Source organism: Theropithecus gelada, chromosome 1 (assembly GCF_003255815.1).
Source record: "Theropithecus gelada isolate Dixy chromosome 1, Tgel_1.0, whole genome shotgun sequence".
Taxonomy (NCBI): Eukaryota; Metazoa; Chordata; class Mammalia; order Primates; family Cercopithecidae; genus Theropithecus; species Theropithecus gelada.
The window spans coordinates 165559974-165848331 of record NC_037668.1 but is presented as its reverse complement, the minus strand read 5'-3'; the positions used below and the strand labels follow the sequence as shown (position 1 = coordinate 165848331).

The 288358-nt window shown below is 41.6% G+C and overlaps 1 protein-coding gene and 3 non-coding genes across 6 annotated transcripts; 2 read left to right on the top strand and 2 right to left on the bottom strand.

Annotated features, from left to right (window-relative positions):
* Positions 1-96687: 96687 nt before the first annotated feature.
* Positions 96688-96796, bottom strand: LOC112615339. Its single transcript, XR_003117327.1, has one exon. It is a non-coding gene; the product is annotated as a U6 spliceosomal RNA (small nuclear RNA).
* Positions 96797-102158: 5362 nt separating this feature from the next.
* LOC112615211 lies at positions 102159-102265 on the bottom strand. The gene has a single exon (XR_003117304.1). It is a non-coding gene; the product is annotated as a U6 spliceosomal RNA (small nuclear RNA).
* A 13328-nt stretch (positions 102266-115593) lies between these two features.
* Positions 115594-266479, top strand: NR5A2 (nuclear receptor subfamily 5 group A member 2). 3 transcript variants are annotated; one of them, XM_025393600.1, is made up of 8 exons: positions 115594-115902; positions 127643-127780; positions 131772-131890; positions 133452-133593; positions 136222-136868; positions 199265-199384; positions 208865-209012; positions 263021-266479. In XM_025393600.1, exons 1-8 carry the CDS (start codon positions 115839-115841, stop codon positions 263266-263268), a joined length of 1626 nt encoding a protein of 541 aa, XP_025249385.1. In that variant the 5' UTR covers positions 115594-115838; the 3' UTR covers positions 263269-266479. The 3 variants fall into 3 exon arrangements, with proteins under 3 accessions (XP_025249385.1, XP_025249396.1, XP_025249406.1); XM_025393611.1 differs by lacking the exon at positions 127643-127780; XM_025393621.1 differs by lacking the exons at positions 115594-115902; positions 127643-127780 and adding an exon at positions 130586-130962.
* LOC112615585 lies at positions 141508-141612 on the top strand. Its single transcript, XR_003117412.1, has one exon. It is a non-coding gene; the product is annotated as a U6 spliceosomal RNA (small nuclear RNA).
* Positions 266480-288358: the final 21879 nt, after the last annotated feature.

Here is a 288358-nt window from a genome sequence, read left to right as displayed (position 1 = left end):
CTAATGCATCCTTAAATAATCAGTTGTATATTGTACAAAGCAAGCAGCTTCATAACAGTCTTAAAAATAGTAGGGTGTGTTGAAAAAAATGTGAAAAAAGCTATCAATCATTTAGAAAAATGGCCAAAACAATGTTACTCATCTTGATATTTCAAAATATTAATTTTTCACTTATCATCTGGAAATGTGGGAGTTGCATAGCCTTCTCTTAGCTGTTTTGACAATTTTGTTAGGCAAATTTTAATAATTGTTTCATCAGTTGCAACTTTGTTTATTGCATTAGTCACAGTAAGACTTTGGAAGGGGCCAGGCAGGCCGAGGCAGGTGGATGTCTTGAGTCCAAGAGTTCGAGACTGCCTGGGAAAAATGGTGAAACCTCGTCCCTACCAAAAATATAAAAATTAGCCAGTCTCATAACCCAGTCTCTAAATAAATAAATAGATTAAAATTTTGGGCCCAAGATTGTGGGAAGCTGAGGCGGGAGGATCACTTGAGGCCAGGATTCGAGACCAGCCTGGCCAACATGACAAAACTCCAACTTTACTAAAATTACAAAAATTAGCTGGCTGTGGTGGCAGATGCCTGTAAGCCCAGCTATTAAGGAGACTGAGGCAGGAGAATTGCTTGAACCCAGGAGACAGAGGCAGTGAGCCGAGATCGCGCCACCGCACTCCAGCCTGGGCAACGAGCAAGACTCTGTCTCAAAAAAAAAAAAAAAAAAAGGACTTTGGAAGAATTTGAAGGTGAAACAACACACTGGGATGTTTGTTATTGTTGGGAGTGGAAGAGACGGTTGCTCATTTTTATTTCATTTTAACCCTTAAACAATTTTTTTTAAGACTCCTACATTTCATTCTTTCTTTTCTCTCATTCCATGCTTCCTTTCCTTCAACTTTATTGTTTTCTTATCATTGTGTCTCTCTTCTTATATCCTTACCGTAATCATAATGAAAACTACCATATAGTGAATGGCTAGTATAATCCAGTCACTTCATGCAGAAAAGCCATTTATCTAAACTTTTTTTTTTTTTTTTTTTTTTTTTTTTGAGAGGAAGTCTCACTCTGCTGCCTAGGCTGGAGTGCAGTGGCGCAATCTCAGCTCGCTGCAACATCTGCCTCCTGTGATTCTCCTGCCTGAGCCTCCTGAGTAGCTGGGATTACAGGCACGTGCCACCATGTCCAGCTAACTTTTGTATTTTTAGTGGAGACGGGTTTCTCCATTCTCCATGTTGGCCAGGAAGGTCATGAACTCCTGACCTCAGGTGATCCGCCCATCTTGGCCTCCCAAAGTGCTGGAATTACAGGCGTGAGCCACTGCGCCTGGCCTTATCTAAACTTTTAATACAAATGTTGACGAGCAGAAGTTAAGCAATGTGATCAAGACATTCAGGATTTGAACCTAGATCATTTTTACTGTGATGCCTTGACTCTCTCTACTTCTACTGTTTTTCTTTTTTGTTTCTTCAGAGACAGTCTCTCTATGTGGCCCAGGCTGGAGCACAGTGGTGCAATCACAGCTCACTATAGCCTCGAGCTCCTGGGCTCAAGGGATCCTCCTGCCTCAGCCTCCCAAGTAGCTGGGACTACAGGAGTGCCACCATGCCCAGCTATATTCTTTTTATTGCTCTCAACTCAGATCCAATACAACTCACTTCATGTGTATGTTTTGGTAAAACGGTTTGCATAAGAGTGATTAGGGGTTGGAAAACTTGGAATAATGGTGAAGAAAGGAGAAAAACTAACTCTGACCTCCCTCCCAAGCCTTTGTTGTCACACCCTTTTATGCTCTTTAGTGTTATACCCTTGAATCATGCTTTCTCCTAACACATATGAACAACATTTTTGTACCCATATTTTCAGTTTGCAAAGAATTTTTGCATGTATCATCTAACACAGTTCACCTCAGTTGATTTAAAAAAAAAGAAAAAAGTTATACAAAAAACTGTTTGTTATGAATTGAAATTTTGTAATAAATGTTTAATAAATAAGATTTTCTTCTATCCTGGTAGGATTGCCAGATTCAGCAAATAAAAATACAAGATACCACATTAAATTTTAATTTCAGACAAATAATAAATCATTTGTTTAGTATAAATATATCCATACAATGATTGGAACATATATATACCAAAAAAATTGTCATTTATCTGAAATTCAAATTTAACTGGGCATTCTGTATTTTACCTGGCAAAATTTTTTATTTTAAATAAAGACGGGGTCTCACTCTGTCACCCACGCTGGAGCACAGTGGCACAATAACAACTCACTGCAACCTTGACCTCCAGGGCTCAAGTGATGCTCCTGCCTCAGCCTCCCAAGAAGCTGAGATGACAGGCACACACCACCATGTCCAGCCCTGGCAACTCTATTAGTAAAGAGTAACTTAAAATTTCTCTTCTACACAGGCTTTCTAGCAAGTAATTATTTCAGTAGAAAACACTAGCAGGGCTCCCTTTTTAAGCAAAATCTGGATAAATAATTTAGTAAAGCAAAGATTTCCTCTATAAAACAATTAACTGTGAGCTAAAGTGTCTTTTTGCACGTTTGTATTTAGGCGTAATACATTTCTCAAAGTAGTCTATACCTTTGAAACTATAATTTTAAAAAAATAAAAGCATAATTTTAAAATAGGAAGAAAGAATCATTCTTGTTTGAGTTTGCTTCAGATTCAACCAACATAGAAAGATATTCATAAAACTATTTTGGCAGCAAAAGAAGTTATGAACTTCAATTATCATAAAGATGAAGACAAAATATTAAAGCAAATGTGGAAGAAAAACTGCCTTTCACAGACATCATTTTAATCAACTGGAATGACTGAGTCCATTACATTTTGTTCATAAATATAACATATTAAGATCTTCCTCTGTGCTTGGCAAAAGGTTTAAGATTTACACAAAGTAAGCTTAAGACTGTTGAAGACAGGGGATTCAGAAATTGTGATACTGCATGTCAGGGAGATGACTAGATAGGATGAGTCTTAAGAAATCCATGACCAGACCCAGTAATCCCATTACTGGGCATATACCCAAAGGAATATAAATCATTCTACTGTAAAGACACATGCACATGTATGTTCATTACAACACTATTGACAATAGCAAAGACACGGAATCAACCTAAATGTCCATCAGTGACAGATTGGATAAATAAAATGTACATACACACTATGAGACACTATCTAGTCATAAAAAAGGAATGAGATCATGTCCTTTGCAGGAACATGAATGGAGCTGGAGGCCATCATCCTTAGCAAAGTAATAAAGGAACAGAAGACCAAATACCACATGTTCTCACTTATATGTGGTAGCTAATGATGAGAACACACAGACACAAAGGGGAACAACAGACACTGGAGGCTACTTGAGGATGGAAGGAGGGAGAGGATCAGAAAAGATTACTATTGGGTACTAGCTTTAGTACCTGGGTGATGGAATAATCTATACATCAAACCCCCGTGAGCCAAGTTTACCTAGATCACAAACCTGCGCAGGTACTCCTGCACCTAAAATAAAAGCTTAAAGAAAGAAAAAAAGAAATCCAAGATGTATGGAGTTTGAAATACTCAACACAAAATTAAGGGATGATTTCAGTCACCCTTCAAAATGTCTCTGACATCTATCTCCATCAATTCCTTCTCCATTACTGTTGTCAGAAAAACAGCTTTCTACGTGACGCAGTGCTGAGTAAGCCCAGTGTTTGCCAGGGTCTCCTATTCAGAACAAAAGCTGCTCTCATTGAAACTATGACCACCAAAATCTTATAAGCAGAACTGACTTGGAGAAGGAAAAACTGAGGTCACATTCACCTCAGACCTATGCTGTGTTTAGAAAAAGATATGAGGGGGGATGATCTCCCAGCCCATCCTTGGGAAAGTGCAGCTGCCTCCAGGGTATAAACATGGGCCATTCACCTCCCTTTGTGACTTATAGGATAAGTGTTCTCATAAATAATACATGCAGGAGGCTGCAACTGTATTATCTTGATGTTAAAGGTCATCAGTATTCTTTCCAAATTGTCACAGTGGTGATTTTATTTTCCCAGAATTTGCTTGTTTAGAGAGGTTAGTCTGTAATTGTTTGCATTTGTTTAAGACATGAGGCTCATGACTGACCAACACAAACAACCAAAGGGCAGGTCATTCATTTGAGATAAAACCAGACTACGGAAACAACTCACAATATTTAGGATTAGGCTATCTTCTCCACGTAACAGTGTGAAACAGAAGAGCTCCTGTTACACCACAGCAGCTCTCAGGGATCTAAAATCTGTGGCTATTTAGGATTGACTTAATTATTTGAATAAGAGTAAAAAATAAAATTTCTCCTCTTCTCATTTAATTGCCACTTTTTTTAATTCTTGGATGTTTCAGTCTGCCTGCTTATGACTCAGTGAGAATAGACAGTTGTCAAACCAACAAAAAAAAGTACATAGCACTTACCATGAACTTGGCAACGTGCTACATCCTATGAGGAATAAAAAGATAAACAAGGTATAGTTGTCCTCATGGAACTTACAATGTAGCAGGGATTTAGACTGCAAAAGCAGAACTAACTGTATTATAAATGTATAATGTGGTAAGTGCACAAGAAGAGAAGCAAAGTGTTATGAGGACACACAGGAAAAAAAAAAAAAAAAAAAAAGTTTAATTTAGGTTTTCCAGAAGATATATCTTCTAAGTCTTAAGAAATAGGTAGGGTGGCCGGGCGCGGTGGCTCAAGCCTGTAATCCTAGCACTTTGGGAGGCTGAGACGGGCAGATCACGAAGTCAGGAGATCAAGACCATCCTGGCTAACATGGTGAAACCCCGTCTCTACTAAGAAATACAAAAAAACTAGCCTGGCGAGGTGGGGGGTGCCTGTAGTCCCACCTACGTGGGAGGCTGAGGCAGGAGAATGGCGTAAACCCGGGAGGCGGAGCTTGCAGTGAGCTGAGATCAGGCCTCTGCACTCCAGCCTAGGCGACACAGCTAGACTCCGTCTCAAAAAAAAAAAAAAAAAAAAAGAAAGAAATAGGTAGGGTTTCTGTTGGCAAATTTGCGAGAAAAACAAAAATTCCAAATGTGCATTGGCTCAAAAGCATAGCCGTAATTTATGGTACAGCATAGTCACAAAACTGTTGGATATAGGGTGACTGAAACAGGACATGATGGATAAGTTTGAGGATAAGTATAAATAATAGATGGTCCGTTGTAGTGGACTTTCAGTTTGCTTTTGTTTTCCTATGTTGTTTTAATTGTTTTTTGGATTTTTGTTTGTTTGTTGCTTTGCTTGAGACGAAGTCTCGCTCTGTTACCCTGGCGGGAGTGCAGTGGTACAATCTCGGCTCACTGTAACCTCTGCCTCCTGGGTTCAAGCAATTCTCCTGCCTCAGCCTCCCAAGTAGCTGGGATGACAGCTGTGTGCCACCACACCTGGCTAATTTTTGTATTTTTAGTAGAGACGGAGTTTCTCCATGTTGGCCAGGCTAGTCTTGAACTCCTGACCTCGAGTGATCTGCTAGCCTTGGCCTCCCAAAGTACTGGGATTACAGGCGTGGGCCGCCACTCCCAGCATCATTGTTTATTTCTTGCATAGCCAGTATCTGTTTCCAGCGTCCATTTTCCTTGTTCTGGCAACAGTTCCTGACTTTTCCTTTAGGAAACCTTCCCAGTAATCAGTCACTGTTCCAGCAGGGGCTAAAGAGAGTGTAGAATAGGAAGAAAAAATCTAAGAGGCAGCTTCAATACACTTGTATTAGTCCATTTTCACACTACTGATAAAGGCATACCCAAGACTGGGCAATTTTCAAAAGAAAGAGGTGTATTGGACTCACAGTTCCACATGGCTGGTGGGTGCCTCACAATCATGGTGGAAAGTGGAAGGTGAAAGGCACGTCTTGCATGGCCACAGACAAGAGAAGAGAACTTGTGCAGGAAAACTCCCTCTTATCATGAGAACAGCACAGGAAAGACCTGCCCCCACGATTCAATTATCTCCCACCGGGTCCCTCCCACAACATGTGGGAATTCAAGATGAGATTTGGGTGAGGACACAGCCAAACCATATCAACACTCCAACATTTAATAATTGCTTGAAAGAAGGTGAACCCACAAAAGAAACAGGGAAGAGGTAGCAAAAGAGGTGGGAGTCAGATTAGAAGAGTTTGTATCATGAAGAACAAAGCTAGAAATATTTCTAGAAGGAATGATTGTCAGTAGTGTCAAAGTCATGGACAGACCAAATATAATGGTGACTGAAATATATCCATTAAACTTATTGACAAGAAGGTCATTGATAACCAGAGAGAGAAACAAAGACAGAGGTGTTTCTGAAGAGCTCTAAGACTGAAAGCTGGAATGAACTGCCTGACGTGTAAGTAGCAGGTGGGAAAATGGAAGTTGCCAGGATGGAGAGTTCTTTCAGCTTCTTTATTTTAACTTTTATTTTAGCTTCAGAGCACATATGCAGGTTTGTGATATAGGTAAACTCATGTCATGGGGGTTAGATGTACAGATTATTTCATCACCCGGGTACTAAGCCTAGTACCCAATAGCTACTTTTTTCTGCTCCTCTCCCTCCTCCTACCCTTTACCCTCAAGTAGGCCTCAGTGTCTGCTTTCCCCTCTTTGTGTCCATGTGTTCTCATCATTTAGCTCTCACTTATAAGCAAGAATATGCAGTATTTGGTTTTCTGTTCCTGTGTTACTTAGTTGCAGAGGACATGATCTCATTCTTTTTAATGGCTGCATAGTATCCCATGGTGTGTGTGTCCCACATATTCTATTGAGTCTTCCATTGGCGGACATTTAGATGGAGTCTACATCTTTGCTATTGTAAATAGTGCTGTATTGAACATACATGTGCATACGTCTTTATGATAGAACAATTTATATCCCTTTGGATATATACTCAGTAATAGGATTGCTGGGTCAAATGGCAGTACTGCTTTTTAGCTCTTTAAGGAATTACCACACTGCTTTCCACAATGGTTGAACTAATTTGCACTCCCCCCGATAAGTATTCCCTTTTCTCTGCAATCTTAACAGCATCTGTTGTTTTTTTAACTTTTTCATAGTAGCCATTCTGTCTGATGTGAGATGATATATCATTGTGGTTTTGATTTGCATTTCTGTAATGATCAGTGATATTTATCTTTTTTTCTTATGCTTGTTGGCTGCATATATGTTTTCTTTTGAAAAGTGTCTGTTCGTGTCCTTTGCCCACTTTTTAATGGGATTGGTTTTTTTTCTTTTTTCTTTTTTTGTAAATTTATTTAAGTTCTTTATAGATGCTGGCTATTAGACCTTCTTCAGATGCATAGTTTGCAAATATTTTCTCCCATTCTGCAGGTTGTCTGTTTACTCCGTTGATAGCTTATTTTGCTATGCAGAAACTCCTTAGTTTACTTAGATCCATTTGTCAGTTTTTGCTTCTATTGTATTGCATTTGGTGTCTTAATCATGAAATCTTTGCCAGTTCCTATGTCCAGAATGGTATTGCCAAGGTTGTCTTCCAGAGTTTTTATAGTTTGGGGGTAAGTCTTAAAGACATGTAAGTCTTTAATCCATCTTGAGTTGATTTTTGTATATGGTGTAAGGAGGGGGTCCAGTTTCAGTCTTCTGCATGTGGCTAGCCAATTTTCCCAGCAGCATTTATTGAATAGGGAGTCCTTTTCCCGTTGTTTGTTTTTGCCAACTTTGTCAAAAATCAGATAATTGTAGGCGTGCAGCCTTATTTCTGGGCTCTCTATTCTGTTCCATTGGTCTATGGGTCTGTTTTTGTACCAGTACTATGTTGTTTTGGTTACTATAGCCCTGTAGTATAGTTTGAAGTTAGGTAGTCTGACTTCAACACCCCACTGACAGTGTTAGACAGATCATCAAGGCAGAAAATTAACAAAGATATCCAGGACCTGAACTCAGCACTGGACCAGATGGATAAGTTAGACATCTACAGAACTCTACACCCAAAAACAACAGAATATACATTATTCTTATCTGCACATGGCACATACTCTAAAATCGACTGGGTAATTGGACATAAAACAATCCTCAGGAAATGCCAAAGAACAGAAATCATAAGAACCACTCTCTTGGACTACAGTGCAATGAAAATAGAATTTAAGACTAAGAAAGTCACCCCAAATCATACAATTACATGGAAATCAAACAACTTGCTCCTGAATGACTTTTGAATAAATAATGAAATTAAGGCAGAAATCAGGAAATTCTTTGAAATTAATGAGAACAAAGATAAAACATACCAGAAACTCTGCGACATGGCTAAGGCAGTGTTAAGAGGGAAATTTATAACTGTAAATGCCCACATAAAAGAGTTAGAAAGGCCGGGTGTGGTGTAATCCGCTGAAAGGCCTGTAATCCCAGCATTTTGGGAGGCCGAGGCTGGTGGATCACGAGGTCAGGAAATCGAGACCATCCTGGCTAACATGGTGAAACCCCATCTCTACCAAAACCACAAAAAATTAGCCAGGCATGGTGGTGGGCGCCCGTAGTCCCAGCTACTCAGGAGGCTGAGGCAGGAGAATGGCGTGAACCCGGGAGGCGGAGCTTGCAGTGAGCTGAGATCACGCCACTGCACTCCAGCCTGGCAACAGAACAAGATACTGTCTCAAAAAAAAAAAAAAAAAAAAAAAAAAAAAAAAAAAAATATATATATATATATATATATATATATATATATATATATATATATACACATACACACATACACACACACAAAAATTAGCCAGGCATGGTGGCATGCTCCTGTAATCCCAGCTACTCGGGAAGCTGAGGCAGGAGAATTGCTTGAACCCAGTAGGTGAAGGTTGCAGTGAGCTGAGATCACGCCACTGTACTCCAGCCTGGGAGACAGAGCAAGACTCTGTCTCGAAAAAAAAAAAGAAAAGAAGGAAACACAACAAAAAAAGAAAACTTCAGGCTAATATCCTTGATGAACATTGGTGCAAAAATCCTCAACAAAATGCTAGCAAACAAAATCCAGTAGTAAATCAAAAGCTAATCCACCATGATCAAGTAGGCTTTATTCCTGGGATGCAAGGTTGGTTCAACATATGCAAATCAATAAACATAATTGCTCACATGAAGAACTAAAGATAAAAATCACATGTTTATCTCAATAGATGCAGAAAGGTTTTTTGATAAAATTCAACATCCCTTCATGTTAAAAACTCTCAACAAACTAGCTACTAATGGAACACACCTGAAAATAATAACAGCCATATATGACAAACCCACAGCCAACATCATACTGATGGGCAAAAGCCAGAAGCATTCCCTTTGAAAACCAGCACAAGACAAGGATCCCCTCTCTCACCACTCCTATTTAGCATAGTATTGTTGCTATGGAAGTTGTGGCCAGAATAATCAGGCAAGAGAAAGAAATAAGAGGGTATCCAAACAGGAAGACAGGAAGTCAAACTATCCCTGATTGTAGGTGATAGGATTCTATATCTAGAAAACCCATAGTCTCTGCCCAAAAGCCCTTTTAGCTGATAAACAACTTTAGCAAAGTTTCAGGATACAAAATCAATGTGCTGGTTGGGTGTAGTGGCTCACGCCTGCAATCCCAGCACTTTGGGAGGCCAAGACAGACGGATCACTTGAAGCCAGGAGTTCAAGATCAGCCTGGTTAACATGGCAAAACCTCATCTCTACTACAAATACAAAAAATTAGCTGGGCATGGTGGTACATACCTGTAGTCCCAGCTACTTGGGAGGCTGAGGCACAAGAATCACTTGAACCTGGGAGGCAGAGGTTCCTGTGAGCAATGATCGCACCACTGTATTCCAGCTTGGGCAACAGAGCAAGACCCTGTCTCAAAAAAAAAAAAAAAGAAAAGAAAAGAAAAATAAATCAATGTGCAAAAAACACTAGCATTCATATATACCAATAACAGTCAAGCCGAGAGCCAAATCAGAAAGGAAATCCCATTCACAATTGCCAGCAAAAGAATAAAATACCTAGGAATACAGCTAACCAGGGACACGAAAGATCTCTACAATGAGAACAACAAAACACTGCTCAAAGAAATCAGAGGTGACACAAAACAAATGAAAAAACATTCCATGCTCATGGATAGGAAGACTCGATATTGTTAAAATGACCATACTGCCCAAAGCAATTTATAGATTCAATGCTATTCCTATGAAACTACCAATGATATTTTTTACAGAACTAGAAAAAAATTGTTTTAAAATATATATGGAAGGAACTTTAGGAGGCCGAGGCAGGCAGATCACTTGAGGTTAGGAGTTTGAGACCAGCCTGGCCAACATGGCGAGACCCTGTCTCTACTTAAAATACAAAAATTAGCCAGGCGTACTGATGCTTGCCGGTGGTCCCAGCTACTCAGGAGGCGGAGGCTGAGAATCTCCTGAATCAGGGAGGCGGAGATTGCAGTGAGCTGAGATCCTGCCACTGCACACTAGCCTGGGGAACAGAGCAAGACTCTGTCTCAAAAAATTAAAAAAAAAAAAAAAAATCATATGGAACCAAAAAAGAGCCCATATAGCCAAGGCAATCCTAAGTGAAAAAAACAAGCAGGAGGCATCACACTACCTTTCAATTCTTTAAAGAAATTTAGCTGTGAAAGAAAGATGACCGACAGGCAGGGGCTCACAGGGAAATGAAGGATCTAATGAGGGTTTGTTTGCTTTTAACTGGATGTACTTAAGCATGATTACAAATCAGTGAGAAGAATGTAATTGAGCCAGGCGCAGTGGCCCATGCCTGGTATCCCAGCACTTTGGGGGACCAACACAGGAGGATCACTTGAGCCCAGGAGTTCAAAGACCAGCCTGGACAATAAAGTGAGACCCGGTTTCTACAAAATAAAAATACTAAGCCAGGCATGGTGGCACACGCTTGTAGTCCCAGCTACTCAGGAGGCTGAAATGGAGAATTACTTAAGCCCAGGGGGTTGAGGCTAAAGTGAACGAAGGTCGCACCACTGCACTTTAGCGTTGGTGATAGAGCAAGACCCTGTCACTGAAAACAATAATAAATAAATAAAATTTAAATTTTAAAAAATGTAATTGAGAGAAAGGATGAATGGGCTTGAGAAAATAGAAACAATCAATAGCGTGAGGTTCCTGGAAGAGGGGAAGCCAGGTGATCCAGAGCACAGGTTGGCAAGGCCTTCAACATGAGGGGGACAACCAACAGGTGCCGATAAGGAGAATACAGTATATTTGGCATCAAGAAAAAGTGGCTATTCTCAGACAGTAGCTTCTATTTGTTGTATACAGTAGGAGGAGGTGTAAGGCTGATGTGGGGTTAAGCACCAAAGTGGACAAGAAGCAAAAGGGAGAAATAAAGTTGAAGGAAGAAGGTAAAGTGCCACGAATACCTCCACGGGCTAATTTCTTACATACAAGTATTTATTCACACATTGACTTGGCATACCCGTCAAAGCTATAATGGAAGAAACACACACGTTTGGGGACACTTAAAAGTGGTGTGTTTTTTACTCTTGGAAATATGGTAAGTAAATTGCAAGTAAAATAATATTCTTTTTTTTTTTTTTTTTTTTTTTTGAGACAGAGTTTCGCTCTTGTCGCCCAGGCTGGAGTGCAATGGCACAATCTCGGCTCACTGCAACCTCTGCCTCCAGGATTCAAGCCACTCTCCTGCCTCAGCCTCCAGAGTAACTGGGATTACAGGTATGCACCACCATGCCCAGCTAATGTTTGTATTATTAGTAGAGACAGTGTTTTACCATGTTGGCCAGTCTCGAACTCCTGACCTCAGGTGATCCACCCACCTTGGCCTCCTAAAGTGCTGGGATTACAGGCGTGAGCCACTACACCTGGCCTGAAATAATATTCTTAACCCTCCAACTTCAGACAATTTTCACAGGTGTAGGTAAATGTAAATTAGTTTCGAAACCAAAAATGAGTTTTTAAACCAACAACTAAAGTCTGTATTGTCAATGCGTTAATATCCTCATCACCTGCCAGGTATTCATCTTTATAAGTTATATAAACTGCAGGTACAGGCAACCACTCCAAACATTCAAATTTAATCACTATAAGGTTAAATGGATTGTTTAAATAAATAAATAAATAATGGCTTTCTCTTAGGGGCTTCACTATAAAAGCCTTATTCCATCACAAATTTTTTAAAGGTATCATAAACAACAAATCTCTAACATAAATCAGAGTGTATTCCTTTCAAAGCAATATCACTGATGTCTATTATCTTCCTATGATTGATTATCTGCTTACCCTAAACTCATCTAAATGCCAATCCAGGGTGTACACTGAAAGCATGTTTGGTTTTAAAAATAGGGGGGAAATATTTTTCAGCAAATGCATTAGTGGTTTAGAATTTCTACTTACTCATCTTAAAGATGTTCAAGATCTGAAATAAAAGTAATTGTCAGGTAGTAAGTATCCTAGTAGCCAACTTAACATGGCGAGATGCCTGTATCATTCTTGAAAAAGTTCCCTGGCATAAAATTCTGACGGCAGCTTTGTTAAAGTAACATTCAGTAAAGGTCAAAAAAAATGGTCTATTGGGAGTTCCGAGCTCATATTTATCTTTCTGCATATCAATTTTTCACCAAATTAGTCATTTCATCATTATTTTTTAAAAAACTGTCAGTGATTATGTGCTATTTCTAAATGTCTGGCTTTTGCTATACTCTATTACTTAGATTCCTTAGTTTATCTTCTTAACACCTAATGTCTTTTCAAATGCAATTACCTTTGACAAACACCTCATTTTCAAAACCCAGTTTAAAAATGCCACTTCTGTGAAGCCTTCTCTAACTCCAATTAGACAAGGGGACTTCAGCTAGGCATGGTGGCTCATGCCTGTAATCCCAGCACTTTCGGAGGCTTAGGTGGGAGGATCTCTTGAGCCCAGAAGTTCGAGACCAGCTGGGGCAGCATAGCAAAACTCTGCCTCTACTTTAAAACTTAAAATTTAAAAAAAAAAGGCCAAGCGCGATGGCTCACGCCTGTAATCCTAGCACTTTTGGAGGCCAAGGCGGGCGGATCACGAGGTAGGAGATCGAGACCATCCTGGCTAACACGGTGAAACCCCGTCTCTACTAAAAATATAAAAAAATTAGCCGGGCGTGGTTGCGGGCACCTGCAGTCCCAGCTACTCAGGAGGCTGAGCGGGGAGAATGGCCTAAACCCGGGAGGCGGAGCTTATAGCAAGCCGACATCCCCCCCCTCCCCCCCCCCCGGGGGGAAAAAAAACAAGCCTTTTTCAAAAAAAAAAAAAAAAAAAAAAAAAATGAGTCTTCGAAAAGTTCATTGAAAAACTGAATGAAAATATAAAATATATAGACGTTATTTCTCAACATAAGCTCCATCAAGGTCGCAACACATTTGTAAGGAATGATACCAGCCATTTAGTCCATCCCTAAAGAACTAAGGATCTTGGAAATGTAACCATATCAACGCAGTCTTTTTTACATTATTAACTGAAGAAAAATGGGTGCCCTTTATAGATTTTTTTTTAATTAGGAAACAAAAAGAAGCCTGAAGGAGCCAAATTATGACGATAAAGCGGATGCCTAATGATTTCTCATCAAAAGTCTTCTCAAATTGCCTTTGCTTGATGAGAGGAATGAGCAGGAGGAGCATTGCCATTGTGGAGAAAGACTCCCTGGTGAAGCTTTCCTGGGTGTTTTTCTACTAAAGCTTTGGCTAACTTTCTCAGAACACTTTCATAATAAGCAGATGTTATCCTTCTTTGGCTCTCCAGAAAGTCAACCAGCAAAATGCCTTGAGCATTCAAAAAAAACTGTCGCCATGACCTTCACTCTTGACAAGTCCACTTGTGCTGTGACTGGACCATTTCCACCTCTTGGTAGCCATTGCTTTGACGGTGCTTTGTCTTCAGGATTGTACTGGTAAAGCCATGTTTCATCTCCTGTTACTATACATCAAAGAAAAGCTTCCGGATCTTGATCACACTTGTTTAAAATTTCCACTGAAACCTCTGCTCTTGTCTGCAGCTGATCTGGGCACAATGGTTTTGGTAACCATGGAGCGGAAAGTTTGCAGAACTTTAATGTTTTAGTCAGAATTGTGTAAGCTGAATCAATTGAGATGTCTTTGGTGTCGTCTATTGTTTCTGATGTTAATCATTGGTCCCCTTCAATTAGGGTACAAACAAGATTAATTTTTCTCACTTAATTAAATTAGATGCAATTAAAATTAAACCCACCCTTCTCCTCAATGCCATTATAGAGTTATTTACCTATCTCTGCCTCTAGAACTTTTTGTATCCCTTGCACTAAGCATAGTTCGTGAAATTGTAATGTCAATAAATATAGGATTTTCAAAGTCACTAGAATGTAGGCAGACACTAAAATAACATGACATCTCAAGCAGCTCTTTAATGCCCCTTTCTCCATCCATGTTACCCATCCATGTTCTCCTCAGACAATACCCAAAATGCAAATCTTTTGAGTTACTCATCCTGTTTTAGACTCATCCTCAAGCAATGCTGTGCTTACAAACTTGTACTCTCACAATCCCACTCATGTTTCTCTCTCTCCTCTCTCTCCAGAATTTATAACACTACATCAGGAGGGGAGGGGAAGTCAATATTCTCTCAGCTGGTTTACTGATTAAGCTCTGTCCCAATTTAATCTTCTGATTTTTCCACTGTTTCCTGACTTCTCCTTCTAAGAATTATTTGACTCTTCTGCCCAACCTTTCAAGGCTGGTTTCCCAGAGTTCCCTCATTGGCTCTTTTATAATTTTAAAATTAATTTTTATTACTATCTATTTTAAGAGCACAGAAAAGTATAAAGTGTAATATGAAAAATACCAAAAAGGCATAACACAGATTTTTGTCAGATTATTTTAAATAAATAAATGACAGGCCAGGCACGGTGGCTCACGTCTGTAATCCCAGCACTTTGGGAGGCCGAGACAGGTGGATCATGAGGTCAGGAGATCGAGACCATCCCTGCTAACACGGTGAAACCCCGTCTCTACTAAAAATATAAAAAAATTAGCCAGGCGTGGTGGTGGGCGCCTGTAGTCCCAGCTACTTGGGAGGCTGAGGCAGGAGAATGGTGTGAACCTGGGGGGGCGGAGCTTGCAGTGAACCGAGTTTGCGCCACTGCACTCCAGCCTGGATGACAGAGCGAGACTCTGTCTCAATCAATCAATCAATCAATCAATAACAAATGTAATACTATTTCCTTGAATGTTCCTCAGCAATATCATTACCATCCCCCCCTTTCCAGCAATACCCACCATCTTGATTTTGTTATTCATCATTCTCATGACAGTTTTTACAACGCATGCAATTTTTAAAGCTATTTATATACACATATAACAATTTTTTAGGTTTTAAAACTTTATGGTATAAGCCATTCATATCTTCCTATAATTTGTTCTTTTGGGTTAAATTTTCAACATTATTTTTTAAAGAACTAAAACAAATTCTTGACCTGGCACAGTGGCTCATGCCTGTAATCCCAGCATTTTGGGAGGCCAAGGGAGGCAGATCACTTGAGGTCAGGAGTTTGAGACCAGTCTGGGCAACACAGCAAGACCTCATCTCTAAAAATATATATATATATATATATTTTTTTTTTTTTTTTTTTTGAGATGGAGTCTCGCTCTTCTCACTCAGGCTGGAGTGCAATGGCACAATCTCAGCTCCTGCCTCCCGAGTTTAAGCAATTCTCCTACCTCAGTCTCCCGAGTAGCTGAGATTACAGGCACCCACCACCACACTTGGATCATTTTTGTATTTTTAGTAGAGACAGGGTTTCACCTCATTGGCCAGGCTGGTCTCAAACTCCTGATCTCAGGTGATCCACCTACCTTGACCTCCGAAAGTTCTGGGATTACAGGCATGAGCCACCATGCCTGGCCTTACAAATAATTTTTTTTAATTAGTTGGGTGTGGTGGCACACACCTGTGGTCCCAGCTACTTGAGAGGCTGAGGTATGAGGATCACCTGAGCCCAGGAAGTCAAGGCTGCAGTGAGCCGAGATTGTGCCACTGCACTCCAGCCTGGAGAGCAGAGTGAGACCCTGTCTCAAAAAAAAAAAAAAAAGAAAAAGAAAAAAAGAAAGAAAAGAAAGTCTAAAACAATTTATTTGTCTTTTCTCTTATTGATAAACATTTAGACTGTCCCCAACTTTTTACAACTGCAAATAAGGCTGCAGTAAGCATTCTTCTGCATCACTCATCACATGAATAAAACTTTCTCTTCAAACTGTTTGGACTCAGGATACCTTAACACTCTTGGGAACCCAAAAGAACTTTTGTTTATGAGGATTATAACTATCAATATTATCATATAAGAAATTAAGGCCGCGCGCGGTGGCTCAAGCCTGTAATCCCAGCACTTTGGGAGGCCGAGACGGGCGGATCATGAGGTCAGGAGATCGAGACCATCCTGGTTAACACGGTGAAACCCCGTCTCTACTAAAAAATACAAAAAAAACCTAGCCGGGCGAGGTGGCAGGCACCTGTAGTCCCAGCTGCTCGGGAGGCTGAGGCAGGAGAATGGCGTAAACCCGGCAGGCGGAGCTTGCAGTGAGCTGAGATCCGGCCATTGCACTCCAGCCTGGGTGACAGAGCGAGACTCCGCCTCAAAAAAAAAAAAAAGAAATTAAAACAGAAATGTTTATAAAACAATAATTTACAGCACACAACGCATTAACTGTCCCAGAAATGTCATCATCCATCCCATAATCTCTGGAAAACTTTACTTATGAAGGAATGAGAGTGTGAAAAGAACTGCATAGTGTCATTATGGAAAGTTTTGACCTCACTGACTACCAAAAGAGTCTCAAGGGTCACCAAGAGTTCTAGATTACATTTTTAGAGCTGCTTCTCCAAGGTGTATGATATGATCTGAATGCATACCCCAAAATTTGTATGTTGAACGTTAATCGCCAATGTGATAGTACTGAGAGGTGTGATAGTATTGAGAGGTGGGGCTCTTTTTTTTTTTTTTTTTTTTTTTTGAGACGGAGTCTCGCTCTGTAGCCCAGGCTGGAGTGCAGTGGCCGGATCTCAGCTCACTGCAAGCTCCGCCTCCCGGGTTCAAGCCATTCTCCGGCCTCAGCCTCCCGAGTAGCTGGGACTACAGGCGCCCGCCACCTCGCCCGGCTAGTTTTTTTGTATTTCTTAGTAGAGACGGGGTTTCACCGTGTTAGCCAGGATGGTCTCGATCTCCTGACCTCGTGATCCGCCCGTCTCGGCCTCCCAAAGTGCTGGGATTACAGGCTTGAGCCACCGCGCCCGGCCTAGAGAGGTGGGGCTCTTTGGAGGTAATTAGGTCATGAAGGTGGACCCTCATGGATGGGATTAGTGCCCTTATAAAAGGACTCAAAGGCCGGGCGCGGTGGCTCAAGCCTGTAATCCCAGCACTTTGGGAGGCCGAGACGGGCGGATCACGAGGTCACAAGATCAAGACCATCCTGGCTAACACGGTGAAACCCCGTCTCTACTAAAAAAAAAAAATACAAAAAACTAGCCGGGCGAGGTGGCGGGCGCCTGTAGTCCCAGCTACTCGGGAGGCTGAGGCAGGAGAATGGCGTGAACCCGGGAGGCAGAGCTTGCAGTGAGCTGAGATCCGGCCACTGCACTCCAGCCTGGGCGACAGAGTGAGACTCTGTCTCAAAAAAAATAAAAAATAAAAAATAAATAAAAGGACTCAAGACAGTGGGTTCAGCCCCCTTTCCCTTTCACTTTCTCTTCTTCTGCCATCTTGGAAGCAGAGAGATGGGACCCGCAGCAGGCACCAAACCTGCGGACACCTTGATCTTAGACTTCCTGGTCTCCAAAACTGTGAGAAAACAAATTTCTATCACTTATATATGACCCAGGTCTATGATGTTTTGTTACAGCAGCACAAGCGGACTAAGTTTATAAAAGGTTATGGATCTCTGAGTTAACATGAACTGTGAAATTGCTCTTTAAGGTGGTTGCCGCAACATCTGGCAGTTTTGCTTTGTATTTTTGCCTAACTGCCGGATATAAATGACATGTTATTTCAACTTGCATTTCTCTGATTTTCAAGTAGGTTCTATGTGTATGTGTGTGTGTGTGTAAAATATGTGTGTGTGTGTATCCCTCAATGTATATCCCTCAGTGCAAGGGATACAAAAAGTTCCAGAGGCAGAGATAGCTAATAAATATACAGTGGCATATATATATATAAACATATATATCCTTACCACCACTGTTACCACAAGCAAAAGCAGGTTACATTTACTTTTTAGTACTCATATTTGACTTAACAAAAATATAACATTAATCAATAGTTTCATTCTTTTCCTGAATAATATAAATATCTTTAAAAATTTTCCTATCCCTTCTGGTTTACAAATGGTGTTTTTCTAGAATTTTTTTTTTTTTTTTTTTGGACAGTCTCTCACTCTGTTGCCCAGGCTGGAGTGCAGTGGCACAATCTCAGCTGACTGCAAGCTCTGCCTCCCAGGTTCAAGCTGTTCTCCCGTGTCAGCCTCCTGAGTAGCTGGGATTACCAGCATGTGCCACCAAGCCTGGCTAATTTTTTTTGTATTTTTAGTAGAGACGGGGTTTCACCATGTTGGTCAGGCTGGTTTCAAACTCCTGACCTCAGGTGATCTGCCCGCCTCAGCCTCCCAAAGTGCTGGGATTGCAGGCGTAAGCCACCAATGCCAGGCCTCTTTCCAGAATTTTAGTACTAATTTACTTTTATATTTTTCATATTAGTCATTGTTTTGCATGTGTGTATGTGTGTGTGTTTATGTGTATCCTCTAAACTGTTTTCTGTTAGTTTCTTAAAAGTATCTTCCAGGCCAGGCACAATGGCTCACACCTGTAATCTTGACACTTTGGGAGGCCGAAGTTTTTTTTTTAAAGTATCTTCCAGTTCACTTCTTTTCTCTTCAGCTGTGACTACTCTGTTTAACTCATTCACCAGATTTTTCTGTTCCATTGATTATATTTTTCATTTCTAGAAGTTACGCTCTTGTTTGAATTTATGTGTTCTTTTCTCACAGCACCATTTTTACATATTTTAAATAATTTATTAATTTAATTACTTAAAAATTATTATTTATGGTTTGTACCTGATTATCTTATTATTTAAAGTTCTGGGACTATAAGCCTTCTTGTTTATGTCCAGTGAATGTTCATTTTTTTGGAAGGGAGATTCCTATGTAGCCTAGGTTGGCATGGGACCTTCCAGAAACATTGTATATTTACTTATATTAGGTTTCCCAGAGGTATTTCCAGCCCAGAATCAAATTTTACATTAATATTTTGGTTGTACAATTCCCAGACTAAATATGTAGTATAAATATGAACACCCAAAGAATTGTATGAATGATCATAGTAACTTTATTTATAATAGCCAAAAACTAGAAATAACTCAAATGTCCATCAACTGGAGAATAAACAAATTATGGTATAACCATATAATGAAAGATACCCATTCAGCAATAAAAAGTAACACACTACTGATACATACACCAGCATGGTGAATATCCAAAGCTTTATCATAAGCAAAAGAAGCCAGACCTCAAAAGCTATATACTGGGCCAGGCAGGGTGGCTCACGCCTGCAATCCCAGCACTTTGGAAGACTGAGTTAGGCAGATCACCTGAGGTCAGGAGTTCGAGACAAGCCTGGTCAACCTGATGAAACTCCCTCTCTACTAAAAATACAAAAATTAGCCAAGCATGGTGGCAGGCACCTGTAATCCCAGCTACTCCTGAGGCTGAAGCACAAGAATCACTGTAACCCAGGAGGCGGAGGTTGCAGTGAGCTGAGATTGCACCACTGCACTCCAGCCTGGGAGATACAGTGAGACTCCGTCTCAAAAAAAAAAAACAACTTTATACAGTATGACTATGACTCCATTACTCCATTTATATCACATTCTAGAAAAGGTAAAACTGTAGCCACAGTAACCAGATTAGTGGTTGCCAGAGGCTGGGAGTAGGACAAGGGGATGCACTATAAATAAACATGAGGGAACTTTTTTTTGCTTTTAAATATTTTTAAAATACAGCAAATAGAGACGGAGATGGGGTCTTGCTATGTTGCCCAGGCTGATCTCCAACTCCTGGGCTCAAGCAGTCCTCCCACCTCAGCCCCGCAAAGTGCTAGGATTACATGTGTGAGCACCGCGCCCCACCAAGGGAACTTTTTGAGGTGATATAAATGTTCTATATGTTGTCTATTGTGATGATTATACAAATACATACATTTGTCAAAATACATCAAACTGTTCACTTTAAAAAAGTGAAATTTATAATATGCAAATTACACTTCAATAAAAATGTTAAAAATTTTTGAACCCCAAACCCATAATAATATAAGTTTTGATTTTAAAATTTCCAGATGAGATTTTATTTTTCTATTTCAAAGCCAAAATAAAAGTTTACTTGTCTTCTTTCTGTGCCAAAAAAAAAAAAAAGGCATTTTTTCCCCTAATCCACCATTTGAAATACCTGTACCTTAAACGATCCCAGCTGGATTTGAATTTACAGTTCTAACTCAGCGAGGCCAAAGACTGTATCTCCTGACCCTATATGTGCATTACAATGCAATCTTCTAGGTTCTTGAGAACTCCACTTCACATAAGCCAGCAAACACCACCTTAGCTCATTCATTTACTGCTAAGGTTTTCCATTCTCTCTTCATTTCTGGTCCCTGAAAATACCCTTTATCTTCTGAGTGCAGCTCTGCCTCAATATGATCCGCTGCATTATTTTTAAGTTTTTTTTTTTTAATTTATTTTATCTATTTTTTTTTTTTTTTTTTTTTAGACAAAGTCTGGCTCTGTCACCAGGCAGGAGTTCAGTGGTGCAATCTCAGCCCACTGCAACCTCCGCTTCCCTGGTTCAAGCAATTCTCCTGCCTCGGCCTCCCCAGTGGCTGGGCTTACAGTTGTGCGCCACCACACCCAGTTAATTTTTGTATTTTTAGTAGAGACGGGGTTTCACCATGTTGGCCGGGCTGGTCTCTATCTCCCGACCTCGTGATCCTCCTGCCTCAAACTCCAGAAGTGCTGGAATTACAGGCGTGAGCCACCGTGCCCGTACTATTTTTAACACTTTCATGTGTGTGTAGAGGGTGGGTTATCTGCCACATTGTCAGAACCAGAACTGCCCTCATTTTAAAAAATATAAAAACTGTCGGTAGGTGACATTTATTCCCATGACTTCCTCTGCTATTTAAAGGCTGATGAACTCCAAAACCATATCTCTAGCATGCACATCTCATTTCAGTTCCAGAAGCATACTTCTAATTGACAGTGGACATGCTACCTGGGTATCTCAGACAATTTCAAATTTTATATGTTCCAATTTAAACTCTCACAAAACTGGATTTTTTTTTTCCAGCAAATAACATCATCATCTCATCAGTTTCCCATGCTATAAATTGGGGAATTTTCTTTAAGTTTTCAGCTCCCTTATCCCTTTCAGTGCTATTAATTGTATTCCTTAACATCCCTCAATAAGTCCCCTCCTCTCCATTCCCACTGCCTTAATTCCTACTTCCATTGTCTCCCCAGTGCTCTTCTCCACAGTTAACAATGCACCTTCTTACTTTTACCAGAAAATGACAAATGTGAATATTACTCTTCTCTTTAAAATTCAAAATAATTCTTCCACTGCATATATGATGATGTCCATACTCCCTAATTTGATGTCACATCCTTTCAAGATCTAGCTGGTTTCCTTCTTTTTCTTTCTTTCTTTCTTTTTTTTTTTTTTTTTTTTTTTCCTGGAGGCAGAGTCTCGCTCTGTCGCCCAGGCTGGAGTGCAGTGGCACGATCTCGGCTCACTGCAACCTCTGCCTCCCAGGTTCAAGCAATTCTCCTGCCTCAGCCTTCCAGGTAGCTGGGATTACAAGCGCCCGCCATGATGCCTGGCTATTTTTGTTTGTTTGTTTGTTTGTTTGTCTGTCTATTTTGTAGAAACGGGGTTTCACCATGTTGGCCATGCTCGAACTCCTGATCTCAAGTGATCCACTTGCCTTGGCCCCCCAAAGTGCTGGGATTACAGGCATGAGGCACCATGCCCAGCCATTTCTTCGTTTTTCTATTTTAACTCCTATTAGCGCCCTCTCAAGCTCTAGCCTTATTGAGCATCTTGCTTCCCTAAACGCAGTGTGATGTCTCTTTGACGTCACCAAATCTTTGAACAAGGATCTGCCTAGAATACTACCCAGGCTATGCACCCCCTGGCCTAGAGATTTCCTGGTATCCTTCAAATGGCAGTTTAAAAGGCAGTTTTCTCTCTGATGTCTTTCCTAACCTTCCAGAACCCTGTCCCAGGCAGCATGAGTGCCCCTCTCAACTCCCAGGGGACATATGCCAAATGCCTCTTATCATTTTTAAAACATACCACTTGTTCTTAAAAACTATTTAGAGCTCTGGGCCAGGCTCAAAGGCTCATGCCTGTAATCCCAGCACTTTGGGAGGCCGAACCGGTGGATCACCTGAGGTCAGGAGGTCGAGATCAGCCTGGTCAACATGGTGAAACCCCATCTCTACTAAAAATACAAAAAAACACTAGCCGGGCATTGTGGTGGGCGCCTATAATCCCAGCTACTCAGGAAGCTGAAGCAGGAGAATCACTTGAACCCAGGGGGCAGAGGTTGCAGTGAGCCAAGATCGTGCCATTGCACTCCAGCCTGGGCAACAAGAGTGAAACTCCGTCTCAAAAAAAAAAAAAAAAACAACTATTTAGAGCTCTGCTTCCTGCAGTAGACTGTGAACTCCTTGAAGGAAGGGGATCTATGTATTATTTGTCTTAAGACTCCTAATGCCTTGCAAAGCTTCTGGCTCATGGTAAATATTCTGCTGATTCATCAATAAAACTTGTCATACTCGCAATTTAAGAAAGCCTGTATGATGTCTTGGGTCTCCTCCAGATTTAAGACTTCTAATCTTGTGTCTTCAGCCAAGGGTCAAAGTAATCTCACTTACAACTATACGGTTAAAATATGCTTATTCTTTTCCTATGTATAAGTCTTACAGGTACTTTGTAATGTAAATATCACTCTATGACGTCCCATGCCTGTGCCATTTCCAGCTTCAGTCTATTTTTTAGAAAGCATAGGGATAAGTGTACATTATCCTCTCTTAGAGCAAATGGCACTTCAGCTCAACCAAGTTTAATGTTCATATAAAAATCAGAAATGCCACAAATTGAGGCATATAGAAACATCTCTCATCTCTCCTTCAGGCTCTGTCTGCCATCTGCATCCTACATCCCCACTGCCAACATGCATCTGACCACTTTCAATCTAGAAACCTCATTCGCTGTGGAATACTTGAATCAGAACTAATTACAGCAATAACTAAAATGGTCCTATGAATGCGTGCACTGCACAACAAGAATACTTTTACTGGATTACTTAGCCGTGGCATGCTAGGTCTGTTAATGTGCTCTGCCTGGCTTCACTGCAGACATACTTCAGAAAATGTAAGCCTGCAGTTAAAGTAATAGAGGGCCCAAGAAACCTGGAGAAATAAAGAAATAATCAAATTCATTTCCTTGGGAATATGTTTTAAAAACAACCCACTAATGGGAATAAGGGATTTAAGAGGTTCATTTCAGAACAGATGGTAAAACAGAGACTGGGTCAGTTTTGCAGTTTTTTTCACTAGTTGTTTTCTGCTGCATCCGTTTTACTTCAGGTTAGAAAAGGAACTTAAGACAAAACTGAGGGCTTATGATGCTCAAGCTCCCTTAACTGGCACCTCAAGGAAAAGGAATGGACAAAGCCATTCCCCAGTTTTCCTCACTTAGCTACGAACTCATGGCTCTTGCTCTCTGAATAGAAAATAAAATAGGCCGGGCACAGTGGCTCATGCCTATAATCCCAGCACTTTGGGAGGCTGAGGCAGGTGGATCACAAGGTCAGAAGTTGAAGACAGCCTGGCAAACATGGTGAAACCCACGTCTCTATTAAGAATACAAAAAATTAGCTGGGCGTGGTGGCATGTGACTGTAATCCCAGCTACTCGGGAGACTGAGGCAGAAGAATCGCCTGAACTGAGGAGGCAGAGGCTGCAGTGAACCAAGATCGCACCATGCACACCAGCCTGGGCAACAGTGCAAGACTCTGTCTCAAAATAATAATAATAATAATAATAATAATAATAATAATAATAATAAAATAATTTCAGTATGCTATTGCCAAAGCATAAAAGTTATTATCAACTTGATTGTTGGCTAAGTTACATTTGTGTGTGTGTGTGTGTATGTGTGTGTGTAGACACTCTGTTGTCCAGGCTGGAGTGCAGTGGCACAATCATAGCTCATTACAGCCTCTAACTCCAGGACTCAAGCAGTCCTCCCATCTCAGCCTCCCCAATAGCTGGGACTACAAGGCATACACCACCACACCTGGCTATTTTTTAAATTTCTTTTTAGAGAAAAGCCCAGGCTGGTCTCAAACTCCTGTCCTTAAGTGATCTTCCCACCTCAGCCTCCCAAAGTGCTGGGATTACAGGCGGGAGCCACGATGCCCAGCCCAGCATTGTAGTTAACACTTGACAACGAATTGAACAGAGCTAAGTTTAAAACATTTATCTTTCATTTATCTCTGTATAATCTTACCTTCTCAGAACATTAGGGTCTCTGCCTATAATAAGAGAAAGACAGTTACCTATATTGAGTGGTGATAAACATTACATGGGGTAAGATAGGTAAAGGATTTGGCCCAGAAAAGTAAGAATTCATTAAAATGTATCTGTTTTGTTAGTTATGAAACCAAAAACTGTGTTTTAAGTCTGTTCAATTCCATTAAAAAGACTACTTTTCAAATAAATAAAAGGGAAAAAAGGCATAGATCAATGAAAATATTTATTTCACACTAAATGTTTGGTTTTTTTTTTTTTAGATGGAGTCTCGCCCTGTCACCCCAGGCTGGAATGCAGTGGCACGATCTTGGCTCACCGCAACCTCCACCTCCAGGTTTCAAATGATTCTCCTGCCTCGGCCTCCCCAGTAGCTGGGATTACAGGTGCATGCCACCACACCCGGCTAATTTTTGTATCTTTAGTAGAGACGGGGTTTCACCATGTTGGTCAGGCTGGTCTTGAACTCCTGACCTTGTGATCTGCCCACCTCGGCCTCCCAAAGTACTAGAATTACAGGCATGAGCCACCATGCCCAGCCCACACTAAATGTTAAAGTCAGAATAGATGAATGACTTCACTATGTGCACTAAAATTAACTTACATTCCAAATTAGCTGTCATTTTCAGAAAGCACTTAACCTGAGGACTGTGGCATCTAAAAGGGATCAGAATTGGTTCCAAGGTTAGTAGAAGCTGTGGGGAGATCATGACTGATCTCAGGAAAAATTTTCAAACACTCCGTGTCCAATTGGAAAGTATTCTCTATTGGGAAATCAATTCCCCACATTCAGGTATTCAAGCATAGGATGAAGGATCACTTTATCTATTCATTCAGCACACACCTACAGAGTACTTACTAAGCTCTAGGCAGCAGTATTAGTACTGTGTAGGCACAAAAGTTGGATGAGTTATGGATCTGGCCTAGGCAAGTTTGCAGTGCACTTGAGGAGTTAAAATATAAGGCGGTAAAGGCCATCAGAAAGCTATAAAAATATTGACAGAAAGAGACATAGGCTCTTCCACTGATTGGGGGCAATCAATGACATTAACAGAGGAAGCTGAATTGGAGCTGAACCTTGAGAGAGGAGTTGAAACAGGGAGTCCGGGGCAGTGGCTCATGCCTGTAATCCCAGCACCTTGGGAGGCCAAGGCAGGCAGATCACTTGAGGTCAGGAGTTTGAGACCAGCCTGGCCAACATGGTAAAACCCTGTCTCTAATAAAAATACAAAAAAAAAAAAAAAAATTAGCTGGGCATGTTGGCGGAAGCCTGTAATCCCAGCTACTTGGGAGGCTGAGGCAGGAGAATTGCTTGTACCCGGGAGGTGGAGGTTGCAGCGAGCCAAGATCTCACCACTGCACTCCAGCCTGGGCAAGGAGAGTGAAACTCCGTCTCAAGAAAAAAAAAAAGAAAAGAAAGAAAAGAAATAGGGAAAGCTCTGGGTATATCTAAGGAACTTTTGGAAGTTTCATTGCAGTAAATATGCTTGAGGAGGTTAGGGATGAAACCAGGCCTTGTGTGTCAAGGCAAGCAGTTTAGTTTGTTCCACAGGCAGTTAAGAGCCTGCAGATGATTTTAAGCAGGAGGATGTTACCACCACCATCACTTTCTTCTGTCCTTGACTAAAATAGCACTTCACCATCCTGAGCAACAGTTTACTTACCCAGGCAATGAGGATAATAATATCCATTTCTGCCTGCTTGCTAAACCTTGGTGTAGTTGTTACTGATGGCTTTGATCTTCAGTTCTGACCTCTGACTGGTCTTTGGCTTGGATTCACTGATTTGACCCTGGCACTTTCCATAGACTTAGAATAATCCCCATGGCTCTTGCCAGGTCTAGTACATCATCTTCTCCACCATCTCTGTTCAACTAGATGCCAAACACAATGAAAACAAACAAACAAACAAAAGATGCATGAAACAGTTATAATGGGCCAAGGATCCCTATTCACTATATAGAAAGAACTCCCATAAATCAATCAAAAAAAGAAACTCAGCCCAATAGAAAAGAGTTCAGAGAGGAAATCAAAATGTCTCATAAACACGAAAAGACTAGTTATCAGGGAAATGCAAACTGAAATTAAATAAAATCGGGAACTTATCACATTGCCAAAATTTAAATTCCTAGCAATACCAAAGTGTAGAAAGCATATGTATCAACAAGAAATGGCACATGCAACTAATATGACTGCAGGACAATTTAGGAACATCTAATAAAGTTGGGAAGTGTTCGTACTCTACCTATAATGCCCCTAGATATATGTTCTAGAGAAAAAGTCACAAATATATACAAAGAGACAAGTACAAGAACGTTTATTTCTGTGTGGTGTATAACAGTGAAAAGTGAAAAAAAAAAAAATCTAAATGACCCCGAAACAAGGAAGTGATCAGTAAAGAAGAGTGAGGCATAATAGTTAAAAATAAATTATATCATGCCATTGTATACACATTGAACAATCTTAAAAACATGAAATACAGCAATATAATGTGTACAGTATAATTACACTTGTATAAAATAGAGAAGTCGGGCATGGTAGCTCATGCCTGTAATCCCAGCACTTTGGAAGGCCAAGGCAGGCGGATCACCTGAGGTCAGAGGTTCGAGAGCAGTCTAGCCAGCATGGTCAAACCCATCTCTACTAAAAATACAAAAATTAGCCAGGCGTGGTGGCGCATGCCTGTAGTCCCAACTACTCAGGAGGCAAAGGCAGGATAATTGCTTGAACCCTGGAGACAGAGGTTGCAGTGAGCTGAGATCATGCCACTGCACTCCAGCCTGGGCGACAGAGCAAGACTCTGTCTCAATAAATAAATAAATAAATAAAATATAGAATAGAGAAATACAGAAACTGTGTATAGTATAATTTCAATTATATAAAGCTTGAAAACATGCATGGGAATGAATAATAGTAAATTTGGAGACTTTACCTCTAAGAAGAGGAGAGAGGGCCGGGTGCGGTGGCTCACGCCTGTAATCCCAGCACTTTGGGAGGCCGAGGCGGGTGGATCACAAGGTCAGGAGATCGAGACCATCCTGGCTAACACGGTGAAATCCCGTCTCTACTAAAAATACAAAAAAAATTAGGCGGGCGAGGTGGCGGGCGCCTGTAGTCCCAGCTACACAGGAGGCTGAGGCAGGAGAATGGCGGGAACCCGGGAGGCGGAGCTTGCAGTGAGCCGAGATTGCGCCACTGCACTCCAGCCTGGGGCACAGAGCGAGACTTCGTCTCAAAAAAAAAAAAAAAGAAGAGGAGAGAATGTGATTTAGGAGAGGCACACAGGGCCTCGCACTATACTGATAATGTTTTACTCCTTAAGGTAAAGAAAAAGAATGAAGAAAAAGAGAAAGAAGAGAAAGGCAAGATGCAACAGGCAGCAGATGGTTGGGAAAAAACTAAAAGAGAAGATTAAAAGTATGAAGAAAGAGAAGATTTGAAGAAAATAAAGCAAAATGTTGATTTGACTTAAGTGAGGAGTAAGTGCATGAGTGCTTGTTATATTGTGCTCTATACTTATCTGAATATTTAAAATATTTCGTAATTTTAAAAAGACATAAATCCTTTTAAGTTACAGAAGTCCTAATTGACCAACTGGTATCCTAAAGGCTTGAAAGAGTTCAAAACACGTGCATGCACACTCAAAAGAATCATACCAGAGGAACCAAGTAAATGCACCAGAATCCCTCAACTTTTAAGCACCTGACTGAAGTGGAGCTTTGGGTCCTCCAGCCATTGTGTAGTTGTTTAAACATAACTGTAATTAAAAAAAAAAAAAAAAAAAACTGGCCAGGAGAAGTGAAGTAGCTCACACCTGTAATCTCAGCTCTTTGGGAGGGTGAGGTGGGTGGATCACTTGAGGTGAGGAGTTCTAGACCAGCCTGGCCAACATGGCAAAACCCCATCTCTACCAAAAATACAAAAGTTAGCCAGGCATGGTGGTGCGCACCTGTAATCCCAGCTACTCGGGAGGCTGAGGCAGAAGAATTATTTGAACCCAGGAGGCGGAGGCTGTAGTGAACCGAGATCAAGATCGTACCACTGCACTCCAGCCTGGGAGATAGAGGGAAACTCCATCTCAAAAAAACAAACAAACAAAAACTAAGTTACAGGCTAGGTGCAGTGGTTCACGCCTGTAATCCTAGCACTTTGGGAGGCTGCGGCGGGCGGATCACGAGGCCAAGAGATAGAGACCATCCTGGCTAACACGGTGAAATCCCGTCTCCACCACAAAAAAAAAAAAATTAGCTGGGCGTGTTGGCGGGCGCCTGTAGTCCCAGCTACCGGGGAGGCTGAGGCAGGAGAATGGCGTGAACCCGGGAGGCGGAGCTTGCAGTGAGCGGACATTGCCCAACTGCACTCCAGCCTGGGTGACAGAGTGAGACTCTGCCAAAAACAAAAACAAAAAAAAAATAAGTAACAAAGAATCATATCCATTAGTAAATTTAAATTATCTTAACACTTAGTAGTACAAGGTAGCAGGTAGTATATGAGCAAGATGATGGATCTACTGTTTGTTTCTTTCTTTATGAATACCACAGAAGAAACTTCACTTAAGGCTAGGTGCGGTGGTTCACGCCTCTAATCCCAGCACTTTGGGAAGCCGAGGCAGATCACTTGAGGTCAGAAGTTCAAGACCAGTCTGGCCAACATGGTGAAACCCCATCTCTACCAAAAATACAAAAAATTAGCTGGACATGGTGGTGGGTGCCTGTAATTCCAGCTACTCAGGAGGCTGATGCAGAAGAATTGGTTCAACCTAGAAAGTGGAGGTTGCAGTGAGCCGAGATCGCTCCACTGTACTCCAACCTGGGTGAGAGAGTTAGACTAAGAAAGAAGGGAAGAGGAGGGGAGGGGAAGGGAGGCGAAGGGAGGGGAAGGGAGGGAAAAGAAGGGAAAGGGAGGGGAGGGGAGAGGAGTGGAGGGAAGGGGAGGGAAGAGGAGAAAGAAAGAAAGAGAATAAGAGAGAGAAGAGAGGGAAGGAGAGAGAGAGAGAAAGAAAGAAAGAGAGAGAGAAAGAAAGAAAGAAAAAGAAAGAAGAAAGAAAGAAAGAAAGAAAGAAAGAAAGAAAGAAAGAAAGAAAGAAAGAAAGAAAGATAGAAAGAAAGAAAGAAAGAAAGAAAGAGGAAGGAAGGAAGGAAGGAAGGAAGGAAGGAAGGAAGGAAGGAAGGAAGGAAGGAAGGAAGGAAGAAGGAAAGAAAGAAAGAAAGAAAGAAAGAAAGAAAGAAAGAAAGAAAGAGAAAGAGAGAAAGAAAGAAAGAAAGAAAGAGAAAGAGAGAAAGAAAGAAAGAAAGAAAGAAAGAAAGAAAGAGAGAGAGAAAGAAAGAACGAACGAACGAAAGAAAGAAAGAAAGAAAGAAAGAAAGAAAGAAAGAAAGAAAGAAAGAAACTTCACATAACTGTTGGCAAGTTGGGTCAATTACCAATGTAACAAACACCTAAAGCAATTGTCCAGCCCCTATCCACGTTTTCTTCTGACTCACTATTTTACCTTCAGTAAACCCTCAGTGACTCTAGTCTATGAAACCTTGGCAATTCTTCTAAGATCTTCATATGCAAAATTCTATTATACAGTCATCCTGGGTATCCATGGGGGATTGGTGAAAACCACAATAGCAAAATCCTCTGATGCTCAAGTCTCTTATATGAAATGGTACAGTATTTGCATATAATCTTTACACATTCTCAGGTGCACTTTCAATCATCTCTAGGTTACTTATAATACTAAATACGATGTAAATGCTATGTAAATAATTGTTATGCTATATTGTTTTATTTGTATTTTTATTGTATTGCAATTTTTATTTCTTTGTTTAATATTTTCAATCCTCAGATACAAAGGGTCAACTGTATATCAAACTATCATCATACTAAGCATGCAGAATGTTATAAAAGCATTTCAACTATGACATGATGTCAGGAGCTCAAACCAAATTTTACTTCAGTTTAGGTTTGACTTGAAAACATTTTGATGTTATTATTCTGTGGTCTTACAAAATACTTAAGGCTGGTTTTGGTTTGAATAGGTTGAGTAGGTTTAAAGTGAAACATTTCTTCATTGGTTTGTGGTTAACCAATTTATTGTTTCAGAAATTAAAGTTGGTTAGCTTGGCCCAGGTTTGAGTTCCAGGTTCAATTCAGTTCAAGTTCCTGGCAAATGTATAATGAGAAAAGTTTATGATTCCAAAATTATTATGTGCTAAAGATTCCAACTTCCTCAAAAACCACAAGTCTCTCAACCCTCTCTTATTTTTGATAGGATAATAGAGAAATGTGCCAGTAAGAGGCTGCCCACGGCACAAACCCAAAGTCAAACCAAAGACAGGCAATACCTCATCTGAGACTAAAGAAGACCCCCATGGTTTCACTTTCAGCAGATGCAGTATGATAACTGAATTACAATGTGTACCTTTCTTGGGCATCAGAAATCTCTACACTGGCCAAGCGCAGTGGCGCGTGCCTGTAATCCCAGCACTTTGGGAGGCCAAGGAAGGTGGATCACCTGAGAGCAGGAGTTCGAGACCAGCCTGGCTAACATGGTGAAACTCCATCTCTACTAAAAATACAAAAAATTAGCTGGGCATGGTGGCCGGTGCCTGTAATCCCAGCTAGCTACTCACGAGTCTGAGGCAGGAGAATCGCTTGAACCCAGGAGACAGAGGTTACAGTGAGCCGAGATCACACCATCGCACTCCAGCCTGGGAAACAAGAGCAAAGCTCCGTCTCAAAAGAAAAAAGAAAAAAAGAAATCTCTACATTGACAACACTCAATCATGATGTCTGGACACAAAAATGCATCTCTTTCATTTAGAAGATGTGTCAAGCAAGCATTTGCAAATAATTGTTTAATTTTTGTAAGTGGATATATCAATGCAAACACATTCATATATATAATAATTATATATATGTATGCATTAATGAGTTATTCTCAATCACTTGTATTCTGATAAGATTTCTTGTCTAGGAGAAAAATGCCTTGGGTGGCAAGGGGTACACATTTGGGAATGTTCTCCACATATGAGCACAAACTGTTGTATGTGGCATCAGGAAAATGTGACAGTAGATACTCTGCAATATCTTATTCCTGTTCATACCATAAGATAAGGTTCAGAATGAGCACATGAGGATCTGCACCAGGGGCTAGCTGCTGAGGCCTGCCTACAGACTTCACAGGTCTTGGATTCTGTAAAGCATTGGAATGGCTATGGGTGAATAGCTGAGGCCTGTTAGGCGATTTGCACTGAGAATAACTAGTTTGAACAATATCACAGACCACAGACACCTACATATGACCAATCTAATTTTTTTTTTTTTTTTTTTTTTTTTTTGAGATCAAGTCTTACTCTGTTGCCCAGACTGGAGTGCAGTGGCACGATCTCGGTGCTCACTGCACCCTCCACCTCCTGGGTTCAAGCTATTCTCCTGCCTCAGCCTCCCGAGTAGCTGGGACTACAGGCGCACAGCACTACGCCCAGCTAATTTTTGTATTTTTAGTAGAGACAGGGTTTTACTATGTTGGCCAGCTTGGTCTTGAACTCCTGACCTCAAGCAATCCACCCACCTTGGTCTCCCAAAGTGCTAGGATTACAGGCATGAGCCACCATGCCCAGTCTAAAAGACAGATTTCTATTTTCACTCTGGTTTAAGAGAAAAAAAGGAATGTTCATTTTCTTCAGCGTGGTTTAAAAAGTGTATTTAGTTTTTGTTCCCAGTTTCTGGCATACAGCACCTAAAATCCTTGGCATTTGCTGAATGATAGGAGTATGTTCTGTTATTTGTAAGGAGTGCCATCTGATCTTTCCAAAGTTTATGCTAATGTGACTTAGGATGGGGCCCCTAGATAGCCTCAGGATGGGATCAGTCACCAGAAAGATTAGCCACCAGAAAGATTAATCACCAGTGATTAGGGGGTGGAACTTTCAGTCTTACCCACTGACCTCTAAGGAAAGGTGGCGATGGAGGGAGCTGAAGATTAAACTCTCTAAAAACACTTTAAAAATGAGATTTGGGCCAGGTGTTGTGGCTATTGCTTGTAATCCTAACACTCTGGGAGGCCAAGGAGAGAAGATCACTTGAGGTTAGGAGTTCAAGACCAATCTGGACAACAAAGCAAGACTCCTGTCTCTACAAAAAAAAAAAAAAATTAATTAGCTGGGTATGGTGGTGCACACCTGTAGTCCCAGCTACTTGGGAGACTGAAGTGGGAGGACCCCTTAAGTCCAGGAGTTTGAGGCTGCAGTAAGCTATGATGGTGCCACTGCACTCTAGCCAGGGCAACAGAGCAAGACTCTGTCCACCCCACCCCTCAAACAAAAGGTTAAAAAAAAGAAAAGTTTTAGAAATAAAAATAAAAATGAGATTTGATGAGCTTCCATGTTGGTAAGCACATTCATGTGCTGGGAGTGTGGTGCATCCCAACTCCCAGGGAACAGAAGCTTCTGAACTTAGGATCTTTCCAAACCTTGCCCTGTTTACCTTTTTGTCTGGCTATTCATCCATATCCTTTATAATAAACTGGTAAATGTAAGTAAAGTGTTTCTCTGAGTTCTGTGAGTTGTTCAAGCAAATTATCAAACTGAAAGAAGGGCATAAGAATCTCCAGTTTAAAGGCCTGGCACAGTGGCTCACGCCTGTAATCCCAGCACTTTGGGAGGCCAAGGCAGGTGGATTACCTGAGGTCAGGAGTTTGAGACCAGCCTAGCCAACATGGTGAAACTTCAGCTCTACTAAAAATACAAAAATTAGCTGGGCATAGTGGCGGGTGCCTGTAATCCAAGCTACTCAGGAGGCTGAGGCATGAGAATTGCTTGAACTGGGAAGCAGAGGTTGCAGTGAGCTGAGATTAAGTCACTTCACTCCAGCCTGGGTGACAGAATGAGACTGTCTCAAAAAAAAAAAATCCCCAATTTGTAACAGGTCAGTCAGAAGCACGGAAGGCCTGGACTTGCAACTGGCTTCTGAGTAGGGGGAGTCTTGTGGAACTGAGCCCATTCACTTGTGACATCTGAATCTAACTTCAGGTAGAGAGTGACAGAATTAAACTGAATTGCAGGACACCCATATGGTGTTGGAGAATTGGTTGGTGTGGGGAAAAAACCTGCACATCTGGTGTGAGGTGTTCTGTATGAGTGTGGAGAAACTGCTTTCTCAGATTTAGGATCCCTTTATGTTTCCAACCAGTTTACAGACTCTCATACCTTGAGAGGAAGCACAATAAAATCAGTTGACTTTGGTTAAATGCAAATTTGCACGAGCCTGAGCAATGAGGATCACAAAAAAACCTCCTCAATATTCCAGCCTCTGGATGGTACAGCTGAAAGAGAATTTAGAAATCCCCTCATCTGGGATTTTCTAAATCTAGCTGGCCCTCAGAATCAGCTGCAGGGCATTGTTTTTAAAAATCCATTAAATAAGAATAAGAATCTCTAGTGCTGGAACCTGGAAATGTAAACTTTAGAAAGCTCCTAAGGAAATTCCAATGAGCTTTGTACATCACTGATCTCAACCTTCAACCTTCCATTCAAATGATGCCAGCGCAGACAGCTCCACCTCTGCGATCATCATAGCTAATATGTATAAAGTGCCTGCTGTGGACTAGACACTTTAACATACATTACCTCTAATCCTTACAACTACCCTCAAATTCACACTGAATAGACAAATTCTGACAGTCTCCTTTCTCTAAATGTTCAGCACTATTCTTACATAAGATTTATTCTCTAATATGCTCTTGATGGACATTATTAAGTTTCCATGTATTGCTTCAGAAAGTCCTGTCATCTAAGCACAGAAGACAAAGTGATTGAGTTGTATTTTTCACCTACAGCAAGTTTAAGGTACACACCATACTATTTTCAGGGTTGTGGCATGGCAAGTCCCATGAAGATTAAGGAAACTAACCAACTGTTGCATAATTAATGTGTTCACGAGTTACAAAGTGGTGTAAATTACCCAGTGCAAAGCCATGGGGCTTGAGCACCAGGGAGTTCCAGGGACCAGGGCTCTAAGAATTCACCTTTCCCTTCCCACCTCCAACTATTTCCATGTGGGGTCAACAAAGTTCTAAGACACCTGGCTGTATGACTAGGTTTTCACACACGAATTGGTTTGGCTCTCATTGAAAATATCCACAGCTACACTGAGTGGGGTGGCAACGAGCCTATGGTCCCTATTACTGAGAGGCTGAGGTGGGATGATCATTTGAGCCCAAGAGTTCCAGTCTACCCTGGGCAAGATAGAAAGATCCCATCTCAAAATAAGTATATCCACAGCAAAATAAGTTTAACTTCAGGAAATTATGTTGCTAATGTTTCTACCGCTGCTTGCTCCTGGAAACTCTAGCAATGAACACTTTGCTAATCAAAACATTGAATCAAATGTTTCAATCAAAACATTTCACTTTTAAAATGACTGGCATCCTACAGAGGAATTTACCTATTGAGCACAATTTGCCAAAAGAATAAAATAAAATGAGCGTTCAATTAAGTTTAACCTAAAGCTGCCTCCTCACATATTTTAAGTTCAGCCAAAGATGTCTCCATTAGCGTGAACTGTAACCTAACTAGATGTGTAAACAGACCGCAAACTACTCTTGTGCCAATCAAGTTTTGGCCAAAGGCGGCCAGCTCTTCAAACCAGGCAAATGCTGAGCTGTAACCAGTTCAGCTGTGTCTGTACCTCACTTCTGTTTTCTGTATGTCACTTTTCTTTTTCTCTCTATACATCATCTTCCACCACACGGCTGTGCTGGAGTCTCTCTCAGCCTACTCTGTTCTGGGAGGCTGCCTGATCCACGACTCGCTCTTTGCTCCATTATACTTTGTTAAATTTAATTTGTCTGAGGTTTTTCTTTTAATATAAGACAGCATGTGACATTACCCATGCCGTCACTCCCAGCTCAGGGAGCCAGGCCTCACCTCTTTTACGTCATTTCTGAACTCCAATCAAAGCCTCCCAAAGGAATGTTTTGGCAGCCTGAAGACATAGCTAATCTTCCCTTATAAATAGCTGTTCTTCTAAATTACCAGAAAATTGAATGGATTATAACACAATAGAGCTGTAAAAGTTAGTGCCTTCATAATAAACCTCAACTATGCTTCTCTTGTGATTATTTAATCTCCTTCAGTCAATCATGTCAATTATGTTATCTACGCCAAACTGTGGATAAAACAGGAAGGATATACAGAGATTCTTCTACAAATTAAAACCTTCATGAGCTCTATTTACAGAAACATGGATATTTAGGGAACTTCGAAATCACTGGGTAGCAGCTCACATTCCAGTCTTCCGAGTTCGTTCATGGCCATTATCATGGCTTGATCCTCTCAGCAATCATCAGAGGAAGCAGTCAGGGAACAGTGGAAGGAGAAGTATACAATGAAGCAGGAAATGAGTTTGACTCCAGATTCTGTACCTTGTTATCTGATTAAACAGTTATTTCATCCATCTGGACTCAATTTCCTTACCCATAAAATGTGGGTGATGAGGCCTGGTGCAGTGGCTCACACCTGTAATCCCAGCACTTTGGGAGGCCGAGGCAGGTGGATCACAATGTCAGGAGTTCGAGACCAGCCTAGTCAATATGGTGAAACCCTGTCTCTACTAAAAAATAGAAAAATTGGCCAGGCGCGGTGGCTCACGCCTGTAATCCCAGCACTTTGGGAGGCCGAGACGGGTGGATCACGAGGTCAGGAGATCAAGACCATCCTGGCTAACACGGTGAAACCCCGTCTCTACTACAAATACAAAAAATTAGCTGGGTGTGGTGGCAGGTGCCTGTAGTCCCAGCTACTCAGGAGGCTGAGGCAGGAGAATGGCGTGAACCCGGGAGGCGGAGCTTGCAGTGAGCCGAGATCGCACCACTGTACTCCTGCCTGAGCGACAGCACAAGACTCCATCTCAAAAAAAAAAAAAAAAAAAAAAAAGTCAATGATGACAGCTACTTTCATTTGCTGAAAGATTAAATGAAATGAATATGTAAAAGCATCTAGCTGAACATCTGACTTACATTTTCTTTAAAAAAAAACTTTTATTTTAAGTTCATGGATACATGTACAGGATGTGCAGGTTTGTTTGTTACACAAGTAAGCATGAGTCATAAGGTTTTGTTGTACGAATTATTTCATCACTCAGGTATTAAGCCTAGTATCCATTAGTTATTTTTCCTGATCCTCTCCCTCCTCCTACCTTGCACCCTCCGGTAAGCCCCCATATGTATTGTTCCCCTCGATGTGTCCGTGTGTTCTCATAATTTAGCTTCCACTTGTAAGTGATAACATGTGGTATTTGGTTTTCTGTTCATGCATTAGTTTGCTAAGGATAATGGTCTGTTATGAAAAGGTCAAAAAATAATAGATACTGGCAAGGTTGTGGAGAAAAGGGAACACTTTTGCACTGTTGGTGGGAGCGTAAATTAGTTCAACCATTGTGGAAGACAGTGTGGCAATTCCTCAAAGACCTAAAGACAGAAATACCATTCGAGCCAGCAATCCGATTACTGAGTATACACCCAAAGGAATATAAATCATTCTATTATAAAGACACATGTAGGCGGGGTGCGGTGGCTCACACCTGTAATCCCAGCACTTTGGGAGTCAGGTAGATCATGAGGTCAGGAGATCCAGAACATCCTGGCTAACCCGGTGAAACACTGTCTCTACTAAAAATACAAAAAATTACCCAGGCATGGTAGCACATGCCTGTAGTCCCAGCTACTCGGAAGGCTGAGGCAAGAGAATCACTTGAACCAGGAGGTGGAGGTTGTAGTGAGCCGAGATTGTGCCACTGCACTCCAGTCTTAGTGACAGAGCGAGATGCTATCTCAAAAAAAAAAAAAAAAAAGACACATGCACCTGTAAGTTCATTGCAGCACTATTCACAATAACAAAGACATGGAATCAGCCTAAATACCCATCAATAATAGACTGAACAAAGAAAATGTGTATATATACACCATGGAATACTATACAGCCATAAAAAGCAATGAGACCATGTCCTTTGCACGTGGAAGGAGCTGACTTACGTTTTCTCTTCATGCAAACCCATGGGAGTTTTTTGTCTTGACAAAGTAATTCTAAAACACAACAAGTTTGCAGAATAAGCCAGTAAAGAATTCCAAAGAAAAATAATGGAATCCTACCATGGCCCCAATTCTCTAATCCACCCTGCAGTCACCTTTTCTGCAATATGATTCCACAGCTCCTTCCATGAGAAAGTGGAGTATATTTCCCAGCCCCTCAGGCCTGAGGTTAGCCATGTGACTTGTTTTGACCAATGAGACATTAGAAAACTTGCTGCAAGCAGAGGCTTGACAAAGTGCTTATGCATGTAATTCCCGCTTTGCCCTCTGCACTTCACTGTGTGAACATGTCTGAGCTAGTCCACTAAAGGATAAAATAAATGGGACCCAGTCACACACATCACCCCAGCCCACAGCCAGCAGACCACCAGACATGAAAATGAGCCCAGCTAAAACCATAAAAAGTGCTCAGCTTAAATCACAACTACAGTTTCATGAGCTAAACAAATGTTTGTTTTAAGCCATACTTCCTTAATGGGGTTTCCATGAGGAAAATAAGTCCTATAAAAAAATCATTCGTGTCTATTTTCTCAATTCTCCCAAGATGGTACATAGTTAATTTATTACATATAATAAATGCCTTACAGCATTAGATTTTAACTATCTCCTGGAACCCTGTTAGCTATTGCATTTTGGGTGGTTGTTACGAAGCATAATTATAGCCAGAGATAACTGATGTAATCATATATTAAAATGCTTTATAAAGCCACCATTATTAAAATACTGCATCACCAACATGACAGATAAATGAAAGAAAATTTAAATTTAAAAATATCTGTGGCTGGATGTGGTGGCTTACACTGGGAGGCTGAAGTAGGAGGATCACTTGAGGCTCCAAGTTCAAGACCAGCCTGGGCAACATAGGAAGACCCCATCTCCACAAAAAAATGAAAAAATTAGCTGGGTACAGTAGTGTGTGCTTATAGTCCAGCATCTCAGGAGGCTGACATGAAGGATCACTTGAGCCCAAGAGGAGGTCAAGGCTGCAGTGAGCAGTGTTTATGCCACTGCACTCCAGCTTGGATGACAGAGCAAGACCCTGTCTCAGAAAAAAAAAATATATATATATATATGTGTGTGTGTGTGTGTGTGTATGTATATATATATACACACGTATGGTTTTAAGGAACAAAAAGTTTAATAGGCAATAAAGAAGAAAGAAAGAAGAAAACAGCTCCCCTGTACAGAGATGGGGGTATTCAGAACAATGAGAGACCCCCCCAAAAAATTTTTTTAAACAAGGGGCATTTTAAGTCTTTGGAGGAATGATGGAGCATTCAATGAAGTATTTTGGGACAAGTGGCTACTATATGGAGAATAAAAGCTTCACTACCTATCATATTGTCCTCAAATCCATTCCAGATAGTTAAAAATTTAATGTTTTCCAAAGAAAGAGCTATATCATTAAAAATACATAATAATTTATATTTTCTTCAAGTGACAGAGGGCTGTTGAAGCATGATACCAATAAAAGAAACCATAATGGAATGATTGATAGATTTAACTATGTTAAATGTTTAAACATCAGTACATATTAAAGGGCAAACAAAATTTTAATTTTGGCACAACACTTTTATATTTTGCTACAAAGTTAAAAGGCAAACAAAAAAATGGAATTTGGGACCAGGCAGTGGCTCATGCCTGTAATCCTAGCACTTTGGGCGGTCAAGGCAAGTGGATCACCTGAGGTCAGGAGTTCAAGACCAACCTGGCCAACATGGTGAAACCCCATCTCTACTAAAAGTACAAAATTAGCTGGAGGTGGTCCCAGCTACTTGGGAGGCTGAGGCAGGAGAATCACTTGAACCTGGGAGGCAGAGGCTGCAGTTAGCCAAGACGGCGCCAATGCACTCCAGCCTGGATGAGAGAGCAAGACTCCACCGCAAAAAAAAAAAAAAAAAAAAAAAAAAAAAAAAATGGGCATTTGGTAATACATGTGTGTTTGTGTGTGCGTGTGTGTGTATATATGTGTATATATATGTGTGTGGAATATATATATATATATATATATATTCATAGCAAATATTTGTTGAGCTTCTGCATGCCACAACCGTGTATCTGAAGGTAAAATAGAAAGCAAAAACAGGCCAGGAGCCGTGGCTCATGCCAGTAATCCCAGCACTTTGGGAGGCAGAGGTGAGTGGATTACTTGAGGTCAGGAGAGCAGCCTGGCCAACATGGTAAAACCCCAAGTCTACTAAAAATACAAACTTAGCCGGGCATGGTGGTGCACTCCTGTAATCCCAGCTACTCGAGAGGCTGAGGCAGGAGAATCTCTTGAACTAAGGAGGCGGAAGTTGCAGGGAGTCAAGATCGCACCACTGCCCTCCAGCCTGGGCTGCCCTCCAACCTGGGCAACACAGAGAGACTCTGTCTCAAAAAAAAAACTGGAATATAGCAAGTGACTAAACACAGGAGAGCATACCAGTAACAGGAAAATACATGTGCAAAAGCCCAATGGTAGGAGGGAGTTAGGTATATTTGAGGGACTGAAATAAGGCCAAAACCACAAAAGCACTGAAAACCAATAAGATACTGGCTGAAGAGGAAAACAGGGGTCAGAAGTTGCAAGCCTGGCCAGGTGCAGCGGCTCACGCCAGTAATTCCAGCACTTTGGGAGGCCAAGGCAGGAGTATCACTTGAGCCCAAGAGTTCAAGATCAGCCTGGGCAACATGGCAAAACCCTGACACTACCAAAAATTATAAAAATTAGAGAGGCATGGGGGTGAGCGCCTATAGTCCCACCTACTTGGGAGGCTGAGGTGGGAGGATGGCTTGAGCCTGGGAGGTGGAGGCTGCAGTGAACTGAGATCACACCACTGCACTCTAGCCTGGGTAATAAAGCCACACCCTGACTCAGAATAATAATAATAATAATAAAGTCACTTAAAGGACTTTGATTTGCTGGTTAATATGATCAGATCTGAATTTTGTAAAATCTTTCTGACTCAAGCATCTGCAGTGAGTTACTGTGTTAGTGCAGGCAAGAGCACTAGGAATTTGATCTAGTGTGGTGCTAGTGAAGATACTGACAAGTGAGTGAATTCAAGAAATACTGGTTTTTACTTTTTTTTTTTTGTACAGATGGGGATCTCGCTGGGTTGCTTAGGCTGGTCTCAAACACCTGGCCTCAAGCAATCTGCCCCCTCACAGCCTCCCAAAGTGCTGGGATTACAGTCACGAGCCACTACGTCCTGTGGAGAGAGAATTTAATGATAAACACACTGGAGCTTGATGATGGATAGGATTAGGGAGTGAATGACCAGGCATGGTGGCTCACGCCTATAATCTCAGCACTTTGGGAGGCCAAGGTGGGTGGATCACCTGAGGTCACGAGTTCGTCACCCGCCTGGCCAACATGGTGAAACCCCGTCTCTACCAAAAATACAAAATTAGCCGGGTGTAGTGGTGGCCACCTGTAATCCCAGCTACTTGGGAGGCTGAGGCAGAGGAATCACTTGAACCCAAGAGGTGGAGGTTGCAGTGAGCACAAGATCGTGCCACTGCACTCTAGCCTGGGTGACAGAGTGAGACTTCATCTTAAAAAAAAAAAAAAAAAAAAAAATTAGGGAGTGAAGGAGGGAAGGTAATTATCTACTGTGCCAGAATGTGAGAGTGGCTTATGAGTTTTATCTTAAACTCGGGAGGCTGAGGTGGGAGGATCACTTGAGCCCAGGCAGTGGAGGCTGCAGTGAGCTGTGACTGTGCCACTCTACTACAGCCTGGGCAACAGAGTGAGATTCTGTCTCAAATATAAAATACATATACTACTCTGTTTAAAATATATGAGAGATTTGTGTAATACCTAAATGAATGATGTTAGGCTTCATCATTAGGGTTTGTTAAGAAATAAAAATTGAAAGTAAATTTAATTTAAATATTAAAATGACATAGTGTTTGTAAAGTTCTTAGTTCAGTAGCTGACACAAATATTCATTTCCTTTCTTTTCTGCTCTATACAGGTAATACTAAAGGCTAAGGCTATTAGAAGACTATGTGGGTTGGGCAAGGCGGCTCACACCTGTAATCCCAGCACTTTGGGAGGCCAAAGTGGGAGGATCACTTGAGGCCAGGAGTTTGAGACCAGCCTGGGCAACATAAGCGAGACCCTGTCTCTAAAAAAAAAGAAAAAGAAAAGCAATGAAAGGTTATGTGCAATTGATGTTGGGTGTTCTGCTTTATCAGTATTTGTTTTAATCAAATAAATCAAATATATTCTACTTTTAGTTACTTCCAATCTATGTCACCTTTTCCAGGTTCTTTTAGCATGTATACACCTCTATTATAATAGTATGATTCAGTTAATATAGAGATAATAGGCAACCAAATCTTTTACAAAATACTATTCAGTAGTTTTGGTTATAATACTTTTGTAGAAAGATATTCAGGGTACAATTTAAGCATATACACACATTATAGGTGAGCAAATAGATGCATGAAGAATGTAACTTGTTTAAGCTATAGAATACAACCAAAAGGAGTAGCAAATAAGGTCTTTTCTTTCTAAAAGTTTGCCATAGCTGAAACGCAACAGGAATCAGCATGCCACTTGACATTATGAATGCATTCCATCAGGTGCCCAGGCATATGTAAATTGGGGTTCCTGCTCTATTCATAAGTTGGACATCAACTAACATTGCTCTGCAGCAAATTCCTCTACACAAGGAAATCCCTCTAAGTCCTTCCAAAATGTCCTAATAAGAAAATAAAATAAGTAGAATTAAAGCTGTACTAGGCTAGGGCATATTTATATTACTGACAACTATAGATTATTCAGTAATACCTCTCAGTGCACCAGTAAGCAGAGAGCATGGAGAGCTAATAAAAGTAATGAAGTCTTCGTAGTGCATGAACTCACTGCTATTAAATCTCTTCTGAGAAATGGGATGAGCCTGCCAAGTTTGTTGGGAGGAAGGTTGAATGTGTAGGCTGTTGAAGTGAAAATAAGTAGGGCCATACGGCAATAGTGGCTGAGAGAGATAATGGGTGTTAATGCCCGGAAACTGAGTGCTTTACCTAGCCTTCAACTTTATTAGGAAGCAACAGTGACATAAAGCTGGATAGGGTTTATCGTGTTTGTACTTGTCAGCGAAATCTATGGATAAAAATCAGTTTTATAATAATCCAAAGCTTGAATGTACTATGTGGCTATCAATATTGAGGAGCCAATAGAGGTATAGCCACATAACACAAGCGTCATATTTTTCATGTGATGACTGACTGTTTAAGGAGAGGAAAGCCTATTGAAGCATCCCAGTTATTCAGAATCCCTGAAAGGCCATGATGATGTTGAGGTCTATAGAAAGTGCTACTTAAGCCGGGTGTGGTGGCTCACGCCTGTAATCCCAGCACTTTGGGAGGCCGAGGTGGGTGGATCACAAGGTTAGGAGTTTGAGACCAGCCTGGCCAGTATGGTGAAACTCCGCCTCTACTAAAAATACAAAAATAATCTGGGCGTGGTGGCATGCTCCTGTAGTCCCAGCTGCTTGGAAAGCTGAGGCAAAAGAATAGGTTGAACCTGGGAGGCAGAGGTTGCAGTGAGCCGAGATCGCACCACTGCACTCCACCCTGGATGACAGAGCGAGACATCATCTCAAAAAAAAAAAAGAAAGTGCTACTCAGGTTGTGGGTCAGTCAAGGATTAAGCAGACAACGCAGCATGCCAGTGCAGTCTCCTGAGGTAGTAACAGTGGGGCACATCTATCACCCCGGGACTAAAGGGTCAAGGGAAGGCAAGTGTTACTGGACTCTGGAGACAGAAAGGGCTGTGCAGAAAAGATCATGCTACAGGAACTGTAACCTTCAGAAGAGGGGCAAAGTCAGCTGCAGCCACTCTGCAGGGAGGGAGATGGAGGAGTAATGCCCCAACCTCTCTTCCCTCTGCTCTCCAGCAGGGGCCGCCTATTGACTGAACCCAACCAAAAGCCAGCGGACAGGGGAGTCCTGGGAATTGGTCTCCAGGGAGCTGAGCAGGGTGGATGGAGTAGGAAGGATAAAGATCTGAAGGGGCAAATGGAAGATATATCTACTGTGTCCCTAGTTTTGCATATGTAATTATTTTATTAATAATTCCCTATATTATTTGCTTGGTTTTCTCTCCAGGAGGAACAGTTCCAACACAAGAGTGGGTGAAGGACATTAAACCTCAATAATCAACTTCCTTAAGCATTTCCAGGTAACATAATCTCTTGCTTCCCTACCAAAAAAAAAAAAAAATCAAAAATTCTCACTTAAATCCCTGGGAGATATTTATTTTCCTCCTACAAAGAATGCCTGTTGTTGAGTGATGACGTTTCTTTAAAGAGAATAATTAAAGCTCTCTTTTTTTTTTCCTTTTACAAATCAGGTGAGCAATGTACTCACTCTGAACAATGACAGTGTTTTGGCTGCTTGTGAACCCTGGAAATATTGATCAGTTAAAAATATTCGGACTCTTGCATCTCTTGAATTTGCTTACTGCAGCCCTTCTTCCTGGTCGGCCGGGAGAGCACCAGCAATTTTGTTATCATGATAAATTACCCTCCCTGGTAGGTCACTCTTTTTTACCTAAAGTCACAATTTGCTCCTTCCGTTAGGTCATAACCTGATTTTTTTCAGGGTGACAGATTTATTGCTTGCTTTGTGCTCCAAAAAACAAATCACCAACATTGCTCAAAATATAGTCCTGTCACAATAACTTTGGATATTTCCCAATGGGAATGAGACTCAGCATGTATATTCCAGTTTGAACATGGTAGAGTAGGCATTCCCACGTTTCTCTGGATTGAAGCTGGGAGGACAGTACTTAGGTTTAAGTCACGCTGCCAGTTTAAGGAATTGATGAGCAATAATTAATATTTGTTGACATAGTCTCAGGGGATCTTTTCTACTTTTTAGGAAACTCAAAAAGCCAACCAAACAGCTATTCTAATCTCCAAAGCAAGCCTTTCTTGTGGCTGGGATACTTTCCTTGGCCATTACGAAAGCGTAAATCCCCTGTAAATGTCCCTAAAACCTGAGAATGAAGCTGTGATGTCTTAGTGGTTCAGTAAGATCATGTCGCAGAGCTCTCACAGTGTAATGTGGACTAAAGTTACGAACAACAAACAATTCCAAGCCTGGTCCTTAAGAGGAAACCTACACTAGTTCCTCCACGCTTCCTTCATCAACCTGCCTGCTGAGTGTGCTGCAAGTCTCCAACCCGCATCCAGTCCAACTCCTGCACCGCACACTTCCAAATGCAGTTATTCCAAAGAAAGTCCCAGCTCGGTCCATACTGGGGCCCCTAATCTCAGCTGAGTCCTTAACACAGGCCAGCATTCTAAGGTCTATTCCTAGTCAACCGGCCACTCCTTCTTTAACCTAAACTCATCCTCCTCCCCAGAGAACTAATCCTCTCCTGATCTCAGTCAACAGCACCACAATCATCCGAAAAATCCTTTAGACCCTTCCCCCTCCCTGACTCATCCACCTGAAAAGTTACATCTCCTAAATATGCCCCAGATCCTTAAGGGTGTGGTGTGATCCTACAGTGGAATACCATTCAATGGTTTAAAAAACCACTAACAATAAATGAATAAAAAATAGCTGCAAGTTTCATTATAGATAAGCCTCAGTAACATAATATTGAATGAGAAAAGTCACAAATAAATATATATTGTATGGCCAGGAGCAGTGGTTCATGCCTGTAATCTCAGCACTTCAGGAGGCCAAAGTAGGTGGATCATTTAAGGTCAGGAGTTTGAGACCAGCCTAGCCAACATAGTGAAACTCCATCTCTACTAAAAATACAAAAATTAGACTAGTTTGGTGGCAGGTGCCTGTAATCCCAGCTACTCAGGAGGCTGAGGCAGGGGAATTGCTTGAAGCTGGGAAAGGGAAGTTGCAGTGAGCTGAGATCACTCTAGCCTGGGTGACAGAGCCAGACTCTGTCTCAAAAAAAAAAAAAAAAAAAATGCATATGGTATGATTCTGCCTATATATAGTGTGAAAACAGGAAAAATAAAGCAGTATTTCACCTGTCATGAATGGCATTCTATGGCAGGTTGTATGACAAGGCCAAATATAGGTGGCCATTATCTATATGTTAGGGACTGAATGTTTGTGCCCCCCAAAAATTGGTATGTTGAAACCTAATTCCTAATGTGATGGTATTTGGACAAGGTGGAGCCTTTGGAAGGTGATCAGGTCATGAGGGTGGAGCCCTCATAAATGGGATTAGTGCCCTTCAAAGAAGTGGCCATTGAGCTTACTTTCTTTCTGACAGATGATGATTCAATGAGAAGACAGCAGTCTATAACCAACTATGCTGACATCTTGATCTGGGACTTCCAGGCTCCAGAGTGTAAGAAATAAATTTCCATTCTTTATAAGATATCCAGTTTATGGAACTTTGTTATAGCAGTTCCAAATGACTGAGAAAATACCACTTCTTCTCTATATTATTACTGTTTTCTTAAAAATAGAAACTACCTGGTTGCAGTGAGCCGAGATTGTGCCACTACACTCCAGCCTGGGAGACACAGCAAGACTCCGTCTAGGGAAAAAAAATAAATAAATAAGAAATAGAACCTACCTAGATGGCGGACGCTAGTATCTATACAAGTAGATGAATGGAACACAGAAAACCTGGTCAAACTCCTTTATTTGATGTCATAAAAACTAAAAGCCTCTCCAAAGTTATTACTTTACATTCAAAACGAATTAAACTTAATGTTATGGTGTAGATATATATAATTCAAGTGATTGGTACTCTCAGGCTCATTCTAGAGTATGCTTTCTGCATCATCTTTATAAGCATTTATTAAACTCCTACTACGTGTCAGGCGCTGTGCTAGATCTAATAATACAAATATAATAGAACCAAAAACCTTTCCATTTTCAGGGGATTTACTGTCCACTGAAAAGGGGACAAGGAAAGGACAACAAACATTTAAAAATTACAAGACCAAGAAGAAAGTGCTATACTATAATGGAAGTGCTATAATAGAGTTTCTGTGGGAAAAGAAACAAGCAAGCCAAAAAAAACACTTAATTCTTCCCGGCAGTAAATCTGGGAAGGCTTCACTGTGAGGATTAGTTTTGCTTTGTTTCTGTTTGGGGTTTTTTTGTTTGTTTGTTTGTTTGTTTTTTGCAGATGCAGATGAATTCACAGGAAGGAGGAAGTGGAGGGATACTTTCTAGGAAGAGAGTGCAGAAGCATGCGAAGGAAAACCAGCATAACACATTTGGGAAATGAAAACCTGAGAGAATCTGGCTAGGTGCAGCGGCTCACACCTGTAATCCAGCATTTTGGGAGGCCAAGGCGGGCAGATTGCTTGAGGCCAGGAGTTTGAGACTTGCCTGGGCAACGTGGCAAAACCTCATCTCTACCGAAAAAATTGGCTGGGCATGGTGGCACATGCCTGTAATCCCAGCTACTCAAGAGGGTAAGGTAGAGGATCGCTTGAACCCAGGAAGTGAAGGTTGCAGTGAGCAGCGATCCCACCACTATACTCTAGCCTGGGTGACAGAGCGAGACCCTGTGACACAAAAAAGAAAAGAAAATATAGGAGAATGAGGCCAGCTGCGGTGACTCATACCTGTAATCCCAGCACTTTGGAAGACTGAGGCAGGCAGATGACTTGAGGCCAGGAGTTAGAGACCAGCCTGGCAAACATGGAGAATTCTTGTCTCTACTGAAAGTACAGAAATTAGCTGCGCATGGTGGCAGGTGCCTGTAATCCCAGATACTCGGGAGGCTGAAGCACAAGAATCATTTGAACCCGGGAGGCAGAGATTGCAGTGAGACGAGATCGCATCGCTGCACTCTAGCCTGGGCGGCTGTCTCAAAAAAAAAAAAAGAAAGAAAGAAAAGAAAGAAAGAAAAAGAAAAAAAAAGAAAAGACAAAAACAAAAAGAAAATATAGGAGAATGAAATCGGAATATGAAGGGTATAATATGACATGTCCTTTGATATTGCAGACCATTGGTCTGCTAACTACAACCAGTTTTATAAATAAAGCTTTACTAGAGCACAGCCATGCCATTTGTTTACATATTGCCTATGGTGCTTTCACACTACAATGACATAGCTGAGTAGTTACAGTAGAGACCCTTGACCACAAAGCCCAGGATATTTACCATCTGGTCCTTTACAGAAAAAGTTTGCCAACCCTTGAAATAATGCAGAACAACATAATGGTTGTAAGAGAGAGCACAAAGGCACAAATCCCTGTTCGCCCTGTTTTCCCTACACTATGCCATTCATTCATGATGTCAAACATATCATACATATTTGGGCAACTTCTATCCATTAAAAAAGATTACCTAATTTCTGCAGAAAAATATGGTTTCTTCATGAGAGTTACTTGAGATTTTCAAGGATCTTTCCATTTAAGTCCTGAATGATAAACACAAGGGTTTTTCTCTGTTTGTTTATTTAAAGTAGAGGCAGAAGTCTCCCTATGTTACCCAGGTTGATAGGCATCAGCCACCACACCCAAACCACAAGTTGGTCTTAACTACCTTTATTCTTTTTTTTTTTTTTTTTTTTTTTTGAGATAGAGTCTCTGTCACCCAGGCTGGAACTCAGTGGCCTGATTACTGCTCACTGCAGCCTCGAACTCCCCAGGCTCAGGTGATCCTCCCATCTCAGCCTCCCAAGCAGCTGGGACTAGAGGCATGTGCCACTAAGCCCACTTAATTGCAACTTTTTGTAGAGACAGGGTTTTGCCACTTTGCCCAGGTTGGTCTTGAACTCCTGGACTCAAGAAATCTGCCCACCTCAGCCTCCCAAAGTGCTGGGATTACAGTAACAAGTCACTGCGCCCTGCCTAATTATCTTCATTCTTAATCTGACTGGGGCCTCTGTGGATTCTACATATTTGAAGTCTGTTTGTTTCAAATCAATCCAACTTTGGTCTTTAGCTCAATATCAGTTATCAGTAAATAAGAAATATTTTAAAACACAGTATTCTCTGGACATAAAAAATTTGCTATCCAAAGCTTATTCCAAAGTTCTTATAATAATTGTTAAAAGCCAAAAGACCAGGCTAGGTGTGGTGGCTCACATCTGTAATCCCAGCACTTTGGGAGGCTGAGGCAGGAGGAATGTTTGAGTCCAGGAGTCAAAGAACAGCCTGGGCAACATAGCGAGACCCTGCTCAACAAATAAATTTTTTAAAATTAGCCAGGTATGCTGGTGCATGACTGTAATCCCAGCTACTCAGGAGGCTGAAGTAGAAAGGATCACTTGAGCCCAGGAGGTTGAGGCTTCAGTGAGCCATGTTTGTGCCATTGCACTCCAACCTGGGTGACAGAGCAAGATCCCGTCTCAAAAAAATAAACAAAAACTAAAAGAGCAGTTGGCAGAAACAAGTATTTAAATTACCATGTACAACAATCCTTTTATAGTTCATTATAGTTATTTATCACACCTGTCTGATGTGATAAATAAATAAATAAATTCTCAACCGGGCGAGGTGGCTCACGCCTATAATTCCAGAACTTTGGGAGGCTGAGGCTGGTGGATCACCTGAGGTCAGGAGTTTAAGAGCAGCCTGGCCAGCATGGTGAAACCCCGCCTTTACTAAAAATGCAAAAAACTCAGCTGGGCATAGTGGCAGGCACCTGTAATCCCAGCTACTTGGGAGACTGAGGCAAGAGAAGTACTTGAACCCAGGAGACAGAGGTTGCAGTGAGCCAAGAGCATGCCATTGCACTCCAGCCTGGTTGACAGAGTGAGACTCTGTCTCAAATAAATAAATAAATAATCACTTATTGTTCCAATTCAATACATAATTGAATAATAATAGCTAATATTAAATAAGTATCTGTGTGCCAAGTCCTGAGCAAAGTACTTTATGTAGATTATTTTATGTTATCCTCACAGTAACCCTATGTGGTAGGTCTTATTAGTATTCCCATTTTTCATAGTCTGTCTGCATTCGGGCTTATGTATTCAGATCAATAAACATTTCTGGTGCACCTGTTATGTGCAAGGCACTGTCCTAGGCATTTTGGAGGCTGTAAAGATTGCAACACAAGTGATGATATCACAAGACAGTAAAGAGCTATGAGATATCACAGGAGAAATACAATTGCCCTGGTAGCTCCAAGACAGGAATGACCACATCTCTAAGGGAACCCAGAAAGGCTTCACTGATCAGATGTTAATATCCTGGGGCTTTAAAACCAAGGAAGCATCTCTCCTTTCTTCTCTCTCCATGCAAACCACAGGAGCTCTGCCACTGGCCTTTAACAGAGGCACCGCTACTGCAGAACGCTGCCCACACAACTCCATCTGGATTGTTGGCACATGATTATGAATCTCTATTTGCCCAAACCATCACTCTTTATGACTCTGATTTTGTATTTCGATTCTACTTCTTGTTGGTGTTGCCTACTCATGAATTGGTTCCTGACCATGGTCCATTCCAACCTCAGCCCGTCTACATCCCCTGGAAAGAACTGATAGGATTCAGCAGATCATGTCTATATAGCTCTTCAGGTTCTTCAAAGTGTCTTCCTACCTAAAGAAAGATACGAAGATTTTCAAGTGTATCATCATGTCACTGAAACCAATTATTAAAAAGTATACATAGCAAGAAATATTGGATTGTATTTGGCAGTGGTTGTGAAGATGCAAGACATTTGGGGGGAATATCTAGGGCACATAAAAATGTGCCTGACTCCAACCCATTCGTATTTTTTCAATTGACATTTTGTAGATGAACTGTAATAACATGCCATCAAAAAAGAAATACTCAAGGCCAGGTGTGGTGGCTCACGCTGTAATCTCAGCACTTTGGGAGACCAAGGTGGGTGGATCATCTGAGGTCAGGAGTTCGAGACCAGACTGGCCAACATAGTGAAACCCCGCCTCTGAAAAAAATACAAAAATTAGCTGGGCAATAGTGGCACACACCTGTAATCCCAGCCACTGAGGAGGCTGAGGCAGGAGACTCACTTGAGCCTGGGAGGCAGAGATTGTAGCGAGCCAGGATCATGCCACTGCACTCCAGTCTGGGTGACAGAATGAAATCCTGTCTCAAAAAAAAAAAAAAAAAAATACTTTCACAGGAATCAGCAGAATTTTCCAAGGTCCCATCCAAACCACTCTGTACATATGCATAATCTGAGTATCAGAATTCCCTTTCTTCTGTTGATCATCCTTTTGTTTTGTTGAGACAGAAACTCTGTTGCCTAAACTGGAATGCAGTGGCGTGATCTTGGCTTTCAGCAACCTCCGCCTCCTGGGTGCAAGTGATTCCCGTGCCTCAGCCTTTTGAGTAGCTGGGATTACAGGAACGTGCCACTACATCCGGCTAATTTTTGTATTTTTAGTAGAGACGGGGTTTCACTATGTTGGCCAGGCTGGTCTTGAACTTCTGGGCTCAAGTGAGCTTCCTGCCTCAGTCTCCCAAAGTGCTGGGATTATAGGCATGAGCCACCTCACCCCGCCTGGTCACCGTTTTCTTTTTGTGGCCATTAGAAGCTACCAATGAGACAACTCAGAAGATGTCATGTTCAGAGAGCTAATTAGAATGAACTTTGCTACTCTTTGAGTTACTTGAAGAAGCCTACCTTGGGCAAGAAGTTTCAGAGAATGGGAAATTATTCCATGAGCAACAGGTCAGAGTTTCCTCTCTAACTCCATTTATGTCGCTTCCTGGGCATGATCAACTCACAGGGAAGTAAAACAAAGGCTGATCTGGTAATAGTGGGCATTGAGAAGTCTGTAATGAAAGTATTCTCTCCTCATCCTCATCACTTAGGGAGACCGTGTGGTCTAATGGAGCGATCAGTAAACTCAAAATAGAAAGATTTGAGACCAGGTTAACCATTAAATTATCGTAAGGCTCACCTCAGTTAATCCTGCAGTTTCCTCCTCTGTAAAATGGGTGGGGAGTGAGGTACATGATCTCTGAGATTCCCCTGTGGCTTTTTTTTGTTTTGTTTTGTTTTGTTTTGAGACGGAGTCTCTGCTCTGTCGCCCAGGCTGGAGTGCAGTGGCCGGATCTCAGCTCACTGCAAGCTCCGCCTCCCCGGTTCCCGCCATTCTCCTGCCTCAGCCTCCCGAGTAGCTGGGACTACAGGCGCCCACCACCATGCCCGGCTAGTTTTTTGTATTTTTTAGTAGAGACGGGGTTTCACCGTGTTAGCCAGGATGGTCTCGATCGCCTGACCTCGTGATTCGCCCGTCTCGGCCTCCCAAAGTGCTGGGATTACAGGCTTGAGCCACCGCGCCCGGCCCTCCCTTGTAGTTTTAACATTCTCTGACTAGGTTACTTTGCATTCTAGACATGCTCATTCTCTTTTTTTTTTTTTTTTCTTGAGACGGAGTTTTGCTCTTGTCACCCAGGCTGGAGTGCAATGGTATGATCTTGGCTCACTGCAACCTCCACCTCCCGGGTTCAAGCGATTCTCATGCCTCAGCCTCCTGAGTAGCTGGGATTACAGTGCCCGCCACCACGCCCGGCAATATTTGTTTTTCTTTTGTATTTTTGGTGGAGAAGGAGTTTCACCATATTGGCCAGGCTGCTCTCGAACTCCTGACCTCATGTGATCCGCCGCCTCAGCCCCGCAAAGTGCTGGGATTACAGGCATGAGCCACTGCCCCACGCCAGACATGCTTATTCTCTTATGCTACCCATCAGGTTGGCTTCCCTTTGCACAGTGGAAGAAATTCTTAGAAATGGCAGAAGTTAGATTTTAGGTCAAAATCTTTAGTAAAGATTAGATTTTTCTCTCTGTGGACTAAGATAAGACAAGCACCACCTCTCAATTTGACAGGGACAAATTGACTTTCTCCATGATGACCTCAAATCAAACTCATAATGTGCTTATCAGGTGCCAGATAATGACGCCTACTGCAAGCTGCCCAAGCCTCTCCTTATTTACTCACAGGTTACTTTCCTAAATGAGGCCTTCCGGCCACCATAACTAACAATACATGCCCCAGAGGCCCTAGCCTCACCTGGCTTTATTTTTCTCTTAAACACTTGTAATCATGTAACATATGATATATTTTACTTTTTATTTATTTATTTATTTTTTAGACGGAGTTTTGCTCTTGTTGCCCAGGCTGGAGTACAATGGCACGATCTCGGCTCACCGCAACCTCCGTCTCCCAGGTTCAAATGATTTTCCTGCCTCAGCCTCCCAAGTAGCCAGGATTACACGCATAAGCCACCACGCCCGGCTAATTCTGTATTTTTTTAGTACAGACAGGGTAGGGTTTCACCATGTTGGTCAGGCTGGTCTGACTCCTGACCTCAAGTGATCCACCTGCCTTGGCCTCCCAAAGTGCTGGAATTATAGGCATAAGCCACCACGCCGGACCAATAATTGCTATTTTTAAGAGTAGAACATAAACCGGGCACGGTGGCTCACATCTGTAATCCCAGCAGTTTGGGAGTCCAAGGCAAGCGGATCGTCTGAGGTAGGGAGTTTGAGACCAGTCTGACCAACATGGAGAAATCCAATCTCTGCGAAAAGTACAAAAATAGCCGGGCGTGGTGGCACATGCCTGTAATCCCAGCTACTCGGGAGGCTGAGGCAAGAAAATCACTTGAACCTGGGAGGCAGAAGTTGTGATGAGCTGAGTTAGTGCCATTGCACTCCAGCCTGGGCAACAAGAGCAAAAATCCATCTCAAAAAAATAAAATAAAAATAATAGCACATATTAGGCTATCCGGCTTCATATCCACTTAGCCTCATCCCAACTGACACTATATTTTATCTTTTTTTGTGAGATAGTCTTGCTCTGTCTTGCCCAGGCTGAAGGGCAGTGGCAAAATCTCAGCTCACTGCAGCCTCCGCCTCCTGGGTTCAAGTGATTCTCCTATCTCAGCCTCCCAAGTAGCTGGGATTACAGGTGTGTCCCACCACACCCGGCTAATCTTGTATTTTTAGTAGAGACGGGGTTCTACCATGTTGGCCAGGCTGGTCTTGAACTCCTGACCTCAAGAGATCCACCTGCCTTGGCCTCCCAAAGTGCTGGGATTACAGGCTTGAGCCAGCACGCCTGGCCTTATTTTTCCTTTTTATAGAAACAGGCTCTCACTATGTTGCCCAGGCTGCTCTCCTGGGCTCCTGGGCTCAAGTGATCCTCCTGACTCAGCCTTCCAAGTAGCTGGGACCACACATGGGTGTCACTATGCCTGACTCCAAGTGTCACTATTCTAGTCCAAGCTGACATCATCTCTTTGTTACCTGACATTTTGCCACAGTTTCTTAACTACTCTCCTTTCTTCCTCACCACCTCACAATCTATTCTCTATATTGCATCCAGAATGGTTTTTCTAAATCATAGATATAATCTAACTTTTTAAAATGGGCTTCCTGATTCCTTGTTGTCTTAAGGATAAAGATCACATTTTTGGCGGGGCGCGGTGGCTCACACCTGTAACGGTGTGAGTCAGCACTTTGGCAGGCCAAAGTGGGCAGATCACCTGAGGTTAAGAATTTGAGACCAGCTTGGCCTACATGGTGAAACTCAGTCTCTACTAAAATACAAAAATTAGCTGGGCATGGTGGCGGGCACCTGTAATCCCAGCTACTCGGGAGGCTGAGGCAGGAGAATCGCTTGGACCCAGGAGGCAGAGGTTGCAGTGAGCCGAGATGGCACCACTGCACTCCAGTCCAGGCGACAGAGCAAGACTCCCTCTCAAAACAAACAAACAAACAAAAAGTACAAAAAAATTATTGGGGGCCAGGCACAGTGACTCACACCTGTAATCCCAGCACTTTGGAAGGCGGGTAATCCCCTTGAGGCCAGGAGTTCAAGACCAGCCTGGCCAACAGGGTGAAACCTCATCTCTACTAAAAATACAAAAATTAGCCCAGTGTGGTGGCATGCACCTGTAATCCCAGCTACTCAGGAGGCTGAGGCATAAGAATCACTTGACCTGGGAGACAGAGGTTGTAGTGAGCCGAGATTGTGCCACTGTACTCCAGCCTGGGGACAGAGGGTCAATAAATAAATAAGTAAATAAATGTACTGGAGAGTAACACCTGCGAAGAAAATGGGGGAAAAGCCAGATAGAGAGAAGGAGATGTCAGGCTGAGATGTGCACCTGACATTGTCTCTGCCACCTCATCAGGGAGAATGAAGCAAAGAAGGCCCATTAAAGGAACCCCACTTTGGGCAAGATCACTGGACTGCACAGGCCTTGTTTAGTCATTGTCTGGAAACCACTCCAAAAGTTTGACCTCAGCATCAAAGCTGAGGCTGACTCTGACCAAGCCCACCACTGGAGTTGTCAGGGAACGGAACTCCACCCCTGGAAGCTGTCTGACCAGCCTTTTCTTGAAGGTATATCTGAGCAGCACCTGTCAGAGTCTACCACACAAATGAAGCTATACAGAAGGGTTTGCCTGAGGTTTTGAAAGCAGTATCAAAAGATGGGTTCCAAAACTAGTTTGAGCACTGACAGCATCATTGCATTCAGTATGTTTCTCCCAAGGTAACCATTTTTGAGGAAAGGGTACTTATTTGAATACATTGGCCTGGCCCATTTGATTTTCAAAAATTACTTCATATGGCCGGGCGCGGTGGCTCACGCCTGTAATCCCAGCACTTTGGGAGGCCGAGGCGGGCGGATCACAAGGTCAGGAGATCGAGACCATGGTGAAACCTCGTCTCTACTAAAAATAGAAAAAATTAGCCGGGCGCAGTGGTGGGCGCCTGTAGTCCCAGCTACTCGGGAGGCTGAGGCAGGAGAATGGCGTGAACCCGGGAGGCGGAGCTTGCAGTGAGCCGAGATTGCGCCACTGCACTCCAGCCTGGGTGACAGAGCAAGACTCCGTCTCAAAAAAAAAAAAAAAAAAAATTACTTCGTATTACTTTAGAATCATTACTGCTACATGTACAAGATGTCGAATTCTTTTTTCATTTTATCAACAGATATCAATTTATTCGAGTTCCTGAATTTTTGACTTAATATTTATGAGGCTTGTAAGGTCTTTTGCTTTTTTTCTTCTTTTTAGTTGTTTCTGCACAGAAATTTTTAAAAACTTGCATAAAAATAGGAATAGGTAAATTTTTATCATAATATGCTAATATAATCTAATTTGAATTCATGAAAACCAAACTGTGCAAAATATAGATTCTTTAATGGTAATAGTTTGATAAACAAGTAAAATAAAGTGGCTGGGCATGGTGGCTCATGCCTGTAATCCCAGCATTTTGGGAGGCCTAGGCGAGTGGATCACCTGAGGTCAGTTCAGGACCAGGCCGGCCAACATGGTGAAATGCTGCACTGTCTCTACTAAAAACACAAAAAGTAACTGGGCATGGTGGTGCACGCCTGTAGCTCCAGCTGGTCAGGAGACTGAGGCAGGATAATTGCTTGGACCCAGGATGCAGAGGTTGCAGTAAGTGGAGATTGTGCCATTGCACTCCAGCCTGGGCAAGAAAGCAAGCCTCCATCTCAAAAAAAAAAAAAAGTCACTAGAAAATCCAAGCATTTTTGTTTTGGCATTTTATGTATATATTCGACTTGGTAACTGAAAATGTAAAAATAAGGGTTAGCTAGGCATGGAGGCTCACACCTGTAATCCTAACACTTTGGGAGACCAAGGCAGGAGGATAGCTTGGGCCCAGGAGTTCAAGGCTACAGTGAGCTAAGATTGCACTGCTGCTTTGGTGACAGTGCAAGACCTTACCTCTGTTTGTTGTTGTTTATTTTTGGTTTTTTTGTTTTATTTTAAAAAGCCAATAACATCTAAAATAAGTTTTGCTAAATTTTTGGAAACTGTAGGTAATAGAAATAACCACAAATACTTCAGAAAATCAATATTCTTTTTATTTATTTATTTACTTATTTATTTATTTTTTGAGATGGAGTCTCACTCTGTTGCCAGGCTGGAGAGCAGTGGTACGATCTCAGCTCACTGCAACCAGGTTCAAGCCATTCTCTCACCTCAGCCTCCCGGGTAGCTGGGACTAGCGCGCTACCACACCCAGCTAACTTTTGTATTTTTAGTAGAGACATGATTTCACCGTGTTGGCCAAAATGGTCTCGATCTCTTGACTTCGTGATCTACCCACCTCGGCTTCCCAAAGTGCTGGGATTATAGGCATGAGCCACTGTGCCTGGCAGAAAATCAATATTCTAAGTAAATTGTTTAATAGGGCCTACATTAGAAGATTCCATTTTAAACATTTTGTGTGGAAACACTATGTTCATATTAAGTTGGCAGTTTCACTAACCTTTAAAATTTATATAGCAAAATAGTTTAACTATTGCCAGAATTTTATTTCCACATCATTAAGTATTTTGCAGTTTCCCTCCTAAGTTAATTATCTTTGTAATTTGTTTAGTTTTTTTTTTTTTCTTGGCTTTTTCTACACCCTACACACATTCTCGAACCTCTTTTTTCTTTTTAATTGAGACAGGGTCTTGCTCTGTCACCCAGGCTAGGGCACAGTGGTACAACCATGACTCACTTACGACCTCAACATCCCAGGCTCAAGCAAACCTCCCAAGCAGCTGGGACTACAGGTCCATGCTACCATGCCCAGCTAATTGCTTTTATTTTTTGTAGAGACAAGGTCTCATTATGTTGCCCAGGCTGATCTCAAGCAATCCTCCTGCTTCAGCTTCCTAAAGTGTTGGGATTACAGGTGTGAGCCACTGCACCAGGTCTCAAACTTATTTCTAAAAGAATAGATTCTACATCTTCCCTCACAAGAAAAGGGTTCTGTGGCTTGTCTATATTTGTCTTGGTTGGTTTGTTTTTTTGTAGAGATAGGGTCTCACTATGTTGACCAGGCTGGTCTTGAACTCCTGAGCTCAAGAGATCCTCCTGCTTCAGCCTCCCAGAGTGCCAGGATTACAGGCATGAGCCACTACACCTGTAATCCATCTATATTTGGAAAACAAAAATTGTCCAGGGGAGATGAGCAAAATTGATTAAACCAAACAAGCATGTGCTGAACCTGACTCTATACAGAACTCTGAGGTGTGGAATACCTGGATGTACAGACTAGCATCTGGCCTCTAGCAGCTTGCAATTTAGTGAAGGAGAGAAAGACACATACAGAACTTAAAATACACCTTTATAGAAAACTGAAAATGCATGTGGTATAAACATGAACCTATCAGAAAAAAGAAGAGGTGATTTTAACTTTAAATATGAGCCTTTTAAAATAAATGGCCCATGCAGTGGCTCACACCTATAATCCCAGCAGTTTGGGAGGCCAAGACGGGAGGATTACCTGAGGTCAGGAGTTCGAGACCAGCCTGGCCAACATGGCACAACCCCATCTCTACTAAAAATACGAACAAAAGCCAGGCATAGTGGCAGGTGCCTGCAATCCCAGCTACTCAGGAGGCTGAGGCAGAAGAATCTCTTGAACCCGGGAGGCAGAGGTTGCAGTGACCCCAGATCACGCCATTGCACTCCAGCCTGGGCAACAAGAGTGAAACTCCATCTCAAAAATTAATTAATTAATTAACTAAAACAAATACATGTTTGTGTGGTGATTATTTGAAGTCTGGCTCCCACATCACATTGTAACTACCTTGAGGCAATATACTAACTTACAGTACTGTGAAATCATACTGCCTGGGTTCAAACCCTAGCTTTGCCACTTACTTGCTCTGTGACCTTGAACAAGTTACTCATCCTCTCAGCACTTCAGTTTCATCATCTGCAATGAAAGTGATACTAGCACCTACCTCTTAGGGTAATTGTGAGGATTAAACAAAATATGATCCATGGCTGGGAGCAGTGGCTCACGCCTGTAATCCCAGCACTTTGGGAAGCTGAGGCAGGTAGATCACCTGAGGTCAGCCAACATGGTCAAATGGTCTTTACTAAAAATACAAAAAGTTAGCCAGGGATGGTGGCAGGCACCTGTAATCCCAGCTACTCAGGAAGCTGAGGCAGGAGAATCACTTGAATCCGGGAGGCGGAGGTTGCAGTGAACCAAGATCTCGCCATTGCACTCCAGCCTGGGCAACAAGAGCGAAACTCTGTCTAAAAAAAAAAAAAAACGCTGGGTGCGGTGGCTCACGTCTGTGATCCTGGCACTTTGGGAGGCCGAGGCAGGTGGATCATGAGGTAAGGAGTTCAAGGCCAGCCTGGCCAAGATGGTGAAACCCCATCTCTACTAAAGATACAAAAAGTAGCTGGTGGTGGTGGGCACCTGTAATCCCAGCTACTCAGGAGGCTGAGGCAAAACAATCGCTTGAACCCAGGAGGCAGAGATTGCAGTGAGCCAAAATCCCACCACTGCATTCTAGCCTGTGTGACAGAGTAAGACTCTGTCTCAAAAATAATAATAAAAATAAAAATAAATAAATCAATCCATAAAGCCCTTAGTGTAGTGCCTGCCATATAGAAATGCTTAATAAAAGGTATTTTTAGGGCAGGAAGCTTTCAACTTTGCTTACTAGTATAGTCCTTGTGACTGGCACCCACAGGTGCTAAATGTTCATTTTGGTCACATAGGAGGACATAGAGTAGCTACAGAAATCACTGTCAAATTCCTTAATTCAGTCAAAAATTTGAGTGCTTACTATACGCCAGGCACTGTTCCAACCACTGGGGGTACAGCAGTCAATAAAACAGTCAAAGATCCCTGTTCTTGTGGAGCTTATAATATAATGGAAGAAAGACAGGCCACAAACATAATGTATATATTAAGTTGGTGCAAAAGTAATAGCAGTTTCTGTCATTAAAATTTGCAAAAAACAGCCAGGCATGGTGCCTCACACCTGTAATCCCAGTACTTTGGGAGGCCAAGGTGGATCACCTGAGGTCAGGAGTTCGAGACCAGCCTGGCCAACATGGTGAAACCCCATCTCTACTAAAAATACAAAAATTAGCCGGGTGTGGTGATACACCCCTGTAATCCCAGCTAGTTGGGAGACTGAGGCAGGAGAATTGCTTGAACCTTGGAGGAGGAGGTTGCAGTGCGCTGAGATGGCGCCACTGCTCTCTAGCCTGGGTGACAGAGTGAGACCCCATCTAAAAAAAAAAAAAAATCGCAAAAACAGCCATTACTTTTGCACCAACCTATTAGAAAAGCTATAGTTGACTGGGCATGGTGCCTCATGCCTATAATCCCAACACTTTGGGAGGCCAAGGCAGATGGATGGCCTGAGCTCAGGAGTTCAAGACTAACCTGGGCAACATGGTGAAACCCTGTCTCTACCAAAAATACAAAAAACTGATGGCACATACCTGTAATCCCAGCTATTTGGGAGGTGGGAGCATGAGAATCTCTTGAACCCAGGAGGCAGAGGTTGCAGTGAGCCAAGATTGCCCCACTGCACTGCAGTTTGGGTGACAGAGCAACTCTGTCTCAAAAAAAAAGAAAGAATTAGCCAGGCATGGTCGCAGTTATAGTCCCAATTACTGGGGAGGTTGAAGTGGGAGGATCGCTCGAGCATGGGAAGTATAGGTTGCAGTGAGCTGACATTGTGCTACTGCACTCCAACCTGGGCAACAGAGGGAGAAATAAATGCCACAGTTGTTTTTGTTTTGTTTTGTTTTTGGAGTCAGGGTCTTGCTCTGTTACTGAGGCTGGAGTGCAGTGGCGTGATTATACTCACTGCAGCCTCAAACTCCTAGGCTCAAGCAATGCTCCCACCTCAGCCTCCCAAAGCACAGAATTACAGGCATGAACCACAGTGCCCAGACATGTTGACTGTTTGACAATGACAGATGCTAAAGGACAAAACAGCATAGGGTAAGGGGGATTGGAAGTGTAGGGGAATGGGTTGCAAGTTTAAATAGGGTGGTAAGGGTAAGCCTCCTTGACAAGGTGCTATTTGAGCAAAGACTTAAAGGAGGTGAAAGAGCAAACCATGCAATCATCTAGGTAGGGAATAGCCAATACAAAGGACCTGGGGCAGGAGCATATCTAGCCCAAGAGCAGCCAAGGGGACAGTGGCTTGAATAAGATGGGAAGGAGTACAAGATGAGACGAGAGAGTTAAAGGTAGGGTGAAGGAAAGGCAAAAATCAAGTAGGTCCCTGTAGATACAGGCCATTGTGAGAGCTTTGGCTTTTACTAGGTGAAATGGGAGCCCCTGCTGAGCAGGAGAATGACATGTTCTGTCATATATAGAGATGTAGATATATAGATGTATATTTAAGAATCCATTCAGTTGTTTTCCTGATAACAAATTGGTAAGGGAAGGAGACCAGTTAGGCAACCATTATTTAAAATAAAAATTTAAAAAAAAAAAAAAACAGATGGAAGATGATGGTGATACGTACCAGAGTTAGTGGTAAGTACTGAGATTCTGGGTGTATTTGGAAGGTAGGGTCATCAGGATGTCCTGACAGATTGGGGTGAATTATAAGGGGAAGAGGATGAGAAGGATGTCACCAACGGAAAGAATGAGGTTGGCATCAACCCAAGTAGAGAAGACTGTGAGAGGACAGAATTGAGGTGGGAGTGGGGGTGGTCCTGAGATCAGTTTTGGGCATGTGAAGTGGGGGCTGTTAGATATTCAAGCAGAGAAGCTGAGCAGGCATTGTGCAGTAGAGAAGCTGAGCAGGCATCCTGCAGTATACAGGAGAGTTCACTTGGAACTTGTAAAAGTGGAGAGAAAGATGGAGGAAAAAATAATATCATGAATGTTATAGGATATGAGCAAAATGCTACCAGAGTTCAGAATAATAAATGAGCTCTGCCAAGGAGGGATGATGGAGCTTTAGGATCTTGAAGAATGAGCAGGATTCCTGAGTGAAGAAGGGAGAAACGGCGTTCCTGAAAGAGGGAAGAGCCAGGAGTCAGGAAGGGGACAGGGAATGGTGAGAAGCTTCCATGGTCGAAGGCTCGACAAGGGAAGGCAGCAAGGGCCAGGGAGAAGACACGAACGAAGATTTTAGCCAGATTATAAAGGGATAAACCAAGTTAAGGGAGGAAAAAAAGGTCAAGAAACTAACATGAAGATCTATGTTCCTGGTGCTCTGCTTTTTGCTTTACATGTCATTTAATTTTCATTGTTTATGATCATTTAAAATAACACTTCAGACCAGGCACTGCGGCTCACACCTGCAATCCCAGACCTTTGGGAGGCTGAGGCAGGAGGATCACTTGAGCCCAGGAGTTTGAGGCCAGCCTGGGCAGCATAGAAAGATCCTGTCTCGGCTGGGCGCGGTGGCTCATGCCTGTAATCCCAGCACTTTGGGAGGCTGAGGCGGGCGGATCACGAGGTCAGGAGATCAAGACCATCCTGGCTAACACAGGGAAATCCTCTCTCTACTAAAAATACAAAAAATTAGCCAGGCATGGTGGCGGGCGCCTGTAGTCCCAGCTACTCGGGAGGCAGAGGCAGAAGAATGGCGTGAACCTGGGAGGCGGAGCTTGCATTGAGCTGAGATCACCCCACTGTACTCCAGTCTGGGGGACAGAGCGAGACTATGAAAAGAAAGAAAGAGAGAGAGAGAGAGAGAAAGAAGAAAGGAAGGAAGGAAGGAAGGAAGGAAGGAAGGAAGGAAGGAAGGAAGGAAGGAAGGAAGGAAGGAAAGAAAGAAAGAAAAGGGAGGAAGGGAGCGGGGAGGAGGAAGGAAGGAAAGATCCTGTCTCTTAAAAAAAAAATTAAAAAATTAACCAGGCACCGTGGCACATACTCATAGTCCCAGTTACTCGGGAGGCTGAGGTGGGAGAATCACTTGAGCCCAGCAGCTCAAGGCTGCAGTAAGCCATGTTCATGCCACTGTACTCCAGCCTGGGCAACAAAGTAAGACCCCTCTCAAAAATAAATAAATAAAATAAAATAATGCTTCAGTTCTTCCTGATAAAAAACAATGAAAGAAAAAAATTAAAATAATGCTAAGGATTGACATTTCTAATGAAATCAAATATCCGAGAGGGCAAACAATTTCATTCACTCCTGATTTGGTGAATTTTCACCCATAACTTAAATATAAGAACATTCTTTACCACTCAGCTCACTTGTCCATCTATAGTAAAAGTAGAAAAAGATTTTTCTTGAAAGGAGATTTAAAAAAGGAAAAAAAGAAAAAAACGTGGTCGTGGGCGCCTGTAATTCCAGCTACTCAGGAGGCTGAGGCAGAGAATTGCTTGAACCCAGGAGGCGGAGGTTGCGGTAAGCTGAGATTGCGCTACTGCACTCCAGCCTGAGCGACAGAGTGAGACACCATCTCAAAAAAAAAAAAAGAGGAGAAAAGCAGTCTACAGTAGGCTACCTCTCTGTGAGTCAGTCAGAATTCTCAGGGTTGTCTTTCTTGAAGGAGAAAATCACATAGAGGAGGAGTTAGAGGAAGGCTGTCTTTTAGATTTTTCTGCCATTAATTTATTCAGCTGATGTTTATTTTATTGAAGGACCTTTACTGCTAGGTATTATTGAAAGTACTTATACAAGTGCAAAGAAGAAAAACTCTGCATGCATGAGGCAAATTTAATATTCTTCAACACTATGAGTATGCAGAATGATCCATTCAAAGGCTGGAAATCTGAAGCTAGGCACGATGGCTCACACCTGTAATCCCAACTACTCCTGAGGCTGAGACACAGGAATCGCTTGAACCCAGGAGGCAAAGGTTGCAGTGAGCTGAGGGAGACTCCATCTCAAAAAAATAAAAAAATTAAAAAAAAACTTAAAAACAAATAAATTAAACAAAGCCTAGAAATCTGAGCATTCCCAAGGGTTAGTTAGAAATAAGTGATCTTTTTTTTTTTTTTTTAATCTATTTTGTAGCCAGGCGTGGAGGCTCACGCCTGTAATCCCAGCACTTTGGGAGGCTGCGGCCGGTGGATCACGAGGTCAGGAGATTGAGACCATTCTGGCTAACACGATGAAACCCTGTCTCTACTAAAAAGACAAAAAATTAGTCGGGCGCGGCAGCACCTGCCTGTAGTCCCAGCTACTAGGGAGGCTGAGGCAGGAGAATTGCAAGATCGTGCCACTGCACTCAAGCCTGTGAGACAGAGCGAGAATCGTTCTCAAAATAAATAAATAAATAAATAAATAAATAAATAAATAAATAAATATAAATATAAATAAATTTTAAAATCTATTTTGTTTGTTCATTGGTCCCATTTAAAATTACCCAATGAAGAATGTGAACCACCTAGTCAATCTGACTGCTTTCCTGAGCATCAACCTGTGAGAAATCAAGACAGAAGGTGATTCTCATAAAAATGCCCTCCCTAGGGAACTTCCGGAAAGAAATTGTCAGAACGTGAGTTTTCTAGTTAAAAGGAAAAAATGTTGCAACTAACTCAAATCAATAAATGACTAACTCCATCATCCCTGTAGCCACGTGTGTGGAAACATGCTGGCAGCACAGCCAGTATTTGTGCTAACATTAGCACACTCAAGGAAAATCAAAACGTGCTCCTTAAGGCTGTCAGGCCCTCTTAAAAGCTTTCCCCTCCCACCATCTCTTAGATGAGACTGACGTCTGTGCAGAGTAATGGAAGAAGGCAAAGTCCTTTTTCATCTCCAAGGACTATGGCTAATATCATCTACTCCCCAGATAATTGTGTATTGTATCTGCCTAGATTAACAAACAGAAGATTAAGTAAAATGGAGGAAATCCAGTAGATCACACAGCCAACCTTTCCGGAATCAGGATCTTTACACTTGGTGTCCCCTCTGCCTGAAACCCAGTTTTCCCCACATATTTACATAGCCAGCTGCTTCTCACTGGAGCTCCCTCGAGGGGCCTTCCCTGATCACTCCTTCTAAAGCAAGATCCACAGACTCCCTGCCCTCCACAGTGATGTAACCACCCATCTGATAATAACCACACACTTCTAAAAATCTTGATTATTTCTTTCTGCTCTCTATCCCACTTGAATATAAACCCCATGAGAGCAAGCACCTAGTTTGTCTAGTTCCCTGTTGCAGGACCAGGTCTCAGACAGTGCCTGGCAGGAGGTGGGTGCCCAATAAAGATGTATGATCTAATGAGCAAATGCAGGACCTGAGTAACCCGAGGCAGTGGGCCCACAGTGCCTGAAGTCTGAAGTCTGAAGCCCATTTCTCAATTGCTCCTTTCTTTTTTTTTTTTTTTTTTTTTTGTTGAGACAGAGTTTTGCTCTTGTTGCCCAGGCTGGAGTGCAATGGCGCGATCTCAGCTCACTGCAACCTCTGCCTCCGGGGTTCTAGCGATTCTCCTGCCTCAGCCTCCCAAAGAGCTGGAATTACAGGTTCCCACCACCACACCTGGCTAATTTTTTTTATCTTTAGTAGAGACGGGGCTTCACCATGTTGGTCAGGCTGGTCTTGAACTCCTGCCTCAGCCTCCCAAAGTGCTGGGATTACTGACATGAGTCACCGCGCTCAGCTGCTCCATTTCAATGGGTTAAATCCCCCATAAGCAAGTTAAAAGCAGGTATTGTGGCAATTTACCAGAGAATTCAGATGCAAAAAAAAAAAAAAACCCACTTTGACCTCAAGTATCTGTTTCAAGAGAACGTTAATCTTTCAGTTCCTTAAACTCTTGACTTTACTTTGTATGTGTAAATCTGGCTAGCGGAGCTTCTTTTCTACTGACAGTGAGCAAAATATTTTTTCTCCTTCCTCAATAATTAGGGAATTTTCAAGGCCAGGTGCCGCGGCTCACACCTGTAATCCCAGCACTTTGGGAAGCCAAGGCGGGCGGATCACTTGAGGTCAGCAATTTGAGACCAGGCTGGCCAACATGGCGAAACCCTGTCTCTAATAAAAATACAAAACATTAGCCAGGCATGGTGGCACATGCCTGTAGTTCCAGCTACTCAGGAGGCTGAGGCAGGAGAATCACTTGAACCCAGGAGGAGAAGGTTGCAGTGAGCCGAGATCATGCCACTGCACTCTAGCCTGGGCAACAGAGTGAGACTCTGTCTCAAAAAAATAAAGTAAAATAATAATAATAATAATAAAATAAACATTGAATGTAGAGAGAAGGAAAAAAAAAGCAGGAAAGAGAGAGAACCAAAAATGTGAAAAGTAATCCTATCTAAATCCATTAGCTAAGTTTCCCTAAAAGTGCCAGTGTCCTTACGAGAGGTGTAAAATAAACATGATAACATCATGAGATGTAGCATTCACCTTGAAACTCAACTTTAAACAGTTCCTGAAAGAGCTCCTTTCTTTATGACGTCCCAGAATCTTAGAAATATGGCATTTGATCAAAAGAAGGCATTATAGACTCCAAGTTCCAATGGCTTAGGGGTACCATATGAAAACAATGTGTCAAGCCTCTGCAGGACAGTAGGGTCCTGCTGGCCACAGGTGATGTCATTTAGCTTCAATAGCCTTTGCAGATAAGAGCCCCACGGGAGAACACTGGCCGGCAGCCCATGTGTGAGCATGCAGGCTTTTCCTCTTGAACATATTGCATGATTATGGAACAGTCCCTGGAGGATTGAGACTTTATAAACAACAAAAATAATTTTGACAGCTGGTGACAGAAATAATCATTTCTCCTTGTATTTCATTAGTATCAATGACCACTTTGTTTGTTAATGTTCTTTCAAAACAGAAAATCTGCATGACTCAACTCAGCAAGTGTATGTTACACTTTTTTCTCTGGTTAGCAACTGACTATTCAGAGTTTGAAGGTGGACAAGATGGTCACAGTTGTCTCGAAAATACTCCACTTTCCCAGATGGAAGAAATTTGGAAAAATTCAACAGAATGTCAAAATGTTTATAAGAAGTCTGAGATGAGAGAACTTTGTGACACAAGACAGATAGACAAAATAAACAAATGTAGTCCTTTGCCACCTCTTAGGTCTCATTACAAACTCCTTGAGTTCCTGAACTGTGCGCCTGAATTTTCTCAACCAGGGAGAGAATTGAGGTGAACCAAAAACTAACATCAAAAACGTAAGGAAAACCTCATCCTGCCTGAGATCTAACCTGCTGCCTCCAGCTGTTGAGTTTCCAGGGATCTCTGCATCAGCTTGCCAAATGTAGAACTGTAAGTGCCCAGGTGGCAGGAAATAGAAGCACTGTAACTTGCTTTGCAGAGTAAAACACTGACATATGTGACTAGTTGACAAATAGAACTTGGTGAGTGAAGGACGCATCATGGCTGAGATGATATATTTTAAGGTATATTTGAAAGATGACAACCCAGTTAACAAATAACAGAAATATAATTTTTAGGCTACCACTAGTCAAATTATTTCTTTTTTTATTTTTATTTTTTTGAGACAGAGTCTCGCTCTGTCACCCAGGCTGGAGTGCAGTGGTGCGAACTTGGCTCACTGCAAGCCTGCCTCCCGGGTTCATGCCAATCTCCTTCCTCAGCCTCCTGAGTAGCTAGGACTACAGGCGCCTGCCACCACGCCCAGTTAATTTTTTTTTTTTTTTTTTTTTTTGTATTTTTAGTAGAGACGGGTTTCACCGTGTTTCGATTTCCTGACCTCGTGATCCCGTCTCTGCCTCCCGAAGTGCTGGGATTATAGGTGTGACCCACTGCGCCCAGCCTAGTCAAATTATTTCTAAGAGTATGGTTTTAAAGAAGCAGAGATGAGCTTTTAGGCCAAATGCAGTGGCTCACATCTATAATCCCAGCATTTTGGGAGGCTGAGGCGGGCGGATCTCTTGAGTTTAAGACCAGGCTGGGCAACATCATGGTAAAACCCCATCCCTACCAAAAACAAAAACAAACAAACAAACAAAAAAATTAGCTGGGCATGATGGCACACACCTGCAGGAGAATGGCTTGAAACCAGCAGGTGGAGGTTCCAGTGAGCCGGGATCGTGTCACTGCACTCCAGCCTGGGCAACAGAGCAAGACCCTGTCTCAAAAAAAAAAAAAAAAAAAAAAAGGCAGAGATTAGCTTTTAAATCACAGATTAAAAAATGAGGCCACACCTGTGTAGTGGCTCACACCGATAATTCCAGCACTTTGGGAGGTCACTGTGAGAAGAACGCTTGAGGCCAGGAGTTGGAGACCAGCCCGGGCAACATGGTAAATCCCTGATTCTACATACATAAAAATTTTTAAACATGTAAAAATTAGCCAGACATGGTGACACATGCCTATAGTCCCAGCTGAGGAGGCTGAGGTTGCAGTGAGCTATGATCCCACCATTGCACTCCAGCATGGCGACAGAGCAAGACCTTGTCTCAAAAAAAAATTAAAATAAAAGTTCACCTTGGTTATCTCAATTTAATTTTTTTCTTTGAAAAGGTATCTGGTTTATTCAAGTTGTGATCTTCCTGAGAAACAAATAGAAGTCAGTGCAGACCAGCATTGTCCAACAAACAGAACTTTCTGGCATGATGGAATAGCCTACAGCTGCACTGTCCCCTCATGTGGCTATTTGAGCACTTGAAATGTGTCTAGTGTGACTAAGAAACTGAGCTTTCTAATCTTAATTTAAATTTGTTTAAATAGCCACATGTATTTAGTGGTTACCATACTGGACAGTGCATGTCTAGACCAGTGGTTCTCAACTGAGGGCAATTTTTAGTCCTCAAAAGCAGTTCTCAAGGGGTCAGAGTCATGTTGCAGGGGTAGAGGGAATCACAGCCTATCTTCAACTGGTGGATAACCCCTCCAGCCATTCAAGCTCCCGTTTTCCCCACTACACATGGGCCTACCTGAAGAGGTTACTTCCTTGATTTAAATTTTTAAGAGAAAGAAACCTATATAGATCTATTAGTCTCTTGTGTTTTCTTTCTTTCTTTTTCTTTCTTTCTCTTTCTTTCTTTCCTTTCTTTCTTTCTTTTTTCTCTCTCTCTTTCTTTCTTCTTTCTCTCTCTTCCTTCCTCCTTTCCCTCTCTTCCTTCCTCCTTTCCTTTTCTCTTTTCTTTTCTTTTCTTCTCTGACAGGGTCTTGCCAAGTGCAGTAGTGTGATCACGGTTCACTGCAGCCTCAACCTCCTGGGCTCAAGTGATCCTCCCACCTCAGCCTCCAAGTAGCAGGGACTACAGGCATGCGCCACTGCACCAGACTATTTTATTTTTATTTTCTTGTAGAGACAGAGTCTCGCTATGTCGCCCAGGCTGGTCTCAAACTCCTGGATGCAAGCAATCCACCAGCCTCGACTTCCCAAGGTGCTGGGGTTACAGGCTATTTTTACTATCTATTTGAGGGCAGTGAAACTACTTTATTAGTATATAATGTTATACAGGTGGATACCTGTCCCATTTGTCCAAACCCACAGAATGTAACAACATCAAGAGTGAACCCTGGTATAACCTATGTTTGCACAATAATGATAATCAGTGTTGGTTCATCAATTGATTAAAAGCCTTTTTTTTTTTTAAGAGCAGTTTTAGGTTCACAGCAAAATTGAGTAAGTACAGAGATTTCTCATATACCTTCTTCCCTCACACCTGCACAAACTTCCCATTATTAATATCCCCCACCAGAGTGGTACATTTGTTATAATCAATGAACCAACATTGATACATCATTATTACGCAAACATAGTTTATACCAGCGCTAACTCTTGGTGTTGTACATTCTGCGGGTTTGGACAAATGTGACAGGTATCCACCTGTATAGTATCATACAGAGTAGTTTCAGTGCCCTCAAAGTCCTCTGTGTTTCACCTTTCTTGTGTTCTTAAAAAATCCAAATGAACCTCTCACTGTTATCCCGCTCAAGAAAAAAACAGGGCAAAATTCCAATGAATCTAAAATGATATCTGGCTTTCAATTTCAAAGAGCTGTTGAATAAGATTAATAAGGGAATAAACTTAGTTTTCCTTTCATTATTCAGGGAAAAAGTCTGGTATTTAAGGCTATTTGTAGTTACTCTCAAAGTTCCTCCCTCTAATCTTCTCTACACCAGCCTGTCTTAGCTAAATTGATGCTGTTTCAGCACATTTTGTTCCTCCATGTCCCTTTATTTTTTCCATTTTTATTTTTTTAGACACGGTCTCACTCTGTTGCCCAGCTTGGGGTGCAGTGGTGTGATCTTAGCTCACTACAGCCTTGAACTCTTGGGCTCAAGCGATCCTCCCACCTAGGCCTCTCGAGCAGCTAGGACTACAGGTACACACCACCACACCCAGTTAATTTTATTTCATTTTATTTTATTTTATTTTATTTTATTTTATTTTATTTTATTTTATTTTGTAGAGATGGGTCCTGTTATTTTGCTCAGGCTGGTCTCAAACTCCTGGCTTCAAGTGATCTCCCCACCCTGGCCTCTCAAAGCACTGGGTTTCAGGAATGAGCCACCATGCCTGGCCTCCTTTATGCTTTTTTTTTTTTTTTTTGAGATGGAGTTTCACTCTTGTTGCCCCAGGCTAGAGTGCAATGGCACGATCTCGGCTCACCGCAACCTCCACCTCTCGTGTTCAAGTGATTCTCCTGCCTCAGCCTCCCATATAGCTGGGATTACAGGCATGCGCCACCACGCCTGGCTAATTTTGTATTTTTAGTAGAAACAGGATTTCTTCATGTTGGTCAGGCTGGTGTCGAACCCCTCACCTCAGGTGATCCACCTGTCTCAGCCTCCCAGTGCACTGGGGTTACAGGCGCGAGCCACGGCGCCGGGCCCTGGCCTCCTTTATACTCCTTTAGACTACTTCTCACCTGAATGCTCTCCATTCTTCCCTCCTCCCCACTCATTCATCTTTTAAGAGCCTGTTGTGTGCAGCCTCACCTAGGAAGCTGCTACTGATTCCTCCAATCCACACTGACACCCCTCCCTGTGTTCTCTGAACTCTCACTGTTCCATCATTTGGTTCCAGTTTATAAAACAGTTTTTACTGCTAGTTAAATTTTCATATGTGTAAATCTTGTCTCTCCAGCTGAATTGTAAACACCTAAAACACAGGGGCTCTGTTCTCCTCTCAAAGGAAGTCACAGTTTCATGCAAAGAGATGTAGCTCACTAAATTCCTGGCACTTTTGACTAAGTGGTACTTACCTGAGTCTATGATATTTCCACTATAAGAAAAGTAGGAAAGCGGCCGGGTGCAGTGGCTCATGCCTGTAATCTCAGCATGTTGGGAGGCTGAGGCAGGTGGATCACTTGAGTCTAGGAGTCTAACACCAGCCTGGCCAACATGGTAAGACCCCATCTCTACTAAAAATACAAAAAAATTAGCCAGGCATGGGGAGGTTTCAGTGAGCCGAGATTGCACCACTGCACTCTAGCCTGGGCGACAGAGCAAAACTGTCTCAAAAAAAAAAAAGAAAGAAAAGAAAAGAAAAGTAAGTAAGCTGGATGAGTGCAGTGGTGTACACCTATCCTCCCAGCTCCTCAGGATGCTGAGGTAGAATTGCCTGAGCCCAGGAATTCAAGTACAGCCTGGGGAACACAGCAAGACCCCCATCTCTTCAAAAAAAGAAAAAAAAAGTAGATAACCTCAGGAAACCATGAAGACCATCCCTTTATGCTTCAGCTGAACTCGAACAGAGCCAAAAACCTGGATCACATCAATTCACTACAGCTAATCCAGACTTATCTCCAAACAAAGCTTCCCAACTAAGATCTAAACACACTAATTCTACCTTCACTAGGTGATTAAATGATCTACAGCTATCCAGGCTGGGCTTCCCTCAGCAATACATCCAGCTGCTTTACCATGTTCTACAAATGATTATTGGATCTGTATATGGAGGACAAACGATCAGCGCTAGGGCAAATTTCCTCTGACACCAACCTGCCCTGACACACTTTAATGAAAGCCAACACTTGGTTGTTTCAGAAAATAAAGTACTTTTATACTGTTGTTTGTATAAACAACAACTCTCTCTCTCTCTCTCTCTCTCTCTCTCTCTATATATATATATATATATATATATATATATATATATATATATATATTCTAGATGGAGTTTCACTCTTGTTGCACAGGCTGGAGTGCAGTGGCACAATCTCGGCAACCTCTACCTCGCGGGTTCAAGTGATTCTCCTGCCTCACCCTCCTGAGTAGCTGGGATTACGGGCACCCGCCACCACACCCAGCTAATTCTTTTTGTATTTTTAGTACAGACAGGGTATTGTCATGTTGGCCAGGCCAGTCTCAAACTCCTGGCCTCAAGTGATCCACCCACCTCGGCCTCCCAAAGTGCTGGGATTACAGGCGTGAGCCACCGCAACATGCCACAAATATATTTTTGGTATAATCTCTCATGGAGCTCTTTAGATGTGGAAACAATTGTAACATAAAAGGATTCAATTGAGGAAGGTGATTGTTTAATGAGGAGAATCTGTCTTGGTTGACGAAGATCACTTTCTGCTTAAAAGCTGTTTTAGTGCAGTTGTGAGAAACCCCCTCTTCTTTTTCAAGCCCATTCCTTAGAAGAAAAGAAAATATGGTTGGTGATCATTAGCCAGTTTTATTTTATTTACTAAGATAAGATTTATAGCTTTCAAGTAAAACTAAACTCCTGTGCACTACCCACAATTACCTTGTGACAGAGAATAAGGATACCAAGCTTCGCTGTTAAAGCTGGACTCTTTCAAGACAGTGAAAATTCCTGGACACCACTGGTTCTAATGACCTCAAAGAAATGTCTGAATCACAGTTCATTACTGAATATAACAGTTGCTTAACAGAAGGTAGTGTTTGAAAAATAAATTGTCATAAAACAATAGAAAAAGGAAGATTGGGGCACATGTTCTCAGGATCTCCTGAGGGCTGTGTCGTGGGCCATTATCGCTCATATTTGGCTTGGAATAAATCTCTTCAAATATTTTACAGAGTTTGACTCTTTTCATCGACAACTTTAATAATCGTTAGTAAAGATAATTTTTAAGTTATTAATAAAATTTTTAAAATTTTCAAAACTTAATTTAAACATTTAGTCCCTTTATTAGTCAGATAGGTCAAGTACTAGCTCTACTGAATATTTTAAGGCCATAAACTATGACTTCTGTAATGTTTCTAATAATTGTTTGGCTTGTTTATGAACTTACATTTTAGAGTCATTAGATTTTAGGCTATAAACCAGGGGTGTCCAATCTTTTGGCTTCCCTGGGCCACATTGGAAGAAGAATTGTCTTGAGCCTCACATAAAATACACTAACACTAACGACAGGTGATGAGCTAAAAAAAAAAAAAAAATTGCAGAACAATTTCATAAAATTTTAAGGAAGTTTATGAATTTGTGTTGGGCCGCATTCAAAGCCATTCTGGGCCGAATGTGGCACACGCTCTAAATACATGGCCGTGATAAGGCCTGGGGACATATAAGATCTTACCTGGCCCAGCTGTGCCTCCTGGCTGTACTAAAAAAGTCTGGTATTATCTCTACAGCTTTGTCCTTTGTCCTGGGCTCCACATCTAATAGATAATCAAAATTACTTACTTTCTAGGGTTTTCATTAAAAATAAGAATTACCGGCCAGGCACAGTGGCTCATGCCTGTAATCCCCGCACTTTGGCAAGCCGAGGCAGGCAGATCACTTGAGGTCAAGAGTTTGAGAACAGCCTGGCCAACCCCATTTTTAGTAGAGGGCAAAACCTCCTCTACTAAAAATACAAAATTTAACTGGGCGTGATTGGCACATGCCTGTAATCCCAGCTACTTGGGAGGCTGAGGCACTAGAATTGCTTGAGCCCAGGGGGGCAGAGGTTGCAGTGAGCCAATATCGCACCACTGCACTCCAGCCTGAGCAACAGAGTGAAACCCTGTCTCAAATAAATAAATAAATAAAGTGTTTGCTTTTTTTAAAAAAGAAAAAGGACAATTATCTTTAAATGGCATTAAGATAACTAGATAACTCGGTGGATAGGAGAAAAGACAATGATTTATCTATCTTACTACAAAAAATCAGACACCAAAACAGGATACTTAAAATAGTTTTAAATCCTTAAAAATTAGCAGAAAACCAAGCTGGGCACAGTGGCTCAAACCTGTAATCCCAGCACTTTGGGAGGACAAGGTGGGCAGATCACCTGAGGTCAGGAGTTTGAGACCAGTACGACTAACATGGTGATACCGTCTCTACTAAAAATATAAAATTAGGCCTGGAGCGCTGGCTCAAGCCTGTAATCCCAGCACTTTGGGAGGCCCAGGCGGGAGGATCACGAGGTCAGGAGATCCAGACCATGGTGAAACCCCGTCTCTACTAAAAATACAAAAAATTAGCCGGGCGTGGTGGCTGGTGCCTGTAGTCCCAGCAACTGGAGAGGCTGAGGCAGGAGAATGGCCTGAACCCGGGAGGCGGAGCTTGCAGTGAGCCAAAATCCCACCACTGCACTCCAGCCTGGGCGGCAGAGCAAGACTCCGTCTCAAAAAAAAAAAAAAGAAAAAGAAAAAAATACAAAATTAGCCAGACATAGTGGCGGGCACCTGTAGTCCCAGTTACTCGGGAGGCTGAGGCAGGAGAATTGCTTCAACCCTAGAGGCAGAGGTTGCAGTGAACCGAGGTGATGCCACTGCACTCCAGCCTCGGCAACAGAGCGAGACTCTGTCTAAAATAAATAAATAAATAAATAAATAAATAAATAAAAATAGCACAAAACTAAACACATATTTGGAAATAATAATAAGTTCCTTAGAGCTGATGGAATAGAAGAAAATGTAAATGACAGAAAATGAGATCAAATAAACTATTTAAATTTCTAGATAATAAAAAGTTCAAGATTAGAGGAAAATCAGATAAATCTCAAAAAAGAGTGTTATCAATATTTCATCTTAATGTTTAAGAATAACAAATGTCCACTTTGGGAGGCCAAGGCAGGTGGACCACTTGAAGTCAGGAGTTTGAAACCAGCCTGGCCAACGTGGTGAAACCCTGTCTCTACTGAAAATACAAAAAATTAGCCAGGTGTGGTGGCAGGCACCAGGCTTTGAGACTCCATCTCAAAAAATATAAAATAAAAAAAGTAACAAATGACCAGACATGGTGGCTCATGCCTGTAACACCAGCACTTTGGGAAGCCCAAGTGGGTGGATCATTTGAGCTCAGGAGTTTGAGACCATCCTGGGCAACATGGAAAAACCTTGTCTCTACAGAAAACACAAAAATTAGCTGGGTGTGGTGGCATTTGCCTATAGTCCCAGCTACTCCGGAGGCTGACATGGGAGGATGGCTTGAGCCTGAGAGGTAGAGGTTGCAGTAAGCTGATATTTCACCACTGCACTCAAGCCTGGGCAACAAAGACAGACCCTGTCTCAAGATAAAATAAAATGAAATTTAAAAAGAGTAACAAATAAGAGTTAGCTATTGAGGAGGCTGAGACAGGAGCCTCACTTGAGCTCAAGAGTAGCTGTAGTTTAAGGATTACAGGTGGCTCATGCCTGCAGTCCCAGCACTTTGGGGGCTGAGGTGGGCAGAACACCTGAGGTCAGGAGTTCAAGACCAGCCTGACCAATATGGTGAAACCCCATCACTACTAAAAATACAAAAATTAGCTGGGCGTGGTGGGGGGTGCCTATAGTCTCAGCTACTTGGGAGGCTGAGGCAGAAAAATTGCATGAACCCAGGAAGCTGAGGTTGCAGTGAGCCAAGATCCTGCCACTGCACTCCAGTCTAGGCAACAGAGTGAGACTCCATCTCAAAACAAAACAAAACAACAACAACAAAAAAAAGAGTTTAAGGCTGCAGTGTGTTATGACTGTGCTTATAAATATTCACTGCAAGCTCGTCTGGGCAACATAGCAAGGCCTTGTCTTTTTTTTTTTTTTTTTTTTTTTTGAGACAAAGTCTCATTCTGTCACCCAGGGTGAAGTGCAGTGGCTCGATCTCAGCTCACTGCAACCTCCACCTCCCGAGTTCAAGCAATTGTTCTGCCTCAGCCTCCCAAGTAGTTGAAACTACAGGCGCCCCCCACCACACCTAGCTAATTTTTGTATTTTTAGTAGAGATGGGGTTTCACCATGTTGGCCAGAATGGTCTCGACCTCTTGACCTTGTGATCCACCCACTTTGGCCTTCCAAAATGCTGGGATTACAGACATAAGCCACTGCACCCAGCCTATTTACTTATTTTTAAGACAGGATCTTGCTCTGTCAACCAGGCTGGATGGAGTACAGTGGTGCGATCACGGCTCACTGCAGCCTCAATTTCTGGGCTTAAGTGATCCTCCTGCCTCAGCCTTCCAGGTAGCTGGGACTATAGGCACATACCATCATTGTTAGCTAACTTTTTATTCTTTATTTTTGTAGAGATGGGGGTCTCGCTTTGTTGCCTGGGCTGGTCTCCAACTCCTGGCCTCAAGTGATCCTCTACTTGGCCTCCTAAAGTGCCGGGATTATAGGCCTGAGCCACTGGGCCCGCCCTGCCCTACTTTAAATTTAAATAGCTAATGGCCATCTTACTGGACAGTACACATTTAAAGAATTCTTATTCATTGCTAGATTGAGTACTTGTTATCTTTTCATACTTGAGCTTCTCATCTCCAGAACTAAAAAAATTATCTTTATTAAACAAATACATATTAAAACACCCTCACTGGCTGGGCACAATGGCTCACATCTGTAATTTTAGCACTTTGGGAGGCCAAGGCAGGTGGATCCCTTGAGCCCAGGACTTTGAGACCAGCCTGGGCAACATAGGGAGACCCTGTCTCTACAAAAAATTATTTTTATTTTTTAATTTTTATTTATTTATTTATTTTGAGATGGAGTTTCACTCTTGTTGCCCAGGCTGGAGTGCAGTGGCGCGATCTCAGCTCACTGCAACCTCTGCCTCCCAAGTTCAAGCGATTCTCCTGCCTCAGTCTCCCAAGTAGCTGGGATTACAGGCACGTGCCACCATGCCTGGCTAATTTTGTATCTTTAGTAGAGACAGGGTTTCTCTATGGTGATCAGGCTTCTCTTGAACTCCTGACCTCAGGTGATCCGCCTGGCTCGGCCTCCCAAAGTGCTGGGATTATAGGCATGAGCCACCATGCCCGGCCCCAAAAAATTATTTTTGAAAAAATTAGCTGAACACAATGGCATGCACCTGTGGTCCCTGCTACTCAGGAAGCTGAAATGGGAGGATCACTTGAGCCTGCGGGGGTTGAGGCTGCACTGAACCATGATTGTGCCACTGCACTCCAGCCTGGGTGACAGAGTGAGACCTGGGCCTGGTGGTGTGTGCCTGTAATCCCAACTACTCGGGAGGCTGAGCCAGGAGAATAGCTTGAACTTGGGAGGCGGAGGTTGCGGTGAGCTGAGATTGTGCCATTGCACTCCAGCCCGGGTGACAGAGCAAGACTCTGTCGCAAAAAAAAAAAAAAAAAGAAAAAGAAAAAGAAAAAACACAGGAGACACTCTACAGAATGCTTATGGGATCAACTGATTCTTTTTAAAAAAAAAAAAAATTATTGGCTGGGCACAGTGGTTCACACCTGTAATCCCAGCACTTTAGGAGGCCAAGGTGGGCGGATCACCTGAGGTCAGGAGTTCAAGACCAGCCTGACCAACATGGAGAAACCCCGTCTCTACTAAAAATACAAAATTAGCCTGGGTGGTGGCGCATGCCTGTAATCCCAGCTACTCGGGAGGCTGAGGCAGGAGAATTGCTTGAACCCGGGAGGCGGAGGTTATAGTGAGCTGAGATCGTGCCATTGCACTCCAGTCTGGGCAACGAGAGTGAAACTCCATCTCAAAAAAAAAAAAGTATTTATAGCTGGGCATGCTGGCTTATGCCTATAATTCTAGCAATGTGGAAGGCCAAGGTGGGAGGATTACTTGAGGCCAGGAGTTTAAGACCAACCTAGCCAAAACAGTGAGATTCCCTCTCTATTAAAAAAGAAAAAATTCTGTTTATAAAAAGAAAAAAAAAGATTTTTTCAGAGACAGGGTTTCACACTGTTGACCAGGCTGGAGAGTAGTAGCGCAATCATGGCTCACTGCAGCCTCAACCTCCTGGCTCAAGCAGTCCTCCCATCAGCCTCTGGAGTAGCCAGGACTACAGTCATGGACCGCTATGCCTAATTTTTTTTGGAGACAGCATCTTACTCTGTTGCCCAAGCTGCAGTGCATGGCATGATCTCAGCTCACTGTAATCTCTGCCTCCTGGGTTCAAGCAATTCTCCTGGTTCAGCCTCCTGAATAGCTGGGACTACAGGCTCCCGCCAACACGCCTGACTAATTTTTGTATTTTTAGTAGAGATGGGGTTTCACCATCTTGGTCAGGCTGGTCTCAAACTCCTGACCTTAAGTGATCTGCCCACCTCAGTCTCCAACAGTGCTGGATTACAAGCATGAGCCACCATGACCGGCCTTTTAAAAAATTCTACAGACAGGATCTCACTGTTGCCCAGGCTGGTCTCAAACTCCTGAACTCAAGCAATCTTTCCACCTTGACCTCCCAGAGTGCTGGGACTGCAAGCATGAGCCATAGTGCCTTGTGAAAAAACATGTTTTGAAGTATTTCTCTGCTAGTATTAATTGATGCATCACTGAAATACAGCTCCTTAGTTGCCTAGTTAGCATCAAAGTAATAAAAAGTGACTTTATTTATTTATTTATTTTTTGAGACTGAGTTTCACTCTTGTTGCCCAGGCTGTAGTGCAATGGCGGCACGATCTTGGCTCACTGCAACCTCTGCCTCCTGGGTTCAAGCAATTCTCCTGCCTCAGCCTCAGGAGTAGCTGGGATTACAGGCATCCACCACCATGACCAGTTAATTTTTGTATTTTTAGTAGAGTTGGGGTTTCACCATGTTGGCCAGGCTGGTCTCGAACTCCTGACCTTGTGATCCACCCGCCTTGGCCTCCCAAAGTGCTGGGATTACAGGCGTGAGCCACCATGCCTGACCAAATTTGAAATTTTTTGAGTTCCGATGTCATGCTGCAAGTGGAAAATTCTACAACTGACCTCATGTGATGAGGTTGTAGTCAAAACACAGACAAAACTTTGTTTAATGAATAAAATTATTTAAAATCTTTTATAAAATTACTTTCAGGCTATGTGTATAAGGTGTATATGAAACATAACTACACTTTGTGTTTAGACTTTGATCTTTTCCCCAAGATATTTCATTATATATATATATGCAAATATTCCAAAACTTTTTTAAAAATCCAAAATCTGAAACACTTCTGGTTCCAAGCATTTCAGATAAAGAATACTCAACCTTTATTGCTATTGTGTCATTTTACACATAAAGAAACAGAAGCTCAGAGATGCTAAGCAATTTACCTGAGACCACAAAGCTAGTAATCAGGCAGTCTGGTTCCAGGGTCAGAGTTTCACATTCTGAAAAGCACAACATTTGAGAGAGAATGGGAAACAGAGGACGCTGAAAGCAGAGATAAAGCTTGACCTACCCTCAATATCCTCTGAATTTTGTTTAGGACAGAATTTTTAGCTATGATATATTCCCTTAGGGTCAGCCCTAAGATAGACAAAGCCATGTGATGAGAGGAAGTCAGGTCTTTCCAGAATGTGATATAGGTTTTTCATTTGTTTTTGTTGTCTTGAGACAGAGTCTCACTCTGTCACTCAGGCTGGAGTACAGTGGTTCGATCACGGCTCACTGCAGCCTCAACCTCCCGAGCTCAAGCAATCCTGCCACCTCAGCCTTCTGAGTTGCTGGGACCACAGACATGCACCACCATGCCCAATTAATTTCTGTATTTTCTGTAAAGATGGGGTTTCACCATGTTGCCCAGGCTGGTCTTGAACTCCTGAGCTCAAGTGATCTGCCTGCCTCAGCCTCCCAAAGTGTTGGGATTACAGGCATGAACCACCCCATCCAGCCTTGTATTTTTTTATTAGTAACAACGTTTTTGCTGGTATGTGTTGACTAGCTCTTACCTGAAATACTTGGGACCTGAAGTGTTTCAAATTTTGGATTTTTTTCAGATTTTGGAATATTTGCATTACATACTTACTAGTTAAGCATTTCTAATCTGAAAATCTGAAATCCAAAATGTTCCAATGAGTATTTCTTTTGAGTGTCAAGTTGGCACTTACCTACAAAGTTTTGGATTTTGGAGTATTTTGGATTTTTTATTTTTGGATTACAGATGCTCAACCTATAGCAGTAAATGACCCAAAGGAGGAGATTCTGATTCCATTTCTCATCCCATAGTCCCTCCAGCAGATACAGCAGGAAAAAGACAAAATGAACTAAACGTTTAAATAGCAAACATATAGTCATTTCAGTTGGGGATGGAAATTCCATGTATGGGAAGCTTAACCGAAGCAAAGTTGAAGGCAGCAGTTCATAGCACACCCTTTACTACTGTAACTGCTCAACTTCATATAATAATAACCGGAAAACTTGCCAAATGAATCAGGCTTCTAGATATTTTTCCTTCTCTTTATTTCATTTTTCTTTTCTTCTTTTTGGAGATGGAGTCTTGCTCTGTCACCAGGCTGGAGTGCAGTGGCGTGATCTCGGTTCACTGCAACCTCTGACTCCCTGGTTCAAGCAATTCTCCTGCCTCAGCCTCCTGAGTAGCTGGGACTACAGGCACACACCACCACGCCCGGCTAATTTTCGTATTTTTGGTAGAGATGGGGTTTCACCATGTTGGCCAGGATGATCTCTATCTCCTGACCTCGTGATCCGCTCAGCTAGGCCTCCCAAAGTGCTGGGATTACAGGCGTAAGCCACCACACCTGGCTTTCATTTTTATTTTCTACTCCTAAACATGAAACCCTGAAGTGTTTAAGACAATCAGGTGAATTCATTCATCTGCTCTAAATTTTTCACTTAAAAATCATACCAATTTTGGCTGGGTGTGATGGCTCATGCCTGTAATCCCAGCACTTTGGGAGGCTCAGGCAGGAGGATCACTTGAGCCCAGGACTTCAAGACCAGCCTAGGCAACATGGTGACACCCCATCTTTACAAAAAAATTAAAAATTAGCTGAGCATGATGGTGCAGCCTATGGTTTCAGCTACTCAGAGGGCTGAGGTGGGAGGATCACTTGAGCTGAGGAAGTCGAGGCTGCAGTGAGCCATGATCTTGCCACTGCACTCCAGCCTGGGTGAAAAACTGAGACCTTGTCTGAAAAAACAAAACAAACAAACAACTCAGGTTTTCCCAAACTACAAATGAGATCAATTCAAATTTCAGCACAACTGTGTATGAGGTGCTATGCATTTGAGAGGCTGCACAGAATTACAAGCTGCGGACCCTTTTCTCCTGAAATTCACAAATAGCAGAGGCTTTCTTTTTTTTTTTTTTTTTTTTTTTTTTTTTTTTTTTGAGACGGAGTCTCGCGCTGTGTCACCCAGGCTGGAGTGCAGTGGCACGATCTCGGCTCACTGCAAGCTCCGCCTCCCAGGTTCACGCCATTCTCCTGCCTCAGCCTCCGAGTAGCTGGGACTACAGGCGCCCGCCACCTCGCCCGGCTAGTTTTTTGTATTTTTAGTAGAGACGGGGTTTCACCATGTTAGCCAGGATGGTCTCGATCTCCTGACCTCGTGATCCACCCGCCTCGGCCTCCCAAAGTGCTGGGATTACAGGCTTGAGCCACCGCGCCCGGCCAGCAGAGGCTTTCTTAAGAAATTCAATTTTAAATATATAAGAATAAATAACAATACAAAAGAATATCAAAATAGCACATTGTGTAATTAATTGCTAGATGAGAGGCACAATCAGGTTGACAAAATAGTAATGAAGTGTATATTAAATAATTTAATCAAAAGCAGCTCATATATTTGTGAATCAGAGATTTGGCTCTAAAAACAATTACTGGGGAAAAGCCTCATGACTCAGAGAGTAAAGTCAGGATTGGAACCAAGAGACTGTGGCTTTTGCTAACTTCTAGATGGTGTCGAACCTCTCACTTAGTCTCACTGTGTTTCTATTTCTTGATCCGAAGACTGAGCTCAGTAGGTTAAGTCAGCCTACAGATAGACACTGAAAAATAATTAATATATTAGAAAGACAGAAAAAGGCTTTTCTAACATTAAAGAAAAAAACTGACACTATGCCATGAGTTCAAGTGATTCAAAACAGGATATGGAAATTAAACTCCATGAAAAAGTAAAAATCAGTAACTATGAAAGACCCCAAATAGGCTACTATGTTATTGACAGCATTTCTTTTTTTTTTTTTTTTGGGAGAAGTCTCATTCTGTCGCCCAGGCTGGAGTGCAGTGACATGATCTCGACTCACTGCAACCTCCGTCTCCTGGGTTCAAGCAATTTCCAGCTAATTTTTGTATTTTTAGTAGAGACAGGGTTTCACCATGTTGGCCAGGCTGGTCTCAAACTCCTGACCTCAAGTGATCCGCCCACCTTGGCCTCCCGAAGTGCTTGGAGGCGACACCCACCTTGGCCTCCCAAAGTACAGGTATGAGCCACCACGCGCAGCCGACTGATAGCATTTCATAAAGTAATCCAAATAAGAATCATTCACTACTCCAATGAGATAATCCTTTTATTTTACATTAAATCTTTTTAAAATTAATTAAGCACCCAGACATTATCTAGATTGTAGAGCTTACTAGAAAGCTACTTTTTTTTTTCTGATTGTCACTCAATTAAAAAAATGGAAGAGAAAATTCATCAAAGTAATTATGAATCTAAGTGGGCAGGGTTTCAGTTACTCTCTTTAGTCCTGTCTATCACTTGAGAAAATAATGTATCCTTTACAGCTTGTAACTTTCTCAAGGACCTCCAGGAAATGTCCTGGAAATAGATACCTAACATCAAATGATGCCTTAATAGACACTAAATATCAAGATAGATCGAGGGATTTTCCTCAATGAGTACAAGGGATTGCCACAATTCAACTCTATTTTCAGCCAAACCAACTTAGGAATGCATTATGTTTTTCAGGGACACCGGAATGTCAACTAAACAGTGTTATCTGACATAGTCAGGTCAAGGCAAATTATCTGCTTGGTCTAGGGGCATCCTAACCATCAACTCCCAGTTCCTTAATAACTGAGTTCAACTGAGTCCTTTTCTTGTTTCCTCTGAGCAACCAGTGGAAGCCTATATAATTCTCATCTTATAAAAGAATTCATTTAAAGGCGGTTTGAAAGTTAATGGTTAAACCCATTGTTTGTGGTTCCATGAATACAGGTCACAATAGTAACAAGCCTTTAGACAGAAAGTACATAAAGAGGTAGTGAACAGTTCAGGACCTTATTACAACATGTCTGTCAAGCCCAAAGGGGCAAACAATGTGTCTGATTGATTTTTTTTTAAAGGGGGGAATCTGGCAGACAGCTCAGCTCTCATTAAGCCACTAGCTTCTAAACCTTGCCCCAAATTAAGACTGGAAGTTGAAGCAAAAGCTTTCCTTTTTTTTTTTTTTTTTTTTTTTTTTGAGATGGAATCTCGCTCTGTTGCCCAGGCTGGAGTGCAGTGGCGCGATCTGGGCTCACTGCAAGCTCCACCTCCCGGGTTTACGCCATTCTCCTGCCTCAGCCTCCCGAGTAGCTGGGACTGGCTAGTTTTTTGTATTTTTTAGTAGAGACGGGGTTTCACCGTGTTAGCCAGGATGGTCTTGATCTCCTGACCTCGTGATCCGCCCATCTCGGCCTCCCAAAGTGCTGGGATTACAGGCTTGAGCCACCGCACCCAGCCAGCAAAAGCTTTCTTGATTCAACTCCCCAGGACCACCTTTCTTACGGGCAAAAGTCACAGTTACATTCAAGATTCTCTTCCTTCCTCCCACAGGTTCAGCTGTTTGAGATCCAGAAATATAAATTATCCCAAGGATGGGTAGACTTAGGGAGAATAAAACAAGACCCACCTACTGTGCCCCTAGCAACACACTTCCATATTTATTTATTCATTTGATTTTTTTTTTTTTTTTTTTTTTTTTTTTTTTTTTTTTTTTTTTTTTTTGAGACCAAGTCTCACTCTGTAGCCCAGGCTGGAGTGCAGTGGCATGATCTCAGCTCACCACAACGTCCGCCTCCCTGTTTCAAGCGATTCTCCTGTCTCAGCCTCCAGAGTAGCTGGGATCATAGGCACGTGCCACTGTACCCGGCTAATTTTTTGTATTCTTAGTAGAGACAGGATTTCACTATGTTGGCCAGGCTGGTCTTGAACTTCCAACCTCAGGTAATCCACCCACCTTGATCTCCCAAAGCGCTAGGATTATAGGCATGAACCACTGTGCCTGGCAGAAAAATATTTTTTTAGAGACAGGGTCTTGCTATGTTGCTCAGGCTGGAGTACATGGTTATTCACAGGTGTAATCATAGCTCACTATAGTTTCAAACTCCTGGGCTCAAACAATCCTCCCACCTCAGCCTCCTCAGTAGCTGGGAGTACAGGTGCACACCACCACTCTCAGCTAATTTTAAAAATTGTTTTGTAGAGGTCAGGTGCGGTGGCTCACTCCTATAATCCCAGCACTTTGGGAGGCTGAGGTGGGTGGATCACATGAGGTCAGGAGCTGGAGACTAACCTGGCCAACATGGTGAAACCCTGTCTCCACAAAAATACAAAAAGCAGAGTGTGGTGGTGGACACCAGTAATCCCAGCTACTCGGGAGGCTGGGGCAGGAGAATCGCTTGAACCCGGGCAGCAGAGGTTGCAGTGAGTCGAGATTGTGCCACTGTACTCCAACCTGGGCAACAGAGCAAGACTCTGTCTCAAAAAAAAAAAAAAATTGCTTTGAGAGATTGGATCCCACTATGTTGTCCAGGCTGGTCTCAAACTCCTGCCCTCAAGTGATCATCCTGCCTCAGTCTCCTGAGTAACTGGCACTACGCACTCACACAACTGTGCCTGGCTATATATTTTAAAAGAGATTAAATCCTCTCAAGTTTACTCATTTTAATCATATTTAAAATTTTAAATCATATTTTAAATTTTTATTTATTTTTTCAATTAACCATTAATCAAAGGGAATCATTCACATTTAAAGAAACAGTATAGGCCAGGCGTGGTGGCACATGCCTGTGATTCTAGCACTTTGGGAAGCCTAGGTGGGCAGGTCACTTGAGGCCAGGAGCTTGAGACCAGCCTGGTCAGCATGATAAAATCTCATCTGTACTAAAAATACAAAAATTAGCCAGGTGTGGTGGCACATACTTGTAATCTCAGCTACTCCAGAGGTGGAGGAACAAGAATCACTTGAGCCTGGGAGGCGGAGGTTGCAGTAAGCCAAGATCAAACAACTACATTCCAGCCTGGGTGACAGAGCAAGACTCTGCCTCAAAAACAAACAAACAAAAAAACAAAAATCAGTGTAACAAACATTTAGATACAGATATGTTCATAGGACTAGATGCAAGTTATATTTTTAAATATAGTAGACTGGTCACTCAGCTTATGCTCTGACTAGCTGTGTCTAAACCAGCCCAGCCTTCGAGCTGTTCATTGAATGTACAATTACTGAGCACCTCTTGTATGACACATACTGGATGTGGTGCTGAGGAAGGGAAGAGCAAGGGAACCCTTCATGGTTATGTGGAAGACAACAAATATGCTGATAAAAGCCACCCATTGTATTACCAACGGGCTTCAGAGAATCCAAATGGCTGGTATTGAGTGACTTTAGATGTAGTATTAGTTTGGGAAATAAAATTACAGCATCAGGGTCAGGCGTGATGGTTTGAGTCCGTAATCTCAGCACTTTGGGAAGCCAAGGTGGGAGGATAGCTTGATCCCAGAAGTTCAAGACCAGCCTGAGCAACACAGTGAGACCCCATGTGTACAAAAAATACAAAAATTACCTGGGTGTGATGGTGCACCCTTGTAGTCCCAAGTGCTCCGGAGGCTAAGGTGGGAGGATTGCTTGAGCTGGGAGGTTGAGGCTGCAGTGAGCCAAGTTCACACCACTGCACTCCAACCTGGGCGACAGAGCAAGACCCTGTCTCAAAATCAAATAAATAAGGCCAGGCAAAAGCGTGAGACTCCATTCAAAAAAAAAAAAAATTACTTCAAACACAGAGATTCTTACCATGACACTTTGTGGCGGTGATAAACTATAAGGATTGATGGTCAGGTGAGGATAATGCTCTCAATGATGCTCCAGTGGCATGGGTGCATCTTGGTTTCCATTTTGCTTGCAGCATCTTGCACAAATTATAGAGTACTTGGGCCAGGCACAGTGGCTTATGCCTGTAATCCCAGCACTTAGCAAGGCCGATGCAGACAGATCACCTGAGGTCAGGAGTTCAAGACCAGCCTGGCCAACTTAGACAGGGTACAGGTCTAAACCCTGTCTCTACTAAAATACAAAAAAATAAGCCTGGTATGGTGGCGGGTGCCTGTAATCCCAGCTACTTGGGAGGCTGAGGCAGGAGAATTGCTTGAACCTGGGAGGCGGTGGTTGCAGTGAGCCAAGATCACACCACTGCACTCCAGCCTGGGCGACAGAGTGAAACTCTGTATCAAAAAAAAGTAAAAACAAAAAACAAATTACTCGATAAATATGAACAATATCAAAGAATAAATACTTAAATATCAACAGCTTGGTTATCAGTTCTAATAAATTGAACACCTATCTTTTTTGGATTTCACTTTCTCTCTCTTGCTTACTTTTGGCACTGAAATATCACAAGGCTATCAAATGCTATCATTAAAAAAAAAAAAACCGGCTAGGTGCGGCGGCTCATGCCTGTAATCCCAGAACTTTGGGAGGCCAAGGAGGGTGGATCACCTGAGGTCGGTAATTTGAGACCAGCCTGACCAATATGTAGAAACCCCGTCTCTACTAAAAATCCAAAATTAGCCAGGCATGGTGGCACATGCCTGTAATCCCAGTTACTCAGGAGGCTGAGGCAGGAGAATCGCTTGAACCCAGGAGGCAGAGGTTGCTGTGAGCCGAGATGGCATTGCACTCCAGCATGGGCAACAAGAGCGAAACTCTGTCTTAAAAAAAAAAAAATCCACAAAAAACAACTTTCATAACTTGAGAAAACTGAGATCCCCAGATTGGTGGTGTGGTATAAAAGTCTATGAGAAAGAACTCAAATTAGCTGGGCATGGTGGTACACGCCTGTAATCCCAGCTACTCAGGAGGCTGAGGCAGGAGAATCACTTGAACCTGGGAGGCGGATGTTGCAGTGATCCGAGATCTCACCACTACACTCTAGCCTAGGCGACAGAGAGGGACTCTGTCTCAAAAAATAATAATTATCAAGCCAGGCACAGTGGCTCATCCCTGTAATCCCAGCACTTTGGGAGGCTGAGGCTGGTGGTTCGCCTGAGGAGGTCAGGAGTTTCAGACCAGCCTGGCCAACATAGTGAAACACCATCTCTACTAAAAATACAAAATATTATGGCTGGGCGTGGTGGCTCACGCCTGTAATCCCAGCACTTTGGGAGGCCAAGGCAGGCGAATCATCTGAGGTCGGGAGTCCCAGACAAGCCTGAACAACATGGAGAAACCCCGTCTCTACTGAAAATACAAAATTAGCCTGGAGCGGTAGTGTATGCCTGTAATCCCATGTACTTGGAAGGCTGAAGCGGGACAATCACTTGAACCTGGGAGGCGGAGGTTGCGGCGAGCCGAGATTGCTGCCATTGCACTCCAGCCTGGGCAACAAGAGCAAAACTCTGTCTCAAAAAAAAAAAAAAAAAAAAATAGCTGGGTGTGGTGGCAGGCGCCTGTAATTCCAGCTACTGGGGAAGCTGAGGCAGGAGAATCGCTTGAACCCGGGAGGCGGAGGTTGTAGTGCGCGGAGATCGCGCCATTGCACACCAGTCTGGACAACAAGAGCGAAACTCTGTCTCAAAAAATAATAAATAAATAAACAAACAAACAAATGAATGAATGAACCCAGAAACATGGAGGAGGAAGGTGCAGGGAGCTGTTGATATTTTGTCAAAAATATGAGAGAATAGTAGAGAGATTAAAGCAATTAAGGATTCTTTTTTTGTCCTGGATTATACTGTCTAGCCTTTCATTTTAAAATAAATCAGAAATAATAATTTTACGAGCAATTTTAATTATGCCTAATACATTTTTCTGCTTCCAAAGTTACAGGAATGCTTTGATCTTAAAAAAAAATTATACTACTATACTTATTTTTCTTTTTTAAAAATTTTACTTATTTATTTATTTATTGAGACGGAATCTCACTCTGTCACCAGGCTAGAGTGCAGTGGCGCGATCTCAGCTCACTGCAACCTCTGCCTCCCGGGTTCAAGTGATTCTCCTGCCTTAGTCTCCCGAGTACCTGGGACTACAGGCATGCACCACCACACCCAGCTAATTTTTGTGTTTTCAGTAGAGACGGGGTTTCACCATGTTGGCCAGGATGGTCTCGATCTCTTGATCTCGTGATCCGCCCGCCTCAGCCTCCCAAAGTGCTGGGATTACAGGCATGAGCCACCATGCCCTCTGTCACCCAGGCTGCAGTACAGTGGCACAATCTTGGCTCACTGCAGCTTCCCTTCCCAGGTTTAAGCGATCCTTGTGCCTCAGCCTCCGGAGTAGCTGGAATTACAGCCGTGCACTATCTCACCCAGCTAATTTATATATTTTTAGTAGAGATGGGGTTTCCTCATGTTGGTCAGGTTGCTCTCAAACTCCTGGCCTCAAGTGATCCACCACCTTGGCCTTGCAAATTCCTGGGATTGTAGACATGAGCCACCACACCCAGCCCTATGCCCATTTTTCTAAAATGCTAGGGTTTTTCTTTTTATGCACAATGGTTCTTCCCCAGTGGCTTAAAAATTCTGGATATTTTATCTGTCCGTTTTTTGACTACCCAAGTCAAAATCAAGATACTGTAGAGATTGAAACACAGGCAGGCTGGGAGCAGTGGCTCATGCTTGTAATCCTAGGACTTTGGGAGGCTGAGATGGGAGGATCAGTTGAGCCCAGGAGTTCGAGACTAGCCTGGGCAACATGGTAAAACCTCGTCTCTATAAAAAAGTGCAAAAACTAGCCGGTCATGGTGGCACACACCTGTAGTCCCAGCTACTCAGGAGGCAGAGGTGGGAGGATTCATTGAGCCCAGCAGATCAAGGCTGTATGCAGTGAGCCATGATCTCGCCACTGCACTCTGGCCTGGGCAACAGAGTCTCAAGGAAAAGAAGGGAAGAAAAGAAAAGAAAGAAGGAAGGGAGGGAAGGAGGGAAGAAAAAAACCACAGGCAGCTGGATGTGCCAGGTGATGGACTTTCTCTCTTCTGGACAGGCAATAAAAATTGGGACCAACTTGGCCACATCTCAGGGAGAAAATGGGCCTCGTTGTTAGCCAGTCCCAAATGCCAAAAGACTCATTCAGGTCCTGAAGACATAGGGAAGGCACAATGGTCTTCTCTTTTTTGTGGTTTCTCTTAACAATAGAAAAATAAAAAGGAGAAATCTTAAACCTGGTGCAACAAAATGGGAAACCTTGCAAATCTCCTGATAAAATGATGGGGGGACTCTGGGACTATGAAGGTCTCTTTAACAAATCATAGTGAACTTTCCCAAAAGCCTGATACTCAGCAGTATCTTGAACAAGATTTTAGAAGATTCGAGGCAGAGATACAAACACGTTTCCACTAAGAGAAACGTTGAGCTGTTTAAATGTGTTGTTGGCGCAAGATAATTTTGTTTTAATGTGACAGTTTGGGCATGAAAGATTTGATGGGAGTTGTTTGCTCTTTGAAAGCAATTAGGGGAGAATTTACATCTGCTGGTTTTGAGATGAAATGGCAAGAAATAACCAAATTCTTAACATTAAGCCAGTATAAAAACTCAGCCAAATCAATTTCAGGGTACGGGCTTTTCCTGCAGTGTGGTGAGGCAAGCCTTCTCTGGGAGGCCACCGCCTTTGGAGAGGCCTATCCAGATGGCGGGGCAGAGATAGCTGAGCATGGCCATTCCCCTATGGGGTCATCACCCACTCAATCTCAGCTCTGTTGTTGATTCGTTACTCTGACTTTTACAACATCACTCCTCACACCTGAGTTTTTCTATTCGTTAAGTGGAGGTAATAATATTTGTCTTTTCTGCATAGTACAGTGAGGAGTGTAAGCAAATGGAAGGGAAGTTTTGAAATCTTGGCAATCTAAAGGATATTCTTCAGGCTCCCTAGAAAACATCTCAGTAGAAAATGTGTAAAATATACATAATCCAAATCAAGTCATCCAGAGCAACATTAGGTAAGATTTTCATTCCCAAAATAAAAATAGAAAAGAAAAACAATGATAAAAATTAAACACTAGCTATTTTTCAAAATGATAAAATTGTAAAATTCCAAGAGAGTATATTAAGTGTTTTTAACACACACGTATGGGGGGGCATGTGCTAGCCATAGAGACAGATCTTAAGGTAAGTCACGAAGAGGAAAATATTTAATGTAGATTACAAGAGCTATACAGAAAAATTCTCTAAAGTTATAAAGCATAATACGTTTTATGTTGGATGTAGAAAAGTATTAAATATTCCATAAAGGGCTTTAGAATCATTTTTCTCTATCATCCCTTTCAGAGATCTGATAAGGCAGATTTATAATTGCAATCAGTTATACATGAGGTAACTGAAGTTGAATAGAGGAAAAAATATCATCATGAAAAGAATTCAAACAAGCTTTTGAATTCTATTTCTCAGTCTCTGGGTATAACAAATGAAGTTTACTTTCAAACTCGCCAATTTATTGCAAATTCAAATAAGAGACTAGATAGTTGGAACTTGGTTTAGAAATGATTTTAAACCCTGTATTTTTTAAAGAAGCTTCACTTGAAGCACATTATATGTAATGAAGTATTTTGAAAGTGTTAACATAATAGCAATTACCATAAAACTTTAAAAGTTGTCAGCACGATAGGTCTCTTGTGCCTCTTAGTGACTTTAGGACTAACACAGATCATTGTAACAATTCAAAATTGTCCAACTTAGTGTGGCACGGTGGCTCACACCTGTAATCCTAGCACTTTGGGAGGCCTAGGAAGGTGGATCACTTGAGGCCAACAGTTCAAGACCAGCCTGGGCAACATGGCGAAATGCTGTCTCTACTAAAAAAATGAAAATTAGCCAGGCATGGTGGCATATGTCTGTAGTCTCAGCTGCTTGGGAGGCTGAGGTGGGAGGATCACTTGAAACCGGGAGGTGGAAGTTGCAGTGAGACGAGATGGTGCCATTGCACTCCAGCCTGGGTGACAGAGTGAGACCCTGTCTCAAAAAAAAGAAAACATTGTCCAACCGTCTTCTAGAACAATGACAGTTATCCAACTGAGGCTTAAAATGAGGTACAAAGTACTTTGAATCCCTAAATTGGGCCAACTTTTGATAATGCTTTTACTGATGTCAGATAAGATATAGACAAAACACCTCATTTGTTATCAAACTATTTTGAAACCCACTCTTTAGGAAAATAATTTTAGTCTCCTAAGTCATTTCACATGTGCAAGCATTTCCTGCAGACTGGTTGCCTTTTGCCTTCCACTTTTATACTTAGACAAATCTCACATGGCTTCATTGATCAAATAATTAATGGATGGGTACTTTCTATAGAAAATATAACTTCAGGCTGGGTGCGCCGGGCGCGGTGGCTCACCCCTGTAATCCCAGCACTTTGGGAGGCCAAGGCAGGCAGATCACGAGGTCAGGAGTTCGAGACCAGCCTGGCCAGCATGGTGAAATCTCCTCTCTACTAAAAATACAAAAATTAGCCGGGCATGATAGGGTGCGCCTGTAGTCCCAGCTACTCAGGAGGTTGAGGCAAGAGAATCACTTGAATCCGGGAGGTGGAGTTTGTGGTTAACCAAGATCATGCCACTGCACTCCAGCCTGGGCAACAGAGTGAGATTCCGTTTCAAAAAAAAAAGAAAAGAAAAAGAAAGAAAATATAACTTTAGGCCGGGCTCAGTGGCTCACGTCTGTAATCCCAGCACTTTGGGAGGCTGGGGCAGGTGGATCACGAGGTCAGGAGTTCGAGACCAGCTTGACCAACATGCTGAAACCCCGTCTTTACTGAAAATATGAAAATGAGCCAGATGTGGTGGCGCAGACCTGTAATCCCAAGTACTCAGGAGGCTGAGGCAGGACAATCGCTTGAACCCGGGAGGCCAAGGTTGCAGTGAGCTGAGATAGCACCATTGCACTCCAGCCTGAGCGACAGAGCGAGACTTCATCTCAAAAAAAAAGAAAAAGAAAATATAACTTCAGCGTTTGTAGATGAGAGATACATGTATAGCCCAGAGTACATGTGGATGCCTACTATGCTTTGCCAACCACACCTACTTCTCACAAGCTGAGGCCAAGTCTGTGAAGTCAGTGACACTCTCCAAGACTCTAAAAAAAAAATCCCAGTATACACTGTCCTCCTTCACCAGCCCACTCTCTATATTTCGTTTTATGTTATATCAACTTGATATCAAGAAAAGAACTGCAAAAATGGTCTTTACCAAAATTGTCTTTTCCACGATTCTTCCCAAGCAAATATTAGGGTTTTTTTTCTTATTAAAACATATGCAGGTTTAAAATAAATAAATGATTGCTTAAATCAATTTCAATCAATAGTTTTCTAGCTCTAGTAAAAAAAAAAAAAAAAAAAAAAAATCTTTCACCTTAGGATACATAAGTGGTGTGCAAACAATGGGGAGAAAGTAATGACTAACATTCACTGACACTATGTGCCAGGCTTTTGATAAAATTCACTCATTTAATCCTCACAACTCTGGGACATAGGTACAATTACTATCCTTATTTTGCAAATAAATTGAGGCACGGAGCAGTTAAGTAACTTGCCCAAGGTCATCCAACAAAGCTTAGCTTAAATCAATGCAGCAGCCCTCTAGAGCCAGCCTCCTGAACCCAGGCACTGTTTGTAGACACACACACATACACACACACACAGAGAGAGAGAGAGAGAGAGAGAGTTCTTCAACTCCAAACTAGCACTCTCTTTCCTGTTTGATACTAGGAATGTAACTTCTTCGTGGACATGCAGGGGACAATGGACTCTAAACACACAAAACACAAGTAGAGACAAAGTTAATTAATATATACTATAGGGCTGGGTGCAGCGGCTCATGCCTATAATCCCAGCACTTTCGGAGGCTGAGGCAGGAGGATCTCTTGAGCCCAGGAAGTAGTGCCTGCAGTGAGTTATGATTACACCACTGCACTCCAGCCTGGGTGACAGAGTGAGATCCCTGTCTCTAAAAAGATATAGACATAGGGCTGGGCATCGTGGTTCATGCCTAAATCCCAGCACTTTGGGAGGCCAAGATGAGAGGATTGCTTGAGGCCAGGAGTTCAAGACCAGCCTGGTCAACATAGCAAGAGCCTCATCTCTAAAAAAAAATTAAATTAAATTAAATCAAAATACAGATATAGATCTAGAATAGCCCCAGCCATTCCTTGGTCATGAGGAATTGGCCATTTTCTCCTAGAGCAAATGTCTCTGGTTCCTTGACAGATTCCCTCATAATCTCTCCTTACTACACAGTCTTAGATATTGAGAAGAAAACACCAGAGGGGGTGTTTACAGTCCAGTGCTCTGATTAAAGATGGGTTTATCTGGCTATATGCTAATGACATACAGATGACACATCACAGCTGATGGGTCGTAATGGAGCACTCAGAACTTCGGCATCTCATTTCATCACCACCACCATTCGTCCAGCGAGCTCAGCATTATTATACTCGGGGTACAGACAGACCATATTGTTCAGTACACAGAAAAACTGGGATTCCTGCCTTCTACCTCCAAAGTGGGTTTTCCCTTCACCACAGGACTTACTGTGACAGAAAAACAAAAAACCAAAACCATGTAACAAAACAACTTGGAGCATCTGTTCTGCCCTCTTTTTTTTTTTTTTTTTTTTTTTGAGATGGAGTCTCGCTCTGTCACCCAGGCTGGAGTGCAGTGGCGCAATCACAGCTCACTGCAAGCTCCACCTCCTGGGTTCACGCCATTCTCCTGGCTCAGCCTCCGGAGTAGCTGGGACTACAGGCGCCCACCACCACGCCCGGCTAACTTTTTTGTCTTTTTTAGTAGATACGGGGTTTCACTGTGTTAGCCAGGATGGTCTCAATCTCCTGTCCTCGTGATCCGCCTGCCTCAGCCTCCTGGAGTGCTGGGATTACAGGCATGAGCCACCACGCCTGGCCCTCTGCCCATATTTTTAATCAGTCCACATATTCCTCTCCTGAATTCCATGAAAAATGACTGGTTTTCAATTCATTTGGAAGTTAGCTATATATGGCCTTGGTGTACCACCTCTATTATTTTATTGCCACTTAATTTACATGTGTGTATATTATTACCCTCTCAGTAATAAGTAGCACACCATTCCTCACTTGGCTTTTTCCAGTTTTCACCCATCCCACAAGACTCAGGTCTTACATTACTTACTCCCAGAATGCTTCCTTGCCTCATCCCCACCTTGAATTTGTGTTTGGTGCACTTTCTGGGCCTCTGCAGTCACCTGAGTTTATCTTCATAAGGCCAGGCACAGTGGTTCATGCCTGTAATCCCAGCACTTTGGGAGGCCAAAGTGGGTCGATCATTTGAGCACAGGAGTTTGAGACCAGCCCAGCCAACATGGCAAAACTCATACACACACACACACACACACACACACACACACATACATATATATGTAAAGAATATTTTTACAGTCCTTTTTTGATATCAAGTTGACACAGCATAAAATGAAATATAGAGAGTGGTCTGATGAAGGAGGACAGTGTATCCTGGGATTTTTTTGGGGGGTTGCCTTGGAGAGTGTCACTGATTTTGCAGACTTGCTTCAACTTGTGACAGAAACCCGTCTCTACTAAAAATACAAAAAGTAGCTGGATGTGGTGGCACACACCTATAGTCCCAGCTACTTGGGAGACTAAAGTTGGAAGATCACTTGAGCCTGGGAGGTTGAGGCTGCAGTGAGCCGTGATCACGCAACTATACTCCAGCCTGGGTGACAGAACAAGACTCTATCTCAAAAACAAAATAGGCTGGGCGTGGTGGCTCAGACCTGTAATCCAAGAACTTTGGGAGGCCAAGGCAGGTGGATCACTTGAGGTCAGGAGTTTGAGACCAGCCTGGTGAACATGATGAAACCCCGTCTCTAGTAAAAATACAAAAATTAGCCAGGCATGGTGGTGCATGCCTGTAATCCCAGCTACTCTGGAGACTGAGGTGGAAGAATCGCTTGAACCTGGGAGGTGAAGGTTGCAGTGAGCCAAGATGGCACCACTGCACTGCAGCATGGGCGACAGAGCCAGGCTCCACCTCAAAAAATAAATATAAAAATAAAAACCATAAAACAACAACAATTTAAAAAAAAAAAAAAACCCACTGCACTGATTTCACTTGCCTCCTGTTTTCCCCAGGAAGGAAAGTTCTTACCTTTCTCCCGGAAGGCTTTTATTTATTTCTGAACCTCCAGTGCCTTACACAGTGCATGCCATGAAGCAAACGCCTAAGTTTGTTCCTGTAATCAGGTAATAAATAACCATCTGAGAGTCCAGAGCTGCAGGCTCCACTCCTGGCTCTGTGACTGCATGTGGGCTTTTCAGTGAGGCCCTACACCGCTCTGGCTATCAGGTTCTTTAACTCCAAATCAAGGAGGCTGAACTAAAACGGTGATGACCCTTTCAGCTCCAAAGTCCCACTGCTCTGTCATTCTGATTCTTTGTGTCTCCCACAAAACCTAGGACAACTCTGGAAGGACACAGTAGGTTCTCAGTAAATGTCTATTCATTTGACTGTAGTAGTACTGGATAGTGGATGATGGACTTAAAAAACAAAAATCAGCCTAACACTAAAATTTTCTGCAGTTGCTGGGAGTCCAGCTAGATACTCTGGACAACAGACACAGTGGGGACCGAATATCCTGGGAGCAAGGAAGTAAGATGTGACTGTATAGTTGCTTTTGTTGCAGTTTAAGAATTTTTTTTTATTTTATTTATTTATTTATTTATTTATTTATTTTATTTATTTTTTTTGAGACAGAGTCTCACTCTGTTGCCCAGGCTGGAGTGCAGTGGTGTAATCTCGGCTCACTGCAACCTCTGCCTCCCAGGCTCAAGGAATTCTCCTGCCTCAGTCTCCCGAATAGCTGGGATTACAGGGACACCCCACCGTGCCCAGTTAATTTTGGTATTTTTAGTAGAGACTGGTTTTCACCATATTCCCCAGGCTGGTCTTGAACTCCTGATCTCAGGTGATCCACTCACCAGCGCCTCCCAAATTGCTGGGATTACAGGCGTGAGCCATCGCACCCAACCTAATAATTTTTAAAATATGGCCCAAAGGCTTCAGATTTATGGCAGTCAATCTTAGGTAACTTATTTGGATATGCACTTTGTTCAAGTAAGTGAGTGAACACACAAAACAAAGTTGGAGAGGGATAGAAAATGAGAGAAGAAAAGAGGAGAAAGGATTCAAAGTTGCAAACTTTAAGACAAATCAATTGAACAGTAGATATCAACACTGCAGAAGGATTTTCCATTTTACACAAGGAATTCAAGTTTGCATTGAACAGTAAATAGGATGTTTTTGTTTTGATAAATTTGGCTTACATCTAACTTTTTAAAAACAAATCCATCAAATAAAGCAAAGTATGTATTTAATTACATTTGCAAAAGATTATCTGAATTATTTCCAGTTTTTGGAATAGCTGCCATGAGTCCCATGCCATAGCTCCATTGTACTGCTAGGTCACTTAAAAACCTTCTGTGTGTTTTTGGGGGATATTTTATTTATTTATTTTTTCAATTTGACAGTCATTTTATTTATTTATCTTTTTTTTTTTTTTTTTTTGTGATAGGGTCTCGCTCTGTCACCCAGGATGGAGTGCAGTGGCACAATTATAGCTCACTGCAGCCTCAAACTCCTAGGCTCAAGCAATCCTCCTGCCTCAGCCTCCTGAGTAGCTGATCCTACAGGCATGTGCCACCACATCTGGCTAATTAAAAAAATTTTTTTTTTTTTTTTTTTGAGACGGAGTCTTGCTCTGTCGCCCGAGCTGGAGTGCAGTGGCCAGATCTCAGCTCACTGCAAGCTCCGCCTCCTGGGTTCACGCCATTCTCCTGCCTCAGCCTCCCGAGTAGCTGGGACTACAGGCGCCCGCCACCTCGCCTGGCTAGTTTTTTGTATTTTTTTAGTAGAGACGGGGTTTCACCATGTTAGCTAGGATGGTCTTGATCTTGTGACCTCGTGATCCGCCCGTCTCGGCCTCCCAAAGTGCTGGGATTACAGGCTTCAGCCACCGCGCCCGGCCTAAAAAAAATTTTTTTAAGAAATGGGTTCTCTTTATATTATGCAGGCTCATCTCAAACTCCTGGCTTTAAGTGATCCTCCTGCCTCAACCTCCCAAGGTGGTAGAAATACAGATGTGAGCCACTGCTCTCTACCTATTTTTTTTAATTTTTAAAAATACATATTTAAAAATTTTTAATAAATATGGGACACCTCACAAATTTGCGTGTCATCCTTGCACAGGGGCCATGCTAATCTGCTCTGTATTGTTCCAGCTTTTAGTATATGAGAACTTTTTTTTTTTCTCTGAGACAGAGTCTCACTTTACCACCCAGGCTGGAGTACAGTGGTGGGATCTTGGCTCATTGCAACCTCCACCTCCCGAGTTTAAGTGATTCTCATGCCTCAGCCTCCCGAGTAGCTGGGATTACAGGTGTGCACCACCACACCTGGCTAATTTTTGTATTTTTAGTAGAGATGGGGTTTCGCGATGTTGGCCAGGCTGGTCTTGAACTCCTGACTTCAAATGATCCACTCTCCTTGGCCTCCTAAAGTGCTGAGATTACAGGCGTGAGCCATCACACCTGGCCCGAGCACTACTTTTTAATTGATACATATTAGAGACGCATATTTTGGAGTACCTGGGATAACTTGATACATTTACACCATCAAATCAGGATAACTGGGATATTCATCACCTTAAATATTTATTTTTGCTTTATACTAGGAGCATTCAAGTTATTCTCTTATAGCTATTTTAATTATTCTATCTTGGCCGGGTGTGATGGCTCACCCCTGTTATCCCAGCACTTTGAGAGGCCGAGGAGGGCAGATTACTTGAGCCCAGGAGTTTGAGACCAGCTTGGACAACATGGTGAAACCCCTTCTCTACAAAAAAAAATACAGAAATTAGCCAGGCTTGGTGGTGCACACCCTGTAGTCCCAGCTACTTGGGAAGCTGAGGCTGGAAAATTGCCTGAGTGCGGGAAGTTGAGGTTGCAGTGAGGCCTGACTGTGCCACTGGACTGCAGCCTGCGTGACAGAGGGAGACCCTGTCTCAAACGGAAACAAAAACAAACTTAAATGGGCAGTCAATTAATGTTAACTGTAGTTACTCTACTGATCTATCGAACACCAGGTCTTATTTCTTTTAAGTGTATTTGTACCCATTAATCGACCTCTGTTTATCCCCCTTTCCCTGTTACCCTTCCCAGACTCTGGTAACCACTAATCTACTCTCTATCTTTATAAGATCTACTTTTTAGCTCCCTCGTATGAGTGAGAACATGAGATATTTGTCTCATATTTGTCTCTCTATGCCTGCCATATTTCACTTAACATAATGACCTCCAGTTCCATCCATGTTGCTGCAAATAGCATAACTTCACTTTTTTTTTTTTTTGAGATGGAATCTTGCTCTCCAGGCTGGAGTGCAGCGGTATGATTTCAGCTCACTGCAACCTCTGCCTCCTGGGTTCAAGCAATTCTCCTGCCTCAGTCTCCCAAGTAGCTAGAATTACAGGCGCCCACCACTACGCCCGGCTAATTTTTGTAGTTTTAGTAGAGACAAGGTTTCTCCATGTTGACCAGGCTGGTCTCGAACTCCTGACCTCAGATGATCTGCCCACCTCAGCCTCCCGAAGTGCTGGGTGGGATTACAAGCATGAGCCACCACGCCCGGCCAACTTCACTCTTTTTAATGGCTGGATAATATTCCATTGTGTATATAGGCCGTATTTTGTTTATCCATTCATCCATTGATGAACAGACTTTTTCTAATTAAACATTTTTAGAATATAAGAATAAAAGACCTAATTATGTGTTTAAGGGTATTCTAAAAAAACAGTGACTTGCACATTCAAATATAATTATCATTGCCTCTAAGATTATTTATTGTCACAGTAGAAGGTCCCCTTGTAACACACACACATACACACATACAAATGAACAATGTATGATTTCTAGCTCTTTGTCAGTGGTGTTAACTGAAGTCTTGCTTGAATTTTCTATTTAAACTTAGAGAATGTTGTTAAACACAAAACAGTCATTAAAAAAAACTAGTAAGAAAACTAATGGTCAAAGAATTATTTAACATGCTCATGTAGTATAACATTCTTTACTAGAGTTAAGTGAAATAACTTGTTAAGGCAAAAGCTTATCAAAGTGGCATCTTTGACAGGCTCAAGCTTCCTAAAAGAAGCCATAGGGAATAGTGGCTAGGGGCAAAAAATAAATAATGGAGTCTCTGTTTCTTCCACTTACAATCTCTTCACAATCTCTCTGTGCCTCAGTTTTTTTCTTTTCTTTCTTTTTTTTTAGACAGGGTCTTGTTCTGTTGCCTAGGCTGGAGTTTAGTGGCATGATCTCAGCTCACTGCAGTATCTGTCTCCTGGGTTCAAGCGATTCTCATGCCTCAGCCTCCGGAATAGCTGGGACCACAGGCACGCACCACCACGTTCGGCTAATTTTTGTATTTTTAGTAGAGATGGGGTTTCACAGTGTTGGCCAGGCTGGTCTCGAACTCCTGACCTCAAGTGATCTGCACACCTTGGCCTCCCAAAATGCTGGGATTATAGGCATGAGCCACCACGCCTGGCTGTTCCTCAGTTCTTCTTTCATTTTTAAAATGGGAGTGATGATAATAATAGTACCTTACAGGGTTGTTGAACAAATTAGTTAATATAAAGTGTGTAGGACAGGGTTAGGTCCCCAGTAATTCCTATTTTTTTGTTTGTTTTTTTTTTTTTTTTTTTTGAGACGGAGTCTCGCTCTGTCACCCAGGCTGGAGTGCAGTGGCCGGATCTCAGCTCACTGCAAGCTCCGCCTCCCGGGTTCACGCCATTCTCCTGCCTCAGCCTCCCGAGTAGCTGGGACTACAGGCGCCTGCCACCTCGCCCGGCTAAGTTTTTGTATTTTTAGTAGAGACGGGGTTTCGCTGTGTTAGCCAGGATGGTCTCGATCTCCTGACCTCGTGATCCGCCCGTCTCGGCCTCCCAAAGTGCTGGGATTACAGACTTGAGCCACCGCGCCCGGCCAGTAATTCCTATTTAAATGTTTGCTTTTTTTGCTTTTTTTTTTTTTTTTTGAGACAGAGTCTCCCTCTGTCACCCAGGCTGGTGTGCAATGGTGCAATCTCGACTCATTGCAACCTCCGCCTCCTGGGTTCAAGTGATTCTGCTGTCTCAGCCTCCTGAGTAACTGTGACTACAGGCGCACGTCACCATGCCCAGCTAATTTTTCTATTTTTAATAAAGACAGGGTTTCACCATGTTGGCCAGGATGGTCTCGATCTCCTGACCTCGTGATCCACCCGCCTCGACCTCCCAAAGTGCTAGGATTACAGGCGTGAGCCACCGAGCCCAGCCAATGTTTGCTATTATTATTAGATAGAAGACAGGAGTGGAATTTTCAAATGAGATAATATCTATATATAAGGACCACATACATTTTTATTCTACCTTCTGCCAGTTCTCTGTGAATGTTCTGACAAGCTCAATTTTCTTTTCTCTTTCTTGTTTTGTTTTTATTTTTGTTTTTGTGACAAGGTCTCACCCTGTCACACAGGCAGAGTACAGTGGCCCAATCACAGCTCACTGTGCCTCCATCTCCCAGGCTCAAGCCATCCTCCCACCTCAACCTTCCAAGTAGCTGGAACCACAGGCGATTGCCACTACACGTGGCTAATTTTTCTTCTTTTCTTTGTAGAGACAGAATCTTGTTACGTTGCCCAGGCTGGTCTCAAACTCCTGCACTCAAGTAATCTTCCTGCCTTGACTTCCCAAAGTGCTAGGATTATAGGCATGAGCCACCATACCCAGAGACCAATTTTGTTTTCTTTCTGCAATCTCTTGGTGCATTATGATAATGACTGCCCAGGTCATTAAGGTGCCCTGGTCAGTTGGTGGCAGTTTTTATAGCTTCTGTATTGCTGGCATAAAATCCTGGGGAAATACAGGCTTTCTAAGCTTTTTGTATGGATTCAGGTTTATTTCTGGTTACCAGGGCTTTCACCTGTTGTACATCATATCTTAACACAGTTGGTTAAGAAATGGTTTGCTGATAGGTTTGAACTCAAGCTAAATGATCCACGTACATTTCTCTTGCCTCATTGCATGTAAGCCTCCTTTCTGCCTCAGGATATTAAGTCCTCCACAAACAGACTGTCCCATTCCAACTCTGCAAACTCTGTCCTGCCTACTTACGTGAAATTAATGATTGCTAAAATGTCATAGGTGTTACCGAGGGCAAGAGAAAAACATTTAAGAGACATGGCACACAGTATTGATTGCTTACCCCAACCTATTCTCTTTCTTCCTTGCCAACAGACACCCAATTTTTCCTCTCTAGAAAAGTAACCCTATAAGGCCAGGTGCGGTGGCTCATGCCTGTAATCCCAACACCTTGGGAGGCTGAGGCGGGTGGATCATCAGGTCAGCAGTTTGAGACCAGCCTGACCAATATAGTCTAACCCCTCTACTAAAAATACAAAAATTATCTAGGCATAGTGGCATGTGCCTGTAGTCCCAGCTACTCGTGAGGCTGAGACAAGAGAACAGCTTGAACCCGGGAGGCAGAGGCTGCAGTGAGCCAAGATTGCACCACTGCACTCCAGCCTGGGCAATAAAGCAAGACTCCGTTTCAAAAAAAAAAAGGAAAAGAAAACGAAAAGTAACCCTATAGTGAGCTCAGCTCAGGGATAAATCCTGAATATTCTAATGGCCATTCCATTCCCGTTCCCAGTGACTGATTTATGGGGTGGGCATGTGACTAGTATCTCATCAATGACATAAAGAGGAACCTGGCTGGACATGGTGGCTCACCGCTATAATCCTAACACTTTGGGAGGCCAAGGCAGGTGGATCACTTGAGGCCAGGAGTTTGAAACCAGCCTGGCCAACATGGTGAAACCCCAACTCTACTAAAAATACAAAAAAAAAAAATCAACCAGGCATGGTGGCAGGCACCTGTAATCCCAGCTACTCAGGAATCTGAGGCAGGAAAATCGCTTGAACCTGGGAGGCAGAGGTTGCAGTAAGTCGAGATTGTGCCACTGCACTCTAGGGTGACAGAGAGAGACTCCATCAAAAAAACAAAAAAAAAAAGAGGAAACTTCCAGGGGCTTTATTTGGAGTATTTCTTTTCTGGAATGAAAAAAGAGGGTCTGGCGCAGTGGCTTATGCCTGTAACCCCAGCACTTTGGGAGGCCAAGGTAAGTGGATCGCGAGGTCAGGAGATCAAAACCTTCCTGGCCAACATGGTGAAACCCAGTCTCTGCTACAATACAAAAAATTAGCCGGGCATGGTGGTGCATGCCTGTAGACCCAGCTACTCAGGAGGCTGAGACAGGGGAATCACTTGAACCTGGGAGGAGGAGGTTGCAGTGAGCCGAGATTGTGCCAGTGCACTCCAGCCTGGTGACAGAGCAAGACTCTGTCTACGAAAGAGAGAAAGAGCCGGGTGCTGTGGCTCAAGCCTGTAATCCCAGCACTTTGGGAGGCTGAGACAGGCGGATCACGAGGTCAGGAGATCAAGACCATCCTGGCTAACACGGTGAAACCCCGTCTCTACTAAAAAATATTTAAAAAACTAGCCGGGTGAGGTGGCGAGATCCGGCCACTGCACTCTAGCCTGGGCAACTCCAGAGCAAGACTCCGTCTCAGAAAAAAAAAAAAAATATGGAACGCTTCATGAAGTTGTATGTCATCCTTGCACAGGAGCCATGCTAATCTTCTCTGTATTGTTTCAATTTTGGTATATGTGCTGCTGAAGCGAGCACTTAATCTATTGTTTTAATTGAAAAAATAACCTGTCGTCTGGGCGCGGTGGCTCACGCCTGTAATCCCAGCACTTTGGGAGGCCGAGGCGGGTGGATCACGAGGTCAGGAGATTGAGACCATCCTGGCTAACACGGTGAAACCACGTCTCTACCAAAATTACAAAAAATTAGCCGGGCATGGTGGTGGGCTCCTGTAGTCCCAGCTACTCGGGAGGCTGAGGCAGGAGAATGGCGTGAACCCAGGAGGCGGAGCTTGCAGTGAGCCGAGATCACGCCACTGCACTCCAGCCTGGGCGACAGAGCGAGACTCCATCTCAAAAAAAATAAAAAAGAAAAAATAACCTGTCCAGGCAAGGTGGCTCACACCTGTAATCTCAGCACTTTGGGAGGCTGAGGTAGGCGGATCATTTGAGATCAGGAGTTCACCACCAGCCTGGCCAACATAGTGAAACCCCATCTCTACTAAAAATGCAAAAAGTAGCCAGGTGTGATGGCACGCACCTGTAATCCCAGCTACTTGGGAGGTTGAGGTGAGAGGATTGCTTGAGCCCAGGAGTTCAAGGCTGTAGTGGGCTATGATTCTGCCACTGCACTCCAGCCTGGGTGACAGAGTGAGACTCCATCAAAAAGAAAGGAAAGAAAAAAAAGAAAGAAAGAGAGAAAAAGGAAGAGAGAGAGGGAAGGAGGGAGGGAAGAAAGAGAGAAGGAATAACCTGGCCAGGCACAGTGGCTCACACCTGTAATCCCAGAACTTTGGAAGGCCAAGGTGGGCGGATTACCTAAGGTCAGGAGTTCGAAACCAGCCTGGCCAACATGGTGAAACCCCTATCTCTACTAAAAATACAAAAACTAGCCAGGCGTGGTGGCAGGCGCCTGTAATCCCAGCTACTCAGGAGGCTGAGGCAGGAGAATTGCTTGAACCCAGAAGGCGGAGGTCACACCATTGCACTCCAGCCTGAGTGACAAGAGCAAAACTCCATCTCAAAAAAAAAAAAAAAAAGAAAAGAAAGAAAGAAGGAATAACCTATCCTTTTCTTACATAAAGGCTGATTTTTGAAAATAGTCTCTCAATAAACTGTGTAAAGAATATTTAGTGCTGTACTGAATACAAAACTGAGGACTTTATCCAAAGATAGTGTATACCGAAGTCACATTAATTTTTTTGTTAAATGCCTCTAGTTCATCAGATAGCCAAATCAGAAGTCAAATCTGGCATCCATCCTAATCATAAAGGTATGGAGCTTACCTTAGGTGTTACTATGAAAAGAAATTCAATATCAATTGTTCAAATCAGTAGCCCATTAACTGACACCCCAAATCTCTGATACAATGATTAGTGCAGACAAGCCTAACTAACCACAGTACTGAGACTGGATTTAGGAAAGAACACAAAACTGTGTTTACTTTTAATGAACTAACTAAAGGGAAAGCATTCCTTAAACCTCCCTCCAGTTGGGCAGCCACTTTATAAAAATTTTAAAATTTCATCATATCAGAACAAAGAAATGCAGAATCTGGGCCAGCAAGAATGTGCAGTTATTTGTCATTCTGCTCTAATTCCCCTACCAAAACGGACTCTTCGTGGCCATTTTACTAGAACTGTGATTAGAAAGCTTGGGCATCTCAGTTAAAAAGTGCACATTGGCCAGGTGCAGGGGCTCTCACCTGTAATCCCAGAAATTTGGGAGGCCAAGGCAAGAGGATAACTTGAGGCCAGGGGTTTGAGACCAGCCTGGGCAACATAGTGAGACTGCCCCATCTCTACAAAAATAAAAAAATTAGCCAGATGTGTCAGTTGCTTGCTTGTAGTCCCAGCTACTTGGGAGGCTGAAGCAGGAGGATTGCTTGAGGCCAGGAATTTGAGGCTGCAGTGAGCTGTGATCACGCTACTGCACACCAGCCTGGGTAACAAAGTGAGATCTTGCCTCTAAAGAAAAAATAATAATAAAAAGCTTGTGTCTTTAAAGTAGTTTGTTTGCTCCTGGCACTCTAGGTTGTGGTTCTCTTCAAGCCTATAAATTCGGGATTGTACAAAATATATTCTCATGCCTTTTAACTTTTAGCTTCTCAACTGTTGGAGTTTCAGGGTTCACATCTCTTATTTAAAAATAAAATAGGTTTCAGTGTTGTCATGTACCTGGTTAATATCACCTGCCTGTTTAATGGACATTGTGCTTCCTTTCCACCATTTATTATAGAACATCCCACTCCTTGTCCCCTGTGTCTACTGATTGTCCTCAATTTTCTGTTCACTGATGACTCAGAAGCAAAGAGATGACGGATGTAACTCTCAGACAGTCTAAGCCTCACAACTGGGGAGGAAAAAGGGCATGACCACTTCATACCTTTAGCTTGGTACACAGAAACCAGGCTCTTTCTACTGTCTCTCAGAGGACATTCTGACCTTTTTGATTTGGTTTCCTACTACAGGATTTGTCTGAGATCACCGTATAGTACTACAAGAATGTCAATAACCATCTGCCAAACTATAAAAGGAGAAAAGACTAGCAGCCATACTGGCTATGTAATTTACCCTGGTGAGTGACAGGACACACTGACCTTATTTGACAAACCCTGAAGCCAGATCTGGTCCCAGGTCAATAAAGAAGAGAGTACTGCAGAGTGATGAGCACTCAAGCTCTAGGATTAGATAGACCCACGAATCTCAGCCCCAGGCCCTCCTGGCCAGTGGACCTTGGGAAAATAATTTAACTTTACAACTCTCTGCTTTTCTTGTCCCTTTTCTTCTTTTTTCCTTTTTTTTCTGAGACGGCGTCTCACTCTGTCACCTAGACTAGGGTGCCCTAGCACAATCATAGCTCACTACAGCCTCCAACTCCTGGGCTCAAGCAATTTTCCCAACCTCAGCCTCCCAAGTAGCTGGGACTACAGGTGTGCGCCACAACTGGCTCAGTTTTGTATTTTTAGTAGAGACAGGGTTTCACCATGTTGGCTAGGCTGGTCTCAAACTCCTGACCTCAGATGATCTGCCAGCCTTGGCCTCCCAAAGTAGTGGGATTACAGGTGTAAGTCAGCGTGCTCAGCCTAAAATTTCTTTAATAGAGAGGAGCTCTCTCTATGTTGCCCAGGCTGGTATCAAACTTCTGGGCTCAAGTGATCCTCCCGACTCAGCTTCTCAAAGTGCTAGGATTAGAGACATGAGCCATCCAGCCCAGTCATGGTAACTGTTTTAAACAGCAGGATATAAAACAATATACACAATATGTTACAATTTTGTCTATATTTTAACTTGGGGTTTTGCTTTTGTTTTTTGTTTTGAGACAACGTCTCACTCTGTCTCCTAGGCTAGAATGCAGTGGAGGGAACAGGGCTCACTGCAGCCTCAACCTCCCAGGCTCAAAAAATCTTCCTGCCTCAGGCCCCTGCCTAACTGGGACCACACATTCATGCCATCACGCCTGGTTAATTTTTTTATTTTTTGTAGAGATGGGGTCTCATTTTGCTGTCCAGGCTGCTCTTGAACTCCTGGGTTCAAGTTGTCATCCTGCTTTGGCCTCCCAAAGTGCTGGAATTACAGGACCAGCCAATATTTAAATATTTAAATACATAGATATCTACTAGAAGAAAATACTTTAAAACATGATCTCAGAATGTCAGAATTACAGGTGATTCATATATCTTTCCTTTTGCTTGTCCACTAAATTGTTTTAATCTCTCTTTTTTTGCATACAGACTTTTATATAAATGCACAAATGTGATCATATGTTTATACTTTATTTTCTCCTTTTTTGCTTGATTCTTTCACTCATATAGTTGCCTTGATTGCTCATGCAACAATAAATTCTTCCCATGAATACTTCACCTTTTTTCCTTCTAGACTATGAATTCTGATATTTCACTCTTTTGTTGTTCCAACACAAGGTCTCAATGTCCCCCAGGCTGGAGTACAGTAGCATAATCACTGTACTCACTGTAGCTCACTGTAGCCTCGAACTCCGAGCTCAAGTGATCCTCCCACCTCAGCCTCCCAAAGTGCTAAGATTACAGACATGAGGCACTGCGCTTGGTCTATCATTCTTTTTTTTTTTTTTTTTTTTTAAGCGGCATTCAAAATGAAAAATATCTGGCCAGGCACGGTGGCTCACACCTGTAATCCCAGCACTTTGGGAGGCCAAGGCAGGTGGATCACCTGAGGTCAAAAGTTCAAGACCAGCCTGCCCAACATGGTGAAACCCTATCTCTACTAAAAATACAAAAAATTAGCCAGGTGTGGTGGCGGGAGCCTGTAATCCTAGTTACTCGGGAGGCTGAGGCAGGAGAATCATTTGAACCTGGGAGGCAGAGGTTGCAGTGAGCTGAAATCGTGCCACTGCACTCCAGCCTGGACAACAAGAGGGAGATCCCGTCTCAAAAAGAAAAAGAATGAGTTTCATTTGGGGCATTATGCATATGTTTACTGAAAGACATATAAGGACACAATGCATTACCAACTCTGTTTACAGTTCTTTGAGTTTCTCCGCTGTATACCAGCAATATTAATATTGGTAGCAAATGTATTGGCTGTCATGTGCCAGGCATACGTATCATTACATTCACAAAATAATTTGTCAAGCATTATAATAGCATTTCAAGCAGTATAATAGCATTGAAGTCAGGCATGGATTTGAGTCCAGCTCTATCAATCATATGCCATCTGTGTAGCATTGGTCAAATTACTTAAAATTTTTAAGCGTTAATTTTTCTCATGTATAAAATAGAGGTAAATAAAATATTTTTAAAAACTAAGTGATAGAATGCATGTAAAGCACTTAAGAGAGTGTCTAGCATAATTATGTGCTGAATAAGTGTAGAAATGGCCAGGCACAGTGGCTCATGCCTGTAATTTAGCCCTCTGGGAGGCTGAGATGGGAGGATCACTTGAGGCCAGGAGTTCGAGACCAACCTAGGCAACACAGTGAGACCCTCATCTCTATTTTTAAAAAAGGCAAAAAGAAAAAATGAAGATAAAAAAGTGATCGTGTAGAAATAATATGTGAGTGTATAGACATAAAGAAGCTTGAAAATGTAGTCAAAAATCACATTTCTAATAACACAGCTATTCCAATTCTAATGTCTCCTAATATTAGTATAAGTAAAATAAAGTTTTAGGATGATTTTATATGATCTTAAAGCTTGAGATTATACTAAATGATCTTAAAGCAAAAAGGCACAATTTTTTTTTTTTTTTTTTTTTTTTTTGAGACAGAGTTGCACTCTTGTTTCCCAGGCTGGAGTGCAATGGCATGATCTTGGCTCACCGCAACCTCTGCCGGGTTCAAGCGATTCTCCTGCCTCAGCCTTCCGAGTAGCTGGGATTACAGGCATGTGCCACCACGCCTGGCTAATTTTGTATTTTTAGTAGAGATGGGGTTTCTCCATGTTGGTCAGGCTGGTCTCAAACTCCCAACTCACATGATCTGCCCACCTTGGCCTCCCAAAGTGCTGGGATTACAGGCGTGAGCCACCACATAAGCCTCTTTTTTTTTTTTTTTTTTAATTATTAGGTAAATATAGAAAAAGTGGATAGGTCATGGCCTTCTGAAAAATGCAAACGGATCAGGAAAATCTAAAATGCTAATATTTAGTATCAAAATAATGCTTGAGGGTGTAAATTGCCAGATTCATGGAAATAAAAAAGGTAGAAAGTGAGCCTATCTTTTAAAAACTCTTTTTGTTTTTACAAATTCATATAGTACAAAGTGACCTTTTTAAGTATCCTCAGTGTCTTTTAATTAACTCTTTCTTTTTCTCTTTTTTTTTTTTTTTTTTTTTTTGAGAAGCTTTGTCACCCAGGCTGGAGTGCAGTGGCCACATCTGCCTCCTGTGTTCAAGCAGTTCTCGTGCCTCAGCCTCCCAAATGGCTGGGATTACAGGTGCATGCCACCATACTGGTTAATTTTTGTATTTTTAGTATAGACAGGGTTTCACTATGTTGGCCAAGCTGGTCTCAAACTCCTGACCTCACGTGATCCGCCGTCCTCAGCCTCCCAAAGTGCTAGGATAACAGGTGTGAGCCAACACACCTAGCCAATTAACTCTTTCCATTTTGGTTTTATCCTTTCTTTCTCAAATATAATAGAACATGTAACATATATGCATTTATGCTATTATCCTATTACAGTTAGTAGATTGATATTTTGACTAATCACAGATCTACAGGTGTGTGCCACCATATAGCTAATTTTGTTTATTTTTCATAGAGATGAGGTCTTATTATGTTGTTCAGGCTGGTCTTGAACCCCTGAGCTCAAGTGATTCTCCTGCCTAAGCCTCCCAAAGTGCTGGGATTGCAGGTGTGAGCCACCACGCCCAGATACTTTATTTTTATTTTTTATTAAAAATAATATTATTTGTATTTTCTTATTTCACAAAAGACTGAGAGGGCAAAAAGAAAAAAGTTCATTAAAATAACTGAAACATAAATTGAAATTGAGTTATATAGCTCCATGTAAGTTTCACCCACATAAAATATTTCAGTCTAGAGGAAAATCTATTATTTGACTGATTGTTTTATTTATGTAGTCTGCCAGACTGTTAGGTAATACATAACATTCAATTTCATGAATTAAGAATGCCTGAGATGGCTGGGTGTGGTGGCTTATGCCTGTAATCCCAGCACTTTGGGAGGCCAAGGCAGGTGGATAACCTGAGATCAGGAGTTTGAGACCAGCTTGGCCAACATGGCAAAACCCTATCTCCACTAAAAATACAAAAATTAGCCGGGTGTGGTGACATGTGACTGTAGTCCCAGCTACTTGGGAGACTGAGGCAGGAGAAGAGCTTGAACCCAGGAGGTGGAGGTTGCAGTGAGCCAAGATTGTGCCACTGCACTGCAGCCTGGACAACAGAACAAGACTCTGTCTCCAAAAAAAAAAAAAAAAAAAAAAGGAATGCCTGAGATCTATTTTGTAGCTTCGTGTTTTAATGATAATTATGCTGTGATTCCTAGGGAAATCACTTTGGATATGCTACAGTTTCCTCTTTTAAAAACAATTTAGATCACTTAGTTGTTTGCTTAAATGTCTTTAAAGGCCTTAAATTGAAACAAAATGCTACTGAGTTTATTTCTTTTACTCTAAATAAAGATACAAACTATGAGCCATCAGACACAGATCATAGATTGTGATAAACGTGGGGAACTCAGCACAAGCCTACAGGAGAGTAAAGTCTTAAACATTTCAATTGCCAAAAGATTGACTAAGGCTCTGTTTAATTATTAGTGTTACAAAAAGTGAGTAATATTTACCTGGCCATAATAGTATTGTGTAAAAGTCACTTATCTTTTCCGCCAGGTGCCACATTTCTCACAGTTATTTAAAAGAATGAGAAGAAATCTTTACTTAGTCACTCCTTTCCAAAATGTACCATTCCATCATCTTATATAATTTGGCAGAGGAGAGGATTATTAAGAAAGTTGATTTAAAAAAAAAAAAAGTGCCAACCCTAGCTCAGATTCTATACCAAATCAGTGACAAATGCCTTTGTTAGCAAAGAGTACAAGCAAAAATGCACTATTAAGCAATGGTTTGGAAGTAACTAAGTGGTTCAGTACTTATAAGCCTTCTGTTAAAAACTCCCCCAGATCTGATGCAATCAGTCTATTTGAATGATGAAAATTTTAAGGTGTTTGCTCTTAATAAACCCATATTATAAACATACTGAAAGGGCCTTTCCAGTTTGCTCATGCAAGGGGTTCATGATAAATCCAATTTTGCAGGAATATCAATTCCTAATAGATATGTCATAATGTCTTGGAATAGTGTTGTCAGGAAGTTTACAGTGACTGTAATTCATTAACTACACTTTAACATCATCATGCAATATGGGTTCAGGTGACATTGTTGAATACTTTTTGGATTTTGGCAAAGATGCCTTAGAGTCATTAGTTATCTGTCAATAATTTACAAATCATTTCTGAAATCTGTTAGCAAATATTTTTTATCATTATAAACATATTATTGCAAATGTGAGTCATTATAAGTATTCTATGTCGTGGTATCAAGTGAGGTAGTGAAGGTACTTAAAACAGAATGTTGTAATGGAAAATGCCCACACTTGCCAAATGGAAAGGGTCAGATGATACCTTGATTGAGAAAAAATAAATACAAAAATTCAGGGTGTGATTTGTTTTTTGTCCTCCCCACAGCATGGCCAGAACATAAATTGCTTGTTAACTGTCACTGAGGCTGAGTTCCAAGCATCTGTTATTTGTACCACATGTGAACATTACTCTAGCCTCACTTTCAGAAAAATATGTTCATTTCTCACAAAGTACTGAGTACCTATTTCTATTCAATCAGCCTGATGGATAAGCTTCAAAGGACCAAAGTAACTCATTAATATAATGTTTCCTCAACAAGCCAGTGAGTTTTATAGGAAAGCAAGAGAGTGACAAATCACAAATAGTATCTTTTAAAGATTCTGTTAGGAGTTATTAGGCAAGCTGGTAATACTACCATTCCCAATTTTTTGTACATTCTTAAAAACAATTATGTCTGATTAGAGGCAGACAGTATAGCATGAAATTCAATCTTTGTGCTGTTACATGCTTTGTTAACCATATACAGAAAGGACAAGAAGAAAAGTAAATCACTTTACTATTTGTATTTATTATTATTATTATTATTTATTTTATTTTATTTTTTGAGACAGAGTCTCACTCTATTGCCCAGGCTGGAGTGCAGTGGTGCAATCTCAGCTCACTGCAAGCTCTGCCTCCCAGGTTCACGCCATCCTCCTGCCTCAGCCTCCCGAGTAGCTGGGACTACAGGCGCCCACCACCACACCTGGCTAATTTTTTTGTATTTTTGGTAGAGACAGGGTTTCACCATGTTAGCCAAGATGGTCTCGATCTCCTGACCTTGTGATCCTCCCGTCTCGGCCTCCCAAAGTGCTGGGATTACAGGTGTGAGCCACCGCACCTGGCCTGTATTTATTATTATTAATAAATACTTATTTATTCCTTATTCCTTATTATTTATCATTATTTCATTTATTATTTAAGAGATGAAGTGTCATTATATTGCCCAGGCTGGTCTCAAACCCATGCCTTCAAGTGAACCTCTTGCTTCAGCCTTTCAAAATGCTGGGATTTCAGGTGTTAAGCCACCGTGCCCAGCCACAAATCACTTTATGGTGCTGTTTAATTATATGAATCCTATGAGGTCTTCTATAAGGTCTCTAATAGTGTACGTGACTAAGATAGAATTGGTGTCAGAAACAAAACCCAAAAACAGAAACTTTAGTATGTCTTCTAAAATTCCAGTAAGGAAGATGTGTCTTTCACTTAAGATCCCAAGTCACATAGCCCATAATCACTTTTTTTTGTTTTTTGTTTTTTGTTTTTTGAGATGGAGTATCACTCTGTCACCCAGGCTGGAGTGCAGTGGCATGAACTTGGCTCATTGCAACCTCCGTCTCCTGGGTTCAAGCAATTCTCCTGCCTCAACCTACTGAGTAGCTGGGATTACAGGCGTGCACCACTTTGCCCAGTTAATTTTTTGTATTTTTAGTAGAGACAGGGTTTCACCATGTTGGCCAGGCTGGTCTTGAACTCCTGACGTCAAGTGATCCACCTGCCTCAACCTCCCAAAGTACTGGGATTACAGGTGTAAGCCACTGCGCCCAGCCTCCATATTCACTTTTGATGATATGTTGAGTGCTTTCTTTCTCTGACATGACACTGAGTACTTTATTTCTCATTTACATCTTACCACAAAAACTACTGGATTTCATCATTTTTGTCATTTTTACTTATGAGGAATTCAAGACTTAAAAAAAAGCCAAGCATTACTTTGCCACCGAGAAGGGGGCAAAGCACAAATGGAAGCCCTGAGCTTTCTGACCTCAAATCCTAGGCTCTTAACCACCCTGCTACCCTGCCTTCATTCTTACCATGATCTCATCATTTGTGCTTATATAGGCTGCATTCAGCAACCAAAACTGAGTGGTTTCCTCAGGAAAACAGAGCTATAACCAGTGCATTGAGAGGATCTGATGGACAATGTAATTTTACATTGTCCTGAATGATATGAAAGGCCTCAAGAAATATGTATCCAACACTTTGGCATGTGTAAAAGAAGACCTACATATTTCAAAGCAGTTACAGATGCAAAATATATCCATAGAAATATATGTTCCATATACTTGGAAGGCAGAGGCAGGAGAATCGCTTGAGCCCAGGAGTTTGAGACCAACCTGGGTAACATGGTGATACACTGTCCCTACAAAAAAATACAAAAATTAGCTGGGTGCAGTGGCTCACATCTGTAATCCCAGCACTTTGGGAGGCCGGGGCGGGTGGATCACCTCAGGTCAGGAGTTTGAGACCATCCTGGCCAACATGGTGAAACCCCATCTTTACTAAAAATACAAAAATTAGCTGGGCATGGTGGCATGTACCTGTAATCCCAGCTACTAGGGGGACTGAGGCAGGAGGATCACTTGAACCCGGGAGGTGGAGGTTGCTGTGAACCGAGATCATGTCACTGCACTCCAGTCTGGGTGACAGAGTGAGACTCTGTCAAGAAAGAAAGAAGAAAGAAAAGCAAAACAAGGAAACAAGGAAGGAAGGAAGGAAGGAAGGAAGGGAGGGAGGGAGGGAGGGAAGGAGGGAGGGAGGAAGGAAGGTCCTTTCTGGGTTTCCATCTAAAATCAAAGAAGAAATCATTGTTTTCAATAACAATATTTTAAAATCCACCGTATAACTTTTTTTTCTTTAAAAGAAAAATATCGATCTAAGAAAATAATACCTAACATGGTGTTAATGAAAAGTAGGATGGATTGTTTATGTGTCCATAAGAACTTAAAGTTCAAAGGAAAAACAGCATGCATATCAGCATGTTGACCTGGCTCCGCTGACAGCCAGGATTACTAGTTATTTCACTTGGTATGTACCAGTGCCACTTGGAAACTACCCACCTTCCATGAGCAGGTCTACTCAACCAAATCTTACTTTCATGAGACTGTGAGGATATACAACTGGGGACATTTCTTATACTCAGAGGACCACAAGTCATGGCTGTGGCCACTTCTGATTCTGACTTCAGGGGTCACCCAGACCCCAAGCCACCCAAACCTGATAAAGGCAAGTTGATCTTGGGCCAGGTTCAGAGCCAGCAGCACAGCTGAAAGGTAGTGGAGAGCACTTTCAGATGCTATATTTCAACATTTCAACTGACATGAAGTGAAGCAAGAGGGGAAATAACTAACAATAATCTGAATAAAAAACAAAAGAAAAAAAAAGGGCCGGATGTGGTGGCTTACACCTGTAATCCCAGCAGTTTGGGAGGCTGAGGCAGGTGAATCACCTGAGGTCAGGAGTTCGAGACCAGCCTGGCCAATGTGGCGAAACTCCGTCTCTACTAAAAATACAAAAATTAGCCGGGCATGGTGGCATGTACCTGTAATCCCAGCTACTAGCGAGGCAGGAGGCAGGAGGATCACTTGAACCTGGTAGGCAGAGGTTGCAGTGAACCAAGATTGTGCCACTGTACTCCAGCCTGGGCAATGGAGTGAGACTCTGTCTCAAAAAAAAAAAGAAAAAAAGAAAAAAAAAAAGAAAAGAAAAAGGAAAAAGAATGACTGTCCTGGGTTTACAGGTAGCTCACACCTGTAATCCCAGCATTTTGGGAGGCTGAGGCAGGAGGATTGCTTGAGCCCAGGAGACCAATCTGGGCAATACAGCAATACACTGTCTCTACAAAAAATTTTAAAAATCAGCCAAGTGTAGTGATACACACCTGTAGTCCTAACTCAGGAGGCTAAGGCAGGAGGATTGCTTAAGTCCAGGAGTCTGAGGTTGTGGTGAGCTATGACTGTACGACTCCATTCCAGCCTGGGCTACAGAGTGAGATCCCATCTCTAAATAAATAAATAGCCCATAAATTCTGTAATGTGAATCTTTAGACAAAGACTACTAAATCCATCAAATGATATATGAAGTTTTGTTACAACAAATGTTTATATATTGAGTTAAAAATTATCTGTACACATACACACAACCTGCATTTACTTAGTTTAAAAGGAGTGTCAATATTAAAATTGGGGATTTTGGCCAATTTGGGTGCAGTGGCTCATGCCTGTAATTCCAGCACTTTGGGAGGCCGGGTAGATCATCTGAGGTCAGAAGTTTGAGACTAGACTGGCCAACCTGGTGAAAACCCGTCCCTACTAAAAATGCAAAAATTAGCCGGGCATGGTGGTTCGCCCCTGTTATCCCAGCTACTCGGGAGGCTGAGGCAGGAGAATTGCTTGAACCCGGGAGGCAGAGGCTGCAGTGAGCTAAGTTCATGCCACTGCACACCAGCCTGGGCGACAGAGTGAGACCCTGTTTCAAAAACAAAAATCATCTTTTGTTTTTTTGTTGTTGTTATTGTTTTTGAAGATGGAGTCTCACTCTGTCACCCAGGTTGGAGTGCAGTGGCACGATCTCAGATCGCCGCAACCTCTGCCTCCCAGGTTCAAGCAATTCTCCCACCTCAGCCTCCCAAGTAGCTGGGATTACAGGGCTGCACCACCACGCCTGGCTAATTTTTGCATTTTTAGTAGAGATGGGGTTTCACCATGTTGGCCAGGCTGGTCTTGAACTCCTGACCTCAGGTGATCTGCCTGCCTTGGCTTCCCAAAGTGCTAGGATTACAGGTGTGAGTGACCATGCCCGGCCTAAGAATAATAACTTTATAATTATGAAAAATCTATTACCTATTCATCAGTTTGCCAGCATTAATCTCAAAGCATAAGTTTTACTTTTTGGGGATAAAGAGATAGATTGTGTTTTAGCCATATGACCAATGTAGAAACAAGCTAAGGTTAACTCCTCATCTAATGAATAGGCCCGATAAAAAAGTTGGTTGACCACAACATGAATAAATAAATGACCATAAGCTTGGAAATGCTACCTCTAGTGTTTCAGAGTGTCGATCACATTTGTAGTCATCACTTAAAGAATTAATGTCTGCCAATGTTGTCATCTAAAATGTATTTACAGAGGTCAGAAGAGCTATGTCCGTCCTCCTCTATGCAAAGAGGTGACGACATCAAGGGGTATGTCACAAGCCAAAGTTTAGTTAGACTAAGTTAGTTAGCTGGTTTGTAGTTTTATCCACTAAGTCTGATCTTCTGACCCCTCAGTTTTACAACTTTCCACTCTCTGTGCTGCACAGCACCTCTCCACTTCTGAGTTAATCATTTCTTTGCCATTATCTGGCAAGAATTCTTATCTCTTTTGCTGTCACTTTATAACAGGGTCCTCTTATCAACCTGCATAGAGTCATGTGATGAGTCAAAGCCTATCAAAAGTTTCCACTCTTCTGATTAGAAATCATCATGAAACTGGATACATGGTTTACAGCAGGTCACTAATGTTGGAAAAAGTACAGAGTCCAGGGAAAGACTTGCTTGTAACTTTATGAATTCTGGATTTTTTTTTCCCTTTGCTTTTTCTTAACTTTCACTAAGGGTTACCGTAGTCTGATGTGTCCTTCCCAAGGCCACGAAATTTGACAAGCTGCACTTTTCTTTTGCTCAATGATTTCTGCTTTAGGCCAAAGAACTGCCTATAATTTCACTAAGAATGTCTTCTAATTCGGATACTGGAGATTTACAAGAGTCTTTAAAGCACGGACTTACACCTATTGGTAAGTAGGAGTTGCTCTATTGATCATCTATTTATTCTGCTAGTACATACATATAATTTAATCTTGTTGATGGATTTTGCATTTTAAGTCATGGCTTTTCCTATTATGTTTATTAAAAGCACATAATAAGCCCACGTATGTGTATCACACATTTATCTTTCTTGCAGTTCAAAAAAAGCAAATGAATATTTCAACATATGAATATTATTCATTATATCTAGTGTTTACTGGTGGCATTCTATTAGCCTAAACAGCAAGAAAATATAATTTATAATTTAACAATTTCAACTTTAATATTTTCCGATAATTTTAATCAGAAATTAATAAGCTAAAATTTGAACAATTTGAAACAAGTTAATCATATTGAGTGATCACTGATCAAACTTTAACAGATAGCTGTCAAGTATTTGTTACTTTTCAACCCACACAAAAGTATGGTGTCTCATTCTCTGCTTATACTGTAAAAACTTTTCATTTTATCTTCCTGGGGAATGAAAGTCATGCCCCCCCCCCGCCAAAAAATAAAACCCAAAAAACTAGACCATCACTAATAAAGGATTTGAAGTTAAGAGCTACTGTTTTTTTTTTTTTTTGCAACAATTAGTATATTTTGTTTTTACAAACAGAAATAAGTAAATAAAGCTACTTTTCATTTAAAAAATAGAGTTACAAACTTGTGAATTTTATAGCAAGACTACATTCAATTAATCCTAAAAGTAAAGGACTAAAGGGAAGTGATTCTCAGTGGTAATTGTCTGTTGGAAGTCATGCCCTTCTGCCTTTCCCCGGTTTTTGAAGGACCTGTGTCTTTTCTGGTAGCATTTTCCTAGGCTTTCGGACTGGAACTTCCCTCCGAATTTGCAGGGGCCTGTCATGAGCTCTGAGTCTCAGCTCCATTGTAACAAGAAAGAAAATCCAGGCTTGAGTTTTTCCTCTTTTTTCCTTCCGAGTCAGCTGACTCCACAGAATGCAGTGATTGCTTTTTTTTATGGGCCAACTACACCCTAAAGTATATCACTTGAGGAAATGTTTACCAAAAATGTTCTATACTTACGAAAAAGAAAACACGGGGAAGGCAAGCAGGGTGTAACACACAATCAATTGTTCTGCAGATAACACAGAAAATACAGGCACAAGAAAGATGAGAGAGAAGCACAAAACGATTTCGCATCTTTTTCGTCGGTCTGAACCGCCGCGGTGTGCAGGCGAGGAGTCCTTCCCGGCAGCTCCAGCTCCGCGGCGAGGGCCGCAGCTAGAGCGCGCTCGGGCGGGAGACGCGGACTGAGCGCGCACGGGGGACGCGCGCTCGGGGGCTCGCGCCCGCGCTGGCGGTCTTGGGCTCTTTCCGCGCGCAGCCCCAGCTGGCCGCTGCCAAAATAGAGTTGAGCTGGGTCGGGAGACCACACACGCCGATCCCCCGCTGTCTCCCCCAGACCCCAAGGGTGAATTAAAGAGGGTAAGGTAGGGGAAGGAGACGCTGTTGCACTTCTCTCTGCAACCTGGGAAGAACTGTATTTCCACCGACCGCACCCGCAACTCACATCGCAAGGAACCGAGGCGGGTACACGCTGAGCGTAAACAGAGAACACCTGCAGCTTTGGAATCCGTCCCACCGCAGAGGGCTGGGAACCGGAGGACTGTCGGTCCAGCCCATGAGAGGCTGCTGGGGACTAAGCCTCAAGAAAAGTACCGAAGAAGGCTCTCCCCTGGCCTCAGCGAGCCTACCCCAACATCCTAAACCTGTGCAGGCACTTCCGGGCGCCGGATTCCGGGATAACAAAATTCCAGTTTCCGGTAAAAGAGACCTCTTTCAGGATCTTATTCGCAGCCACCCGCCCCTTCCCAACTCAAGCACACCCCCTCCGCCTCCTGGTATTGCAGCCCCGCAGGTGGTTGTGAGGTGTCCGCATCTGCAACATCTTAGTGACCCCGAGGCGACTTTGGCACCGAGAGATCGTCTGTTTAACCTCATAGCCTCCAGGAGGGTGCTGACCGTCGTTCCCAGGGTGAATGGCTGGACAGAGCCATCCAAAGGGCTGAGGCAGAGGAAGAGAGGGCGGTGAGGAGCCATCAAACTGAACTGTTGGATTGAAGGGCCTGACCCGATTCCTGAAGGAGAGATGCTCTTTGAATGGGTCTTTCTGATTTGCCCAGGGCAGACCCACTGGGAAGAACCCACGGGTGCAGCTGTAGAGAGTGACTGAGGGTCTCGAGAGTAGCTTTCAGATGGCAAATTGCAAGTTGGGTTGTGTTGAGTCGTTCACAAAACTGAGCCCGGTGTATGTAGACATCAGTCAGGGTTTACAATTCTACATTTAATTCAGTTGTGTTGTACTAGGAAATGGGCCTCGTTTTATTTAAAAAGCGACTCCATGGTTTTTAACTAGGGACTACATCTTGTATGCACACTGATGGTTACATGAAAGTTTTGTGTAGATGTCTGTGCTTGTATAGAAAAGCAGAATTGAGATAAAGTTGTTGCTTCTGCCTACCTGCAAGATAATCATTCAATGTAGTGTAAGAGCAGCACACTCAGGTTATAACTAGATTGCTCCCTTAAAGTTAACTAACTCTGGGACGCTGGTCAAACTCTTGGTTTCTCGTCTCTGTTTTCTTCTTTCTCCCAGATGGGATGATTCTATTGAATAATATGCAGTACTAACTTTACAGGCTTTTTATATTTACCTTTATTAAGAAAAGAGCCTTATCTGTGTGGTAGGAAATATGTTATACATGAAACAAGTATTTATTGACAACTCCCACAATGTGCCCAATATTATGCTTTGATTCATATTAAATTTCCGTAATTCTTCAAATTAACTGCATTTGCAGAATATTTTATGCATTCAATATAATATTGCATATTATCCACAGAAGGTTATGTCTGCATACTTAGGGGTACAAGATACACAGTGCAAACGCTGTATTGAGTCTGTAATATGAGGCTTGCTATCTGGTCCCCTGAACACTCTGAGTCTGATTTTATTTCAGTGATAACCTCCACCAAGCTCTGCGCTCATAAGGATCTCTGAAAGTAGACATCATCAGTGGAAAGTGTGATAGCCATTATGTCACCCTAACCTCCAGCCAGCTTTATTTAGAATGCTAACCACCCAAGCCCATGTTCTGATTCTCACAGCTGGGGCTTAGGCTGCCAGTTTCTTCTGGGAAGCTAAACTCCGGAGCCTCCCTTCTTTCCATGCCCCAGCCCATCTCCAAAACAGCGCTTCTCAGATTCCTCTTTTCTGGCCTGGATCCACAGGTTGTGACCAGAGTTAAAAGAGTTCTTAGGCCAGCCACAGTGTCTCAAACTGGTAATCCCAACACTTTGGGAGACTGAGGCTGGAGTATCACTTGAGCCCAGGAGATCAAGACCAGCCTAGGCAACATAGTGAGAACCAGTCTCTACGAAAAAAAAAGAAAAAAAAAAAATTAGCTGTGTGTGGTTGTGGTGGCATGTGTCTGTAGTCCCAGTGACTAGGGCTTGGGGGTGGAGGTGGGAAGATCACTTGAGCCAGGGAGGTCGAGGATGCTGTGATTATGCCTTGAACTCCAGCCTGGGTAACAAAGTGAGACCCTATCTCAAAAAAAAAAGGAAATTCTTTTTTTTTTTTTTTTTTTTTTTTGAGGCATAGTTTCACTCTTGTTGCCCAAGCTGGAGTGCAATGGCATGATCTTGGCTCACTGCAACCTCAGCCTCCTGGGATTCAAGCAATTCTCCTCCTTCAGCCTCCCGAGCAGCTGGGATTACAGGTGCATGCCACCACGCCTGGCTAATTTTTTGTATTTTTAGAAGAAATGGAGTTTCACCATGTTATCCAGGCTGGTCTCGAACTCCTGCCCTCAGGTGATCCACCCGCCTCGGCCTCTCAAAATGCTGGGATTACAGGCGTGAGCCACTGCACCCGGCATCTTTAACACCTCTTCTAATAAACCAAGAGAGATTTATAGAGGAACGGAGAGGAGAGGCTTGTTAATGCTTCTCTCCTTTACTTGACCCCTCCACCAGACACAATGTCTAGGATTATCTTGGATTCAGCCTTGAACATGAGCTGAGCTAGAGAAGGGCACGTTGTCAGACTTCCACCTATAGGCCCAACCCAATCCCCACCTCCAGGGATGCACTAGGCAGGCAAGACAACTTCACTCTACAGGTCTAGAGTCTACCTTAGGATAAAGCTAGTTCTTTGAGTTGCACTTCCTCACGCTTCACCTTATTGGAAGAGACTTCTCAGATAAATCCAGCTGGCTTCAAGGAACTTCAGGAGTTTGGAGGGCATTGTGCTCTGGGGAGGCCCTGGGGAAGAGTTGAAATATGACAAATATGATCTTGAGAGGTCAAGCTTGAGAAAACCATGTGAACTAAAACTGACCAGGCCAGTTGATAAAGGTTGCTTCTTCTTTAGTCTTTTGGGAAGCTGTTATGTATGTTTTTATGTGGTTGCTAAGTAAGAAAAGATATTTGGAGTTTAACTTTTAAACACCAAATAACCTGAATGCAGATGACCATGAGCACTTACATGAGCAGTTTTATCTGATGATAAATGTAATTGTCTCCAAGGACTTTGTCAAGTCCTGCAAGACAATCAAGTTAACAAGCACATCCCACTGGAAGGTGGTCCTAGAATGGTTAGTGATTCCCTTTTTAGTTTTCTTACAGAATGATGAGTTTGAGTGAAGCTAAGGGGAAAGCAGGACAAAGGGGAACTGAGATATGTGTGTGTGTGTGTGTGTGTGTGTGTGTGTGTGTGTGTATCTCCAGCATAGTATATTTCTTTCCTGGCACTGTCTCATTTAACTATAAAGCTTACTTTGTTAACCCAATTTTACTGATTTAAAGAATGGAATCAGAGGTCAAGTAATTTACTCAGCTTGTCAAGAGAATGAACTGTAAACAGAGCCCAAGAAATATTCTGAAATACATACTCTTTCTCCAAGGTAGTAACTACTTGTTCTTGTTGATATAAAGGAATTATGATTTAATACAATGTTGGTCTATGTAAACTTTCCTCCAAGAGACATTTCGAGCTTAAGAAACACATTTATAAGTGGCTTTTTAATCTTCCTTTCCATTCTACAGTAGAAATCAGATTTGGATCCTTCTAGAATTCAGAAGGGTGGCATAGGGAGTAGTGTATGGAGAGCAGAGTGGAAATCGCATCTGGGAGGACTGAGATTTGAGTGGGGTGGGATGAAGGCACTTCTGGTCCCCTACTCTGGAGTTTCCTGGAAAGGATCTCTGGAGTTTGGATGAAGTTTAGCTTGTGAATTTGTGGTGTATGGTAGCAACTCGCAGGGCTGCCAACAGACGGTGAGAAGGAACTGAGAGGAAATTCAGAGCATGTACTTGTTATAGAGTCAGTGGGTATGAGGAGGGCAGGGAAATCACTCAAATTGAGTGACTGAATTAGATAGCATAAACAAACATACTGTTGTCCCATGAAAGAAGGGGATAGGGAAAGACAATTTAGGTGTCAATTTAAAAAAAAAAAAGCACTTTTGACAAACCTAGCTGTGCCTCCTGCAGCGAGATAGGCTAGTCCCACACCCATGGTAGCATTTTTCACGGTAAGTGCTGGATTCCTTGCTCAGGGTTTGGATGCCTGCAGCCTCTGCTTCCCGGCCCCCTGCAAGCTTCACCTGCTCCAGCGGCCTCTACAGGAATGGAAAGAAAATTGGTCGGAATCCACTGCTTGGTCCTGGAATCAACTTCCCAGTTTCCAGACAAGAAACTGCGGAGAAAACAAGTGAATCTCTCTCAAGCCTTGGCACACACTGTACGCCATCTCTTAATCGCAAAAGTTATCTCCATGTTGGAAGAGCCCACCCCCTTCTAATTGTGCAACCTCTGTAACTGCCCAGACCGTAACACTTTCCCTAGTTCCACGCTCCATGCTTGAGTGTGACCGTACCACTGTTAAGTCTTGCCTTTCCAAGCTCCCATTTTCTTTGTTAACCAAGTGAGACCCAAATTGCTGGACCCCGCACCCTGCGGTCCCTGCACTCTTTGACCTTAAGAATCAGAAGCTCGTAGCTCAGGCAGGGGCTTTTCTGAAGGAAGAAGTTTGGTTGGATTCATCCCCTCGCTGCAAAAGCCAAGGAATTCTGAAGCAATGCAGGACGTTACCCCTTCCATCAAGAAGTTTCCAGTATCGCCGGATACATTTAAATGGCAGCCTAGAATACTCTCGTGCTAAGGATTTTGTTCCTGACCCAGGTTGAGGCGGAGGAGAGGGTGTAAAGGAGGCAACTTCACGTGTTCAGCTAGTTTCACAAGGTGCTTTGTGGCCTGCTAGCGCCGGGATCGTCGTTCTGTTGGCCCCCAGGCTGGACAGGATTGGTTCCAATGGATGGAGTCTCAATAGTTTTGAACTGGAGCTGGCTCAAATTTCCATTTCAATTACAGAGAGGAAGAGATAGATTAGACTGGACCACCTACCCAAGATTATTTCCCCTGCCCCGCTCTTTTCTCAAGACCAGATCTCCCTGTTACACTCTTCTGAGGGAATCGACTATACCCTGGTGGGGCGCGCCAGGACCCTTGGTTTGGGACAACATGCTGCAAAGAAAATAAGTGAAAAGGTTCTTCAGTGAACTCTTTTCATACAAAGAGCCGTAGATTCCGATATCCAGGCCAAACTCTCCAAAAACCCCTCCTTTCCTTTGGGGCAAGGGTGGGAGGTTGCCTGGGGGGTGGGTGGGGTAGGTTGGATTACCCAGATAATTGCTTTGGCTTTCGTTTTCCTCTGCGATAAAAACCGCGCCACGCCAGATCAAGATATTCTCATAGTGATTGTGAATCAATCGCCATCCTCCTGCTCTAGGGGCTGATGTTGATGTCTTAAGTAGTTATTTACACGTGCAGCAGAAAGGCTTTTTTTTTTTTAAACGAGGCACGACTACTCACCTATTCACGTTTGCTTTTTTTAAGCTTCGGTCAACACGACGCTCCCTGGTAATTCCTTTGGCTGTACTGAAATTTAACCCGTCTCTTTTTAATACAAAGCGCTCGGGATGCGGGCGGGTGGAGCCTACGGGCGTGGGCGGGTAGCCCAGCCCTCTGAGCCCAGGAATGAAACCGGAGTTCTGGCTAAACTTTTCAGAGAAAGGCAAAAGCGACTTCTGATGGGCTTTTCGGCGGGGAGCGGCGGAAAAATTAGGCAGAGCCGGAGTTTCCGTAGGCTGATAAACTTGCTCCTCTTCCCCCTTGGGCTATCCCGGCCTGGTAACGGAGACCTGAAAAGAACCTAGACTTATTCTGGGGTCTAAAAAGTAGATAGGTGGGACGAAAAAAGTAATTGTCCTGGTTTCTTAAAAAGCACCAAAAAGTGGGAATGGAAGAGTAGACGGGAGAAATTATTTCCAAGGAGGAAGGTTTTGCAAGTTTTGTACGAGTTTGGGTGGGTCATCTACCCAGGCGCGCGGGAAAGGTGTGTCTGCCACACCTTTTGCGAGCCCAGGAAACCTGAACCGCTCCTGAAGATCCTGATATTTTTTTTCCTTTGTAGCCCGCACGGGTCAAGCGCGCGGGGGCCGACCAACACTTCCCAGGTCAGGTCGAGCTGATTGCTCCCAGCTCGCGCTCCGAAATGCGGTGCTGAACCAAGGGAAGGAGGAGGTGGGGAGGAGGGCAGGCAGTTGCATCCTCGCGAGTGGGGAGTGCGAGACCTCCTCAGCTCCAGCCAGCTGGGTGAATGGGGCGCGCACGGCCCCGTAACGCCGAGCGTGGATAAAATATGCTAGGACTGCGCTTCTCGAGCTCATCAAGGCTGCGGGAGCCTCCCCGAGCCATCATCCTTCGTAATTGCAACCGTCAATCAACACTTCAAGACAAAGTCAGAATCCGGAAGGGCGAGCCCTGGAGACCAGTCTTGTCGGAAAGAAGGAGGTAGAGGGGAGGTGGGGGGAAAGGAGAGAAGTTTGCCAGAAGTTGACAGAGGGAGTGCAAAGAAATTGAGAACACACAAGGTAGTTGAGCAGAGCTGTCCTCCGGTCCCACCACCGACTCCCGGACCTCCCGGGTTCTAGTCTCTGGTCTCCGCCACCAGTTACAATTCCCGCAGCGGCAAGTACGGGGTGGGTTCCTAAATGTGCTTCCACTAACAGGTAGAGTGGCAGTTGCTAAGATGTCCCTGACGGAGGATGAGATGCGTCTGTCCGCCCGCGATAGGTGCATTTATGGGTAGGTCCAGACCACCGCTGGCGCCAGCGTTTAGACCACACAGACCCCGTTCCACCTACTTACATCTCAACTGCTTTCCCTTCCCGCAGCCACTTGGCTGTCTTCACACTGCGGCCTCGGGAACCCAGAACCATTCCCAAGTATCCCATCTTAGACTCCGCGAACTCGGGTTCCTCCTCCCACAACTTCCTTTCGGAGAGGGCTTTCTGGGGGACGCCCAGGCCCATCCAAGGTCACTGAGCTAGCGGGTCCCCGGCTTCAATAGGGGTCCCTCACCCAGCAGAATTGAAGGGTCAAAGGACCAGAGTGAGTGCTCGGAAGGAGGAGGGAGTTCTGAGGGCTAAGAAAGGGTGCACTTGGAGGGCAGTAATGAGCTTGACGCTGGAAGTCTGGTGCTGCCTCCCCTTCCTCTGCATCTGCCTCCAGGGTGGAGACCCCGCTGCTTCCTTAAATCCCTGGCGGAGGTACCTGAGGAAGGTTTGTGTGCCCTCAGGTCTCTGGCAAGAATCAATTCCTGTGGAACATTCCTTGCCTCGTCCACTGCTGGAGGGGATCTTGACATCCTTCCAGGGGATCTGAAATAGGGTTGCCCCCAGGGAGCTTTTCCCGTCGTCGGGGTGGAGGCCTGGAGCGCCGAGGGCTTAGGCTTCTGAGCTAGGAGTTCACTTGGTTCTTAGGAAAGGCCGTTTTCTCTCGCTTGAGACTTTCTGCTCTTTCATTCCCCCTCCAGTTCGCTGCTACGCTTAGGTGTCGGCCTGGACTAGACTTTCAAAGCAAAGGAAAGGGCTTCCCTCCGTGATATAAGTTCCTCCGTGAATTTTTTTAAAGCATGGATTTTTAAAACCCCGTCCCCAGCCACTATTCCCTCCCGCACCCCTCCCATTTTGTGAGGATTTTTCTTTCCTGGAAAGTCTACCTGTGGAGAGATAAATGAGTGCCAGCTGGCCTTTTGCCACCACCACTCTCCATCTTTCGGGGATGTGGTGGGAGGGTACACTGGCATGGACCGAGAAGTCGCTAGTGTGGCCTAAGCAAGTCCCTTCTGGCCCTGGCAGCTGGCGTTATGAGCATGGTCACAAAGCTTGCCTCACTAGATCAGCCTCAGCCTCAGTCTCAGCCTCAAGTCAAGGCAGGGTTTCTTGATACACTACAATTTCAAGGTCCTGTCAGACCCTTTTTCAACTTCTTTCAATTCTCCTAACTTCCCCCTGCTTCACCAAGCAGAGGTGAAATCACCATCACACACAGGGTTGGAGGCTTCCTCTAGGACCAAGGGTCTAGAGTCCTGCATGCTTGCCAGGCTAGGATCTGGGAAAGGTGCTGTATCATAAGTGCCCCCATAAATTCTTCGAACTGCTGTAGGAGGAAGTTCTTCTTAATTAAGGCTTTGAAATAAACTGATTTTCAGAGTTCACAAGCAAAGCAGGGCAACCACTGCAATAAGCCCTGAAACTAACTCCCTTTCTTTATTTTCTTAGTTCTCAGTGATATTTAAAACAACCAGGAATACTGAAATGTGGTGACAGTGATACTTGATACTATCATGAAAATTGGAGCTTTTGGCAACTTCAGCCCACTTCTCCATACAAACTAATGGACAGGCCTTCATAAGTTTAAACGTTTCCATGAAACCTGAAGTTGCTACTAAAGCTGAAGCCTAAATAACTTTGATCCTGAACATATACTGAAGAGCAAAATGACAAATCAGTTAAGAGAGTCAGTAGTACCTGAATTGCCAGGTGTGAGTGGGTGATAAACAACCCATTTTATATAAATTATGCACTGCAAAGATTGAAATAATTTCCAATTCACCAAATACCGGACTGAGCAGTTTCAATGTGTAATCTCTATACCATTCAAATAGAATAAACTTAGATCTTTTGAGATTCAAATTCACCCCCTTGTGGGTGGACTCTGATAATTACTTCGTTGCACAGCAGACCCTGAATATGAGGCATTTCGCATGCAGTCAGGAGGCTGGAAAGAATGTTTTTCATCTTGTTGGGAGGAGATCTGAAAACTTTGAAAATGCGGCTGGGCTGGTGGTCGAAGAGCTTGCATAACAGATGGTTCTTCAAAACATTTTTTAAATGCTGGGCCTCGGCCTCAAGTGGATGGTCCCATCAGACAACAGAATGCAAAAGTACAGCCTGGACTGATCCTTGTATTCTGTGTGGAAACACAGGTCACTAAAACTGGAAAGTCTGTCGCTTAGATGATCTTGGGCTCCAATCCAGGGTCTTTTAAAAGTGAGCGAAGGGACTAGGGCGCAGGCTGGGGAAATAGGAGTGGCTGCCCCTTCCTCTAATTCTAATGAGTGAGCTCTTGGCTTGTGGCCCGCCTCTCATTGAGCCGGGACCCTCGGCCCCTTCAGGGCGCCGGGGCCCACGTGTTGCCTCTCCAGGGTCTCAGTGCCCTGGGGAGTTGAAGCTGGAGGACCCTTGACCGCGGACCAACTCTGCACGTAAGAACGGTCAGCTGAATTTTCTCCTTTCAGTGATTTAAATGGGCGTTTAACTCCCCTTCATCTCCTCATCCGACACACTAGCTTGGGCACACGCCCACACGCGCCCCCATCCCTTCTTGCTTCCCCTCAGCTGGAGGAAATTGCCGCTCTGGCTGCTTCTCCTTCTCCGCCACGCTCAGACAGAGGTCGCTTCTGACTAGCTGTAAGACCCGGCTGCATTTACATCCCCCCCGCCCCGGGCCAGGGTGGGGTGGGAGGGGGCGACGCGGGGTGAAGAGGTTGGGGCAGGCCGGGGGACTGGAGCCTGAGCCTCATCCTTATTGGCTGGCGGCTAGGGTCCGACCTGAGTCCGGAACCCGCGTCCCCATTCACTGTCTTCACCCCTCAATCCAGCCTTTCCCCCACCCCTGGCCCCACTTACCTCCTTCTCCCCCTCGTCTTCCCCCCGTCCTTCCCAGCACCGTCACCCTCGGGGCTGGGAAGGGCCGTTCTCGGACCCGCGCGGGGAGTGGACCAGGCAGGAGAGGGAGGCTGGAACTTCACAACTCCACACTTGGCGATAGTGAGCGAGAGGGAGGCAGAGAGAGATAGGGGGAAGGGGCGGAGAGGAGGGGAGAGAGAAGGGAGGCGAGAGAAAGAGGAGAGAGACCCCTGCCGATCCTGAGCCAGCGGGCGGTGGAGGGAGGGGAAGGAGTCGCCCGAGCCGTCCGGGAGCAGTGGCAGCGGCACAGCCGAGGCGGCAATAGCAGCCCCGCGGTCGCCTTCGCTGCCCGCCGGGAGCTCGGCGGTTCACCGCTCCGCGCCCCGGGCAGCTGCGTCCTCGCCGCCACCGCCGCCGCCTGCGCCCTTGCGGAGCCGAGCCAGAGTGCCGGGAAGCTGTCTTCCTCGCCTCCTTTCTTAACCCCGACCTCCTCCTCGCAGCTCGGAGGCGGCTCCGGAGCTGTGAGACCGGACAGGGCTCACAGGTCCTGCCCGGCAGCCCCGAGGAGGCGGAGGCACGCTCTGGCGAGGCGAGAGGGTTGGGTGAGCGGGCACCCCGGTCGCGCCTTCCTTCTTTTCGCCGGAGTTGAATCTGTGCTGCCCGTGTCCAGGTGCTGGGCTTCCGGACCGACACGGATCCCCCGTCCCCGCCCGCGGTCGCCTTGTCATGCTGCCCAAAGTGGAGACGGAAGCCCTGGGACTGGCTCGATCGCATGGGGAACAGGGCCAGATGCCGGAAAACATGCAAGGTAAGGAGGCGCAGCGCGGCGCTCCGGCTCCCACGGCTTCCCCACCCCCGGGCTCGCCCTGCAGGCTTCAGCCTCCCGCCATGCGCGGGCGCGGGAGTAGCCCCGCTGGGCGCTCGCAGGCACGGTAGTCAAGCCCCCTCCCCAGGTGCAGGCATAAAAGTTTATGGCTCTTGAACAATGTGGGGCAGAGGTTTGTCCAAGCAACGTCTAATTGGCCGCTTCTAATTAAGGAAAGAGAGGCTTCCAGCTCTATGGCAACCCAAGCAGGGCAGCTTCAGGCTAAAGGTACTTTAGAATAGTAAGATCATTCTAAGAAATGGAACGGCTCACTGGACGCCCGAACAGGTTCTCCGTCATTGGAATTGGTTTGTGCTGTACTTCAACCAGTACTCTTGTGTGGAGGGAGGCGACCCAGTCTAGGAGAGTCAACTACAGAAAGAGGTGACCCCCGAAAGGATTGTCTTATCGGTATTAGAATGCATGTGACCACCCCAAAAGCCCAGGAGGCACCCGTAGCCAGCTCGGATTTGGACAATTCAAAACTGCTGGCAGAAATGAAGGGAACAAGTTACCCCAACCCCAACCCCTGTACGCGTAGTGCTGAGTGAGTTTGGGGGAGGGGGGTGGGCAGTGGTTCGTTTATTGCCCCCTTATAAAATCTGAAATCTGAAAATATGAAAGTCCCATTCGTTTTCCCAGCTCTTGATTGCCAACAAAAAACAAATCCCGCTGGCTATATTTTCTCCGCATTCCAAAATAGCAACTCTAGATCTGGCTTGTATTAAGCCCTTCAGAAGTTTATCTCATTTGCTCTGGGCCGGGGAGGGAACAATGCTAGGAAAAGTCACCGGTGCTCTTCCATCCTCGCCCCTTCCAGGGTGCAGGATGTGCGGGCCGGCGGGCCTGTGATCCCGGAACGCTTCCTGCCATCCCCTTGCGCGAACTTGAAAGGGCTGGGAGGTGTTGAGAGCAGAGTTCAGGGCTGTGCACTCTGCGGTGCTGAGTGGGCGGCGCGCCCGGGCGCTCAGGCCCGGGGACCTGTCGTCGCCCTACCGCGGAGGGGAAAATACGTAGCTGGAGGGCGTGCACCGTGCGGGTGTGATCCGTTACCCCATCGGTCATCCTGGGGTCTCTCCAGGCCTCTAGGTAGGGCTGTGAGAGTCCCCGGGAGCTGAGGCCCCAGAGGCTGACCTGTGGGTCTGGCTGCTATGGGAACCCGGCTGGTCCAAAGCAGGCTTTCTTCTGGGCACCTGGAATTCCAGCTTAGTGTGAGGCATCGGGGAAGTGGCGCGGGGAGGCTGAGCTAGGGGCCTCAGCCGGCAGCTCCGGAGAGCGCCTACCCTTGGGGTCGCTGGGTGAGGCCGGCACGGTTCTTGGCTCCAAAAGGAAAGTTTCTGCTTCTTGTTCTGGCGGGAGAAACCAGAGGCTTATTTTGAGAGCGGAGAGAGAAATGTTATTGGTAACGTTTTCTTTGGAAAGTTCGAGAGGGGTCTTCTGTACACACTACCTACTGCCCCCAAACCAGAGAAGTAGTTTTTCTTTGGTGCCTGGGCTCAGAAGTCGCCACTCCCTCAGCCTATGGTTCGAAATCAGCATGGGACGCGCGGGGCAAGGCTTCGTCGGAGACTAGAGGCCTGCCTGTTGGGAGGAGCCCGTGGGGATGGGGACCCCATTCTCTTGCTTGCTCTGTTTCCCACCTGGGACGCCTCCGTAGTCCGACTCGTGGGGGAGCCCAGAAAGACGATTCACAACTTAGCCCCGGGACAGCGCAGCGCGCCCAACTTTGAGGGAACTTTGTGCTCCTCTCTGAGGCCCCAGCTTTCCAAGGCACGGCCGTCCGTTCTTTCTCTAGACCGAAACTGGGGAAGAGTGTGGGCGCTTCTTTGCCCCGATGGGTTCGCTTCCCCAAACGCCTACGTCGGCTGCACCAGGGCACCTGGGAAATTCTGAAAGGTGCCCAGGCCTCACACAGCAGCGTCTCCCTACTCGGCCTCTGTCTTTAGGTTTTTTCAAGAGGGTCTCTACCTCATCCCTCGGTCTTTTTTCGATGTCGGGTCCCCGAGGTAGGCACGGAGTCCCTCTGAAAGCAGTTACCTCTCTGTGCCCCTTTGGTGTAAAGTCAGAGTTTACTTTGTTGGGGGAAGGGGAGGTAGAAAAGATCACACTTGGGAAAGTGCGCTGTTCGCCTTATTCCTAAAACATGCCTCAAGACTGTCATCGCGATTGTTAGGAGAGCGATCAATGTCTAGGGGCTATAAAGGAATTTCTGAACCCTCGGCCCTTCCCAAACCCCCAGGTTCCTAAAACCCTAGGCGGGGTCTCTTGGGGCTGGGATTCAGGCTGGTACTGCTGGGAGGACCGCGCCTAGCATCCCTTTATTAATATTTCACGAAAGCAGGGTCCTGCCTCCTCTGGAGCCTCTTTTCTCGAAATTTTCCCAAACTCTGGTTAACTCACTCCCCTGTAAGCGCCACCCTAGGGCTCTGTGTCCCAGGAAAAGACGCGTCAACTCCGCGGGTCTGCGCGCAGTCTTGAGCCGCAGCGCTGCAAGTGACCCGCTCGACGGCCCTTTTCGACCGAAGCGCTCGGGAACCAAAGAGAAAAAAAAACCTTTATTTTCAAAAGAATAAGTCATCACTGCGGCGATACTGTGGCCGAGGACTTTGGCGATGGGGTGGGGGCTATTTCTCTTTCCTTTTTGGTAAACAAATCAGAGGAAACTTCTGTCCGGCCGTGGGTTTCCCATCCCCCACCTGCCCCACCCCCTGCAAACGCCACTGATTAACTTAAAACAAACTCGGCTTCGTGTTTGTGCGCCGTTGGGTAGCAGGAGGTAGAGCCTGGGCGAGAGCCTGGTGCGTCCACGGGTTTGGCCGAAGAGTGCCCAGGGGAATGCGGGCACGGTCCCGGCTGCGCAGACCTGCGGGTGCCCGCCCACCCGCGCCCCGCGCTCCCATACTTGACCTGTGTGGATGTGGAGTCTCCGGGAAATACCGGATCAGGCACTTCCTGGGGTCTCCTGGTCACTGCCCTTCCTGTGCATAGTTTGTCATCTTTTCAGCTGCGAAGACGCCTTCGCGGGTCTGCGTCCGGAGCAAGGCGGTTACCCGATCCCGGCAGTGAGCCGAGCCGCGCGTCGTCGCGGCCTGATTTCTGTTTAACTTTAACAGGGCGATCTCGAGGTGTTTATATTTTGCTATGATGATCGGAAACATATGAGGTTCATTACAGGGCTTCAATACTTTGAAACCAAAACCCTCCCGTGTGCCTTTTACTCTTCTGGTATTTTTCCCCGTACGGGTGTCCTCTATTTTCTTTTTCCTTCCTTTTATTTTCACAGATTTTCAAACGTGAGGAGATGAAAGTATCCAGAATAGAAAAGTACTGTCAATACGGAACTGAATGTTTCAATTATTCTAACAGATCTGAACGTTGGGAGCCTCAGGTTGTTTAGTTCAAGTGGGCTGCTCCTGAGAAGCGGGTTTCTGGGGCTTCAGTTTCTCTGTCGGACAGAGTTTGCAAATTGGTGCTGCTGTCTCTGTAAGCAAGGTGCACTTGCAGCAAACCACTTCAAGAGAGAGGGAATAAAGCCTGCGCTTGTTTCTCTACCTTAGGCGAAGGTGACATTTTGGAACTTAACTTCATAGGGATTTAAAAGAAATTCGAAACTGTTACTTTATACAATTCATTTCTCTATTTGTTGCTTTGTGGAGTTATGAGACTTGTGTTTAAAAGTGGTCAGTTTAAAATGTTAATAGAAGAAGTTGGAATTGTTTGTGGCACATGGAATTGTATAAGGTGCATGCTCATGGATGGCAAAAGATGTTTTACTTGTAAAAATAGTTCAGTAAGACCTTGCTAAAAATTGTTTTTATTTTATATTTTACCATGTGATATTTGCCCAGCAATCACCAAAATGCTTTCTGTTGCGGGATTAACACCTACATGTAAATTAATTGAATATGTGTATACATTTCTCTTTTTGTTTCAGTGTCTCAATTTAAAATGGTGAATTACTCCTATGATGAAGATCTGGAAGAGCTTTGTCCCGTGTGTGGAGATAAAGTGTCTGGGTACCATTATGGGCTCCTCACCTGTGAAAGCTGCAAGGTTTGCTCACACATTGCTACCTGAAAAATATAATGTCCAACACCAAGATAAACCAGTGGATTACTTTTTTTAAGCTAAATTTAGGCTTCCTTTTTAAAGACTCAACTAAAAATGACAGAGGGAGAAAGAAAGTCTTAGGGAGATGATTCTTAAAAGTGTGTGTCTGATTTAGTTCAAAAGGCAAAGAAATTTATGCTGTTTAGAAAACTTTGCCAGTCTTATGGTTCTAAAATACTTCATTGTAGTAAAGTGATACAGCTGTAGAAAGACTTCCATTTCTAACAGTCCTAAATATTGATTTTGCTTGATTTATATATATTTAAAGCATCGTTGTTCTTGAGAGGGAATATGACAAAGTATTTCCCAAATACATTTTAACTTCAGAGTACTTCTGTGCTACAAGTCTAAACATTTTTTATCCACAGACATAAAAGCCTAAATTCCCAACTGTGTGATTTCATCTTGATTTATTCCAAAATAATTTTAAGGATTTTTTTGAAATTTATATCATAAAGACCAAGAAATCAGATTTTAGTTTTTAATATAATAATTTTTACAAATATATCATATAACCTATTTAAATACATGGATTTTAATATGTAAAATATGCTATATTGTTAATATAAATTATACTTTAAGAATTTATCTCAGAACTTTTTAATATATGCCCAGTAAATTCAGTATTCACTAGTTTTCAAAGTTTTTTGTTTGTTTGTTTGTTTTTGTTTTTAAGTGGAAAACTCAGTACAATTACTTAAACCACCACCAGGAAAATCCCTCCATTCTCTATAACAAAGTAAGAATGTTTCTCTTTGTGGCGAGTAGGTTAAATATGAATACTATCCTGGTAAAGCTCTTATTATGTTATAAAGCCACACATTTTATTTTTGATTAACTCTTTTATATAAAATATAAGGAAAGCACATACCCTGTGTGCTACAATTCAGCTATCTGTGATACATGCTTTTTCTTTCCATTAGTTTCGCCTTTTTAAAAACAGTCCCCATATTAGAATGTATTCCAGTGGAATTATGAGCATTTTCCCATTTTACTCTTTAAATCCTTTTGCTTTTAACTATCCAGTGTTGACATTTGTTAACCAAAAAAAAAAAATCTGAGGTGTTTTGCTATTCAGTTTTTTCCACTGGCATTTTTCAATGGTTTATCACTGAAATTATATCAGACTACTTAAAAACAATGCCAGAACTTTATGAGTACCCCTATCTGGAACACGTGGGATAATAGGAAAACAGATTTTTAAAAAAATTGATCAATATAGATTGTATTTTTTCTGACTGTTGGGATGAAATGGTGTGTAGCCAAATCTCCCCGAGATTTGACTTAATTCTTCAAGAATATAACTGATACCAGAAAAATCTCCACCATGGCCTGGCACAGTTTGGGAAGGTTGATGTTGCTGAAATGTAAAATAAACCACAGAACCACATAAGGGCTCAAATAGTGCAATGAAAGGATTTACTGGTGATTTTCTTAAAATGAAACAATGGAAAAGACGGATGTTAGATTTATAATACGTCTCACTATTTTCTCTGTCTTATAGGGATTTTTTAAGCGAACAGTCCAAAATAATAAAAGGTACACATGTATAGAAAACCAGAACTGCCAAATTGACAAAACACAGAGAAAGCGTTGTCCTTACTGTCGTTTTCAAAAATGTCTAAGTGTTGGAATGAAGCTAGAAGGTAAGATTCTTCTAAAGACTACTGCCTATTAAAACTCTCCAACGACATGGACTTTAAAACAACATTGTACTTATAGCATGGTAACATTATTTTCCTAGCATTTTAACACTACTGACAATACTGTAAGATCTTTCTCTGTTTCGTCTGCAGAATAGTCTGAGTCTCATTTAATCATGGTGACATCTACTAGGAAGAAAATTTAAAATATTAGTTGTCTTTCCCCCCAACCCCCCTTTTTTTTAGTTTGGGGAGCAGATTCATTTGACACAAAAAAGGAAAAAAGATCAGGTTATGAAAATAAGACTAAAACAATCCAACTGAAAACAAGAATAATTTGTAAAACTATTAAAAGTAAAATATCCTTTAAGTTTTTAAATCAAGATACCCTAGGAAAAGTTTGATTTCAATCCTTTTTAAAATAGGTGTGCTTGTCATAAGTGTTAACTACTAATTTCATGATTCTTAAGCAAGAGTTAAAGCCTTTAATGGTGAAAAGGAGTTTCTCATGTAGGATATTTTTGGTAGTGTAGAAATGTATTTTTTTAAAAGATAATGACTGAGGCTGCAAAATAAAAAATTGAGAATCAGGAAACATGAAAAATAATGAACTATTAAATCATTAGCAAAGATTTGACAAGAACAAGAAAGTGGCTCCTCAAAAACCACACTTGAACTTTGTTGAAAGGGCAGACCCTATACTACAATGTACAGATTGGCAGCCAGTAAAGTTAATATGTGACTGCTGTAAATAATTTGTAGTTCATGTACTACTATGGTATGTTGCTGCTTTCTAGCCTCTGACCTACTGGCTTTTCATGGATTAAATATACTGCAAATAAAGCAATAACAAGGGATACATATCACCGATGGTGCTAGATACAAGAGTGCATTTTATTTGATCAATGAGGCACAGGCTATTTTTATTTGGAACTTTTCTGTTATATGGAACTCATACTTGATAGAAATACTAAAAAAAAAAAAAAAAAAAAAAAATCATATAAATCTGCTGAATAGCTAACACACTTCTTCCGAATAGAGGTAGCCACTTTGGTTATTATGAGGACTGTTAATGTCAGTATCATTTTTAAGAGATCATGAAAGGAAATAATTGATGCTTATTAATTTTCTTATTATCAATCACTATTATTTCCCAAATAGCAAAATATTGTGGTAGATGCTTACTACAGTAAGAGACTCAGAAGATAAGTAAATGTTGTGATTTTGCATGTCATTTAATTCCTTTTCAACAAAAATAATAAGGCTGCATTTCTTTACCTTAAATAATTAAACTTTCTTTCTTTTTTTTAAATTAAGCTTTCATAATTGTAAATCACTTGTAGTACATGCTCATGCTTCCTTAGGAGTGATATGAAACAACTGAATATTCAATAAATTATCATCCAGATGAAAAACTCTTTATAATCTTGTGCAATATTCTGTATACCTAGAATTCACAATAAATTTTTAATGTGATACTAGTCCTAAGATAAAAAGCTGAAAAACTTAACCTCCAGCAAGTTCAATATGTCACAAGCTATCAAAGGTCTCTAGTTTCTGTCTAATTGCCATTGGCCACTATGGACTTAGAGGGAACTGCTAAATAACTTATTAGTCATGGCCGCAGATTCCACACACCACTGTGGCCAAAGACTGTCTTGACAGCTTCTGAAATGAGTTTGTTTTAATTATGTCCAATTCTACTTAAATTAAAAGCAATAACTGCTTGTCATCTGATGTGGGCTCATCAAATCCAGGCGAAAATGATTTTCCAAGAAGAACATGTTCCCAACCTTTTTGTAATTGCAACAAGGTAGCCAAAATGGCTTTCAGGGAGGAAGGTATCTTGTGGGAAAGTATTCACAATTTAATCCAAAAATGGGTAACTCAATTCCACACCCCCGCAAAAGAAAACCCCAAAGCAGTTTGGGTTTCCATAAGGAACTGGCATAATAAAAGCATATACTCTTAGTAGAACAACTGATACTCTTTCTTAGCAATGTGAAATATTTATTTTCTTTTTCTTTTTCTTTTTTTTTTTTTTTTTTTTTTGAGACAGGAATTTCGCTCTTATTGCCCAGGCTGGAGTGCATTGGTGTGATCTTGGCTCACTGCAACCTCCACCTCCTGGGTTCAAGCGATTTTCCTGTCTCAGCCTCCTGAATAGCTGGGATTACAGGCACCCACCACCACGCCTGGCTAACATTTTGCATTTTTAGTAGAGACTGGGTTTCATCATGTTGGCCAGGGTGGTCTTGAACTCCTGACCTCAGGTGATCCACCCGTCTTGGCCTCCCAAGGTGCAGGGATTACAGGTGTAAGCCACTGCACCAGGCCTATGTGAAATATTTATATGTCTAACAAAAATTATGAACTCTCCTCAGTCCATAAAAGGGTTAATATGTCCCTACGTAGTCAAAATATTTTTTTGATGACAACACACACTTGGAGGAAGGAATTCATAAATAAAGAGGACATGGTTTTTTGGGAAATCTTTGTGGGCTATTGTAACGAAAACAACCACACACATACCACTTCTTGTCGATTTACATTTCTAAATATCTGAAGAATGCTAATAATTTGCACCTTATTTATACCTTTCCTTCCTTCCCCCCACCCCACCCCCAACAGCTGTAAGGGCCGACCGAATGCGTGGAGGAAGGAATAAGTTTGGGCCAATGTACAAGAGAGACAGGGCCCTGAAGCAACAGAAGAAAGCCCTCATCCGAGCCAATGGACTTAAGCTGGAAGCCATGTCTCAGGTGATCCAAGCTATGCCCTCTGACCTGACCATTTCCTCTGCAATTCAAAACATCCATTCTGCCTCCAAAGGCCTACCTCTGAACCATGCTGCCTTGCCTCCTACAGACTACGACAGAAGTCCCTTTGTAACATCCCCCATTAGCATGACAATGCCCCCTCACGGCAGCCTGCAAGGTTACCAAACATATGGCCACTTTCCTAGCCGGGCCATCAAGTCTGAGTACCCAGACCCCTATACCAGCTCACCCGAGTCCATAATGGGCTATTCGTATATGGATAGTTACCAGACCAGCTCTCCAGCAAGCATTCCACATCTGATACTGGAACTTTTGAAGTGTGAGCCAGATGAGCCTCAAGTCCAGGCTAAAATCATGGCTTATTTGCAGCAAGAGCAGGCTAACCGAAGCAAGCACGAAAAGCTGAGCACCTTTGGGCTTATGTGCAAAATGGCAGATCAAACTCTCTTCTCCATTGTCGAGTGGGCCAGAAGTAGTATCTTCTTCAGAGAACTTAAGGTATGCCACCAGCTGTTACAACGTACAGTACCCCTTTTAAGAGAGACCTAACTATGTTCCTAATTAATACATTCTTGGTGCTGAAAATACGTTTTCCTTAATTTTCTACTTTGTATGATTTACAGAGTAGACGTAATTTTATTACCTTGACTTCAGGACTATGGCAGCTTAACTTTATGGGGCTTTGATTCTGTGTAGCTCTTAATTTAGGGGGGTGGCATTTAACATAAAGTACAGGAAACTCGGGCTTTTTTTCCTAAATAGTAGAATATCTGTATTCCTTTTAATTCAGATGGTTTGTGGCTTAAAACATTTCAAGTCAATGTGTCAATGTGAAATAGCACCTAGTAAACGATTTTCCTTAAAAATTACCAAGTAAAGAGCTATGTTATAATGGTGTCATCTTGAAGGTTTCTTTCAAAGGAAAAAATGCCAACATTTAGTAGTATTTAGACTCTAAGGAATGAAAATTATACCACTGGTTAGTAGTATCAAGTAGGTATTTACTACTGTTTACCTTGACATTAGGTTGGTAAAGCCTTTGTTTTCGGAGCAGATTCCAATAGGATGTTTACTGTCATTGGATGGGGAATGGGCAAATGGTGAGTGCTAGTTTACTTGGCTTGGGTTGTAGTTCTCATAATCTATGTCTTGTTGATTTTAATGGACTGGTACATTGTAAACATAGTACTTGTTTGTATAGGGATCTATGTTTAAATTCATAATTATTTTATTTCCTGAAACTTAAGTCTGAATTAATGTGGGAAAGTTATTTAGAAGTTTGGAATCTAAGAGTGGCTACCAAAACACATTTGGTAGTCAGTGGTTTCATTCCTATTTTAAAAGTGAGTCTTGGATTTGATTTCCAAGTATATTTTGTCACAAAATCAATTTCTTCTTTTTGCTGTCACAGGGAGAGATGTGGCTGCTAAATATCTGTAGCTTGTGATTACCTAGGACAGGAGATTGATTGTAAAATTTCTGAGAGAAGGAAAATGCAAACCCGACTTTTAATTTTAAGAGTTACTGTTAAATATCGTCTGTGTAAGTAGATGGTCTGGGGAATGTGGAAGCCATGCAAATGGAAAATAATGCTTTCGTAGCAGTCTACATTAAGCACTGCTCTTTGTACATGGAAGCAAAAAAGTTACCTGAACAGACCTAAATAAGTTGATAAAATTCCATCAGCACGCTGTTAAGACTGTGGACACATCCAGCTCTTTATTCCCATGTCCTTTATTGCTACACTTAAAAATGGCTGAAGGATACCTCAGGCTGCAAAGGGCAAGCAGAACGCACTGTGTTAGCACAATTAGGCCAGATCTTTTCCGAGTATGTGTTAGTGTCTGTAACCACTTTATGATAATCAGAACATTTTTCATGAAAAAACAAACCACGCCAACACTTTCCTGATATTCTTACATTCAAAACTGTGTCCTTCATAGAACAGGTAAAGTATTTGAAAATGAAAATTTAAATGATAATTTTAGATACCGTTGAAAGGTTAGGTAATGTAAAAACGAGGAAAAACAGACTTTTTACAATCAAATGAACTTGATCTGAACTCTATCTTAACCCCTTAATAATGATGTCTTCATAGGCAGGTTGTTAGACTCTCTGAGCCTTGGTTTTTCTCATGTGTAACTTGCATATGTGGTGTTTGTGGAGAAGTATTGGGAGCATAGATGTAACAGTGCTTATATTGAGGAGGTTTTCAAAGGAAAATGAGAATATGTAGATTAAGTACCCAGTACGGGAGTATGGCATATACTACATACTCAATAAGTGGTGTTGTTTTAAATTGATATTATCATTGCTGTTTTATGAAAAATGTGCAGAATCTACATAATTTTTATATTCAGGATCAAAAACGTGTAATTGTAGTCTCTTAGTTTAACATTGGCAAAAACTATTACATGTGTTATAGAGTAGTATGATTGTATTATAATTAAGTTTTTAATCAGTACTAATTAAGGACCTAAAATTGGCCAAGTGGTAAGTTGGGTATAAGGTAAACATAACGTTGAATAAAGCAACATGTTTCCTCTCAGAGTTTATAATAAGACAGTTTCATAAATAATTATTTTAAAAAATAAAGACAACTGCAGAGAAAAAAAATAGTATTTTACAAATCAACAAGGAAAGAAATAATGCATATGACTTTCATGTAAAAAGGAAACATTATGAAGTAAATATAGCTATCGGCAGGTAAGGCATTAAGAAGGCTGGGAAGATTTGCTTTTTCCACTATTCCTCTCTTTTCCCTCCTGCAGATAAATTTTACAGTGAGCTTTTTTATATAGCATGAGGTTAAATATTTGGCTAAAATATAAATATCTTTGAGAATGGGGCATATAAAAGCATTTTCAATCAATTATGGTGTTGTTTAATGCATTTATCAGTCTTTCATAAATTATGAAAAAGGAAAAAGGAAAAAACTACAAACATGAGGGTCATCTACAAGGGGTGGGAGATGCTCCCAGAAGAGAAAGATAATTTTGACCCACTTCACAGTTTGCCTTCAGCTTACATTAAACAGGAGTGATTCAAGTATTTTTCAGTGAACAAAGAGTAGAATTCAGAAAGACTTAAGGATAGTTTCAGTAGAAAGTTGGGAGGTGACTATTGACATTTGGAAGAATTCCTTTTCTTTTCATTTATAAATTTACTTTGTCAGAAAGCAAACCAACTCATTTGAAGCCAGCCTTGAGACATCTGTAGGGCTGTGGCTTTCAAATTTTTTAACCGTGACCTGCAGTAGGAAATGTATTTTACGGTGGGTGGGACATAGCATACCAAACACATCACACGGGCGCACACACGCAGAGATGCACAAACACACAGACACATACACACAACTAAACCAAAGTTTCACCAGATAGTACATAACCTACAAGTGATGCACTCTGATGTTTTCTATGTATTCTAATTTAGTCTAATTTATTTTTTGTTTTTTACAAAATTCTGGTCACGACTCACTAAATTGATTTCACGGCCCATTAATGAGGCATGACCTGCAGGAAACCTTGCTGCTATAGAGGAGGTTTTATCGGCCATCCATTGGCATTGCCTACCTGCTACGATTAAGGATAATAACTCTGAAAAAAAGGTCTCTTCCTCCTGGCATGGCCTATAAGACGTCCTTGAAACCCACAGTCTGAGTCCCCACCCTATCTTTCTGTAAAGGTTGTAATTTTAAAATACCGTTTAGGAAGATAAATGCTCTTTTTCTTTCAATTTGATTTTAATTATTTTTGTAGAGACAGGGGTCTCACTATGTTGCCCAGGCTAGTCTTAAACTCCTGGGCTCAAGCAATCCTCCTGCCTTGGCTTTCCAAAGTGCTGGGATTACAGACAGGAGCCATTGTGCCTGTCTTATTCATTAAATATCTGTCCTTGGTAACTTCACAGCAAATTACCTATCAAGTGATATACTTATTGGACAGTTTTTTTATACCTCTAAAACCCAAAGATGAAAAGTCACATATTTGCTCCTAATTAGGCAATTTTGAAATGACCTCTTGCTCACTCTCTCAGGACAAATTACACTCTCTACCATGTAGGAAAAAAAGAGAATACCGATTTCATTTGTTTGCTAGTTAAGGGAACAGTAGGGCCAGGAAATTTGGTGGGTTGTTTTGTTTTTCTATACATCTACAAGGTGTAAAAAAAGATATTCTGGTTTTCATTCAAAATATTGGAATGAAAAAGAGGAAATTACAACTCCCCAACTCTCATAGAAACCATGGAATTTCAGAGCTGGAAGATGAAAGGGAAAAGGGTAGAGGACACATATAAGTGAGCTGCTCTGTTTTTTTAACACACTTATAAAGGACAATTCTGGTCTTCATCCAAAATAATGGCTTGAGAAAGATGAAATTAATACTCTGAAACTTGTAGCTTTTGCAACAGCAGATGTGCATCAAAAGATACTTATTGCCTAGAAATCACAAGGTTTTTCAGAACTAGAAGAGATGTTTGAGATCATTTGACCCCACTTCTTTTTACATATGAAGAAACTGAGGCAGAAGGGAATGTAATCTGCCTAGGATTATACAGCTACTGAATGGCAGAACTGGGACTGGTAGATTCAGGTTCAAAGAAGCAGTCCTCTTGTGTGCATTCCCTCATCCCCCCCAGTGCGCGTACGCACGCACACACACACACACACACACACACAAATAGACAGTGTAACCTTTGACTCCAAAAAAAACACAGTCCTTTGCCAGTGAAGCTAAAGCAAATCTCGAGGTTATCAGAAGTCCATCACTACCATCCAATTACCAAATCACTAATAATCAGTGAGACAGATTTTCCCTGAGTCCAGATGACCCCCTGGGAGTGAATGAGACACTTAAAAAAGCTACGATAATTCTTTCAGGCCCCTGGGGTATCATTCAGTACAGTGGATTCAGCACTTCTGGGCCTTGAAAGAGTTTCTGAAGCATTCTCTAGTGCCTTACCCTCTGTGGATAGTTTACTCTCCTGGAGAATCTGGTTCAGTGACAGCATATGGGCTGTGCTCTGCAGTTAAAGCAGCCAAACAGGATTATATCCTGTGCTCTACCAGAGGCTGGGCATGTTCAGTATAGGTTTCTTGTTATGTATGCTTGTTGAGATAGCAGAAAGAGAATGCAGGGTGCTCACTTTGGTGGCACATACAATAAAATTGGAAACATACAGAGATTAGCATGACCCCCTGCACAAAGATGACACACGTATTCATGAAACTGTCCATAAAAAAAAGAGAACACAGGATTGTAACCGGGTGATAGGTGAACCACTAATTATAAAATTTTTTGATCTTTAAACCAAATCTGTTAAGTGACCTATGCTCTTGGCTGTTTCCTTGTGTTTTTAGAAATTAAGAGCTAATTCCAGACTTTTGTATTCTGCTGAAAGAGCTGTCCTTGTGAGTCAAGAAGATTGACTTTTTTTTTTCAGTTATTTTTTTCCACCTGTGTCTTGAATATCTCACAAACATAAGAGCAGTGAGAAAATAATTCCCACTTTGTTAAACAGCTAATGAATCTGGAGGATCTATTTGATCTTCTAATGAGACCAGATGTCTTAAGAGAATTCTGGGAATGGATATATCAGAACTTCCCCTCGATGAATGATTCTGATACATGTAAGTATTTAAAAAAATCTAAATTAATCCTGACTGAAACTCCCAACTAGCATTTCTGTGGAAAATAGGTCTCAGAGACTCAGGGAGTTTGTGCCAAAGGAATTTAGCAGCCATGCTGAAGTCAGTTTTTAAGTGTAGCTTTATCTAAAGCGAGGGCACAAGGGAGGAGCAAACCTCCTTTTTTCTCTAGCCCATTATAGAAGCTATTTGAGCAGCGTTATTTATTTATTTTTAACCTTCTAGATCCTTTTTCCTAAATCACAGTTACCTTTCCCAATACAGGCCTGTAATCTTAGACTTTATTGACTCTGCCCCAATTTTAAGCTATATTCTTTTGTAAATTTTATTAGCCCTACTTTTTTTTTTTTAAGACAGAATGTCTCTTGCCCAGGCTGAGTGCAGTGGCATGATCATAGCTCACTGCAGCCTTGACCTTGTGGTCTCAAGCCATCTTCCCACTTTAGCTTCCCAAATAGCTGGGACCACAGGTGCATGCAACCATGCTGGCTAATTTTTTATTTTTTGTAGAGATGGGGTCTTGTGATGTTGCCCAGACTGGTCTGGAACTCCTGGGTTCAGGTGATACTCTCACGTCAGCCTCCCAAAGCGCTGGAATTACAGGCATAACCCACTGTACGTGGCAGCCCTACTTTTTTTTTTTTTTTTTTTTTTTTTTTGAGATGGAGTTTTGCTCTTGCTGCCCAGCCTAGAGTGCAATGGTGCGATCTCAGCTCACTGCAACCTCTGCCTCCCAGGTTCAAGTGATTCTCCTGCCTCAGCCTCCCGAGTAGCTGAGATTATAGCACCCACCACCACGCCTGGCTTATTTTTGTATTTTTTAGGAGAGATGGGGTTTCTCCATGTTGGTCAGGCTGGTCTCAAACTCCTGACCTCAGGTGATCCACCCGCCTCGGCATCCCAAAGTTTACAGGCATGAACCATTGTGCCCGGCCAGCCCTACTTTTCTATGGGAGAGAAAGAGAAACTGAGAGAGAGGATCCTGCTCGGTGTCTACCACATTTACTTGCCATGTGACTCTCCTTTGCCTTCTCCTGAGAATTGTGGTCGGGAATCATGGGTCCAACACCAGCACTCCTCATTGACTGTGATGTCACAGAGTGATAGCCACTTTGCTTATCTTTGTTTTCACTTCTCTGGATGCAAAGTAGCTAATCTGGGAAGCACAAGGATGACACAAAGAAAATAAACATTAAAGTTTGTTTTCCAGTTAAATTTTTCAATGAATATTTTCCAATCAAAATTTGATCTCAAGGCACATTAAGCCATCTATTGCCAGTTCTCATACTCATCACAAAGTTACCAGAATGAAATAAATTGAACCTGCATAGGTTTACAAGGAAATGATAAAACTAGTGTTTCTTCCGCTGAAAGTAGATATCAAAGTGTTGGCCGGGCGCGGTGGCTCACGCCTGTAATCCTAGCACTTTGGGAGGCCGAGGTGGGTGGATCACAAGGTCAGGAGATCAAGACCATTCTGGCTAACACGGTGAAACCCCATCTCTGCTAAAAATACAAAAAATTAGCCGGGCGTGGTGGCCGGCACCTGTAGTCCCAGCTACTCAGGAGGCTGAGGCAGGAGAATGGCGGGAACCCGGGAGGCGGAGCTTGCAGTGAGCCGAGATCCGGTCACTGCACTCCAGCGTGGGCGACAGAGCGAGACTCCGTTTCAAAAACAAACAAAAAAAAAGTGTTCTGTCTTTGTGAATTTGGAGAGAATGTTGCAATCAGCAGGTTTGATACATGGTCTCTAAGGTGTCTTAAGGTGTTAGGCATCTGCTTTTATATCTTTTTCCAAGCAGACCTGAAACAGAAGGCTTTGGTGTGGCTGACAGTGTTGGATGAGAATTTATGTTATTTCAGCCTTTCTTGCTTATATATGTATATTGCATGTGTCTGTTGTAGACTCAGAAAGCCATTATCTTTCTTCTTGCTTTCTTCTGAGCTTTCTTCTTGCTCACAGTTCACTGAAAGAATCAGCTCTTCTCAGTCAATGCCTGTCATGGGGCAGTGGAACATGCCCATTTACTATGGGGATGTGTATTGTTCTTTACTGGGATATCTTGAAAGTACACCAGTCACCTCAAAACTCCCATACACTAGTTACTTCTACTAAGATAAAATTTACTTTCCCTAAAATTTACTGTTTTTAATGTACAAATAATAGAACAACTCTTTCACACTTTAAAATTACCCCGTGTCGCTTTGTAATAAGCTCCTCTCCCCATCCCAGTCCCTGCCAATCCTGATCTGTTTTTGTCCTTAGAGTTGTTTTTGATACTTTTAAAAATAAGTAAATTTGCTTTATTTGTTGAGTATACATTTACAAACTGTAGACTCAGTTTAAGCTCCCTGAAGCTTGGTTTCAGCATAGTTGAGCACTAACAGTTTCCATGGAAACATATCCTCCATGGGGCACTGGGATATTTGGTAAGAGAGTAGTGATGATCGTAACTTCACACTGGGTCTGCTTGTTCACATGCCTTATGAGCTTCCTGTTCGTATTAACCTGTATGTTATCTACTGGAACCATGGGGAGAACATGAGAATAGCGAGGCACACCCAAGAAATCCATGTTTAACTAGCTTGACCATCGTCAGGTGTCTGAATCTGAACAGTGAGAGTAGGACCACACTGCTACTGCACACCTGACTGCCTCATTCTGTGCCCCTCCAGTTCGATATAGCCTGGTTTTGCAAACTGAGACTTAAGCCTCGGCAGCCAAGAGCAAGCCCTTATTCCTATTCTGATAAGGATGTACTGAATTATTTTGTATTCAGTTTCCTATGATGATCTTCTCTAATTACACAAAAGAAAACATAATGAATTTACATATCTTTGGGTCAATTTGTGAAAAACCATTCTCTTCAGTAATATAAGTCCTTTAAGGCCTGTTGGAAAATGGTACAGACGTGAACATTTTCCTTGCTCTGCTCAAGGTCATATGGTAAAGGAGAAGAGAAGTAACTTTTCTTGGGCACCCACTAAGCACCTGCTCTAGTGCTAGATGCTTTCAGGCCATTTTCTAGTTTGATCTTTAGGACAGTCCTATGATGTGAGCACAGTGTATGGTCATTTGGTCAGAGTGGGAGTAAAAGACCATCGCTCTCATATAACATTCTCTGTAGAGGATACGTCCATCAGTCATAATGACCCATGGCAATGTCAAGTTAATTTATTAGTAAAAGTTTGTTAAATCAATTTTTTTTTTTTTTTTGAGACGGAGTCTGGCTCTGTCACCCAGGCTGGAGTGCAGTGGCTGGATCTCAGCTCACTGCAAGCTCCACCTCCCGGGTTTGCGCCATTCTCCTGCCTCAGCCTCCCGAGTAGCTGGGACTACAGGCGCCCGCCACCTCGCCCGGCTATTTTTTTGTATTTTTTAGTAGAGACGGGGTTTCACTGTGTTAGCCAGGATGGTCTCGATCTCCTGACCTCGTGATCCGCCCGTCTCGGCCTCCCAAAGTGCTGGGATTACAGGCTTGAACCACCGCGCCCGGCCTTTTTTTTTTTTTTTTTTAGACAGGGTCTCACTCTGTCACCCAGGCTGGAGTGCAGTGGTACGGTCTTGGCTCACGGCAACCTCCGCCTCCTGCGTTGAAGTGATTCGCCTGCCTCAGCCTCCTGAGTAGCTGGGATTACAGGGAGGCATCACCACGCCCGTCTAATTTTTGTATTTTTAGTAGAGATGGGGTTTCGCCATGTTGGCCAGGCTGGTCTCGAACTCCTGACCTCAGGGTGATCTGCCTGCATCGGCCTCCCAAAGTGCTGGGATTTCAGGCATAAGCCACTTCACCTGGCCATAATTGTACTTTCTTTCTTTTTTTTTTTTCTTTGAGACGGAGTTTCACTCTTGTCACCTGGGCTGGAGTGCAATGGTGTGATCTTGGCTCACTGCAACCTCTGCCTCCTGGGTTCAAGCAATTCTCCTGCATTCAAGCAATTCTTCTGCCTCAGCCTCCCAAGTAGCTGGGATTACAGGTGTGCGCCACCGTGCCCGGCTAATTTTTGTATTATCAGTAGAAACGATGTTTCACTATGTTGGCCAGGCTGGTCTCAAACTCCTGACCTCAGATGATCCACCCGTCTCAGCTTCCCAGAGTGCTGGGATTACAGGTGTGAGCCACCATGCTCAACCAAATTGTACTTTCAGTAAAGTACTTGACTGTTTACAAAGAACTGCCATATACATTTTTTTGGTCCTGGTCTCTGTCTTTCATTTTGGAAGCATGGAGGTAACTGGCCTTTCATCAGTGGTTCAGTAGTGTTGTTTTTTAAAGCCTACAACAGAACCATCTCCTATGAATTGACTATCACATGTCTAAATGCCCTGTTTACAGGATGTTTTACCTGAAGGAGCAGGATATATAAAATACTTTATAATTGATAATTGCCATTATCAATATGCTCACCTCTGTATCATATTCCAACAGGTCTTAAAGGACTCGTATGGTTTTTCACTGAAGAGAGTGGTTTTTCATAAGTTTACCCAAAGATACATGCATTTGTTATGCTGGTTTTTTGTTTTGTTTCTGTTTTTGTTTTTGAGACAGAGTCTCACTCTGTTGCCCAGGCAGGAGTGCAGTGTCGCGATCTCGGCTCACCGCAACCTCTGCCTCCCAGGTTCAAGCGATTCTCCTGCATCAACCTCCCAAGTTGCTGAGATTACAGGCACATGCCACCATGCCCGTCTAATTTTTGTATTTTTAGTAGAGACGGGGTTTCACCACGTTGGCCAGGCTGGTCTTCAACTCTTGACCTCAGGTGATCCACCTGCCTCGGCCTCCCAAAGTGCTGGGATTATAAGCATGAACCACCGCGCTGGGCCGGGTTTTTTTTTTTTTTTTTTTTTTAACTAGAGGAGGCCCAACCAGGCACGGTGGCTCATGTCTGTGATCCCAGCACTTTAGGAGGCCGAGGTGGGAGGATCACATGAGGTCAGGAGTTTGAGATCAGCCTGGCCAACATGGTGAAACCCCTTCTCTACAAAAAATACAAAAATTAGCCAGGTGTGGTGACGCTTGCCTGTAATCTCAGCTACCTGGGAGTCTGAGGCAGGAGAATCACTTGACCTCAGGAGGCAGAGGTTGCAGTGAGCTGAGATCACACTACTGCACTCCAGCCTGGGTGGCAGAGTGAGACTTTATCTTTAAAAAAAAAAAAAAAAAGGAGACCATCGTGGGAAACTGAAGACAAAATAATTCATTACGTCCCCATCAGAACAGGAACAGGGTCTTGCTGTTGGTTGCAGAAACTTAAGCCTCCTTTTGCAAAACCAGGCTATATGTAATTGGAGGGGCACAGAATGAGGCAGTCAGGTATGCAGCAGCAGTGTGGTCCTCCCCAGCTTGTGAATACCTGAGTAGGCTTACCTTACCTCCTCCAACCTCTCGGTGCTCAGCACCGGTTCCTACTGAACAATCGGTAGAAGCAATTTTGTCAGCTTGTCTGCCTAGAAGTAGCCGCATGCTTGTTTGCTGAGAATAATTAGGATCCCTGCTTATTCCAGTACTTATGCTTCCCCAGCAGGCACACAGATTGCTCAGAGATCTTATGGAAAAGCTGCCAGTGTTACTCCTCAGTGTGGGGGAGGTAGAGCCCACTGAGCCTGAGCCCCCGGCTCCCTCTCAGCACACTGTCATACAAAGTCACAGAATGGGTTAAAAAAAGAAAACCACACACAGAAAACATGACTCATATGTGACATCCCTCAACACACTTTTGAAGGACTTTGCCCTCTGAACCTATAAGGTAAAATAGATCTTTTTTATTTTCCAGGATAAATAAAGAATGATTTTGCTCTGACTTATTCTTCTGTACCTTGGGAAGTAGATCATACAAATCTTTGAGAGTTCAACATCTATTTGCAGAATGGCTCCATGGAAATTGGCCATTTAAACTATTCTTCATGCTAAAGACATTAAGCTCTAACCCAAGAAAACCACCCACAGCCAAGAACAACAAAAATGACATAAACCACATCACCTAACCTAGCAGCTAGGTATTTCTTGAATGTCTGATACTTAAAACCTAACTCCCCTGTACACCTGTGTCCTCTCCATATAGTAGGCTAAAATCAGGCAGCCAGTGGCATGGGCACCTTGGCTGGCTCCATGGGGGATACTAACCTTGTACATCATTTTCTTTATCTTCTCTTCTGTCCTCCTTGTCCACTGTTCTTCCATCCCAATTTGCTTTTTTCTTTTCTTAATTAACTATTTTTCCTTTCCTTCTTATACCTCAAGAAGCACCCTTAGGTATTACTTTGTCCTCAGCTGTATCTGCATTTACCCTTCAGGTGAGATGTGGTTGAGCAAGGAAGGCAACTCATTCCCTACAAGTCTGAGAATGGGTGGAGCAGGCAAGAGAAATGGTTAAATAGACCCCAGAGATGGGCTGCAGTTAATGATAATAGGATTTATATCTGTCCTTCCACTGTGCCAGGTGACTTCTACACAGTGGCATTTTCCAAGGGTGGGTGCAGAGAAAGTAGCTGCTCAGCTTGGATGGGTATGGGCAGGACAGAATACTGGGGCTGCAGGCTTAGCAAGGTGAGTATGCATAAATCCCATGAAGTCAATGCAAAAGCAACTTGAAAATCCCTGCTTTTTAAATAGGTGTAAGGGTTTCTGTCCATGACAAGGCTGTTCTACTTCAGTTTTTTAACCATGTCTCCACACAGTCCCACAGATGGTCACCAGTGTCTTCTTCACCTTTAACTTCCTCCTTGGAAATAATTTTCACATGCTATGTTCTTGACCTACCAGGACCAATTCTGTGAATTCTTCAAGTACTATGTCCTGGGAAGAAATAGCCAAAAGCTTTGACAAGAAGAATTAAGTCTGGGCCGGGTGTGGTGGCTCATGCCTATAATCCCAACACTTTGGGAGGCCAAGGCAGGTGGATCACGAGGTCAGGAGTTCGAGACCAGCCTGGCCAAGATGGTGAAACCCCGTCTCTACTAAAAAAAAAAAATATATACGAAAATTAGCCTGGCATGTTGGTGGGCACCATAATCCCAGCTACTCAGGAGGCTGAGGCAGGAGAATTGCTTGAACCCAGGAGGCGGAGGTTGCAGTGAGCCAAGATTGTGCCACTGTGCTGTAGCCTGGCCGACAGAGTGAAACTCTGTCTCAAATAAATAAATAAATAAATAATAAGTCTGAAGTACCCAGGACTTGTTGAAATGCTGCCTTATCATTTCTCTCAGACAACTAACAGAAAATCACATTATTTTGAATATTTGGAAATGTCAATGTCACTCAGAGTGCACAACATTCGGGATTAACTTTTTTTTTTTTTTTTTTGGAGACAGGGTTTTGCTCTTGTTGCCCACGCTGGAGTGTAATGGTGTGATCTCAGCTCACTGCAACCTCTGCCTCCTGGGTTCAAGCGATTCTCCTGCTTCAACCTCCAAAGTAGCTGGGATTATAGGCATGTGCTGTCACACCTGGCTAATTTTGTATTTTTAGTAGAGACAAGGTTTCTCCATATTGGTCAGGCTGGTCTCGAACTCTTGACCTCAGGTGATCGCCCACCTCCGCCTCCCAAAGTGCTGGGATTACCGGCGTGAGCCACCACACCCAACCCGGGATAACTTTACAACCAAACTTGATCCAGCTTCTAATTCTGTAAGAATATCATTTCTTTACATGACAGATGGAGTAATTGGCCAATAGGTCTAAATTCTATCATTTATTGTGCAATAAAAGCCTCGCAAAGGTGAAATGCAACCTGAGATCTTTTTTTTTTTTTTTTTGGAGACGGAGTCTCGCTCTGTCGCCCAGGCTGGAGTGCAGTGGCCGGATCTCAGCTCACTGCAAGCTCGGCCTCCCGGGTTTGCGCCATTCTCCTGCCTCAGCCTCCCGAGTAGCTGGGACTACAGGCGCCCGCCACCTCGCCCAGCTAGTTTTTTTTTTGTATTTTTTAGTAGAGATGGGGTTTCACTGTGTTAGCCAGGATGGTCTCGATCTCCTGACCTCCTGATCCGCCCGTCTCGGCCTCCCAAAGTGCTGGGATTACAGGCTTGAGCCACCGCGCCCGGCCAACCTGAGATCTTAAGGTCCTGGTCTCTGTCTTTCATCTTGGGAGCACGGATGTAACTGGCCTTTCATCAGTGGTTTAGTAGTGTTCGTTATTAAATGCTACAACAGAACCACCTCGTATGAATTGACTATCACATGTCTACATGCTGTTTATAGCATGTTTTACCTGAGAGAGCAGGATAATTATTTCATTTAAATTAAAAACATATTTTTATGAGAATGACCCATAGTAGACACTGGATACATGTTGAATTAATGTGCTCAAGACTTAAAGAACAGATACAGATTTATCAATGGTAAAGGCAATATGTAGACATCTTTGCTTTACTTTTAAGCAACATTCTGTAGATACTGTCAATAACCTGAAAATTCTCAGAATAATGTTTTAAATGACTTCTTAGTGTTCCTTATTTTCATATAGGCACACTCATATTCATTTGCTAGAAAACAGTTACCTGCATGCACAAGTTCGGGGTCCCAAATAATTCTCCCTGGCAGATTGTGTATGTGTGTGTGTGTGTATCTGTGTCTGTGTCTGTGTGTATATCACAGTGTTTGGAGTGCATATCCTGTTTTCACACACAGTCTCTGAAATGTTGGCTCATTCTAAGGCCTGTTGTTTCATTTTGATCACTGTATCCTGTGGACTCTGAAACTGCTACAAATGCTTCTTTACCACACATCTTATCATCACAGTTGTGTGCCTTTTTGATCTAAAGTTGTGATGAATAAGAGGCTTTACTTGTTGCCTAATTTTTAAAAAACTTACTAAATATTACATTTCCCCTTATAAAATAATGATATAGATTAGTGTTTGTGCAGAAGTGTTGGCAATAGAATTCTTCAAAAGTTTTCCTTTGGGTGATGAAAAGCTGTTATATTATTTTGACTAGCTAATCAAACGTAATTGGGGAGCTTGAAGTGCCTTAGATTTTCCTTGTACAGTTATCAAAGCAGGAAATGTAACTCGCGGAGCTGATGAAAGGCATCTCTCATGGTATTCTTTCAATTATAGATCTTACAGAGCAAATGAAAGAAAAGCTCTACTGCTAAAAACTCAGAGGCTTGAAATGCCCCTTAATGTTAACTGCTGTATTAGCTAGTTAACACATTATTATGTACTTTAATTGATTCTTGCTCCAGCTTTGGAGAAAAAAATTATGGCTCTGTTTGGCACGTAAATTAAGGTTGGGGGAAGACACCTGAGTGCAATAACAGCAATATTGCTATTAACACTCAGTTCAAGTAACATCAGATATCTACAGTGTAAACAATGGCCCTGGTTCACTTTTGGTTTTTTTTTTGTTTTTTTTTTTTTGAGATAGAGTCTTGTTCTGTCACCCAGGCTGGAGTGCAGTGTCGCGATCTCGGCTCACTGCAACCCCTGCCTCCCGTGTTCAAGCAATTCTCCTGCCTCAGCCTCCTGAGTAGCTGAGATTACAGGCGCATGCCACCATGCCCAGCTAATTTTTGTTTTTTTTAGTGGAAACAGTGTTTTACCATGTTGGTCAGGCTGGTCTCGAGCTCCTGACCTCATGATCCACCTGCCTCAGCCTCCCAAAGTGCTGGGATTACAGATGTGAGCCACCACGCCCAGCCTAATTTTTGTATTTTTAGTAGAGACGGGGTTTCACCATTTGGTCAGGCTGGTCTCGAACTCCTGACCTTGTGATCCACCCACCACTCCCAAAGTGCTGTAATTACAGGCGTGAGCCACTGTGCCTGGCCTAAAAGCATTACTATATTGCACTCATCTGTTGGTATTCCTGCTTATGAGTGTTATTGAAGGAGTTTTATTTGACCATTGAGAATTGCTTTCATGATTTTATCAATGAAGTGTTACAATCTAGTAAACATAACTTCATTTCAGTCATATTTGGAAGGGTCCAACTGTGATTTTTAGCTTTTGAAAAGATCAAAACACATTACACCTGCATTTTACTGGGGTGTAGTATTTTTCTTTATTGTTGAATCACACTCTCAAAGCTGCCCCTAAAACATTTCAGCCATAAATGGGTAGTCCTGACCTAGGATCAGGCCAGAGTCAGATTTTATTCACATATTCATTTATTCACTCACACATTCATCAAACATTTATCAAATTTGTATTGTGTGTCAGTCCCTATGCTAAATTGCTGGAGATATAACAGAATCAAGTGCTGTAATCCCAGCACTTTGGGAGGCCAAGGCAGGAGGATCACCTGAGGTCAGGAGTTCAAGACCAGCCTGGCGAACATGGCAAAACCCCATCTCTACTAAAAATACAGGACGTAGCTGGGTGTGGTGGCTCATGCCTGTAATCCCAGCTACTCAGGAGTCTGAGGCAGGAGAATTGCTTGAACCTGGGAGGTGGAGGTTACAGTGAACCAAGATCACCCATTGCACTCCAGCCTAGGCGACAGAGCGAGACTCCATTTCAAAAAAAAAAAAAAAAAAAAAAAAAAAATAGATGGAAGCTGTCTTCACTTTACAAGTCTCCATGGCAGTTTTCTCAAAGTGGAACCCCTCCTGACATTGATGCAGCACTAAACACAATGGCAAACTCTGACCCTGAAATCTTGTGCAAATACTTGGTTATGACAGCACACAAATAGCCCCAGCAATGTTTAAGATTATGTTTGAACTGGAAAGTACAATTTAATTCTTATAGACAACAAGGTGGGAGTAAGGGAGGGTTCAGGAAAGCATCACTAGGAGAGAACAGCTCATGTTAAAAAAAAGAGGCATTGGCATTGCACTTCTTGGAAACTTCAAGTAATTCCTATGGCTGGAAGGTCAAAGGTAGGGAAGGGGCAAGAGGTAAAGCTGGACAGGTGAGCAGATCATTTATATATACGGTTCTCATACGGATTTTATTCAGGGCAAAGGGGAGCCACTGGAAAAACTTAAGCATTGGGGGCCAGAAGGATTGAAAATGTACCAGGGACATATGCCTGCCACATAATGTCATGATTTCGGTCCTGGTATAGGATTTCCCTTAATTGCCAGCATTTAGCTGAAAGTGCATTTCGATATTGTTTTGTTTTTAATTTACTATCTAAACTCATACTAAAGGAGTTGGTATCTTTTATGTGCTTGGTTATTTTTGTCACTGTCTCCAACAGACCTTTTTCCTCTAGGTAAATTTTGGTTATTGATGACATGTATGTATTTGAGGTCCTAGTCCTTGTTTCATATTTAATTTAAACAAATGTAATGTTTTAAAAATTATGTATTTATTTATCGTAGATATGGGGCCTAGCTATGTTGCCCAGGCTAGTCTCAAACTCCTAGGCTCAAGCAATTCTTCTGCCTCAGCCTCCCAAAGTGTTGGGGTTACAGGCATGAGCCACCATGCCCAGCCTTCAGATTTCTTCAGTATAACATTCTTTTTGACCAGAAAGTTTTCTTTTTCTTTTTTAATTTCAATTTTTATTTTTTTTTTTTGAGACAGAGTCTCACTCTGTCCCCCAGGCTGGAGTACAGTGGTGCAATCTTGGCTCACTGCAGCCTCTGCCTGGGTTCAAGCGATTCTCTAGTCTCAGCTTCCTGAGTAGCTGGGACTATAGGTGTGCACCACCACGCCCAGTTAACTTTTGTATTTTTAGTAGAGACGGGATTTCACCATGTTAGCCAGGCTGATCTCGAACTCCTGACCTCAGGTGATCCACCACCACTTCGGCCTCCCAAAGTGTTGGGATTACATGCCCAGCCAAGTTTTTCTTTTTAACCTAGAACTGATTTATTGCGGATTATTTCATAGTTATTATTTTAATGACACCAAATCATCCTTCCAGTATATGCACACATTGAGGGGGCAATCTAGCCCAGTGTGCCTAAAGTGATTCCACACTAGCTTTTTAAAATTACATATTCCCAAGTTCCACCCCAGACCTAATGAATTGTTCATCCATTCATATATTTATTAATTCAACATACGTTAATTAAATATCCAGTATGTGTCAAGCCCAGGGGAGAGATGGAAAGATGGTGGCTTAGATCAGGGCATGAGAATGGAGATGGGGGAGAAGTTGATGGACCCAGGATATATGTTGAGGTAAAGCTGACAGAATTTGCCAAAAGGACTTTGAGAGAAGATGAGGCAGGTGGACTCAGGTTTTTGGCTTAAGCCTTTGGGAGCCATTGTAGAGAAGGGGAACCAGACCATCTAGGGGAAAATCTAGGGGAAAATCATGCATATGTTCTAAAATTTCCCTAAACAGATAGATCCAGGTGCCAGAGCCAGTTCTCAGACGTCACCTTTGGGAGCTATTCATTTATTCTAATTCTTATTTTTATTAAAGAAGGCACAGCTAAACCACTCCATGGAGATATAAATTCAAGCTCTTCCCAAAGATATCTCAGGGGTGGGGATCCTCTACACGTTCCCTGCCATCTATTTAATTAATTAATTTATTATTATTATTATTATTATTATTATTATTATTATTATTGAGAGGGAATCTCACTCTGTCACCTAGGCTGGAATACAATGGCATGATCTTGGCTCACTGCAACCTCTGCCTCCCGGGCTCAAGTGATCCTCCTGCCTCAGCCTCCCGAGTAGCTGGGATTACAGGCACCCACCACTATGGCCAGCTAATTTTTGTATTTTTAGTAGAGACGGGGTTTCACCATGTTGGTCAGGCTGGTCTCGAACTTCTGACCTCCAGTGATCCGCCCGCCTCAGCCTCGGGATTACAGGCATGAGCCACCACACCTGGCCCCTGCCATCTATTTTAAAGTTTGTCAGTAGTCAAGACATTCTTTTATGTACAACTTAAATCTTTCCTTCTGCACCACGTGTCATTCCCTGTGGGCCCTGTCAGTAGAGATGGAACACGTGGCTACCCCTTGCTTCATCATAACCCTTTACATGATGACCTGCTGAATTGCAGCTATGTGAAAACCTAAAAACTTTAGACATTAGGGAATCTAAATTTATTTCAGTATTTAAGACAGAGGAGTCTAAGACTGATCACCTATCTATGTAGCCATAAAAAAGAGCGAGATAATGTCTTTTGCAGGAACATGGATGGGGCTGGAGGCCATTATCCTTAGCAAATGAATGCAGGAACAGAAAACCAAATACTGCATATTATCACTTATAAGTGGGAGCTGGCTGGGCACATTGGCTCACACCTGTAATCCCAGCACTTTGGGAGGCCAAGGCGGGTGGATCACCTGAGGTCGGGAGTTCGAGACCAGCCTAACCAACATGGAGAAACCCCATCTCTACTAAAAATACAAAATTAGCCCGGCGTGGTGGCAGGTACCTGTAATCCCAGCTACTCAGGAGGCTGAGGCAGGAGAATTGCTTGAACCTGGGAGGTGCAGGTTGCAGTGAGCCAAGATCGCGCCATTGCACTCTAGCCTGGGCAACAAGAACAAAACTGTGTCTCAAAAAACAAAAGTGGGAGCTAAATGATGAGAACTCACGAACACAAAGAAGGGAACAACAGACACTGGAGTCTGCTTGGGGCTGGAGGGTGGGAGGAGGGAGAGAGCAGAAAACATAACTACTGGGTGCTGGACTTAATACCTGGGTGATAAAATAATCTGTACAACAGACCCCCATGACACGAGTTCACCTAGGTAATAAACCTTCACATGTACCCCCGAACCTAAAATAAATGTTGAAAACCACACAAAAAAACTAAGCGCCTATGCAGACACCAGTGTGCAAATTCAGTTGGCTACATATGCAGAGAAATAATAGCTGAGAACATTTAGTGCTTCCTCCCTTGACGTTCCTGATTCTGAGGCTGGCTCTGAGCTTAGGAAACTGGATTTCTTGTATTTAAAGTGTGAAATGTTACATTTAAAGGTATTTTTCTCCTTCAGTATGAAACTTATAGATGAATTTCATCTGATGTTTCCATCAGTGCCTTGGCATAGACCCAATTTGTTTTCCTCTGTTGTCCTTTTTATGAGGGTAAAGTTGCTAGTTATTTTAAATATTTTTTGTAAGCTTTATCTTCAATTCTTTAATGATCTTTGTTGCTTTTTAAAGAACTCTTTCAACTTTCTTTTCTGTAGTAGCACAAGAATCCAAGCTATAGTCTTTCCAAGGCTTCTCTCCTCCTGGGGCAGAGCAGTGTCAGGGTTTGGATTAGAAAACAAATCCAGGGATTTATCTACAAAATTACAGATGAGCATAAATATGTCATACATATCAGAATCAATAACCCTGCTAATAGCAGTGAGTGTTTCATCTATTATAATTCTTCAGTCTCCCAATCTTCCAACAGGACTTAGTTTCCCACTACTTCGAACCTTACTTAATTTACTTCTAGTCATTTGAAAAAAAAAAATTGATAATATTTGGTCTGATATCTTTGAAGTTGAAAAGGTTTCTTGCCAGTTTACTTATTAGCCCAAGTCAGTGGTCACTTGCAGCAGAGATTAATCCCAGCTTTGTGGACCCTAAATTTTATACAATTTAGGAAGCTCTCAGTGAAAAAGACCACAAAAATCTCTTTCTTTTGCAAATTTTACAAAAACATTAGACCTGGAGCATACACATGGCTTGAGTCCCTCAAAAAGCCGTGGAATTTTCTGTGCAAGTAAAGGCTGCTGAAGCTGAAGCTCATTAGTTTCAGGTAAATCTGCTTCCGATTTGCAGTTCTGCTAAGGTATTTCTTGTGTGGAATATCATTTAGTGTAGGAGGAGGTGTAAATAAAGATAGAAACCTACACAGATGATGATATTTTAAAATTTGATAAAACAGGATTTAAGTCTATACTACCCAAATTGACTGAAAATAAATATTAACCCCAGACATCTGTAGTGAGTTTTTCTTTCTCAAAATAATTTCTCATTGACCCAGGGACTATCAAGAAAGTCATGCCTGGAAACTAAAGAAGTAATTTTTCTCTGAGCTAAGCTCAACATTTATAGCCTCATTACACACTCTCTGGTTATTCGGCCTTAAGCATTCCACCTTCTCCTAAGCTCGCCTAGACTGGCTGATACCAGGCATAGTTCCATTAGTTCAATTTCACTCTCCTTACCCTAAGAAATTTCTAATATGTATATCAAACAACTTTAAATGGAAAATGCTGTAAGTTCTCTTTCAGTTCTGATGAAGAATTTGTGAACAATTCATCTTCCTTTTTTTTTTCTTTTGAGACAGAGTTTTGCTCTTGTCACCCTGGCTGGAGTGCAATGGCACGATCTCAGCTCACTGCAACCTCCGCCTCCCGAGTTAAGTAATTCTCCTGCCTCAGTGCCCCGAATAGCACAGATTACAGGCACGTGCTGCCACGCTTGGCTAATTTTTGTATTTTTAGTAGAGACGGGGTTTCACCATATTGGTAAGGTCAGTCTCAAACCTCAAATGATCCACCCACCTCAGCCTCCCAAAGTGCTGGGATTACAGGCATGAGCCACCACACTTGGCCAAACAATTCGGATTCAAAATAGCAATAGTATTGCATATAGATACAAGTTTTACTGTTATCTAATTAGGAAAATGTGGGGTTTCCTATGGTAATATTATAAAGTATGTCATAAAGGTTTTGGAGGTCCTCATACTGTAGAAACTTAATTTTTCTATTTGTAAAAGGAATCCCATTAAAAACTACTAAATTATCTTACATTTCCTATTTGATTTTATTTACCCAGTCTTGCCCTTCATGTCAAAGTAAAAAGATTAGAACTCTTAAGTGACTAATTAGGAGGAACATTGGAAAACATAATCTCTAATTATGTCTCAATATTACATATGTATCCATGAATAGTTATCTCTAAGATGAACTCTAGTTGGCTTTAAAATGGGATGTTAGAGATATTTTTATGAAAAGTTTGCTCTCCAGAGCTCGAAGTTCAACATAAATTTAGAAGGCTGAGGGAAAGTTTGTTTTTTTTAAGTCATCTTTATTCACTTCCAATTTTCCCTGAAAAATAAAGTGACATTCTTAAGTACTTTTCATTTGTGAGGTAGTTTGACTGATATAAATTGTACAGGGTAGTAGTTTTGTACACAGTTGGTTTTAGGTAATTTTTCCCAGGCATCTACTTTCCTGTTCATAATAAGCTGTCAGTATATGTTAGTTAAATGAATGGATGGTAGAGCCCCTTTGTGCATTTGCTGTGGACGTGGGCTTTCTCAGTCTTTTGGTTTGAGAAATAGTTAAGGCAAACAGAGAAGGTAGCCTAGAAATCTTATGAGCCAGTCATATTCTGTAGTGTCTGATGATTTTTATTTTTAAATCGTCTATAAGTCAAGAATATATATTTTAAATGAAATGATCAGCCAGGTGCTGTGGCTCACACCTGTAATCCCAGCACTTTGGGATGTCAAATCAGGAGGATTACTTGAGCCTAAGACAAGGAGTCTCAGCATAGTGACCCTGTCTCTACAAAAAATGTAAAAATTAGCCAGCTGTAGTTACATGCATCTGAGGTCTTAGTTACTTGGGAGGCTGAGGCAGGATGATCGCTTGAGCTGAGGAGGTCCAGGCTACAGTAAACTAAGATAGCAACACTGCACTCCAGCCTAGGTGACAGCGTGAAACTGTGTCTCAAAAAAAAAAAAAAAAAATTACTCACTGTTACTGCATAATAACATTTAATCAAAAATCCGTTCCAACCTCCCTTCCCCCCACCACCAAATAAATACATACACAAACCTGATTTAGAGCTGGTTTAAGTTACCTGTGTATGTACCTGAGCAGTTGGGATGCATAGCAGAGTTTCAGTCTGTGTGTGCAGGCTCTCAGGTAAAAGGGAGAATTCTGGAAGAATCTGTAGGGAATACTAGAAGCATGTTGGCAATACTTTATAAGAGAGAGTAAAAATGAATTTATCTTTTGAAATGGGCGTAAAACTACCTATTTTTCCATATATAAATATATATGTATGTCCTTTTACAAGACATCCTTTTTAGAGCAATTGACTTCTTTAGTTTTAAATTATTCACCCAGATGGCTGCCTAACAAGAATTTGAGATTAGGTCAAATCATTTACAGGACTATTTTGATTAATGTTCTTTGATTTCTAAATCAAATGTACCAGACCACTTTCAGAGAGAGGAATTAATATCCACAAAATATTATTTCATATGCTTTTGCTCTAGGTTTTCCCACAGCTTCCAGTCCTGTCTCATTTCACCTTAGGAGTTAGAGAAAAATAACTAACACATCAATAATAGTTTAGACCTGAAAACACTCTGCTTCACAGCTGTAATGTTTCACAATGGTTTCTGAGCTAAGAGGTGTTTATGTAGCATCAACTTTATTGGAACAAAACCCTAGGTAAAAACACATTGAAATGGCACTTAAAGCAACAACAGTGCCCAAAATCTGTTGTTTCATTACACATGAATATAAGGCAAATCTAGAAGTTAAATTGTCCCATATTAAGAATGACTGAATAAATGTTTACATAATTGCTCCCACTTTTGCTGAATGTTTTGGTTTGATCAGGTTTAGAGCAGAAGAGCAAAAAATATATTTATTAAAAGAGATCTTTTGAGATTGAATGCTCTAATTAACTGCTAATTATTTCTCTAACTAGGCTATTTTAGATTAAAAACCTAATTGTCTCAATTCTAGTGGATTTTGAGGTTGTGATGAAGAGCAGAGCCGATATTCAGTGGGACCACAGGATCCAGCACTGCCTGTGTTACTCAGTATTTCTCTGCTCAGAGACAGAACCAATTATAATATTTAGCAGATTTTTTTTCCTGAAAGTCTTAAAAAATGATCAGTTTTAAAATAGATGCACACAAACTACCTTGAGCTTTACTTTCTGATGAAAACAATCTATACTATGTGATAAAGAACATGATAGATATGGAATACTGGTTGAAGCTGACAAAATATGCACTTTTGTTGTCTTAGATTTAGTGAGGAAATTGATTCATGTTTGGTATGATTATCTTCACAAGGAATTGCTTATAAAGGGGTAGGGCCTAACTCATTTATATAAATCGAGGTAAAGGAATACCAGGAGTAAATCTAGGAATATTAATTTTTCTGTTTTTGGGTGCTTCTAATACTGGAAAACCCTATTGGTTTCAAAGGGAACTCCTAGGTGCTAGGACCATTTTTAGAGAACTTGTACTCCAGCAAGCAATTTTTTATGGAGCAGAGGAAACATTTTTAACTATTATATATTTTAACCATATTATATAGCAATCAGATAAATTTAAAGTTATAGTCTGTTGATTAATAATAAATTCATGGTGGGTTGGCTATAATAGCAATTTTGCTTCAGTATCTAAGACAAAATTTGAATGATTTGAGAATGCATGGTTTACCTCATAATGTGACACTCTTTTAATCAAAACACCTGAAGGCCAAATAATTAGATCTTGTATAAAACTTGGAAAGAAAACACAGTTTTATACCCCTACCCACCATTGAAATCTGTTTTTAGTTAATAAGGAAGTGGGAGTAAAATATTTGAATGAGCCTATATATAGGCTTTCATGTATTAAAAGAAAAGCTATTTACAACTGATTTGTTGCTAAATAAAATCTTGGATGAACACTTTTAATTACTAAAAAGGTAAGGTTACAATAAACACAGGAAGTATAAATGAATAAAGTGTGCACAGAGTCATGCTGCTTTCAGGACTATAAATAGCACCTCCATCTCTGCTACTATTATTAGCAAGTATGAACAAAAGAAGATGTCTAGAAATAGAAAGGGGAAGAGCATCTCCATGAGCCTTGTATTCCATGGCATAGGAAATGTTTCTAGCAAGCCCATGAATTTAGAGGGTTAATTGATTTTTAGAAAGGACATTTCCATGCTGTCAATTTGCCAAGGAAATTCTTTTACCGGCATGTTTGTAAAATTGGCAGGCTGATGTTTCCTCTAGGTGACACAAGATGTGATGAAGAATTTTATCTTTACTTCCTTACGAAAATCAGCATTGATTGCCTGCCTTTTTGTTAACTTATTTGGTTGCTATTAGTTTGCATCTACAGAGCATCGGTTAACATAGTTGAAATTGGAAGTAGTAGTTTATTGTGAACAGCCCTGAACCAAAAGTCAGGTTTCAGTTTCATCTGAGCCACTAATGTGCTCTATGACTTTGGTCAAAGCGTTTACATGTGTATATATATATATACACACACACACACACACACACACACACACACACACACACACTGTTGTCCCTTGGTATCTGTGGGGGATTGGTTCCAGGACCTTCTACAAATATTAACATCTGAGAATGTTCAAGTCTCTGGTATAAAAATGGCACAGTATTTACATATAACCTCCCATGTACTTTAAATCATCTTAAAATTATAATACCTAATAGGGTATAAGTAGTTATTACACTGTATTGTTAGGGAATAATGACCAAAAAAAGTCTGTATATGTTTAGTACAGACACAATTTTTTTTCCCCAAATCCTTTTAATCCATGGTTGAACTCACGGATGTAGAAGATACAGAATCACAGATACGCACGCCCCACTGATACACACACCACACACCACACACACACATCTTCTCTGAGCCACAGTTTCTTGATTAATTAATATAGCAAACATATATGGAGAGCCTCAATATGCCAGGCACATTGCTAAGCAGTAGGGATACGAAGTCAGTTAAGATACCCAGTCCTTGCACAGTGGCCTTGCACTGCTGGGAGACAGAGTTTTGAATTTGTAATTAGAATTGACAATGGGTGTATAATGGAGATGATAGCTGTTATAAGAACACAGAGCAGAGCTTTTCTGTCTGTGGAGGGGGCACCAGGGAAAACCTTGCAGAGATGGTGCCATTTGAGTCAATTCAATCTTAAAGAATTCCTCTTGAATTTTTCTTCAAGACTGATTTGGATGAAAATGGTTAAACTTGGGCCCCATGAGGAAATAAAAGTATGCTAAAAAGCATAAAAAACAATATAAATAGGCTATTAGTAATGAAATGATTCATGGTCATGAATATTACAGATCTAGTTCTAATTTTTGATTACCTGTTTGTTAATGTTTTTTTCTTTTTGATAACTAATTATGAGTGCAGTTATTTGAGAACTGATTATAAGACTGTAATTAAAAGTGGGAGAGGCCAGCTACAGTGGCTCACACCTGAAATCTTAGCACTTTGGGAGGCTGAGGTGGGAAGATTCAAGACCAACATAGCAAGACCCTGTCTTTTATCTAAAAGAAAAGGAAAAAAAATGAAAGGAAGGAAGGAAGGAAGGAAGGAAGGAAGGAAGGAAGGAAGGAAGGAAGGAAGGAAGGAGACAGAAAAGNGGAAGGAAGGAAGGAAGGAAGGAAGGAAGGAAGGAAGGAAGGAAGGAGACAGAAAAGAAAAAGGGGCCAGGTGTGGTGGCTCACGCCTGTAATCCCAGCACTTTGGGAGGCCGAGGCGGGCGGATCACGAGGTCAGGAGATCGAGACCATCCTGGCTAACACGGTGAAACCCCGTCTCTACTAAAAATACAAAAAATTAGCTGGGCATGGTGGCAGGAGCCTGTAGTCCCAGCTACTTGAGGCAGGAGAATGGTGTGAACCCAGGAGGCGGAGTTTGCAGAGAGCCGAGATGGTACCACTGCACTCCAGCCTGGGTGACAGAGAGAGACTCCGACTCAAAAAAAAAAAAGAAAGAAAGAAAAGAAAAAAACCATGAGAAACACAAATCTCAAACACTTTGATTTTTTTTTTTTTTTAATCACTATGGACTGGAATTCAAACAAAAAAAAGTTCTCCAAATATGGATATATTTTCCCATAAATAGTCATGATAGACTGAGTGATTATTTTTTAAATAGTTACATTTTTAGGGGTTTACAGCATGTAAAATTATGAAGATATGGTATTTAGTAATAATTCTTTTTAAAAACATATATTACTTATTTATAAACTATATGTGTATTCTGGTGAAAGATCATCCTCTAGGAAAAATAAGTCTTAGAATTATTTCTCTCCAGTAGGAATTTATTATTGTCCTATCTTCAGGCAGACAGCTCTGTGGTAATTTCATTTGGTGATCTCTTTAACAAATATTTTTTTGAGTGCCTATTTTGTGTGATGCCAAATGAAGTAAACAGTGTTTTATATAATATGTTCCAATATATATTTTTTAGAATGAACCGTTTACCAAGTATACATAAGTCAGACATTGACTGCATATCCCACTGAACATTTCCATTAATATAAGTGGAAAAAGGAAAGCCACTTTGCAAAAAAAGGAGGCCTTTTTGCTTCAGCAATATGCAAATTAATTTGGAGCATGCAAATAGTTGGAGCATGCAAATAGTTTAGAATTAGACTTTTGTTAAAAATAAGTGCCACACAGAGAAGTGTAAAACAGAGAAGTAGTAATCTGTTGTGTGCACTTGAAGGGTTCTTGAAAGACGTGCATAAACCATTACCCTTGTAGCACAAGTTGAGCAGCAAAGGCCAAAGTCACACATCTGTGTCTTGTCGCCACCTCTCCACTTACCCACTCACACTGGCTTTTCTCCCGGCAGCTCTTTGCCCTCCTCCTTTTAACACTGTGGGCTGAGGTGAGGATGTCCTAGTCAAGAGTCTTTACGAGCCTTATATCGCCAGGCTTTCAGAAAATGTGAAGCAAGGTAGTGTGAATTTAGAAAAAATAAGTGTATACAAAAGCTCTTCTGGTTTCTTTTTTTTTTTTTGTTAAGAAACAATAGTGTTTATTTATCATGTTTTGCTTAGAATTCCTTTGGTATTCTGTTCTCTCGATTTTAACAAGAAGCTAAACTCAATAACATCTTTTAAAAACAAAACAATTTTCGGTTGAGGGTGGGTGAGGAAGTTATATGAAGATTGAGTGGGAACCTCAACCCAAGGACATAATAGACAAGAAACAGTTTTTTTCCTCCCCTTTCTTCAGAAGTAGTCTTCCGCATGGTTTAATGTGCTAACATAACCCCGGTTCCAATATTTCAAAAGATACAGAACTTCCCAGCATGATGATAAAGTTTTCCTGTGTTCCAATAATAAAACCTCAACGTACCAGTGATTTCCAGTTCCTTTGTGGCTCAGCAACTTGTGAAGACCAACTAAGTCCTAAGTACCCAGCCTGCAGTATCAGTGTGGGAGTCGGAAACAGATGTTCACCGGACAATGCCATTTGTTGTCACTGTCGATACTATGTGGCAACTTTCCCAAATGAAATTGTTTGTGGATGGAAAAGAATGTAAGCAGTGATTCATGCCCAGGAATTTTTTTTTTTTTTTTTCTCTGCAGGCTAACCGTATCTTATTTGTTTTAAATCGCAGAGCATTAGTGGATTAAAAATTTTAGGTTAACTTACTATTATAGTATCTTTTTCATTTTTTGTCCTGTACTTCTAAAAGGAGTGACTAATTTAGGTAGCTTACTGAGAATATTAAATGCCTTACTTGATTTGAGAATTCAAAAGCAGTTGATATCTTTTCAGATTTAGTGTTTTTACTATTGAGTAGGTACAGAGTAGACATTTAAATGAAGAGCATGACTTGCTTAGCATTTTAGTTAATAATTTGGAGGTATGGAGAATTCAAAATAAACATTAAGTAGAAACATATTTTTTGGTAATAGGTGGCATTGCATGATCTTGGTTTGAGGTTTTCATAAATATTACAAAGGAACATCCACTAATTCACTCACTGTGAGAGATAGTGAATTAATTTGTATAAATTAAATATTAATTTTAGAGACGTTTAAAACGTACTTACAAGAATTTGATACAACAAAGCTACTTAAAAGTTAGGCAGACCATGTCATGTGACATGTATACAAACTATCCTTTTTCAAGAAAAAAATCCTAACAAGCATTTAGGGCATAATATCTACTACTTTAGTGCTGTTTTCATAAAACACAAATTTTAATCTACAAATGAAAGTCTTTTAAACATTTATTCATACCAACAGATGCCTAAGGCCAGAATTATAAAATGTTTTATGTTCTTTTAAAAATATATGTGTTTCTCATAATTAGGTTTTGGCATCACAGAAAAATTATTTTAAGGGACATACAACAAAATCTGACTTTTAAACAACAGCCAAAGGAAAGATTGGTATACATGTAGAGGAAGAGGCCCTGAAGAAGCAAATTCTGGAGTTTCAGTAACTCATTTTCACTAGCTATTGTTTAATAAATTGTATTAGGTTAGTGCAAAATTAATTGTGGTTTTTGACATTAAAACCACAATTAGGTTGGGCTGGATGACTCAAGCCTGTAATCCCAGCACATTGGGAGGCCAAGGCAGGTGGATCACCTAAGGTTAGGAGTTCAAGACCAGCCTGGCCAAAATAGTGAAACCTCGTCTCTTCTAAAAATACAAAAATTAGTCAGCCACGGTAGTGGGTGCCTGTAATCAATCACAGCTACTCTGGAGGCTGAGGCAGGAGAATCGCTTGAACCTGGGAGGCGGAGGTTGCAGTGAGCCGAGATCGTGCCACTGCACTCCAGCCTGGGTGACAGAGCAAGACTTGGTCTCAAACAGAAACAAAAACACAAACAAACCCGCAATTAATTTTGCATCAACTTAATAGTTGTGTGACACCCTCTTCCTCGGACTGCTTTTTCTCATTTGCAAGATGGTACATCAGCCTGGATGACCCTTTAGGGCTCTTACAGTTTTTGATTCTAGTTTAGGGCTTTGAATCCTGTTCTCTAGCAGTCACTGTTAACATTCTTTGAGTATCTGATGATAGCTTGTACTAATTTTCCCAGAAAAATGCATAAAACAGAAAATTTTGCATGCAATCCCAGGGCTTCATGGACCCACTGAAGCCTAGTGATGGTTCCAGGTAACGAAGCTAGTTAAAGAAAGTTAGTATCCTCACATTTCTGTCAAGATTCAAGCAAGAATTTCAAATTGCTCCAAACGTGGGCATCAGAACTTTCTGATTATTAAACAAAGTTGATTGTTTTTATTTTCCAACATATCCACGTAGAAATTTGGCATTGGTATCAGCACGCATGGAGAAGGCAAAAACACATGTGTTGGTCCACTAAAGACTGCAACAGCACTTGGAAAGAGACACTCGTGTGTGTACGTACAGCATCTCAAGGGAAGTTACTTACATCTCAGCTACCTTGCTTTAGAACAGGGAAGGAATGAACTAAGGTGTATTTGCCTCACTCAACCAGTGAATCAAGACTGATTGTTGTTAGTTACTTTAATTTATGAAAAATTCAAAATGTAATGCTACGGAAAAGACAGTGGGTCTAGGGAGGACTATGTTAAGGTCTTGTTCATTTTCTAGACCCAACAGAGAATATTTGAATGCACAAAAAAACTGACGAAAGTCATACTTTAAGTAACAAATACAAACTAGAAATTAATTCTCATTCATAATTAAGACTATTTCAACTATTAATTTTCTTCCAATATACCCCTCTACTTTTTTTAACCATTCAAGGGTCATTCTACATTTTCCTAAGTTCTAATATGATCTGGAGAATGTCTTGGACTTTTTTAAAGTAACTTCATGTATGTGATCTCATAAGATACTTTATTTACTACCTTTAATGTTACACATAATACATAATAAACATGTAAAATTCATTTTAGTAAGTAGTGTAAGCCTCAAAAATTTTACTTAACCACTTTGATCTAGTAAATTTATAAGCGATAGTAAAACTTTCCTTTTACCTTTACAATAATAGCTTTTAAGTACTTAGGCTGACAAATTCTTCATGGTCTCACTTTTATGTTTTTCAAATTCTATTAATTTCTCTGTATTAAAGCTGAATTAGATGGATTTATGTTGCCTATTCCTGGCATTCATAACTATAGCAAGCAACTATAAGGCATGATCAAGAAAACAGACATTCGAATTCTCATGTTACAGAAATGGCCCCAATTCTACTTGACAGAAATGATTTCAATTAGGGAGTCTCTGGGCTACCTTTTCTGTTTCGCCAGAACAAATGTTATTGATATAAGGGGAAATCCTTGGATACCATGTAACCTGCTCACTCTATGGAGCAGAGTTACTTAGAGCGCTCCGAATCCCATCTTTGATCTCTGGCGATATTTTTCTCTGTTATGTCACTGAGGTCACCTGGCTCATGTGTGACAAACTGCCTGCATAAGTCACAGTGCCAGTGGCAGAGATTTGTAACCATGCCCCTGGTCCATTGCCTTTGAATTATTTCACAGGCCCGCTGCTTTACATTTACACTCTGTCGGAAGATGAACAGGGGAAGGGAGTAAAATCAAGGGCAGGGTCTCATCCTGAAGGACAAGGGGAAACAGGTGGAAGGTTAATGGCCCTGGAGCGATTCCACAAGCCTCTCAGGCTTGATATATGGGCCTCGGGCCTAAAACGGGCATTGGCTTTCAAAGATATATTATTTCATTTGAGGAGAGACATTCTGGAGTTCCTGCATTTGTCTGCTGATAGATGATCCTCTGTCCACAATTGGTTATGGCGTGTGAGTTTTCCTTGGGCCTGCTCCCGTACATAAAAATTTTGCTGAGCTCTCCAACCTTTTGCATGCCTTTAGGAATGGGACCGGTGCAAGCCCGCTGGCAGGCTGTTGGATTTTTGTTGCTGCTATTTTAGTAGTTCCTTTTGAACCGTGAGGCAAGTGGGGAATGAAAGACACTTCTGTTCATTCATACATGACTTGATAAGGGTGGCCTTGTTAAAAAAAAAAAATGGTGAAAGGGATGTTGGGAATCAAACATATGTGTCATTTTGGGAAGATGGGCTCCGTCCAAAATATAATCATTTGTGTTTCAAAAAGTTGCTTACATAAAAGCTAGATACTATCAAACAGCTTTTGACTTTATTACTGTTTTGCACTCCCCAGGCTTTTAGCAAATGGCTTACTCTATTTTTCTTTATTGTTTCCAAAAAGTTTGAGGTGATTTGGAGAAAGAAGGAGAACAGACAGCTGGAAAAAGGTGCTTTACACAGAGATCCATGATTAATTTGCCTAACAAGAACCATCAGGCAATGCTACCAAGAAAAATGTCTAATGGCTCAAATGTTACAATCGAATAGAACTGGTCACTAGATTAATGGAACCAGTCACTTGAATTAACCTAGTGTGGCCTCTCAAAAGTTGTACTATAGAGTCTAAGACTGCAAAAATCACTTTGCCTCAGCCTCTTAATGTTCATAGACTTAATATTCATGAAAATATTTGGATTCTATTATGCTTTGATTTATAGTATTTTGAAATTTAATTATTAACTCTGGTTTGAGAGAGATATATATGTAAAATCTTTGATTTTATAGTTCCTGGTAATTGTGATACTAGCTTTGTGAGAGAGATAGTGCTTATTTTATGGCAAGCATTAAGGAAAAATGAGCTCTGTAACTCACTATCTAAACAAAAGGTGAGTTTTCTTTCCAGCTCTTTTTTTTCCATTACCCTTGTGTTTGGTGAATTCTCACAGCACTGTATGAAATATCAAAATCCTATTTGTGAGCATTTTATCTTAAATAGCTTTGTCAAAAACAAATTCTTCACCTGGAGAAACTTTCCATTATCATCACAGATACATTGGCATTTAACTACAAGACGTTAATATTGGACAGATGATCAGATAATATATGAGTATCAATAGGAATTTCATTCTTGGATGAGAGGCAACAAATTACAAATACTTTTCACATATATTTACAAGGGATCCTTATCACAATCCCTATTCGTATTGCCCTCAGTAGGAACATGCAGCATCTGGCCATTGGCCCCTGTTAATAATGATTACACAGATGTCCTTTTCTTTTCTTCTGGAATATTGCAAAGTAGAGGTTAGACCAGAAGCAAGAAGACTGGAGAAGCATGTTTAGTACCTGCAAGAAGAAATTTCATAACTTTCTTAGAGGAAAGATTCAGAATTACTAATTACATTGAGTTGAATGAGGAGCATTAGCCATCAAAAGAATCTGTTTTTCCACTTGTTGCATGGATAAATGGATAAAAGCCTGCCAAAGACCTCAGTCCACCAGCTGAGGGTACCATAGCTAAAATACTCCCAACAGAAGGGCAGGTCCCAAACCACACAGGCATGCTTTTCAATCACAGAATAAAACGTAGTTGTTTTCGTCATTTCAACTTGTGATCTAAATGCCTCATTTTCATGTTTGAAAAGTTACCAACTTTATTTCAGTCCTATTTCCCTTCTTCTGTGGTATTTCCCAGTCAGTAGACCGCAGTCCTGTGGGTTATATCAATGCGTAAAGCAAAGATCAAATCAAAGCATACCACATAACTGGTTAAAATGAAAGCTCATTCTGAACTAGTAAATAATGCCCGCCTGTCTTCCACATCTGTCAAAGTCTCCCAGCTCAGATGGACACCTCCATAAGCTGATCCATAGGAAGCCAAATACTTGCAAACAGCCTCTTAATTGCTCATTTGCAGTTGGACAAAATGCTAAATGCAGAAAGACTTCAAAGCCAATGGAATCTGCATTGAAAACAGGATCTCAATACACATAGTCGCTTATTGTTGCAAAATTAGAATAACAAATGTTCCCAGCATGAGGCCAGCATAAACTTGCCTGAGTATTATTCAACCTGAAACATAGTCTACCTTTTTTTTTTTTAAACAGCAATAGAAGAGGCATACTTAGCACTTTGTTTGTTATTCTATACCGTTCATTTTAATGATATATTTAGGTCTCCATAACACTTTGTATTTTTACGTGTAATTACCCATATAAAAAAAAAACACACTCATTAGTGTTCTGTTCCACTGACTTAATTATGCCCCTTAATTAAATCTCAGCTAACAGGGGGTCACTGCAGTGTCAGTGGGATTTGTCACTGTTTGTCAGCAGGTGTCTGGTTGCATCTATTTCTGGTTTTCCTACGGTTTGAATCTACTTAAGAACTCACTATACACCCCCCACCCCGCACCCCAACCAACCCCAAATGCCAGACAGTGCATTCTCATTGGAGGGAAGAAGCAGTATCTATTTGACAGGCAACTGCTTCCCAAAAGCTTGTTTGTAAGAGGAAATTTTTGTTTTCATTACTCTAGAAAAATCTCCTGATTAGGGGAAAGATGCTTAAAACAGACCTGGATAAAACAGATGCACTATTTAAAAGATGAATAGGTTTACATTATAAAAACTATCATTTTTGAATACAATTCTAAAAGTTCCTTGAAGAACAAAAAATATATTTTGTTGCTGCTGTTATGAGAAGAGCGTCACGTTAGGTGTTTTGCATCATCTGGCCGTTGGTGCCTTTGTACAGGGTACTCTATATCAATTATTTGGTTCACATTTGTCATTTTAAGAATATAAAACAAATTACAAACATATGAGTCAAACTGAAAAACATGTCTTTTGTGTGACTAATGTAAGGTCAATAGGAATTTAATTCTTGAATGAGAGGCAACAAATTACAAATACTTATTATTTGGAATGTGTCTTAGTATTCAGACTTACATGTCTTCAAATTTCACATTAGAATATTTTAAACTCATGATTTTAGTATATTAATTAAGGGAGATATTAAGGGAGATATAATTCCCATGTTTCTGTATATAATAGGCATCTAATGTTGATCTGAATAATTGATTAGACCAGTCAGGCTTTTATAATTAGTTGTCAGCTTTTCAATGTAAAGCCCTCAAAACACGTGCTGTGAATCTACAAAGGTCTTACATATTTATTACTATTTTTAATCTAAAAAGGCATGCAACCTACCTGAAAACCATTTAATTTTTTTTCTGGAACTAAGATGACCCTTCCAACATATGCCCTAAAAAACTAAGAATATATGTCTCTGAGTTTTTCAGTCTAGAAGATTTGGGGCTGAAATTCTGATTTTTAAAAAATCGTAACATTTATCTTTATTTAAAGATAAAAATGTCACAGTTTTTCTGCGTAAGTTTTTCAGAACTCAGATTTCTAATAGTAAGGTTAAGCAAGACAATGGGTTACAGATATCAAACTATCAACAATGTAAAGCAGTTTTTGCGACCTCACTGTCCTTATTGTATAAGCAATTTTATTTTTCTGGGTTTACCTACAAATGTAGTAGGCAAGGAATAAGAAAAATAATTTAAAGAAAAATTTATAATACTCAGCTTACTTATTTCTGAAATTTAAATCAATTCATTTCATCCTAAAAAGTTAACTCCAACTGCCTTTTCTTAAGTAACAAATGTCATCTGCTGTCCAAGTAATTTTCAATACAATGCTCATTTGATGTTGCCTCTAAATTTCTTATCACACAAGTAATAAGTAATTCGTACGTTACATATATGTGTACATTTTAAAAACTATTTCATATGGTGAGATGATAAGAATTTTTGTGCATTTTATGGATTCCTGTACAGCCTCTTCATTGTCATTAGATAATGAAAGGCTTCATCATGTGTGTATCATAAAGACCTACTAAGCAATATGAACTCTCCAGATTGCCTTACATTTATACAGTGAAGTAATAATGTACAGTATTGCTGGGTGCAGTGGCTCATGCCTGTAATCCCAATACTTTGGGAGGCTGAGGCAGGTAGGTGGATCACCTGAGGTCAGGAGTTCGAGACCAGCGTGACCAACATGGAGTAACCCCATCTCTACTAAAAATACAAAATTAGCTGGGTGTGGTGGTGTATGGCTGTAATCCCTGCTACTTGGGAGGCTGAGGCCGGAGAATTGCTCAAACCTAGGAGGCGGAGGTTGGCGGTGAGCTGAGATTGTGCCATTGCATTCCAGCCTGGGCAACAAGAGCAAAACTCCATCTCAAAATAATAATAATAAAGTACAGTTTAAATACCATAGGGTTGGTCAGATATTCTTAAGATTCCTTCTTTCGTTCAGTAAATACTTATCAAGTGTTAGTTGTGTGCCAGGTAACATTATAGGACTTAGAGATTCAACATGAAAAGCATAGACAAAATCCCTGCTTTTGAGGATCATATTTATTGTGTATCTATTTTAGTGATTATGAACATTTATTTAAGAAAATTGCACTCATGTAATTAAAAAGTACTTATAATCTGGCAAACTAGCCTAATCTTAGCAATGGAATGTTTCTGCTCTCCTTCCGTTTAAGCCTTCAGGAGACCGTACCAGTTTTCCCAACCAGCATATGGTGAGTTCAAGTACATTTCCCACATATGCTCAGGGATTATCTTAATAGTATTCATTTCTGAAGCTGGAATCAAGGGAGAAAAAGAACAATAATGATTTAGTGAAAAATAATAATTTTTTAAAGGTAAGTTTATAGTTAGTAACTTTATGTAGGTGAACTGATCACAGAGAAGGGTGGAAATCATCTGAATAAACAATGGATTTTAACACTTACTAGAATCTCTAAGAATATTTTTTTCCATGTTACAGCTAAATGAAACCCATTATGTATGCTTTCAGATAAACTCACAAAGCTCTTACCCATGTAAATCTCATAGATCTGCCATTATTCGTAATGAATAACAAGTTTTATCATGCATTTTCATTAAAAATGCATTAATCCCTTGTAGTAACCTCTCCCTAATTCATTGATTCGACAATACAAGAACAGTAAACATTTCTGGCATAACAAAAATGTGGTATCAAAGCGTACTGTATCCATAAATACAAAATGTAACAGGAAAACAAACACACTTACCAAAGGAGGATCAGGTTTTCCACCCACTAAATAGTGCTATGGTTGAATACTGCTACAATCTAATACATTAAGAACTCCATCTTAGTGCCGCATTGTGAGCCATTTGTACCAGATCTGGTTGTTCTAGATTAAATGACTTGTTGAAACTTGAAGATGAGAGACAGGCAGAAATATCCCAGGCTCTACCCCCAGGAGGCTCCAGAGTGGGTTACTGCCAGTGGGGGACTAATGCTTCTGTCTAGTGGAGATAAGAGGAGAAGGATCAGAAGTGACACGTATGTACCCTTTTTTACTTGTAGATTATTTACTTAGCTCGTTTCAGGCTCAGTGTCCTCATCTGTAAAACATGGCATTACCTCTTTCAAGTATTTTACTGGGGATTAAATGACTTAACACAAATTAAGTCCTTGGTAGATAGTATATATTCAAGAAAAGTCAATTTCCTCCTTCCTTTATTGATGCTTAAAAGCCCCTGGTGCTGTATTTGATTCATTCAGCAAATACTTGGGCTTGGCACAAGGCACTGGCTGTATAGTTACTTCCCTCTTATCATCATAGAGGCCTCCTGATGTGGAAATTGGGCAGGCCTTGGAGTCACACTTGGCTTCAAATCCCCTTCCATTTGCTTCCCATAAGCTCAGCATGTAGCTTCACTGTCCTTCTCTATAAAATACAGATAACGTATAACTTATGTGGTATCTAAAAATTAAATATTTGTAGAGTGCAGTGTGCTAGAATATCTGGATACACAGAGATGGATTAGAGATGGTGTCTAGAGCAAACAGAATGAAGCCCTATCTCAAAAAAAAAAAAAAGAAAAGAAAAAAGAGAAAAAAAGAAAGAAAGGGTCTCTCCCCTTAAAGAGGGGGGTACACACGTACAAAACTGAGTCCCAATGAGATTTTTGTGGGGAATGTTCCTGAACACGTATCTCAGCATTTCCAAAACGAGAATTACATTTCAGAAACTCAATATAAAGAAACATCTGCAAAAGACCAAAACAATTCATTGTTCAAACTAATAAATGTGTTGACCTATGTACATTTGATATCTCTATACTTACATAGGATTCTAGGAGACAATTTTTTTAAGTCTGTGTAGCGCTCATTTCCCTTGGGTCTAATGTAAGAGCTGCTTTGTCTATAGTCACCTCTGTCCATCCTAGAATAGAGGGTGGAGAGATGGGGGTGGTGTTTTTACTCACGAGTCGTTTGGAGATTATCAGGCTAACTATGTAATAAAAGATGCTGAAACACTGGTTCGAGTTAGGGTGGAAAAAATGTGACAAACTCCAAGAATCCAATATGATTCTCTTACTGTTGTTAAGACTTTCTGCCTTCCTTTCTTTACTAAGTCAAACAAGCCTTATTTATGCCAAACAATTAAGTCTGTTATTAATGGAGGGGTAAGAGGGTGGGGAGAGAATGAATTCCAGAAACTTTTTTTTTTTTTTTTTTTGAGATGGAGTTTTGCTCTTGTCGCCCAGGCTGGAGTGCAATGGCACAATCTTCGCTCACTGCAACCTCCACCTCCTGGGTTCAAGCGATTCTCCTGTCTCAGCTTCCCGAGTAGCTGGGATTACAGGTATGTGCCACCACACCCAGCTAATTTTGTATTTTCAGTAGAGACGAGGTTTCTCCATGTTGCTCAGGCTGGTCTCAAACTCCCAGCCTCAGGTGATTCGCCCACCTCGGCACTCCAAAGTGCTGGGATTATACGCTTCCAGAAACTTTTTTAGAAATAAAAGGCTCAGCTAATTACACTACAATATGTTGAGTGCAGTGATAGAAGTTCCTTAAGGAGAGTAAAATCTCAACAAATGTGAGTCCTCTTTGTCTCTGCAGTCCTGACCTGGGTTAAAATTGGGGACAAGGCCAGGCAAGATGGCTCACGCTTCTAATTCCAGCACTTTGAGAGGCCAAGGCGGGTGGATTAACTGAGGTAGGGAGTTCGAGACCAGGCTGACCTACATGGTGAAACCCCTTCTCTACTAAAAATACAAAAATTAGCTGGGCATGGTGGCACATGCCTGTAATCCCAGCTACTCAGGAGGCTGAGGCAGGAGAATCACTTGAACCTGGGAGGTGGAGGTTGCCATGAGCCGAGATTGTGCCACTGCACTCCAGCCTGGAATACATAGTGAGACTCCTCAAAAATAAAAATAAAAAATTGGGGACAATATCAGGTAAATAAATTTTAGTTTCTAAAGTAGCTGAAGGGGCTTTATTCAGGTGGTTTCTGCTTTTCAGCTTTGACCTTTATCTGCCTTGTTGCAGCCACATGCATACTCTTCCTTTTCCAATATTCATATACCCACAAATGTCCCACTCCCTTGAACACATACACCCTTCTTCACCAACACACACACACACCCTTCCTCTTAAAGCTTATTCTCAAGAAAGGTTTAAGTTTGTCCTTTCAGTTCAATAGCCATCTTTCCTCATGGAGTTTGTTGGATCCCTTCTTTTGTAATTCTCCTACTTGTACTCTCCATCCACTTTATTTCCCTTTTATCCGTTGTTTCATCCCTTGCTAACATTTTATTGTTTTATTTTTATTTTTTATATATTTTTTGAGATGGAGTCTCCCTCTGTCTCCCAGGCTGGATACAATGGTGTGATCTCGGATCACTGCAACCTCTGCCTCCCGGGTTCAAGCAATTCTCCCGTCTCAGCCTCCTGAGTAGCTGGGATTACAGGCACCCACCATCATGCTCAGCTAATTTTTGTATTTTTGTAGAGACGGGTTTCACCATGTTGGCCAGGCTGGTCTTGAACTCCTGATCTCAGGTGATCCACCCACCTGGGCCTCCCAAAATGCTGGGATTATAAGCATGAGCCACCACGCCAGGCCCCTTGCTAACATTTTAATTTTGTTTGCTTATTGTAATTAGAGATGGAGTCTCACGTGTGGCCCCGGCTGGTCTTGAACTCCTAGCCTCAAGCAGTCCTCCTGCCTTGGCCTCCCAAAGTGGTGGCATTAGAGGCGTGAGCCATGGTGCCCAGCTCCTTGTTTTGTTTTTGTTTTTGTTTTTTTTATTGAAACGGAGTTTTGCTCTTGTTGCCCAGGCTGGAGTGCAATGGCGCAATCTTGGCTCACCACAACCTCTGCCTCCCAGGTTCAAGTGATTCCCCTGCCTCAGCCTCCTGAGTAGCCGGGATTACAGGCATGTGTCACCATGCCCAGTTAATTTTGTATTTTTAGTAGAGACGGGGTTTCTCCATGTTGATCAGGCTGGTCTTGAACTCCCGACCTCAGGTGATCTGCCCACCTCGGCCTCCCAAAGTGCTGGGATTACAGGCGTGAGCCACTACACCCGACCGCCCAGCCCCTTGTTATTTAAATCTTTCTCTTCCACTGGACTCCTCAGTCCATATGTATGTGCAAAGCTCCCCTCCTGAAAATAATACACAACACTGCATTACATGGGTCTCCCTGTCTGTCATGGTCCCGCCTTTTCTCATCATGACAGCTTTGCCCTTTGCTCCACCTCCTTTTTTTGGTATTACCACAGCCCACACTGTAGGACTGCAGTGCTAAAGCCAGGCAGCAAGCTGACTGCACTTGTGCTTCTCCATGGGAAATGCCTCTTGTGAATCTTAAACATCATCAAGGACCTTAGCCACATCTTCTCAGCCCTCATCCTCTCTCACTATTTTCATCCTTGGCCATCCTTGAAATTCCTCTGGCACAGACTTTTTGGTCACTACTCAGTACTCCTCTCTGAGTGCACCTTGCTAGGTTTCTTCACTAGCTCCTCTCCCTCTACCCAATCTTAAATGGTTTTTTTCTAGTTTTCTCCTGTTGGTTTCCTTACCTTCTCATCCACACATTCTTAGTGATTTCTCCCACAAACACAATTATGCCATACCTTGTCTCACAAACTCCGCAGCAGCATTGTGAATTGCTTGCTGAAACATAAATGATCATCACCTCCAAGAAGCCGCATTTAGTTCTGCAACTTTGGTTTTTTTGTTTGTTTGTTTGTTTGTTTGTTTGTTTGTGACAGAGTCTTGCACTGTCACCCAGACTGGAGTGCAGTGGCACCATCTTGGCTCACTGCAACCTCCACCTCCTGGGCTCAAGAGATTCTCATGTTACAGCCTCCTGAGTAGAGTGGCTTTCACCATGTTGGGCAGACTGGTCTCGAACTCCTGGCCTCAAGTGATCTGTCTCAGCCTCCCGAAGTGCTGGGATTACAAGAATGAGCCACCACACCTGGCCTGCAACTTTGTACAACTTTCTTTCTTTCTTTTGAGAAGGAATCTCACTCTGTCACCCAGGCTGGAGTGCAGTGGCACCATCTCGGCTCACTGCAGCCTCCACGCCCAGATTCAAGCTACTCTCTTGCCTCAGCCTCCCAAGTAGCTGGGACTATAGGCACGTGCCACCATGCCCAGCTACTTCTTGTATTTTTAGTAGAGATAGGGTTTCACCATGTTGCCCAGGCTGGTCTTGAACTCCTGGGCTCAAGGGATCCATCCTCCTCGGCCTCCCAAAGTGCTGGGATTACAGGTGTGAGCCACTGCACCCGGCCCTGTTTCTTTCTTGCACTCTCAAACATCAGTTTGAGATCTCTGCAGTTATTATCCTGGATTGTCTGGTTTGATCATATCACTCACAACTTTCTATTGCATATGCAGAAAAAGTTAGAATTCTTCAACCACATATCTCATCATCACTGTCTTCCTCTCCATCTCATCCCACCTGCCAAACCCAAAGCCATTGATTTGACTAGTCTAAATATAGGCCTGGACCGATTTGAAATGGGGACTATTTGAAGTGGGGACTATCTGGCAAAATCTGGGATGGGATGTATGATGATGGCAATTGCACACTTTCTCCTAGCCTGGTTTGTGTTAGTTATATGTCTACACCCTCAACTATTTCCAACCTCTTTCTTGTCACCATTTCCTCCCACAAACTCTAGCACAGAGTTTTGAATTAGGTAGTTACACCACTAAATTTTCAACCTGTCAGAAATTCATTTATGATTATATGCAAATGATTTGTGTTGATTTAAAGCAGTGGTTACCACACCTTTTGGTCTCAGGACCCTTTGCACTTCTGAAAATGAGGACTATGGAGACCTTTAGTTTATATGAGTTTTAACTATTAATATTAATGCATTAGGAGTTAAAAACAGAGAAATGGTTACAAATCAAGCATCCACAAGTACACATTCCATTTGTCACCAGAGTGATGATGTCATTACGTCCCGTAGTCTCTGCACACTCCTGAGAAATGAAAGGTGAAAAGGGCAAATAACATCTTGGAGTAATTGGAAAAATAGTTGTAACTTCTTCACTCCCTGGACCATACTTGTGAAGCCACTGATTTAAATACTGTCACTCCTGTGGGTGTCTACTCTTTCATTAGGATTACAGATTGATGCCAAATGAACACATTTTCTAACCTTGAATTTTCAGATCAGTAAGTAAGGTCAGGGACATCCAGGGGAACAAAAACCCTTCTCAGTGTCCTGGGCTTTCTCTCCCAGTGGTTGTGAGGCTGTACTCCTGGAGGTAGGGGGCATCAGCGAGACCAGGGCCAGTTTGAGGGCAGCACAGATGTCTCTAGGTAACTGACACACAGACACAGGTGTCCCTGCATGTCAGCCTCTGCCCCCTCCCTAGCACACACTCACACTCACGTACACAAGAAATCACCCTGGAGTGCGAAGAAAATTCCCAGAACTTCAGCATTGTCTTAACCTGTGTTCTGGTGCCATCCTGAGCCTTGACCACATTGACTTGCTTTTAAAGTAGGTGCAACTGCATTCATTCTTTGAGATCAATATCCCTCTGGGTCTCCCCAGCAGCTATGGTCTCTTTCTGCTTGGCCTCAAGACAATTAAGAATTAATGGGAGACCATGTCCAAATAAAAGACTGGAGTTGTTGCTTTAACTTCAGCAACTCCAGTATTTGCATTACATTATTATTTGCTTTGTAATATTTGATCAAGCTAGGGGGTTAGGGATTAGATCTGACTTTTATAGAAGAGTGATGCTCTCTAACAGTGACTACTATTTATTGAGCTCAAGCCTTAAGTTCTATTCATGTATTAGCTCAATTAACACTTACAACAACGGGAGTAGAGAGGGTCAATATTAATTAGAATTTGACTGCAGCCAGAATAAGCTAAAGCTCAGGGGGTTCAGTTATTTCCCCGAGTTCACACTGATCTGCTGGCCACTGGTGGAGGCTGTTTCTATACCAGACCTGTCTGATTTTGCACCTCCTTACCCTTTGCCATCTTATTTATTTATTTATTTATTTTGAGATGGAGTCTCACTCTGTCACCCAGGTTGGAGTGCAGTGGAGCGATCTCTGCTCACTGCAACCTCCACCTCCCGGGTTCAAGTGCTTCTCCTGCCTCAGCCTCCTGAGTAGCTGGGACTACAGGTACACATCACCATGCCCAGCTAGTTTTTGTATTTTTAATAGAGACAGGGTTTCACCATTTTGGCCAGGATAGTCTCGGTCTCCTGACCTCATGATCCACCCACCTCAGCCTCCTGAAGTGCTGGGATTACAGGCGTAAGCCACTGTGCCTGGCCCCCTTTGCCATCTTAGTTATTGTTCTCATCCCATATTCCTGTGTCTAACATTTTGGTGTGTGAGTGTGTGTGGGACTGATGTGTACATGTGGAGTGGGGAGCATTGATTTGCCAGAATTTTCTAGAGCTTTTTATTCAAATGATACATGAACCACCAGCATTGGTTTCATTAGTCAGCGTGTTAGACACGTAGAATCACAGTCCCCAGACCTGCTGGATCACCCCCATGTGAACTCTAAGTGTGTTCAAGTTTGAGAAGCATGGATCTTGAGCACAGTTGTATCTCCCTGAACTTTTTTTGGAGAATTAAGTGAAGCCATTAGTAGGGTTTCCTGCATAGACACATACTCAGCACCTTTAGTAAAAAACAAACAAAAAGCCTGCTTCTTAAAAGAATATGCTTTACTTTGAAAGTTTGCATTTATGCTATCTTGTCCATAATTTCAGACATAATATAGTAACTCTGCAAGACCTCCTCCCCTGTGTAAAAAGATGCACTACAAGTTTTTGTAGTCATCTTTGAGGTCTGTCTGCAGTGTGCTTTATTAAAAGCGAGCAAATACTGAAGGATCCCATTTAAGTATGTGGTCTGCGGTGGAGTCTAATTTGTACCACTAGGCAAAGGTCACACAGAGGAGCTCGTTAATGCACTTACTCTGCGATGAAATCAATCTCCATACTTCACCATATTGATCTGATAGCTCATTGGCGCTTCCCTCCATGAACTGGTTAGCTCACGTGTGAATGGAGACAGATAGATAGCTTTCCGGGCCTGAGAATTCTATCTGGGGTGCCATCCAGGGCAAAAGGTGGCTGTTTTTACATCCTCATTTGGGTGGTCCTTTTGGTTTCTGGTGTTAGGTTCTCATGCTGGTATACCAGTTAGTCAGAAAAAAAGGTTTTTAAAACAAGTAAGTTGCTTTTCTACCATGTGTTTATTCTTTTTCTTCTGTAGTTTTTATGAATCATGTGTGCTCAAAAGTATGGATTACATTTATTAATAGGGCAGATGATTTGCTTTAAAGTGTAACATTGATATTACTAAAAGACAGGTCATTACTTTTTTTTTTTTCTTTGAGACGGAGTCTCGCTCTGTCACCCAGGCTGGAGTGCGGTGGCACAGTCTTGGCTCACTGCAACCTCCGCCTCCCAGGTTCAAGCGATTCTCCTGCCTCAGCCTCCTGAGTAGCTGGGATTATAGGCACACGCCACCATGCCCAGCTAAGTTTTATATTTTGTATTTTTAGTACAATTAGACTCCCTTGTATTTTTAAGGATTTCACCATGTTGATCAGGCTGGTCTTGAACACCTGACCTCATGATCCACCCACCTTGGCCTCCCAAAGTGCTGGGATTACAGGCGTGAGCCACTGCACCTGGCCAACATAGGTCATTTCTTAATGAAAAGATACCGCTCAGTGCAATCTTTAGGACTCAGGAGTCTCCCCTATGTTCCTTTTTGTCAATACTCAATGCTATTGATGTATATATGTAGTCATTTAATTGCAGGAACACCGAGGAAGTAGGGCTTGGTGAATCCAGCTCATAAAACACATACGTGGGTACTAATTCCTTGAAGAAATGGGCCGAAATAATTCTAGAAATGAGGTAGAAACAAGCCAACAGGCCAAATATTTCCAATTTTTAAAAGATGTATAGATTCCAAATGCAAACTGGACAAAAGCAGACTCAGATCCCTTCTAACTTTCAAACACAGTTTTCCAGAGAAACTGTGAATATTGAGAAAACAGCAGCCTCCAAAGCCCCCAAGACTCAGTATTTTCATTATGCTTGGTTACAAGCTCATTGAAAAGTGTTTCCTGTTCATCCCTGAATCTCTTCCAATCTAAGCACAATGCTATGCACATGAGCAGGTGGCTTTGTAGTCTATGGACTCCTCCTAGACTTCCTTTTCCTAGATTTTAAATCAAATTTTGCCTCGAGGAAGAGTTTGAAGCTTGAGTCTGAGACAAGCACCTAGCCCAAACTTTCGCAAAATTTAATTAACCTCATTCTCTGGATGGGTATTTCTAAATTTTTAAAAATTTCTTGGCTGGGCACGGTGGCTCACGCCTGTAATCCCAGCACTTTGGGAGGCCAAGGCAGGTGGATCACGAGGTTAGGAGTTCGAGATCAGCCTGGCCAATATGGTGAAACTCTGTCTCTACTAAAAATACAAAAATAAAAATACAAAAATTAGCCGGGCGTGGTGGTGCATGCCTGTAGTCCCAGCTACTCAGGAGGCTGAGGCAAGAGAATCACTTGAACCGAGGAGGTGGAGGTTGCAGTGAGCCAAGATCGTGCCACTGCACTCCAGCCTGGGCAACAGAGTGAGATGCTGTCTCAAAAAAAATTGTTTTTTTTTTTTTTGGAGACAGAGTCTTGATCTGTTGCCCAGGCTGGAGTGCAGTGACGCGATCTCTCTTCACTGCAACCTTTAAGCAAGGGATTTAAGTGAGTCTTGTGCCTCAGTCTCCAGAGTAGCTGGGGTTACAGGCGCGGGCCATCACACCCGCCTAATTTTTGTGTTTTTAGTAGAAATGGAGTTTCGCCATGTTGCCCAGGCTGGTCTTGAACTCCTGGACTCAAGCAATCCATTTTTTTTCAGCCTCCGAAAGTGCTGGGATTACAGGTGTGAGCCACCACGCCCAGCCTGGATGGGTATTTCTAAAATATACATCTATTAAATGCCACTTTGAATGTCAAAATATGACTGTTCTTCAGATGAAAAAAATAGCCTTTTTAGACACCAGGCACCAAAATAACTTTCAGAAAAAGTAGTGTTCTTCTAGAGTTCTCATAGACAGAAAAGAACACAAAGGAATATGTTAAATATAACAAGAAGACTGGACATATTTATAAGATTCTAAATCTTAGGATATAATTCTGTCCCCAGCCTTTGTGAAGGCAGATGGTCACAATGAGGAAGAGGGTGTAGTTTACCCTTCAATCAGGCTCTGTCTGACCTCCTTTTTAATAAAAAGAAAAAAAAAAGGATCTCACTGTGTTGCCCAGGCTGGAGTACAGTGGTGTGCTCATAGCTCATTGCATCCTCAAACTCCTATCCTCAAGCAACCCTCCTACATCAGCCTCCTGAGTAAGTGGGACTGTAGGCATGTGCCATCATGCCTGGCTGAGCTTTTTGAGTAATTGAAATAGCAATGAGTTGCCCAGAGTCCTCAGTTTGAACTGTTGTGTTCAGGCCTAGTGAGAAATGCATAGGTACTTCAGGTAAAGTGGCATGAGACTTCAGGGAACAAATATAGAACAATGCTGCACAAATTCACCTGACCTTGAGCACCTGGCTGGATGTCCATTGGTGAATGTTGTTAGATATTCTCTCCTATGAGTGGGTTATGATTACTATTCTGTATCTTCTAAATAAAGGTCCTTAACCATCATCAAGTAATTTTTTTTTTTTTTTTTTTGAGACGAAGTCTCGCATTCTCATCCAGGCTGGAGTGCAGTGGCACCGTCTCGACTCACTGCAAGCTCCGCCTCCCGAGTTCACGCCATTCTCCTGCCTCAACCTCCTAAGTAGCTGGGACTACAGGTGCCGGCTACCACACCCGGCTAATTTTTTGTATTTTTAGTAGAGACGGGGTTTCACCATGTTAGCCAGGATGGTCTCGATCTTCTGACCTTGTGATCTGACTGCCTCAGCCTCCCAAAGTGCTGGAATTACAGGCGTGAGCCACCGCGCCCAGCCAGCAAGTAATATTTTTTTTAAAATTTGGTGGCAGTGAAAAGTACTAATGGGACATAAAGAAATAATAGGAAAAGTACTAGTAGATGGGCCTGGAAATGCTTTGATTCTCTAACTTGTGTGTAATGGCCAACATCACTAAGACAAGGACATGTGACAGACTAATTTTGAAAATTTATTCTCATGTTGCTGCATTTTTGTTATTCTGATTATCAATCTGCGCCCATACCACAATGCTGCTTTATTTTGTTTCTTTGTTTGTTTTTGAGGTGGAGTCTCACTCTGTCGCCCACGCTGGAGTGCAGTGGCACGATCTCAGCTCACGGCTACCTCTTCCTCTGGGGTCCAAGTGATTCTTCTGCCTCAGCCTTCTCAGTAGCTAGGACTACAGGTGTGCGGTACCATGCCTGACTAATTTTTGTATTTTTAATAGAGATGGGGTTTCACCATGTTGGCCAGGCTGGCCTTGAACTCCTGACCTCAGGTGATCTACCTATGTCAGCCTCCCAAAGTGCTGAGATTGCAGGCATGAGCCACCATGCCTGGCCTGTGCTGCCTTCCTGACACTCAAACACAGCAGGGTATGAGTTGTATGATCAGCTATGGAAAACAGACTGTGGTATGTATGTATGACTGATATGTGGTAACAACCCTTCTCTAGGCCTGTATCGAGCTACACAAGCCAGGAACTGTTGGTCAGTTCAATTAAAAAATTAAGTGATTTAATGAGTTAGCTGAATTACCTTCTTGTTTGACATGAATCAACCAGCCTGCTCCAGCAAAACGGTCAACCAACTCACTCACTCTGTAGAAGCAGCGTGTCATTGAACAACCAAACGTAAGTTCATTGTGCACAGCATAATGATGTTTCATAAACGATGGACTACATATATGATGGTGGTCCCAACATATTAGAATAATGTATTTTTACTGGCCGTTTTCTAGTTACACAAATACTTACCATTGTAAGTATCGTACTGTAGCACAGTAACATGCTGTACAGGTTTGTAGCCCAGGAGCGATAGACTATTCCATATAGCCTAGGTACATAGTAGGCGCTACCATCTAGGTTTGTGTACGTTCACTCTCTGCTGTTCACACAAGGATGAAATCACCTAATGATGCATTTCTCAGAACATGTCCCCGTCATTAAGCGAAGCATGACCTACATGCATGAGTAAGCATGTGTGTGAGAAGCCATGAGAATACCTCTAGAAATACAATTCTTCTTTCTCTGAAAAATGCTTTCCCTCAAAGAACAGTGCATGCTCATGGAAAATGTAAACAATTTCTTTCTATAAATATCAAACCCATTTTCTGTGTGATTCATATTTCAAATAAAACACACACGAGATCAACCACTTAAATTGGATATTATTTCTTTTTTAAATAAACCTTTGTCAGAATATTATTTCTTCTTTTTTTCTATTTATTGCCACTCCTCCTCTCCAGAATATTATTCCTATTGTGTGAAATCCAAAGGCAATGGGAAGGGATACAGTTCTCTTTCTCCCTTCTTACAAGGGAGAAAAAAGAACTCCGTTCGTCACTCACCTCTGTTAGAAATGCATTCCTTTAATACAAAGAGTATTTCTCTCATTTTATGATGAGAATAATTGGGAAAAAGAAATTCAATACTTTGTCTTTCACTTCTCAGCCACCTTTGGGGTACTTATATTTTGTATATCAGGATGGCTGTGCTATGCATAATTTCTTACAGATCTTGATGTGCTATCTTTCATCATTATATTCATATATAAACCCAATAGTTGTAGAGATTACTAACAGTGAGTAAAGGAAAGCCTATCCAGAAATATGGAAGACATAAGGGATTGTCTTGGGACTGACCTACAGAGTCCTTGCCTCATGGGGACAGATTCAACAGGGCAATGCTGATGTAGGAAAGGAGTGTGTAGGGGGTGTGTATGTTGGGTGGGAATGGGAGAGGCAGTACAGTATCATAGCCTGCATATTCTTCTCCTTTAATCTAGAATAGGAAGAATATGAAAGTAGAGGTAATAGGAAATATGCCATAAGACACACCCTCTTCAGACAGTGCAAAAGAGCTAGGTGTGGTTTTGCTAAAAATTTAGCTAATGTGATTCTGATTTCAAAATCATTACCTTGCAGCTTGTGTAGAATGTTTTCCCCTGTTTAACCGGCCAGGACAGGGAAACCAAAATATTGGTCAAAACTTGTGCCTTACAATATCGTGAATGGTGTTTCCATGATATCAGTGTCCGTCCGTTTGAGATTTAAGCTATCTAGTGGGGACGGGTGCCTATACTCCACCCTGCCGAGCTGTAAGCAATTATAAGAGGGCCACTGACAACTTCACCTCTGAGTCTTCTCAGAATAAATGTTAGGCCTCAGTTCATCTCCCATCCAGAATCACTTTCTCTGTCTTTCCCCCAAATCGGAAGGAGCATCTATGTAGATTTTATGTCCAGATAATTCTAAGGTTCTATCATTTGGTATCTATGGTTTTGTATTTTGTAAACTTCCAAAGGACTTCATTTCCCAAATCACAAATTTCTTTACATTTGAAATAGAGAAATCAAATTACCATAATGTATTTTCTTGCAGGAAAGAAACTGGGAAATATTATATTTTTAAAAAATAACTTACAGAAAAAAAATAAGAAGATTGTTCTTACTCTTCTATGAAAGAGGCATAGTGAAAGAGCACTGGGCTTGGATTCAGAACACCTGGATTCCCATCCTGTTTCTGACACTTAAGTAGCCTTCTACGAACCACAGCCCACCTAGCCTGAGTTTCCTCTTCTATAAAATGTAGTTTAACAAAATGTAGCTATCAGATACTTTCAGCATTGATTCAGCAAATATTACTTAAGCACATGCTGTGAGCCTAGTACCAGGGTGTGATTCAGCATGTAACAGGAGGGGGGTGTCCCCAGTCCAGGTAATGAAAGGGGAGACCATTCACAGTGTCAAAGACAGAAAATTAGAGAGGACCTATTACTGTTAGCATGCTATGTTTAGGGCACTGGCATAAATATTTCCCATTCTACACTATTAAGAAATTTTTAACAAAGCAAAAATTGTGTTGTTTTAACCTAAACTTAAGCTTTCTGTAGTTTAGGGCCAAACTTCAACTGTTGGAGCTCCATCTTTAATTGCAACTATTTTCTATGAATCCATTTCTGGGAATCTCTGAAGGCATAGACTGACTGTACACTTAGCATGGTGACATTAAGGGGAAATTTAAATTGTGTGAAGGGACAAGTCCTCTTCTTGTCCCTGGGGAACTGAGCAGAGGAATTCTCCCAGGAGCCTTTGTACCCAGAGAATTCCCATCACTGAACGGTCCCTAGGGACCTCTCCTTTACCTCTGCCCTAATTTCGGTTGTACTTTTGGTGAGTAATATTTAGGCCACTCAAATTCTTTTCTCCTTTCTTTGGCCAACTGCCTGATGGAAGCAGCCAGCCAAAAAGGACCCAAGGACATTTTAGCCTCTATAAGCTTTCTTTTTTTTTTCCCGGCTTTGTAAAGCAATCTATAAAGGAAGAATTTGCACTAAATGATCTCAAGGGAGCCACAGAGCATGCCCTCTGGAATATCCCTCACCTTCTCCCTTTCTTCTTAACCCTACTATGCCAAAGACCTTAATTGTGCATCTATTTTACAAGCTGGAGGGCAACCAAAATCTTCCTTAATTTATGCCATAATCACTGATATCCAGATGATGGGTCTGCTGCACACCTGGAATTCTTTTATTTTATTTTATTTTACTTTATTTTTTGAGATGGAATCTTGCTCTGTCACCCAGGCTGGAGTGCATTGGCACTATCTCGGCTATCTGCAACCTCTGCCTCCAAGGTTCAAGCAATTCTCCTGCCCCAGCCTCCCGAATAGCTGGGACTACAGGCACCCGCCACCACACCCAGCTAATGTTTGTATTTTTAGTAGAGATGGAGTTTCACTGTGTTAGCCAGGATGATCTTGATCTCCTGACCTCGTGATCCACTCACCTCAGCCTCCCAAAGTGCTGGGATTACAGGCGTGAGCCACCGTGCCTGGCCACACATGGAATTCTTTTTTGGCTGGTGGCATTGTTGCCTTTAAGGCGGTGTCTAGAAAATGAGAATTCCAAACGGAACCTCATTATGCTATTAGAAAAATGACCATCATATTCACAACTGCTTTCTTGACATTCCAAGCAACCCAAAAAAAATATATCAAGCTGAGAAGGATTCTGTTGTCATTACTTGAATATTATCTGCCAGGTTAGACATGTGAGAACATTGCTTTAATTATACATAAGAGATTTCTAAACTGGAGAACAGGAAACAGGTAGTGGTCATAAATGAAAACAATACCCAGAAAGAGAAGGCACTGGAAAATATTTCTTATTAATCTACTTTAAAATATTTCTTTTCTAGTTCATGAAACTTTTGCATCACCTGAAATATTTTCCTTCGTACTTCATTTAGCACCTTCCATATTTTGCCTTTATTTATTTATTTGAATTTCAGTTTAAGTATTTTTAACAGGATGTCTGCTATGTGGTGTTTTTAATAGGGTGTCTGTTAAGTTTTAGTTCTTTGCCCAAAGTTACTTGGTTAGTGAGAATACCAAGATGGGTATCCAGGTCTCTGAGCTCCAAAGCTATGCATTTCCTTATAGTGTTTAACAGCCCTGGCATCTGCTATAATGGAGCCTAAAATATATGCATTCTCTCCATTTCTGTATTGTCTTGGTTTATCTTTGTCATAAAGCAGACCGTTAGAAAGTTAAGCTCTAGGACCAAATTATCTTGGCTCTTCTTAACATTGCCATCAGCATACACTGAGGGCATTCAAAGGAACACTCTCTATGAGGCTGAATATAGTATCTACTGTGGAGATATTGTTAGAGCCCCATTTACATAATCTGGAATTCTCTCTCTTGGAAAAACCCACAAATTTTGCTCAGGAGTCCAGTAGTAAGAGATGCTGTTTTGCAAATAACTGCTTTGATTGTTATCTCATGTACAAATATAAATCATGTTAGTAATGGTGTTCTGGCTACAAGGAACCAAATTGTGACTCATTTCCAACGACTGAAACAACCCTTACAGAGCTTATTTTGGGGCTCATCCTGATCCTTGGCTTTGACTTATTTTCCTGCCTTTATTTCCCTTTATCCTTATGTCTTCATTTATCCCATTCATCTTGTATGTGAGTTTATTTCATCTCACATGTAAACTGCTTCCAAATCTTTTCTTAAGGATGTGACATTATCCATATCTATATATGTATACATACAGATATTTACTGTTGAATTATTGGTTCCACAGACTGTAATACTTTGTATGCTTCCTGATGCACTAAGTATTTTGCAGGGCTATGTCTTGTTGGTCCAATTCATTTATAAGTTCCTTGAGGATAACAACTAGGTGTTACATTCATTCAAGTCTTGAGAGTCCCCAGCACTAATATATGTTGTTTGATTTATTGTTGATTGGGGAATATCCACAATCTGAGAAGGTAAGTGATTCCTAGGTTAAGCATGCCCTTGTACAAATCATCCTTTTTCATAACAGTGTCAAAAAATCAGGGGCTAGGTTGGCTATGAAGTTTGTCAGTACACGAATTCCTATATTCTTTACTTTGCAACTTCATGAGTCACCCTACCACACTAGCTGAATCATCATGTTGAGCACAACTCTTAAGGGAAGTATGAGAAAGCTAACCTAGGAATGGCAGAGACCTCCTTTTCCTCCTCTATCTTAACTTGGGTACATGCTTTGACTTTGAAGCAATGGAATGTGATTGATTCCATAAGCCACATTAGTGCTCACCTTAATCAGATCATATAAATTATATGTGGCTATATATGGAAACTTAAGAAACAGAAAAGTCTACCAGGACTGTGGTGACAAAATTCCTGAGTCGCCAGATATGAACTTATCATTAGTTTGTAATTAATTGATATTTCAACAAGAAGCTTTTTGAAACGTGGTTAAGAGGAAGAATAAAAGCTGGCCAAACTTTGTCCTTTGTTTTGACAAATTTTGAGAAGGTAACTGTAATTCTAAGCAAAAGAATCAGACTAAATTACATTATATGTCCTGGTGATTATATGTTTCTTCACAGTGCTGTTTAACATTTACATACAATACTGTAAACCTCAAAGATGTCTCTCACTTATGTAATTACCTCACAGTTATATAAATGAAAAAACTGACATTTAATAAGTGACACTAGCATATCTTCATATAATGTAATGTTACATTTAACATCCCTGGGGACTAGGTATACCGTGTATACCATGCGGATGGATGTTCTGGATAAATGAAACTTAACTTTGGAAACATTGCACTTTGAAATAATTTTAAAATTTTTTGATAAAGATTCTGTAATACAAATCGCACCATTCCGTGACTTCTTAAACAGAGGATTTGATAAGCCTGTTCCTGATGACTTGTCATGGTTGCAAATGCTCACTGTGGGACCCTGGGTTACAGAGTGGTTCCTTTAGGGGTTCCTGAAGTCTAGGCCTCTGACTTCCTGTACTGAGTGACTCTGGATTGAGCTATTCAAGAAGTAGAGGACCAGCCTGTTTTGTTTCCTGTCTTCCCCTTCTGCTGACAGTTATCGTGTTCATTTCCCAACTGCTGCTCTACTCGTTCACTTTACACGTAAACATGTGAACATTGGGCAGGACCAAGGAGGCCCTGCTTCCCTGGAGATTAAGGATGTCAGCTGAATGACAACCACTAACCACCACCCCTACCTCTGCTTTACTTCCAGTTTTACTTCCCTTTACTCCCATTCCCAATTTATGAAGTTCCAAAAATCTAGCCCCCAAGACAATGAAAGCTTATTGTGTACAATTTAATTTTCAGTCTATATGCACTCAAGTTTTGAGTGCATATTTTTGGACCCCTTACTCAAAGAAGTTTGCAAGTTTTGAACTCCTTACTCTAAGAATTTTGCACAACCCAAATTGATTAATGCAAGTTAACATATTTCAAAAGGTTACATGAATGTAGGAATGATAGTATGGGATGGAGTTGATCAGGGAAGACTTCCTGAAGGAGGCAGCTTTTAGAATGGTTTCTCAATGCATTGATGGATATTTTAGGTAAGGTATAATGCTATATTGTCTTGTTGCTAGGACGATGAACTCTTCAAATATTGGCTCTGCTGCTTATTTGCTGTGTTACATTTGGCAAGTTACTTAACCTTTCTCCCTCAGTTTCCTCATTGGTAAAATGAGGATTATAATAAGTTCTGCTTCATCAAGTTGTTTTGAGGATTAAATGAGTTCATGCATGTAAAGCTCACCTTCCTTCCTTCCTTCCTTCCTTCCTTCCTTCCTTCCTTCCTTCCTTCCTTCCTTCTTTCCTTCCTTTCTTTCTTTCTTCCTTTCTTTCTTTCTTTCTGTTTTTTGAGTTGGAGTCTCGCTCTGTCACCTAGGCTGGAGTACAATGGAGTGGTCTCGGCTCACTGCCACCTCTGCCTCCCAGGTCCAAGGCATTCTCCTGCCTCAGCCTCCTGAGTAGCTGGGATTACAGGCGCATGCTGCCATGCCCAGCTAATTTTTTGTATTTTTGGTAGAGAGGGGGTTTCACCATGTTGGCCAGGCTGGTCTCAAACCCCTGACCTCAGGTGATCCACCCGCTTTGGACTCCCAAAATGCTGGGATTACAGGTGTGAACCACTGTGCCCAGCCTGTAAAGCTTTTAGGACAGTGCCTGAGAGTACGATGTAAGGGTTTCCAATAGTGGTAGTAGAAGTAACAAGTTATAAGCAAGATACCTACAGCAAACAGACAATGCTTACCAAAGAACTAGGAGCTAATAATAGCTGAAGTTGACATGGGAAAGGACATTTAAAGAAAAACTTCTCCATCTTTTTCATTATATGGCTCACATTTTAAAAAATGATGTTTACATGTCACAGCAGTATCAAAAAAGCGGGTTGCTTGCAGTCAGAGGCAACTACCCCCAGTTTCTGGCTGCCCACAGGCCAACCTAGGCTGGAGGAGAAGTAGGCACATGGATAATCTATTCCCAGCATACACTAATTAGGGAGATCTTGTTTGGTGAAGATTTTCAAAGAGAAGTCTAGGGAATTTGGAATAGGTGATTGTCCAAAGGAACAGTGTGACCAAAAGAGATAGTTGTAGTAACTGTAATGTAATAAAACAGACCAAGAGGGAGAAGTATGGAGACAGTGTAGGTCCAGATTCTGTGGGACTATTGGGTGTGACATAGATGGGAGATGAAATGAATGAAAACTGGGGTTTGGTGGGAATAGAAAAGAGGCAGATAGGAAGTTAAACCCCTTGGCCTCTTGCTTTCCTCCTGAGTCCAGATCTGGCAAAAGGAGGTTAGGGGGAGGTCCTTTGTTGCTCCATTGGAGAAACATGGAAAGGGGCCAGAATAGCTCAGTTATTCGAGGAAGTGTTGATAGATAGGACTTTGTATTATGGAACAGCAGCAGCACAATTAGAAAGCACATTGGAATCACCCCCAGTTATCTCTGGGCAGGGAAGAACTTCTGGTTATAAATCTATTGAGTATTGCAACAATTGACTAGAGTGTTTTACTGGCTCTTGTTCTCTTGTACAGTAGTGTTTTTAGTGCTTGTTTAATCATTGTTAATGTGAAATCATTTTTTCTTGGACTTTGTAGCAGTTTATTATAGAGGTTGCAGATAATCATCAGTGTTTTTTATGAAAACAGTAAAGGATTAATGCAGTTGTGTGTCTGTCCTGCCCAGAGCAGGTTCTCATTAAGATAAGTCGATTTTGATTTGTTTGGGTTTTAATTTTTCTCTCCCGTCTTCAGAACAAACTTCTATAAATGTCATCATTGTTACAAAAAGAGATGGAAATTCATCTTTAGGGATTGTTTTTGTTTTTGTTGGAAAGAAAAAAAGAAGGAATAATAGCTGGACTTAATTTGTAATGATTCTGAAGCATCTTCAAAATCATCTTCTTTCCTTTCCTGTTTTTTTGAGACAGAGTCTCACTCTGTCGCCCAGGCTGGAGTGCAGTGCCGCGATCTTGGCTCGCTGCAACCTCCGCCTTCCGGATTCAAGCGATTCTCCTGTCTCAGCCTCCCGAGTAGCTGGAATTGCAGGCACGTGCCACCATGTCCGGCTAATTTTTGTATTTTTAGTAGAGATGGAATTTCACCATGTTGGCCAAGCTGGTCTTGAATTCCTGCCCTCAAGTCGTCTGCCCACCTTGGCCTTCCAAAATGCTGGGATTACAGGCGTGAGCCCCCGTGCCTGGCCTTTTTTTCTTTTTAGTGACAGAGTTTTGCTCTGTTGCCCAGGCCGAGTGCAGTGGCATGGTCATGGCTTACTGCCATCTTTACCTACTGGGCTCAAGTGATCCTCCAGCCTCAGCCTCCTGAGTAGCTTGAACCATATGCATGTGCCACTATGCCTGGCTAACTTTTTATTTTATTTTTTTGTAGAGATGGGATCTTACTATGTTGCCCAGGTTGGTCTTAAATTCCTGGATGCAAGTGATCCTCCTACCTCAGCCTCCCAAAGTGTTGGGATTACAGGCATGTGGGCCACCTCACCTAGCCTCATTTTTTTTTCCTACATTATACTTTGTTCCAAGAGCATTCTAACAGGAAACACTGAGAAAGAAAGAAAAAGAAGTGATCTACAAGTTAAAACCTGCTTCAGCACATTCTTCTCTGACCCCCAGGAAGCCTCCCCAAGAAATGGAATGGTGTAAACTACTCCTGTTTTTCTTGTGCATATGGCATTATAATAATGGATTCACACTTCTGTCTCCTCTCATTGGAGTGTGAGTTTCTTGAAGGCAAGGATTGTATTTCAATAATCTGTTTTCCCTCACGTTTCTAACACAAGACCTGACACATCAAAATTAACGATCAGGAATAAGAAATTAGTTCATGTCTACTTAAAACCACCAGTTCATGGCCAGGTGCGGTGGCTCATGCCTGTAATCCCAGCACTTTGGAAGGCCGAGGCCGGTGGATCACAAGGTCAGGAGATCAAGACCATCCTGGCTAATGCGGTGAAACCCCGTCTCTACTAAAAATACAAAAAATTAGCCAGGCGTGGTGGCGGGCGCCTGTAGTCCCAGCTACTCGGGAGGCTGAGGCAGGAGGATGGCGTGAACCTGGGAGGCGGAGCTTGCAGTGAGCAGAGATAGCGCCACAGTACTCCAGCCTGGGCGACAGAGTGAGACTGTCTCAAAAACAAACAAACAAACAAACAAAACCACCAGTCCATATTGTAGAATGTTTTCTTTAAAAATCTCTTTTTTAAAGTTTAATCACTGGCCAGGCTCCGTGGCTCATACCCATAGTCCCAGCACTTTGGGACACCAATGCAAGAGGATACCTTGAGTCCAGGAGTTCGAAGCCAGGCTGCGCAACATAGTGAGACCTCATCTCTACAAAAAAGAAAAACAATTGGCCAGGCATGGTGGTGAGTTCTGGTGGTCCTAGCTACTCAAGAGGCTGAGATGGGAGAATCACTTGAGCCCAAGAGGTCAAGAATCCATGACATCAATTTTAAAAAGCCTTTGCAATAAGGAAAGTAAAATAACAGCTCACTTGCTAGACTATTAAAAGGCAAATGGGAGGAGGCCACAAAAAGGTTTTGATAGGCTAAATGTGGGCTTGACAAAGATCTACACATTTTTCTTCTCATTGTTGGCCAGATTCACTCTTTTTCTTTCCTTTTTTTTTTTTTTTTTTGAGACAGAATCTTGTTCTGTTGTTCTGTGGCCCAGGCTAGAGTGCAGTGGTGCCATCTTGGCTCATTGCAGCCTCTGCCTCCTGGGTTCCAGTGATTCTCCTGCCTCAGCCTCCTAAATAGCTGGGATTACACGCGCTCGCCACCATGCCTGTCTAATTTTTTGTATTTTTAGTAGAGATGGGGTTTCACTATGTTGGCCAGGCTGGTCTCGAACTCCTGACCTTGTGATCCGCCTGACTCGGCCTCCCACAGTGCTGGGATTACAGGTATGAGCCACCGCACCTGGCCATGGACTGATTCACTCTTCTTATGAAAAAGCACAAGTTTCTAATGATTAACTTTCTGGGTTGTGGGAAGTTGTGCTTCATAACAATATGGGACTTGTATTCCTTTACACTCTCATCTATAATATCAATATAAATACTTTCTCTGATGAGTAAGTAGGTTTCTGAGATAAGTCCTTGCTTTTATTATAGCTGATAACGCAAGATTATATGAGGTAGTATTGCTAACCACTAGTGAGAGGTTTTGCTATATAATGTGGAACTTACACTTCATTGGTCTTCCCAGAACCCCCTAGATGCCACTCTAAATTGTTTATTGACAGCATTAATACCTAGAGAATTTGCTTAAAAGAAGTAGATTATTTTTCTCCCCTTCCTTCTTCTGCCCACACCCCCATAACTGTTTTTCTTAAAAAATAAAAAATCTTCAAAATTGCCAGCATTGCTCAATTGTTGAGAACAAGGGAACAAGTCAGCCATCATATTTACCCTATTTTTTTATTCATAGAGCTGCATAAAAACTATGTTATCCAAAGCACCATGAAGCTGCACACTCACCAATTTCAAGATAATATAAAATATCACATAATCAATTATGGAAAATAATGAAATGGAATGTTGGCATAGAAAACCTCCTCGGAGAGTATTAAAACAAGGAATCAATTGCTCGGGTCGGGGGGGTTGGGTGTTAAAATTACAATCAGTCAAGTCTTTACCAATGGCCAGCTGTGGGTGCAGACCTGCAGGGCACGTGTGAGAGGGGTCAGATACAAGTTGCTGAGGTAGTCACTGCCCTGTAAAGATTGTCATTAATTCTTTTTTTTTTTTTTTTTTTTTTTTTTTTTTTTGAGACGGAGTCTCGCTCTGCCGCCCAGGCTGGAGTGCAGTGGCCGGATCTCTGCTCACTGCAAGCTCCGCCTCCCGGGTTCACGCCATTCTCCTGCCTCAGCCTTCCGAGCAGCTGGGACTACAGGCGCCCGCCACCGCGCCCGGCTAGTTTTTTGTATTTTTTAGTAGAGACGGGGTTTCACCATGTTAGCCAGGATGGTCTCGATCTCCTGACCTCGTGATCCGCCCGTCTCGGCCTAGATTGTCATTAATTCTACAATGAAAGAGTTGTTTGCTTATGCTGTGGGCTAGGTGCACAAGGTACACAGAAAACTGCAGAAGTAAAAGTAATTCAGTCATTTGTTCCTTCATTTAGCAAGCATTTATTAAGTGGCTTTTTTCTCTGCCAGACACCAAGGAAGGCACTTGGGAGCTGTAGCTTCAGAATCTGTCCCTGCCCTCAAGGAAGGCAGAAAAATAAGCAACCAATCATAATACTTTGTGAAAGAGGGGAGGTTATAGAAGATGCCCTGTTAGACACAAAGGAAGACAGGATAATGTGAACAGCACAGAATATAAAACAAAAATGAAGTACTAATTACAGGTAACAGGCTCAATTTCACCTATTCCTGCAATTTTTAGAGAAGCAGAGGAACAGGGGATATGCAGATTTTGAAGTGTGTCCTCAGCATCCTAAAAGAAAAGAAAGCTAGGAAAAATCAGACTGTTTTTTGTTTGTTTTGAGACAGAGTCTTGTTCTGTCACCCAGTCTGAAGTGCAGTGGCGCGATCTCGGCTCACTGCAACCTTCGCCTCCTGGGTTCAAGCAATTCTCCCGTCTCCGCCTCCCGAGTAGCTGGGATTACAGGCGCCTGCCACTAGACCTGGCTAATTTTTTAAGAGATGGGGTTTCACCATGTTAGCCAGACTGGTCTCGAACTCCTGGTCTCAAGGAATCCGCCCACCTAGGCCTCCCAAAGTGCTGGGACTACAGGCATGAGCCATGGCACCCAGCCTCAGATTGTTGTCTTACAATTTTAGTATGCCTTAATTGTGGCAAGGTCTTGTCACCATAACTATTTCTGTCAAGCTATATATGAAGGACAGGAACCATCAAATGCAAATGAAGAGGAAGACCCCTTGATGAGATGGCTCTAGAAGACATACTTCTGTGTGTGAGTGTGTGTGTGTTTGTGTGTGTGTTTGCGTGTGTGTCAGGGTCTTGCTCTGTCATCCAGCCTGGAATGCAGTGGCGCAGTCATGCCTTACTTCAGCCTCAACCTCCTGGGCTCAAGCAGTCCTCCCACCTCAGCTCCAGAGTAGCAGGTGTGTGCCACCACACTTGGCTAATTTTTACATTTTTTGTAATCTTCCTATGTTGCCCAGGCTGATCTTGAACTCCTGCACTCAAGTGATCCTCCCACCTCGGCCTCACAAAGTATTAGGATTATGGGTATGAGCCACCACACTTGGCTGACATACTTCTCTTAATTTTCACTCACCTTTTCTCCTTTTGTTCATGGCCAGCAGATAGTCTCAGTTCTTCCATTTTTCCACCTGCAAAATGGGAATAATACATTTTCTTGTTGTATAAATAGGTTCTTTCTTTTTTTTTTTTTTAAGAGGCGGAGTCTCGCTCTGTCACCCAGGCTGGAGAGCAGTGGCCGGATCTCAACTCACTGCAAGCTCCGCCTCCCGGGTTTACGCCATTCTCCTGCCTCAGCCTCCCGAGTAGCTGGGACTACAGGCGCCTGCCACCTCGCCCGGCTAGTTTTTTAAATATTTTTTTAGTAGAGACGGGGTTTCACCTGGTTAGCCAGGATAGTCTCCATCTCCTGACCTCGTAATCCGCCCGTCTCGGCCTCCCAAAGTGCTGGGATTACAGGCTTGAGCCACCGCGCCCGGCCATAAATAGGTTCTTAAGCTGGAATCCTTTTTGGGTGTCCATAAATAGACTTTGGGGATTCTATAGTCCGCCACCCACTTGGAAATTCGATGCAACATTAACATGTATGGTAATTGTTTCTAGAAAGCCAATTTCAAAGTAAAGTATTTTGGGCTTTCCTGAAATAAGTGCTAAATAAATAACTAATACTTCACATCACAGAAGAACAACATAACAAAACCAAATTACCATCATAGACTAATAAATCTGAAATAAGATGCTGATAGTGTATGAGAATACAATAAAACCCAGAGAGAGCAAAGTGCACCTGGCTTTGAAATCACTCCTTAGCACCTGAGGGGATCACTTCCTGGAATCTGCTCTGCATGCAATGACATGCAAATTGCTAGGACGTTAGGCCACAGTTCCTTGGGTCAGTTGTTGGCAGAGAACATTTGGGCAGATCTGCATAAGCTGCTGCCCACCTCCTGGATTGTAATACCACATGACATTCTGGAGACTTTCCTTTAAAGAAAAATATGAACTCTCACTGTCAACTAAACCACTAAATACTGTTTGGGTGAACATTCTCCCACACCAGAGTCATTTTCAAAAAGGCAGTGACTGCATTTGTCTTGTCCACCCTTACCTGCTAGGGCCTGGCACTTATAACCATCAAAGAACTGGCTCTCAACAATAGCTATTTACTTAATGAATGTAACTGTTTTGGTCAGAATGTACTTACTGGTTTGAAACATTTCTGATGGAGATGTGCTCAGGGATGCCTTTTCCTGATCACAAAGCTTGATTATACTTCGATTTCTGTAAGTAATTTCTTTTTCTCTTCTAAACAGCACTTACATGGTCCTCCAGTTGGGAGCCTTCTGTTAGCTGTTATTTCTGTGTTTGTGTATTGCTTTACACTTCACAAAGGACTTTCCCATCCATTATCTCATTGCATCTTCACAAGACCTGCCCCACATATTTTTAGCTGAGGAAATAAATGTAAGGCTAGAGAATTAAGCAGCTTGGACAAGCTCTCATAGCTAGAAAGTGTGGAATTGTGCCTCAAATCCTTGTTTTTGCTCTTCGTTTGGTGCTTTCTTGAGCTCACTGTGTCCTGAAATTGTGGAAATAAAGTTAGCCAGAAACTCTTATCACTACTAATATATCGGTGACAGCTGTTCAGAGTCTTATGGAATGGCCACATAAAAATGAATTTCATAAAGTAAATTAAATGTATTTGTTTTATAAAATTCTAGAGCCTCTTGATATAATTTGGAGACAGCCTAGATTGTGAGAGGGAGAAAGAGAATTCTTATTTTGAGATGGAGTCTTGCTCTGTCACCCAGGCTGGAGTGCAGTGGCGTGATCTCTGCTCATTGCAATCTCTGCCTGCCAGATTCAAGTGATTCTCCTGCCTCAGGCTCCCAGGTAGCTGGGATTACAGGTGTGCACAACGATGCCCAGCTAATTTTGTATTTTTACTAGAGCCAGGGTTTCGCCATGTTGGCCAGGCTGGTCTCAAACTCCTGACCTCAGTCATCTGCCGGCCTCAGCCTCCCAAAGTGCTAGGATTACAGGCATGAGCCATTGTGCCTGGCCAACAAGTCCTTAGACATACCCCTGAACGTCTCTGACACCCCTGTTTTCTCATCTGAAAAAATGGGTACCAGTTCTCCTAACTTCAAAGGCATGTTTTGCAAGTCAAATCTAAAATACACAAAAACTCTTAAAAATATTAAACAACATATAAATGTCAGTTGCTTTTTAAATAATGTATAGTGTGTATCTAAACATGGCCATCACATTTGGGTACACCAAGGTTTTTGTCTGGTAAACATCACAAAACAAAAAGTAAACTGATACAGATAGCTATAGAAATGGATAAATATGCTGTCCATATTTAAATATGAGGACTGGACATGAGACAGATGTGCATTTGTCATTGAAGAATGCAGTTCCCTGGAGGGGAAGGTGAAACACATGTAAGATCCCTGTTATAATGTAGCACTTTTCACTGTAACCCTCATAGCAACCTTGTCAGGAAGATACTTACTGTTCTTGGGCCCGTTATTCAGATCAGAAAACTGAAGTTTAGAGAGTTGGTGGGAAAATTGTCCAAATTATAAAAGAAGCTCCAGTTAGCACCAACATCATGCTTGGTGAGTGTTCTCTTCAGTCCAGCACAATTGGACTTTCAGTTAACACTGGTTACAAAATTGGCAGTGTGTCTTTGTCTCCAAAAGTCAAATGGGTTGTAATGCTAGTTTTCTTTTATATGAATTCTTTTGGCTTGGCAGTTTGCTAATATCTATATACCATTTCAGCTTCACTTTAATGTACTGTATTCATTTTTAGATACATAAGCATAGGCAATCTGGGGTCATTCTGATGGGGCCTACTCAGGACAACCTGAGGCACCTGGACCTAACTCTAATAATTCTATTAATGTTAGGTAGACCAATTTAATGGAGTGCATTTTCCTAGCAGTTCATTGATTATAAATACTTAGCTTAAGTACCTACGTGTGTCCTCAAAAAAATATTTGTCCAAATGAAAATCATGACTTTTAGGAACAGTGATATGAATTGTGAGCACCTGTGCTTCAGTGACCATGGGTGGAGACTTTCTTATTTATAGGTAGTCCTCTTATGTTGAAAACTACACAAAAACCAAAAAGTAGTGAATAACAGTGTCATATTTTGTGTTTTTTTGTTTGTTTGTTTGTCTTTTTCTATTTCTTTTGCAGGTTGATGACCAAATGAAGCTGCTTCAGAACTGCTGGAGTGAGCTCTTAATCCTCGACCACATTTACCGACAAGTAGTACATGGAAAGGAAGGATCCATCTTCCTGGTTACTGGGCAACAAGTAAGTGTAGAGACCGGAAAAAAAAAAAAAGCGTCTTTTTATTAAGCATGTTCAGAATGGCCAGAATTTAACTAGGTCAGAAGCACTCTTGTGCTTTGAAAGGGAGAGATTGGCTGCCAATAATTTAGAAAAGATGACTTGGTGCACTCTGTTCCTGCTCTGATGATTATAGTTAAACTTGTAAAAGCAAACATAATCATGAACATTCTGCTGCTTCCAGTCTGCTGGGACTGAAAGTCCTGCTTATAAGGGTCCGAAGAACTGGTAAATCAAACGTAATGATTAGTACCTAGGTTTTTTTTTTTTTCCTCGAGCTTCTGCTTTAACCTACAACACTTGTTTGTCGGCTATTTTAAAACCTTATAACTTGTGGAGTCCTAACTATTTTGGAACAATATTGGTGAACAAGATGGATTTGGATGTCACGAATAATTGAAATAGTTGGTATAAAGGCAAATGAGAGGGAGAAGAATTTCAGTTTTCAGGATTCAGTCATTCAAATGAAAGATAGAAAGAAAAAAATTACTGTTAGGTCCTACACCTTTCTGAACAGATATTTGTTTGATCAACAAATATTTATTGAACATCCAACTCTGTGCTAGTTACTTTTCCGGGCCTTTGGTATATATTAGTGAACAAAATAAAAAGGTTCCTGCCCTCACGGAACTTAATGTTGTAGCAGGAAGGAGCTGACATTAAAAAATAATCCTAAGAAACAAGCCGGTAATATGTTAAAAGTCAAAGCGCTATTGAATAAAAGGAAAAAACCAAAAAAGAAAGAACCAATGAAAGGAAAATCAACACTCATCCATAGACATGTGTTGCAGTGTGACCGTATGTTGCACTGTGAAATAGGAATGGTTGGTTTGGCTTTATTGAAAATGTAACATTTGAGCAAAGTCTTAAAGGAGGAGCGACAGCTTTGTGAATGTCTTCAGAGAGAGTCTACTTAATGAACCTACATGCAACTTTACAGGAATATAGGCAAGTCTCTCCAGTTTCTTACCGTCCATTCTACAGCTGATGTGCTATTTAAATAAATGTGTGGAACACAGTGATTCCTTCAGTCCTTTGGATCATACCTATTCAGGGCACCACTGCTTTGCTCAGCAATGGTGACTTCAGTACTCAGGCACCATGATCTTTTACGTCCAGCCATAAATGTTTATGTGCTGTGAAACCACAGCAGTGCTATTTGGAAATGAAGGGCTGTCTCCACATCATTTGCTGTATTATTAATAAATCAAAATTTCCCAATCAAATTAAAAGCAAGCACTATTTCAGAGTTTTTGCAAATTGGGTCAGTTCAAGCATCTCCATCACTATCTGGTCCTTGCTAAATGCACCTCTCAGGAGAAAAGCTTTGTAGAGGAGAAAATACAGTCTCAATGGGTTTGACTTTCTGTGCTTTCAAATTTTTGTTTGGCATTTTCATTCTGGGACCCAAGTCTTTGGAGGAAATGTACCCATTTTCAGAGTCTAGTCATTGGGTGTGCCTCCCACCTTCACCCAATTAGGAGCTGCATTGGAAGTACAAGACTAGGCTCACAAATTAATTTGATTTCATTTCCTTCTGAGTTTCAGAAATGAAATGGGTTGTGCCGTTCTTTTTCTCAAAGCACTTCCATTCCTGCTCTTTAGAAATACTTCTTATTTCACATTTCATTTTGCCTTAAGTGCTGCCCGTGGGTGAGGGTAATTACTATTTAAAAAGTAGAGAAAATTGCATTTCTTGCTGTCTGATTTTCAAAACCAAAAACAATCAAGGAATGGATGGTATTATAGTTTTTCAGATCAATTACTGGTGCTTTGTGTTTTGTCATCAGAACTGAATGAGGAACTTGGTGGTGGAGAAATAGTCATTTCCTTATATGTTTCCTGCAGCCTGGATTCTTCCAGCTCCCCTCCCCACCCTTTAAAGTGTGCCACAGATCTGTCTGAACCCCTCCCTTCACTTTTTTCATCCAGTCCAGTGACTACCCTAGTAATGATTAATTGTAATCAGACATTCTCATTTATGGCAATTATGGTAGACGTCTTTATTTTATTTTGTGGAATATCTAGACAAAATGTTTTGAATTTATCTCTGTGCTTCTTGCATTTCATAGGATGGAAGCAAAAGTGCTACAAAGGAAGGCTTCAAAAGCCTATAACCTCTCTATCAGAATTAGATAGATATCTTAAAGCAGGGTCATATACATTTACTTCTTTTATATCCTCACAGTACCTAGCACAAAGCTGAATATATTAGGCACACGATAAATATTACCTGATTGAACTAAATGAGAACTATTGTATCTCTCCCCTGGTTGCTTGATTAAAACAAATTAAGTATAATTTTTTTGAGAATTATAAATACTTCTCTGAGTGTAAAGATGGGAAAATTAGATTTTTGCTACAACAACAATATATTACTTAGTGTACACCAATTTTAAGAAGGTAGTTAAAACAATGATGAATGGAAGGAAAGGAATATATTAAGTGTAAGAGTAAATAAAGCAACATGCTAGAAGAAAAGATGATTTATAAAAAAGAAAAGAGGCCAGGCACAGTGGCTCACGCCTGTGATCCCAGTGCTTTGGGAGGCTGAGGTGGGGGGGTCATTTGAGGTCAGGAGTTCGAGACCAGCCTGGCCAGCATGGTGAAATCCACTAAAAGTACAAAAAAATTAGCCAGGCATGGTGGCATGCGCCTGTGGTCCCAGCTACTTGAGAGGCTGAGGCAGGAGAATCGCTTGAACCTGGGAGGCAGAGGCTGCAGTGAGCCAAGATTGTGCCACTGCACTCCAGCCTTGGTGACAGAGTGAGACTCCATCTCAAAAAAAATAAAAAATATAAAAGAAAAGAGGTGGGAAGCTAGGAGATATATATATACACACACACATGCATATATATCTACATATATACATACATATATACACATATATACACATATATATGATATGAAAGTAGTTGAAGGAAGCAAAAAAAAAAAAGGAAGAACTGCTTCCTGTTATGTTTATAATCCAATAACAATTGAGCTGTGGTGAGAGTATATTTTCTTTGCTGTTGCAGACTATGTGCTCTCCAGTGTGTGTGTGTAAAATTCACACATACAGTGTAATCTAGAATTGGAACAACCTGTCCTGGCTACGTCATCTGTAGCAAGTCGCTTTACCTTTTGAGGTTCAGTGTCCTCGCCTGTCCAGTGGCAACTATGATGGTATCTACCAGAGAGAATTGCAATAGGAATTACAGGAAGTATTCTGTGAAATGCTGACATAAAAATTAGAAGTCATCAAAACTAGGCCAGTGCAAGGGTGACATTTATGGAGTCATCAACCCCATGAAGAAAGGACTATTATCCCACTTTGGCAGATGAGGAACCAAGGCAAAGAGAGATGAAGTGGTTGATTCAAGGTCAAGACGCATCTAGTAAGTGGTAGAACAGATGGTCAGATCGCAGCCGACTGGTACCAGAGTTTGTGTTCTTTACCAACATGCCATACTGTTTATCTGGATAACTCACAGAGGCTGTAGAGCTTGCCTTCACGCTGGCATTTAATTTGGTCTTCATGTGTAATTCCAGTGCGTGACAGACTCTACGGAAATTCCAAGCAAAACAAATTCATTTCCTTTTTTGTTGAGACTAAATGCATACACTTTTTTTTGGTTTAGTTAGTAGTTTGTTTTTGGGGGGAATTTTCTATATGGCATTGTAAGCACATTGTTACAGTAAATTTAAGTTATTCACAAGCAATTTTAATGTGATTGTTGCTTAGTGTTATAAAATTATTTTAATATTAAGAAAAAACTAAAACTAGGAAAAAATCACTCATAATGCCACTGCTTGAATCAACTTTTTCTTGAATTCTCTTCCAATCTTTGGGGGAAAACATATATCTTAAAAGAGGATTTTTCTCATTTTTCTAAGTAAAATAACTTGCCTGCCCCAGAGACATATTGACCTGCTATCATGGATTTGTGTGGAATGTGAACTTTCAAACGCTGCTACAAATATGTTTCCATGAAGCACTGTATTAAGGCCATGTTGTTGATATCACAGGAAAAAAAGTAAATGGTATTACCTCAATACAGCATGCAAAATTCCCGTAAAGGCAGCTTGGTACTCACCTGTAGGAGATAAATATGTTTTTTAATTTAGTTAAAACAGATGCTTCTGATGACCTGATAAATGAGGAGAAATCAAAGATGTAAGGGGAAAAACATTAGACACAGCTCTGCAGCCAATAGTGATAAGAGGCATAATTCATCCACCTAATTAATGACTGTAATGACTGCCCTTTGCATAGTGCTTTTCACTGTGTACTTTCACAGGTAAGCCCCATTACACAGAGTCAGAGAAAGTGTGGGGAAATTTCAGAGGAGGAAGTGCAAAGAGAATAAGATGGGTGTTCAAAGCTGTCCAGATGATTCAGCTTCTATAAGGAAGTGCCTTACCCCTAAAGTGAGGATATTTGATTGTACTCTCCTTTGCAAGTTGAGGAAGACACCATTGCTTAAAATCCTTCTAGGTCAGAGGAACAGTGACAAGCAATTACTGGATGAAACTTTAAACTCGCCACCATTTTCAGCCTTAGCCAGAAGAAATACAATTCACTCATTATAGATTTCTAGGTTTACTTATAGTATTTTCTTAACCACCCTATTGAGAAAATGATTACTTCTGGAACAAATGAAAATGTTTATACTGACTATTTTGAGATTGGCAAATAGGAATATTAAATGTGCCTTAGTCCACAATATCAGGAATGAAGTCCCAACACAAAGGGAACGCCAGACAGTGATTTTGTATCCCCTTGAAAGCATGTGTGTCATGTCTACACATTGCTTTATAGTGACCTTTTGGACAAACAGAGGAATGCAAGACCCCAGGTGCTCCATAGCCCAATCTTCTGGCTTTTTCTTACTAAATACAGCTCACTGTAAATAATGTGGTGAATTTGTCATAGCAGAGGAAAAAGAATAAGACTGGCCTGGATTTTAAAAAATGAGTGACTATCCAGGAAACTGCTCCTTGGAGCTTGAAAAGAGAAGAAAAATAAATAAAATAGCACAGCCTTTCTCTTAAGCCCAGTGGCTCACAAGTTTGCTCAATAAATGTTTGCAGAATTGAATCTGTTCATAGTTCATTGAGAACTAGAGAAACTAAAATAGCCCCACTGCAAAAAGCAGCCCAGGACACCAGTACATTGTATATTGAAATGAGAATTCAGTGTTTCACTTAACCCTATAAGTTAGCTATTATGTTTTAATTGTGTCTTTGAATCAGGCATCTACATAAATGTATATTAAATAGCCTTATTAAGCAAAAAGGAAATTATAATTATCAATAATATTAAGCACTTTAAATATTCTATATAGTCACAACTTATAGTTATGAAAAGAATTCTTTCCTATCCAGCATTTTAAAAACTATACACGCACATATGCACACATATATCCATGTATGTATAAAATAATAATGAACTTTGAAGTAGGGTCAGGTTTTAGTATTTGCATATTGTTGCTAATTAACAGCCACTGTAACATCATCCTAAGGGAAAGGTCTACTGGCAACTTATTATCTTCTATCATTGTGTATCATATTAAAATGACAGGCATCTTATACAAGTCATCAAAATTTCAGTGATTAGAATTAAAAGCAATTTAGCTAAAACTGTTTCTATTTTCATGATGAGTGAAATTTATCCAAAGGGGACATCAGTTTAGAGTATTTCTTCAATACCTCCCTTGAATTTAATGACACAAAGGTTACATGTAAGAGAGCAATAAATTAATTTTACTAAGTACATAAAAGATAAGACCAGCTGCTCCTGAAATGAGCACAAACTCTGCATTCAACAATGAAAATATAGTTATATTTGTAATAAAATGTAAGGAAGTTGCAGATCTCTATGTTGTTTCAAGAATAAATCACCCATCCTTCTTAAGAGCTGTGCAATTTGATAAATTATCCTTCAAAGAAATGTTGTCTAAGCCCCCATTTAATAAGCATGTTTGAGCTTTCAGATTAGCATGTAAATAAATGTATAGCTATAAAGTTATTGGTAAACCAATTGATTTTTTGAGGTCCACCTCACTAACGGTCTCTCACTAAATATATAACCCTATGAAACAAATTAGATTCCTTTCCATTATAGTGTACTACATTTTCAAGTATGAAATTCTAGTATTTGAACTTATTATTATACACCTGTTAGAACTACATACATCAATATTTAATTAACTCCATCTTAATAATGGAAAATTAATACCAACATATTTGTGTTTCATTTTAGTATGGTCTTCCTGGTTCAGGCCTTAACTAGTGATTTTTTTTTCTTTTCTTTTTTTCCTTTTTTTTTCTTTTGAGAGAGGTCTAGCTCTTGTCCCCTCGACTGGAGTGCAGTGGCAGAATCTTGGCTCACTGCAACCTCCGCCTCCTGGGTTCAAACGATTCTCCTGCCTCAGCCTCCCAAGTAGCTGGGATTACAGGCACCTGCCACCACGCCTGGATAATTTTTGTATTTTTAGTAGAGACGGGGTTTGTCCATGTTGGCCAGACTGGTCTCGAACTCCTGACTTCAGGTGATCCACCTGCCTCAGCCTCCCAAAGTGCTGGGATTATAGGCGTGGGACAGCACACCTCGCCTTTTTTTCTTTTTCTTTTCTTTTTTTTTTTTTTTTTGAGACAGAATCTCACTCTGTCGCCCAGGCTGGAGTGCAGTGGTGCATTCTCAGCTCACTGCAACCTCTGCCTCCCGGGTTCAAGCGTTTTTCCTGCCTCAGCCTCCTGAGTAGCTGGGATTACAGGTGTGTACCACTATGCACAGCTAATTTCTGTATTTTTAGTACAGACAGGGTTTCACCATGTTGGCCAGGCTGGTCTTGAAGTCTCGACCTCAGGTGATCCACCCACCGCGGCCTCCCGAAGCACTGGGATTACAGGAGTGAGCCACCGCGCCCAGATCTTAACTAGTGATATTTACTACAATATACTTTGTATAATTTAAGCTACAGCTGCAATTTATTCCATTGATTCCAAGCTTAAATTGATAGTCTCGTCCCATCTATGATTATTTCTTGATAATCACAGAAGTGAGAAGTACCTTATTATCATCACCTAACTTAGTTAAGTGATTTATTTAAAGATGAGGACACCAAGGGATGGAGATTTATACATACTTGCTCAAGGCTCTTCGTATGTAAGAGGCAGCATTGACTTAGGTCTCATACCTAGTCTCAGGCTTTTGCCACCACTGCTGTACCATCAGGCCTTGCTGCTCTCATTCACTCATCTATCCCATTCGTCTCAGTAAAATTTGTATTATTATTATCTGAAGTAGTTGACTATGTGCAGTTTTTAAAGAATTTATAGCATAGGCACCTTTGTAAAGTAAGGACTTCCCTTGAAGTAGAAAGTTCCCCTGTAAGAGAACTGGCAAAATGATAGTTGAGACGTCACTTTGTGTGCTCTGCAAATAATCCCAACGTGCTCTGCAGAGTTCAACAGCTTGTCCTGCCTCCTTCCAGTTCAGGGTTCAGGTTGCCCTGGTACTGACCCTTCTTTCACACACTCTGAAACAGAAACCACAGGAGTTCTTACAACACTTGATGTTTAAATTTAGTGCGTAGATGCCAGCACCTGGCTAAAGCAGGTAGACAGTGCTGTACGTGATACAAGAGCTTTCCTCTAACACACACTAACTGTGGCTTTTTCATGCATAGTTGACTCTATATAAACTGATTGACACCTTTGGGGGTCATCTTTCCACTGACTCATAATTTTTCTCACTCTTGAAAAAGGTTTCTGTACACCCAGTATTCTCTAGTTAAAGCTGAAAATTCAACTCATCATATTTACACAATAAAAAAAATCCATTCTGCCTTGTTTTTAATTGCAAATTCTACTCAAGGGACTAGTTCTCCTGCTTAGGAGGCAGCCCTGTGCCTTCTCCTAGAGAAGCAAGTGCAGTCAATTATGGTAATGAAATGTCAATAAATATAAAAATTTAATACAGTCTGCTCTGGGTGAGTGGCAGATGAGGACTTGCCTCCCAGACAAATTTGCTGCTGCTGCAAATATTAAATGCACCTAAAAGAGTATCTGGTTGCCTGAGAGCTCTCCAGTAAAAAAAGGATGGGAGCGTCAGGTACCAACTGGGCTTTCCCATTACGCTATAATCGCAGCAGCAAAGTCAGTGCTATCACTGACAGTCTTCCCAACATCTTAACTTATTATAATTTGAACTTCTTATGTCCCCATGAATAATCCAAGATTGGAGGCTAGCAGCACTTTTTTTATTTTTTATTTTTTTGAGATAGATTCTCGCTTCTTCACCCAGGAGTAGAGTGCAATGGCACGACCTCGGCTCACTACAACCTCCACCTCCCAGGTTCAAGTAATTCTCCTGCCTCAGCCTCCCCAGTAGCTGGGATTACAGGCACATGCCACCACACCCAGCTAATTTTTGTATTTTTAGAGATGGGGTTTCACCACGTTGGCCAGGGTGGCCTCGAACTCCTGGCCTCAAGTGATCCGCCCACCTCAGCCTCCGAAAGTGCTTCATATGTAAGAGCCACCATGCTCAGCCCCTACTTTTTTTTTTTAATGAAAAGGGAAATAAGCCTTTTCTTTTTTTGCTTCCAGACAACGGAATTATTCTCCTAAATAAAATTATTGCTGTGTTTAGAGAGAAACACATTAATCTGATGTAATCTAATGTAATCATCTGAGAATAGCAGTTTTATGTCATGCTTTTTAGGAAACAGAAAACTAAAGAATAATTTATTTGTATTTATTTAAAATTTTTAAATGAACACTTCTGCTGTTCTATAAAGAATAATTTAAATGTGATTCTTTCATCATCCACAAACATGCACTCTTGAATGATGATTACTTTAAAATGTAGTCTCATAATACAAGTAGAAACGTATCTGCCTTTATTTTCCTCATGCACTAGTTAATATTGTATATACATAGAACACTCTTCTGGATTCACTTTTCATGGACAGTATGTCTTTCTTTCACCTTATTCATGAGAGTTAAATTTTTTTATCTTATGTGGTGATGTAATTTTATAATATAAAAAAGGCATATATACTTGAAAAATTTAGGTAGCCAAAACCTGTTTCCTACAAAGCTTATCAAAAGTGATTATATTTATCAGACATACTAATTCTGATGCATTTTAGAATCATGGAATGTGCCTCAAACTACTTTCATGGGGAAAATCCCTTCTGTTACCAGTCTGTATTGTGGCCAGGCACGCAGTGGCTTAGGCCTGCAATCCCAGCACTTTGGGAGACTGAGGCCAGAGGATCACTTCAACTCAGGAGTTCAAGACCAGTCTGGTCAAATAGTGAGACCCCCCCCCATCTCTATTCTATTTTAAAAACCTGTATTGCAATCTGATTTTACCCATAGTTCTTAATAATCTCAGGTGAAATATGTATTGCTGATTCTGATAGTCCTTAAAACTGTGATTCTGTGTTGCAGGTGGACTATTCTATAATAGCATCACAAGCCGGGGCCACCCTCAACAACCTCATGAGTCATGCACAGGAGCTAGTGGCAAAACTTCGTTCTCTCCAGTTTGATCAACGAGAGTTTGTGTGTCTGAAATTCTTGGTGCTCTTTAGTTTAGGTAAGAAATCCTTTTCTCATGCTGTGCTCAACCAATGATTGCTAAATGATGCTGAAGTTCAAATATTTTGTGGTCCATGTATGTTTTTGTTCTATCAATATAATGCCCTTCCTTTCAAATTATGAAATCTTCAAACATGAATATATTTTCATACATGTTTCTACATGATGCATAGCCCTTCAGTGGATAGGTTGGGGAATGGAAAAATGAGTTTATTCAATTGACTCATTCAAATGAGTCCTGTTTTTCTTCCATAATGTACAGATAAGCAATAACCAAATAAAGCTATGACAAAGGTTTAAAACAGACAGCTTAGGAAAGATGTATGGTATCAAATTTTAGCCATCTTTCTCCCATTGATAATTTCTATGTGCCTTTTGTTTCAACTTGCTACTTACTTCTGTTTTTATTCTTCTAAAATATGAATTGTAATTAAAAACCTGTATTTAAATCTCTATCGGGATTAACTAGAGAATGTTTATAACCCAATGCACCACTATGCAAGTATAAAAGATGACAGTTGTCAAGGGGAAAGGATGCTTCTTTAGGAAAGCTTTGGAAAAGAAAGATAACTAAGCAAGACAGATTAGCTAAATCAAGGTTCTCAGTGAGTCAGTTGAGAAAAATCACCACTGCTTGGAATAAAAAAAGGATTAAGGAGATGGATTTTTATTGACTTCAAAGGAACAGATTTTCCTGCCTGTCCCTTACTTGATTTCTGTATTTTGTTGGCTTAATAAAGCCAACTTAAATAAACTTTTTGCCAAGTCCATTTATTACTTATTGGCAGACAGCTGAGGGAGGCAACTTCCCTTGAATGAAAAAAATGCAGAAATCAGATTCACCAACATATGTTTTTTCTTTAGTCTTCAGTTATAAGATAGTTGTGAATTCATATTCTAAGGAATAAAACAATAAAAAAACTGCAAAGTAAAACAGATGTGTCTACTCTCCAAATTTGGTACTTTATTTTTAAAATTCTTCTTGACAGGACTGCACAACTGTTGCTAATAAAGGGGTAGTTTGAAGTAATAGAACCAGAGTTAATTTTTCACGTATAGTCAACATTTAAAATAAAAAGAGCATTTTCATATTTTGGAAAATGTGATAAATATAGCAAAGAGAAATGTTACTGAAAATTTAAACGGACAACAGAATTTCATAGATGTAACGTTCAAAGGTCTACAATGCCAAGACTAGATCCTGTGTGGTTTCTATATTAACCACAATAAAAAGGAAAGTTCTGTTCAAGTTAAGTCTGCATCTTTTACCCGAGAACAGTGTTTAGAATGTTAAAAAGGAAGATAGCAAGCATAGGCCTGCTTGCTGTAATCGCACAAATTATTCTGGTTTATGGTAAGATCTTAGCCTTTTAAACTAGTACATTTGATCAGTAATTAAATGGAAAATGTGGTAATATATGTGTAAGAAATCTTATAGCATCTTAGTGATAAAATATTTAAAGAGGGTCATCTCACTTCAATGGTATTTTAAATTAGTTGAAGAAATGTATTACATTTGAAGATGTACGTATTAACGATGAGCCATCTTTAGTTTTCAGCACTTTTATCTTTCCTTCATCATTTTCCAAAATTATTATATTCTCTGCTAACACTGTGGGTAGGGGGTTGGGATAGATCTGAGATGCTTTCAACCTTTGAACCTCAAAAATATCTTCCTGAACACCTGGGCCATGTATTTACCAGAACTTTAGTCACACACTCTGTTGTTTAATGAGCACCTGGATTGTTTCAGGAGTGCAGTGCACCAGTGAATAGCTGACCTAAATGTCCATTAAATCCATGTCTATTTGTTGCTTAAGGAAGAAAGGAAAGCATGGCTTTCAGATCAGAGGTAAATAGAATTCTGGCCAAGAGTCTATTTTTTTAGAGAAGCAGGAGAAAAGTAACCGGCAGTAAAATTCAAATAGTTTCTCATTTATGAGTGGAAAAACTTTTTACTCTATAGAAACAGTGGCTAATCAATTTTTTAAATTTCACCTTTATTGAGGTGTATAGATGATTAACTTTAGGTGCCTCAGCTAGCCCCAAGTGCTGGTTTTACCTGTGATTAAGGGTGAAATCATACCAGAGTCACTCTTGAAAGTTAAGGCCAAGTCCTAAGCCGGTATCTGCTGTCCAAGACCTTCCTCCTGAGCCTCGAGTCCCCTGAGTCTGAAGCCTGCTGTTTTTATCTCAGCCCAGCCTTGAGACTCTTTGGTCCTGGAGCTAAATGAAGATTTTGTGGACTGGTCAGAGGCCGGGGGCTGTGTTGAGAGATGACTGCAGCAGTATTCTCCTGTGAGAGATGGAACAGTGTTTTCCATTTAGATTTGGTGAGAGAAGGTAGGGTGTGGTCCCAAGCAGGTGCAGCATTCCAAGCTAGAAGCATGGCCAGTGTGAAAGCTTAAAGGCAAGAGAGAGCAAAATGAGTTTGCTGAACTGTTCGTTGATGGATATGGTTTGAGGGAAGCAGCAGATGTGGCTGGAGACATAGACAGGAGCCTGGACATGGACGTGAAAGCCTCAGATGCATTCAACACATACTCACTGAGTGCTTATTATGTGTCCGGCACTGAAGTAGGCACTGGGGCTGTAGTGGCAAGAAGGAGGTGCCATGGTTTTCATTCTCTAAACAATTAGGAAGTATAGCAGTGTTCTTAAGGGGACGGGGATACAGTGAGTAACTTAAGTTTCTGGTAGCAGCATGGAAAGTGGACTGGACCGAGAACAGTGCTAGAAACGCTGTGTTCAGAGGTTTTATTTTTATTTTACTTAATTTTTTTTTTTTGCTTTTATTCCTGGCATGCTGTGATTTATTTTATTTTATTATTTTTAGAGGGTTTGTTGTTGTTGTTGTTTCTTTTTTTGAAACAGAGTTTCACTCTTGGTGCCCAGGCTGGAGTGCAATGGCGTGATCTCAGTTCACCGCAACCTCCACCCCCCGGGTTCAAGTGATTCTCCTGTCTCAGCCTCCTGATTAGCTGGGATTGCAGGTGCCTGCCACCACACCCAGCTAATTTTTTTGTATTTTTAATAGAGACAGGGTTTCTCCACGTTGGCCAGGCTGGTCTCGAACTCCTGACCTCAGGTGATTCACCTGCCTTGGCCTCTCAAAGTGCTGGGATTACAGGCGTGAGCCACCATGCCTGGCCTAGAGGTGGTTTTAATACTCCATGTGGTTGGACTGAGATGGATATAAACCAGTTACAGGTTTCAAGCCACAAGATGTGGCAGAGTTGAGAGGGAAAAGTCTAGGGTGTGTTTGGGGTTTCTGGATGTCTAGCTGGAATAGAAATATCTGCAGGAACAGTAACTGATCAGTTGATTCAAAGCGGGTCCCAATAGCAGTCATTCACTTTCTAATCTAAAAGTCATCATTCTTCACTAAAGTTTATTACTGATGACACAAAAAGCTTGTGACAGGACTCAAAAGAAAAGTACAGTGGACTCAAGTCCTTCTAGTTTGCTGTCTTACGTTTCCCTCTTCGGATTGTATCCATGAGCACACATCAGTTGGGTAAATCGGTCAGGAAAGGAAATAAGTAAAAAATGCCCTCTCAGCACATTTCTCTGTGTATAACATAATAGATTCTGTATGCCCATTCTGTATGCCCAATCTCTATTAGTTGTTAGTTGTAATGTTTTCGTTACATTTCTAGCACATTGCTTGGTACATAGTATGACTTACAAAATGTTTAATAAATGGGCCAGGTATAGTGGCTCACACCTGTAATCTCAGCACTTTGGAGGCCAAGGTGAGAGAAATGATTGAGCCCCAGGGGTTTGAGACCAGCCTGGGCAACATAGTGAGACCCCATCTCTACAAAATAATTAGCCAGGTGTGGTGGCAGACACCTGTGGTTTCAGCCACTTGGGAGGATGAGGTGGGAGGATCACTGGAGCCTGGGGGCATCAAGGCTGCAGGGAGCCAAGATCATACTACTGCACTCCAGCCTGGGTGACAGATTAAGATCCTGTCTTAGAAAATTAAAAAATAAACAAATAGTTTGAAACTTAAAGCAAAGCCTTTACCAAAGCAACTCGTGATAGGTAATAGGAGGTAGTTTAACTAAAAGCCATATTCAAATACAGGTTATTTTTCTGAGACCAGTTTTTCCAAAGAACTCTCCAATAAATATCTCCTCAAAATTAAATTATTTCCGTTATTGGTTTGCATTCTCCCAGTTTATGAGAGGAGATGTTTATTTATAAGCTCTTTGGGAAAGCTAACATGAAAAAAGATTAGAAAAAATATTACTGGCTAAAACCAGGTGGCAAATGCATTTCTGTTCCAAGCAAATGCAAGATGATAGACTTTCAGCCCATGTTAAGTAATAGTAGTTAAGACAATGTTGTGCAATTCTTTCTTGGCATTGATAGAATCCTGTTTCCAGCAAAATGAATGGAGAAAATATTATATTTGTTCATCATGATAGCTCTTTGCTTCATACTAAATTTCCAAATTTTGAATGTGACATTTGATTATACCATAACACATCCCAGGTAAGTTTTGTCCTCATGGAGACAAACACTCCAAGGAAGATGGGTTGTGGTTGCCTCAGGGAATGACTCAACTGGCCCAGACAGAAAAACCCACAGCCTGCTGAATGTCCTCACCAACCCGTCACCTGATCCTCATCTGCAGAGAAGCAATGGGCATAATTCAAGAACAAAACTGGTTGAAGAGTTGCTTGTTTCACCCACAGGTTCAGTTCAGGCATTCTGTAGTGTCTAGTCATGATTTCTTTATCTTAAAAAAATTAAGAACATTATCTTAAATATAAAAGGTCATCTAAGCAATTATTAGAATGTCTCAGAATAAACAGTATTGTTTATTAATAAACAATGTGACTTGAACACAAGTTGAAAGGGATTTTCAAAATGGGTGGGTAAGACCTTCAGGGCTTGAAAGAATTTTATTTTATGATTTCTTCTTCTTCTTAATTTTAGAAACAGGGTCCTGCTCTGTTGCCCAGGCTGGAGTGTAGTGGCATGATCATAACTTTCTGCAGCTTCTAACTCCTAGGCTCAAATGATCCTCTCACCTCAGCCTCCTGAGTAGCTGGGGCTACAGGTCACACCCATTGCCTGGCTAATTTTTAATTTTTTTTTTTTTTTTTTTTTTTTTTTTGAGACGGAGTCTCGCTCTGTCACCCAGGCTGGAGTGCAGTGGCCGGATCTCAGCTCACTGCAAGCTCCACCTCCCGGGTTCACGCCATTCTCCTGCCTCAGCCTCCCCAGTAGCTGGGACTACAGGCGCCCGCCACCTCGCCCGGCTAGTTTTTTGTAGTTTTAGTAGAGACGGGGTTTCACTGTGTTCGCCAGGATGGTCTCGATCTCCTGACTTCGTGATCCACCCGTCTCGGCCTCCCAAAGTGCTGGGATTACAGGCTTGAGCCACCGCGCCCGGCCTAAATTTTTTTATAGAGACAGAGTCTCACTATGTTGCCCAAGCTGGTCTCGAACTCCTGGCCTCAAGCAATCCTCCCTCCTTGGCCTCTCAAAGTGCTGGGATTGCAGCCATGAGTCATAACATCTGGCCCTCCCTTGAAAAGCCTTTAAAATCATAACTTGGAAGGAAAAAAACAGTATTTCTAAGGCAGAGCAGAACAGTTTTCTCTTTGTTGTGGCTCCTTTAAACTATACAAGTCTGACCCTAAACAAAGCGGGGGGCAGGGCTCTATGATTGTTCTGGTTTTCTTTTCTTTTTTTATTCTTTTATTTTGTATGTGCTAAGTGAAATGTTCTTGTTTTCTTAGTGAAGCAAAGGTCTTTTATCTGTCAAATTAATAAACTGTAAGGTCCATGAACACAGTGTATGTTTTACTCCTCATGTACTCCCTGGCATATAGGCTTTTAATAAATATTTATTGCATTCATGAATGAAAGAATGCCTTTCCTCCCAACTTCTAGATTAAAAAAATAATAATGGGAATTGAAAAGAATTAGTTAAAAAAATGCAAGCACAAAATTTGAAGAAAGAGAGCCTAGAAAATAGATTCTGTGGATAACTATTAGAGGATTTAGCATCTTCTTTTCCCCTTTAGAAAGTAGGGAGATAAGTCTTCACATTATGAAGGGGATTTTTTATTTTTTTTAATTTTTAGTACAGACGGAGTCTCGCTATGTTGTCAGGCTAGTCTCGAACTCCTAACCTCAAGTGATCTGCCTGCCTAAGCCTCCCAAAGTGCTGGGATTACATGCATGAGCCACTGTGCCCAGCCTATGAAGGGGATTAGTATAAGTAATATAGAGACTAAACTGAGTCCCTCTTCTTTGCAAATAAAATAATAAATGAAATTAATTACTGATGATCAGCATTTAGGCTCTATTTGAAGTTGTAACACTAAGAGTGTCAAACACCAAAATGAGCCATAGAAGGAAGTGGTGGTAATGCTTTTCTTCGGTGATGTTCATAATAAAATGTTCTCAGGTGAATAAATCACTTAGCTTCTCTCTTACAGAATGAAGAGACCTAAGAGAACATTCCCCTCCAGTTTTGTCATTAAAAAAACAAAACTAGATGATTTATCCAACATTTTAGGCTCAGATCCAGGTCTAGAACTAATAACACCAAATGCCAGTCAGTACTTTCTCTGATTCAGCCTGCTTTCCTCTTTGGAGACATTTGATCTCATCAATCAGCATATTAAAAATACTATGTAAAGAAAACCTTTGAAGACACAGGTTTGAACTGTGCAGATCCACTTCTGCTCGAAATTTTTTTTTTTCAATAAATACAGTCAGCCCTCTGTATCTGCAGGTTCTGTGTACAAATGCAAGTCCAAAATACAATATCCAAAAGGCTGGGCGCAGTGACTCACACCTGTAATCCTAACACTTTGAGAGGCCAAGGCGACTGGATCACCTGAGGTCAAGAGTTTGAAACCAGCCTGGTCAACATGGTGAAACCTCGTCTCTACTAAAAATACAAAAATTAGCCAGGCATGGTGGCGGGTGCCTGTAATCCCAGCTATTTTGGAGGCTGAGGCAGGAGAATCGCTTGAACCCAGGAGTCAGAGTTTGCAGTGAGCCGAGATTGTGCCATTGCACTCCAGACTGAGCAGAGAGAAACTCTGTCTCAAAAAAACAAGACAAAACAAAACAAAGTACAGTATCCATTGGATGCAAAATCCACATATACAGAGTGCTGACTTTTCAGATCTGAAGGTTTCACAGGGTAGATGGCAGGACTTGAGTATTTGCAGATTTGAGTATAGGCAGGTGCCCTGGAGCTGATCCCTCTTGTATACCAAGGGAGGACTGTACTTACTAAGACACTATTTATTTATTTATTAAGGCAAAATGATATAAGAAATTGGGACAGTCATCTGAAGAATGTGGACAAAAAGAAAAGCAATGTGTATTGGTAAAAGCAGAGAAATACTTTACCTGAATTTCCAATTTTTATTGAATATGCTAAGTAATTATGTAGCTCTTAATTCACTCAGTTTCTAAACACCATCATCCCTCAGTATATGCGGGGAATCAGTTCCAGGACCCCTGTGTATACTAAAATCTGCACACACTCAAGTCCCGCAGTGGGCCCTGCAGAACCCGAGCGTACAAAACATTGGTCCTCCGTAGAGGCAGGTTTTGTATCTGTGAATACTGTGTTCTCATCTGTGTTTGGCTGAAAAAAGTCTGCATGCGATGTGGACCCACATAGTTCAAACCTGTGTTGTGCAAGGGTCAGCTGGATATTGTAAGTTTTGTTTTTCGCTACGTGAACTCTGGGTTTCAGAGTTCCAGCGAACTCCCAGAACACATTTACCTCACAGCTTCGTTACCTCTTTCTTAAAGACTTCCTCCTTGTAGCTGATTATCACCTCTTAGGTGTGACATTTTCTTTGGACCATTCACTAGACATTAGGAAAGCTAAATGATCATAGCTTTCATTACATATATGTCTATTTTAGGATGTATTTTAACTGCTTGTGATGGTAAAAGGAAAAATAGTAACAAAACAAATAGTCGTTCTTTTCCCCTCTGGCAGTCACTGGCATTAAAAATCCTAAAGTAGCCAATTGCATCTCTAAGGCTTAGGTGGACGAACTCCTTGGGGCAGGGCAGGGTGGAGTGTGGGTGGTGGGCAGGCAGAGAGGAGTGTAGTAAGTTTGTACATTCTGTTTTCAAGTACAGCCGTCTGCTTTCCTGAAGGGTTCAACCATAATTCTGCTCTTGCGATATGACGCTGACATTGTTAATAGTAAATAAAATGCTTATTAGCTGAAAGATGTGGATAAAATTTTTTTAGGTAGGGAAATTTATTTCCAGTGGTTAGTTTTCCAATTGTCTTTAGTTTCTGGAATAGGAATTTTTTTCTTATTTGAATTTTGTCCGTTATTTCTTCTGCTTTGACATTTAAAGAAATATCTAATGCTTCTTTTCCCTTAAGTGTATGCCATTTGTCCTCTGGCACTCAATATCAGAATCTGGCAGAGGTTTGCTGTCGAAGCTCCCCATAGAGTGGTTGGTAAGGCAAAATGCAAATAGGGAGACTAGCCCCATATCCCCAAGCCCAGTCAGGACCTCTGCACAGAGCTTACAACTCCAGCACAAGCCATCATATACGGGAACTCTGTCTCATCACTTTTGAGACTCTCTCTCTCTCTGTATGTGTATATATATATAATATGTATACACACACACACATCCACACACACTTCATTTGAAAATGAAGGCTTTATAAGTAAGCAAAGAATTGCAGAGCAACTATTGATCTCACATCTCACTTAACAGACAACAGAGATTTGTAGGAATAGCAAATATTCAGCCATTAAGTGAGGCTTACAAAAGGTTCCTGTGTTAACATAGTCCAAAAAACCACGGCACTTCAATCAGAACCTCTTTCTGCTTGTCTATTTTTCTTTAAAAGAGGACGCTTCCTTTTTGTTCGATAGGAAGTACTATTCTGAATCTACCAGCAAGGTTGGCATGTGCTGTCCTATAAAAGGAAGAGACTTCACCGTACATAGCCTCTTCACCCTAACTGCTCAGTTGTTTGCTACCCCTGGCAAGGATGTTCTAATTGTGCAGTGGAGGGTATAAACGGGTTGCTTTAACTGCAGTTCCATTAGCTAATCGGAGTCCTGATGTCAGTGTGACATTGTGGTGTAAATCATGAAGGGATTTTTCTGCCACTTCCTGTGGAGAGAAAATAGTTTTGCAGGATCACCTGATGATTGGCCATTGTGGGGTTGTCTTTTTTAAAAAGAAAAGTTGTTCTGACCTGTGCTGTGCTCAGGATGCCTGCATTTTGCCTTTCCTAAGCGATGAACCGCCCCCCCGCCCCGCCCCCAGAAAGGAAGTGTATGGGGGAACCATTGCAGTTTGAGTGCTCGCTTCCCTCAGTACTTCTGGAGAAGCCTGGAAATATTGTAGACACAGTTTTGGAGAAGAGAATTCAAAGGGCTTACAAAAAGAGAGTATTTTTTGGTCCACTTCTCTAGAAGATGGACAGCAACTTGTTGAGTTTGTGTTGTGTTGTGTTGTTTTTCTGCCACCAAACTAGGTGTTCCTATTGTGTGGGAGATGAAAAAGAGAGCACAAATCTATTAATAAGTAAAGCAACTGAAACAAAGGGAAAAATGAATCCCTATTTTGCTTTTTTTGCAACATTACATCCAGTTAATAAAAGAAGCTTACAAATCCAACAGAGATCTGCTTGCGGGAACTAACTTGGAAGAAGAAGGAGAAGGAGAAGGAGAAAAAAAAAATCCAACAGAGAAATTTGATTACTGATTTAAATTGTGTTTGCAGTGCCTAAAGCAAGATGAACAATTCATTCACTATAAGTCAGAAGATGACAGTACCAAGTGTACCATTTGCTATATGGCAAATCTACAGCTACTCTAGAAAGTGAAATAGGAGTGCCTGTTCTTATTCCTTATTTGACTACCTCATCGCTGGAAGTGCCATAAGAGCTTCAGAAGGGTGGAAAACCAGTAAAAAATTTCCAATTGTGCATCAAAATTTATGCCTATTAATTCTGAAATAAGCATGATAGTCTAAATGTCATAAAATTCTTTTTACTTGGTAGCTGCATAAAAGTTGGTTTTGAAACAGCAAAACCTAATCTTCCTATTATGTGGCAATTCTCCTTCCTGAAGCTGGTCACAATATTTGCTTTATTGCTGGCTTCCTCTAAATATGATTACACACTCACCCACACACACACTGCCACTGGCTGGACTGCAAAGCCTAGTGAAGCAGAACATTTACCTCACATCTTTACCCAAGAGCATTGGTTAAATTGTTCTTTATGAAGTCAGATAAGCAAAAGAAATATCCCAGGTTCTTCTTACAATTAGCATTCGCTCTCAGTTTTTACCTTTTCATATGTGATATTGTAATTTAGAAAAACACCCACTAGACACTTGTCAAATAACTGTGCATATCTTCATACTAATGCCTTGCTGATATATATGCAGCTGAGGGTAATGCTGGCAAATAAGCATTTCCTAAAATTTATGTAATCATTTGAAATTCAGAAAGGATTGATTAGCATTCAAGAGATGCCACTGTTCAATATTTACACCATAGAGATTTGGCAGAAGCAAATAATGGCACATAAAGTTGATGCTTGTCTTAATTAAATGCAGTATAATAGGTGTTGTGGATTTTTTTTTTTCTTCCAGTGAGCAAAGCATTTTAGCAATGACCAGATATAATTCATTTTGGAGTTCTAAGTTTGAGCTTAATCAATACGTACTTACAGTCATGGAAGAAGTGATTATCATTTGTTATTTGCTGGCACAAGAATATAATTGCCTAAATAGCATTTATTTAAGCATATTTCTGAATACCTTATGCCTAAAAATATTTGTCATAGTTTAGCTGTTAATGCTAATATTGTCATTTTGCTAACTACTGCTATTTAGTAAGATGATTTTTTCAGAGACATATTGGCCAGGCAAGCTAGGAATAACCAGCAAGAAAAATCAAGTAAGAATGCCATGTGCTCTTGGTTGATGTTTCTCGCTGCTTTAACTGTGTCAACTACTCTGTTCAAACCTGAGAATAGAGTGGCTATCTTAGTACTGGCTCAGAAGAGGGTAGTTGGTTAATGTGGTCAGCCCAGATGCTGCACTGTAGTGGACTGTGGACACCCCAGGACCTCAGGTCTGTTCTACAATGGACCAAATCAGTGGCTCACATCTGAGTCTTGCATTAGATCTTCTTTCTAGTTTACTGATAAAAATCTGATGAGTCTTATCTTGAGTTGTGGCTGTGTTTGGTTAAGAAGGTTAAATTTCAAACAGACCAATCCAAAGCCAGGAGACAAGAACAAATAGAAGTGAAAGGATCGGTATTGAAACATTACATCGGCGGGGCGCGGTGGCTCAAGTCTGTAATCCCAGCACTTTGGGAGGCCGAGACGGGCGGATCACGAGGTCAGGAGATCGAGACCGTCCTGGCTAATGCAGTGAAACCCCGTCTCTACTAAAAATACAAAAAAAAAAAAAAGAAACATTAAATCACACAAAATATATTGAGTGGCCACTATGCAGAACCATTGTACTAGGCAAGCTATGAAATAACAACATAGAGTCCTTTTTTTTTTTTTNTTTTTTTTTTTTTTTTTTGAGGTGGAGTCTCACTCTGTCACCCAGGCTGGAGTACAGTGGTGCGATTTTGGCTCACTGCAACCTCCACCTCCTGGGTTTGAGCAATTCTCCTGCCTAAGCCTTCTGAGTAGCTAGGATTACAGGTGCCCACCACCAGCCCTGGCTAATTTTTGTATTTTTAGTAGAGACAGGATTTCACCATGTTGGCCAGGCTGGTCTTGAACTCCTGACCTCAAGTGATCTGTCCGCCTCGGCCTCCCAAACTGCTGGAATTACAGGCGTGAGCCAATGTGCCCAGCCGGAACTGGCAATATATAGTCTTTCCAAAGAGAAGGAAACTCCTATGATAGAGAGCTGCACTTTGGATCCCCAGGACACTGTTCTGAATAAGGCGTGGTACACCAAGCAAAGAGTCCAAAACATGCCATGCTGTCAGCAATGCTGCATGCATCTCTTGTCTTTCTTTCTGTTCCTTGTTTTCACTGAACTAACGCATGTTCCACACACATTATTCTCCTTGATTATATTTTATCAATCAGAAAGCCTTTGTCAACCCTCATGTTACATAAATCTCACAGCAATCAGACTTCATGCCTTTTCAATTTCCCAACTCCTCTGAAAGGAGATGATTTTTCAGAGATATATTGGCCAGGCAAGCTACGAATAACCAGCAAGAAAAATCAAGTAAGAATGCCACGTGCTCTTGGTTGATGCTTCTTGCTGCTTTAACTGTGTCAACCACTCTGTTCAACTCCTCTGAAAGGAGTTGGGAAACTGCGTGGGATCACCTCCAGGAGCCTTAGCAAAGGGCACTGTCCCTAACACCCACATCCCAAGTTACCCACATTTTGGACAGCACCAATGTGGCCTCAGCCCTGGAGGAACTGAGTCCCAGAACATCAGCATGGAAAAGAACCTATGTTGTTGCTGAGTACACACACGTCTTATTTCTGAGTAAGAAAATTTAGGCTAATGGAGGTTGAGTGACTTGTACACAGTCATGTAGAGTCAGGATTTGAACTGAAATTTTTGAACTCCACACACAGGAAAAGAGCACAGATATGGATTTCCATATTACAGAAATAGTGCTTTTGCATTTGTTTCTAAATTAGACCTTCCTATTTCTTGGCCATCCTTTTCAACTAAATCTAAAATTTTCATTGTGAAGTGTAGAAGTGATTTCCCAGAAACGTGGGGAATATACATTGTCTTTTGCTACCTTAGGACTCAGCTGTCCATGCTGCATGCTGGTTACCCTGAACTTTGGAGGGCAGAATGAATCTCTCCTACAGTCACTCACACTCTCTCCACTTCACTCTAGGTACATGGGGCTCTGTGCCATCCATAAAGGTCAGTGTGTCCTGAGTGGCTATGCTGGACTCAAATTGGATAATTCTGCCTTATCCCTCAGCAGGAATGATCGTATTCATTTTGTCCTATCTTGGTTATATAGTCATGCTTTACATAATGATGTTTTGGTCACTGATGGACTGTGTATATATATATATATATATATATACACACACACACACACACACACATATATATGGACTGTGTGTATATATATATGGTCATATATATGATAGAAGACTATAATGGAGGTGAAAAATTCCTATTGCCTAGTATTTACTCTACTATACACTTTGAAGTTATTTTAGAGCATATTCTTTGTACCTAGGTATATAAAAGATAACTTTAAAAAGTAGTCTCAGGCAGGTCACTGTGGAGGTATCCAGAAGAAGGCATTGTTATAGGAGGTGACAGCTCTATGTGTGTTACTGCCCCTGAAGACCTTCCAATGGGACAAGATAAGGAGGTGGAAGACAGTGATATTGATGATCCTGACCTTGTATAGGCTTAGAGGCTAATGTGTGTGTTTGTGTCTTCATCTTTAACAAAAAAAGTTCAAAAAGTAAATAAATAAACTTAAAAATAGAAAAAAGCTTATTGAATAAGCATACAAAGAAAATTTTCATACAGCTGTACAAGGTATTTGTGTTTTAAGCTGTGTTATTACAAAAGAGTCAAAACGCTTAAAGAAATTGAAAAGTTTATAAAGTAACAAAGGTATAGTAAGCTATAGTTAATTTATTACTGAAGAAAGAAAAATATTTTTTATAAATTTAATGTAGCCTATGTGTACACTGTGTATGAAGTCTGCAGTCGTCTACAGGAATGTCCTGTACCTTCCCACTCACCTACCACTCACTCATTCACTGACTCACCCAGAGCAACTTCCAGTCCTGCAGGCTCCACACATGGTAAGTGTTCCATACAGGTGTGCTATTTTTTATCTCGTAGACTGTATTTTTACTGTATCTTTTTTCTATGTTTAGATGCACAAATACTCGCTGTGTTACAACTGCCTTCGATATTCAGTACAGTGACATGCCGTATAGGTTTGTAACCTAGGAGCAATAGGCTTTACCACATATCCTGTGTGTGTAGTAAGTTTGTGTAAGTACACTCTATGATGATCGCGCAACGAAATCACCTATCAGTGCACTTCTCAGGATGTGTCCTTGTTATTAAGCAAGTTATATATACGTGACTGTATATATAAGAACTGATAGCACACCTGAAATAATCCTTTCTCTGTACTATTTATCCTAAGAGAAAATAATTATTGTAGTAGTATCAATATTACTAACATCTATGTAGGAATTTTTTTTTTTTTTTTTTTTTTTTGAGACGGAGTCTCGCTCTGTCGCCCAGGCTGGAGTACAGTGGTGCGATCTCGGCTCACTGCAAGCTCCGCCTCCCGGGTTTACGCCATTCTCCTGCCTCAGCCTCCCGAGTAGCTGGGACTACAGGCGCCCGCCACCACGCCTGGCTAAGTTTTTTTTTGTATTTTAGTAGAGATGGAATTTCACCGTGTTAGCCAGGATGGTCTCGATCTCCTGACCTCGTGATCCGCCCGTCTTGGCCTCCCAAAGTGCTGGGATTACAGGCGTGAGCCACCGCGCCCAGCCAGGAATTTTTTTTAAGTGCAGATTTTTTAAATTTTTAATTTTTAAAATTGTGATAAAATCTACATAACACAAAATTTACCATTTTAACAATTTTTAAGTATGCAGTTTAGTAGCATTAAGTCCACACACATTGCAACTGTTACCACCATTTGTCTCTAGAACTTCCTGTCTTTCAAAATTAAAACTGTGCTTATGAAACAGTAAATCCCCAATGCACCCACTGCTCAGCCCCTGCAGTCGCCATTCTGTTTTCTGTAGAGAACATTTTATTTACAAAGTACCCTCTCTTTATAACATTATCCTTTACATATAACACAACACTGAAAGTTTAGTGATTTTATAATACAAAATGTGACTGGACTCAGAGAGCATGGCTAACGTGCTCATGACCACTCAGCTAGGCATCTGAGAGAGCACATGCTCCAAGCCAGGGCCGCTGATTCCGGATCTGTTGTTGTCACTCACAGGCAAGGAAGTCTTTTGACTTGGGCCTGAAATAATAAAGCATGAGGCTTGGCGGCTCACACCTGTAATCCCAGCACTTTGGGAGGCCAAGGCAGGTGGATCACCTGAAGTTGGGAGTTTGAGACCAGCCTGGCCAATGTGGTGAAACCCCATCTGAACTAAAAATACAAAAAATTAGCTGGGTGTGGTGGCATGTGCCTGTAATCCCAGCTACTCGGGAGGCTGAGACAGGAGAATCACTTGAACCTGGGAGGTGGAGGTTGTGGTGAGCCAAGATTGCACCCCTGCACTCCAACCTGAGCAACAGAGCAAAACTTCGTCTCCAAAAAAAGGAAGAAGAAGGAGAAGGAGGAGGAGGAGGAGGAGGAGGAGGAGGTGGAGGAGGAGGAGAAGGAGGAGGAGGAGGAGAAGGAGAAGGAGAATGCATGAATGAGGAAAAAGGGAGGCATTCATGACAAGTTTCTTACTATTGAGGTGATATGTCCTAGTGGTAAAGACTGCAAACTTGAATTCAGATTCTTGTTCTATTCTATCCTTAGGAACGTGTATCACCTCACTTTTTTCCATCTGTAAACTTGAAATAATAATGATCTACCTGAAGCTTCATTGTGATGGTTACATGCAATAATTATTAGGAAGAACTTCCCATAATGCCTGGCACATAGTGCTAATAAGTGATTATTACTCAAAACATCTGTGAAAGTCATAGACATGAAGGCTGCTTATTGGGAAATGCCTCTTCTCAGATACAATCTTTGGTATACAGATTCTATGAAAAAGATCTTTCTCGTGTCAGCAATAACTGATACATTAATTCAGTACCAAGCCATAGTTTAAAATCTTTGATCCACTAACCAAAGGCATCATTATTATTCTTGATGTTTTGAAATATGTCAGAGTTAGAAAACTCAAGCCACTTCACTTTAATTCATCTATCATAAGTCCCAAAATCAAGCCAAAGTCTAATAATAAACAGTTAGTCCTCTTTCTAGGTTGGTGCAGGCCCTAGACGATGACAAAGTGGAATGGCTGGGCTCACACCTGCCCTCTGGGGAATGCCTATGCTAGGAAACTTTTTTTTTCTTTTGAGACGGAATCTCACTCTGTCACCCAGGCTGGAGTGCAGTGGTGTGATCTCTGCTCACTGCAACCTCCGCTTCCTGGGTTCAGGCAATTTGAACACACACAGGAAAGAGCACAGATACGGATTTCACTTAACATCATGCCTGGAATACAGTTCATATTAAAAAACAATACTCAGTTAGTATGTTCAATTATAATAGCTACATCTTATTGTCCTGTGTGAACAGAGTACATTATACCTGTTGTTTCTAATCTTCATAAGCAAACCTTTGATGAAAGTATCATTTGCCATTCCTGTTTTACTGTCTTTCCCTGAGATCAGAGAAGTCAAACAACTATACAAAATTACTCAGATAGTAAGTAGTAGAACTGAGATTTGCATACTTCAGACATCAAAGTCTAGGTTTTCTCCACTATTCACTGCTACTTTTTTGGTTCATTAATTAAGTATGTAGACCAGAAGGCACTATACAAGTGCTTGTCATTTATGATGAAGATAACCCATTCTAAATCTGATTCTTCTAGATCTTAATCTTACTTGAAAGTACAAGGGCTGAGTAACAATCCTACCTCCTTAAATGCTTAATAATCCCTCCCTCATCAACATGCCATGGTTTCAGTCAGACTGCTTTCTATTGATCGGTTTCAAGAATTATCACGGCTTTTATCACCACAGTCAGAAGCACTGCTGAAATTATAGGGTATTTAATCCTTTATGCTGGCCTACTGACTCTAAGCAGATTTTCTTTTCTCTTTTTTTGAGACAGAGCCTCACTCTGTTACCCAGGCTGGAATGCAGTGGCACGATCGTGGCTCACTGCAGCCTCAACCTCCCTGGCTCAAGCAGTCCTTCAGCCTCAGCCACTCAAAGTGCTGGGATTACAGGCATGAGCCACTGTGCCTGGCCAGATTTTATTTATTTATTTATTTTTAGTTTTATTTATTTGTTTATTTTTGAGACACAGTCTTGCTCTGTTACCCAGGCTGGAGTACAGTGGCATGATCTCAGCTCACTGCAACCTCCGTCTCCCAGGTTCAGGCAATTCTCCTGCCTCAGCCTCCCAAATAGCTGATATTACAGATGTGCACCACCACACCTTGCTAATTTTTTTTTTTTAATGTTTTTGGTAGAGATGAGGTTTCACCATGTTGGCCAAGCTGGTCTCGAACTCCTGACCTGAAATGATCTGCCCACCTTGGCCTCCCAAAGTGCTGGGATTACAGGCGTGAGCCACCACAAGTGGCCCAGATTTTATTTTTAATGTAAAGAAACATCTGCTGTCTAATTCCTATCCTCTTACAAATTTTTACTGGGAACATAATTTGATAATTGATTGAAAATTATTACCAGATTATTAGCCTAGATTATTAGCAGATTCTCCCTTTCCTAATATTGTCAGCGTCAAACTCAATAAAGTAAAAGAAGGAATGAAGACTAAAACATCAATTTGTGTATGTTTTTAAGTATTTTAAGAATACCAAAATAAAAGTGTCATCGTGAATTTCTTAGTATGTTTCTGATACAGTCAGGATAGAGTTTAGTAATTAGCAATTCCTTCGAAATTTTTTTTTAAAAGGTTATTGTTGTTACTTGCTACAAGAAATTATGGGACAAATTGGATAACCACATGTGCTGGCATTTGTCCAGGACAGCCCATATCAAAAGGGATTGGGGTCCATGATACTGTAACAGTATCATTTCTAATTATAACTTCAAGGAAATTCCTTTCGCAAAGAGGTAGCTAAGAAACTTATTCTTATCTTACAAAAGAATAGGGTTTTTAGGATTTAAATACAGCTTAATGTGCCGTTTTGCCTCCAACTTATGTATTTTAGATTCTATTTTGCAATGAGATCACTTGGACTCGGGAAGGGGAACATCACACACCGGGGCCTATCATGGGGAGGGGGGAGGGGGAAGGGATTGCATTGGGAGTTATACCTGATGTAAATGACGAGTTGATGGGTGCTGACGAGTTGATGGTTGCAGCACACCAACATGGCACAAGTATACATATGTAACAAACCTGCATGTTATGCACATGTACCCTAGAACTCAAAGTATAATAATAAAAAAAAAAGAAAAAAAATAGATTCTATTTTGATTTTCACTGATCCGTGGTATTTCATTATATAATGTACCCCATGGTTTATTGATTCATTCTCCAATTGGTGGATATTTATTACAAACAATGTTAAAAGAACATTTTTCTCCATGTCTTCCTGTAATATATTGTTGGACAATCACTATACTGTTGGACAATCACTTGCAACTCTAGAAATTGTCAGTGTTCTCCAAAGTAACTGTGCCAAATTACATTTCTAGGCATAGTAAATGAGAGCTCCTATTTTTCCATATCATCACCAGCACCATAATACGGTTGCTGTCATTATTGTTTTAATTTGTATTTCTAATTACCAGTGATATTGAACATCTTTCTATCTGTTTCTTTGAAGTACCTGTTTATGAATATTTTTCCATATAACTTTTGCTTTTTAAATTTTTTTAAGAAATCCTTCCCAACTTTGGAGGTCTTAAAGTACATTCTGCTTTAGTTTTTTCCCAAGTGTATTAAAGCATTGATTTTCTTATATGAATCTTTAATGTCCAGAATTTAATTTTGTGTATGATGTGAGGGGGAGATCTAGTTTTTATTTTATTTTATTTTTCTTAAGAGTAGTCAGTTGTCCCAACACTACTTACTGAATCGCTTGTCTTTCCCACCGTTTTTATTGCCACCTCTCTTAGGTATTCAAGATCTGTATATGTGTGGGTCTCTTTCTGGACTTTCTACTTTGTTCCTTTGGCCTATTTGATTATCTCAGTGCTGATCTCACATGTTTTAAGCATTTTTATAATAAATCTTGATATCTGCTTGAGTAGTCCCTCCACTTTTTATTTCAAAATAGTCTTAATTAGTCTTAGGCTTTTGCTTTTCTGTATGAATTTTAGGTTTAGCTTGCTGTTGCTCCACAAAGAACCCAATGGGGTCTTGAGTAAAATTGCGTTGTATTTAGAGAGTAATTTGGAGAAAAATAATTTTCTTGGGAGAATTGAGACTTTCCCATTCATGAACATAGTTTATCTTTCCTTTAGTCAGGTGTACTCGGAAGCCCTTCAATAAAGTCATACAATTTTCTCCACAGAGGTATTACACATCATTTGTTACTAATTTATTCTAGCTATTTTATAGAGTTGGTTTTTACAATGCAAACCTTTTCTGTAGTTAATATCCATGTGACTGGATATTTTTAAATCACATTTTTATTTAACAAACCTACTAAATGCCCTTATTATTTGAAATGGCTTTTCTGTAGTTTATCTTCAACCTTCTGTGTAGACATTCACAGTCTGAAAATAAATACAGATTTATCTTTGCTTTTCTGGATTCCATTTCTGATCTTATTTTGTTGGTTAGACAATATTGACTTGAAGGTGTGATAACAGGTACTCTTGCCTTATTTCAGTCTTTTATGAGAATCATTCTAAAGTCTAATGACTTGATATGAAAAGTGTCGTCTATTTTAGTAACCTTCTTAAAGAAAAAAGAGAAGAAGCTGTTGGTCTTGGAGAGAGATCCAACAGCTTTTTTTTCTTTGCCTTTTATTTCAACAAATTCTCCTCTTTATCTTTTGTTATTTTATTGTTCTGGTTCTAGCTTCTTCAGTTGAAGATTTTGTTCACCTAATTTTCAGTCATACATTTTCATTGTTCTTTCATTTTTTGTTTTGTTTTGTTTCTAGTGATGAAAGAATTTAGTATTAGAAAGTTGTCTCTTGGCACAGCCATAGTTGTATCTGCGGAAGTTTTGATGTGGGAGACTGACATTCAAGGCTGCTTTGGGGTTATGCAAGTCACTCTACAGAACTCTAGGGGGCACCACTCACACTATAGTATACATAAATGCATCCCTAAGAGTTGTGAGGTACACAACACCAGTAGCCCTATCTGGTAGCCCTATGTCCAGTGCTAAATATTTTGTGATCTCGATTGTGATCGAGATTTATTTCACAAAGGGTTTTAAAATTTCCAAACAAATGGAGGTTTTGATTATCTTTTTATGTTTGGGTTATAATTTCACTATGAGGTTATGCATATTACTGAAACTTTCTTTTGATGTGATATTTAGTTAATTTTAATAAATATGGCATATATGACACAGTCTCTATTTTAGGTATCAATATTTATTTCTTTACACCATTACTGATAAATTTGTTATATCTTCTATGTAGATTATTTCTTTTATTATTATCGTGTGCTTATTTTCTTTCTTTCTTCTCTTTTTATAGAGACAAGGTCTCACTCTGTTGCCCAGGCTGGTCTCGAACTCCTGAGCTCAAGTGATCCTCCCACCTCGGCCTCCCAAAGTGCTGGGATCACAGGCGAGCACCACCACACCTCGCCACTTATTTTTTTTTAATGGTTTGATCTTTTAAATCTGCTTTGTCTAGTATTAAGAATGTTTTATCAGCTTTTTAAAATTCAGATTGATATCTTTTTTCCCATTCTCTTTGTTTTGTTCAGTTGATTTAGTGGGGTTTCTTGTGTTTCTGTGATTTAGGTGGTTTTTCTGTAAGCAGCAGATGACTATATTTTATTTTGCTTTTCTTTAATCTAGCCTACAATCCCTTTTAACTTTTAAATTTGAGATCATTTTAGATCTACAGGAAGCTGGATGTTAAAACACATATAGGGGAGTCCCAAGTACCCTTCATCCAATTTCTCCAGTGGCAACATCTCACATAACTATCCTCAATATAAAAACCAGGAAAGGCGGGGCACAGTGGCTAACACCTATAATCCCAGCACTTTGGGAGGCCGAGGTGCGTGGATCACTTGAGGTCAGGAGTTTGAGACCAGCCTGACCAACATGGAGACACCCTGTCTTTACTAAAAATACAAAAATTAGCTGGGCATGGTGGCACATGCCTATAATCCCAGCTACTTGGCTGAGGCAGGAGAATTGCTTGAACTGGGGAGGCGGAGGTTGCAGGGAGCTGAGATCGTGCCATTGCACTCCAGCCTGGGCAACAAGAGATAACTCCATCTCTAAACAAACAAACAAAACCAGGAAATGGCATTGGTATAGTCTGTAGAGTTTACCTAGTTATTCAGTTTGCATATTTCACCAGTTTTACGTGCACTCATTTGTGTGTTTGTGTGGGTTAGGGGGTGGGTTCTGGCAGTTTTATCACATGTAGGTTTGTGTTACTACCAGCATAATCAAGATACAGAACTTTTTCATCACCACAAGGTTCCTTCGTGCTGGCCCTTTTATAGCACCCACCCCTCCCTCCATTCTTAATACCTGACAATCACTAATCTCTTCTCCATCTCTGTAATTTTGATATTTCAAGAATGTTATATAAGTATATAGTGTGTAACCTTTTGGAATTGGCATCTTTCACTCAGCAATATTCCCCTAAGATTCATCCATAAGTGTATCAATAGTTTGTTCATTTTTATGATTGTGTAGTGTTCTTTGGTATGGATATACCACAGTTTGCTTAACCCTTCACTTATTGAAAGACATTTGAGTTGTATCCATTCAGTTTTGGGGTACTACAAATAAAGCTGCTATGAATATCATGTATGGGTTTTTTATGTAAATATACATTTTCATTTCTCTTGGATAAATGCCCAAGAATGCATTTGTTGGGTCATATGGCAAACATATGTCTATAATCTACTTTTTAAGAGGTGAGTTTGATCCATTTACTAATAAGCCATCACAGTTTTTGTATGTATGAAATTTTTAAATTTGGCCACTTCTTGGATGATAGTTTAGGTGAATATAAAACTCGAAATTGACAATATAGTCTCTTAACACATGAGAAGTCTTTTGGAAGTCTACTGTCTTTTCTTTTTGATAGTTTTTAAGGTTTTTCTTTATTGCCAATGTCTTATAGAATTTTACTACAAGGGGTCTGAGTATACTGGAAGTGCACATCCAATTAGAGGGAACTGAAGAATTCTGCTATTCTCTTTTCATAGGTGGCTTCTATGCAAATCTCTCTGCTGACTCCTGTCAGGCATATATTGGAGCTCATGGTCTACTGTGTCTTCTAGTTTTTAAGCCTTTTTCTCCCTTTTATCTCACTGTGCTGCTTTTTGCATAATTCCCTTTTCAACTATATCCAGTTTAGCACATATTCCATTAACTTAGTTTGTATTTGAATACTTGTTTTTTGTTTTAAAGGCTTCTTCTTTTTTTTTTTTTTTTTAAAGTCGGAGCCTTGCTCTGTCACCTAGGCTAGAGTGCAGTGACATGATCTCGGCTCACTGCAACCTCTGCCTCCCGGGTTCAAGTGATTCTCCTGCCTCAGCCTCCTGAGTAGCTGATATTACAGATGCCTGCCACCACACCCAGCTAATTTTTGTATTTTTATAGAGATGGGCTTTCACCATCTTGGCCAGGTTGGTCTCGAACCCCTGACCTCATGATCCACCCGCCTCGGCCTCCCAAAGTGCTGGGATTATAGGTGTGAGCCACCGCGCCCAGCCTAAAGACTTCTTTTATAAAAAAAAAATTATTATTATCATTATTATTTTTAGAGACAGGGTCTCACTCTGTCACCCAGCCTAGAATGCTATGGCACGATCATGGCTCACTACAGCCTCAAACTTCTGGGCTCAAGCAATCCTCCCACCTCAGCCTCCCACATAGCTGGGACTGCAAGTGCCTGCCACCATGTCTGGCTTGCTTTAAATATTTCTAATAGACCTGTTTTCCCATTAATGTTTAAATTTGGCCTCTGTTGTTTCATTACGCATCTTTTAAAATTTTTCTTCATTTTTTTCCTTTTTAATTAATTTATTTGTTTATTAAAATTTTTTTCTTCTTGCCTTGTCTTATGGTGCTGATATCTTTCTTTTTAATGAATAATACCTCTATTTCTCTCTTAAACACCTCAAGCAAACTGATTTTGAGGTTTTTGTCAGATTCTTCCATAGAAATAATTTCTTCTGGAGTGAGTTGATGTTTTATTTTCGCTGACTTTTTCCTTAGCAATATATATCTTGCTGTATATGCTATATGTAAAAAGTGTATGTGTGTGTGTGTGGTTTTTCACATTATTAGTTGCAGACTCACTTTGAGTAAGACTTTTGGTGGCTGCTCTTGTTTCTGTCTCTTTCTCTTGTCTTATGTTTGCTTTGCTACCCACATTGTGCTCACTCCTCCGTATTTAGCATTTCTGTCTTAGCTTCTGTCTGACTCTATGAGATCCTGAGTCCAGAGGCAGGTCCTATACGATATTTAGGCTTCTGCACTGTGGTCATATTGAAGATACTTTAGATCCAGTCACAGAGGCAGTAGGGACCCTTATTTAGCTCCCAGTCTAGGGATATATTTTTGCCCTGCTACCTTGCCTAGTTCCACAGCTTACCAAATCTATAGCTTGGGCAGTAAATTAGGATTACTATTTTTTTTTTTTCTTCTTTCGTTCCTCCTATTAGCCTCCTTTTACAAAAGGAGTGGAAGTGTGGAACTCCTGCCCCAGTCCTGTGCCATGCTTTTCTTTAAGCAAGACCCAGCTCTGGTTGCCACATGCATGGTTGCCACACTTTAGGCCCCAACACCCTTCAGAATCTGGACTCCAGCTACTGTTAACTGGACTCCAGCTCTTGTTCACCATTTTGTTTATTTGTTTGTTTTTGAGACGGAGTCTCACTCTGTTGCCCAGGCTGGAGTGCAATGGCTGATCTCGGCTCCTGTGACCTCCACCTCCTGGGTTCAAACGATTCTCCTGTCTTAGCCTCCCGAGTAGCTGGGATTACAGGCGCACACCATGAGGCCCGGCTAATTTTTGTATTTTCAGTAGAGACAGGGTTTCACCATGTTGGTCAGGCTAGTCTTGAACTCTTGACCTCATGATCCACCCACCTCGTCCTCCCAAAGTGCTGGGATTAAAGGCGCGGGCCCGGCTACTGTTCACCATGTAAGTCCTGGCCACTGCTCTGTATTTCTGCTGTGTTTCTGACAGAGATGTTGACATTGTTTGAGCCTAGCTATGTCATTTTTCTCTCCCTTTGTATTTTTCTGTCATCGATATGTTTGTAACAGAAAAGGTGCACCAAAATGAGAATTCACCGCAATATTTTGACTAGAAGTACAGCAAAACTCTTCTGTTTCCAAAGAGCCTGAAATGTTTCAATCCTCCCACCACCACCAAACACCACCACCATCACCATCCCACCACGGTTCTCTGTCTCTCTCTCTCTCTCTCTCTCACACACACACACACACTCACACACACACTCACACATGTATACAGAACAACACTCAAGGCCAGGATCTCCTAAAGCCCTGTGCCGTGGGTCTCCAGTCTGCCTTTCCAAGTTTATGTCTCACTGTTCTCCTTGCCCATGTCAGCACACTGTTGCCCAGTAAACTGAGCAATTTGATCTTCCTGGAGCCTATGCTATGTCTTACTACCTTGGCGCTACTTCGTGTTCTGCCTTCTTCTTGAAATGCCATTTGAAACAACCCCCAGTCTTTCAAGCACAGACAAAACTCTTCCTCCATGGAAAGACCCTACCAAATCTGCCATTTGGGAAAGAATTTCCCTCTACTGTTAACCCATCACATTGTTTCCAATTTTTATTACATTTGCCATGATCAAAATACCATTTTAAAACATGTTACCCAGTCTCAAACACTTAACATAGTCTTATATTGAAGATACTAACTGTTTATTAAGAAACTCTTATGTACTAGATGCTGTCCAAGGCCTTTTTAGATACATTGTTATCTCATTTAATTCCTTTACCAATTATGATATGAGGTGAAATTTGCTTATTTTAACAGATGAGGAAATTGAGCGTGAGTGAGTGAGTCTTACCCAGGTCCTTATGAAACTAGCAGATTCCTAAGACCTCTCTGAGACCTACTAAATAGGAATTGCTAAGGATAGGGCCCAGCAATCTGCATTTTAACCACCTCTTTATATGATTCTCTAGCACTCCTAGTCTTTAAACCTCTTTGCTCATCAGAATCATCTGGGGGTGGAGGGCTGTGGCTTAAAAACATTCAGAACTGGCCCGGTGCGGTGGCTCACACCTGTAATCCCAGCACTTTGGGAGGCTGAGGCAGGCGGATCACAAGGTCAGGAGTTCAAGACCAACCTGATCAATATGGTGAAACCCGGTCTCTACTAAAAATACAAAAATTAGCCGGGCGTGGTGGCGCGTGTCTGTAGTCCCAGCCATTCAGGAGGCTGAGGCAGGAGAATCGCCTGAACTCGGGAGGCAGAGGTTGCAGTGAGCTGAGATCGAGCCACTGCACTCCAGCCTAGACAGAGCAAGACTCTGTCTCAAAAAAAAAAAAAAAAAAAATTTAGAACTACCAAATTGGGATTTCCAGAGTAATGGCAATCTTTTTTTTAACAGTTTCTCAGATGAGTATGAAGCAGGTGGTTCACCAATTCCTGTGTGAAAGATACCTAGGTAAATATCATAAACTGGTAGTCCATTGATAAAATTTATGTGTGTGTGTGTGTGTGTGTGTATGTGTGTGTTTTAAAGGTGACCCAACATTTAAAATCAAGAGAAGCCACATAAAATGTGAATTCCAGGTTCTTTCTGAAAAATTAGAAGGTCTGGTTACACTAGGTTCTTATGTTGCAGGTTTGTTTGATTACTTTTTAAAGGCAGGGTTTTGCTCTGTTGTCCAGGCTGGAGTGCAGTGGCAATGGCCGTAGCTCACTGCAGCTCTGAACCCCAGAGCTCAAGCAATCAGCCTCAGCCTTCTGAGTAGCTGGGACTACAGGTGCATGCCACCACACCTGTAGGCTATCATGTTGCAGGTTTCTAGGTGCCTTAATACTTTTATGCCCCTAATAATGAACGTAACTGCAAGAAGGGCAGTCAGTTTATGCCTGAACATAAGGAAAAATTCATATATTAGAAGAACGCTGTACACAGATATGAGATAAGGGTACCAGATAAATGGATATAAGCTTTACTAAAGATACATTACCAAATATAATTTTACACTTCAAAAATTTTACTTATCAAAAATGTATTGAAGATACCTCATATATAATCTCTTCCCTTTAATAAAGTGTAAAATAAAATATAAATGAAATAAAATTATAGGATTCCTAAATATTAAAGACTACTAAGTACAAGATACAAGATTAGAAAGTATTAACAAGGTTACTAAATATCAGCTGTGAGATTCTTGAGTTCCTAATTTGCCATTTCACTTGCAGAAATTCACCCGTGAGTTTTGCATTGGTAGATAAAGAAATTCATCTACCTGCTACAATTGGCCTCAGATTCTAGGTGAATCTGATCTGTCTACAGCACTCCAAATATAAAGAAGAAATAATGGGCCTTTGCTTGATCTTACCCTAATTTGCTGTGTGTTGAGGGGAACACGTGGATGTGACAACATAGCTGTGGGTTGCTTCCAAGTACTAGTGAGTCAGTGGCCAACAGGCTAATGTAATGGGTCACAATCAGAATAAAAAAGAGGCTGTTAACCTCAACAGCAGTCAAGTAATCCTAGGACCTAGGAAGGGCAAGGCATAACTATACTGTAGCCAGTGCTGACAATACACAGTCAATCAAAGCCAATGGTTGAAGTTTCACTTCCTATATCCCCACTCAGTGGATTCTGTTGCTCTACTTGTTCAGCTGTGACCACTGTCAGAAATTTTCTGTGGAGGCCAACACAGGATAGTCGGTTTTTTTAACGTGATACAGTTGTGATTTCAACAGGCTGTATAAATAGCCATCAGTAGGTACCATGGAAACCACCTGGAATTCTTTATCTCTGCCCTAGAAAGTGCTGGAGGTTTTGTACAGCAACTTAAGACATATTTAAGATCTTTTCAAGTAATAAAAAAGGTCTTTGTGCATTTTAAACGTTAAATAAAATTAAACCAGAAATAATTATTAAATAGCAAATTACTAGGTTAGGCCCTTTCTCTAGCTCTCTGGGAATCATGGTTTCCAGACCTATGGTTCTCAAACAGGGACTGGAAGCCAAAATTAATAAACAAATTACCCCACATATTTTTAGTACTTTCAAAAATTTATTTGGAAATTACACATTTGTCTGCAATAAAGTAGCAAAGGCTAAATAAGTTTTTACTTATCAAAAATTTACATAACAATTTGCTTATCAAAAAATTACATAATATGACTTATATTCCCTTGTAAGGACACATAAGGATACAGAAGGGAAAATGTATCCTTACGTTTGTATCCTTATCCTTGTGTCCTTTTTTTTTTTTCTGGTTCCACTTTTATTGGTTTCAGTGAATAAAAACAAAGAGTTGAACACAACAAAACTTGGAACAACAAGGAATTAACTGGGGTGGCAGCAAAGGGCACCAAAAGAAAAGATAAATTGCCCAAAATAAATAAGGACTGGGAAGGAAAATAAAAAATGTTTCCGAAAAAAAGTGGACTGTGATGCAAGGTACTGTGAGATAAAGAAGCAATTGTTTCATGCAAAAAATAGAGGGGGCACCTCGCTGAAGCCAGCGAGGCCGCTGGACCACGTGGTGTCAGGAGACCTTAGCAATGGCCCAGGTTCATTGGCTGCACCTGCTGTGCCAGGCGCCTACTGTGCGCTCCTCTCCTAATCCAGCAAAGGTCGGCCGACATGGAGGTTTGCCGACCCCCCCAGGCCACCTTAGTTCCTCCCAGGAGTCTGTATGGATCTGGGCAAGATGCAGGCAGCTTATCTGTTTACGGGGTTGCCTCCTCCAGTATAGGGAGAGCTCTTTGAGGCAAGGGATGATTTGATCTGTTTCTTCATCCTTTAAATGTCTGCTGCTTTTGCTGTTCCTGTGATTTCCTTGGCTCCTCCATTGGTGTGCTTAAAGCGATCTCCTCTACACGAACGCTAGGGCAGAGCACATCTTCGCACAGGCAGCGCCGCAGCTTGCCCTGGATCTTGTCGATGGCGTTTAAGTCGGACACGTGGAAGACATGGGTGGACTTGGGCTCCGAGGCGATCTCCTCCAGCTCCTCCTTAAACGCCTCTCCCGTGTCCACGTGAAGATGCGGATGCCGGCGTGGTGGGCAGCCGCCGTGGCGTCCAGCACCAGGTCCTGGCTGGGGCCATCCGTGAGCAGTATGGCCACCTGCTTGTAGGCGCAGTCCGGGGGGGCAGCGGCCGGCGCGCAGGGAGAAGCTGCGGGCTGTGATGTGGTGCAGCGCGTCGCCGGTGTCGGTGTTGCCGGTGGTAGGCGATGCACCAGGCGGCCGCCTTGACCTCCTCCCGCGAGCCCAAAACGCCCAGTATGAAGGCCACCTTGGGCAGGTTAAAGGAATGCACGACCCCCATGCAGTCGGGGCCCACCTCAAAGGTATCCACCTGGTTGGCCACCCACTGCTGCACCTTCTCAAAGTCCTCCTTGCCCACGCTGGAGGAGGTGTCCAAGAGGAAGACCAGATTGTAGTGGACACTTTTGCAACCTGTCCACTGGGCCTGGCAGCCGCCACCCCCACTCCACAGCAGCAGCATCCAAAGGAAGCTGGCCCCAGCATTCCCTCGGAGGGCGGCCATGGCTCTCCTGTTCTTGGGGACAGGCTTTTCTTGGCCAGGAAGACACGCAGTTAGGGTCTACTCCATGGCCTGGCAGGGAGGCACTCAGGGGCTACCAGCCGGAGTCCAGTCCTGGGCCCAGGCCCACTGGAAGCAGCAGCTAGGAGAAGACACCAGCCCCAGGCAGCCTCCTCCTGGAGGTCGCCTGCCAGCAACTCGCCCACTTTTCCCCCAGTAATCTCACAAACTCGGACTCTAGATAAGACTTGCGGTTAAGTCTGGAGGCTTTCCCCAGGCCAGGGAGTCAGAGAGGATACATATATAAGGATATGTAGGGGAAAATTAGTCAAAAATAAAGAAGTTAAGTGAAGCACAAATTTGAGGGGGGAAAAAAACTTTTAAATAAAAATCTCCCTGGTAAACTTCAGATTCACTAAAATCATTTCTATGTGGATGATTTTCTCTTTTAATATATTTTAGTAGCTAAATAATCTACACAAATGAGATTTAAAAATTGACCTCCAGACAAATGGAAACATGAAGGATCCTATGAGCATTGTCTGTCCTCACAAGGGTGAAGGTGTTTTCTTCTTCATCTTTTTGTCTCCAGCTCCTAGCCCAGTCTTTGGCATGCAGTACACTTTTTTTTTTTTGTTTTTTGGAAACCAAGTCTCGCTCTGTTTCCACGCTGGAGCGCAGTGGCGCAATCTCGACTCGCAACAACCAAAGACTCTTGGGTTCAAGCGATTCTTCTGCCTCAGCCTCCAGAGTAGCTGGGATTACAGGCGCCTGCCACCATGCCTAGCTAATTTTTGTGTTTTAAGTAGAGACAGGGTTTCACCACATTGGCCAGACTGGTCTCCAACTCCTGACCTCAGGTGATCCATCTACTTCGGCCTCCCAAAGTGCTGGGATTACACGCATGAGCCACCTCGCCCAGCCGCACGCAGTACACTTTTAGACAGGGTCTACTTTGCACTTCTTGGTGCTGTTTACTGGCACACATAATTCGAAAGAGTGACCATGGCTGATGAGTGTGGGTTGCAATAACTGATGTGTGGCCAAAGGTGTTTCCCACAACAGTTGGCTTTGATTCACTGTGTATCTTCAGCACTGGCTGCAGTATAGTTATGCCTTGCCCTTCCTGGGTTCTGGGATTACTTGACTGCTGCTGAGGCTAACAGCCTCTTTTTTATTCTGATTGTGACCCATTACATTAGCCTGTTTGCCACTGACTCACTAGTACTTGGAAGCAACCCACAGCTATGTTGTCACATCCACGTGTTCCCCTGAACACACAGCAAATTAGGGTAAGATCCAGGAAAGGCCCATGCATAAAGGAACCTGACAGCTGTCAGCAGTAGCACCTGAGGCCAATTGTAGGAGGTAATAGCACACACTCAGAAAACCATACGCCAGCAATGTGTGTGCATCACAATGCCGGGAGTGCACATACTGTGGGCTCCTCATCAACAGGGAACTCATCCTGAGTTGCTTTTATATCCCAACTATACTTAGCACAAGACTAACCATACAATAGGTATCCCTGCCTATAATTATTTAACCAATATTTCTACATATGGATTACTATTCATCGCTTAGGGTCTCACTAAATGTTGCTTCTTTGAAGACATTTGCTTGACTCCCCTATGGCATTTTGTAGTTACCTCCATGCAGTAATGATAATATCCAAGTCATTCGTACCAGAGTTTATGTCACTTTTATAAAGTGTATAACTCCAAAGCTTTGCAGTAGGTGTTCAAGTAGCATATAATGGATGGATGGATGGATGGATGGATGGATGGATAAACATTAATTGCTTAGAAGCCAGGTGGAGCAATTTGAAGAAGCACTCTCTCCTATACTTCTTGTTTTGTTATGTCAATTCATGAAATCCTCAGAATGACACATAAAAGGAAACCAAAATCAAATTAAAACTGATGAACCTAAACAATCTTGTGTCATCCTTGGTAGACACTTAGTGGAGGAAATATGAAATTGTACTATTCATTCAAAGAGTTAATAGATAAACCAGTTTATCCATCACTAACTTGTTTTTATAGCATCAACCTGGTGTAAAGACAAAAACAGTCTTGAACTCTAGTAACTATCATCTATATTTAATGCCTCTATGCTACAACAGTAAGACTCTGGATGATTATCAGTACCACTTAGAATTAGAGCTTCTTGTTAAATAATTCATACATTTGATGGGGAAGAGCGTCAAACAATGCTCAAAGCTCCAGTAATTAATGGGCTAATTATGAGATGCTTGTAAAATGGCTTAAACGCTAGAAGTTCAGTGTAGGTGTAATTGTTATAGAGTTAACCCTGTGTATTTAAATGTCAAAAAAATATTCAGTGAAGATGGGTAGAGGCTTGGGAGAGAGAGAAGAGAGATAAGATATCACACCAGTTTAGAAGTCTTCACTATTGATTTAAGATTTCTAAAAAGTCTCTGGAAAGGCAGAATGCAGGTCTTTCTAATGCCCCAGGCATTTTCCAACCATGTCTCTAATCACGTAAGAAGAACATCACTCGTGAGTCATAGGACTCTGGGTACTCTTAGAACTCAGAAACTGCTGGAGTGCAAGTCCTTTCAGCCTAGTCACCTCTTCACTAGCAATGCCCAGGTTCCACAGGAGTGCTCTGTTTCATTCCAGGACCTGTGGGAGTTAAGAATTAAAGATAGTTGATTTTTTTCATTGGTTCATTTGTTTGTTTTTCCTCCCTGTTGTTGGCTGTTCTCAGAAATGACCTGCTCTCTGAGCTTTCTTGGAGTGTAAGGCATTTCAATTCTAGAAAGGTGGAGCAGGGAGGAGAATGGTCCCCCTGACTGCAAACCATCTAGCTGAAATGACCTCCACTCATGCCACTGGAAGGGGGAAAAAAGCCTTCTTTAGAAGATGAAACATTGTCTTGTGTCCTTTAGCATCGTTCTGGGCAGTCAGTCTGTTAGGACATATTGGGCGATTATAGGACTGTCTTTTTAGAGAAAGCCATGGGTTTCAAGTTAGCAGGAAGCATCTATCAATTCTTAAGATTATGCCATGATTTACTGTCAGAGCATCATGTATTCTCTGATTTTCTGCCTCCTGTGAAACATTGTGCTTTCCTTTTCTATTGATGTATCAACTATAATAGTTACAAGCAGCTACAGAAAAATCAATAGCGAGCTTTCATTACTGTGTACATCAAGCAAAGAGCCCCCCGCTGCAAGAGCACACCTTGTTAGATGCTCACTGAGGAAGGTGCACAACACTCAACTGTTTTTTTCCCAGACTGCATTAGCAAAATCAACTACAGAAAAAATTTAAAATAGTGTCATATTCTACATGGAAGCACAGAGACCCTATAAAATCTGTCAAAGGGCATGGACAGGAGGCATTATCATGTTTCAAAATGAGCACAGCATTTCCAAAATGAATATAAAGGTATTTAATGCGATTCCCACTTGGTTTTTGTTTCCAGTTTTCTTTTGCATTTGTCTTCTTAAGGTCATCAGGATAGTGGGAGCAAGTACTAAATTAGTATTTACTAGATTGACTCCGTAAGCAGAAAGTCACCACTGGCTAAAGTGTGTGCTACAATAGTCATGTGCTCAACACCCAGCCAAGCAATGAGGACCCTAGGAACTGTGTGAATATAAGGGTAATATCGCCAGGGTCTTAATCAGATCCAGGAGTCCCAGACATACATATGTAAAGTTTTATTCTCTTTCCAAGCACACGTTGGAAAAAGAAAAAGACTTAGGATTTTAAAGCAACAAATACCTTTATTTGCCTTTGGGAGCACATTAGCTACCAATTAGTGCATGTAAATTGAGAATGCTGAAAAAGAGAACGTGTGCCCTGATAGTCTGGGGGGAACTCTCAAGGCCTCAGAAGTTCTCTAGCATTTCAGCATCAATTTGGGCAACATAAAGGGGAGATTTCCAAAGCAAATCCTAACAAGTCCTGAATCTGAACCATGTACAATAATAAATCCCATGGAATTCCCAATCTTAACATGTGGAATGAATGTATTCAGATCTATATATTTAAGTAATTAGTTCATTACTTTCTGATAGTCATGATCTACATAAAGGGTTTTCATATGTTACTATTATGATCCAAGTCCAAACTCCAGTTATTTTTTATCTTTAGAGATAATATATTCAGCAAGAGGGCAAAAACTTGTGCCTGATAATTTTTATGTTCATATAAGAATGTTAAGAAACTACAAAAATGTGTTTTGAAATATTACAGTAACAAACAGGAAACAAACTAAAACCTTGAGTACCAGGTCAGCTTCCCCAAAATACCATTTTAAAATACTGATGAATTTGAACAAGTACTTTGATTTTGGGGAGGTCTGTTTTGTTTTAGGGGGGGAGGGAGGAATATTTAAATGATAAAATTTTCAAATATCCCATTTTCTTTCATAGTTTTCCCAACTTTTGTGGATTTTTTTTTCCATTTCATGTTTCTATGCACCCAAAAATTATGTGAGAATTTTGTATTTGCCTTTGACATTCTAACAACAGAATGAACTGCCATTCAGCTACGGTCACTACATTGAGAGTTTAATGCTCCAAAAGGCTTTCTCTGCAAGGACTGTGAAAAGATTAATTAGTCTTTACTGGTTTCATCAGAGGATGCTGAGAAGCTAGCAACAGGTTCTCTCATGCACCACAGCCCAAGAGGAAGATCCTCTTTTCCCCAGCAAATCAGGTAGCAATGACATCTGCAGGGTTAGCCTTTCCATTTGCCAGTGTCCCTGACAATTAAAACAGTGAAAATAATTCATGCATTGCCAGTCTTAATTATATTCTTGCTTTCATTTATTCTTTTTGCTACTTTCCTGGCTGGTGTTTTGCATGTTACTTATATGCAGTAGTACTTATCTAAAGCCTACTTTAGAGTAGTTGTCCTTACAATAAATGGAAGTCTAAGTAGAGTGGAATAGCATTTGGATGATTACAGATTCTCTGTGAATTCAGCTAACACTTTCCTCAGAGTAGCACTCATGCTCCTGTTAAAAGTATATTCTTGGGCCCGGCGCGGTGGCTCAAGCCTGTAATCCCAGCACTTTGGGAGGCCGAGACGGGCGGATCACGAGGTCAGGAGATCGAGACCATCCTGGCTAACACGGTGAAACCCCGTCTCTACTAAAAAATACAAAAAACTAGCCGGGCGAGGTGGTGGGTGCCTGTAGTCCCAGCTACTCGGGAGGCTGAGGCAGGAGAATGGCGTAAACCCGGGAGACGGAGCTTGCAGTGAGCTGAGATCCGGCCACTGCACTCCAGCCTGGGCGACAGAGTAAGACTCCGTCTCAAAAAAAAAAAAAAAAAAAAAAAAGTATATTCTTTCCACGTGCTTTTTTTCACATAGTGAAAAAAAAATCCTTCCATGACATACTGAACCCTAATACCAAATAAGCTGGTGCTTCCCCTGAGCCACATAGGAGAATGTTCACTCTGAGAATGTCGCAGCATCCCGCACTGCTGTGATGTGCAGTCGACAGAGGGTACGAGCTCTGGCAGAAAACCCAGAACAGGATATTATGCACAGTAGGGGCTTTCCAACCCAGCTGTTCCAAGCCCTGTAGGGTCAAAATAATGGGGAAATCCAGAATGACAGTAATTATGCCATCAACTTTATGGCTCCCTGCCAGAGAGGTTGCTGGTTAGACATCTATACATCCAGTAGGTGTTTAATACATTTTTAAAAACAGGTATAGTGAAAGAATGCATTTTAAACAAGAATTGAAAATGTACTAAGAATGAGACAATAATGTATGAGCAAGTACTTACTTTGTTTCTTACTTTAAGTAAGCAAAAAATGAAAAAAAAATGAAAGGAAGGAGGAAAGGGATGGAGAGGGAGATAGAGGGATGGAGGGAAAAGAAAAGGAAAGAGAAGTAGATAGAAAATCAAACACAGATGAAAACAATTATGATTATAATTATTTCCTTCCCTAATCATGTAAGATTTGAATTTTCTTTCTAATAAAGAAAAAAACAAAATAAGTTCATATGTCAAAAAAAGGATTCTAGAATTGCACTGACATAAATGTTATTCTGTGATCCAGTTGCATTCTTAAATTGCTGTGTTATTTATGCAAATTATGGTAAGAAAAATGATTTTGGATATTTTTGTTTTACAAATATATTTTTTACTTTCACCACATTATTTCCAGAAGTATCTTTCCTTCCACAGGGGTTCCCTGTCTGCTCTTGCTTCCTCCAGCTCCTCAATATATGTACCTTTCAAGTTTGTTTCAGCAGTCCTGAAGTTGTGTGTGTGTAAGCATGAGTAAGAGTACTTATGTGGCAGTGTGCTATTGCCAGCCTCACAGATGGTGTTATTTCCTGTGCTAGACTTCCTACTCACTGATAGCTGGGCTCACACTTGACATCCTCTCTTAACTGCCTCTAGTCCAAAAACAGGCAAAGTCTTGCAGCGTGGGAGGGAACCTGTGGCTGTGCATTGGGTTCAATTGATAAGAATAATCACCAGCCCTTGTGAGTCACCAGAGAGCAATGGGGTGATACTTAAGTACAAGAGAGATGGTGGTGGTCTCTGGTGGTCCCACCACTGTCCACCTTTTGCAAGTAGATAAACTGGTCATTAAAGGAGCTGTGAAGAGCCAGATGCAGTGGCACATGCCTGTGGCCCCAGCTACTACAGAGGCTTAGGTGGGAGGAACACCTGAGGCCAGGAGTTTGAATCTGACCTGGGCAACATAGTTAGACCCCCCAACTCTAAAAATAAATAAATAAGTAAATTTTTAAAAAGAAAGGCATTATGAGAGTTTCAGCAAAACATTTAGGAAGGGTCTTCTAAGAGACGATGATGATGATGGACAAGTCAGTAAGCTGCTTGTTCACACACTCATGCCCAGTTCATGTTGACTGCTATGTACCCACATGTCTCCTCTTCTGGCACATGCCTTAGTGACTGGAAGCTCTCTCAGAAGCTTAAAAAGATCCTTTTATTTTACCTGCCCATCAAAGTTTCTACACATTCCAGCGTCCAGGGAGGGGTGGAACTGAGATTTAGGAATATCTATGTTCACAACTCCGGGACGAAGATTCAGTAAAGCTTCAGGAGGGTGGAAGTGCAGCTTATGAGGGCAAAACTTTAGAATCCAGTGGACTTCTTAAGGTCATCTGGACAGTGAGAGTAAGTACTAGGCTCTTATCCCATGTCCACCACCAACCAATGCAGAAGTGGGATTAAGATTAATAATACTGAGATACCATTAAATGTTTTGATGCAACCCATAATAATCACATCAGATAAACAGTTGTTCTGTTCACACAATCTAAGATTTATGCATTTTTTCTTTAAAAAACCTTTCTACATCCAAATGGCACATTCATAAAGTTTAAAGTGAAGCTCAAAAGATAGAGTTGTCACTTAATAATTATACAGTGGACTTGGAGAAAGACAGGCATCTCAAGAATCGGTTTTTAGAGATGTGTCTAATGCCTTAAATAAGTGTTTGCTTTAAAATCTTGAAAAAGCCTCATGTAGAAGTGAGATGTTGTAAAATCATCATTGGCTTTGGCCGCTGCCAGATCGACTACCAGTTTGCTATTTGTGATGTATTTCACTATTTTGGAACTTACAAAGCTATTCCCGATTTCCTTCTGTTATGGAGGATTAAGGGGACAATGCTGAATCCACAGAGAATACAAAAATTATTTTTTTTTTTTTTTGGAGACAGTCTCACTCTGTCACCCAGGCTGGAGTACAGTGGTGCGATCTTGGCTCACTGCAACCTCCACCTTTTGGGTTCAAGCGATTCTCCTGCCTCAGCCTCCCAAGTAGCTGGGATTACAGGTGCCAGCCACCACGTCCAGCTAATTTTTGTATTTTTAGTAGAGACGGGGTTTCATCGTGTTGGCCAGGCTGGTCTCAAACTCCTGACCTCAAGTGATCCACCCTCTCAGTCTCCCCAAGTGCTGGGATTACAGAGGTGAGCCACCGGGCCCGGCCCAAAGATCAAATTTTCAACAGTTATTTAAATCCACTACTTCCCAAGATGAAAGCTTTATTACCAACTGAAACAGAGAACTAAGAGTGGTCCTGGGCTGCCCCTGAACTTGCTGTGGGTATATTTACTGAGCCACCATAGGGCTCATGTGAAGAGTCTGGGGTTTTGTTTTACAACCTTAACACTTCAGTTTTGAAAATCCCCATAAGACAGTAATAGTTCTATAGGGTAAACTCCACAGAGGGCTTCTGTAGGGGGCATAGGAGTGGCACCCAGAGTTGTAGGAATGTCACAAACCTGCATCCTCCCTCAGGGGAGAGGTCAGAGCAACTCAGAATTGACTTTTTGACTTTACGATGGAACAAAGCAATCCACATCCAGTAGAAACCATACTTCAAGTACCCATACAACCATTCTGGGTTTTTTTGAGATGGATTCTCACTCTGTCACCCAGGCTGGAGTACAGTGGAGCGATCTCTGCTCACTGCAACCTCTCCCTCCCGGGTTTAACCAATTCTCCTGCCTCAGCCTCCCAAGTAGCTGGGATTACAGGTGCCCGCCACCACGCCCGGCTAATTTTTGTATTTTTAGTAGAGACAGGGGTTCACCATCTTGGCCAGGCTGGTCCTGAACTCCTGACCTCACGATCCACCCACCTGGGCCTCCCAAAGTGCTGGGATTACAGGCGTGAGCCACCATGCCTGGCCCATTCTGTTTTTTAGTTTCAGTACAGTATTCAATAAATTACATGAGATACTCAACACTTTATTATAAAATAAGCCTTTTGTTAGATGATTTTGTCCATCTGTGGGCTAATGTAAGTGTTCTGAGCACATTTAAGGCAGGCTAGGCTAAGCTATGATGTTCAGAAGGTTGGGTGTATTAAATGAATTTGTGATAATATTTTCAACTTATGATGGACTTATTGGGGGCATAACCCCATCGTAAGTCGGAGCACCTGTATTGCCGACGTCTTAACACCTGTATTGCCGACGTCTTAACACCTGTATTGCTGACGTCTTAACAGAGCCGCTTTCTGTGTAAGCTGACTGATACATTAGGCTTGGGATAAATCATATCTGACCTTTCCTTTAGAATGGCATTGGGTGGACTTTGAAGGTAGAAGAGATATTTCTTGTTCAACTAAGTCGTCATTGAAAGAAGATGAAACAGATGGTACTTTATGAGCCAGGCACTATTCTACCTTGTGGTAATTCCTATTAGAACACATTTAACACATGAGGAAACTGAGACTTAGAGCAATTTACTAATTTCAAGGTCTTATGGCCAGTGCAGTATTCACAGATTTAAAATCACTTTCTTTTTTATTCTTCGGAGCTGTGGAAATGCAAGTATCAGTAATTTCCCTTAATAATCACGAGTTGACTATAGATAAACTGCAAAATACCAAATAATTTTCCACACTTGAATTAATGATTTATGGGTGTGAAAGGGAATGGTGACCACACATTCTTAGTTTCCTTCTATGCAAGCCTTAGAACTGAGCATAGCACTTACAAAACCAATATGATCAGATATAAGATACCTTAATATCACTACTATCACTGTCTTAGCAAAATCTATCATTACACTGAAAAAAAAATGTGATAGCTTATTTTGCAAAATGTTTCAAGCTTCAAAAGTTCTTAGAATAATCTTTCTTGTTATTTTCTCTGCCACATGGTTACACAAATACAAAACAAATTGGAAATATGGATTTTCTGTCTTTCATATACAAATACATATCCCTGAGCAATTGAATGAATTATTAATTTGTTTTGTCCAAAAATGGATAAGTATTTGGCTTTAATGATCTTGTTAGGTAACTAGTTTCCCTTCCCTTATAGTTCTCAACTCCAAAGACCCTCTCTTTTCATTTTTCAAGCAAATAATTCAGAATCAGTGTTGATCCATTGCATGATTTTCCCCCGTTCATTTCAACCTCCGATCTTACTAAGCAGAATTTTAATAGGCTAAGGGAAATGATGTAATAATAAGTAACAAGTATGTCAGCTCTTAAAGAGTAGCTTTAATTTAGCTCTACAAACTAATAAAATCTTGGATATTTAGAGTGAATGTAGATAGTAACAGTTCTCATATAGGCATAAAATTGCAAGAATTTTGCTGATTGTGATGTATTACTTTTAGCACAAATAGAAACAGAATGTACCAAGTACAATAAACTTCACTAATTCAGAACATTTCAACTTGGCAACAAAAAGCTGAATTTATATGTACTTAAAGAAATGCAATTTTAGTAATCTCAGTCTAATGCTTTATCTAAAGTAACATGGTTAACACAGTGGGGCACAATTTAAAAGGAGTTGGGCGCGTCAGATATAATATTAAAATACCTAGTTTTTTTCCAGTCTGATTAATCTATTTTGTGTGTCTGTCTCAGAAAGGATAGTACCAGACCTGCCAAAGTTGTTGGCGGAAGTGAGATAAAGTAGATGCAAGCAGTTTGACAAAAACTCAAAGAATGACATAAATATAAAGTATTATTCTCAGAAATTACAATCCACAATAAGCCTACATTTTATAAAATACCTCTAAAATGTCTTCAACATTTAAAAATTGTATGTTAAAATTGGTGCTACATTAATAATACTCTTCATTCCTTGAATTTCTGATTCCGTTGCTGACTTTAGATAGAATTTATTTTTCATCAGTTGTGTACTCAAAGGCTGAAACAGGAAGGCATTCTTTTTTGAGACCGAATCTCACTATGTCACCCAGGTTGAAGTGCAGCGGCGTGATCTCAGCTCGCTGCAACCTCCACAGAAAGGCATTCTTTAAACTTCTTATCCAAAATAAACCCAAATACAATTTCTGAAGTAGCATAGAGTTCAAGTTGCCGAGTCTTAATTAGTGAACCATCAACCAACATTGTAGAACATCATGGTGCTGCCATATAGTATATTTCTTGCTGTTAGGAAGGCAAAATTCCCTATTTTATTTTGCATTCTGGTATTGACCTGACCTTAATATGTTTGATTCTTTTTTTTTTTTAATAGGGACAGGGTATCTGTCACCCAGGCTAGAATGGCCCGATCACAGTTCATTGCAGCCTCAAACTCCTGGGCTCAAGCAGTCCCCCTGCCTCAGACTCCTGAGAAGCTGCATGACACCACACCCAGCTAATTTTTTTTTTAATTTTTAAATTTTTTGTCAAAATGGTATCTCACTATATCAGACTGGTCTCCAGCTCCTGGCCTCAAGCAATCCTCCTGCCTCAGCTTCCCAAAGTGCTGGGATTACGGGTGTGAGCCACTCACTGTGTCTGGCCATGTATTTGATGCTTTTAAAATCATGAATACTTATTCTTTCAAACAACAAATATATTATAGTCATGTCTTGGTTTCCAATCTCTATTTAAATTAACAAGATGAGAATTGAGGCCCAGGGAAGCAGAGGTTCTCCAGATGTTTCCATTCATTCACATCTAATCCTACCCCTCCACAGGAGGTATGAAGCCAACTCATTGCAAAGATGTCACCCAGGGCCACATCACCCAGGGATACTGAGGTTTGGTGAGAGCACAGCGTGACAGTAGAGACCTCACCTGTGTCTTTCTGGCACCAGACAGTCCTATCATAACTTTGTCTTGGTGCTTGAGTACTAAGTTCAAGCAAACGTTTTCTAAAGTTTCCTGCCCAGTCAACTGCTGGCATTGAGATCTGAGTAATACACATTATACCAAATAAACTGGTTATTTTGTAGAGATTATTGAATGCTTTCATTCAACATTTTCATTTTGAAAAGATTTTTTAAATTATTTGCTATTATTGTTATTACTATTATTATTTTTGAGACAAAGAGTCTCGCTCTGTCCTCTAGGCTGGAGTGCAGTGGTGTGATCTCGGCTCACTGCAACCTCCGCCTCCCAGGTTTAAGCAATTCTCATGCCCCAGCCTACCAAGTAGCTGGAATTACAGGTGTGAGCCACCAGCACCCGGCTAATTTTTGTATTTTTAGTAGAGACAGGGTTTCACCATGTGCCCAAGCTGGTCTCAAACTCCTAACCTCAGGTGATCCTCCCACCTCAGCCTCCCAAAGTGCTGGGATTACAGGTGTGAGCCACCACGCCTGGTCTGAGAAGATTTTTTTAAAAGAGTGTTCTGCTGCTCTTTAGTTTCATGTAAACTTATTTTCCCCATGGCACCCTCCTCACTATCGTCCATGTCCCTTTTCTCCGTGAGCTGGTATCCCTTGCTACCCTCTTAAGACCTAGGGGATAGAAAACGACGGGCTCTAGCCTGCCTTCTGCAGGGAACAAAACCTAGAAACAGGAAGCTGCTCCTGGCAATCCCATCTGCACTGTGTCCATGGAGTATCATGAATAGTTTACACGAAGAGGATTTCTTTAAAATGCTGAATTATGAAGGAGTATTGATTGTGTGAGTAGAAATATCTAGAAGACTACATCTTTTGTCTTCTAGACTAATGCTCTAACATGGAGAAGTGTTTCCAGTCAACAGTTTATTCTGAAGATAGCACCTTGCCCACTAAATGCACACTTATATTCTCAAATTTACCTTTTTAAAAATTCTCTTTGAAATAATCTCTCCAAAAGTCAGTAAGAAACATGTCAAGCACTACCAAAGCTGAGAAAGTTGAGCTGAATCAGGTTCTTAGCCTCACTTACACAAAATAATATTTTAATTGGCTAAGCTAATATTTGATCCAAGTTCATAAAAGTTTGAAATCAAATAATTAAATGCAAATACAGTCTTCATCCCAAAGACGATAAGAATGCCTTTAAGCTAATATTTTTAACAAGAACTGTTCCACAGCGCTCTCTTGTAAATTTTATCATACCTGAGGCAGTTTTCCTCATTCGATTAGCTGGAAAGCTGAATTTATCCCGAGGCAAACCAGGCATCTAGTATGGGCTAAATTCAACAACTGGAGCTTAAATTTGGCTTAATATATCCCCACTTGGATCTGCCTGTTTAATTCTCTTTCATATGATAACGTTGGTTTATTCATAGTCTTGACTTGCCACCTGAACAAACTGAACCTCATATCTTATTCTAAGAGAATAAAACTTTGCAAAAACCACCAAAGTTTCTGAATGGAAATCAAATACAAAGTTATGGCTCAAAAACTGTTTCAGGACGTGAGTACAAAAAAAAAAAAAAATGTAGCAAAGAGTTTTTCTCTGAGGGAGGGCTGCTGTTTATAAATGTGGATATTTCCTACACTTTGGGAACAGATGGTCTTTATAGCAGAATAAGGACTAAGACCCCAAGACCAGCCAAGGCAGCTGCAATTGTGTCTCAGGCTTGGAATGCTGCGTGCTACCTATTTTATCAAACACTGTATGTATTTGTCTTTATTGTTAAATCTACTTTAAATACAACTTTATTTGAGGTTTAGGGGCAAACTAGGAAATTGCCTCATCCTATATCCCTTTAAATTCTGTTTCCTGGCTCAGAATATTCCATCAATTTCCAGCCAGAGTCCTCATTTTTCTTTGATTTTCCGTGTATTTTAATGTAGTTTTCACTATCATCTGATATGCAGAAGTTGATATAATATACAGTCTGTTTCATAAACTCCTTTAGTATAGCATTCTGTTTTCATTTTTATCCCTAAGAATTCTAGAAAGCAAATTGCAAATGTGTATACAGAGGGAAAATGAAGGTGCTCCACACCGTGATGTGGTCCCTAACACAGCACACAGCCCCAAAATACAGGTTTCCTGAAAATGCTCAGACTACCACTTCACAACATCAAACATATCAAATGTTTTCCTTCTACTCATTGAACTCAATTACTTCAATTTTGAATCAAATTACACCTTTTCTAGAGATACATTATAGGAAGAGAGTTTTGTTATATTTGAAATTGGTTAGGAATTTAACACAGTGAAGAACTTTAAAATTGCTTAAGAGTCTAATAGCTGGGAGTATTGACACATAGAAAGTGCTCAATATATTTTTATTGAATTAATTTGCTTAGCTTTGTATTCATGGGCACTGAATACAAATTAGCCAGTTCAATAATAAATGCATTGGTTGTCTTTTATGTGTGTGGTGCTGTACCTGTGAGGTGTGGGAAATAAGAAACGTAAGTCAGAATCTCTGCCCTCTGAGAGAATGAAATCTAGCAGGAGAGGCAAGGCATAAACCAGTGACCAGAGAATCCAGAAAAGCTTGCCCAGGAAGATGCGATTGCAAATATGTGGAAGATGTTCCACGTACAAACAACGGGGAAGACCGGCGTGTGAAATAAGTGAGAAAAAGGATTCTCTTATTCGACAAATGTGAACTGAGCTCCTCCTTTGTCCAGATGTTATGCTAAGCCTGGGAAAGGTTATAATTAACAAGACAGACATATCCCTGTCCTCACAATTGACAGTGAAATAACCATGTAATACCAAGTGCCCTGCATGATGGGCAAGTAGAATGTGCTGTAGAATCACAGCAGAGAGGACTTCAGGGAGGCTTTCTGGACGTAATAATGTCTGTGCTGAGGCCCAGGAGATTAGTCAAAATTATCCAAATAAAGGTTAGGGGAAGAAAGTTCCAGGCACTGGCCCAGGCACATTCAAAAAACTGAAAGAAGTTGGTGGCTGGGGTGAAATAAAATGGGATAAACAGGCCAAATAAATGTCTTTAATCTTTAACCCAGGGTAGTGGGGGGCCATTGAATGATTTTAAGTAGAGGGTACTGGAGGACATAATTGGATTCACATTTAAAGTTATCACTCATGCTGTTGTGAGGAAAATGCATTTGGAGGAGGGGACAACATTGGAGGAATCAGTTACAAGTAACAGAGGCGAGTTACGGTTGCAGCAATGGAGAATAAAGGAGAGATGCAAGAAGCAATTAGAAAGCAGAGGCAGCAACTTGGTGATGAATGGACTGGAAACGAAAAGGAGAGGGAGGAGTCATGAATGAATCTGGGTCTCGGGCTTGAAATCCCAGGTAGATATTGGGTAACGGGGTGGATTCTTAGTCCAATCACTGATAAAAGAAAAGCAGAAGGAGCAGGTTTAGAAAACCAGACAGATTGAGCTACATTTTAGACACTGTGAGTTTGAGATGCCCCCTAGCTATCAGGTGAGAGATCTAATAAACAGTCATATGGATAGAACCAAATGAAGTTATATTCTGCAATCTTCCACATGGGTCACTGAGTGAGCTGGTGAAAGCATTGAACACACTGAAATAAAATGTTCGACGCATGGAAAAGTCCAAAGGATTTGAGAAAAACAAGCAGGCTTGGCATTACAAGCCAAATGACCCTGCCAAAAAGTCCTCTTTGAATCCATTTCCCGAGAAAACACACTCTATAATGGAGTTTGTGCGTTTCACTTGCTGTTATAAAACAATTCTACACAAAATAAAAATAAAGTCGGCCATGAATTTGATATGGAAGAATAGCAGCATGTCAAAGCCCAAAAAAGAAAGAGAGACAGAGAGAGAGAGACAGAGAGAGAGAGAGAGAGAGAGAGAGAGAGAGAGAGAGAGAGAGAAAGAAAGAAAGAAAGAAAGAAAGAGAAAGAAAGAAAAGAAAGAAAGAAAGAAAGAAAGAAAGAAAGAAAGAAAGAAAGAAAGAAAGAAAGAAAGAAAGAAAGAAAGAAAGAAAGAAAGAAAGATTGATTTTAGTTTAGGGCAAGAATTTAAATAGAAAGTTTATTCTCGTATTTCCGGAGGATCTCCTCTGTGCTGAGCACTGGCCAGGCACTAGGAATACAGCTGCACATAAGACCAAGTTTCTGCATACACGGCTTTCATTCTAGTGGGGGTGATGGGCAATTTTGGGGTTTTTTTGTTTTTTGTTTTTTTCCTTTTGGAGACAAGATCTTACTCTGTTTCCCCAGCTGGAGTGCAGTGGCACTATCTTGCTTCACTGCAGCCCCAACTTCCTGGGGTCAAGTGATTCTCCCACCTCAGCGTCCCAAGTAGCTGAACTGTAGACGCAGACCACCACGCTCACTAATTTTTGTAGAGACAGGGTTTTGCCATGTTGGCCAGGCTGGCCTTGAACTCCTGGGTTCAAGAGGTCCTCCAACCTTGGCCTGCCAAAGTGCTGGGATTACAAGCGTGAGCCACTGCACCCAGCTTGGCAGTTTTTAAAATTAGACAAATGGGCCGGGCCCCGTGGCTCACGCCTGTAATCCCAGCACTTTGGGAGGCTGAGGCGGGCAGATCACCAGGTCAGGAGATCGAGACCATCCTGACTAACATGGTGAAACCGCCGTCTCTGCTAAAAATACAAAAAATTAGCCAGGCATGGTGGCGGGCACCTGTAGTCCCAGCTACTCGGGAGGCCAAGGCAGGAGAATGGCGTGAACCCAGGAGGCGGAGCTGGCAGTGAGCCAAGATCGCGCTACTGCACTCCAGCCTGGGGTGACAGAATGAGATTCTATCTCAAAAAAAATAAAAAATAAAAATAAATAAAATAAATAAAATAAAATTAGACAAATGTATGCATAATGTAAGGTCAGTCATGAACAAGCAAAAATAAGAATACATCATTTAGGGATATAAGAAAATAGGTGATATTGTTTGGATCTTTGTCCCTGCCCAAATCTCATGTTGAACTGTAATCCCCGATGCTGGAGGTGGGGCCTGGTAAGATGTATTTGGACCATGGGGTCATGACCCAAAACACCAGGTTCCTCAGGGCCTGGTGTTGTCTCAGTGATAGTGAGTTCTTGCCAGATCTGGTAAATTTAGAAACGTGTATCACCTCCCTACATTCTCTCTCTCTCTGGCTCCTGCTTTCACCGTGTGATATGCCTGCCCTGTGGTCACCCTCCGCCATGGTTTTAATCTTCTTGAGACCTCCCCAGAAGCTGAGCAGATGCCAACACCATGCTTCCTGTAAAACCTGCAGGTTCAGAACCAATTAAACCTCTTTTCTTTATAAATTACCCAGTCTTAGGTATTTATAGCAGTGCAAGAACAGCCTAGAGGAAATACAGAATTCTGGATTATGATCACCTCTGGGGCATCAGGAATTCGTTCTTGGGAGGAACACACAGATAGCCTGAAGAGTGCTGACCATATTCTGGTTTTCCTGATAAGTAGTGGATTCATAGGTATTCACTATACTATGTTTAAAAACTGAAATATACATTACATTTAAAAAATTAATTATAGTAAAATATGCAAAATGTAAAATTTACCATCTTAACCACTTTTCCATAGATTTTAATAGACTTTTTTCTTTTTTTTTGAGACAGTCTCGCTCTGTTGCCCAGGCTTGAGTATAATCTGTATGGCACATACACAGTGGCACGATCTCAGCTCACTGCAACCTCCGTCTCCTGTGTTCAAGTGATTCTCCTGCCTCAGCCTCCTGAGTAGCTGGGATTACAGGTGCATGCCACCATGCCCGGCTAATTTTTGTATTTTTAGAAGAGATGGAGTTTCCACATGTTGGCCAGGCTGGTCTTAAACACCTGACCTCAAGTGATTCACCCACCTCAGCCTCTCAAAGTGCTAGGATTACAGGCGTGAGCCACTGCACCTGGCAAACTTTATTTTTTTATAGCAATTTTTTTTTTTTTTTTTAAAGACAGAGTCTCATTCTTGTCACCCAGGGTGGAGTGCAATGGCACAATCTCAGCTCACTGCAACCTCTGCCTCCTGGATTCAAGTGATTCTCCTGCCTCAGCCTCCCGAGTAGCCGGGATTACAGGTGTACACCACCACGTGGGACCTTTTTTCTAAACCATGTATACAAAAAGAGGCAAAAGTGGAGAAATTCTTATTTCTTAGCCTTGGCACCTGTACAATACAATTGGAAGGGGTTGGGGTGGGGCTTGTCCAGAGAAGTCCCCACAAAGGTGCCCCATGACACTAGACCGTGCTCAGTCTCCATCGTGAGACTATTATTTATAATATTGATTTGTAGCACTTAGATGTTAAATTTCCTTCAAAATCTCAAACATTAAGTTGTGTTACATGCCAATATAAATGTCAAATGTATATTATTTCTTCAAATTATCTGAAAACCATTCATTCGCATATCATGAGATCCTTTAGAAACGGAATTATTTGACTAACCAGCACGTCCCATTCTCCAACTCTAGCAAGTGACAGAAACTTGCAGGCATTGACACAATAAGGGGAAAAAAATCTCCAGGACTTTAAAGTAATGAGCTCTGCAGGGTCCAGATTCCTGTTCTGCCAGAGAGAAGTCTTGTGGTAGAGGATACAAAGACTTTAGAGTGAGACAGGCCTGATCATAAATTCAAGATCTTCTTACTAGCATTAAAATCCTAGATGAGTTTCTCAACCCCTCTAGGTCTCTGTTTTTTCATCGGGAAAATAGTATTAATAATAACTTCCCCATAAGATTCTTAAGAGGCTTAAATATGTTAAAGACACTTGTCACATTAATTGGTGTTTGGTAAATGTTATTTCCTCCCTCATTCTTACTAACTTTGAGATCTTGGGAAAGCCATTGAATCCCTCTGATTCTTAATTTCATTAATACCTATAACACCTTCTAGGATAGAATCCTTTACAATTTAACTTCTCCTGAATCCCACTCCTAGGCCAGTTGTTTTCTACACATTCTCACTAACTCCTGGGATTTCACCCATCACCCAACAGTTGTACACTGATAAGTCCCAAATCTATACCCCAGCTCAAGCCTTTCTCTTGAGGTCTGGACCTTGATGTCTGGCCATTTCCTGGACATCTTCACCCAATATTCCATGTGCCCCTTAAATTCAACATGGCCATACCAAGGCTCCTTAAATATTGCTTCTCAAATTTGCTGCTCCTCTTGCCTTGGTGATGGCCACCACCTTCCTCCCTTAACAGACACCTGGAAGCCATCCAGGACCCTCACTCGTTCTCTCTGTCTCTCCTACTTTTTATTAACCCAAGGCCAACAAAACCTGTTACATCAACCATCTTGATGCCTTTCAAGTCCCTCCCCACCTCCTTGGCCGCCATATTTCTCTTCTGTGTTCCTGCAGCAGCCTCCTGGCTGGTCTCCCTCCATGAGCCTGCTCTCCCCTCACCCTCCTGCACACACTAGTCCCTTCTACACACTCCTGGCAGAATGCTTTTTCTAAATCACAAAGCTGACCGTTTCCCTGTTTCCTAAAACTATTCAGCGTTTCTGCCTTGCTTTTACAACAAAATCCAGACCATCTGACATGCAATGGTCTTCACAGTCTTAAACCTTACGGCCCATCTTCATCTGGCCCACCTATTCCTTCGCCACAAAGGCTGAGCTGTTTAACAGTGTACCAAAGACCTCTGTTCTTTCCTTCTCTAGGAAAGAGAGATATAGGCCACTGTCTGCTAGGATATGCGTTCTCTTTCATGTGTTGCTCAGCTCATTCTAACTCATCTTTCAAAACTCCTCAGGTGTCACCTCCCCCAGGGACCCCTCTTTTCTCTTGAACCCTATGTTAGCTGCCCATCCTGTGAGGGCACTGCTTATCTGTATCACATTAATTGAGCTACTGTATACAGAGACTGTGCCTTTATTTCCATATCTCCAGCACCCAGACCAGAGCTGTAAGACTGACAGACTGAATGAATGAATGAATGTGTATACATTGTGTATACACGAAGGTATGAAATAATAAATAAAGCATGTTAAGAATGTTTTGTAAACTACAAAGCACCAATCAGTTGTAAGGGCTTGTTATTTCTGTGTACATACATAGTACATACACTTTATATCCACTTTTTTTTTTTTTTTTAAGAGGCAGGGTCTCACTCTGTTGCCCAGGCTGGAGTGCAGTGGCACAATTATAGCCTACTGCAACCTTGAGCTCCTGGGCTCAAGTGATGCTCCTACTTCAGCCTCTCAAGTAGCTGAGACTACAGGCAAACACCACCATGTCCAGTCAACTTTTTATTTCTAATTTTTGGGGAGACAGGAGTCTTGCTGTGGTGCCTAGGCTGGTCTCGAACTCCTGGGCTGAAGCGATCCTCCATTTTTGTAGATAGCTCCTGCCAAGGGCTGCATTTTCTTATTAATTTGCCCATGAAAGCATAAAATTGTATGTTCTAGTTGGTAAAAATAACTCTTGGGTTAGTGTGTGTGTGTGTGTGTGTGTGTGTGTGTGTGTACACACCTATATTATTCTAAGGGACTCATGGGAATGAATTTAAAACCTTGAGTTTTGGATTTTGCTGGAAACTGGAGATAGAATCTAAGTTTAGGTGTCAGCACCAAAATTATCCTGCCCTCCCCTCCCCAATCCCTAAACAGCCCTGATTTCTTTTTAAACGTGAACTTTGTTCTTATGAAAAGAACTAACATGTTCTCCAACTTCCAGAAGTTCTTACAAAATTAGTTATACAGATTATCCAAATTTGGCCCTTTAAAAAATAATTTTGAACATTAGCTCTTTACAGAAAATCTATTTTCCTTCTCCTTTTCTAGAGGAAGGGCCCTTCTGAGGGCAAATCGTGCGGCAGTTTAATAGATTGTCATCTCTCTAAAGACATCAAAGAAAATAAGTATTTTCTATGTGCAAAATGGTACCTCTTTTTCCACCTTTATGTCCTTTAAAAGATTAGATAAGCTAGCTTGCACCTGTAATTAATCCAAGATATTCCCAGTTACTGGGACCAGGAGTAGCTGAGGCCGGAGGATCACTCGAGCCCAGGAGTTCAAGGCTACAGTGAGTTATGATGTCACCACTGCATTCCTGTCTGGGTGGCAGAATGAGACTCTGTCCCTATTTATAAAAAAAAAAAAAAAAAATCAGACAATAATATTAGTAATTAAAAAAATTAAAATCTTTACAAAGACAAAAAAGACTAAGGAATTTTTTTCCCACTTGTGAAAAATTAACGAATATAATTACCTTATCAGCAAAAGCCAACACATTCCATGTGAGCCTCACAGCCCCCAGCCCCCTGGCTCAGCAGAGGACCCATTTCTGAAAAAGTGTGTTGAATGACAAGGTTTATAGGCTGCACCATTATGGCAGCTACCAGGGAGGCAGAGATGAGTATCTTCCTCTTCAGAGAGCGTGAATGTTGTGTATGACTGAAAAGTCAGCCCTGTAATATATTCAAGAAGACCTAAGGGTTTACTTTCCAATAAGGATGGAAAAAAATCTGAGCACCCCACTGTGAGCTTATCGTAATGCGCTTCATATAAAAAGTTGGTAATTAGTCCCTGAGTGAATAAAGTAGAATAGATGATAAGAGATTGATACTAAGAGGAGAAGCACAAAATGCTCTTGCCAGTCATCAAAATTTAAAGGCTATAGAGAAAGGGTTGGGGATGCCTCTGTCTGTTTACATACTATTTCCAACTCAGAATTTGTAATGATGGGGTTTATTAACTGGTGTTTTTAAATTGTATGAAAATGAAGCTTGTATAAATTTCAAAGGAACACACGGAGTGCCAAATGCAGGAGCCTTTGCAATCCAGCCTAAAATGCCACAGAAAAACTGGTGGGAATTTTGATCTCATATCAATCTCTTTTCCTCCAGCTTGGGGGTCTTTTGCTAAAATTCAGATGCGGGACAATGCTATTTAATACGAGAATCAAACAGCACATTTCAAAAACACATATTTCTGGGAACTCCAGAACATGTAATCATTTGTCTAGATTTTGTTTTCTTCATATAATTTAATATCAATTCACTTGTATATTTCTGTTGTTAGAGACTCCTGCTGTAGATGAGTTCAGATTCCCAAGCTGCAGCTACCATTCATTACTTAATATGGAATAGGGCTTGATTTTTATTGGAGGGACGTTACAGAGAAAATGGAAATCAGGACAATTTCAGTGTTTACATCTGGGCCATAGCTTTGCATTAAACATGCTTCCCCTTTCCATCCCCAAGTCCTGAGAATTTAAATTTCTATTTTAATGGGATTCATGTTTTAATTTTTATGAAAAGGCATGCATTTTCATCAAAACTAATTCCATGAGTACTGAGGAAACACACTGAAGTTTCTAAACTCTTCCTAAAGAGTAAATACAAGTGAACCACATAAACGAGTGAAAATTCCAGGTCTTTGGGAGGTGGTATCATTTGTATTTTGGCATTTAATATTTTCCGTTGCTTTTAGATCCTTGTGAACTGTCTGTGAACTACCTCGATTATAGTGGAAAATCCAGGGTCTACCTGTCTGTCAGGTCCAATCCACAGCATCCCAGGGACTGACTCCAATCCGAATGAGATCATAGGCAGGTTTTACTTACCACAAAACTGACCAGTGAAAATCCTCATTTGCAAAACACGTAAATTAGAACTTGATTATTCAGATTACAAACGGATTCATCAGAGGACTTTCTGAATAGAAAACACGATTACATGTAAAGTATGGTATTTTATTTCAGGGAGAGATCCATTACATATATGCCAAATTTTTGAAAATCAGTTTCTAGTTAGAAAAAGAAAGGAAATTGGCTTGTGAAATAATTTAACAGGTCAAATTCACAATTGTATCAATCTTGGACAAATACAACAAGAATGTGAAGCAAAGAGTTACTGGTGGATTCCCTGAGGATGGCTGGACTAAAGCATATCCCTTATCCCCAGGAGCTTACAGTCTGCATAGGGAAATGGATGATTAGACAGAAGCCAGCACCGAGGCAGGCAGCAGAGCAATGATCCTGGAACAGCATGGTCAGTAAATGAGAGGAATTCTATCAGAACTTCTTCAGGATCATTGCCATGTGTATAGATGTAAAAACAAAATGATGTTCAGCAAGTAAGAATCTTTGGGACAATTAGCAGCATACATTTTATTACTTCATGATAACATTCATCAAAATAGCTTAATGGGATAATTAATTCAGGCATGTGGATTCAATTCTGATAAGCTTTAGCAAAAAATAGTATATTTAGCCCAAGTATGAGAAACCTATATATTTTCCTGCCAGAAGGAAAATTGCATGTATTTCCAAACTTTTGAGGGAAAAGGGTATCAGTATGGACCAGTATTCATAGAAATTAACCATCGAGGCTGGACGCAGTAGCTCACGCCTGTGATCCCAGCACTTTGAGAGGCCAAGGTGGGTGAATCACTGGAAGTCAGAAGTTCGAGACCACCCTAGTCAACATGGTGAAACTGGTCTCTACTAAAAATACAAAACTCAACTGGGCGTGGCGGCACATGTCTGTAATCCCAGCTACTCGGGAGGCTGAGGCAGGAGAATTGCCTGAACCCGGGAGGTGGAGGTTACAGTGAGCCGAGATGCACCACTGTACTACAGCCTAGGCAACAAAGCAAGACTTTGTCTCAACAAAAAAAAAAAAAAAAGAAAAGAAAAGAAAGAAAAAAAGAAGGAAATTAACCATCAAATGCTGAGCTGAAGACTCTAAATTTTTAATAGTAAGTGGATAAACCAAAACTTATGATCTAGTCTTTGTTTTATGTTTGTTGGTAGTTTTCTTTCCTTTTTTTTTTCCTTAACAGAGCAGCATAGTTTATCACAGAATGTTAAACCTACTTCTCAAAAAAATACTTTTATCAAAAAAGGAAAGTTTCAAGCAACTTTCGAAAAAGAGGCTATTCTTCATTTTCTTACATTTTATATTAATTCTATGCAAATTTCTACATCCTCTCTATTAATCTCTGTGACTGTTAATAGCTTTGCTTGCTGGTGAGAGTATTTTTCACTGTAGCGTAAAGTAATACTCCATTTCAAATTGTTTTAATAGTCATGTTTTAATCACTATAATGCAACACAAATGTAGATTTTTCTATCATGTACTAAGGTCCAACATATTGAAGGTATTTCTGATTGTTTATATTATGTAATTTTGAACCAAGTATGACTGGATACATAGTCATATTTATAAATATTTTTAAGTAACTTAAAATCATTTTAAAAATATATTAAATAAGACAGGTGGAAAATGCTTTACTAACTGTAAAGTGCCGCATGTGTAAAATGTCCAGAGCACACCAATGTGGTTACCAATTTAAAAGCCACCAGAAGACACAGAGCTCCTTATTTGTAGTATTTATCTGTCTGTAAAACTCATTAATGAATAATCAAATATGTTTGAGTCTCCCATCGCTTTGAAAGAGATGTGGTACCAACTCTCGACATAGCTATTTCAGTACTAATTCCTCACTGTTTTTAATTTGGGTCAGAGACTTGGGGATTGAAAGGGGGGAAGCATGTTTAATGCAAAGCTATGGCCCAAATGTAAACACTGAAATCGTCCTGAACACACTTCAACAGCGAATGTATGACAGCCTAGTGTAAAGCCATTTAGAAATAACAAGATGGACATGTACACATATGTAGGTTAAGTTCAACAGCATATAATGCCAAAAACAGTATAGTGGGTATGAGTTACTTTAACCGAGTTTAATACCTTTATCCTTTTAGTCATGGTACTGTGTGGTTTTCTTCTGAATCTCTTTCTCATTTATTTTTATCCAATTAGAAAATAAAGCAGGGCAGGGTGGCTGCATCTGTTTACTTTGTGAGCATGGGTATATGTAAACACACACATGTATCTGTCTATTTTTTCCAGAGGCTTCTATGTACACATCGTATAAAAGTCATACTGTTAACATATATCAACCCCAGAAGAGAAATTCCAGCATACCATTTTCCCTTGCCTATTGTCTGTGTGTGTGTTTGTATGTCAGTCTGTCTTTTTCTTCTGGCTTTCTCTCTTATTCAGTATTTATAAGGACCTTTAGGGCAGATGTCTAAAAACAACTGCATAGTCATCAGGAGTTAGGCGGAATGAAATGCCTTCGCTCATCTTCTCTACATGAGTGACCAGAAGAAAAAAAGAAACACAAAGTATCAGACTTTAGAAACCACATGCAGGTTAAAGGGCACCGACCATCCTGGCTTGTGTTCTGCCTAAAGGACAAGGCTTTCATTTGATAAAGATCATTAGTCACCAAGATATATATTTTAGAGAGTTCCCAGTAGTGAATATTCCGTTGGCAGTCACTGGAGTGTACCAGATGGTTCATTAGCATAGGCTAGACAAGTCAAAGACTTTCAGAATCATTTAGAAAATGTCAAACAGAAACAAGAATCCTGTCACTTTTTATTAGAATTAACTACAGCATACCCTGGACACAGATTTCACCTTGGGTCAGAAAAATTAATACAGAATTATATGAATTGTGTAATATACTGGGTTAAGATAGGTCTTTCTCCAGGGACTCATTTGCTGGCAATATATTAAGATCCCTCTACTTTAGGAATCCTCAAACCTTTCCTTTTGTAAGATATGAAAAAGTTGACCTTGCTCAAAATCCACTGGTGTCTAATTGATTTGAGGTATATGCAGAATTTCAACAAGACATTCTTCTAAAGCTCTTTTGTGATCCTTTTCCCAGGAAGCTCGGTGAGTGGGGTTATTCAGCAGCACGTAAAGTATGCTTTATGTCAAAAGGAAAATATATCCATTAATTGAACACATTGCTTTAGTAAACAGGAATTAAAATGCTATTGAAATGTTGCTTTTCTTTTTTTTAATGCAGATGTCAAAAACCTTGAAAACTTCCAGCTGGTAGAAGGTGTCCAGGAACAAGTCAATGCCGCCCTGCTGGACTACACAATGTGTAACTACCCGCAGCAGACAGAGAAATTTGGACAGCTACTTCTTCGACTACCCGAAATCCGGGCCATCAGCATGCAGGCTGAAGAATACCTCTACTACAAGCACCTGAACGGGGATGTGCCCTATAATAACCTTCTCATTGAAATGTTGCATGCAAAAAGAGCATAAGTTACAACCCCTAGGAGCTCTGCTTTCAAAACAAAAAGAGATTGGGGGAGTGGGGAGGGGAAAGAACAGGAAGAAAAAAAGTACTCTGAACTGCTCCAAGCAACACTAATTAAAAACTTGCTTTAAAGATATTGAATTTAAAAAGGCATAATAATCAAATACTTAATAGCAAATAAATGATGTATCAGGGTATTTGTATTGCAAACTGTGAATCAAAGGCTTCACATCCCCAGAGGATTCCATAGAAAAGACATTGTAATGGAGTGGATTGAACTCACAGATGGATAGCAACACCGTCAGAATAAAAACGGACAGAACAATTCTTGTATATTTAAACTGATCTCCGCTATGAAGAAATTTAGGAACTAATCTTATTAATTAGGCTGATACAGCGGGGGATTTGAGCTTACGGGATTCCTCCATGGTAAAGCTGAACTGAAACAATTCTCAAGAATGCATCAGCTGTACCTACAATAGCCCCTCCCTCCTCCTTTGAAGGCCCCAGCACCTCTGCCCTGTGGTCACCGAATCTGTACTAAGGACCTATGTTCAGCCACACCCAGTAGTAGCTCCACCAAATCATGAACAGCCTAATTTTGAGTGTCTGTGTCTTAGACCTGCAAACAGCTAATAGGAAATTCTATTAATATGTTAGCTTGCCATTTTAAATATGTTCTGAGGTTTGTTTTGTCACGTGTTCATGATGTTAAGAAAATGCAGGCAGTATCTCTCTTCTATCTTATATAAGTGTTAATTAATATTAAGGGAAATGACTACAAACTTTCAAAGCAAATGCTCCATAGCTAAAGTAACTTAGACCTTATTTCTGCTACTGTTGCTGAAATGTGGCTTTGGCGTTGTTGGGTTTCATAAAAAATTTCTGGCAGGAAGTCTTGTTAGGATACGTCAGTCTTTTTCATCATCCAAGTTTGTGGTTCATTTAAAAATAAAACATTAAACATATTTTGCTAGGATGTCAAATAGTCACAGTTCTAAGTCATTGGAAACAAAATTGATGCGTGTTAATCTATGCAAAGAGAAAGGAAAGGATGAGGTGATGTATTGACTCAAGGTTCATTCTTGCTGCAATTGAACATCCTCAAAACTTGGATGGAAATGGTGATTTTTACATGTGGCCTGGAAAGATATTAAAGTAATTCAAATCTTCTCCAAAGGGGAAAGGAAGAGAGTGATACTGACCTTTCTAAGTCATAGACCAAAGTCTGCTGTAGAACAAATATGGGAGGACAAAGAATCGCAAATTCTTCAAATGACTATTATCAGTATTATTAACATGCGATGCCACAGGTATGAAAGTCTTGCCTTATTTCACAATTTTAAAAGGTAGCTGTGCAGATGTGGATCAACATTTGTTTAAAATAAAGTATTAATACTTTAAAGTCAAATAAGATATAGTGTTTACATTCTTTAGGTCCTGAGGGGCAGGGGGATCTGTGATATAACAAAATAGCAAAAGCAGTTATTTCCTTAATGTTATTTTTCTGATTGGTAATTATTTTTAACAGTACTTAATTATTCTATGTCGTGAGACACTAAAATCAAAAACGGGAATCTCATTTAGACTTTAATTTTTTTGAGATTATCGGCGGCACAATCACTTGTAGAAACTGTAAAAAATGAAAGTATCTCCTAGTCCCTTAATTTTTTCATAAATGTTTCTGGCTTTTGAATAGTGTATTTATATTGTATATCATAGTTTCAACTGTAGACAATTATGATGCTAATTTATTGTTCCTTGGTTTCAACTTTGTATAAGATATAGCCAAGACTGAAGAAACCAAATATATGTGTTTACTGTAGCATGTCTTCAAGTTAGTGGAACTTAGTTCAGGGGCATAGAAGAGTCTTAATGAATTAAAATCATTCACTTCATTAAATGTCTGTAAATCTTCATCATTCCTACTGTAGTTTATTTAATATCTATTGTAAATTATGTGACTTGTAGCTTCCTCTGGTTTTCAAGTAAACTTAACAAGGTGGAGTCTTACCTGGTTTTCCTTTCCAAGCATTGTAAGTTGTATACCAAAGATATTAGTTATTACTTCCGTGCGTACAAAGAGGATTATTTTATTACTTTTAGTAATCACCTCTAATACTCATCCACATGAAGGGTACACATTAGATAAGCTGGGCATTGGCTCATGCACAATCTCAGTCACCCGTGTTATCTTCATGGCTCAAAGGACAATGCAAAATCACCGACCAGAGCGCATATCCAAAGCATTACAGAGAACAGCAGCATCATTGCCCTCTCCAGCTGAAAAACAAGTTGGCTAGAAGACACACGGAGAGGAATGGTGTTGTCAACAGTTAATGAAACGGTCCTATCATGCATATGGAATGTGGGTGGAGACAATTATAAGATTTGACTATAACTATTTGGAGGGTCTTTAACATTGCCAAAAAACCAAATATGTTGATTTTTATTTTATTTTATTTTGTATTTTAAGAGGCGAGATCTTGATCTCATATGCTGCCCAGGCTGGCCTCGAACTCCTGGGCTCAAGCATTCCTCCCACTTCAGCCTCCCCAGTAGCTGGGACCAGGGATGCACGCCAGCACGCCTGGCTACATTGACTCTTAAAATCTATGTTCTCTTATTTTAAAGATACAGTACTCCCCACTGAAAATCAAACCTAAAAAATGTCACTTATTGGTATGTTGTTAACCTGGTAGATTAAATCATGAGAACGATTAGAAAGATGGGCAACACAGCGGGTTACATCCACACTGCTGATCACACCAACGACAGGAGCTGATAAGCAAGAAAGCATCACAGCCAGCGTCTGTTCACCCAAGGTTGACAAGTGAAGTTTCTCTAGTGTTGATTGTTAGCCAATTTGTAACCTGACATTTACTTAGCAACTGCCTTATCAATTACAGGATTTACCGGTAACAGCAGACTCAAATATAAAAGTTTTTGGCTTAACTTGGTTTATTATAGTTGCTCTATGTTTGTAAACAGACAATCCGTAATGTCTGATTATTTGTATCACAGATCTGCAGCTGCCTTGGACTTGAATCCATGCAATGTTTAGAGTGTGAAGTCGGTTACTTGTTGATGTTTTCTTACTGTATCAATCAAATACATATTGTCATGTCAGTTCTTGCCAGGAATTTCTCAACAAAATGGAATTTTTTTTCAGTATTTCAATAAATATTGATATGCCCAGCCTGATAATTTTTAAAAGTTTTTATGTTGTCCTCATTCTATTGGGTACTAAAGCTTTTTTTTTGTTTTGCTTTTTTTTTTTTTTTTTTTGAGACGGAGTCTTGCTCTGTCGCCCAGGCTGGAGTGCAGCGTCGCAATCTCGGCTCACTGCAAGCTCTGCCTCCCGGGTTCACACCATTCTCCTGCCTCAGCCTCCCGAGTAGCTGGGACTACAGGCGCTCGCCACTACGCCTGGCTAATTTTTGTATTCTTTAGTAGAGCCGGGGTTTCACTGTGTTAGCCAGGACGGTCTCGATCTCCTGACCTCGTGATCCACCCGCCTCAGCCTCCTAAAGTGCTGGGATTACAGGCGTGAGCCACTGCGCCCGGCCAACTAAAGCTTCTAAGAAAGAGCAAAAGAATCCCACAGGAATACATACTTTTCCCTCTAGATATCTTCTAGAGTGGTTGACTGTCCTTCCATGGATACCTGAAGCATTAAATTCAATCTGCACATCATCTCTACATGTGAAACAAAGTATTTTATATCATTTACTGTTATAATCAATGAGCAGAAAAATCTTAATAGCCTCTCACTTTTTTGTAGAGCTTATGGTGCCCTGAGAACTTTCCCAAGTGATTTATTAATTCACTGGGTCTTCAGAACAGATCCAGGAGGTATTATTCTCATCTTAAAGCCCCTTGCACAAAACTATTCGAAACACTAGTCAGAGGAGGAGCGGGAATTTGAACCTAGGCAGTTTGACTCCAGAATCAAAACTCTTAAACACTATACCACTCTGTCTCTAGACCAGGAGGACACTTCAGATTTGCTTTAAAAGGCAAAGATAGGCCAGGCGCAATGGCTCACGCCGGCAATCCCAGCACTTTGGGAGGCCGAGGCGGGCGGATCACCTGAGGTCAGGAGTTCAAGACCAGCCTGACCAACATGGAGAAACCCTGTCTCTCCTCAAAATACAAAATTAGCCGGGCGTGGTGGCACATGCCTGTAGTTTCAGCTATTCAGGAGGCTGAGGCAGGAGAATCGCTTGAACCAGGGAGGAGGAGGTTGTGGTGAGCTGAGATTGCCCCATTGCACTCTAGCCTGGGCAGTAAGAGCGAAACCCCGTCAAAAAAAAAAAAGGGGGGGGGCAAAGATATTGGAGAAAATCAGACATTAGGTCACCTCAAAGTATATAGATATTTATCAATAACCCAAACATAAAAGCGCTTATACTTTATGGATGTTAATCCTAAAAAGTAAGATGCCCATGTTCTAGAAATTAGCCTCCTTCAGTACCATTGTGGCTTTGCAGATGTTTAAGGCAATGAAATAACTACCAAATCCATTTTCAAAATTAATAAAACCTCTATTACAAAATAGTATAAGAGCCACAAAACACTTAACGGTGTTTAGGAAACATTATGGTCCAGCCTCCCACTTCACACTCCACCCTTCCCATCCCTACCCTGGGCCAAGATAAGCAGGAAGTGCTCATTCTTTCCCAAGCAGATGCCAATTTTTCTTAGGATCCTACAAAAAGATACCATGCAGTACAACCCAAAATACTTCACTTAGAGTCTAGTGAGTATGAAACTTAAACTTACTATTATTTTTACTTTTGCCTAGGCTGGAGCGCAGTGGCACGATCTCAGTTCAACAACCTCTGCCTCCAGAGCTCAAGCAATTCTCCTACCTCCACCTCCCAAGTAGCTGGAACCATAGGCATGCGCCACCACACTCAGCTAATTTTTTATTTTTTGTAGAGATGAGATCTTCTTATATTGCCCAGGTTGGTCTCGAACTCCTGGGCTCATGTGATCCTTCTGCCTTGGCCTCCCAAAGTGCTGGGATGACAGGCCTGAGCCACTGTCCCTGGCCAAAACTAAGATTTTTAAGCAACTAAATAGCGGCCTACAAAATACATCCCCCTTTTCAACCTCTAACTAGAAAGAACTTTTAAAATGATTCTTGCTGACATTCCATGAAATATGAAAATATATATTCATATTTAAATGAACTATAATTACCATACAGAAGAGTGTAGCATTTGATAAATATTTACATATGTATACACCCAGGTGATCATCACACAGTGTCAAGCAAGATAAAGCATATGGATTTTTAAAAATGTTTTTATAAGCAGTTATATACTTTAAAAAAAAAAATTGGTGGAGAGAGCGTTTCTCCAAAGCCCGACCTGGCAATTGGCAGGGCTCATTCTGATGAGTGCAGAGGCCTCCCTTCCACTCACTGAGATGCTAAATCCATCAGCATGAGGCAGCCTCTAAGAAAAACCAGCCCATGCTGATGTGGATTTGATTGTTATATGTGATCTTCAAAATAACTTTGAAGAGGTTTGTACTTTTAACTAAGTTTGACGTTCAGTTTGAAGCCATCTCTGATGTATATTTTTATGAGAAACATGTGGAAAGTTTGTTCAACATAATGCAGGTCAAAATGCTACAATACTTAGTGATTTTGACATTTCCCTGGAATAATAAAGACCAATTTTCCCTAACACTGAACAGGAAGTGTATAGTTTAGTCACTCAAAATAAATATTCTTGCAATGCTTTATTACTGTTTCACGTAGGCATTTGTTTTATGTTAAGTTAGGAATTAATAATTCGGTGACTAACAGACTGTGATTGTGGTTTTGTTTGTAGAAAAGCTAAGAACCAATCTAAGAAACATTGTACGTGTGTTGCTGGAAAAGAGAGAAAGGGGCAAAGGGGGATGAAATTAGACTAATTGTTGAGTATTCCCTTGAGTGAGTTTGAAACTAAACTATCAAGAAGGGAGGAGGCTTGAAAGCACTGGAGTCTCCATGCCCTTCCTGAGCTGATGTGAGCAGAGATCAGACCTGAGTCGGCCCCAGGAGGCACTGGGGATCCTGGTCCAGGCTCCATAGACACTAGATCAGATCCCAGACTATTCTTAGGATCATGTTAGAGCCAAGGGGAGACAGGAGTCGTCCTTCCAAGGAGACAATGTGTGGACTCTGATTCGTGCTTCTTACTTTGCAGAGCACGCCCACTCTCTGGTCTCAGCAGACCCAGCAGCAGCCCCCTGTCCTCAGTGAGCTTGGGCACCCTACCCCTCAGAGGGAGAAGCCCAGCCCAGGAGCTGTGCCTGGGCTGGGGCCTCTCAGTACTTTCGTGACAGGAATTGAAGTCCCTCCAGCTCCCCTGCCACCATGGGCATCTCCTGTGTGGAAGCCGTCGCAGGCTGTTCTTCCTCACCTCTCCTTCCTCCCGCGTGGCCTCAGTATCCAAGCCCCACCAGTTACTTTTCCTATTTTTCTCCCCTGTCAGTCTGCCCCTTCCTTCCCTGCAGATTTAGAGCAGGCCTTTGGCATTTCTTGCCTGGAATTATGCAGTAGACTCCGGGCTGATCTGCTATCAATCTGAACGTACTCCAAACCTCACTCCATAGAGCACCCAGACCCATCTCCCTAACCCAGAGCTGATCATGTCATTCTCTTGCTTACAGTCCTCCAATACCTGGTATCTTCAGGAAAAAGTCAACTCTCACCATGGAATCCAGGTCTTTCCTGGCACAGCCTATGCCTGCCTTCCCAGCCTCCGCCTGCTTTTCCAGCCTCCTGTCCGGGCCCACACCATGAGCACAGCCTGCTCCTTCCTGTTCACTGTTCTCCAATGGTCTAGCCAACAAAAACCAGGCTTAGAGAAGCCAAGGCAAGGAGGCTGCCCCTCCCCATCTAGCACACCCCCATCTCTGGGGCTCCCAGACCTCTGATGTTCATTATGCTCTGGTTTCATTGTGTTTGTTTCCCAGGGTGGCTCCTCTAAACTGTGAGCAAAAGAGCAAGGGCAGTGACTCAGTCATTTATAAACCACTGGCCCAGTGCCTGGCATAGAGCAGGCACAGCACATGACATCCACAAAAGAATCAAAGTTTCCCGAGTTGTGGACCACATTGCCCCACAGTGGTCTCCTTGACTTGACCACGTGCATCTTCATCAGGCCCAGACTAGGATAGTCCAGTACCCATCCAATACGCTCTTCTATGCCACCCCGTAACACAAACGTACTTTATGTTTGCTTCAGAGGTGATTCGCATGTGTGACGCACGTCAGCTCCCACTCTACGTGTGTTGTTCATCCAAGAACTAGGCAGTGAAAGTGGCATCACGCCATTCATATGAGGCGTTTAGCGTCATTACCCAACATCAGAAGAAAGAGCTGCAAAGGGAATTAGAACTGTGCTCTGTGGCTCAGAGAGTAGAAACCCGTAGTAGTAAGGTAGGTAAATATTATGAAGAGGAAGATTTTGACACAATGTGGGGAAAAAAAAAAAGTTTCATGGTCAAAGCTGTCCAAAAATGGAACTAACTGTATTACAGGCTGGTGACCTCCTAGAAACTGCTCCACCTAAGGCTGGACCTGACAACAGTTTTGGGGATGTGACTCCTACATGGAATGGCTGGCTGGGTAATCTTTAATGACCCTCCAGAACTGACAGTCTAAGATTCCAGCAGGGCCAACCAAACAGACAGGTCTACACCTTCAGGAAGGACCTCTTCCTTCACTTCTCCCCGCAGGGAAGATTTGCTTGTGCTGTTAGAGTCTGCTAGAATGACAAAATACTGAGAGGAGAAATCCAGCCAACTCCAGAGACCTAAGTATGTAAGAGAGAAATTTATGAAGCTTGTTTTGGTATTTCTTTATGATGCAGGAGAAAAATCACAGCCTGCCAAACATGTTAGACCGATTCATGCTTACAAACAGGCAAGAGTTAGCATTCCGAAAATGTATCTACCTTTTGGAAAAATTGCATTTCTCCCTTTGCCTCTGCTTCTCCAGCATCTGGTATGTAGTGGGAAGAAGCTCATGGTCAAGGTGCTGGTTCCCACATGCATATACCTCCTCTGTGTGAGGATCAAAAACATTCTCTGGTTAGACGATGTCACCTAGGAACATTGCTGGTACTTGTCCTCCCAGCCCTTCCTCACAGCTCACCCCACCGTCTGATGAAAGAGAGCCAGTTGAAAAAGTTGCACTGGGCTGGGTGCAGTGGCTTATGCCTGTAATCCCAGCACTTTGGGAGGCTGAGGCAGGTAGATTACCTAGAGTCAAGAGTTCGAGACCAGCCTGACCAATATGGTGAAACCTCGCCTATACTAAAAATACAAAAATTAGCCGGGCATGGTGGTATGCACCTGTAGTCCCAGCTACTGGGGAGGCTGACACAGGAGAATTGCTTGAACCCAGCAGGCAGAGGTTACAGGGAGCCGAGACAGCACCACTGTACTTCAGCCTAGGCACAGTGCAAGACTCCTTCTAAAAAAAAAAAGAAAGAAAGAAAGAAGGCCGGGCACGGTGGCTCAAGCCTGTAATCCCAGCACTTTGGGAGGCCGAGACAGGCGGATCACAAGGTCAGGAGATCAAGACCATCCTGGCTAACATGGTGAAACCCTGTCTTTACTAAAAAATACAAAAAACTAGCCGGGTGAGTTGGCGGGCGCCTGTAGTCCCAGCTACTCAGGAGGCTGAGGCAGGAGAATGGCGTGAACCCGGGGAAGCGGAGCTTGCAGTGAGCTGAGATCCAGCCACTGCACTCCAGCCTGGGCGACAGAGCGAGACTCCATCTCAAAAAAAAAAAAAAGAAAGAAAGAAAGAAAAGAAAAAGTTGCACTGGAGAAACCCAGAACATCCATAAAAATGACTTAATATTTGTATTAATTTTACTTTTATTAATTCATAGAATAAAAACAATTTATTCCATATCCAAGAAATAATAATTGTTCCAGGCAATGATCTAATTGAGGAAATATACCCAAAGAACACATACTAGAGAGAATTCATGAAAATAATAGCATCTATGTTTAAGCACTATGTGCTGAGTTTTGAGTGCTATATGCTATGACAGACAGTTATCTCCCCAAAATGTATCTTCTCTTTTTTCCCTGGACACATGGCCGCCCAGCCGAAGACTACATTTTCCAGCTTCCTTTACAGCGAGGCATGACCAAGTGAGTAAGATGGGTCTGCAGTAATGGGATGTGAGCTGAAGTGACAAGCATACCTCTCAGTCTTCTCCATTGGTAAAAACGAGTCACTTTCCTTAGTCTTTGGCTCCTAGCCCTTTCCCTGGCCGGACCCGAGGTGCAGACAGCAATCCAAGAAGACCAGTGATTGAAGAGCAACAAGAGGGCTGTGTAACCTGGATCCCTGAATGGCCTGATAGTGCCTACAGGTCAGCCTCAGGTGAGAGACAAATAAACTCCTCTCTTCTTTAAGCCACTACATATTGGGCTTTCTTTTTATTTCCAAAGCTTAGCATTTACCTTACTCTGCAAACATGATTTCATTTAATCCTCATAACAACCCCTCCTTGTGACTATGAAAACTGAAACTTCCAGAGGTACATAACTTGTTCAAAGTCCTGCAGCTAGAAAGTGACAGAGGGAGGGTTCAAAAACAGTTCTGATTCTAAACCTCAGGAGTTGGGAACCTGAACAACTTAGCTACAGTGTCTTCCTGAAAGCACATACCAAGGTATCCTGTAGGGTCAACATTCACTGCAACAACTCAGCATTTTCTTTAGGACCGAAAAGAAGCAGGCTGGGCACGGTGGTTCACACCTGTAATCCCAGAACTTTGTGGGCAGATGACCTGAGGTCAGGAGTTCGAGACCAGCCTGGCCAACATGGCAAAACCCCGTCTCTACTAAAAACACAAAAATTAGCCAGGTGTGGTGGCACATGCCTGTAATCCCAGATACTTGGGAGACTGAGGCAGGAGAATCACTTGAACCCGGGAGACGGAGGTTGCAGTGAGCCGAGATCATACCACAGCACTCCAGCCTGGGCAACAGAGTGAGACTCTGCCTCGAAAAAATAATAATAACAAATTAAAAAGAAAAGAAGCAATAGTGACAGATACATTTCTAATAACTGCAACACCAAATAACCAGAAATTTTCTTGATCTTAACAAGAGCCTAGACAAGCGCAGTTATAACCACAGACATTTAAAACAAGGGTCAGCTGCTCAGTGCCGTGGGAGTATCGACAACACAGACATTCTTTGAGTCTTACATAAACGAGAATTTTGAGGTGGTGACCTTTATTTTCTATACCACCTCAAGGGGAAACATTGGCATAACCACCACTTATTAGCCCTGACTATGCTGCAACTATAAGAACTATACTAATTTTTATACCTTGGTTTGATTAATAGTTTCCCTGTTTATTTTATCACAAAATCACTTGAGCCATGTTATCTATACATTGATTATTAGAGACTATGCAAATACAAAGCAATCATGTTATGAAGAGAAAACATGTTGTGTTGATCATTTCTGCTCACATTCCTTTGCCGTCAGTGCAGTTAGTAAAGTACTGGTTGTTTAAAACAATTTTGTACCAAAGATTTTCCCCAGAAATAAATTAAGACTGCCAAAAGGTCTCTGCTGTAGAGGTGGAACAAGCTTCTATAAATAAGTGTGGAAACACGTGTTACATTCCCCCTGAGTGTTGCTGTAACAGGTTTTATTTCGCCTCTGCTCTTGCCTTGTGGCCTTGTGTTATTTGAGTGTCAAATGTTCCTGCAACTATTGTGTGGCCTGGATTCCAGCCAAGCTCCTTGGGCAATGCCTGATCAGTGCTCCCTCATCCTCTCTACTTCCCTTAAAGAAGTCTTAAAGTGGCACAACCACCTGGGGAGAGAGAGAAGGCCTCTCATCTGTCTCTCTCTCTCTCTCTTTTCTTTTTTTTTTTAATTGAGACAAGGTCTTGCTCTGTTGCCCAGACTGGAGTGCAATAGCAGGATCATGGCTCACTGCAGCCTTGACCTCCTAGGCTCAAGTAATTCTCCCACCTTAGCCTCCTGAATAGATGAGACCAGAGGTGTGCACCACCATGCACAGCTAATGTTTTGTTTTGTTTTGTTTTGTTTTGTTTTCTGTAGAGACAGGGTCTCCCTATGTTGCCCAGGCTGGTCTCAAACTCCTTTGCTCAAGAGATCCTCCCACCTCAGCCTCCCAAAGTGCGAGGATTGCAGGCATGTAATGGATTAATGCAGAATCTAGGAAACAAACCATGCAAGAGATGGATTGTTAAACCCCACCTCTTCCTTTTTGTTTCATCATCTGATTTTTGGGAAGAACCTTCCTTTTTTCAACCTCAATAAAAGACAACGCAATAAAACACACCATTATCGTGGGTTTATTTCATGTCTTTAAAAATAATCATCTTGGCATAACTAAGCAAAAAGTAAAAGTAGCATGACAGTGGTTTCTGCTTTTAGTGCTCTTTTTCTGTTTTTTGTTTGTTTGTTTGTTTTTTGCTTTGTTTCATTTTAATATAAAAGAAACTAAAATGAGGAGCTTATTTGTCTTCAACACTAACATGCAGCCTCTTTATCCAGCCATATTTGTGCCTGAAGTGTTATTAGCCAAAGAGAATTTTACAGAAGGTACAAGATTTAAATGTGGATGCTGCTGACAAAGGCATAAAAGACTGAGTAACAGGTGACTGCTGGGAGATGAGAAGTGGGAACCAGAAACCCAAGGGCGATCCACAGATATGGAAAAGAAGATACTAGAAGACAAGGGCCTGGAAGGGGTAAAAAGATGAGCTGAAAGCATATAGGGCTTAAAAAAAAAAAAGATGAGGCTGCAACATTGAAACCACCCTAGCCAGGTGTGGTGGCTCACGCCTATAATCCCAGCACTTTGGGAGGCCAAGGTGGGCAGAACCCCTGAGGTCAGGAGTTTGAGACCAGCCTGGCCAACATGATGAAACCCTGTCTCTACTAAAAATACAAAAATTAGCTGGATGTGGTGGTGGGCACCTGCAATCCCAGCTACTTGGCAGGCTGAGGCAGGAGAATCACTTGAACCCGGGAGGCAGAGGTTACAGTGAGCTGAGATCGTGCCATTGCACTCCAGCCTGCGCAACAAGAGCAAAACTCCGTCTCAAAAAATAAATAAATAAAAATAAAAAAAGAAAGAGACTTCAGGGGAACGTGGGACTACAAACGTTTTTTATATGTTTGAACACAATTCATTGTGATTACATAGGAATAGGGAAAGCCAAAATCTACTAATTTTGTTATCGGTTAGTAAAATACCTGTTATTAGTAATCTGTTTGCTTTTGAGTTCTCCAAACAGAATAAAGCCATGTGCCCTTCCTTCTGTCCGTCCATCAGGTGTTTGGGAATGGAAAACAGCTCCAGTCTTCCATCCCATCAGTGCCTACATGGGGGTGGGATGTGGGTTGTGACCTCAGCCGCTCAGATGGTCAAGGCCTCCTTCAGCCGTTGGCTGGGAGTGTGGAAGATGGGAGTGGCAGTGGCTTTGTAAACACGGAGGAGGGGCATCTGCCACTTGTATATCTGGGAACACCCCAGAGAAACCATAAGGTTCCCAGGGATGGAGGGTAAGAGGAAGGAGAGGCAACAGGTAAGGCTCTCCTCTTCCCCTGCCCTCCACTGTGTTGCCAGCCATCCTGAAATCAGGTTATTATGCCCCAAAATCAAGTACCCTGCCCATTCCCAGGTTACCAAATCCTATTCTATGTCTTCGCTTAGACAATTTCAGGTATCTACTCTTCTTAGAGGAAAGTAAACAGGTAGTTATCCATCTACGGCCAGGAAATGAACACCTGGCCCAGATGCCCAAAAGCAGTAATCCTTCCTTCCCTCCCTCACCCCTGCATTCTCCCTCCTTATTTTCTAAGAATTGCTTTGCTTTCAGAGAGAGAGAGCCAAGCTTACAGAATACGTCACAAATCTAGCATAAATAAGATGCACATCTCAGTAGTGTAATGTGTCAGCGCATGGGAAGAATTAAAAGGGCATTACAAGTCTACTGAACATCCCCTGTTTCTTCCATCGTGAAGCTTTGGGGAGCCAGGCGCTCCACCAGGGATCTGAAACCTGCTCCCAACTTTAGCTTCTTTTAACTCGATACTTACTCATAACAGGTGCTCAAAAAACATTTCTCAGATTAAATCCAATAGTTAATTGCTTTTATCCTGTTTTAATGTGTATTTGAAAGCAAATAATTTGAAAAGCAGTATTAATGGTCTCTGTCACCATGAAAAGATCTGATTTGTATTAAAATCTTCCTCTACCTTTCTTATGCCTACTTTAAAAGATAACGCAATCATTTAAAATTATACTTTCACTGATAATTTCTGGGCCAGTAAATTCTTGATTATCTAGGATAAAGAAGATATGACTTGAAAAATAACTCTGAAAACCACTAAGGTCCAAAACATGGAAACCTCCTTTTCATTGTCTATCCATTCACCATGAAAGTCTATATTGCTTGAAAGATAGAGTAATCAAGAGCCTTTGCACCTAGATCCAGACACTATTACCTTCATCAGCCCTGGCAATTATTACATCACAGACAACATAGTTCTTTCTTAGTTGGACATTTTGTTTGGTCACTTGTTAATCTGAAAATCCAAGTGACCAGATATACCTTATTTCTTCAAATCTAAGATACCAACAATTGTGAGACACACCATTATCTTCTCCACCACTGAAAAGGAAACGTGCTTCTGGTATCATTGAAAGATACACGATATATCCTGACTTGAAGGAAGGTAAATGGTGAAAAATGTGTCTTAAGAGTGGTGAGATGAAGCACTATTTCCCTGGCTAAGGGTTCTTCACAGCCACGTTCCGGAAGCCCGAATGCTTAGGCCATGGCAGGATCATGGCACCAACCATTTCAACCATGACTAACAGTATCTAAAATTACCAATGGATTTCTTAGGTTGTGTCTATTTATTTCCTTATTCGACAGATATTTCTTTGTACCTAGCATACGTGTTAGACACTGTCATACCCGCAAGTGTTAACAGTCTAGAAATGTATGACTTTGGTTTAGGCCAGGGATCAGCAAACCATGGTCATGTGCCAACTCCAGCAGGCCTGTTTTTGTAAACTTTTGTAACAAAACCACACCCGTATGTTTAAGTAGTGCCTATGTCTCCTTTTCTAGTGCAATGACAGTGTTGTCACCACAAAAACTACATGTTGCCTGGAAAGCCTGAAATATTTTCAATCTGATCTTTTACAGAAAAAATTTGCTGATCTTTGGTGTAGGCTAATAGTTTGGGACTATAGTTGGGTCACTTTAACAACCTTCAATTTAAAACAAATATCCTATCCATTCAAAGTGGCACAGACTGTTTAAGAAGATAAACTGGGCTGGGTGCAGTGGCTTACGCCTGTAATCCCAGCACTTTGGGAGGCCAAGGCAGGTGGATCACCTGAGGTCAGGAGTTCGAGACCAGCCTGGCCAACATGGTGAAACCCCATCTCTACTAAAAGTACAAAACTTTGCCAGGCATGGTGGCGGGCACCTGTAATCCCAGCTACTGGGAAGGCTGAGGCAGGAGAATCGCTTGAACTCAGGAGGTGGAGGTTGCAGTGAGCCGAGATCGTGCCACTGCACTTCAGCCTAGGCGACAAGAGCAAGACTCCATCTCAAACATAAAATAAAATAAAAATAAAATAAAATAAAAAGATAAACTAGGCAGGAAAGAGAATAAACAAGGAGTATAAGACATACAGGGACTAAGCACTAGGGATTATTGAAGACCTTTTCTTTCTTTCTCTTTGCCTCTAACATACAGTCTTCTGAGTATTACATGACATTGATAAGGAGAGAAAGATCTGTTAACCTGACAATATTGCAATTTATTAGCAACGCCGGTATTCAGGTTTACAAAGAAAGAATTGAACACTTGTAGGTAACATCTGATGTAGTGACAATGAACTTGAGCCATCCTCCACTAATCTTCATCAGTGACATCCTCTCAACACCGACCCTCTGTGCTGTCATTCATGGCTTTATACAACCAATATTTATTAAGCAATTACTATATGCAAGGCTGTTCTGGGCACTGGGGATAAAACAGTGAATAAGACAAATCCCCTACTTTACGGAGTTTGAATTTTAGTGGAAAGATACAAAAATAGGTAAAATAACTAAGTACTGTATCAGATGATGGTGATAACTGCCATGATAAAACATAAAGCAGGATAAAGAGACAAAAAGTGACAGTGGAGGGGTAGGTGAAAGGGGTGGCAGGAGACCAGGGAAGGACTCTCTGCCGTTTTAGGGAAACCTGAAGAAGGAGGGAATAGGCCATTAGGATATCTGGGACGCTTTCTGGCAGTGGAATGAATCCATGCAAAGGCCTTGAGGCAGAAGCATTGTGGCCAGGCTTGAGAAACGTCCAGGAAGCCTGTGTGAAAGCACAAAAGTAAAAGACAGCAAGGCAGGCCAGGCGCAGTGGCTCATGCCTGTAATCTCAGCACTTTGGGAGGCCAAGGAGGGCAGATCACCTGAGGTCAGGAGTTCAAGATCAGCCTGACCAACATGGTGAAACCCCATCTCTATCAAAAATACAAAAATTAGCTGGGTGTGGTGGAGGGCGCCTGTAATCCCAGCTACTCCTGGAGGCTGAAGCAGGAGAATCACTTGAACCCAGGAGGCAAAAGTTGCAGTAAGCCGAGATTGCACCACTGCACTCCAGCCTGGGTGACAAAGCAAGACTCCATCTCAAAAAAACGAAGGAAGGAAGGAAGGAAGGGAGGGAAGGAGGGAGGGAGGGAGGGAGGAAGGAAGGAAGGAAAACAAGGGGAAAGAAGAGGATAAAGTTGGAGGGGGTCAGAGGCCAGGCCATGGAACACTTTGTAGTCTTCAGCAAAGGCCTCAGTGTCCTTCAGTGTAAGAGGGGAAGCCATTGGATGGTTTTGGGCAGAGGAGGGCATAATCTGGCAACGGAGTGGGGAAGAGACTGTTGGGAAGTCGGGTGGAAGGAGGAAAACAAGAGGAGGCTAGTGTAATAATTCAGGCAAGAGATAAAGGTGGCTTGGCGTAGGGTGATCATGAGAAAAATGGAAAAAAGTAGTCACCTTCTGAGTACATTCCAAAGGTAATGCCTAGAGGATCTGCTAATGAATTGGATGTAGAGTTTCACAGTAAAAGAGGTGAGGAAGTTAACTCATTCTTTGTTATAGGCAATTGACAGTTGCTCATTTCTATATAAGATATGGATAAATTCATGTTTAGAAAAATTGTATATGAACTTGGTAACATAATCTAAGCAAAAATGCATGCTTGTCATACAGATACAACTTCAAGGCCAATTGTTCAGCCTGCTCTTCCAACCATGGCCTTCCCTAAGCCCCTCCTTCTATGAGGAAATTCTGGAGATCCTGGAAATTCTGGGAATTTTGTTATTAGGCATACTTCACTCATCCTCGTGGTCTTTATGTCCCTCTTATGAGCAAGGTTTCCTGTATCTGCAGTACTATCAAATGCAAATGACAATTTGTATTTTTCATTACAAATTACTCCTAAAATTAGCATACTAGAGTTTTAATAAACTTTTAAAATTGCCTTAGAATACGGTAATATTCAGAAAAGGCATTAAAAATTGAATGACTAGGTTGGTCGCTGTGGCTCATGCCTGTAATCCCAGCACTTTGGGAGGCCGAGGCAGGCAGATCACTTGAGGCCAGGACTTCGAGACCAGTCTCGCCAACGTGGCCGAAACCCCATCTCTACTAAAAATACAAAAATTAGTTGGTCGTGGTGGCGAGCACCTGTAATCTTAGCCACCTGGGAGACTGAGACAGGAGAACTGCTTGAACTTGGGAGGCACAAGTTGCAGAGAGCAGAGACCGTGCCACTGTACGATGGCATGGGGCATTGGCAATGGAATGAGAATCTGTATTTAAAAAAAAAAAAAAAAAAGAATGACTAAATTATTTTATTTATTTTATTTTTTATTATTATTATTATTTTGAGATGGAGTCTCGCTGCGACGCCCAGGCTGGAGTGCAATGGCGTGATCTCAGCTCACTGCAACATCCGCCTCCCAGGTTCAAGCCATTCTCCTGCCTCAGCGTCCCGAGTAGCTGGGACTATAAGTGCCCGCCACCATGCCTGGCTAATTTTTGTGTTTTTAGTACAGATGGGATTTCACCATGTTGGCCAGACTGGTCTCGAACTCCTGACCTCAAGTGATCTACCGGCCTCGGCCTCCCAAAGCGCTGGGATTACAGGCGTGAGCCACTGTGCCTGGTTAAATTATTTTAAGTGAAATAAAATTGCATTCCTTCCAGTTACTTATAGTGGTGCTTTTCAAACCTGAAGGTGGGCATAGATCACCTGGAGACCTTATTAAGATGCAGATTCTGATGAGCAGGTCTGGGGTGGGGCCAACATTCTGCATTTTTCACAAGCTCCCAGGTGATGCTGATGCTGCTGGTTCTCAAACTACGCTTTAACAAGCAGACGTATAAGTGAAGGCTAAGAAGAGACTTTTTTTTTACGAAAAAGTTTAGTAAATAGTTAAGAACCACTAATTCAAGGAATATTCATTGAGTACCTGTTAAGAGTCACAAAGTGTGATAGATGCTGGACTTTCTCCCTCTGGGGGAGAAACTTCATTAAAAAACAATTATAGCAGCCATGGGTGCCAGGATAGATAGGCTCTTGGGGACCAAAGAAAGGGTGGGGCAGGATGAGGCACGTAACTAGAAAGACCATCCTGAAAAACTGGCATGTGAGTTGTGCCTTGAAACACAGGAGGAAGAGGCCACGGAAGGGAAATATGTTCCTATGTAGAAAGCTGCAGGAGCGCAGGCACAGCTCTGATAGCTCATAAATCCCTCTGTAATTGCAGGTTGTTCAGCAAGACTGGAAGACAAGTGCCTGGGGGGAGGGTGGAAAATGAGGCAGAGGGTGGGCAGCAAGGAGGACTGAGAGGCTGGAGGCGTCTGAAGGTGGTGAAGCAACCCTGAACTATTTTCTTCCAGAAGAGAATCAGGTTTGTATCTTGGAAAGGCCACTCTGGCCACAATCTAGGATAACGGGGTAAAGGAGAGGGGCAGATACTCTAAGAACTACTGAAACACTGGAGGCTTGTATGTAACTCGCGAGATGAAACATACACATTTTAAAACAAGTAAGCAGCTTAAATGACCCTGCTTGCATGAATAGTACATCCAGTACCTGGTATAGAATTAACATATCAGTGATTTCCAAATAGTCATCTACTAGTGCTTGAGGAAAAAAAGGTTTATTCTATAAAGACAAAAATGTTTAACCCAACACAATTAATTTGCTTTGTAAAGCTTTAAGAGTAAAATTCAATACAATCTCTGCCCTAAAAAATCACAAATTCCAAATGGATAAATCAAATCAAGCATGACGCAAATGATAACTTCCTGCCTGCCCTTCATACTGCTGTGTCGAGACATTGTGTATAAGCAGGTGCTAGGGTGGGTGGATGCATGGTTTGCTCTTAGCACTAAGAGCCTGCAGCATCAGCTAAAGATTGCAAGCAGCCCAGGTAACTGTGGGGCCAGTGAAACCGTATTAACACTTACGTCACCGTTTGAATTCCTGTGAACTTTCAGTGTAATGAATTTAGATGAGGGTTAATAATTCCAAGACTGAAATTTGCCTCCAAATTGGAAGCGATAGACAAATTCTGCCTCCTGAACCAAGAGAGAATAAAAAGAATCGGCAGGCAAATGGTCAATATCCTGAGGCAGTGCAATTTGTCCACAGCAGACAGGAGCAGCCTTGGGACAGGGAGGCCCAGAGGCTCAATCAGAAACCGCTGTGTGGTCCTCGAGTCAAAAAGCCTGGTCACCCTGGGCTTTAATCCAACAGGGTGAGAATCAAACTGTGGAGAGAAAATCTAAATAAACGTTATACTGATTTAAAAAATCAGACGTCTAAATCAATGATAAGCGATTTTTAATATGGAAAGATCCAAGCACTACTCCATGCATTCTGTTTTCCCTTGTGTTGAGGTCACATTAAAATTCCAAATTGCATTTTGATTCTATGAAAATAAGGAGGATAATAATAAGAGTAGCAACAACCGTTGTAATAACAACCATTGCTCCCATTTACCTAATATTTTAAACTCTTCTAATGGATTAATTTTATCAGTTAATTTGATCTATTCTGGAGAATAATCTAGAATAATCCAGGCAGGAGTGATTCCCCACCCATTTTACAGAGAAGAAAACTGGTACTCAGGAGGCTGAGGTAGGAAGATTACTTGAGCTCAGGAGTTCGAGACCAGCTTGGACCCTGTCTCTAAAAACAAACAAACAAACAAATAAATAAATAAATAAATAATAAAAATTTAAAGTTGAGGTTTAAAGACAAGAAATTTGCACCAAATCCATCATGTTAATAGACTTTTTTTATTTCCCACTCTGTGTGACATTTAGTTCTTGAGAAATTATAGAGCAAACCTTCATTCCTTCTAAAGAAGTTTGTGCTTTTCAAGTATAAACATTTATACCACCAAAAGTATTGGCAGATTTTACTTCTGTATTCCCACAGGTGGCAATTCCTGCTTAGATTGATTGGCTTCCACACTCCTGAAAGCCATTTCCTTTATGAATCATAGCATAGTTGGCAATAGTTAATAAACAATTTAGAATGCCATATAAAAACACAGCCGTCTGTGCTAAAAAATCAGCATGGCAGAATTATGAGTCCAGCCTAATAGACATGATGAGGGCAGTAGTAGATGGAGGGTGGCATGGCATGGGGCACTATTGATACAGACAGGAGACACGGAAATACTGGGTAGAAGAGGGCAGTTCCTCAGCAAAGGCCCCACCCTCAAGCCTGGAAACCCATGGCCCTAAATGGGAACAGGCATTCCTGTTTTGCACCCAGAAGTTGCCTTTTCTCCTGCCACATCCCCCTATCCTGTACCCATATAAACCCCAAACCCCAGGCTCCATGGGCAGACAAGCAGATGGGCAGATGAACAGAAGAGCAAAAGAGTGGCAAGACGGTGCAACTGAGAGGAGAGAAGAGAAGGAGCATCTGAACGTTGAGAGGAGTTCTGCTGGGGACAGTCAGAGAGGAAATCAGCCACTGGACGGCCAAATTTCAGGGGAAGAGTATCTTCCCATTCCATCTCCTTTCCAGCTCCCCATCCATCCCACTGAAAGCCACCTCCATCACTCAGTAAAACCCCTGCATTCACCATCCTTCAAGTCCATATGTGACCTGATTCCTTCTGGATGCTGGACAAGAACCCGGGTACCAAGAGGACACTGAGTTGGTTACCACTTAAGCCATCTGTGGACAGCAGAGCTAAAAGAGCACTGGATCATGCCCACTAGGGCTTCAGGAGTCACAGGGATCCACCTCTAGACACTACTGTGGGGCCGGAGTCCAAAAAGCACTCTCCCCGGTTCCTGCACCTGCCCATCTGCATGCTCCCTCTCCTCTAAGGTGTTCGAGCGTGCACAGAAACTGAACAGTGAGCCACACCCCTGTTGCATGTCCTTCAAGGGGGGTCAGGGAACTCTCCATTTCACTATGTCCAGAGAAGAATCCCCTGAAGACAGGCCAGACCTCAGATAAGGCAGGCTGGACTTCAGTCCACCTGCAGGCATGAAGATGAAGTGGGGAGCCTGGACACACTTTTCTCTCCATAGCCATTGTGATGGCTTGGAATGGAGGTTCCACTGCAACCCCTTTTCCTTCCCTAGCCTTCAGTTTTCACTGAGTTCACAGACCTGAAAACTGAGTTCACAGTGCACTAGGCTTTCTGGAACTGTTAATCCTTACCTGGCACACTCCCTGAGTCCTCAAACTTAGCAGAATGTTCTCCCCTCCCACTGGCCTTCACTGGAACCTTGAGGTCAAGAGTTCCACTTCCCCAGAGCTACCACAGTTCCTGTGTTGGTTAGTTTCATGTGTCAACTTGGCTAGGCTGTAGTGTCCAGGTACTTAGTAACATTGATCTAAGTGTTTCTGTGAATGTATTTTGTAGATGTGGTAAACATCTACAATCAATTGACTTCATGTAAAGAAATCACCCTCAATCACGTGGGTGGGCCTCATCAAATCAGTTGGAAGGCCTTAACAGCAAAAATAGAGGTTTCCCAGGAAAATAGGAAATTCTGCCTCAAGACTGTCATATCAACTCCTGCCTGAGCTTGTTGGCCTACCCTACACATTTTGGATTTGCCAGCTCCAAGTGCATGAGCAATTCCTTAAAATAAATCTTTTGGGGTGTGCGTGCATGTGCGCATGTGTGTGTGTGAGTGTCTGTTCCTCATAGCCACTTTCAGACCTTTACTTATTCATCCTTTTGCCAAGCCACAAAAGACATCAAGGACAAACACCTATTCCTCCAGGGCTAGTTCTTCACCCCTGCCATGCACCTGCTTGCAGAGGAGCTACTGTCCTCTACCAGCTTCTCGGTCACTCCCCAGCTCTCAGGAAAAAAGACTCTGGCTCCTGGATCACAAGCTTCTGCAGCAGCACCAATGATCTACAGGTGTATTAGGTTGGTGCAAACATAATTGTGGCTTTTGCCATTACTTTCAGTGGCAAAAACTGCAATTATGTTTGCAGGCGCATGTTTTGTTCACCAGTCCTGGTCCAACACCAAATGCCTACTTGACTCCTTTCTTGAATGTTACCTTTTGAACACCTCAAATACAGTTTGTTCAGATTCAGTGGGCATAGTCTTCCCTCTATTCCCAGTTCTTTTCGAGGGTTCCCAAGTTCAGCGTATGGCACATCCACCTATCAAGCTATGAAAGCCCAAACATGGAAGCCTTTAAGCTTCCTCTCCCTCATCCCCTTATTTCTGACTCATCACCAAATCTCATGGATTTGATTTCATAAATATCTCTCAAATAAAACTAAATGGCTTCATCTCCCCACCAACAACCTAGTCTAGGCTACCATTCACTCTGACTTAGACTACTTCACTGGCCTCTCAAAATGGTGCTTTTGCTACATGGGTGCCCAAATAATCTTTTCAAAATGCAAGTCTGATTATCTCTAATGAACATCCTTAATGGATTTTGCTAACAGAATAAAGTGAAAAATCCTTGTGTGGCCCTGCCTCCCCTTCCAGCTTGATTCACATCCTGCCCTCCCTCCACTCACTCCGCTTCAACACACTGGCATCTCTCAGTCCCTCGAGGTTATCACGTGCTCCACTCTACGTGGACTTCTCAGACTCCCCTCTTTGCCTGTGTAAATCCTATTCATCCTATAGGCCTGCTAGTTCACATCCTCTAGGAAGTGGAGGCCAAGATGGATTTAGAAGTACAGGAGAATTAACAGGGAAAACTTCTGTTAAGGATGAAGGAGAGGGAGCTGGCATAAACCAAGAGAGCCTTTGAGCATGATGAAGGTCTGATGCTTGGGAAAGGAAAGAAGGGAGGAAGGACGGCTGGATACAAAGAGCAGCAAACTGCTTTGAGAAAGTCTCAGCCAGGTTGATGGCTATGAGCATCCGTGTGGCCTTAGCGTGAATGTTGTGCTGGATGCCAAAGGTGCAGGAGCTGGAGGCTGCCGGCCAACTCACTTCCCTCACCAGGTTCTCTCTTGTGGCACCTCCATGCCTGCCACAAGACCTAAGCTCAAACTTTGTGTCTATTTGAAAAAAAATGTTTTCCTGTGTTTAAAGTTGATTCCTTAGATTACACCAAGATGTAGAAACATTTTAAAGATTCTTAATACATATGATCAAAATTCTCAATCATTGACAAAAGACTAAATTACTTTGTTCTGTAGCCTAGTCTGGAGTGCAGTGATGCGATCTTAGCTCACTGCAACCTCCATCTCCCAGGTTCAAGAGATTCTCTTGCCTCAGCACCCCAAGTAGCTGGGACTACAGGCACCCGCCACCACACCCAGCCAATTTTTGTATTTTTAGTGGAGATGGAGTTTCACCATATTGGCCAGCCTAGTCTTGAATTCTTAACCTCAGGTGATCTGCCCACCTCGGCTTCCCAAAGTGCTGGGAATATAGGCGTGAACCACCACACCCAACCACTGTGCTACGTTTAAAATGACAGTTAAAAGGAAGGGTGGGCTCACATGTGTTGGGATGGCTATTATCAAAAAGACAACAGGTAACAAGTGTTGGCAAGCGTGTGGAGAACAGGGACCCTTGCATGGGGTTGGTGGGAATGTAGACTAGTGTGGTCATTGGTAGAGATGGTGGAAAATGGTATGGATTCCTAAAGAAAGTACAAATAGAAAGTACCATATGACCCAGCAATCCTACTTCAGGGCGTATTCCCAAAGGAAATGAAATCACCACCATGTCAAGGTACCTGCACTCCCATGTTCATTGCAACTATATTCACAGAAGCCAAAATATGGAAACAGGTGAAATGTCCATCAATGGATGAATGAACAAGAAACTGTGGGGTATGTGTGAAATATGTATGTATATTTATGTAATATATATATTACATATCTATGATGGAATATTATTCAACCTTTAAAAAGGAGATCCTGCCATTTGCCAAGTGTGTAAACTTAGAAAACATTATGCTAAGTGAAATAAACCAGACACAGAAGGAAAAATACTGCATAATCTCACTTATATGTGAAATCATTTTTTAAATGTTAAGTACGCAAAAACAGATAATAAAACAGTGGTTAACTGGGGTGACGGGGAGGGAGAGGGAGAAAATGGGGGAAATGTAGGTTAAAGGATACAAAACAGTACATGTGTAGGATATGTAGGTCTAGAAATCTAATGTACAACATGAGGACTATGGATGATAACATTGTATTATATTAAAAGTTTACTAAATGAATATATTTTATCTGCTCTTGTCACAAAAAATAGGTAACCGTGACAGATATGCTAATTTGCTTCACTACAGTAGCCATTTTACTACCTTCCTGTATCTTATAACATTATATTGTATAACTTAAATGTACACAATAAAATTTTATCTTCATTTTAAAAATATAATAACATTTTTAAATGAATGGTTGGAGAGGGGATTTTGGAATTAAGTTGAGAAAAAAATTCAGATTATATCCCATTTTCTAAATATTCTAAAAAAAAATCTCAGTTTTATAGAAAGATGATCATTATAAATATGTGTGCTTGCTGTTAAGCAGAACTCTTAACCCTTTCATTCAGTTTGCCTTGTAACTAACACACTTCAAACTACAGATTGAGGTTTACTTAAGATATGATCCTCCTGCCTTTTCTAACAACTCTTACTTTAAGTCTCCGAAAAGGAAATGAAATCAAAGGTGAAATCAAAGGTGAAGGGCTAAATATAATGTAGTTCTTGCCCCTGAGGAACTCAGAGCTTAGCCAGAGAAAAAGACATGTAAATAGCTAACCATACACCACAACATGAGGTGTATTATTATAAGGTAAATAAAGAGCTAATGGAACATGGATGAAAGAGGAATTCATTCAGCCAACACAGAGAGGGAGAGGAAGAGGAAACAAAAAGATTCACGGAAATGACATGCAAGCTGGACTTTGAAGAATGAAAAGTTCACCAAGCGGAAGGCATCACCGACCCAGAAATCAGTGTGCACAAAGGCATAGAGGAATGACAAGGGTGAAAAACCACAAGGGAGTGGGGGAGACGAGGTTGGACAGGTAACTAAAGACACTGAAAGTTTTGCCTTGATATGCTAACAAATGTGCATTCTCCTCTACAAGCAACATGAGTCTTTAAAGATTTTGAGTAGGGAAGGGACATGTTGAGAGCTGTGTTTTAGAAAGATCATGCTGGCAGCAGTATGGAGGATGGAATGAAGTGGGCTGAGACTAGAGGCAGAGAGGCCAGTTAAGCTATTGCCATTGCAGTAGTCAAGGTCAAGAAGAGTTAAGAGGATTGAATTAAACTAGAGAGCAGTGATCACTGGAAAACATAAAAACAGATTCAAGAAACCTTTTGTATATGAGGTTGGGTCTTAAGAATCCACAGAAAGCATAACTCCGGTCTTTAGATTCAGTGGTCACATCTGTAAACGGACTGGCTGCACACAGCCAGTGTTTCTGGAAACAAGGCCTTGAGAATCTTTTTCCAGAGATATGGTGGAAGCATTTTACAGCTTGTCATTTGCTAGTTCAGACCCTA

Coding starts and splice junctions, on each gene's coding strand:
- NR5A2 (XM_025393600.1), top strand. CDS start 115,839: ATGTCTTCTAATTCGGATACTGGAGATTTACAAGAGTCTTTAAAGCAC. Junction 199,385..208,864: donor TCCTGGTTACTGGGCAACAA/GTAAGTGTAGAG, acceptor TCTGTGTTGCAG/GTGGACTATTCTATAATAGC. Junction 209,013..263,020: donor CTTGGTGCTCTTTAGTTTAG/GTAAGAAATCCT, acceptor TTTTTAATGCAG/ATGTCAAAAACCTTGAAAAC.